Below are 288,358 nucleotides of genomic sequence, written 5' to 3'. Positions count from 1 at the left end.
CCTTATATCTGTGCAAGCCACATGCTCACTAGAGATCTAAATGGTGTAAAATATGGTTTTCAGGGTATGCTCACATGAGAAATAATGCTCTAGCAGGCCCAGCCATGCTGTGGGTGCACTGCACAGCCCATGCATATATGGACATTCTCAAGAGCAGGATTGAACATTAACAATACTATGCCAGTAACCAACCATACGACAATATGTAAGAGGTTTAGAAACTATTTTGGTGCTGGCAGACTTCCTTTAAGTAAACATGGGCTTGTGGCTTTCCTCTTTATTGCATGGTCACCCACTTTTATTTAGTATGGCTATAGACCTCTTCTAAATACATCACCAAACCTGAGAATAGGCCAGTAGCAACATTTAATAGTTTAATTTGATTTTCTGCAATAGGAAGAATTGCTGTAGATTTGAAACCATTTATGAAAGACGTCCAAGCCTACCTCATGAATTTCCTCAGCCACCCAGAACTGAGATTTCAGCAGATGGGCATTGCCACCCTGAGATCTTTATGTGAAGGTATGTACATTGCATTTGTCTACATATGTTAAATACTTTTCACCCCCTTCACTAACTGCAGTTCTTGGCATTTGTTAATAGGTGTGCTCCACCGATTTCGGCATAGTTGACATTTTTTCTGCAGTTCCTATAATTTCTGAGCAATTGGTCCAGCAAGCCTAGATTCACACAACTGTGGTAGAAAACAACCACGATAAAAGACATTTTTCAGGGGCTTTTGTTTTCAGATTCTTCACACATTTGAGTGCAGAGGGATCCATGAAAACTGACAACAATAGGACATGACCAAGTTTTTGACTGTATATTAAAATAGTATAAATGAATAGCCCCCATTCACATACAGTGAATTTACTGCAGCCGTGTGACACCCACCACTTGGCCAATTTTCACTGTAGGCTCTCTCTGTATTATCAGATGGGTGAGGTATGTGGTGTCAGGCAGGAGCAAGCAAGGGGGTGAGATTCAGAGGTAGGCAGTGTCAGAGCTCCGATTTTAGCAGTGCCCTCTGTTTTTTTAAAAAAAAAGTTGCCGAGGCAGGCTAATAAATCTGTTCTTTTTGGCACATTTCTTTCATCCGTGTGGTGCAAAATAAGATCTAAGGGTGCATTCACACTACTGAACGCCAGCGTGTATCACAGCCGTACACGCTGGCGCTACAGCAGGGCTGCCGGACACTTCCCATTCATTTCTAAGGGAGCCGGCATGCGAGCGCTCCCCATAGAAATGAATGGACTGCTTTTTTCCATTCATTTCTATGGGGAGCGCTCGCATGCCGGCTCCCATAGAAATGAATGGGAAGTGTCCGGCAGCCCTGCTGTAACGCCGGCGTGTACGGCTGTGATACACGCTGGCGTTCCGTAGTGTGAATGCACCCTTAATGTGTTGTAAAGTATTGATAAATGTGCCCCACTTTGTACATCAGTGAAGCAGAAAATAGGTCAGTGCTTCAGCGGAGAGCATATAACTTAATAAAGCTGTCAGTATGTTATTCAGGTACAATACGAAGGCTCATTTTGAAATTGGAGGAAAGATTTAAAAAAAAAATAAAAAAATTACTAGTTAAATTTTCAGAATAAATTGTAATTTGGAGTAACCCTATTTCTTGCCATAGCATCACATAGAGCCTGCAACATGGAAGACTGCTAAAAATTGCTAAATTATACCTGGAATTTATATTTCTCCTTCAGTTGGTGGGTGGAAATGTCTGTCATACACTGCAACTAGAGGAGAATCTGCTGCCTATATAGCCCAATACTATGAAGTACACACAGAGAGGAGTCGTGATCTGAACTAGTAGATTGGTTCTGTCCTATTTTAGCTTTCACAAGCTTAAACCTCTTTTTTTCCCCTTATACATTATCTCTCCCTGCTTGTGCTCACTCCTCCCCTTCCAACAGACATGTGTAATCTCGGTCATATTACCTTCAGTCTCTTTGAAGACTGATATAGTAGAGTTTATCAGAGTGAAAGTCAGTTTAGCAAAGGGAGGGAAAGCAGGGGAACTGCCTGATAAGAGTACAACAGAAGCATTTCCCTATAATTAGATACATTGTACTATATCCTGCAATTTTTACTCTGATCACTAAGCCCAATATAAGACAGACACCTGCCAATTCTGAAGGGATTCTCTTTGTAGTAGTCACCGTTTACATCACAGACAAGACAGATAACATAAAAATGGAATATAACAGCTCTATAAATAACACTACTGTCCACTACTGATAATAGATGATGGCACAGTATTTCTACCTCCCTTCCAAATATAGAGCATTCCTAGAAAACTCTTCCATATTCGTCAGTGAGTTGGCTTCAGCCTACTTTTGTATATGGTCATGACTATGCTGCAATGCTGTTAATAGAGAAGATGTGAGGTTCAGGCAAGATGGCAGACTCTATAATCATGTACAGTAAATTGAGTAAGAAATAATTAGACAGAAAATACACATTACAAAAAACAAACAAAATATACGAAGATATTCATCATTGTGAAATACTACAAGTATTGTTATCTGTACAACTGTATTCAATGCAGTATGCAGAGCTGACTTAATTATCAGAGGGGAATGGGTTACCTCAAATGGCTGTATCTCTGGTTTTATACCACCTGGAATGAAGTACTAGCTAAAATAATTAGAGATATCACTAGTTAACACAATCTAGAATGAGATTTTGTATGTACAGCTGTTAACTAGTTATATCTCAGATTCTGTTATAGCTAGTACTTCAATCTTGGCATCTTATGAAAACTGAAGACATTTAAAGTGACACCTCCCTCCTTGTAGTAAACACTACAGCTCTGCATATTCACCGCACAACTGTGCACAGACTTTCCCTAGTAACAGCTCAGAGAGTTGCTCAGGAGAATGTTATTGCTTGTTTTATAATTAAATAAAAAATAGGGTAACAAAATACACTACAAAAATGGTTACCCAACACAAGGCGAAAGAAGAAGAATAGCGAAGAAGCTAAGAAAGTTCAGCACGGTCAGCAGCATTTATAACAGAAGCACAGTGCGGTGTAACCCTGACCTTAAGGCAAATAAAGATCACATTTGGTTTACTTCACATAAAGGTCCATGTAGGAACATTTATGGATCAAAAAGTAATGCATTAGAAAAATGGCAACACAACCTTGATATAATATGAAAGGAAACTAGCAAGATAAGGCTGAAATAAGTTTTCATGCAATTGGCCCTAAGGCTTATTCACCCTTCTGCGTCAATCACAGACTGGCCATGACATGCCATTAATTTTAAGGGCCGCAGGCAGATGTCAAGATAAAAGAATGGACATGACATGCTTTATTCTGGTCTATTTGCAGAGTCTGTGAAAATTAGACACCATGTAAATGCCATTTTTTCGCAAATCCAAATACACTGAAAAGTAAAGAAATTTTTTAAAAAATGGTGTGTATTAGGGCTCAGCTACATGAAAAATAGGTCAATGCTTTACATAAGGGATTGTGAGTCAACATTAGACTAGTCAAAGGATTTGCGCCTCCTGTGTGTTTTCTAGACACTCCAGATTTTCACGCACAATCACTAACCAAAACACTCACCTTGTAATTATGGCTCTCCCCCCCCCCCCCCCATTTGTTGCAGTTTGTCAGGTTAAATTGCACGTCGTCCCTTTTTAAATTGTTAGAAATATTTTATGCATTAAAAAGGCAAAAAACAAAAAAAACACAACATGGTCTCTGATTTTCCTGTAAAATAACTTTTGTTTTTACCTTCTTACCAGATCCTGAATTTTCTGAGGCCATCACTCACGGTCGACTAAAAGAACAGCTTGAGCAAGTCCGTCAGCAGACTGAAGAGACCCAGGCGTTACTCAGAACGGTCATTAGTCAGACAGATAGCTTAAACTTGAAGGAGTGATTGGTAGCCACTCTGTATATGTTTACATTGTACTGGCTAGTGGGGTTGGCAACACTGAGCCCCACTGACTGTTTCGTGTTGTTTTACTATTCCAAATAGGGAAGATATTTAGTGATGTGGATCTTGAGTGTTGATGCATCTTCCTAACAATATCTGCAGAATATTAACTTTCCATTTCCACTTGATACAACACTCCTTCAGTAAGAAAAATAAATCCACTTAAGGCCAGGGCCCAACACTGTGTTAAAATGCGTGCAACAGACCGGCTGCGACTTCCAAAACCAATGCGGTTTTAGAAATCACAGCATGTCAGTTATTCCTACGGAAATGCCGGCGGTTTCCTCATAGTTATAATATGAACCCTGCAAACTTTCTGTGAAAAGCGCTGCAGGGAAAAAAACAAGGTGCGTTGCCAGCATAGTTTTTCCTGCAGTGCTTTTTTGCAGCGGGACGCTACGTGTGACCTTAGACTAAGGGTAAGGCCCAACATTGCAGAAAAGCTGCTTTTTTGTCTCAGATTTTCTTGCAGTTTTTTTGAACAAATGTCAAAAGTGTCTTGGAAAATAAAAGGGAACTATAAGGGAAACACTTTGACTCAAAATACCACAGCAAAATCGCCAACAAAAATAACAGCATTTCTGCAATGTGGGGCCTTAAGGTACAACTCCACTCAAAATACATGTGTTGTCTAGGATTAGGAACCATTTTCTTAGTGGCTTTCCACCCTAACCGCATCTTCCAGACACATCACATTCTTCCTTGTTATTTATTATAACTTCAGTGTACTTCTCTTTTAGGAATAGATTTTGATATGTTCTACCTTTGTGTTTTATAACTGTTTTATTACTTTGCATTTTTTTTTTTTTTTACTTAATACACTGTAAGATTAAATATTGATATGGTCATACTGTGAACCTGTGGAAAATTTCATGAGTTATTAAATATTAAACTGGAAACTTCTTGTTTTTAAGTCGGCATATACTCTATTCTCCTCGTGAAACACATAAGCCACCGAGAGAAATAAAAAGACGTTAAAAATCATTTAAAATTTCTTCAAACATTTTTATTAATTAATGACATGCTATATAGAATAAAAGAAATAAAAACTACATGATTTAAGCATTAAATATAATGTCTATGTACATGAAAAAGGACAAACAATAGCCAAACCAAATTCAGTCTATGACACTGTGTAAAAAGTGAACCCAATTATACCTTCATTGTAGCATTCCCCCAAATTATTGTTCTATATTAGAATGTAGCTTTTTCTTTTAATAGTGTACAAACCCTGTAGCCAAAACAGTGTTCTAAGCTCAAGGGGCCCAATTCTAATGCTAAAATGTCCTCTTAAGGTGCGGTTTCAGATGTATGTCATCATAGACCTAAGAGGTATTTTTAACAACCAGTATTGGGGACCCACTGGGCTCGAAATTTAGAATAGTTCACCTGTCTGAATGCTTTCATTTAAAACGTATACATAAATTACTGTGATTTTTTTCATAAAAAAGTGCACATTTATAGACCTTCAGGCAAAAGACATAACCACAACGTTCATGAGAAAATGTGTGTGAAGAAAGACACCATAACCAACAAAAAAAATGAAGATAAATTAATAATAGTTCAGTGTTCTCTTTTGCTCTGAAACGAGCAAAGTTATACTAATTCCTTCTTCCTTCCCACCCATAAATGTATAGAATCTTCCATTTGTGTATAAGAATTTAGTAAGGCAAAAAACATCTATAGTCAAGCAGACATAATTACAATATAGATACTATTTTTTTTCTTCTTTTAAACTTTCGTTATTGTACAACAAATATTCAAGTATGGTAAAAATCAGGTATAATTTACTTTGTGGATATGGGGGGGGGTCAAACAATAAAAATGCATAAAATCATAGGAACTGCTAAATTTGTCACTTCTATTTATTAATCAATTACTTTCCAGTTGATGAGATGGTTAATTACATGTCGGAAAACCTGATACAGTAGCCTATACATTAAAGCCCCTTTAAATGGAGTTCTCAGCAATAATATTTAAACCAATTGGTTTAAATGGCACCACTCCCTAGCCCTACATGTAGAGCTATGAGGGTATTTTCAAGTATTAAACATATACAGTGTAAAAGATTATCAGGTTAAACAATTACGTTTAAAACTGGACAGTCCTGAAAAAGTCCCACAATCTACCTCAATGCATCCTGGTTTTTCTTCCATTCAGGTAGGTAAAACTTTAGAATGCAATGTGTGTGCAAAAAGCAGCATTTTACAGAAAAGGCTGTTTAATGCACTCTTACCATGAAGGTCCGTCTGTATTACCATAAAGCAGCAGTCTGGTAGCCGGTAATAGTGAAAGTTTTCCTTCTGAGTATGAAATATCCCAAAAATTCAAAAAACAAAATTCTTTAATTTTCAATCGAATCCCTGGGGCTTTAAGGATGACTTCTAAACCTCAGCTTCGGATGTTCAGATGACCTCTAGGGATAAAAACATAACATTATGTGCAAACAAATCACAAAGAAGTGCTTCATAGAGTAGTCCAGTTACTTGTTACCCACTCAAAGCAATAACGCTGTTTACGATAGGTTCACACTAGCATTAGTCTCTCCGGTCTGCATGGTGACCTGAAAGTTGGGGACACTAGGAATAGAATTTTAGGAGGGACCAACATTTTCATGTCATTGGTGATATTATGATCTTCATTGCAGAAATGTTTTGACACAGGAAGGTCCATTCTCTGTTCTCTAATGTATGGCGATGTGAGTTTATCCTCATTCTGAGCTTCTGACCGGTCTATCCAACATACAGATTTTAAGTGGAACATTTGGTGCACATTATTAACCCCTTAAGGACCAGGCCATTTTTTGGTTTCGCATTTTCGTTTTTCCCTCCTCACATTTCAAGAGCCATAACTTTTTCATTTTTCAGTTCACAGAGTCACATGATGGCTTATGGTTTGCGGGACAAATTGTACTTTGTAATGGCACCATTCAATATGCTGTGCAATGTACTGGGAAGCTGGAAAAAAAATCAGAATGAGGTGCAATTGGAGAAAAAATGCATTTGCGCCATTTTCTTATGGGTTTAATTTTTACAGCGTTCACTGTTTGGTACAAATGACATGTTACCTATGTTCTACGTGTCAGTACGAACGCGGTGATACCAAATTTATATAGTATTTGAAATGTTTTGATACTTTTAAAAAAATGATAAACTTTGCAAAATAGAAAAAAAAAATTGTGTCATCATGTTCTAACACCTGTAACTTTTTCATATTTCCATGTATGGAGCTGGTTGTGGTGTCTTTTTATGATCACTTTTTATTAAATTTTTTATAGGAGGCAAAGTGTTGAAAAAAACGCTTTTTGGCGGTTTTTATTTTTTTTTCCGCTACGCCGTTCGCAGTACGGGATAAATGTTTTAATATTCTAATAGTTCAGGCATTTTGGAGCGCGGGGATACCTAATATGTTTATGTTTAATGTTCTTTAATTACTTTTATAGCTAATCTAGGGAAAGGGGGGTGATTTGAACTTTTATATTTTTTTTATTTTTTTAATACTTTTAAAAACTTTTTTCTTGTTATACATTTATGATCAGACCCCTTAGGTACCTTGAAACCTAGGGGGTCTGATCACTCATATTATTCACTGCAATACTACAGTATTGCAGTGAATAGCAGAATCCCAGCACTTCTATTAGACGATGCCTCTGGCATCGTCTAATAGATCTAGTGCAGAGACAAGCCTGGAAGCCTTCAATAGGCTTCCGGCTGTCATAGCAACCGATCACCGCCCTCATGTGACGTTCAGGAGGGCGGCGATCGGCAAAACATGGCGGCGCCCGTGCCGCCGGCGCTGTTTACACACTGCGGTCACATTTGACCGCAGTGTGTAAAGGGTTAACAGCAGCGATCGGCTCGGGCACCGACCGCTGCTGTTAGTGGCAGGTCCTGGCTGTATTATACAGCCGTCATCTGCCCTGTATGGAGCGAGCTCAGCGTGTGAGCTCGCTCCATACATCCCCATGCGACCCATGACGTACAGTTACGTCAAGGGTCGCTAAGGGGTTAAATATCACCAATAACATGAAAATTTTGGTCCTAAGAGGGAATTTTAAATCTAGGAAGAACAGACGGATTTAAGAGTATAAGCTGATGACCTTATTTAACACTCTGGAGAATGCGATGAACATCTCACATGGGTTCATGGCATCCTACAGAAATCACTGAACTGAGACAGCCATAAATCCACTCTGTGACCTGATAAGAACCTGGGAACTGTCGAATTGTTTATTATATATATATATATATATATATATATATATATATATATATATATATACACACCAATAAGCCTCTTCCCCCCACCCTCGTAAAATTCTATTCCTAGTGTCCTGCTGTAAATAAATATGCAGCCTTCAGAAATTGTTTTTAGATATATCTGAAGAAGCAGCCGAGAGCTTTGAAACGTTATAATCATTAAAAAAGGTATTAACTACTGAAGACTTTCAAGTCTTTTGGTTTTTTATATATCTCTGTAATATGGAAGTAACATTGATAAATGGAAAATTTTCTTTCCTTGTCGAGTCAAATAATGTCTTCAGGGTAAAATACATGTATTATTTACCATCCTTTAAAGGAGTTCTATCACTCAAAAAAGGCTGTCACTCGGTGCACGGAGAAGGCTAATTAAATATAATAAAAACTGACTTATTCAAAGACTACTGAGGAAATTTACATACAAAAGGTAGGTGTGGAATAGCCTTTCTAAAGGCTATGCAAGTATGTGCTTATCTAAAAATGACTTTTCCCAAAGATAGAGCTCCTTTAAGCAACATTCAAACGTATGCAAATTTTTCTAAGCAAAACTGAAAATTTGTGAACCATACTATTCCAATGCATAGTGAGTCTCTTTCCATCGGTATGTTCTGAAAACAATGACAACCAGAATGTCACATGCTCCAATATTTATTACATGATCACTATATTTATATTTATATATATATAGTTATATTTATCCCAAAACACCCGCCCCACCCACCCCCACCTCCCCATATAGCAGTCACCAACGAAGAGGAAGATGAGACTCCACGGACTGTTATACCCCAAACCAACCGCCCTGCCCCACCCCACCTCCAACCCCCCCCATATAGCAGTCACCAACGAAGAGGAAGATGAGACTCCATGGACTGTTATAACCGAACCCCCCCCCCCATACCCACCACCCACCCAACCCAACTCCCCCCCCACCCCCACCCACTTTACTAGCTTTGGCAATGCCAAATACCTATTCCGACGTGCCAATAAAGCATTTTTTGATTTGATTTGATCACTAACTTTTCATTTAATAGAACGTGATGCTAGACCAAAATGTAACGCTGAAACACAAATCTTTTTGTTGCAGCTTTACTTGCAGTTATTTGATTCAAAGCCAAGAATGGCTTCAAATGGAATGTGAAATATATAGGAAGTTCTTATACTTCTACTTTCTGATCAACCAACTCCTGGTTTTGGCTCAAAACATCAAAATCTTTAACAACAAAGAAAAAACCTGCATTTCCACAATGTGGGGCTAGGTTACAGAATGCAGCTTTAAAAAAACAAAACAAAAAAAACCCCTAAAATGCTGCGTTTTTTGTTGTGTATTTCCCTTATTAAATATATAGGGAAAACACAAGTTGTTCTGCAGGATTTTTATATATGACCCTATGCATAAAGGAATTACCATATATACTTGAGTATAAGCCGACCCGACTATAAGCTGAGGCCCCTAATTTTACCACAAAAAACTGGGAAAACTTATTGACTCGAGTATAAGCCTAGGGGGGAAAATGCAGCAGCTACTGGAAAATTTCAAAAATTAAAAAGGAGTTTTTGGGAGCAGTAGATGCTGGGGAAGGGGAGGGGGTGTTTTCGTTGTCTGTCTGCCCCTTCCTTGAGCTTGAGGACTGGGTTTTTTGTTCCTCCACTTGGAATTCAGCCTGGCTGAATATAGGGTACCTACAGTGCTCCTATTAACCGCTTCCTGATGGAACAGGAGCACAGCAGATCCCCTATATTCAGTAGACCGGGCACTTTCAGACACAGGGATACCTAATGTGTATGTGTTTCACAGTCATTTTCTACTTTTATATGTATTCTAGGGAAAGGAGGGATTTAGAACTTTATTTTTTTACGCATTTCTTTTTTTTTTTTTTTTTTTTTTTACTATTTTGTGGAAGATTCTATACCTTACTATTACAGCTGGTCATAGACCCCTCCCCCCCCCCCCCCAAAAAAAAAAAAAAAAAAAAAAAAATATATATATTATTGTTGATTGACTCAAGTATAAACCGAGGGGGGCTTTTTCAGCACAAAGACTGTGCTGAAAAATTCGGCTTATACTGGAGTATATATGTTAAGTCAGTTACCCTACATATTTGGCGATTCTTTTTTCTGGTTCTATAAATGCCTTTACCCTCATATTTCAGATCATTTGTCAGTTATTGCTGTTAATACAAACACTACAAAATACAGAAGATCTTTTTATTTGACATTTATCATTATTATTCTACCTGCTGTCTGTGGGGTTTGTACATTATCAACTTCAAAGGCGAGAAGGGGATTCAGAGGTGGAAGGTCTTCAATGCTGTTTCCTTCATTGTTTAGAGAATCGAGTTTCATTGGTTTCGATCCAACTGGCAAATTTATGATCTCTTCAAAATTGTTGTTCGCCATACGTAAACCATTTTCATTTGGTTGTTTCTCTGTGCTAAAAGCCATAAAGATATATTAAGTCAAATACATAAAACTCAACAGAAAGAAATTGTACATATTAAATAGCAATAGATTGAGAACATCATCATTTACCTGTCTACAGAAAAAGTTACAATCCTTGGTGATGGCTTCCCCGATTCTCCATTTTGAGGGGTTTCTACATTGCTCTGGAGAAATTCTGATGTCTGCTCCTCTTTTAAGGGGTTGGGTGTAATAGCTAGGGACAGAATGTTTAGATTAATATAACAATTATATAAACAAATATCTAATTATATATACCCTTACATCTAAATGCATGCTAGCGTCTTACTGTATTTGGTCAGTAAAGCACTAACTTGCATCCAAAAAACACTGCAGATTTTTGATCACCTTTAATAAATAAGAATTGATCAAACACAGTGAGTAACCCCATAAAATACTACTGAAAAGTCAACTCACCAAAAATAAACCTCCGAAGAATAGCGACACATAAATATGCCCTAATAAAATTTGCCCTAACTGGTGCCAATGAAAACTTAGTCATCCTGCAAGAAATATGTCCTTGTACAGATGACGAAAAATATCAGTTCTGGCCCTCAGAAAAAAACTTTGACCATTAAAATAAATGTATTTTAAATATAAAATTGTGTTACTGTGCAAACGTAGTTAAATGCAAATAAATCTGTGTGAATTAAGAACTAATGTAATTGTACCGATCCACAGAATAAAATATGTCACTAACCCCACACAGTGAATGACAAAATAAATAGAGTGGTTCATGACTGGTCACGTTCTCTTCAAAAATAATGGTTAAAAAGTGGTATGTACCCCAAACAAATGAATGAAAACACTAATTCTACAAATAAACGAGCCCTCACAACACAGCTAAGTTGATGGGAAAATGAAAGTGTTATGGTTCTCAAAATATGTCGCAGCTAAATGATTTTTTTTGGGGAAAAGTAAAAACCCTACATAAATTAGGTATCAGAGTAACATAAACATGTTGTTTAGATGGCAAAATGAATAATGTAGAACTGAATGCGGTCTTAAAAAAAAAAAAAAAAAAATCTGCGTATTCTAAATCCCACAATATACACTGCAGCCAGTAACACCCCAAACAAAATTACTCCTCCTACTTATTATACCCCTGGATGAATACCCTAAAAAGGTGACGTTTCTGAATTTGGGTCAATTCTCAAGAGTCTCCATTGTACTGGTCCTTCTGGGACTTTGCAAAAGCGACATGATGATGAAAAAAATATTCCAGTAAAATTTGCATTCGTAAAGCCAAATTTCATATCTACATTTCTGCCCCCTGGCATGTGCCCAAACAGCAGTGTATGACCTAGCACGGAGTACTGCTGTACTCAGAGGAAAACTGTGTTACAAATGTTGGGTGCTTTTCTCTCATATTCCTCATGAAAATGATCTCTTTTGGGCTAAAATTACACATTATTGAGAATACATACTATTTCTTAATTTTAATAGCCCAATGACAAGAAATTCTGTGAAACATCCGTGGGTTGAAAATAATCACTACACCCCTGTCTTCCTTGAGGGGTGAAGTTTCCACTACCTTGGCACTTTATGGGGCCCCAAAAAATCAGCCCAAACCTTGCTCTTTCCCTTCTGAGCATTGCTGTACTCTATAACAAATGTTTAATACACTGCGGGGGTCTTTTTCTTCCATTACCATCTGTGAAAATGAAAAAATAGCAATATATTCTAGCATTTTTTTTTTTTATCACCACCTTGATCTTGCTTTAATTCCTATGTAACACCTAAAGACTTAAAGCTGTTGGAAAGGCCAGAACTGGCTGTGGCAGCGAGGGGCGAAGCTTTTCAACTACATTTCATAGATGTGTTACATGCTGGTGGCTGGAATAGATCACATAAATAAGAAATACCTGCATTTTCCACTGGTTTAGGAAGCTCTCCATTTTTCTGAACATTGGACTGCTGAAAAAAAAAAGAAGACATTTTCATTTGATTTGGTAGTTTGAAGAGCATAAAAGGGTTAAATATTAATTTTATGCCAACCTTTGGCTAAGTTTTCACAGTGACCTTTCACTCCATGTGTTGAAATCAATCTAAGCTAGCTATGTCTGTTGTCTAGTGCTGTTCTTAGTAAAACGTGAGTCAGTGTTTTTGGTATATGTCAGGGGTATTCGGTAAGCAAGCACAATATAGTTCATGTATGCATGCCGCATATGGGATCACAATTCTGATTGGACAGTGTCAGTCCTATTGGATGGAACTTGGTTGTATATTGTACAGCCTGATACTATTAATCCATTAGTCACTGTGACGTCGCTCTAGAAATTTCACGCATATGCCAGGCATCACGAGTGTCTGTTATTCTATTTGGCCAAACTGTGCCTACCTCAAGCGGTATTTAAAAATTGAGTTGAGATCTCCGTAGTGAAATTCTACCATAACAGTTTAAGAAAATGACCTAAGATTTACATTTGGCCAGTTTGTGCAGATTTGTGGGGTTTTTCTATCAGAGTTTCCACAAATACCTTGTCTCCAGTTTCACTGCGTCTTGTTCTCTTCATGATCTCTTCCAGCCTCTGCATATAACATAATAGTAGATCAGAAAGTGGATTCCATTAAAAAAAAAAAAACACAGCATAAAGTATCAGTATTTTACACAACATGAAGCTTTACAGTATAATATATAATAGCTATTATAATATTATAGTTTACCTTCTTCCTCTCTGAACGCTCCTGCTCTTCTTTTTGGAAATGTTTTTCTCGTTCTAGCCTAATGCGGTCAGCTTCTTCTTTCTAGATTGTTTAGAATAACAGGAATTTGTTATCATTCACAAGGTTTATTTTTCTTTATTTTATTTCATAAAGGCCATACATATAAGTGCAGCTGAACCCAACTTTTTTCAAAGCTTTTGCTTTCAACGACCTTTCAAGAAATGTCTGTCTTATTTGCCTTTCTATAGAGAGTACAGCCACATATGGGTGAACCAAGCATGTATGTGTATTGGATGGGGGGAGGGGGTTTGGTTAGTGGTGTATGGCCACCTTTTACAAATCTGAAGGGTAATAACAGAACAACCAGTAAATGGAAATCTATATATGCCACCACAAAGATGGACATAGGCATATACTGGTGAAAGACTTGTCCTTGACAACTAAAACAGATATAAATAATGTCATAGCTGTAAGGTAAAGAATTGTTCCACACAAACACAACATACTTGCTTCTGGAGACGTTCTGCTTCCTCACGCTCTCTCAGCTCCTTTTCTTCTGCTTGTTGTTTCTGCAACCTTTCCTTCTCCTGACGCTCCAATTCCTCTTTCTCTTTTCGTTCTGCCTCTTGTCTTTTTGCCTCCTGCTCTCGACGGGTTTTTTCCATAGCTTGTTTTTGAGTTATTTCCTCCTTTTTCCTTCTGTAAATATGTCCTCATATATTACTAACATTTATATTCCACAAATAATTTCACATCCCTCAAAATAAAAGTATAAACTATACAGTATAAAATGACTGACTATTCACATCAACCCAAATGTGTCTGGCAATTAGACTTTACCGTTCTTCTTCTTCTCTTTCTCTCTTCTCTTCCTCTTCCCGCTCTCTTTGTTCTCGAGCCATCCGTCTCTTTTCAGCCAGAATTCTGGTTGCTTCCTCTGGGTCATTGGTTCCAGCAAATGTCTTGCTTGTCACACTAGGTGATGCGAGAACTGGTGTCGATGGCAAGGATGCTGGCTCTTAGATTTAAGATAGAAAATCAGTATTATATGAATTGCTTTGAATTGACTTCTAACCATTAGAAAAGCAGAATATTTGGTGCATTCACTTGTCCAATTTTAGGAAATAAAGGTTATTGTCATAAAAGTTGTACAATTTTCCAATATACTTTCTGTATCATTTCCTCACGGTTTTCTAGATCTCCACTTGCTGTCATTCATTCTGCTTACTTCCAGTGGATAAAGACTAGGGCTGGGAGAATGTGACCCAATTAACAATGAACAATTATTTTAGAATAGTCCATCGTTTATATGCCACACCCACTATTTGTATGTCACATCGAATTTTGGTTTTGGCAATCCTGATTGGATAGTGTAGAGATATGATGGTCATGAGTCCATGATCATGTGACTAACACACTAACAAGCCGTGAACTGATCTATTCATCACATGACTATGGACTATCAGATAACCATGGTCTGGTTTTTATCTACTGGAAGTAAAGAAATTAATTGTCATACAAAGTATGATGAAAAACTGTATAACTTTCCATTAATCATACAATAACATTTATTAGTTGAAACTGAACCTTTTTTTGTGTGCTTGACTTATTCGCAGCTACATACGCTGTGGTTGGCAATGGTACTGCAAGCTCAGTCATACTGACTTGAACTGAGATTAAATGTTCTGCAAGCTCAGTCCTATTGGATTGAATTGGTCTCTCTGTTGTCTAAGGCGACCAATAGGAATATCCAAACCAACAATATTATGTTCCATGATGGGGCCCCAGAAATTAATCTTGTAGGCCATGTTCCCCCATGTGCAGATCTGGACAACAGTTATCACCCCATAATATATTTGTTAAGCAGCTGCCATACACCTCTGGCACAGTTTATACTGCGAGAACAGGGCGAATACAACAAATTCTGGCTGACACCGAACATCAGGTCATTGAGGGAACCAACCAAAAATGACATGATCTGCAGAAACACATCAAATGTCTATTGATACAGCAGCGTAACAAGTTCATCTATAAAAAAAAGAAAAAAAAAAAAAGAAATTCTGAACTATAATACCACAATCAAAATCTGGAACATGGCTCTCCTTGTAATCATCATAAGAACAAGAAGACAGCATCAATCAACAATATGAGACCTGAAGCTTATGAAGTTAGACACAACAATAATATTTTTTGTTCTGAGCAGTACATTAAGATAACTCACTCATTCTCATCAAACTGGAAAAAATGTCTTAATTTCTTAAGTGGAAGTACATTCATTGTCCATGAAAAACCTTTTTGGCTATTCACTTCTAAACTTGGGTATTCATATGAATTTGCTCAGGAAACAGTAAGTGGAATATTCGGACCCTTCCAGATAGTACTCCGCAATACCCCACTCTGAATACCGGTGACAAGAGGTCCTGGTGCCCCCTCCTACTTCCATTACTCTTGTACATCTTTCACTGTGTTTCCAAACACTGCAGCACCTGTGGAGATCACAATACTGTGCAGGTTCCTCAGCAAGCTCTAAAATGAGATCAATATTGTTTCCTACTCTATAGCAAGCACATAGGCTGACACTATGGTATGTATTGTGTTCACTTCATTCATATACACTGCACGTGCCCTAACACTGCCTTCTCCGACATGCAATGCTAAAGGTGAATTTGTAACGCATGTGTTATACACAATTTAATCCTAAAAATATTAGAACTTGCCTTGGACTCCTCTACTATGCCTGCTCTGAAAGTTTTTAGCCCCAATGTGGGACAGAAGACACCCTGTTTCCCCGAAACAGGGTGTCTTAAATTAATTTTTGCTCCCAAAAGTGTGCTACGTCTTATTTTCAGGGGATGTCTTATTTTTTTTTCAATGAAGAAGAATTCACATTTATTGCTGAACAAAAAAATGAACATTCCTGAGTGCACTGTTATGCCCCATATTATATCCTACAGTGGCCCCTGTTCACAGTAATATGCCCCATAGTGGCCCCTGCACACAGTATTATCCCCATAGTGGCCCCTGCACACAGTATTATCCCCATAGTGACCCCTGCACACAGTATTATGCCCCATAGTGGCCCCTGCACACAGTATTATGTCCCATAGTGACCCCTGCACACAGTATTATGTCCCATAGTGACCCCTGAACACAGTAATATGCCCCATAGTGGCCCCTGCACACAGTATTATGCCCCATAGTGACCCATGCACACAGTATTATACCCCATAGTGGTCCCTGCACACACTATTATGTCCCATAGTGGCCCTTGCACACAGTGTTATTCCCCATAGTGGCCCCTGCACACAGTATTATGTCCCATAGTGGCCCTTGCACACAGTGTTATTCCCCATAGTGGCCCCTGCACACAGTATTATTCCCCATAGTGGCCCCTACACACAGTATTATTCCCCATAGTGGCCCCTACACACAGTATTATTTCCCACTGTGGACACACATGAACAAATATTATACTTGGGGCTCTTTTCATACCCCAGAGTATAATAATCAGAGACCCAGGGGGGATACCAACATAAAAAAAACACTGTTACTTACTAGAGATGAGCGAACAGTGTTCTATCGAACTCATGTTCGATCGGATATTAGGCTGTTCGGCATGTTCGAATCGAATCGAACACCGCGTGGTAAAGTGCGCCATTACTCGATTCCCCTCCCACCTTCCCTGGCGCCTTTTTTGCTCCAATAACAGCGCTGGGTAGGTGGGACAGGAACTACGACACCGGTGACGTTGAAAAAAGTAGGCAAAACCCATTGGCTGCCGAAAACATGTGACCTCTAATTTAAAAGAACAGCGACGCCCAGCTTCGCGTCATTCTGAGCTTGCAATTCACCGAGGACGGAGGTTTCCGTCCAGCTAGCTAGGGCTTAGATTCTGGGTAGGCAGGGACAGGCTAGGATAGGAAGGAGAAGACAACCAACAGCTCTTGTAAGAGCTAAATTCCAGGGAGAAGCTTGTCAGTGTAACGTGGCACTGACGGGCTCAATCGCCGCAACCCAGCTTTCCCAGGATCCTGAATGGAATACACTGTCAGTGTATTCCCGTATACCCGATATATACCCCGATACTCGTTCCAACGGTGTGCCCCCCCACCTTCACCCCAGAAATACCCTGCAAGTCCCCTAGCAATAGAATTGGGGCTATATACACCCACAATTTTTACTACTGGTATACAGTGCCATTGTCTGACTGGGAATTCAAAGAATATATTGGGAATACAAATACCCTCATTTCTTGCTACTGCCATATAGTGCCAGTTTCTGACTGGTAATTCAAAGAATATATTGGGGTTACGTGCACCCACAATTTTTACTACTGGTATACAGTGCCATTGTCTGACTGGGAATTCAAAGAATATATTGGGGTTATAAATACCCTCATTTCTTGCTACTGCCATATAGTGCCAGTTTCTGACTGGTAATTCAAAGAATATATTGGGGTTACGTGCACCCACAATTTTTACTACTGGTATACAGTGCCATTGTCTGACTGGGAATTCAAAGAGTATATTGGGAATACAAATACCCTCATTTCTTGCTACTGCCATATAGTGCCAGTTTCTGACTGGGAATTCAAAGAATATATTGGGGTTACGTGCACCCACAATTTTTACTACTGGTATACAGTGCCATTGTCTGACTGGGAATTCAAAGAGTATATTGGGAATACAAATACCCTCATTTCTTGCTACTGCCATATAGTGCCAGTTTCTGACTGGGAATTCAAAGAATATATTGGGGTTACGTGCACCCACAATTTTTACTACTGGTATACAGTGCCATTGTCTGACTGGGAATTCAAAGAATATATTGGGGTTATAAATACCCTCATTTCTTGCTACTGCCATATAGTGCCAGTTTCTGACTGGTAATTCAAAGAATATATTGGGGTTACGTGCACCCACAATTTTTACTACTGGTATACAGTGCCATTGTCTGACTGGGAATTCAAAGAGTATATTGGGAATACAAATACCCTCATTTCTTGCTACTGCCATATAGTGCCAGTTTCTGACTGGGAATTCAAAGAATATATTGGGGTTACGTGCACCCACAATTTTTACTACTGGTATACAGTGCCATTGTCTGACTGGGAATTCAAAGAATATATTGGGAATACAAATACCCTCATTTCTTGCTACTGCCATATAGTGCCAGTTTCTGACTGGTAATTCAAAGAATATATTGGGGTTACGTGCACCCACAATTTTTACTACTGGTATACAGTGCCATTGTCTGACTGGGAATTCAAAGAGTATATTGGGAATACAAATACCCTCATTTCTTGCTACTGCCATATAGTGCCAGTTTCTGACTGGGAATTCAAAGAATATATTGGGGTTACGTGCACCCACAATTTTTACTACTGGTATACAGTGCCAATTTCTAACTAGGAATTCAAAATGCGCAAGGCTCCCGGAAAGGGACGTGGACGAGGCCGTGGGCGAGGTCGGGGGAATGGTTCTGGGGAGCAAGGTAGCAGTGAAGCCACAGGGCGTCCCGTGCCTACTCCTGTGGGGCAGCAAGCATTGCGCCACTCCACAGTGCCAGGGTTGCTTGCCACATTAACTAAACTGCAGGGTACAAACCTTAGTAGGCCCGAGAACCAGGAACAGGTCTTGCAATGGCTGTCAGAGAACGCTTACAGCACATTGTCCAGCAGCCAGTCAGACTCTGCCTCCTCTCCTCCTATTACCCAACAGTCTTGTCTTCCTTCCTCCCAAAATTCCGAAGCTTTACAGAACAATAACCCAAACTGTCCCTGCTCCCCAGAGCTGTTCTCCGCTCCTTTCATTGTCCCTCAACCTGCCTCTCCACGTCACGATTCCACGAACCTAACAGAGGAGCATCTGTGTCCAGATGCTCAAACACTAGAGTCTCCTCCATCTCCGTTCGATTTGGTGGTGGATGACCAGCAACCCACCCTCATCGACGATGATGTGACGCAGTTGCCGTCAGGGCATCCAGTTGACCGGCGCATTGTGCGGGAGGAGGAGATGAGACAGGAGTTGGAAGAGGAAGTGGTGGATGATGAGGACACTGACCCGACCTGGACAGGGGGGATGTCAAGCGGGGAAAGTAGTGTGGATGTTGAGGCAGGTGCAGCACCAAAAAGGGTAGCTAGAGGCAGAGGCAGAGGTCAGCAGCTTAGGCGAAGCCAGGCCACACCCGGAATCTCCCAAGATGTTCCAGTTCGTACCCAGCCCCGAAAAACTCCCACCTCGAGGGCACGTTTCTCGAAGGTGTGGAGTTTTTTCAAGGAATGCGCCGAGGACAGATATAGTGTTGTCTGCACAATTTGCCTCTCGAAATTGATTAGGGGCTCTGAGAAGAGCAACCTGTCCACCACTTCAATGCGCCGTCATTTGGAATCCAAGCACTGGAATCAGTGGCAGGCAGCAACGGCAGGACAAAGGCCGCCTGCCGTTCACGCCACTGCCACTGCCTCTGCCTCTGCCACTGCCACTGCTGACTGTGCTGGCGATGCACTCCAGAGGACGAGCCAGGACACCACTTCATCTGCCTCCGCCACTTTGTTGACTTCTACCTCATCCTCCCCTGGTCCTGTCTTATCTCCTTCTCCTGCACCATCAAAGGCACCATCAGGCGTTTCTTTACAACAACCCACCATCTCTCAGACATTGGAGCGGCGGCAGAAATACACTGCTAACCACCCACACGCGCAAGCCTTGAACGCCAACATCGCTAAACTGCTGGCCCAGGAGATGTTGGCGTTCCGGCTTGTTGAAACTCCCGCCTTCCTGGACCTGATGGCAACTGCGGCACCTCGCTATGCCGTCCCTAGCCGTCACTACTTTTCCCGGTGTGCCGTCCCCGCCTTGCACCAGCACGTGTCACTCAACATCAGGCGGGCCCTTAGTTCCGCGCTTTGCACAAAGGTCCACTTGACCACCGACGCGTGGACAAGTGCATGCGGACAGGGACGCTACATTTCACTGACGGCACACTGGGTGAATGTAGTTGAGGCTGGGACTGCTTCCCAAACTGGCCCGGTGTACCTCGTCTCCCCGCCTAACATTCCTGGCAGGGACACGAGAAGAACACCCCCCTCCTCCTCCTCCTCTACCGCCTCCTCCTCCGCCACCGCCTCCTCCTCCGCCACCGCCTCCTCCTCCGCTGTTAGATTGACCCCAGCTACGAGTTGGAAACGTTGCAGCACTGGCGTTGGTAGACGTCAGCAGGCTGTGCTGAAGCTGATCAGCTTGGGGGACAGACAGCACACTGCCTCCGAGGTGAGGGATGCCCTCCTCGATGAGACGGCAATATGGTTTGAGCCGCTGCACCTGGGCCCAGGCATGGTCGTTTGTGATAACGGCCGGAACCTGGTAGCAGCTCTGGAGCTTGCCGGACTCCAACATGTTCCATGCCTGGCCCACGTCTTCAACCTAGTGGTGCAACGTTTCCTAAAGAGCTACCCCAATGTTCCAGAGCTACTGGTGAAAGTGCGGCGCATGTGCGCCCACTTTCGCAAGTCGACAGTAGCCGCTGCTAGCTTAAAATCTCTCCAGCAACGCCTGCATGTGCCACAACACCGGCTTTTGTGCGACGTCCCCACACGCTGGAACTCAACGTTTCAGATGTTGAATAGAGTGGTTGAGCAGCAGAGACCTTTGATGGAATACCAGCTACAAAACCCTAGGGTGCCACAAAGTCAGCTGCCTCAGTTTCACATCCATGAGTGGCCATGGATGAGAGACCTTTGTGACATCCTACGGGTCTTTGAGGAGTCCACAAGGAGGGTGAGCTCTGAGGATGCGATGGTGAGCCTTACAATCCCGCTCTTGTGTGTTCTGAGAGAATCCCTGATTGACATCAGGGATAACTCAGATCACACAGAGGAGTTAGGGATAGCATCCGATCCGTCACAGCTGGAGAGTAGGTCCACACATCTGTCCGCTTCACTGCGTTTAATGGAGGAGGAGGAGGAGGAGGAGGAGGAAGAAGAAGAGTTGTCCGATGATGTGATGGTGATACAGGAGGCTTCCGGGCAACTTCGAATCGTCCCATTGTTGCAGCGCGGATGGGTAGACATGGAGGATGAGGAGGAAATGGAGATTGAACTTTCCGGTGGGGCCAGAGGAGTCATGCCAACTAACACTGTGGCAGACATGGCTGAGTTCATGTTGGGGTGCTTTACAACCGACAAGCGTATTGTCAAAATCATGGAGGACAACCAGTACTGGATCTTTGCTATCCTTGACCCCCGGTATAAAAACAACATCTCGTCTTTTATTCCGGTAGAGGGGAGGGCCAATCGCATCAATGCTTGCCACAGGCAATTGGTGCAGAATATGATGGAGATGTTTCCAGCATGTGACGTTGGCGGCAGGGAGGGCAGTTCCTCCAGTAGGCAACCAAGTTCTCACCGGTCCACACAAACGAGGGGCACACTGTCTAAGGTCTGGGACACCTTGATGGCACCCCCTCGCCAAAGTGCCGCCACGGAGGGTCCTAGTGTCACCAGGCGTGAGAAGTATAGGCGCATGTTGCGGGAATACCTTTCCGACCACAGCCCTGTCCTCTCCGACCCCTCTGCGCCCTACACGTATTGGGTGTCGAAGTTGGACCTGTGGCTTGAACTTGCCCTATATGCCTTGGAGGTGCTGTCCTGTCCTGCCGCCAGCGTCCTATCTGAGAGGGTGTTCAGTGCAGCCGGTGGCATCATCACTGACAAGCGCACCCGTCTGTCAGCTGAGAGTGCCGACCGGCTCACTTTGATAAAAATGAACCACCACTGGGTAGAGCCGTCATTTTTGTGCCCACCTGTGTAAAGCACCCCAACATGAAACTCCATGTCTGTACTCAACCTCTCCAATTCCTCCGCATCCTCATACTCATCCACCATAAGCGTTGCACAATTCTGCTAATACTAGGCTCCCTCCACCCTGATTTCCCCCAACTCTGCTGGTTAGAGGCTCCCTCCACCCTGATTTCCACCAACTCTGCTGGTTAGAGGCTCCCTCCACCATGAATTTGCCCAAACTGGGCTGTTTAGAGGCTCCCTCCACCATGAATTGGTCCAAACTGGGGTTTTTAGAGGCTCCCTCCACCATGAATTGGTCCAAACTGGGCTGGTTAGAGGCTCCCTCCACCATGAATTTGCCCAAACTGGGGTGGTTAGAGGCTCCCTCCACCATTAATTGGTCCAAACTGGGCTGGTTAGAGGCTCCCTCCACAATTAATTGGTCCAAACTGGGCTAATTAGAGGCTCCCTCCACCATGAATTGGTCCAAACTGGGCTGGTTAGAGGCTCCCTCCACCATGAATTGGTCCAAACTGGGGTGGTTAGAGGCTCCCTCCACCATTAATTGGTCCAAACTGGGCAGGTTAGAGGCTCCCTCCACCATTAATTGGTCCAAACTGGGGTGGTTAGAGGCTCCCTCCACCATTAATTGGTCCAAACTGGGCTGGTTAGAGGCTCCCTCCACAATTAATTGGTCCAAACTGGGCTAATTAGAGGCTCCCTCCACCATGAATTGGTCCAAACTGGGTTTTTTAGAGGCTCCCTCCACCATGAATTTGCCCAAACTGGGCTGGTTAGAGGCTCCCTCCACCATGAATTGGTCCAAACTGGGGTTTTTAGAGGCTCCCTCCACCATGAATTGGTCCAAACTTGGCTGTTTAGAGGCTCCCTCCACCATGAATTGGTCCAAACTGGGGTGGTTAGAGGCTCCCTCCACCATTAATTGGTCCAAACTGGGCTGGTTAGAGGCTCCCTCCACCATGAATTTCCCAAAACTTGGCTGTTTAGAGGCTCCCTCCACCATTAATTGGTCCAAACTGGGCTGGTTAGAGGCTCCCTCCACCATGAATTTGCCCAAACTGGGCTGTTTAGAGGCTCCCTCCACCATGAATTTGCCCAAACTGGGCTGTTTAGAGGCTCCCTCCACCATGAATTGGTCCAAACTGGGCTGGTTAGAGGCTCCCTCCACCATGAATTTCCCAAAACTTGGCTGTTTAGAGGCTCCCTCCACCATTAATTGGTCCAAACTGGGCTGGTTAGAGGCTCCCTCCACCATGAATTTGCCCAAACTGGGGTGGTTAGAGGCTCCCTCCACCATTAATTGGTCCAAACTGGGGTGGTTAGAGGCTCCCTCCACCATTAATTGGTCCAAACTGGGCTGGTTAGAGGCTCCCTCCACAATTAATTGGTCCAAACTGGGCTAATTAGAGGCTCCCTCCACCATGAATTGGTCCAAACTGGGTTTTTTAGAGGCTCCCTCCACCATGAATTTGCCCAAACTGGGCTGTTTAGAGGCTCCCTCCACCATGAATTGGTCCAAACTGGGCTGGTTAGAGGCTCCCTCCACCATGAATTGGTCCAAACTGGGCTGGTTAGAGGCTCCCTCCACCATGAATTGGTCCAAACTGGGCTGGTTAGAGGCTCCCTCCACCATGAATTGGTCCAAACTGGGCTGGTTAGAGGCTCCCTCCACCATGAATTTGCCCAAACTGGGCTGTTTAGAGGCTCCCTCCACCATGAATTTGCCCAAACTGGGCTGGTTAGAGGCTCCCTCCACCATGAATTGGTCCAAACGGGTTTTTAGAGGCTCCCTTCACCATGAATTGGTCCAAACTTGGCTGTTTAGAGGCTCCCTCCACCATGAATTGGTCCAAACTGGGGTGGTTAGAGGCTCCCTCCACCATGAATTTGCCCAAACTGGGCTGTTTAGAGGCTCCCTCCACCATGAATTGGTCCAAACTGGGTTTTTTAGAGGCTCCCTCCACCATGAATTGGTCCAAACTGGGCTGGTTAGAGGCTCCCTCCACCATGAATTGGTCCAAACTGGGGTGGTTAGAGGCTCCCTCCACCATTAATTGGTCCAAACTGGGGTGGTTAGAGGCTCCCTCCACCATTAATTGGTCCAAACTGGGCTGGTTAGAGGCTCCCTCCACAATTAATTGGTCCAAACTGGGCTAATTAGAGGCTCCCTCCACCATGAATTGGTCCAAACTGGGTTTTTTAGAGGCTCCCTCCACCATGAATTTGCCCAAACTGGGCTGTTTAGAGGCTCCCTCCACCATGAATTGGTCCAAACTGGGCTGGTTAGAGGCTCCCTCCACCATGAATTGGTCCAAACTGGGCTGGTTAGAGGCTCCCTCCACCATGAATTGGTCCAAACTGGGCTGGTTAGAGGCTCCCTCCACCATGAATTGGTCCAAACTGGGCTGGTTAGAGGCTCCCTCCACCATGAATTTGCCCAAACTGGGCTGTTTAGAGGCTCCCTCCACCATGAATTTGCCCAAACTGGGCTGGTTAGAGGATCCCTCCACCATGAATTTGCCCACACTGGGCTGGTTAGAGGCTCCCTCCACCATGAATTTCCCAAAACTTGGCTGTTTAGAGGCTCCCTCCACCATTAATTGGTCCAAATTGGGCTGGTTAGAGGCTCCCTCCACCATGAATTGGTCCAAACTTGGCTGTTTAGAGGCTCCCTCCACCATTAATTGGTCCAAACTGGGCTGGTTAGAGGCTCCCTCCACCATGAATTTCCCAAAACTTGGCTGTTTAGAGGCTCCCTCCACCATTAATTGGTCCAAACTGGGCTGGTTAGAGGCTCCCTCCACCATGAATTTGCCCAAACTGGGCTGTTTAGAGGCTCCCTCCACCATGAATTTGCCCAAACTGGGCTGGTTAGAGGCTCCCTCCACCATGAATTGGTCCAAACTGGGCTGGTTAGAGGCTCCCTCCACCATGAATTTGCCCAAACTGGGCTGTTTAGAGGCTCCCTCCACCATGAATTTGCCCAAACTGGGCTGGTTAGAGGCTCCCTCCACCATGAATTGGTCCAAACGGGTTTTTAGAGGCTCCCTTCACCATGAATTGGTCCAAACTTGGCTGTTTAGAGGCTCCCTCCACCATGAATTGGTCCAAACTGGGGTGGTTAGAGGCTCCCTCCACCATGAATTTGCCCAAACTGGGCTGTTTAGAGGCTCCCTCCACCATGAATTGGTCCAAACTGGGTTTTTTAGAGGCTCCCTCCACCATGAATTGGTCCAAACTGGGCTGGTTAGAGGCTCCCTCCACCATGAATTGGTCCAAACTGGGGTGGTTAGAGGCTCCCTCCACCATTAATTGGTCCAAACTGGGCTGGTTAGAGGCTCCCTCCACCATTAATTGGTCCAAACTGGGCTGGTTAGAGGCTCCCTCCACCATGAATTTGCCCAAACTGGGCTGGTTAGAGGCTCCCTCCACCATGAATTGGTCCAAACTGGGGTTTTTAGAGGCTCCCTCCACCATGAATTGGTCCAAACTGGGGTTTTTAGAGTCTCCCTCCACCATGAATTGGTCCAAACTGGGGTTTTTAGAGGCTCCCTCCACCATGAATTTGCCCAAACTCTGCTGGTTAGAGGCTCAATCCACCCTGATTTTCAAAACAAATGTTGGTGCCAACCTCAACTTACTACAAGGGCCAAATTCACTGCTGGTGACAAGCTCTCCTCACTGCAAGTGCCAAATACACATGTTTCAAGGTGTTTTCCTACTGTCAGAGAGGTGGTATTGAGTGTGTAAAGTGTGTAGTTGTTAGGCTGTGATGTTGGGGTAATAGAGGGTCTTTGGTGTGTTAGATGCCCCCAGACATGCTTCCCCTGCTGTCCCAGTGTCATTCCAGAGGTGTTGGCATCATTTCCTGGGGTGTCATAGTGGACTTGGTGACCCTCCAGACACGGATTTGGGTTTCCCCCTTAACGAGTATCTGTTCCCCATAGACTATAATGGGGTTCGAAACCCGTTCGAACACACGAACATTGAGCGGCTGTTCGAATCGAATTTCGAACCTCGAACATTTTAGTGTTCGCTCATCTCTATTACTTACCTATCCCATGCTCCGCTGCACTCCTCGGTGTCGGCCATCTTAACTGACGTCACATGACCTGGGACACAGGCCCCGGTCATGTGACATCAAACATGTCTCACAACTAGGCCCAAAGCCTGTCTGGAACCCGAAAAGGTAAGTAATACTGTTTTTTGTGTTCCCTTACCTCTCCCAGGCCTCCAATCATTATTCTCAGGGGTCTGAAAAGACCCCCCCCCCCCCCCCCAGTATAATAATAGTGTTTTTGGGGCCCGCGGTGTCACTCACCGATCCCGGCCAGTGCCAGGAGGAGGGCCTATTACTGTCTGGAGTAACTCCAGCTGGTAACAGCCTTTTAAAAAAAAAAAAAAAAAAAAATGCAGCGGTAGCGGCTGTCGGCGGGCCCCTGATGTCCTGGGCCCTGTGGCAGCTGCTACCTCTGCTACCCCGGTAGTTAGGCCCCTGCAAATGAAAACTACTATGTCTTACTTTCGGGGGGTGCCTTATATTAGGCAATTCAACAAAACTCCTGCTATGTCTTACTTTCGGGGGATGACTTATTTTCGGGGAAACAGGGTAGTTATATCGTCTCTGGATTCTATACATGTCCAGCATCTGCACTGAACAACTACAGCATTTGGAACCACTGGAAAAGCAGCGCACAGTGCACGCAACAAAGATGACAAACCAATTTAATCCTTGTAGCGCAAATACAGGCGCACTTAGAAAATATTAGACATTTTGAGTCAATTGCATCAAAAATACAGAGCCAAGCAAACACATCTGTACCTTGCATAGCTTCAGCAGTGACAGGACTTGGGGCACTAGGCTTTTCTTCAGCAGAGCCTTCTGCATTTGCTACTGGTGGATCTTTTTCCTGTATACTCTGCTTTTCAGTTGGATTAGGTGGTATTTCTTTCTTCTTCATATCCTCCTTGCTCTCTTTTCTCACTGGTCGGACATTTCCTGGCGAGAGTGGACGTTGCGGGGTGGTGGCTAGTTTGATGGAACTATTAACAATAGCTGATGCTGGCCTATGTGAGGACTTGTGTGAAAGCCTAAAAATACACAAATGCTTTTGTGAAACACAATTACATATTTATTTAGAAAACAATTATAAGAAAGTGAAAGTCTTCAGACCATGTATAATGCATTTTAGGTCTTCGTAATTTACAATTGTTAGGTTTCAGTTCTGACACTATTTCACAGGCATAAAAAAAAACATATGAGGGCCTGTTTCCTACAGAACAGGTTGTATGGCATTGAGCTTAACTGACAATATGACAGAACTTGACCCAGATAACTGGCCACAGCGTGACATCTTATCGCATAACACAACAAGAACAAAGTTAAATTTGCCACATTTGTACCGTAACATTTTTTAGAAAATGGAAAGAAAAATATTCTATGTGGTGGAATAAAAACAAAATAACTCCCCGCACATTATTGGGCTTTTTTGGAATGTTCACGCTGCACCATGAAATAAAATGTTTCCTTTATTCTACAGGTTAAAGGAATTCTATCATTCAGATCGAAATTTTTGTCCCTAACACGTAGGAATAGCTTTAAGAAAGTCTATTCGTCTCCTACCTTTAGATGTCTTCTCCGCGCCGCCGTTCATTAGAAATCCCGGTATTTGCCGGGATGTAAATGAGTTCTCTCGCAGCACTGGGGGCAGGCGCCAGCACTTAAACAGCACTAGGGGTGTCCACAATGCTGCGAGAGAACGCTCCAGTGCCACCTCCATCTTCTTCAGGAGCGTCCTCTTCACACCTCTTCTTCTGGCGCAGGCGATGAAACTTGTAGGCCTCAGGCAGAGCCGACTGCGCATGCCCGTGGCCACAAGAAAAACGGTCATTTACACAGTAAGCGGCCATTTTTGTTGTGGCCTGTGGGCTACAAAGCGCTTACTATTTCCCGGAGCTGTTGCATAAATACTATTTACATATTTTGACCAGATGCTTTGGGGGTGTGAAGTCTTAGGCAATATGTGACATATAAGGTGGACCTATCCCACTGCATGTTCCTTCAGGCAAAACATCAAAGATCTAATACATGCCATCTTCCTTCCATAAACAAATCCGATTCACGCCTTCAGTTCTTCTCCTTGGGAACTGACCAATGGTGTTAATAATAAGGTGTTCTGTGTTATACAACTTATTACTATGGCAGGGCATATTAATGTTGCATAATATCGGCGAACCCCTATGGTTTCACTTTCAGTGGTACAGAATCAGATCTGCCTTATTATATTCTATAAAAGAATTGAGGCCACCCAAACAGATAAATACAATAAATCTGAAAAAGTTTGGATTATGCTGCTCCACAGGGCTTGATAATAATGCTCACTTTTCCTTCATGACCATATGTACTCCATTGTGTAGAGCGGATTGATTTTTATCATACACCTAACATGTAGTTCAGAAATCCTGAATTGATTTCTGAAAGATTGCATATACTAAATATGATTTAGGATATTTCCTCCTTTGGTTCCCTCCTCGCATAATTTTTTGTTTTATTGTACACTGCCTTATTCATCACCCCCTTCCCAGTTTATTTGAATATGTTATGCTGTGATATTTGTTGTCATATTACTGGGGATTTTGCATTATATTGTGTCTAATATAAAAAAAAACCCTTATGAAACTTAAAAGTCACAAAGTAGGGGTTTTGCAACTTTTTGATCTTATACTGTATGGGTAAAAATGTTATGACATTTTGCGTTTTTAATCCATTTATTTCACTGCTGGAACTTTTGCACCATTTACTTCACTTCTGAGAAATGGGTGCGTTTAGCCGTCTGTACGATAGGTTTAGCAAATGCAACTTTTTAAAAAGTTGTAAAAAAAATATATATATATCTCAATATTACTCCAGTAGGAGAATGTTGTAGAAGGTGGAGTAACATCTCATGAAAGAAATATAAGACTTCTAAATATAGCAAATTTACCAAGCAACATTTAATAAATTTATTGCAAATTACACCAAAGCAGATTGACTTAAAGGGGTTATCCAGGATAAGAAATGGCTGCTTTCTCTAAGAAAGATCCCCACTTCCCTTTATCAGGATGATGTGACCAGCATAATGTTTTTTGGTCACATAGTCATTGCCACTCAAGTTAATGGAATTGAATTGCAGAAAGGTCATATGAGTAATGGATGTGATGTCACTGTGTGAGAAGAAAAAGTAGTGCTCTTGCTGAAAAAAAGCAGCCATGTTTTCTAATCCTGGATAACCCATTTAAGTGGACTGACTTAATTCTCCTCGTGGAAGATGTCTGCACTATGTAGAGAACAGTGGATCTGTGTGGGGGCTGGGTAACAGACGGCCATAGCCTTGTGTTAATGAACTATCCTGAAGAGAGAAGTCTTGGATAACTTGCTAATGTCCTGTCTGGAACCAAACAACATGTGATCACATTTTGTACTTCTTGTACCATCACTAGCTGAGCTGGTTCAGTAAGTACATCATGATCAACAATGTGTCTTCACCAACCATAGTTAAGTAGTTCCACAGATGATAGCATCTTACTGCAAATGATTTTACTTATGTCATGAACACAGTAAGTCAGAGAAAGGTACATATTGGAAACTGAACACTACATTCTATGTCATATTTCCATCAAAACTGCTTGAGCAGCACGTCCACTCCGAACTCTCCTCCTATCTCTCGTCCAACTTACTCTTTGACAGACTACAGTCAGGCTTCAGACCCTGTCACGCCACGGAAACTGCCCTAACAAAAGTCACCAATGACCTTCTAACTGCCAAAGCCAAGCACCATTACTCTGTCCTCCTCCTCCTTGACCTCTCCTCTGCCTTTGACACAGTAGACCAATTCCTCTTGTTACAAACGCTCTCACCCCTTGGTATCTCAGACCTGGCCCTTTCCTGGATCTCCTCATACATTACCTACTGCACAATCAGCGTCTCCTACTCACGCACCACCTCCTCACCATGCCTTTTTATGTATGGGTCTCCTAAGGCTCCGTCCTAGGACCTCTCCTATTCTCCATCTACACCCTCGGCCTAGGCCAACTCATAGAATCTCATGGTTTTCAATAACACTGCTATGCTGACAACATTCAAATATATCTCTCCGGACCAGACATTACCTCTCTGATGGTCAGAGATCCAAAGTGTCTAGTGGCCGAAGCCTCCTTTCTCACCTCCCGCTTTCGCAAACTCAACATGGAGAAAATGGACTTCATCATCTTTGTTCCACCTTGTACAGCCCCTCTATCTGACCTATCTATCAAAGCTAATGGAACCACGCTTACCCCTGTCCCACGGGTCTGTTGCCTTGTGATAACCTTGGACTCTGACCTATCCTTCAAATCGCACAAACCTTCAACACCTCCTCCTGCCTCCAACTCAAGAACATCCATCGAATCCACTCCTTCCTCACCCCTAAAACCACAAAGATGCTAGTTCATGCCCCTCATTATCTCCTGCTTAGACTACAGTAACACCTTTCTCAGTGGTTAGCACTGCAGCGCTGTAGTCCTGGGTTCGAATCCTGCTAAGGACAATATCTGCAAGAAGTTTGTATGTTCTCCCGGTGTTTGCGTGGGTTTCCTCCAGATATTCCGGTTTCCTTCCACACACCAAAGACATACTGATAGGAAATGTAGATTATGGGACAGTGACTGTCATTGTCTGTAAAGTGCTGTGGAATATGATGGTGCTATATAAGTGAGAATAATAAATAAATAATAATAAATGGCCTCCCTGCAAATACTCTTGCCCCCCCCCTCCAGTTGACTTTCAACTGTGCTGCTCGCTTAATACACCTATCTCCCTGTTCTTCATCGCCGCTCCCCTTTGCCAAATCCCTTCACTGGTTACCCATTGCCCAGCAAATAGAATTCAAAATACTAACGCTGACATACAAAGCCATCTACAACCTGTCCCCTCCATACATCTCTGACCTAATCTCCCGCTACCTGCCCACACGTAACCTCAGATCCTCCAATGACCTCCTACTCCGCTCTTATACGCTCTTCACACAACATCTCCAAGATTTCTCCTGTGCTTCCCCCATACTCTGGAACTCATTACCAAGACACATAAGACTGACCCCCACAATCACAAGCTTCAAGACGGCCCTGAAGACTCACCTATTCAGGAAGGCCTACAACCTCCAATAACACTATCACCGCACCGCCATCTGTACAGCCTCCCCTCTCACCTTCTGTCTCTATCTCTCTTCCCTCACAGACTGCAGGGCCCTCTACCCCACTGTGCCAGTTGGTCACTTTTTGTATTATATTTGTTTGTATATTTTGTGTACTGTATGTAAACCCACAAATCTACAGCACCATGGAATTACTGGTGCTATATAAATAAATAACAGGAATATTCTTGCTGCATACAGAATACATACCAATGAAGTCAATACTTCACACTTACCCTGCAGATGTTGGCGCTGGTGATTTTGACTTAGGTACACTAGGTGAGATTGCTCTCTTTAAAGTGGATAAAGGTGTTAATGCATTTTCACCATCTGTCTCACGTTTTTCTTTTTTCTCTACCTAATGGAAGAGGAAAAATAGAAGTTAGCCCTTGAGACTTTTTTACATTGTGTATAGAAAATTTGCTCTTACATGTTGTTTTAAATCAAAATGAGGATGGAGGGCGGCTCAGGTATAAGGGAAATATACACTAAGGAATGACATTTACTAGGTTATATGCCTTTTGTAATAAAAAAGCAACACAAACCAGATTGAACACAACAGAGGTGTGAACAGAACCAAAAATGCAATGAAAAGGTATTATTTTCTACTTCTGAAAAGGACTATTGGTCTTTTAAAATGTACTTTTGTGTGATTAAAGAGGATGTCAATCTAAAGCATAAAATTGGCCCTATATTATCAAATTAAAAGTCAGAGCGATACATTAGCGAGATATAGAGTAGTGTTGCTTTGGACTGTATTAGCCAGCGGATATGAAATACAAAGATTGAGATTCTTCATTAGTTAATACCTAACAAAAATGATGACATCTTGCAAGCTTTCGAGACTACTCAGGTCTCTTCATCAGGCATGGTATAACAATTTCTGAAGGAGTGCAAATTTATACACTAAAAGAGGCACAGGAATCAAGTGATCGGTGCGACAGGTCAATATCATCCTTTGAACTGATCACTTGTATTTTAACTTGTTTATTTGTGTGTATACTGCTTTCCATCACCTGTTACACCGATCACTTGATACAACTTGAATAACCTTACTTGCAAACCCCTCTTGATGCCTTTTCAGCCTAACATATTTGTCCATGCTCTATCCACATGTTAAAGGACACTACTAGTGACGGCCCATAAAGCTTTGTTTGTGTAATGGCTGCAACCTCTATTACAAAATTGTCTGAACACTGTATAAGCAATGCCGCCCCTCCTACCTCTTGTGTCATCCTCTCTACCTCATAGATTGTAAGCTCTTGTGAGCAGGGCCCTCAGTCCCATTGTGTGAAATGACGTTCTTTGTTTTGTATCTGTCTGCATCTGAACCCTACAAATTGTACAGCGCTGCGGAACATGTTGGCACTATATAAATAAAATTTATTATTATTATTATTATTTATTACTTAAAGGGGTCACCTCCGTCAAATCTGCATCCTTCAATAGGTGCTGCTTCACTGATTTCAGGACAGTTGGAAATTTTCTCGAGCCCCTCTTAAGATTATGTAAACTCAATGCTTTAACTAAACACGTTGTTTTAGAAATGCGGCTTCATTTACCTGCTATGGTTATTCCTCCCATTGTTTACACATCATTGTCAAGGCACCCAACCTGTTATCTGATATCAAGTCAGATGAAGTGACTTACTTTTCTCTGGGGGGGGCTCAGGATTACACTTGTTCTCAGAGCTGCTATCTACAGCTCTGCCAACAGGACAGTCAGGTCAACTAATTGCAGTTTACTAATTAAGGCTCCAATAGAGTGTAATGCAAAAATAACTTTGAGTTTACTGTAAGTTCATTATCTGAAAGAATGTAAATGTTCTCCAACCCTGTGTAATGTAATATACATTTACTGTACATATTATTTGATCTGCACTTATATTAGATTTCAAAGAATCATAACAAATGATCTCAGGGTAAAGGAAGGGTTTATATCTACTGAGGTACTTCATAGATTCCTGTTCATCAAACAGTCCAAGCCCTCCCACCAGCTTGCTGAAGAATACAGAAAGTTGAAAGAAAATACAGCAGACAAACTACTGAGAGGGGGACGTGGAAAAATCCCTTTAAAATTATATTAGAAACAGGAACTATTCTAATCTACCAGAAACAAGATATATACATGTACTTAAGGGTAAGGGTACTTACACTGGTTCCTCCAAAGTGTGTGGTCCTTCGCCTTGCTATTGCCTCTGGTGTGGTGAAAAAGTGTTTAACCTTCTCTGAACTTCTTCCAATTGGAGTCTTGGAAAGCTGGGGACTTATGGGGCTGCAAGATGCTGAACGAGGACAAATGGGGATAACTAGGGTGTTTATTTATTTTTTTTTTTTTTAATATAGTTGGAGAAGTGAATAAGAAAATGCCAGAAGCAGGAAGCAAGGGAAGGAAAAAAAGAAGAGAAGAAAAGTAGCCCGTTAATACCAGCAAGTGATAGGTCTACTCCAAAACCATCACATCATCATGGTTGTCAATAGAGACAACTACTTACCCTAACATGGAGTCCATGGTGTATAAGAAAACTAGATCAAACAAAACTAGCCATACATACTAAGAAAACATTCTAAAAACAGAATGAATTTCCCATGATCCTCTCCCCTGAACATCAACATATTCTGGGGAGAAAAAGTATGTTTGCTATATTTGATAGTGATGGTTTTGAAATGGTCTAAAGCAGAAATTCTATAATCCTATAATGATTTTGGAATATTTCACATTAGATATAATTTGAGGAGTTCATGCACATAGAAAAACAATCAACTGCTGCAAACTCAGGCATCATAAAGCAAAGAAGCCACAAGAGCAGAAAGATTATATATATCTACAAGCAAAGTTTGGGCACAGTGAAAGAGAAGTAAAGAAGACAATATATGTCCCTGGTATATAATTTTTTTTTTTTCCAAACAGATTTGTATGAAATTTCAATGTATATAACTAAAGTAAAAGTTATTATAGGAAGTTATAAGTATAAATTATACTTATCTCTACTAACAGCTAAAGTAATAAAACCAATATTCACAAGACATACAATAGGGCTCTGGCAGGTACTCCTGGTCTCCGTTTACATATGGACTGCAGGGACAGTGGCCCCAGTCACTGGCATCACAGCACAAATGACTGAATTGGCTGCGGAGCACAGACACTTTTTTTTTTGTAGACTGTGAGCCCCATATAGTACTGTAAGTGACTGCTGTGGCCACGGATTTGATGGAATGGTCACATACTGTCCATATGGCAATAACAGATTGGGAAAACCACTGAAAAGCCAGCTTAGGATCGGTGGGAAAACAGAGAGGCAAGGAGAGATTCCTTTTTTTTGTGAGTGTTATATGAAGCTAAACTCTAGGTTTAGTCCAATCATTTAATAGGGGCTGCTCAAGTTATTCTGGTACAGTTGGCTTTTTCTCTGTATCCCCCACCATTCTCGAGCAATCATTGCTTTTAGGTACCTCATAAGTTTCTGACATTACAAAGCTCCCATTAGTGTGTTACGTCCGATTTATTATAAAATAGGCTGTAATTGGCTGAAATATTAATTTCTTTATATATGTCTCAATGAACAGTTCCATTTATAACAAAGACAATCTAGATCAGTGATGGTGAAACTATTTCAAGCATGTCACTGGTGACACGCCAAGACATTTTAAGTGACACACATCAGCAGCTACTTACTGTGTTATTGCAATAAGTAGCTGCTGATCATTTTTACTCACCTGTCCACACTCCTGTAATGGCTGCCCTCCACTAGGTGGCGCTACACTGAAGAATGCCGGGACCTAACGTACAGTGTCCTGGCATCGTTCAGTGTCTGCTACGGTGCACCCTGTAGGCAGCAGCAGAAGGTGGCCAGGACCGGAGTGTGGACAGGTGAATGAAAAAATATCGGCCACTAATCTGTGTGGAAGGGATAAAATGGGGTCATAAACTGTGCGTGGGCAATAAAAAAAGGGATCAAATACTGTGTGTGAGGTGCTCATGAACTGTGTGTGGATCATAAAAAGGGGTCAGATACTGTGTGTGTGTGGGGTCATAAAAAGGCTCCTATGTTGCGGGGAGCCATAAGTAAGGGGTCTTATACTGTATGGAGGGCTACTAAAAGGGGATTAGATACCATGTGCTGAGCCAGAAAGGGCGCTCATATACCATGTAATGGTCTAGAAAAAGGGGGTCATTTACTGTGTGATGGGCCAGAAATACTTATAATACAAATGCATGCATCAAAAACATACTGTATGTACTCGAGTATAAGTCGACTCGAATATAAGCCAAGGCCTCTAATTTTACCTAAAAAAACTGGGAAAACTTATTGACTCGAGTATAAGCCTGGGGAGGAAGGAATTCAGCAGCTATGGGAAAATTTAAAAAATTAAAAATGGCCAGAGTTTTTGGGTGCAGTTGTTGCTAGGTGCTGGAGAAGGGGAGGGAGTGTTTTGGTTGTCTGTCTGCCCCTTCCCTGAGCTTGAGGACTGGGGGTTTTTCCCCCCCACTTGGAATTCAGCCTGGCTGAATATAGGGTATCAGCAGTTTGAAATGAACAGCATCGCCAGGCTCCTGCCAGGAGTGTGGCGATGCTGTGGCCCAGCACCCGCCTCGGTGTCTGTATGCCGGGTCTGTAACTATGATATTGCCATAATGACTCGAGTATAAGCCGAGGCGGACTTTTTCAGTACAAATCTGTGCTGAAAAACTTGGCTTATTCTCGAGTATATACGGTAACTTTTTTTTTTTTTTTTTTTTTTTTTTTTTTTTACTACACTAGAACTACAAATATCACAAAATTATTGACATTTCTAGATGTGAAATGACACCCGAGTTAAGCTAGGTTTGGTTTTTTTACGGATTCGAACACACAGAGCTCAATAGGTTAGCCATCACTGCTCTAGATTATACATTTGGCATGTATAAAAGCTTCTGTAATACTTTGTCAGAGAAAAAGCAGATAATATCTATACTGTGATGGTATACCCTATGGGCAACAGCAAAGATAGTTAGAATCTGACCAGGCAATGACTGAATAGTATAAAAGTGGCAGCAGAGTCAAAATTTACACAAAGGAGCATCATTCCATATCCATTTCCTGACTTTAAACATACACTATACTGGCATGTTTTGTTAATCAATTGAGAAGTATAAAAGGAGTAACATATTAATAAATATTTTTTTAAAAATTGTATTGAAATTTTTTTTTATATAGCTTGGCTCATTTACAGGGTTCCATAAGGAGGAGTTCACACGGTGTAAATTTTTCTAGCAGAAAATTCAGCTTCAGGAATTTGATACTGAATGTTCCACTTGTCAGACGGAATCTGCCTGACGATCGAGCATGATGCTTATCTGTATGTGACTCTAATGAAATCAAAGGAAGCTGGCTTCAGGCAGAATTTGGAGCCGATTTTGAGACAGAATCAGCACCAAAATTTGTCCATGTGAACATACCCTGAGGGGTTTCAATATCTTTTAGGGTGCATTCACACACAGTTTTGTGGCACTGTTTTGGGTTCCGTTTTCCGTGAGGAACACATTGAAATCAATGGGTAAAAAAGCCTTCCATCGATTTCAATGTGTACCGCGCGGAAAACGGAACCCATTGAACTCAATGGGAGTCTGTTTTTCAGCACTGATTCTTTACACGAGTTATTGTAGCAAAAACAGTGCCACAAAACTCCATGTGAATGCACCTTACAAGAGTGGTCTACAGAATTATTCTTAACTTAAATATCAGAAGCCTAGAATTTATTATTAAAGCGGATCTTTCACTTTTCTTTGACTGTTAGTACATGATTGTATTCTCCATAATATAGCCATTCTGGCATTTTCTTATAACTCTGTGATGCATCATTCCTCTCTTAATCCCAAAAGACACTATAACTTAAGCAAAGTTCAAAAAAAGTCTGTACTCTTCATGTTAGCATTTTTTTTAATTTTTTTTATAAGGGCTGGAAATGAATGCCATGCAGTTGTGCAGTCACAAGGACAATCATACAATGCATGCAAATAACTCAAAATAAAAAGACAGCACTGAGCAGTACTTAGTGTAACACCTAACAGGAGAAACACAGATATGAATTAGGAAATACTCTCTACTGAACCAGGTCACAACCACCATAAATCGCAATGGAACCAAATTATCCAGAGGGTTCCTCTCTGGCTGGATAGAGCAGCGGGATCCAAATCACCCTAGGGTGTCTGAAGATGCACTTGGAGGGACCAAGGAAAACCCACAGCCTGGCTCTACAGATAAGGAAGTGTGCTTCACAAGGGATCAATATCCAGAAAAACGTTATTTACCAACACTACGCGTTTCTATTAAGGTCATTTTCTTCTGATCTATGGGCACTATTATTATTCCCTTGGTCTCTGGACACTATGAGACAAAGGGCTTCATTGATTATATACTCCGATCTATAAATACCTTATTGTTAGTATGGTTTTGCCATTAGCCACGCCCCTTTGACACCACTTTGTGGGCGTTTCTAATTTTATCATAAGTTTGTTCATTTGTGTATGTTGGTCCCTCCAAGTGCATACATTACATGCAGGATCTGTAGACAGGTCACAAACTCCAAAGTTTTTGGCAAATCTAATGGCATTTAGTATCCATTCCTTTTTTTTTCATTTTTGATGACCCAGTGTCACCTGTCTTGCATATTTTAGTAAAAAAAAAAAAAAAAAAAAAAAAAAAAAAAGCTGAATTTCATGGTCTCTCTTTTCAGACCCAGCCCACTTTTTTTTTTTTTAATTTCTTTATTTTTAACAGATATAAACTTGACTTCAATCCATTTTACATCCGTTAAGAACAAATCCATTGATTTTTATTGTGTCCCTATGTCCATGAAAACAGACAAAGATAAAGCAAGTCAGTTTTTTTGACGGCGATGAAAATCAGTCGGACAAAACAATAGATATGTGAATGGACACACTGAAATCAATGTGTTCTCAAAATGGTTGGAGCAAAAACAGCCATTTTACACTGTCGAGTGAATAAGGGCTGAATATTTAGGAGTGCAAACTGAATGGATACTGGTATGCAAACATGGGTTAACAACTTACCTGCATCTCCTCCTGACAGTGCAGCTGTGCTTTTACTTCTAGCCAAGTATGAGTGTGTAGGCGTTAGTAACCGCGACACTACATTGGACTCCCATGGACTAAGGTGTGGTCGTCGCCCTAGTAGTCATAAAAACAATGTTAGATAGTCCCAGCAATGCGTAGAGAAGACAAATTCAGTGTTACTGGTAACCTATTTTCCTAAAAGAAGTCTCATTAAGAATTAATAACTTTTACACAATATTTAGGAAAGTTAATTTGAGTCACATCCGAAATTATTATTTTTTAGAATATTAAATAACCCCTTAGGACAATGTAACCTAGTTACACAGTGACCTCAAACTGCATAACACACTTTGTAGCCCAATTCTTTTATAACCTCTGGATACACTTGAACTTCCACTGATGTTAAAGCCCGACTCCAGACACAACTTCTGTACTCATGTGAGTTACAAAATCATCCCAGACTCCTACAAATACCACATCAGTGGGATATTGGTCTTGGTATATGGAAAACCGAAGTCTTGTCAGTGGAGTCAAAGGAAATAGTCACTACATTTGTCTGGTTTAAAATAATGGTATGGTGCTGGAAGGACTGAAAACATCATTTGTGCCATGTCGGGTTGGGGCGCCACATTGCAAAGACAGTACCTGCAAAGTTGATTGGGTGCTAGCTAATCCCATCCACACATTGCACAAAAAATATTCGCAGCGTAAATACTGCGATTTAAAAACCATTGCATTTTTGTAAATCGCAGCATGTCAATTATATCTACGGAAACGCTAGTGGTTTCTGTATAGGTATAATAGGGACGGAAACAGAGAGGAAAACTCTGCAGACTTTCTGTGAAAAGCACTAAGACCTTAGTATAAATTCTAAGTTACACAGTTATCAAGAAGAATAAAGCATAATGGACTTAAGGGGGCATTTTTTAATTTTATTTTATACAAAGTCATGGCTGTTATCACGCCCATTCCTCCTTGACTGACATCAACCCCCATATGCCAAAGGTCACACTAGTCACTTTTAGGAAGGTTTTTTTTTTTTTTTCCTTTTCTTTATTCAAAGAGGAAGTATTTTTAGCTATAGAGGAATACAATGTTTGCAGTAATGCAGATAAATGATATGTAAACATTAAAGGTGGGATTACACCACTGTTATTTACAGAATATCTTACACACCACCAAGTCCAACTCTTTACATCAGTTAATACATGATGCACCTCTGATTCCAGCACAGAGCCCCCACTATTCCCAAACAATCAATGCTGTTAGTTTTGGTGCATGATATTCTATTTGGCCTCTGTAATGACAGGAGCAGGCATGTTTTGTGATTTTGAACTCTGACTGGCTCTGATTGGATCTCCAAATCTGGCCCCTCAGATCATAAATGCAGTATCTCCTCTGCCAGGACGTGCGCATGTGCTGAAATGTACATGTCTGCCCCGAGTGTGGTTTCAGCACTATCTGCATAGAAATCAGGGAGAAATCAAAGAGGAATACATGTGATAACAGCCGTGAATCTGCACAGCACCCACACACTACCCTCCAGTATGAACAAATATTAAATTGGATTTTTCTTGTATTTTTCCTGTAACTGAGGATTTTAATATTGACATAGCACAAATACCAGTTTTCAGTCCATACAGCACCACATCACTAGCTTAAACATGAAAAATATGATGACAGGTTCTCTTTAAGGATTTATGTAAGTGACTGTTCTTTATTTAGGAAATTTGCACCCAGGTAGGACCATGTAAAAGATCTTGACACTCAGTACCAATAATCAAAAATGTTTAGGATGATTTTATAAAAATAATACTTGTAAAACATACTGACATTTGGCAGATTTGTTGCTGAAATTTCTACAATTGAAAATTTGTTCCATGCCTCTGAATATGGCTGTGTGCAGCATGCCCATGGATTACTGGTTGCTAAATTCAGATGAATGGGACAGATTTATACATTACTGCAACAAATCTTCCATGGGCTAATAAATCCTAGTTTGTAATAGATCTGCAATGCAACATACTGACCATGCCATTGTGTGTGCAATATTCATCTCTACTTAAACTTTACATCTTTGAAGTACAGCATTTATCAGACTGATAACTTGCAAACAATAGCTGGAATATTTCATGTACTGTAAATCCTAAAGGAAACTGATCTAACAACAGACAGGGAAGCTGATCTCGGAAATATGTATGGTAGTACCCATAGATATCAGCACTTTCGGCAAACTGTCATTTACGCATGCATGCCAGATGTGGATTTGACAGTTGTGAAGTACAATGACCATTTGCTTCCACAAATGAGAACAAAAATAATGTTTTGTTGGAAGATGAAAGAATGGCACAAATGATGATGACAATTCACGTCACAGCTATTCACAAAAGTTATACATTGTCATCTGAATTTGCTTTTAGGATTGCGCCTACTACACTGTGTTCTGTTCTCTGGTCCTACGTGTATGGGACCTGATTACACTGGGTGCACGAATGGTCCCTACTGAAAGAGGCCACAACTGGGACTTGCACCCCCCATTCCATGCTTCAAGTCTGTAACTACAGGAAAGCAGCTATACCAGACCTAGCTATATCACCATTCTTTGATTGACCATTGTCATTTACGCAACTGTATATTATTTGGGCATTATAGGACATGTCAAAAGACAGTATGGCACAGGCCACCATCCATCCAAAGGCTGGCTCTGTGTGTTATAGTATACATTAATGCATATAGCAGCACAGTGCAAAATTCACATTGTTACAAGGGTATACAGGGGAAGAACACACATCAACATGTCTGTATTCTTTTGTGTAACACTGTACCTCTGTCTGGAGTATTAAGTAATGTTGCAGATGATGTGGACAGTCGCTTGTTAATAACTGGATCAACATGTTTCGAAAGGTTCATTGTTGATACTGACCTCCTGTCAGGATCTAAAACAAATGGAGATATTGCTAATTGGCTGCACACCCAAGCAATGTATTAGTACCAGTACACTGGCAGGTGACCCAATGACGTGGTTGTCGCTTTTCTTCATGAAAGATCTGCAATGCAGAGCTCCAGTCCCACCGGGATCTACAGGGAGGACTAGACTAATATAGGTACTCCTCCAATAACATGGTATAAATTCATACCACAGAAAACACACCTTGCACACAGCACGTCTACAGTATGAAAAATAGTCACTCTACACGTGTCACAAATCACCAAAGTTAGGTAAATACATCAGATAATATATTCAGAAATATGGCTCTAAGGGAGGCCAAGTAATTGCTACATGCCTACAGTGCCAACACTATCAGAAGCAAATAAAGTATGTAACTATGTGCATGTATAAGAGGCTAGCGCAAAACTGTAGAAACTTAAGGTTTCATAATAAAAAGGTTGCGGATTACAGGGAATCACAAAACAAAAGGCAGCACTGATACGTTTTAGTGTTTGAAGATTTTAAAAAATAAAAAAAGCCGCGAATATTTAACATGCTAAAATGACTTTTCTTTGCACTTGCCTCTACTACTATTAAAACAACTACAAAGAAAAAGTGGAGAAGTTGCCTATAGAAACCATTCAAGGCAAAGCTTTCATTTTCCACTGGGTGCTAGAGAGCTAAAATTTGGAATTTGAAAACTGAAATAGGGTGAAAAAAAATACCGGTATATATATTAGTCAGTTCTTGTATCCAACTTTAATAAATGTAATCTGCTGCTTGTAGCCTGCTGTACACATGGAGTTAACTTATGGAGTCACCATACATCAACACATGCATACATATAAAACACACCTGTAAGGGACCCCGTGTGCCACCATATAGGGTACATGCACACTGCAGTATCATGTGTATAGACCCCACGGTCAAGTCATGCCGTTTCTAGTCTTCGCTAAGTTGTATTTTCTTAAAAATGACAAGAATTTGTTTTGTACAAAAAGCAACGTTTCTGATGGTCCAGTTGTCCTACATTGGACGATTTATTGACACAGCTGATCTCCAAGTGCTGGAAGGTACAACTTAAATGGTTTGTTCACTTTCAGACCAATATTGAGACATGACAATAGCATTTTGAAGTGTACAATCATCATTCATCTCCCTAAACATATTAGTAGTTAGACTGAAGCTTTTAAAGGGGATGTCCACTTGTTACCAGGCAGATGTCTTAATAGTGTACTGTGACTCTGAGGAAAGTACAGGGTGTCCTACTCAGGAGTACAACTTTAAAAATGCAAATTACTCTACAAGGCGTGCATGTATCATCATACAACAAGGTTCAAAATTTTCCTCATTTAATGAAGAATTGATTCTGTGTCAAAGAGGCAGGAACTATAGCTGGCGCCACTACGGTGCATGCAATATACCATACCACAAAGAGTGTTCATTGTGAAGACTTAATGGGTCACCAAAACAGCGTCAGAGGGAATATGTGAAGAAATTTGGAGGGAGAAACCTGCCTACCTTCAAAACCATCACAAAAGTGGACAAAAAGTTGGAGCCGAGAGGAAACCTGGTTGATCAGCACTCTAGAGGACGACCTCTGAAGTTGGATGAGACTTTGCAAGACGCTATGGACAGTTTGAAAAATTCCCCCAAAAAATTATTACATCGGTTGGCTCAAGAGACTGGGTACCCAAAGTCGACCTGTCACCGAGCCGCCAAGAAAGGGAAAAATCAAGCCATACTGCGTCACATCTGAAATTGCTGCCATCGACAGTGACATGTTGCAGAGGACATTCTCCATCGTGGAGCATCGAGTTTCCTTGTGCGCGGACATTTTCAGCACCTTTTGTAATGTGGATTTGTTTTCCACTAAATACAGGTATGTTCAGTTCTTACAGGTCGCCTTTACATTCACGTGTTCGCGAGCAATTTACATTTTTAAAGTTCTACTCCCGAGTGGGACACACTGTATACCGGAAAATTTTAGAACTTTTTACTATAAAAATACGAGTATTTGTCTCTCAATATTGGTCTGCAAGTGGACAACCAATTTAAAAGGTGCAGTATAACTACTAATATGTTGAGAGCAATGAAGGAGGATTGTACACTCCAAAATGCTACTTTGCCAAGACTGTGGTGCAAGTTGGGAAATCTGTAATATGTTACTGTTGGGACTCTGCATGACAATGACAAAGACATAATTTCTCCCATAGTCAATAAGACAATACACAGACAATGCACACAAGATTCTGTACACAGAAAACAAACACGGCACTAGAATACAAACAGAGAAAACAAATAACTGCAACATTTTACATAAAACATTACCGCCACACTGTCTAATCAGAAATTTGCCAGTGATGCAAGTGATTTTTATGGAATGTCTGACAATTTAATCTTATGGTGATTGCCAGAAATTCTTGCTGTTATGAAAGCAAGGACTGGACAGATGAAAGCATTATCAATGCTGATAGATATTGATAGGCAGTTTATAATCCAGTATTTTATGCTCACAGCATAACAGAACAAGCAGAAATACAACCATAATAAGGGAAGATATATAGTCCTTCTGCCATAATTTCCAAAAACAGCTATATGTCTATACACAAGGTGTGCACCTTCTGTACATTAACACCACATCACATAAGAGGAGACTGGGTGGTTAGCAAACACATTCTACATCACGAAGGTTAGATCACTAGGGCAGAGACTAAAGGAACAATGACATAACACAGTGGTTTAAGTACCACCTCTTCTGACACGACCCTTGGCTTGGAAATGGTATGCCAGGTCAGATAAATCGACACTGAATGATGAGTCAACAAAGTAACCTAAAGAATAGAACATGCAAAAGTGATGTAAAAAAACGTAAACAAAGAAAAAAAAATAGAATTAAAGAAAAAGTGATAATGATGGGCTGAGAATTTAATGAATTTACAGTACTAAAGTTTATTAACTTAGATTTTAAGTGGTATAGCCACAGAAAGTAAGTCTTCTTCACAGCTCAGTTAGGGTTAGAGAGTCTACCACTCAATGCAATACAGAGCACATCACATTGAGAAACATCATACCTCTGTTATGTATGTGTCTTTTGTAGATTTAGAGAAAAACAACTTTTCAATCTTTTGCAAGTTAGGAAGTTGGTGCACTGAGGGCGGGCCATCATCCCTGGGAGCACAGCACTTGCTGCTCAAGTAGGACGGGTGACGTCACAGCAGTGGGAGGAACAAGTCTTCCTGCATAGGTTGGGACAAGCAGGAGGTGGAAAGATTCTGAATGGAAAGAGCAGTGCTCCAGTGAGCTGAAGGCCCATTCCCCAGTTCACCGCTGCCTCATTTACTTTAAAGTTACTTTTCTCCAAATTTACAAAAGCGACATACTGTACATAACACAGGCATGCTGTATACCACTGTGCCGTACTCTGTAACACAGTAGTGGCAGCTGAATATGCCTGGGGGAGGTGGCAGACTCCCTATAAAATCTAACCATCTAAAGTCCATGATTTCGTGAAGGTGAAACCTACTATGTATATAACATCTGACACGTCTATGGTATTCTGACATGATACATGGATATATTCTGTCACCTGGCAGCAGGTAATTCCCCCCGCCTGAAAGCAAGATTCCAGTTGCTAAATCTTATGGATATAACATTATTTAGCCATAGGACAAACACTGACAGTCCATTGAGTTTCTGTTTTAAACACAAAATGGCCTAAAATCATAAAGACTGTCATATTTTTACAGTAACTGCTAGACAAACGGGGTGTTATGCATGTTGCCCCTCCTGCGACCAGGTCTCACATTAATACATTGCACAGCTATATTCAAAGCTCTTCCACCATTGTATTTTACCTGAACTGCTGATGCTTGTGTTGCTCTGCAGAGCACCACCCCAAGACCACCTATTTTTTTGCTTTGGTTTCTGACTTCTTTCCATTGTCCGTTTTACTACTGCTTCATGTCGCTCCTTCAAAAAAAAAAAAAAATTATCAGGATCTATTATAATATAACAACTCTCCAGGCACTGACATCAGCATTAAAATGGGCTCTGCTTTTTCTTCCAGAAACAGCGCCACACCTTTCTATGGGTATTTATGGTATTGCAGCTTTCCTCCACTCCTTTGAATAAAGAAGAGCAGCAACATCAGACAAACTTTTCTAATCCTGTAAAACCCATTTCTTGCTTCTATTTTATCCTGATTATTTCTATACATGGCATAAAAATCTTACCTCCCCGAAGAAGAAAACATGAATTGGAAGCAAGGTGACCTACTTTTTCTTCTTCCAGTTTCTGCCTCCGCTTCTCATCCACAGCAGCACGCCTCCGTTCCTCTTTGAGTCTCTGTTCTTCTAGCTTCTTCTTGCGTTCTTCCAAATGTTTCTCGTAATGCTGCCGTGCTCGCATTTCTTTCTCTAACCAAAGAGATTCTCTCGCAGCTGACAGTGAAAGAGAAGAGGAGGACATGCATCTATGTCAGATCTGCTTCTAAGCCATTATGTAACCTCAAAAATATTCCTAGCAATACATTGGTGTCATTGAAATCTATGGTTCAATAGACGGATGCTGAATAGTCGCTTATCCAAACTGACAGAGATGTCTCCTAACAACAAAGTGCTCCAAGGACCTCGCTCAGCTTAATGCTGGGCAATGGCTAAAGGGTATTCTAGACGACGTTTGTTGGAACATCGCCGGAAGTCTGCAACATCCTATTTGCCCTCCCTGGGCACTGTTACTATGGTGTTGAACAAATGCATATCAGCTCCACTGGTCAACTGCTACGATCTTGGGCTTTATTCAGATCAAGTTTTCTACATATGTTTATTAGATGCAGAAAAGAAAACAGGTGAAAACGGATGGCCGTGCATTTACATAGACATCAATGTTAGATAAAACGGATCTGTCGCTGTCCGTTTTTTTGTATGTTTGTTTTTTTTAAGGACACAAAAAAGTAGTATACCATACTTTTGTGTCTGTCCAAAAAACCTGTTTGGATTTGTTACAGATGTAAAAAAAAAACAAAAAAAACCCATGATCTAAATCGAGCCTTTTCTTTACTGCTCTCCGAGAAGAATACTTGTGGGCCAAATATTTCACATGATACAAATGGTACCACCATTATAAATTAAAAGGGGTTTTCCAGGATTATGAGCCATGCTTAGAATGAGTCATCAATATCAGATCAGTGGGGGAAGACACGCAGCACCCCACCTATGAACGGTTTAAAGAGGTCACAGCAGTTTTCACTGTTTACCAAACAGAGCACCGCAAACTGTATAGTGTCTGTGCTTAGTATTGCACACTGAGCTGCAAAAAGGTCATGTGACCAGTGAATGTGATGTCACTGGCCTTTGAGGTGGAAGCAGGGCTCACCCAAGCCGAGCTTTAACTTTAAAAAGCTGATCGGTGGGTGTGCCAGGAAGCAGACAATTTGATATTAACAACCTTAAAGGGGCTCCATCATTGGGAAACTCATTTTTAGCTAAGCACATCCTTGCATAGCCTTTAAAAAGGTTATTCCACACCTACCTTTTGTATGTAAATTGCCTCAGTGGTTTCTGAATAAGTCTGTTTTTATTCATATGCTAATTAGCTTCTCCGTGCTTCGGAAGTCTCACCGTGCACCCCTCTCTGCTATTCTCTATGTGTGTGTACAGCAGAGGCTGCTGTGCTGAGGACTCATCTCTGCTATACAGACACATAGAGCAGACTGGGATCACAGAAACTTCCAGGGTGCACGGAGAAGCTCATTAGCATATGAATAAAAACCGACTTATTCAAAATCTACTGAGGCAATTTACATACAAAAGGTAGGTGTGGAATAGCCTTTCTAAAGGCTATGCAAGGATGTGCTTAGCTAAAAATGACGTTTCCCAATGATAGAACCCCTTTAATATGACGGTGAGGTCTCCTCTACACAGTGTAGATAAAGGAGAGATGCTACGCCTGGATACATAATAAGAAAGCATGGCTGTCAAGGTCACTTGGAGTCATATTCTCCCTGGAGCTTAACAACAGACAGAGCTTAGCAGCTCTGGAGATTTTGAGGAATCTATAAGCTGCTGCACACATTACCTCACATGTTACCCATGAGCTGCGTTCATGCTTGATGTCCTTGTCAAGAAAGACTGGTTTAACATGAATAAGAAGTGGATTTTATTTAGCCATTATGTTGTTTTTTTACTAACAATAGCTAAAGATGGACTTATTTACACAGCAATATAGGTAACCTGTGTGGTAAAGACATCAGTTTTATATTTAAAAATATGGCTGTGCTTCGGTACGCAGGCCGTTGTCAGAATAGGCGCATCTAATATTAGATCACTAGTACCGTTAAGACCTGTCCACCAAAGGTCTATACCAGTCAGTGGCCTACATTTACTAATGAGGTGTATTAAAGTGCTAATTAATTCATTAATTAATCTAACTTACATACCGCAGTTACAAGATGCACCACATTCATCCCCGTGGTACACAATAAGTGATAGATATGGCACGTCAGTAATAAATCTAGCCAATGTTAGGACTCGACCAAAATAGATTCCCTTGCCCAGTCACTTCTGACAAGTCACAAGCTTCAGTTCCTTTTTACAAAAATCATTGACAATTTTAACTCTTCTGATTTTCTCCTAAAGAATATACAATGTCCGCCAGAATTCTGGCACAAAGGCCTTAGTAAATGTAGGCCAATGTTCCTTTAACCTTCAGGGAAGAAAAGGATTGCTGTTCAATAGTAAGAAGCCTGCACAGCAATCCTAGCTACTTTAATCATAACACCATCTCTTATCTCTCCTTTCCCCTATTATTGCCCAGCTTGGGCTGCCTAACCGAACACAGTAAGGGGACATTCACACTACCATTGGTGACCATCAGCAGTGTCCGCAGCTATTGTCAGTTACAAGATTTTAGCAATGGACACTAGCTGAATGGTCAGAAATCCGTTAAAATTTCCATTCATTTGAATGGGATTTTATCTTGTGTCCATTATGTCAGAAGTCCTTTTTTTCCCTGTGGACAACAAAATCCTACGTCCAGTTTGAAAAAATGGACGGCAAGTGTTCGTTATTATTTTCTTTTTAACAGTGAAGTCTATGAGCAACAGGACTTATAACAGACAGTAACTGATACACAGAAATAAAACAAAACAAAAACGGACAGAATAAAAAACAAACAAACAAAAAAAAAAACAGACGGGTTCATATCTGCACCCCGGTCTCCACTTTCAGGTTTTCGTCTTCTGCCCGAGAAACTGGACAGGAGACGGAAACTGGCAGTCACTTTTCAAACCCATTCATTTGAATGGGTTTGCAAAGTGTCCGCCTGTGAGCGTCTTCTAGTCTCTGCAGCAAAACGGTTTTTTGTTTAACCGAACACAAAGTTGGACATGCAGGACTAGAAGTAGTCATCTAATGGTAGAGGTGGTCCTAAGCATAAAAAAGGCAAACATTTTAATGCATAAATGACAAGTTATGATTTTTTTTCTCCCACTAAACAATATACAAAGTTCTGCAATTGGTTAAAGGGGGTATTCCCACTAAGAAAACCATTTTTAAATTTGTAGATAATTAAAAGTTAAACATTTTTGCACATATAAGTAATTGAACATTTTGCAGAGTTTTAAAGATTTTCTCTAAATATCTCGTGGTCACAAGTTATCTTGATCAGTTGCCAGTGGACACGACCATGAATGCAGGAACTTTCTAAGGTCAGAAAATCAGCTATGATTTCCTTATTGTGGCCGGGATATCTTCTGATACGTGTAGTGTCCCTGCCTGATAACACAGCTACAATAAGAAATCAGAGCTGGGTTCCTGACAAGTCCCAGACCATAGAAAATTTCTGCGTTTGTGGTCACAACCATTGGCAACCGATCAAGATAAAAGACTGTCACCACTAAGAAAGTTAGAGGAAATCTTTAAAACTCTGCAGAATCTTTAATTACTTATATTTGCAAAAATGTTTAACTTTTAACTATTACAAATATAGATATGATTATGTACATGGGAATACTCCTTTAACTGCTGGAGTGTGAGATCTTACAACAGAAGGCAATAAAAACCAATGAAAAAAAGTCATTGGAAATGACCCTGCAGTAGATTAAACAAATGCAGAAGCTCAGGTAAATTCTTCTAACTTTGTACTTGCTCAGCTCCACCCGTAATGTTATACCATGCTGGGAAGTTGTACGGCATCTTCCATGTGACTAGTTCTCTGTGTATCATAAAACATTTAGAAAATTCTCCAATAGACTTTATAAATTTCTTACTTGCAGTCATTGTTTACTTCCAGGGAATATTAATCTGTGCAGGTCATATCATGGACACCTAGCAGCAGGACTGGTTAAAAGACTGATAACTGTACTATAACTGAGTGAAGTACCAATACACCCATAACATGACTATAAATGCACAATGTTTCCATCCGTTTCGCTCTGACATAAACAACCCACGTTGTCTGCTTCTGAATCCTCTCAACCCCTCCATGTCCCTTGTGACTGAATGAATGAATCAGCTAAAGTAACGTTACTGGGCAGCAGGGTGACTATGTGCTATGAACTGCAAACGTGAACCTTGGACTACAAATCCTATTTCTATGTAAAACAGACAAAGCAGGTTTATTTACTTCAAATAACAGCCACACATCATATGACGGCTTCCCTAATGCCATACTATGCATATAAAATCCACTGTTAAAATCTTCGAAAATATCATTAAGACATGTCAATAGAAATTACTACATATCCACAGGTCAGGTTATTTATGCTCATCATTTATACTTCAATTACTCATTTTACTACTATATTTCTGGATGTATCTTGTGTATCCAGGGTTTATTGTACTATATATATATATATTATATATATTATTGTACTATAGCACATCTCCAACTCGTCACTGCTATTTTGTTTAAAGTGGTTGCCCAGGACTGGGCCTTAGCCTAGTGAACCATGGAAGAAGAGTCTTTGCACTGCAGTTTTGCCTATAGTACAATGTAACCACCAGTATCTAAAGACAGTGCACATGATCTGGCCATTGCCATAACTCATTTCCTAATCTACATGAATCACGTACTAATTCCCTTATAAATAGTCAGTACCTTCTTTACTTTACAAATAGGGTAGAAGAAATCATATAGACAAGTCCTTCAGTTAATAAAACATTTCCAAAATAAACCTACCCATCAGTTTTTCTCGCTCTTCTCGACGTTCTCTGGCCAGTCTTTGTCTTTCATCAACTTTCAGAGTAAGATGTGGTTCTGAAAATGCAGAAAATACCAAGAACTCTCAGTAAAAAGACAGTGAAAATAGCATGCTGAAGCATTGCCGATGTATCCACTGATCTCTGGGTCTGCACCTTATGTATGTCATTTCCATCCTCGCATGGAAAAATAAACATATATACAACGTACATTTTATGCCTCGCATCCAGTAAAAGAATCAACATCTATTGGATTGTGACACAGCCAATCCCAGACATCCACATATGCCTGCATGATTTTCTACTGCCTACTATGTACGTTATACACAATCCAATCTTCAACAACATTTGATAATCTGGCACCTTTCAGGCTCATTCACACAGGGCAAGAGGGGGGTGGATTCTGCCGCCAAATCCGCCCCCTCACAATAGAGGTCTATGTAGACCGCTAGCTTCTTTTTTTTCATGAGCGGTATGTTCCAGCTCACGGAAAAAAGAAGCAAGCTGCCCTTTCTTCAGATGGATTCCGCAGCTGAGTCAGCCCCGGTGTCCGCTTCGCGACAGCACTCTCCGGACTAGGCCCATTCATTTGAGCCTACTCAGAATCAGGACCAAAATACACGGTCCCATGTGAACAAGGCCTCACACTGCTGGAGCCCACTGAAAGTCACTGATGTGTATTTAGAATTCATACCAAACACAACTTCAGCCTTTCTTTAGCACTTTAAATGTTTTAGATGTGTACTTGACACAAAAAAGGTTAAATACAGTATAGAAGCAAACTTTAGATTAACCCATAACACAGCATACGTGAAAAAATGTTAAGGTTTGGTTCAGCTGTATATTTAATAAGTGTAAGCATATCACTAACAATATGAACCGATAACACAAACAGTAAAAGCAGGTAGACTTATCAAGAAGCACCTGTCATGAAACAACGGGGAATAGCCAACCACGGTGTAAAAATTCAGAAAGCGTTAAAAGAGTGAGGGTCTGTACACTGCACTCCCTTCATCCAAGTGAACTGAAGGATGCTGTGCTTGTCAGCAGCTCCTTCATAGACATTGCTGAGATCACAGAGTCTTTGCATTAGTCAGAAGCAGCAGGTAAAGGGTCAATTGTACTGCATTGTGTACTGGATTTTCCAGGTCTTTCACAAACTAGGGAGAAGTTCACTTGTGAGAATATAACAAATGTATTATCATAAACTGACAAATGATCCCAGCTACAGGTCAGTGTAGATTTCAGTGCAGGCGCACACCACGGCAAAGGGCGTTTCTGATTTCTGAGGAGGAACACACATCCTAATAATGATGCACAACCTCTGCTGGTGTAGGCGATAAACCTGCCCCTATTTTTTATGTGTTTTGTCTTTTTTATGTATTGTTTTCACATGTTTTATGCATGTGTACCTGTGTGTAGGATTGTTTACGGATGTGCTTTGACAATGTCTCTATGTATGTCTCTATGGGACATGTATGAATACATTGATAACTAGGTATTACCATTCCATTTGTCAATAAGTCATGTTACAGCATAGTCTAACAGCAATGACTGACAGTGTCTGTGTAGGCACATGTCAAGGTACCATCCCTTTGTTGCTCCATTCATACATACCATTTGTTGCGCTATACATTTCCAGGAGTAACAACAGAGGAATAAAGAGTGATTAGGAAAGATACCACAGAACTGTTATTTAATAATACATAGAAGCATTTACTATAACAGGCATGTCAGGAGGCCCGAAAGGTCCTTCTTAATTATTAAAATGAACAGGTCAGGTAAATTTGGGGCCCTAAACCACCAGCAGGCCATTAAAAGGATCCTATCACTCAGACACAATTTTTTCTAGGTACCACGTCGGAATAGCCTTAAGAAAAGCTATTCGTCTCCTACCTTTCATCGTCTTCTCCGCGTCGCCGTTCACCTACAATCCCGGTTTTCGTTGGTATGCAAATTAACTCTTTTGCAGCACTGGGGGCGGGCCCCAATGCTGCGATAGAACTCTCTCCAGCGCCACCTCCATCTTCATCAGGAGCGTCCTCTTCAGCCTCTTCTTCAGGCGGTGGCTTGTAACTTCTAGGCCTCGGGCCGAGCAGACTGCGCATGCCCACAGGCCACGAGAAAATAGCCGCTTGCACAGTATTGTAAGCGGCCATTTTCTTGTGGCCTGTGAGCATGCGCAGTCTGCTCTGCCCAAGAAGAGGACGCTGTTGATGAAGATGGAGGCGGCACTGGAGTTCTCTCGCAGCATTGGGGACACCCCCAGTGCTGTCTGAGCGCTGGGGCCCGCCCCCAGTGCTGCGAGAGAGCTAATACCGACGAAAATCGGGATTGTAGGCGAACGGCGGCTCAGAGAAGACGACGAAAGGTAGGAGAAGAATAGCCTTACTTAAGGCTATTCCGACATGATACCTAGAGAAAATTGTGTCTGAGTGATAGGATCCCTTTAAGGATCATTGGTATACTGTCCCAAATAGCCATATTCTAACAGTCATTTGCACCAAATCGTACTTGTTAGTGGTCCAGTGGTCTCTCTCATATATATCCCAACTGTTTTCAACCAGTGATAGCTCCAGAAATAATTTAGATAGCACCGCAGACTTAGAGTCATATGAATGAATAGCAAGTTTGTACATTTTATCATGTCTTAGCAATAACTCTGTGAAGAGACCCTCTCATCCTGATTTTCTCAACATTTCTCTTGTACCCCAGCCTGTACTCAATACACATTAATATTTAGTAAGAGTCAGGAACCGTTCTTAATACAGAAGCAAAAGAAATGCAGGATTTTACAGAAAGGAGACAAAATTATATAAATGAAGAATATTACAAAATTTAACACAAATACTTTGAGAAAATCAAAAGTTGTTCGAAAGTTTAGTTACACTTTAAGCATGAAACGCCATTCCCCAACACGTACTGTAATGTGCATGTCTAAAGGCAGATCCACTGTAGACATACAACCCCTTCATAGCACATAGAAAGTTTCAAACCCAATGCCTGGAGAAGAGTCTATACAATCCCAACCCGAGACAATTGGTACTCACCAGATTTGGAGAGAGCATTGTCTTTTCTAGCTTGACTCAACGACATTTTCTTCTCTTGAAATTTACCATGAGGACCATCAGGTGCTGAAAAACACAGAGCATGCACATGAACATAGTGTAAAAGAACTTTAACTCTTATAAATTAGAATTGCTGACTTTATTACATACAGATATAGCACTGTTATAAACAGACTTTCTGTATATCAATACGCCAAACATAGGAGTTCATATAAATTTTGTACAGAACATATAACGACAACTAAACTCCACCAATTAAAATGTAAATAACAATGTGAGTGGAAAACTGAATTTCTGGCAAAACTGTAGTACATGTCGTTCATTTTTACGTGAGTTTACAAAACAGGTAATAAACAGGCTGGGCATACAGTGAGCAAATATCAAACAGGTATGTGTGACCAGTAACCTACTATTACTGTTCTAAGGTAAATGGAAAATCCGTTTATTGCGGAACAAAAGAAACAGATTTATGGATTGTTCTGTATTGTAAAGAGTACAGTAGTAAGTAATGAGTCCACATAGGTGGCAGGGGGACAAATATATAGATTCCTCCAATTAGGAAATAACTTTGCATGAATATAAGAAACTTCTTGCTATATATTATTTAATAATTAAGTTTCCTGCTCAATTCATCAAGCAGAGTTACTTTTTACATATTAGTCTACAGAGAGGGAGGAAGAGGCTGCTGGAATCTGTAAACTAATAGCAATGGCTGCTGTTACTCTGCTATACTGTGAGTGCAGGAACCCTTCTGACACTGCTGTATCACCTTACCAATACACAAAATGAGGCAATACATCAGTTTACAGACTTCTCCTCTGCTCCCATCTCCAACAAGTTCTGTGTAAACTGGATATGGTTATAGATCTGATTAAGTAAACATTGTGAGTGAAGATAAGGAGGAAGAAAGCAGCAAATTAATAAGGAAACCTATTTCTTTAATAAGATATTTTACAGAGTTCCTTATGTTCACCCATACTATTCACTTATGAAAAGTGGTTTTATATTTAGAAGCAAGTAACCTTCCAGTGTTTGTAGATGAGGAGTGACATTCTGGAAATTATATTTTGCATTTTAACACTTTTCTTTTCTTCGATAACTCTCTCGTACGCCCATCAACTGGATGGCCACATAAGACCCCGCTAGTCTTTTAAGACTCAGCTCTAGATTATTTTTATCCATCTGGTCCTGTATATCAATCTGGAAGTTCAGAAGGTACCATATAAGCAAACTAAATAAATAATATAGAATCTTGCAGTCTTTCAAGTCCCTTAGATTTCCACAAGGATTCCACTAACATTGCTGGTGAGAGTGTATTAATAGAGGGTCCAGCAAGTGCTCTATATAATCTAAAATTAGTTTAGACACACTATACGGAGATGTGCCCATACCTGTATTGTATAAGGAACTCTTAATTCAGCTACCATAGTGTACCATTTAGAACTCTAGGGAGATACTGGTATCTTTTTACTGTCTATGGAATAAAACCCTTGAATGTGACCATAGTGCCAAGACCACGAGACTGCATGTGACATGCAAATTCTTAGAGAGAATTCTAAACCATTGAATACGTGTATTACGGCCTACTATAATCAATAATGTGACCTAGCTGGATACTCCAATAATATGAAAAACATGGAATAGATCACAAGTACATCCACATGTCAATAAGGTCAATACGTAAAATGTTATCTACTATGAGTCAACATATTAAATGACATACTAAGAGAGACCTTAAGACAAGAAGAGTCTGAATGCTGTACAGAATAGTGCTGAATAGAAGATCTGAACTTTCTATAACCTGTGCAAGCTTAGGAGACTAATAATAGAAACTCGCTGTGAGCATCTTAGAGCTGCAGCTAAGTGGGATAATTTCCAAGACATCTTTGAAGATGTGTCTGTACTTGAAACGAAGAACACGTAGCAATGATGAATAAACTACACACTGAATGGTATGTATTTAGATGTTGACACCCATGAAAAACCACACACAATTTAATGCAGTTGTACAATTCAAAACCTGGCCACGTGCTTTAACTAGTGAAAAAAAAAACACAAAAAAACATTTAATCTTTATTAATTTTGCTTCCTTATATGTTACCATCATATCATATTCAGACAGTCAATCACAGTCCTATAATGGGCTCACAATCCATATTTCCTATCAAAATGTCTTTGGAGTTTTGGAAGAAACTGGAGGAAATCCATGCAAACACGGGGAGAACATACAAACTCCTTGTAGATGTTGCCTTTGGTGGGATTCAAACCTAGGACTCCAGTGCTACGTGGTTACAGTGCTAAACACTCAGCCAGCATTTAATTTATCTTCCAAGTCACATCAGTAAGAAAAACTAAAAACGAAAAGCATGTAGTCAATTACCACATTGCAAAACCATAGAAATCATTGTAAGACCTCCATCAGATTTGGTTTTGTCAGAAAGTTAGCCATTATTTCTTTATTGTGGCAGGTTATTGGACACTAATGCATTAAAGGTTAAAGGGATTCTACCATTAAAACCTTTTTTTTGTGGATAAGACGTCGGAATAGTCTTTAGAAAGGCTATTCGTCTCTTACCTTTGGATGTGGTCTCCGCTTCACCATTCATTAGAAATACCGGTTTTTACCGGTATGCAAATGAGTTCTCCCGCCACGATGGGGGCGGGCCCCAGCGCTCAAACAGCGATGAGGGCGTCCCCACCGCTGCCAGAGAAGTGTCTCCAAGTGCCGCCGCCTCCTTAGTCTGCCATGTCAACTTCAAGGTCTTCTTCCGGCACAGGCTCTTAACTTCTAGGCCTCGGGCAGAGCAGACTGCGCAGGCGCACAGGTCATGCGAAAATGGCCGCTTGCACAGTATTGTTAGCGGCCATTTTCCCGTGGCCTGTGCGCCTGCGCAGTCTGCTCTACTAGAAGTTACAAGCCAGCGCTGGAAGAAGACATTGAAGTTGATGCGGCGGACGAAGAAGGAGGCGGCGCTTGGAGACACTTCTCTGGCAGTGGTGGGGCCCGCCCCCATCGCTGTGGGAGAACTCATTTGCATACCGGTAAAAAAACGTCTAAAGGTAAGAGACGAATAGGCTTTCTAAAGGCTATTCCGACGTCTTATCCACAAAAAATAAAATAAAAAGGTTTTAATGGTAGAATCCCTATAAGCAAATAGCAATAGGGAAATCACAGCATAGAAAAGTAGTTCAGCCATAGAAAGTTCCTATATCCACTCTGGGTCTTCATTGAAGATATACCCAGCCTGAGAAAGCACATGTCTGCCTGAAACATTGTGCTATTATTGCCATACAAGCACCACCATCTGAATTGCATGTTCTATATTTGAATCTATTACCCGTGTTATGTGCAAACTGGATGTACAATATTTTGCAGCAGTTTACCCTATATAGATCTCAGTATTATTTCAAATAAATAAAATAACATGTAAAGGAGAACTGTGTGAGTGCTGTTCAATTCTTCCAATGTGATATTATGTTTGGGGGAGATCTAGCTAGTCCCTTGGGAAACTGTACCCACTACAACAGAATACGAGTGCGATGCCGGTCTGGTCAAACAAGTAATCTACATCAGGACTCTTGGCTTAAACCTTTACAGTCATCCCCTGTACTATTATGGCAGAAGTTGGGTCTTTAAACATGGAGGGTACTCTGGATCGGATTACTAAGCAATGAATGCGGACATTAACCCTACTGATACCTTGCTCATACCTGACCAAGGCATAGTTTAAACAGCAGTACATGAAAGTCGCCATTTTACCTTGCTTGCCATCCCCCAGATGAGATCAGGGGAAGCAATCCATTGTTCTGACAGCCTGGATCCTATTTAATACTTCCAATAGACTTTTCTTATGCTGTGCTAGGCAGCCTGTAATAGAAGTCTTGGGATTTTACAATACATTCCTATACTGTAATTAGAATAACACCAGTAATGTTCATTGTATAAAGCTAGCTACAGAATAAGGAAAACCGATTAGCAATAATTGTTCATATGAACTACATTTAGAACTTGCCATTGCAGAATGAGACCTCTCTTTACTTCCCTTTAGGGCACTTGTCCACACTAGAGGGCATCACATTATAATCTCTTGAAAAGCCAAAAAACCCCTAAATCCTCCTCTCACCAAACATCAGAAAATATTCATGTGAAAATTCCCTCAATCGTCCCATTTCTTGTTCCCACACAAATCGGACATGTATAAAGACACCCGTGTTGTGAAAGTAATGGGAAAGTGCAGTGGATTGGTTTTCTCCTGCAAAACATTAAACCAGTTCTCAGTACTTTGTTCTTATGTGCACAGTACAACTTGCAAAACCCAAAGCTGTTTTGTCAGCTGCTACTGTATAACTTAACAGCCATATACGTGAAACCCTTAAAAAAAAACCTACTTTAGGTCTATCGCATGACCGTGTGTACAGTCAGTGGGCTAGCTGTGTTTTTCATGGCTAGCATACTGACCCATTCATTTCTATAGCCCCATATACATGACTCTGTATTTTCATGGTCCAGCCTACAGGACCATAAAGCAAAACTCAGGACAGGTTCTATTCCTGTCAGTTGTGTACAACGCTCATGAGAAGCACACTGACGTCATCCACGCACCTTCCATGTCAATCACGGCCTGGCAACTTACACACAGTCGTGTGCACGTCGCCTTATACGGAAAGCCATATATACTTTTATAAACTGTAGAGTGCAGATCACACCATAATACTACATAAGCACAGGACTGAAATTGTGACGCAGACATATGCACCAAACTATAAAAAGAGTCAATAACAGGTAAATTTCGCAGTTTGCCATAAATGTGGTTCTAGAATTTTTTCTGCGGTGGTTTTTTTTTATGCCTCAATGTCCTGTAAGTGAATGTGGATAACCCCAATACAGATAAGATTTCATAATAGCACTCAGTACAGCAGCCAAAGCAACAGAGCCTCCAGCTTCCAAAGGTGATCAGCAAACACATCCACAGAAGTGCTAAATACTCACTGTCCCTTATGAACCCTTTGCTTGGCTGTATTTTACTTGCTGCTCCTTGTATCACTGTTCATCTGTCTGCTCGCACCCTCTGTATACCCCTCCCTTCTCCACTGTCCCCTGCAATGAAACATCTGAGGTCACATGATGCTGTGATGTTTTGTTTGCAAGCTCACTACCCGCCCCCTATTTTCATTAAAATAGTCACTGATTCTGGACCAACATGTAGTGCATGTTATAGATGTTTTTAGAAAAATATATTTTTGTATAAGTTCCTGCCACTAAGTGTCTCCCTTCTTCCTAACTTACTGCCCATTCACTGTTACTAGTGAATGAGCGCCAATTTCTGTCATACAAGTCACAATTTTTTGTGCAAATTGGGGTTTAGTACAAAAATAAAATAAAATTCTATGGTGCCTAAAAAGAGGGTGTGGTTACGCTGTACAAGGGTGGAGCCATCAGCCTCACTAGATTTGTCATTATTTAAGCCAGAACTCTTAAAATGACTTAAGTGATGCTGGAAAACTACGGCAGCCATGAGCTGGCACAGATTTTCCCTGTAGGTGCATGGCCCAATGGAGGGTGAGCCTTGTCATAAATGAAGACTGGCGAGTTCCCGAACCTCCTCTAACATTAGCATCAGTAAAAAAAAAAATAATAATAATAATAAAAATATTAAAGGGAGTGTTCACATGTAGGAATCTGCCATTGACTTTATCAAGCTGCTTCAGGAATGTGAACGATTTTTTTCTGCTGGTCAAAAAAGGATTTTGACGCTGTATTTGATACTGAATTTGTAAGAGTAGCACTGTATCTTGCCAATTTTTCATTTATTGGGCAGGGCCAATCTCTGGACCTACAGAAAGGGTGTATTCTCCACCTCCCATTCATTTCACTGGGAGCTCTCAAGTGGAATCTGCCTGAAGAACAAGCAGAAAGCTGTTTTTTTTTTGTTTGTTTTTTTTGTTAGTGTCAAAATAATCAAACAGAAAAAAAAATAAATCAGCTACTGCCTCCCATTGAAATGAATTCTGCGTCAAATTACTACGTGTGAACACCCCCTAAGCGTCATAGCATGAGTTTCCATGGCTGAGCATCTGCATGTAAGTCTTCCACCACCATGTATAATGCCAGGTGTAGGATGGAGTAGAGCCAACAACAGACTCTTCGGCAGTGGAAACGTTCTGTGGACTGAGAAATTACTTGTCTTTCTGGCAGTCTAATGGAGGAGTCTGGGTTAGGAAAATGCCAGGAGAACGTTACCCTGCTGGACTGCATTGTGCCAACTATTTTGATGGGGGAGGAATAACAAAATGAGGTTGTTTCTCAAAGGCTGGCTTTGTTCCAGTAAATGCTTCAGCATACCAATATATTTTGTACAATTGTATGCTTCCAACTTTGTGAAAATAGTTTGGGGAAGGCTATTTTATCATGACTGTGCCCCAATGTACAAAGCAATGTCCATAAAGGCATGGATTGCTGCATTCGGTGCAATAGAACTTGTCTGGCCTGCACATAACCCTGACCACAACTCCAACGAACACTTAATTTCTTTATTGAAAAAACCTTTAAATAAACAGTTAAAAAAAAAATTTGACTTATGCCCTGAATTTTCTTAAAGAATTTCAGCATATTTGGACATGTCCCTTGTTCTTCTGGTGGTTTTTCCATTTATTTGTCAGTTCATAAATATGTACATAGTCTATTCCCCAGTATTTTTATAAGGCAACAGTTGTGTAGATATCACATGTAACTTTGCATATAATGCACAGTCTGTTACTAAGTCTTTCTTAAAAGTACTCGGATGCCCCAGTATGAATCTGGACTTACAGCCATATGTGATGCAAAAGATGGGTAAGTGAACTTGTGTGTGCTAAAGAAATGCAAAGGAAAAAAAATGCTTTAAAAATGCCAAAACTGAAACAATGTCATGACCTATAAAACAATGATTCTGTAATAACAAAAGATAGCGTTTTCTGTACACAAATGATTATAGGATGGGATCTGAAAGCAACATTAAAATGTAGTCACCTAATGGACTCAAATGCCTCTAAGTAATCTCTCGAATCTTCTCAATAAACCTAGATGCACTTAGTGTAAGCAGAAAACAAATCCAAGACATGTCAGATTGCAAAGCAAGTCATTCATTTGTGTAGCTATTCTACAGCATTGCCTAATGTTATGAGATGAACCGTGCAGGCTCAGCTACAATACAGATGGATTATGCATCTCTCAACAGTTCTCACCAGTTTCTCTAATGAAGGGGTTGACTTTTATGGACTCAAGTTTTGGCCCAATGTTTAAAATCTTGCACAAAGTTGGTATTCTTATCTGAGATATACCTAAACAAGTATTCCAGCCTTAGACATTTAGTACCTATACACTTTACCTGTATAGGTAATAAATGCTAGGATGGACTCTGTCTATTGTGAGATTCCCCCCACCCACTCAATTGTAACTAGGAGGAACATGAATGAAATGGCAGTTAATCTGAGACTAGCCAAGCCGAGCATGCGTGTGGGGGGATTTTCAGGAGAAATAGCTGTCAGTGTGTTCGACTGACAGCTATCTAAAGTGTATGGACTACTTAACCCTTAGTGCTCCATGACTAATATATCAATCACAAACAAGGAGCAGTTAATACTCAGTGACTGATATATTCGGCAGGGTGACTGAGGGGCACTGCCAATGTACCCGTGCAATGAGCTTCACAAGCACAGCTGACACACACAACCAGGTTCCTGCCGAAAGCGATGAGGGAAATAACTCAGATACCCCACAGTTTAACCTTTTACATGCTGTAGTCAATAACAATTGTAGCTTGTAAAGAGCTTAGAAAAATGGAAGGGTTTCCTCTGCCAGTCCCTCTCCTCCTGCAACATGATCACAGGGTGCCATGTGAGCGAGAGGCCTGACCATGGCCTCCGGCTCTGCCACAAACAGTCAATGCCTGGGTCTAATAGACTGAAGGTTAGTGCAAAACTAATGAGTATCTGGTAATACAGAGGAATTGCAGGGTATTATACAAATACAAAACCAGACATGTTTAATAGCTAAATGTTAAGAAATAAAAAAAAAAAAAAAAAAGGGAGCAAATGAAAATTTGTAGTAGGCAATATTTGTTAAAGCATACTTCTTGTTACATCTCACTTTCCAGGACAAGCACTATATGACTTACATGGCCACCAAATTTCTATGTTGTTTATATATACTTTAGATATGTCCTTTATTTGCCCCTTTGGACACCAGCTGATGTTATGTGTATATATGTATATATTTCTCCCTCTTTATATCTCGGATTGTGTCTGCATATTTACTTTGAATTGTTGTTGTGTTGCTGTTTTGTTAATTGTTTGATTTTATGTAAAGAAAAATTTGTTAATAAAAATTATCTGATTAAAAAATATATGTATTGTTAGAGTTAAATCCTCCATCTTTGTATTTTGGCAGCCATCTTGTACTCTTTCACATATAAACTGTATAAGTATGTATTTTTCTGCTTAAGTCAAGGAGGCCCCTTGTTAGACTTTAAGGAATCTTTATCTCTCAAGGGCCTCATTTTGAGAAGATGCAGCTGACTTTGTATATCTCTTACCTCCTTTACATGATGTATGGACACATAACCAACAAAAGTATTAATCTTATGGTATCTGGGCACTCTGTCATATTTTATGGTATATGAAGGTCACTTAGAGTGTGTATAGACACAGAGTCTATGGAACGTGTCATCTTATCTCTTTTGCCATGATATATACATATAGACATAGTCTGGGATGTTAGCTCACACATAAGTATTTTGAATCCTTCTTTGTTTCATGGGAAAGTCCATCCCAGTGTGGAAAGCTATAATGAGATGCAGATTATAATGAGCCTCAGCCAATAGCCATGTGCCAGGCTTGTCTTATATCTCTATAACCAATCATGTTGTACTGATTAGAATAGCCAAGCCAGCTCTTTGTCTGTAATGTATTTAAACTACCTTTTTCTTACAATAAAATTAGAACTCTTTTGATACACCACCATCTTGTGTCTTAATCAGTTCTCCAGGCCTAAAAGAAAGATGGCTGCAGTCCATCTAGGCCTGTTAATTATCTAATTAGGACCTCTACAACATACGGAGGGATCCATATGTCCCTATCAGTATATATTTATTTAGTTAGCCTGAAGAAGATGCTACTACTGCATCAAAACATGATGCTCTTTTATCTGAATGTCAAAACGGAACCAATAAAACTTCAATTATTTATTCAACATCATCAGTGACCCCTATCATCTCTCTGAGCAGCGTTCAGTCCCAATCTGTTTTTTTTACAGTCTTTCTTTAAATCTACTTTACTACCACCAATATCTGGTTGAGCTGTAACTGGGGTGAGCAGCAGCTCCTACATTTGTTCACTACATACAAGAGTACCTACTGCCTACTATTTCTACCTACTAACATAGTCTGAGGCACCAGGATTCTTTTTCTCCTTTATGATCTGATGGAAATCAGATTAGACAGTAATGAGGAGGACAGAGACTGGGAGGGTTTCAAAGAGAGTTTTACCCCTTGTACTTTCTACCTGTACTTTTTATTTCTCCCTGAGCTGGTGGGTGGAAATTAGATGCTATACCCTGCATACAGTAAGTAGAAAGAATACTTCTCTATAATCTACTCAATCAATAGCTGCCCCAGGATTATACAAGACATATATAAAGAAGTACGCGCTTGTACCGATGTGGGAGCTAAACAAGAACTTTATCATAACCAGACTAAAGCCTTATTCACGTGTCCATTTTTGACAGCTGTAAGCTATCCACATTGACCATCGATAGCATAAAAATGGATGGAATTATTGTGTAATCTATCAAGAATCCGAAGACATCCACAAAGAAAATAATGGAAAAAAAAAAATATATATATATATATATATATATATATATATATATATATATATATATAATTTTTCTGCAGTTTTTTGAGCCAAACATATAACCTTAGAATCCTTAGAAGTTTCCTCTATCCGAAGGATAGAAAATAACGTGAATAGGAGAGTGTTGTCCCCAGTTCTGAATGGAGCGGTGGTTAGAATGCATATGGCTCCATTTATTTCAATCTATGTCTACTACCTCCACAATGGGGTATGCATATCTGTCCTAACTACCATTCCATTTAGAATGTTGCACCTCTTGATCATTGGGGAGGTCTCAGCAGTCGGACACCCCAACAATGCATGTTATAGCAGCTATCCCATGGACAGAGGAGAATCTCTGAAGATTGAAAAACCCCTGTAAGCTGATAATTTGTCTACAATTATGCAAGCATCAGTCCAAATACAGCCAACAGAAAAGGATGACGCTCTGTGAATCTGTGCAGACTAGACAACTGCATAACATTTATCTTGCTACTGTGAGCACATATTACCCTAGAGAATTTCAGCTGCCAAAGGATAGCAGACTCAGCCATGTGTTTCTAGATGAATGTAAAACATTTCTAGATACAAGAAAACAAAACAAAACCTATCATAGGGTATAAGGGATGTAATTCCTTTGGGAAAAATATTTTATAAATGCCGAAATGTGAAAAAAAAAAACAACCCCCAAAACACTAGCTATTTGTGAAAGCTGTATCAAGGTGATAGGTACCTAGGGGAAAACACGACTTCTCCTTATATTCCCCAAAGTTACTGTAAATTTCTGTATTATCAGAAAGAAGGTTTCTATTATAATACAGCTAGCAGAGACAAATACGGCAAGGAACTGAAGCAAAATATATATTAGTTACGGTAAATCATTTTTTTTATCTTAATCTTAATAAAAGGGAGTCTGTCAGCTGTAAATTGGTTATAATCCTAACCCCAATGCCTTGTAGAGATGATTCAGTTTACGGATATTCCTCTGTTATATGACTTTGGAGCCCTGTTTTTATGTAAATTGCTGTTTTAGTCTTATGCAAATTAGGGGTTAATGCTGCAGGGTATGTCTCATCGTTCCCGGGCTTTAGTCTCGGCTCTAGTTTTCCAACAAGGCACCTTTCCTCTTATTTGCATATAAATAAAATGGTTATTTACATTAAATGGGGCTCCAAACATGAATAAAAATCACCTCTACAAGGTTCTGGGATTAGGATTATAACCAATGTAGTGGCGACAGACTCCCTTTAAATACCATACAGACATAACAGCTGCATTTACAGAATCTAGTATAATGTTACATATCTCAAAAAGTTAATAAATGGATATTTCCTCTTTTGAGCAGTGTTTCACATTCAAGAAAGGAAGCAAACTGCTTCCAAAATATGTCCACATGGCAGTTTTGTTGTTTTAATAAACATATATTAGCAGCGCTTCTTTTATATCACTTTTTTTCTACTATGCAATTGCAGTTATTAAGAAGAAACCGACAACGATGAACACGCACAACAAAAAGTTATACAAAAAAGGGGCGCACAGTTAAATATGCGTATACTGAAATGGCACCCTGGGTACAGTCCACAGTAATTTATATATAGGTAAGTCAACGCGTTAAAAATTTACTTGGCACAGACAATTCCCATAGTCTTTAAACCAGTAATGCTAATAAACAGATTGCACATAAATATTGGTACAGTATAGAATTATATCTTTCATAAAAGCACCTAGACAGTCATGTAGAGCTGCCAGAAAAGACTTCTACACAATGCCTCATCGATGAACAGATTACACACAGATCAAAGTCTATGTGCAGCAACATTGGCTGGTACGGTTATCTGAAAATTCTGGCAAACAGAACCTTCACTCTGTCACTGGAATGAATGGACGCCTGGCAGCTGGCCCTGCTTTACTGCTCATTTGCACATTGCATTGCTTTTATTCCAGGAGGCCATGGATAAGGCCAGAATTAGGAGCAAACTCTGCTCCTGGTCACAAAGTGTCAGCATTAAAGAAGCTACATATAAGGAAACAACAAGCAAGCACAAATTAAGTCAACACTGTTTTTGAAAAGTTACTATAGATGCGAGATTTTATGAAAAGGGCACCGGAGGGAGTGGGAGATTTGCTAGCCATAGTCAAAATGTACTGCCATGATGATGCAAGCCATAGGCAGTATAACATGCCTCCACTGGATGCCGTAAAACTTCAGCGAAAAAAGCGCTGCGGGAAAAACCTGTAGCAGAAACATATCACGGTTTTCCAGAAGTGCCTTCCACGGAATGTCTCATTTGTCCGGTGTAGTAGAAAATGCAATCCACTAAAACGAGTAAAACGTTTTTCGGTCCACCTATGGACCTTCGTCAGACCCCGATTGCCATAGCTGAGAAGGAGTCAATGATGAGGGCAGAGCATCAGGAAAGGAATGAATGTTATCATTGCTAGGCAGCACATTAATCCTGGTAATAATAACATTCATTCCTTTCCTGACGCTCTGCCCTCATCTCGGACTCCTTTTCAGCTATGGCAGTCCGGGTCTGATGAAGGTCCATGGGTGGATCCAAAATGGTTTTACCCATTTTAGTGGATTGCATGTTCTACCACACTGAATAAATAAGATTTTTTTTTTATTTTTATTTTTTTATGAAATCCTGCGAATGCCTTATATATTTGCTGGAATACGTTGGGGTGAAATCTGATCAGTAGCATTATTTAGGAAATAGGAGTGCCTTGGCTTTCTCCCTTATTCCACACAAAGTTGGCTAATTATATCTAAAAGGCAGCGTTTCCTCAGGTAGAACTGATCTGCTGCAATTTTCTAAAACTTGACAGTTTTGGAAAACCACAGCATTTCTGCTGCAGGCATTTTTCTGCAACATGTGGATGGGATTCACTTTGCAGGGAATGTAATATGCTGTGGTTTTTTGCTGCAGCACTTCCACCACGGCCAGTGGCCTAAAACCTTCCACAAAGACAATATTAGAGAACATTTAAGGGGCCACACGGTGGCTCAGTGGTGAGCACTGCAGCCTTGCAGTGCTGGAGTCCTGGTGTTCAAATCCCGCCAAGGGCAAAAAAAACATCTGCAAGGAGTTTGTATGTTCTCCCCGTGTTTACATGGATTTCCATCCCATATTCCAAAAATACATACTGATAGGGAAAAAAATGTACATTGTGAGCTCTATGTCGGGCTCACAATCTACATAAAAAAAAAAAAATTAGAGCAGATTTATTAAAAATAATTCTTCAGAAGTTTGCTACGTATTGAGTCATAATAAGATTGTACATTTATCATTGAACTATATACAATATTTATCATCCATGATCTCTCACTGTGATGAATGTGGCACAGTTTTAAGACTACTTATATCAGGGGTAGGGAACCTTCGGCTCTCCAGCTGTTGGAAAACTACAACTCCCAGCATGCATACTTGCTCTGCTGTTCTTGGAACTCCCATGAAAGTGAATGGAGCATGTTGGGAATTGTAGATTCACAGCAGCTGGAGAGCCGAAGGTTCCCTACCCCTGACTAAGATGTTTATCTTCCAATTTTGATGGGAATAGCCCCCAATTTAATGGCTGCAGAGGTGGAAGACAACAGATGTGGAAGATGAGCTTTGGGCAATTGGATTTCAACATGACCATTTAGTGTTAGTAAACATGTACCACTTGGCTGAGTAGAGTTTGCATCTACTGGTGCAGGTGCAACACATAGCCCTTCCACCAATCTGCACATACACTTGTGCGGATCTCATTGAGTCACGTTATGTGCTGACACCATTGCCCCTGGTCATATACCATATACTCCGCACTCTTCTCTCTGCTTTTCACTCTCCCTGGCTATGAATTCATCTCTCCTTCTTCCATCTTTTTTCCTCACCACTCACCCAACTGCTCTTATCTATCACATATTATTCTGTACCTCTCCTACTATCCCCTTCCACCCTGGTTGTATATAATCCTTTATATGTAAATATCCCTCCAGTATACGCTGTGTCTTTGATGCCTACATACTCCCCAGGTAAATTCAGTTTCCCCAACTCCTGTATACTCCTCATAGGCAAAGCTCCTCTAGTATATGCATGATCGATCCTTATATACCTTACATATGGTGAATACTCCCTAGATGCCATGCTCCTCAAGTCCCCATAATTATATATAGGGTCCCTCTTTATAGGCCTTATATACAGAGTGTGCTCCTTATACCTCTTACTATGTTACAGTGTAATTTACTAGATACTGATCCCATCTAGTTGCAAGTCACTCACCGTATGCGTTTTCCCTATATGTTGTATACTAATTGTAGCTTCCCTCTGTAGTATTTTCATGGTATTACTGACAATTGGCTCACTATATACAGTTGTTTTTAGCTACACATTGAGAGGTTGGCCAAGACAAACCACAAAATTCAATGACTCTGGGATCCATACGCCACTACAAAGAAAATCCCTTATTTTCTACTAATCAGGGTACGCGTCTTTATATAGTGATCTTCCAGCATAATCTTCTATCCTCTCTAAGCTTGTATTCAAATGTTAAAACGTATGGGACATTTTGTACTCAATGTGACTATTCTTGGTTGTCCTCTGTTGCTTGCTGAAATTCATGTTTCACCAACAATTGTAATTTTGTGCATTGTTTCAATTACTATTGCATTTTCAATCATTGTTACATACTTACCCCTATATAATATATTGTACTGTTATACCGGAGGTAGGGTTGGTTTAACCCAAGAACAGTGCTCTAATGAAGAATACATTTAATAAGTGTGGCTTTGATAAAACTTTAAACTAGTGGAGTGCTATTCTACTTTCGCTTGTAAATGAAACAGTAGGGAGCTGGCAGCCCTACACAGATCATGAACTCTATATTTCATTACCAAAATTGTGCTGCCCAACCAGTATTAATACTTATATCACAATTATCTATGATGTTAGGCGTATGCGCAGAAGAGAGACAAGGAGGCAGGATCATCAACATCATGGATTACCAAGATGCAAGGAGTCCTGGTCTTCTGCCAGGGTTCAGACCAGTAGAACCTTGAAGAAGTTTGATGGGGAGAAAAAAGAATAATTCTGTAGCGTATATACTGCAGCAGGAGTTTCAGCCTACTAATGGTGGGTGCCTGAAAGTTTGTAAACTTTTCAGAATTTTTTTATATTTCTGCATAATTTCGACCAAAAACTGCATCAGATTTTTCGGAAACCCTAAAAGTAGATACAGAGAACTAAATCATAACAAAAAATTAAAAATGCAGTATTAGATTTGATCATTTACCTAGAAACGAAAATGATCCAATATTGCATATCTGTGAATGACAAATGTATGTGAACCTTCGCCTTCGGTATTTGGTGTGATCCCCCTGTGCAGCAATAACTGCATCTAAACATTCATTGAATTGAAGGAATAGAGGCCCATTCGTCAGATCAAGACAGCTTCAACTGTTATGTTAGTTGGTGTCCTCTCCTGAATTGCTTCCCTCAGGTCTTTCCACAACATTTCTATGGGATTAAGATAAGGACTTTGACATGAATATCAGTATCAAACTAATGGCCGTACCTTGTAGGGCAGCTTATACACTTTCCCAATATGCTCCTCTTATACTGAATTGCAGCTACACTTTTATGAAAATCAGCATTTTATTCTTATGCTGCAAGTGCTCTAAGGGTGTTTCTTCTCTTGCCAAATCTGTTGTGCCTCCATTGCTGGAGTCTGAGGCCCTATTCAAATCTGCGTTCGGGTTTCTGTTTGGGGAGTCCACTTGGGGAACCCCTGAACGGAAACCTATATGCATTAAAAAGCAGTTACCTGAGAAACCTGCGGACACCATAGACTATAATGGAGTCTGTGTAGTTTCCGCTCGGTTTCTACATGAAACATGCGGAGAAAAAAATCCTGCAAGCAGCACTTTTCTTTCCGCATGATTCATGTGGAAACTACACAGACTCCATTATAGTCTATGGGGTCCATGTGGTTTCTTTAGGTAACTTCTTTCCACAAGTTGACTCCCCAAACGGAAATCCGAATGCAGATATGAATCAGGCCTGACCTTGTCAGACTTTGTTTCTAGATAGGAGCAATAATCAGGAGTGTAGAGCAAATTACTGGAATGAGAACAAATGCCCCTGAAAGCCCTTTTCATAAGAATAAAACACAGATTTTCATGAAAACTAAGAAATGCATCTTTGGAAATTGTAGAAGCCACCCTACAAGGTGCACTCATTAGTTTGATAAAGATTTTCTTGCCCCCAGACTCCCTTTAATTTGACAGTTCTTTAACAAGCAATCGGTAGAGTCACTTAGGCTTGTTGTCTTTCTGCGTGACGCACATTCTCAAGATTTAGTCCATGGACAAATGTTCTGACCTTTTCCTTTACAATTTTCTGGGATAATTCTAAATTTATTGCTCCACCCAAACAGGCTCAAACTATACTACTACCATTACTGTGTTTCACAGATGGTATGGATGGAATGAGGTTTTTATCGAAAATGTGGATCCGTCTGACTTGTCCAGGTGATGTTTATCAATCAAACTGCATGTGGTCATCAATGTTCTTTTTGGAGAGAAATTCTCCTTGCAATCCTGCCACATACACTGTGGTTTCATGTCCTCCTGAAGGTCGACCCTAACTAGCCAATGTGAGAAAGTCCTTTATTTGCTTAAAGGTTACCTTTGTGCCCTCATAGACTATTCTACACCTTGCTTTTGGTGTAACCTTTCTTGGTTGACCATTCCTGGGTAGAGTAATAATGGTCAATTTCTTCATCTGTATACATCCATAATCTGTGACTTGGTGGAGTCATAAATCTAGAGATAGTTTTGAAACCTATTCCAGCCTCATGAGCACCAACTCTTCTTCTTTGGAGGTCCTCATAAATCTCCTTTGATCATGCTATGATACACTTCCACTAATGTGCTGTGGACATGACTTTGATACCTTAATGCAGGGATAGGGAACCTTCGGCTCTCCAGCTGCTGTAAAACTACAACTCCCAACATGCTCCATTTACTTCTATGGGAGTTCCAAGAACAGCAGAGCGAGTATGCATGCTGGGAGTTGTAGTTTTGCAACAGCTGGAGAGCCGTACGTTCCCTACCCCTGCCTTAATGGATCCCTGTACTTGGAAAAAAAAAAAAAAAATAGTTGCTCACTCACACCCGAATGTCATCCCATTCACTGAAAACACCCATTCTTGTTTCACCCTCAAATTATTTGCTAATCCAAAAGGATCACATACCTTTTCACCACTCACATATGTGATGATTAATCAATTTTTTCTTTATATAAATGACCAAATCCAATATTTTTTTTAATCATTTGCATGACTTGGTTCTCTGTTTGTTTGGTTAAAAATCTGATGTAGTTTTAGGTCAAATTTATGCAGAAATATGGAAAATTTGGGGTTCACAAACATTCAAGAACCAGCGTAAATGCCAGTCCCCCAACACCATATACCAAGCTTTTCACAGAACTGAAGAGACTACGGGCCCCCCAGCAGAACTGTGCTTGATATTGGTGCACTGGTGGACATTTATATTAGTAAGCTTACACTTCTACTGTAATATATACACAATGCATATTTTTTTCCTCCCAACATGACCATTTTTAATAACTTATGTGGTCCTAGATTTAGAAGTACCCACAGATATGAAGAGACAATACAGCTGGTCACCATTTAGCACTGGTGACCAACTATTTGGCCGTTCCTGACCTAAGATATTCAGTAGTGCATACATTTATACTATGGGTCAGAAAGTGTGCACACAGACCAAGGGGATTTTATCCTTGCCATTTGTGTGACCCTGAGGTCTACAGGTATTTATGGATTTCTAGGCAACTATAACCTCTGTTTGAACTTTTAATTTAAAAGAAACCCTGTAAAACCAATAGGATTTTAGTAAAGGTATCTGGAAAATGCACAACTCGAGGAGTGGGAACAAAGTGTAGTAAAATCCATGTACAAATAATGAAAAAATACCAGACATTAGTACCTGTCAATATAGAAGTGCTTATTTAATATATGTGCTTTCAAAATAAAATAAATAAAATCTTGGGCAATAAGAGTAAAATATATATATGTATGTTTCTCACAATTATCTGAGGTATTCACGAGGAAGTACAGTCTATAAAAGAGAAGTATGTCACTACCAGGGTGGACAGACAGCAGAAGGCCCTTGTACAAGAACAGAATATTGTACCCTTGCTCTACATTAAAATACCCCCATTATGTCTCTATAACAATGCAGCAATAGCTCAGTCCCTTCCATGATCTTCTACCAATAACACACTGCTCTTCAGGGAGAAATAGGCCCCATACGTACTGCACAGGTTTCGCCTTCCAGGGTTACACCATCATGTGAGTGCACATCAACTAGTCTCTAAGAAGTGTAAAGTAGCATTTTACAAATTCACACATTAAAAGTATGACTTTGCCATTAGCTTATACGGGAAGAAAGTTATGAACCTCGGCCCCTCCTACCCCATACTTCTTCCCAGCAGTTAAAAACGTAGATCTGACTAAATACAAATAGGACACACTTTCTGTGAAACCGAACATCTTGTCACATTAAACATATGGCCATGATAAGTACTTCCTACATAAAATAAAATCCTTGCATACAATATACTTATTATAATTACTTGTAAAACACAATGTATACCATAGGAAATAACGGAAAACGCATCTTACCCATCTTTTCCATTATAGCTTCGGATGTCAGAGATAAACCCCCAGTAATGGCATCCATAACCATGAAGACCACATTTCATAAAGAGGATGGTGAACAGAAATACATTGGGTGCACAAGTAATCCAATTCCTGAGTGCTCACTCAATGTCAGATACACAGGTCAGTGCTGGATAGAAGAATACTAGAGACAAAAGCATCAGCGTGCTCTCACTCCATTCTTCCTGACTAAAATGGAGCTTGTACTTCCAAAGCATCAAGGGATTAGACGTGCGGGGAGGGCACAGGGGCTGATCACCTTTCTCTGAAACGCTGCATCAATGTGTTGAGCTGCTTATCTTATGCTAAGCCCAAAGCAAACTGGTCAGTGCTGTTGGCAGCTGACTTCCTGCATGGCCTAATTCCTCAAGAGAACATCTACATAAGTCACAGCAACACAAGGCAAAGCCCCTCCGCAAGGCAAAGCCCCTCCGCAAGGCAAAGCCCCTCCGCAAGGCAAAGCCACCTACAATGTAAAGCCCCCTACATTCAAAGCCCCTCTGAAAGGCAAAGCCCCCAAGTCTACAGACATTTCCACTTGTTCTAAATCTCTCACATTATTACAGCTCAAGTTCCTTTATGTTCACAATCACTTGATCCCATACAATATACTAATAGTAATACACAGTAAAATTACAGCACCATTTAGTATTATTTTACTTTAGGGATACTGAGTCACCAGGGCAATGTATAAGTTAGGGGGTATTCACACACAGGAATTTATCGCTGAATTTGTCAAGTGGAAAATGTTAGATTCAGGAATTTGAAGCAGACCTTTTCTGTTTGTCAAAAATCAACAAGCACTGGGCCAGATTGTGCGCCGATAGAAAAAGGTGAGTTTTCTGCCTCCCCATTCACTTCAATGGGAGTTCTCAGGTGGAATCTCCTTGAAGAATGAGCAGGACGCTTACCGTATATACTCGAGAATAAACCAACCCAAATATAAGCAGAGACCCCTAATTTTACCACAAAAAACTGGGAAAACTTATTGACTCGAGTATAAGTCGAGGGGGGAAATGCAGCAGCTACTGGAAAATTTCAAAAATTAAAATGGTCGGAGTTTTTGGGTGCAGTAGTTGCTGGGTGATGGGGAAGGGGAGGGGGTGTTTTGGTTGTCTGTCTGCCCCTTCCCTGAGCTTGAGGACTGGGATTTTTTTTCCTTGGAATTCAGTCTGGCTGAATATAGGGTATCTGCAGTGCTCCTATTAACCCCTTCCCGACAGAACAGGAGCACTGCAGATACCCTATATTCAGTAGACCGGGCACCGTCAGACACAGGGATAGCTAATGTGTGTGTGTTTCACAGTTATTTTCTACTTTTATATGTATTCTATGGAAAGAGTGATTTAGAACTTTTATTTAATTGTATTTTTTTAAAGCTTCCCCCCCCCCCCACTATTTTATGGGAGATTCTATATATTACTATGGCGGCCATAGTATTACCCATGTCCCCCCCCCCCCTGTCCCCCCCCGTGTTTGCACAGATTTTGTCCCATACTACAAAAAGACATACTGAGTGGGAAAAAAAAAAAAAGTACATCGTGATCCCTATATGGGGCTCACAATCTACATTTAAGGAAAAAAAAAAAAAAAAAAAAGACTGCACATCCCAGTGTGAACAGGGTACTGTGGCTAGCTATCTCTTACCTGGCATCCAGAACACTTCTTGCTGACAGAATCCCCCTGAAGATGCAGTCGTTGCTGGCCCACCCACCACCAGATTCTGTGTTATTTATTTTGAACAGTTTGGTATTCACTTGATCTCCTCTATAAACAGGTTCTCCATATGAAGACATGATGGTAACTACAGTTTTTTTCCCAAAAAAATAATACCTATACCCGGAAAATAAGCCATAGAATGATTTTTTTTAGTATTTTTAGCATACAGTTGAAATCTAAACCCTACTCCAAAAAGAAGCCCTAGTTACAGGACAGATACAGTAGACCCTTCATTAAGGAAATCAGACACCCACCAAAAAAAATAGCAACCTCAAAAGAATTGTGCACGGACCTTAAGAGAGCTACCTGTATTAGAGGGGAAGTCCCCCTGGCACCACTCTACTCCTGAGCCTAAGTGCTGTGGCTGCTTACGGTCACCAGGGGGAGCCAACTGCTACACTTGGTTGCAGTGGAGCACTGCTGCAATGACAAGAGACCTGACAGTGACAACTTTGACAGGAGTGACACAGATCAGTGTGTGAGATCCCATCCACCAATGGCACTTGCCAACTCTAATAGTTTTGGGCTGAAGAGGGTCTGATGAGTGTAATTCTTTTGGTGGCTTAGTGAGTATGATTTTTTTTTGGGGGGTGCCTGCTTTTCATGGTTAATATACAACCAAAGTAAACAAAACTAGTAGAGTACAGGACAGAGTTCAAGAAATATAACTTCACTTTTATTTTAATATTAAAAAAAAGTTTCAATTGAGGAGAAAAAACACAAGACATAGACTACTAAAATCTATTATGGAGGGTATGGTTTAGGTGGAGATTATTTTCTCACTCTTTTTTAGGGGTCAGAGGCACGTACACAACATTTCTGCAGCCAACAATATTGCCCATATAGAAGGCAATACTGATTATACAGAGCCCCAGAGTATAGTCCAAATATGGGGCATTATAGAATGCTATTTCGTAGCGGCATTAAAGAGTATTGGAGGGCTCTAGATAGGGATATATTGATTAGCCCATAAGGTCACAAAGAGTCATCTATCTTACAACACCTGGAACAGTATTATAGTGAAGGGAAAACGTTTTAGTTTGACTCGCTCACCTATCGTACATCAGATGAAAGCAGGATCGTTATACTGTCATTGTTCAGCAGTCCTGCCTCTCAATTCTGAGCAGGATCGCTACACAAACCCTCATCAATGGAGAAACATGCAGTCAGCTGTCCTTCGAGTTCGGGCAGAGCTGACTGCACATGCTCCGTCAGCCATTTTGTGGTGGTCCGTAGAACTACCACAAGAGACCACAGCAAAATGGCCAGCGAAGCAAGCGCAGTTGGTTCTGCCCAAAGCCAAAGTGGCAGAACCAACTGCGCACGCGAGGGATTTTGATTCCCGAAGTTACTCTCTGCTGCTAACGCAGTGAAGAAGCCGAAGAAATCCAATGGAGGCATCCAAATGAAGCGACAGGGGGTGCTGCGATGGATGACAACGCGGTGCTCTGAGCATAATTAGAATAAATATAAAAAGAAGAATTATTTGAAAGTGGCAGCGAAGACCGGAAAAATAAAGGTAGGTGATGAATAGCCTTTATAAAGGCTATTTCTATGTGCTTTCAGGTTAAAAATGATTTTTAAATTATAGAATCCCTTTAAAGTAGTAAAAAGCTCTAGTCTAAAAGTATAACTCCCGTTTTTAATTTTTGCATTATTGGGGTGGGGGTTGTTTGGTGACCATATAATTTATTTTCCTATCTGACTTCCTTTTTATTGTAACACAGGCTGTAACATTCTTCTTAGTGGAGCTCTTACTAGGGAAAGTCCATACACATTTGTATTGTAAATACAGTATATCAGGGCCAAAACATTTACCAGGGGGGAGATGGTCACGACAAATGGCTGCATCTATGCCATCTGGAAATATGAACTTTACACACATCCCACCCTGACACAATAGAAGAAAAAAAAAGATAAAATAAAAAGGGAATTACCCTTTAAGTCCTTTTTCTCTCCAAAGCGACAGGGGACACCAGGGGAAAGCACAGGAGAGGCACTATTGGGTACAGATGGTGTTTAATGACATTGGAGGTGCAATGCACAAGAAGAAAGGCAACTTTGCAAAGTGTAAGGGAAGCCCTACAAGGTGCTATCATTAGTTTGATCCCAACTTTTCTGCTCACAGACTCCCTTCAAAACCCTTCATTTTTCACCATCTATAGAATGGAAGACTGATATATTTGTAAGGATCAGTAGCACATAGCAGTAAAAGTGTGAGCCTCTATGGCAGGTAGAGCATTGTACAGTAACCTTAGAGCTATTATTTGCTTATGTATTATATACCGGAAGTCACATGGACTACACTTTGTTCCAGCACAAACAGTGAATAGACTCTTTGGTTGTCTAAGCATCAGAGTTTACTTTTCAGGATACTTTTTGGATAAACATTTACTGTACACCACCAGTAATGTCTTGTACCAGTACAACTCTAATTTTATTTACTATTTTAAAGACGTTCAATAGATTGTACTTATTGTATAGCAAACATATCTCCTTAAGAAGAACACAAATTTCTTACATCATTTAAGGTCTGGCTCACATCTGCATTTGGTATTCCGTACTGCAAGCAGAACTTTTCTCTCCACATGATTCGTGCGGACACCGCGTGGAAAACACATGGATCCCATTATAGTCCAAGGGGTCCATGTGGTTTCTCTGCTAACCGCTTTTTAATGTGTTCAGTATTCTGTTTGAGGGGTCCCCAAGCGGAATACCTGAACAGAATACTGAACACAGATGTGAACCGAACCCAAGAAAAAAAAAATGCAACATGGGTGCAATATGATAAAGTGCACTTCCAGTTTTCCTATCTATGTAGAGGTAACATGTAACTACTGCTTCCTGTACTCTGTATAATACAGCACTACAAGTCAAGACCAAGTTATTCGAAATGTTCTGAATTTCAGGTATTGTGCTTTTGTCCACCATTGTGCCAAGTCACAAAGGAGGAGCTTACAGTATTAGAAAACTGGCAATATGCATATTGAGTGTTACTGGCTGCTGTCAGCAGAGGGGCCACTTCACTCTCCTGCACAGTGAAGAAAAAGGACTTTAAAAGGAGTATGTCTCCAGAAAATAACTTATTTTTCAAAAAAGTTTTTTTTTTTTTTTTTTAAATAATTTTGTATACTATAAAAAAAAAAAAAAAAAAAAAAAGTACTATATGCAGCAATACGCACTCTGGCTATTAAGCTTAATAGACTGGAACATGGCAAATTTGACTAGATTTACCACTGACTATAGATGATGTCACAGCAGTGACTCAGCTATAGGGGTTGTAGCATCACACTACTTTTCTAGTGAATGATATAACCTACTTTCTCCTCTTATAGGGGGGACGGGACTATTACCTATGTGGAGAAGGGAGAGAACCACTGCCTCTGGGTTGGCACTATTAGGGCACTGACAATTACGTGGGGGCAGTAGGTACTGTAATTCTGTGAGAGTCACAAATGGGCACTATTAACTTTCAGGATCAAAGCAGTTGGCAAAGGCTCTGGATGGGCCAAAACATATCCTTGCTGTAAAGAAGCATATAGAATAAATGAGAGAACTCCTTCATTAAGCAAGTGCTGGATTCTCATCTGGTTACTTCAGGCAAGATGCCTACTCCATGTGTAACACCAGGTCCATCTGCTGATCATTGTGCAGTTTTCATAAAGGGGGCCCTGGCTATTAGTGCTGTTTACATGAACAGTTAACAGAAACAACTGAAACATGGTGACTTTGGCCACAACTTCCGTCACGCAAGTAAAGATCACAGTGTTCCCATGTGACTCCATCACTAATCCCTAAGTGAATGGAGTCACATTACAAACCCCATGGATGCTGGAACTACCACTTCTAGTCACAAAAATGTCCAGCAGTGCTTGATTTTTATTTTTTTTGCAACTAGAAGTGAAAATTAAAAAAAAAAAAACAACAAAAAAACAACGCAGCATCCCATAGGTCCAAATCCAACCCATTGACTTACATTAGTGAAAGAGCAGCAGCACCAAAGTCACCATGTATCCCTGCCTTACAAACTGGGATGGTGATCATGAAAAGTTTTAAACGGGTGGGAGCCCAAGCTGAATTTGCACACCAAGATCCATGAGCCTTTATCTATAACTCTATGTCACAGCTTATTTATTCCTTATCCCTTCACAAAGTCTGAAAATCTCTCCCACAGACCTAAATGAAGTCTGCTCCAGACTATTGCTGCCTACAGAGATGAAACTGCTGTAAAGCAGTTCACTAAATACTGTTAACAGCGTTGAAGCTCAGACAACATGGTAGCCCCAATAACCACGTTCAGAAAATACAATAAAAAAAAAATCTACAATCTGAAAATGAAAACCGGTTAGAAAAATGATATATGTTTAACTATATTCTGACAAGATATAATGCTAACTGGCAAAACATGGCACACTAGGCAATGCAATAAGTATTTCACATGGGCAATGAATGGCATTAACTAAGCAACGCATGGGAATGCCTGAGCATTGCATGGCACCCATCACATTTCTGCCCGTCTGTGGCTGGACTTATTTTCTTAATGCATTTGTCAGTTCTATCTTTGAGAGGACATGGGGGGGGGGGGGGGGAAGGGTTAGGAGGATTAGAAATGAACACAGCACATGAACCAATAAAAACAAGTAATATCAGATTTGTCCACACCACCGCCATGACCTAAGCTCTATGAAGACTGGTCACCCCTTTTCTTAATGAGAAGCGAATAGTCATAAGTAGTTTTATATGGGGAGTTGGTAAGCATTCTGCTAGTAAAGTGCCGACAAGTATTACCCAGCTTTATAGATCTATAATAGCAGATAAATGGGGCCCCTTGATAATACTAGTACCTCACACATTCTATAGCACAAGAGGCAAGCTTCTGCTGCCCAACAAAACTTGCACATGTCAATACCATAGAAAAGTTCTCATCATGCAGCGCAGTATTCTGGGATCAAAAGAAATTCTTGGAGAGATAAAAAAGGCAAAGTTCCTGGATAGGAATCTGAAAAGGCATCTCAATGGTTCGAAAACTTGGGAGCATACTCAAAATGTCAAGAAATAACAATCATGGTAGATTTGTTTGGAAGAAATAATCTCCAGGACTCACTCACAAAAATATGACCACCTCTGTATCGCTTCACTGGTTTTTATTCACCAAGATATGTTTTTTTTGCCACTATACAGGTTTTGGAGACATTTTGAACCTGCTAAACTTCCCTTAAAGAGGTTGTGCAGGACACAAAACATGGCTGCTTTCTTCTTCTAAGGAAGTAACCAAACATTTGTTGGTTACATGGCAATGCCAAATCTCCGTCCCTCATGCTTCTGAAGTGACACAACATTTTTACTGAACTGGGAAGCCCAAAAAACCATAGTAGCAATTTTCAAAAAAGACTGAGAGAAACTACTCTAAGTGCAGGCAATGTGATCCACTGGATAAATAGGATGATCTCAATCACTGCGGTGGTCCTGGTCGGTCTCTGTTTCCATGTCCTGGAATAATGATATAACATACACGTATGTGACCACTCCAGCAACGTAAACAAATACCGCCAGGGACCACTGAATTGGTGGTGTATGAAAAGCAGGAGAGTCAGGGATCCTGTTAGGATTAAATCCAAAGGATGAATAAAGTAACTACAATATCGATAGTAAACAATGCAGCCCCCATAAGCACAATCTATGGAGCTTCCTTGCATAGAAAACTAATGTAAATGTCAGAATCCGTGCAGAAGAAAATGCCTGCTGCGTCCATGTATAACACTACTGGAGTATGATCTAATGATTTAATCCACACAATATTCATTGCAGGGCTGAAACCAGGACAAATATGTGACTGTGTGACATTCAGAGACATCCCCGCTTCACACTGGAAAAACACTGGCTTTACTAGGAGTCACTGTGCCTGTGCAAAACTGAACTAATCCACAATAACTGGAGCAAAAGTTAGTAAGAGTTAGGTGAATTTGGGGAGGGAAGTGTTCATACAAATGTTTTTCTAATATGACTTCCCATAGAAATCTGTTGCTAATAAATGGTCAACATTTCAAGCTACAAAACGATATTCTGGGGCCAAACAAGAATGAAAAGAACACATCCATACACAGAATATGGCTCATTTAGAGTAACTCAAGTGTTACTCACAATTCGTGACACCAGGATCTCCAAAGAAAACAAACCTATAGTTTCCAAAAAAGGGATTATCCAGTCTGGATCATTAAACATCCGGCCAGCGGACAGGATTATATGGCTGTAGGAAATGTGAGCTATAATAAAAGCCCTCTTCTAGTCAAATAAGCAAAATGGGTATAAACAGAAGATGGAGCTGGGTCGCATCAGTCACAAGTCTAGAGGAGATACAGAACAAGCCAAACACACTTAGCCAGCTAGTCCCTCTGCACAGACTCCTATGGAAGTTGCCACATGTGTAGCAGAATGGCAGTAGTCACGTCCCACATCATCGCCCAAATGAGGGCCACAGAACCCGCGTTTTCCTTGTCTTAAGCATTTTCACTGAATACCTCTTAGACTACCTGGTGGCCGCTGCCGGTTTTTTTTTTTTTTTTTTTTTTTTTTACATAGGCCATTACCTGTTGCAGTAACCCCAGCAGGAAATGGACCCTACTTATTTACTGATCCGCATTTCTATTCACGGCCATCTCTGCTTCCCCTTCTGCCCTCCAGGGTGCTCCATTCATCCTTTATCACATTGCTGAACAGCGGCAGGGCGTTGCTGGCAATGACTAGATATGGGATGCCCAGGGCCCCCTGGAGGGCAAAACGGGAAGCAGAGGCAGCCATGAACAGAAGTGGTAAGAGTGTTTGTTGGGCGAACTCGGAGACATTCATCTTGTGGGGTTCGACTGGTGATTCCTTTCAGACCAAATATGTCCAAACTGAAACTATTATTATACTCTGGAGTCTATTCTGCCAAATACAAAATTTTTGCAATATTTGCAACTGTGGGACATTATGCTGTGTGGAGGGGCTGCTATGGGACATCATGCTGAGTGAATGGTCCAGTTTTCTAGTTACGCCCCTTTTTAACTTGGTTTATTGAAAACATACAGACCCATACAAAAGTAAAAGCTTGGATCAAAATCACACCACAGAGAAACAGTACATGATTTGTAGCCATACTCGCTCTACAGAGTAAGTTCCGTTCAATAACCTGGCAAGAGTAAGAAATGTGATAATATCACCAAATAACGTAAAACTGCCTGAAGGTGAAACGTGACTAAGCCCAGAATGCAAAAAACAGATGTAACCTTATGCAAAACATACTTTTGTGCCCATCCAAACAACGGACCATAACAGATCTGTCTTGTTTTAGCATTGATCTCTATGTAAATGGTTGGCAATCAATTTACATCTGCTAAACAAATGTAAAAATCTGAATGGAGCCTAAAATGTGAATCTCTACAAAGTCCACACACTTTCTGAAATTTCTGGGGGCATTTGAGGTTTTATGAAAACCACTGAGAAAAGGTAGCATCTTATTGACCATGAATCTCCATAGAGACTCAGAGGGTGTTCCCTCACCCAACGAAAGGTTATCATCTTCCTGGCCATAAAGAGAAGTAAAATACATATATGAAGAGTCCATGCCCCTTCATCCAGAAGGTCCAACAGACAGGAATAAAAGGCACTCCAAAGGTCACCAGAGGGGATAGATGGAATTGCTGAAGAATATATATCTGTGTCATCTTGTTATTAGCAGATGACAAGACATAAAAGGGAACATTCTAGCGCCGCTGTTTGTGATGGAAGAGCATTTTACTTACTTCCTCTGGGGATTTTAGATGGTGTATGTAGGGGTTCTGGGCAGGTTCCAACACCAGGTCAAGTGATTTGAACCAGCCACATACTATGGTAAAGCCAGCCCTCATAGCACAGCTAACTAGAGGAGGTTCTGATCAGATGACTCTGCTTTGGAACCAGCACAGAACCCCTAAATTACAGCATCTACAAACCCATGGAGGAATAAAATGGCACCATTTAGCCACAGTGTTTTAGTCACTGCAAATCCCATCCACACATACTTGCAGCAGAAATGCCAGTAAATATTTGGAGATCGGAAGATGCACATCAGTCACTGACTTCAGAAACCTCAGTTAGCTCTGAAGGAAATAGAGGGGCTGGGGCACCCATCCATCAGCCTTAGTACCAAGTGCAAAGCTTTCCATTATTCCTTATGTTTGTGAAGTCTTCACTCAAGGGTTTGTTGAAAACATTAACCAAAAAACTGGTGTGTGAATGAAGCCTTACATTGAAAGTACATAGCTGCCCTCATATTTTACAGTCTCACAGTTTAGATGTATAACATATCACAACTCTGCAGGCATCAGATGACATTTCCCATGATACATTTCAGGTTACAATTTTGCACAATTTTTTTTTTTCTTATGATTTGGCTGGTGGGAAAGTCTTTTGAAAGACTGAGGGCTGAAATAAAGGCTTGGCTACACAATGCATATAATTGCCATTTCTGTTTGCTTCTGCCACCTTAAATAAATATACTAGTCTACTGATAGTGTGTACTGCTATTATAAGAATACAGCAGTCCTATGAAGAATCTCAGAGACTGAGGCATTTTATCATGTCTGTTTGCTGTAAGTCATGTTTAGCACAGCCCAGCTTTCATGGTAATCGGTTACACACAAAAATATGTTTTGCAAATATTACAAATGTACAGCTTGCACACCTTGTACTCCCTCGTAAGCGTGCTACTTTTCATTTGAGGGCAACCTAAATGTGAGGATGCTTACAAGGTATTGCCTCGGGAAAAAAGTTCCAACAGCATACCCCTAACAGATACTGTAATGTCTATCATTTGACAGATCCTGCTCCTCATCTTAACTAGGAGACAAAAACAGGCGCACATAGCTTGCCAAACAAATCCTTTTGGTTGTGGGGTCACCTGTGGCAGATGCTCACAAAGTTCTGGGAGGATTTTTTAGCTTTTAACCAGCTGATCAGATCACAGATCAGGAGACCTGCCCCCTTAACCCTGACCTTAAAGAGGACCTTTCACCACTTTTGGGCACATGCAGTGTTATATACTGCCAGAAAGCAGACAGTGCGCTGAGTTCAGTGCACTGTCGGCTTTCCCGATCTGTGCCCGGTGTAAAGAGCTTACGGCCCGGTACCGTAGCTCTTCTATGGTCAGAAGGGCGTTTCTGACCATTAGCCAGAGACGTCCTTCTGCCTCGCGGCGCCTATCGCGCTGTACTGTGGAGCCGGGAGGAACTCCCCCCTCCCGCTCCTGATAATGCTCGTCTATGGACGAGCTGTGTGAGCAGAGGGAGGGGGGAGTTCCTCCCCGCTCCACAGCACAGCGCGATAGGCGCCGCAAGGCAGAAGGACGTCTCTGGCTAATGGTCAGAAACGCCCTTCTAACCGTAGAGCACTACGGTACCGGCACCGTAAGCTCTCTACACCGGGCACAGATCGGGAAAGCCGACAGTGCGCTGAACTCAGCGTACTGTCGGCTTTCTGGCAGTATATAACACTGCATGTGCCCAAAAGTGGTGAAAGGTCCTCTTTAATAACTTCTAGTGCTTGCTTCTGCTCTGGTGCAGAGTAATCAGACATCTGAATGGTGACGAGCAGTGCACGTGTGTCCGTGACATGACCATGGACTGTATATCACATGGACTGATTTTTATCCACTGGGAATAAGCAGAATGAATTAAAGCAAGATACGATTTAGAAAACTGTAAGGAATGGATACAGAAAGTATATTGAAAAATTGTACAACTTTTTATTATACAAACAAGAACACATTTCTCTTAGCATTGGTCTGAAACTGGACAAACCCCATAATGTATAAAAAAAAAAAAAAAAAAATGTATTTAGCTTGGCCAAAAATGCATTCTAATGCAAAACTAAGACAAGGGCTGTCAACCAAACTAATGTCTGTCTCAAAACTACTGAACATTATAGTCACAACTAAAATCTGAAATATATGTAGAATTTATAACAATCCATCGGTCTGTATCCTGGACAGTTCCCCAACCCCAGCATAATATGATACAGTATGATGAGTATAATCCAGGGGTACCCAACCGCCGTTCCGTGGACCAGTACTGGGCCTCGGGGCATAGGAAACAATAGCAAAGGGGGTGCACAATGCATCGTGCACCAGTCTTATTAGCATATGAAGAAAAACGGACTTATTCAAAAACCACTGAGGCAATTTACATACAAAAGGTAGGTGTGGAACAGCCTTTGTAAAGCCTATGCAAGGATGTGATTAGTTAAAAATGATTTTTCCCAATGATAGAGCCCCTGGCTTTTATCCCCTACACTGTGCCAATAAGCCAGGACCTTAGTATTGCTTTTAAATTTTTCTCTCTCCTGCAACCTCAATGACCACCAAGTAATTCTCCATTACCAGAAGTAGTAACAGAACATATGGAAAGAATGTGGAAATGCTTTGAAGAACCATAAACCCAGCAGTCCATATTTAGCTAATAAACTACTAATACACAGGACTAGATTTACAGCTGGTGAGGCTCTACACCTAGATATACGGTATTCCAGAAATTAATAACTGTTCCACCATAACATTTGTATTACTGCTTCCCCTACTATGGCTATAGGAAAATCACCAGGTCATATCAAGCAAAATAATTGCAAAAACAGGAAAAATATGTCCTCCAATATTTGTACTTCTTAGCCACAAGCACCAACTTTCCAAAATGCAGCTGAATGGAAGGCCTCATAGTCTGCTTTTTCCTTTTCCGTATGGTCACATGCTTACTAAAATGATCAATGTGAAGCAGCGGTACAAACAAGACTTGAGTTTTTATGGACTAGCTGTATCAGTTATCATTACATGTGAACTAAGAGGCTTCAGTTGCCATGAAGAGGAGATCAATTTCTGAAACTTCATGTAAAACCAATTTCCTGTTCCATGGTTTGCATATCTGCTTTAGTACATTGCTACAACCATGGAGAACATGTAGCTGCGGGATCTGTAGTAATAAGTCCTTTAGCATCCAGTCACTACAAGACTTGGAATACTCCATAAATTAAAGGGGTTAGCCCATTTCCAATATAGATGGCCAATCTTTAGGATATGTCATCAGTATTAGATTTGTGCAGGTCCTACATTTAGGACCCCCAGCTGTTCAGGGACAGAGTGGCTCCCACTAATGTTATAAACTGGTTGGCTTTAGATACTGCATTGCTCGCCAACTAAAATCTAGGAGACAACTGTCGGCTGTCACTGCTGTGACCAGTGAGATAAACTAGTCTATAGAATCTCTGATCTAATGGGGAAGAAGTCTTGTCAGTCTTGAATCTTTCTCAATCTAAAGGGAGTTCCACTTGTCTTTTGAAGATTTTACATACACAACTTTTCAGCATATTTATTGTGGGTTTACCAAGTCTTTTCTCAATGATAGGCAAGTTTAGTTGTTTTAGCACTTTTAACCTTTTCTCATAAGTCATTCACCCCCTTATACACTCACCGGCCACTTTATTAGGTACACCATGCTAGTAACGGGTTGGACCCCCTTTTGCCTTCAGAACTGCCTCAATTCTTCGTGGCATAGATTCAACAAGGTGCTGGAAGCATTCCTCAGAGATTGTGGTCCATATTGACATGATGGCATCACACAGTTGCCGCAGATTTGTCGGCTGCACATCCATGATGCGAATCTCCCGTTCCACCACATCCCAAAGATGCTCTATTGGATTGAGATCTGGTGACTGTGGAGGCCATTGGAGTACAGTGAACTCATTGTCATGTTCAAGAAACCAGTCTGAGATGATTCCAGCTTTATGACATAGCGCATTATCCTGCTGAAAGTAGCCATCAGATGTTGGGTACATTGTGGTCATAAAGGGATGGACATGGTCAGCAACAATACTCAGGTAGGCTTTGGCGTTGCAACGATGCTCAATTGGTACCAAGGGGCCCCAAAGAGTGCCAAGAAAATATTCCCCACACCATGACACCACCACCACCAGCCTGAACCGTTGATACAAGGCAGGATGGATCCATGCTTTCATGTTGTTGACGCCAAATTCCGACCCTACCATCCGAATGTCGCAGCAGAAATCAAGACTCATCAGACCAGGCAACGTTTTTCCAATCTTCAATTGTCCAATTTCGATGAGCTTGTGCAAATTGTAGCCTCAGTTTCCTGTTCTTAGCTGAAAGGAGTGGCACCCGGTGTGGTCTTCTGCTGCTGTAGCCCATCTGCCTCAAAGTTCAACGTACTGTGCGTTCAGAGATGCTCTTCTGGCTACCTTGGTTGTAACGGGTGGCTATTTGAGTCACTGTTGCCTTTCTATCAGCTCGAACCAGTCTGGCCATTCTCCTCTGACCTCTGGCATCAACAACGCATTTCCGCCCACAGAACTGCCACTCACTGGATGTTTTTTCTTTTTCGGACCATTCTCTGTAAACCCTAGAGATGGTTGTGCGTGAAAATCCCAGTAGATCAGCAGTTTCTGAAATACTCAGACCAGCCCTTCTGGCACCAACAACCATGCCACGTTCAAAGGCACTCAAATCACCTTTCTTCCCCATACTGATGCTCGGTTTGAACTGCAGGAGATTGTCTTGACCATGTCTACATGCCTAAATGCACTGAGTTGCCGCCATGTGATTGGCTGATTAGAAATTAAGTGTTAACGAGCAGTTGGACAGGTGTACCTAATAAAGTGGCCGGTGAGTGTAAGTTTCATGGCTCTCCTTTGTACCTGTTCTAAATCCAGATGGTGCCCAGAACTGAAAAGCATATTCTAGATAAGGCCAAACTAGTGCTTTGCACAATGGTAATATTACATCCCTGTCCTGAGAGCATATACCCCTTTTAACACATGACAATATCCAGCTAGCCTTAAAAAAATGCAGGTTAATGCTTATATTCACATGCACTATTCATTTAGGAAAAAGGTTTAAAAGAAACATGGTGGTCTCTCCCTAAGGAGTGACAATATCCCCTTAACCCTGTCTAAGCCTCTCACCTCTACCATGTTATAGTCCTCTCTACATCGGGCTGAAGAGATCCAAGTAGATCGAAACAGCTGTCCTCGATTGAGAGACTATACCTGGTAATAATCCTAGCGTCATTGCAAAACAAAGACCTCTTGGAAGGTCGGGCATGATGCTAAAGGGAGCAGCCATTATTGGGTTATTTCACTGGAAGGCTTGCACATTCCAGTGAGCGCCCTCTATTGGTTTGCAATACTGAGGCAGCAACTGTCTTCCTAATTACATCATGGAAGCCAGATTTGCATATTCTTCCCATAGTTCCTTGCAAAGTGGAGTGCTAAAGGCTTAACAAGTCTCCACACACCTATATGGTGGTCTCTCCCTAAGGAGTGACAATATCCCCTTAGAAGAAACATTGTAATATATCTTATTCTGTGTCCGGATTATAAAAACCGGTTTCGCGGCGGAGAGCGCAAAACGCTCACTGCCGCGCATGGCCGGACAGCTTTCTCACCTATTCAAATGAATGGGTGAGAAAGTCTCCTGCAGGTTTCCGTCTCCTGCCTGTGTTTTAGGCAGGAAACGGAAACCTAAGTACGGACACCGGGCCGCAGATGTGAACGAGCCCTAAGGAGATCTGTTTCCTTTTTCCTTCTCCTTATTGGCCTGTTGGTTTACATAGAATCTGCAGCTGCTCACACATAGAACTCTATGGAGATGAGAAAGAGATGAGGAAGAAGTGTATGGATTTATTTCCTTTTATTGCTAGCAGTATTAAAAGAGCCCCTCCTCAATTGAAGAATAGCAGATTGCAGCATTAGTTAGGGCGGGTTCACACCTGCACCCAGTCTCCAAAACCGGCAGGCAGTTTTCAAACCCATTCATTTGAGAGAGCAGAGGACGCTCACGGCCAGACTCTGTATGCCGTGTTTCCGTCTCCTGTCGGCAGAAGACGGAAACCCACAAAGCGGAGATCGGGCGCTGGTGTGAACCCCGCCCTTATCTGTGTGTTTTCCAGCAGCCTCCTTCTACTCCTCCATAGACAAACATATAAAAATAACTGGAGAAGTAAATGGAGAAGGCAACATATTTGTTAAATAAGATCTGTTACAAAGTTTCTTTTCGCCCTTACTATTCATTTCTGAAAAGATTTTGTTTTATAATTGGAGTTACACTTTAATTATCTATAGGTCGCTAATATTGTAGAAGGTGGTAAGGCCATCTCAAATAAGGTAGCTAAATGTACAGTACCTGTGTATGCTCATAAAGGGGGAGACCCATGGACAGCAAGGACCAATACGTTGGTTTTTTTTGGGTTTTTTTAACACATAAGGAGGTTTAAAATAACAAGCAGTATAGTTCATGGGGGGCATGATCGCACAAAATCTAGAAAACAGTCACTCACAGATCCCAGTCATGTAAGCCCGACATGCACTGATGAATTGAGAAATTCAAAGGCATAGTAGCTGAATTTGTAGAATGACCATCAATTGCTGGGTTACACCTATAATGTTGCCCCAAACGGGAAATCTAGGTGCATCTTAGCAATAGGTGAATAGCAGATGTGGCAGGGTGTACTATTTAAGGCCAGCCTTAATAGCCAATGCAAACAAGTTCTGATCAGTATTTCTCTTTGCAAACAGTGCTAGTCCTGGCTGGGCACAGTCAATGTCCTTTTCCCCGAGAAAGAAATAACCAGTACTTCAGCTCAGTTTCTGGAATCCGGAAATTACAAATAAATGTGATTAATAAAAACAGATTACGGTGTACCTACATTTAAGTTTTCATAATACAAAACAGAACATGAATAAGGCAAAGCCATAGCATAAATCAATGAAAACAAAGCACGAATGGGACCATCATATCGGCTCGCACACAACTCGTAAAATGAACGAGCAAAAGCCTAAGCGACCAGGGGGCACAAAACAAGAAAAACAGTAAACAAGAGACAAGGGCACAACAAGGACAAGGAACAGTGGGGAACAACAGAGACATAGGTAGGCTCAATAATAGGGAGGGGGACAGGGGCCCCAGGTGCCAAAAAGAAGAAACCAAAGTGAGAGAATTATGCAAAAAGGGAGGAAAATTCCACTGACTCTTGAAACACAACCCACGGCCACCAGAGAGTACGGACCGCAGAGTCCTCCGCGACCAAGGCCTCCATCCTCCTAATAAGGAGGAGCTCCTGGAGCCATTCCATCAGAGAAGGAGACAGTACTACGCCAGTGGCGGGGAATAACCATCCTGGCAGCCGTAAGGAACTGGCAAAACAGATCACCCTTTACCTTAGAAATCTTTACCGAGGATAAGGGATAGGAGAGCCAGCTGAGGGGAAGGGGACAAGGAGCGACCACTGACCTTTGCGTACAATGAAAAGACAGACGACCAAAACACCTGGATCTCCCCGCATTCCCAGCAGATGTGGAAAAAACAACCCACTGCGACAATACAGCGTGATCGGAAGGGCCTAGAAGAGATAGAGGAACCTAATGCCGGGTTCACATAGGGTCTTTCGGTCCTCCACCTCAGGTTCCGGTCCAAAATACGGGTAGCTGTGACTGGATGCTGATGCACCGTACCGGCATCAAGTCGCACACTGTGCTCCGGATTAGGCCCAAATGAATGGGCATAGCCGGGAAGAGGGAATGTCTTCAGGCAGATTCACGAGGCGGCTCCGCCTGAAGAATGAGCATGTTCGTTATTTTTTCCGGAAGCTGGATAGAACTGACCGGCTCCCATTGATTTCAATGGGAGCCGTCTTTTTGGTCAGGATTTTGAGGAGATACGGCCTCAAAATCCTGACCAAAATACCCTGTGTAAATTCAGCCTAAGGACGACATCAAACATCAGGATGTTGATGCGTCCGAAACCAGGACAGGCCGAGAGCTCCATAAAATCTCAAGTCAACCGCAGTCTTGTCCAGTAATGGGAGGTAGTTCAGGGCGACCAGGTCAGAGGGAATCTGGATACCTAAATATTTAATGGAGCCGGGCTGCCATTTAAAGGGAAAAGTCGAAGCAAGGTACGCAACATCCGTCTGGGGGAGCGACATGTTGAGGGCTTCGGTCTTTAAAAAGTTGACTTTGAAATTAGAGATATCGCCAAAACAGCGAAACTCCTCAATGATCGAGGAGAAAGAAAGGTGAGGCTGGGTAGGCAGGGCAACCGCGAGGTGTTCCATTACAAGGGCGTAGAGTGAGGGGGACAAAGGGCAGCCCTGGTGGGTGTAATTACGGACTGGGAAAGGATCAGACAGAAGACCCTTGTGCAAGAAACCAGAGCCAACCCCTACCTGCTCCAGAGTGGCCTGCAAGAAGCCCTAATGAACGGGATCGAATGCCTTCTCAGCATCGACAGAGAGGAGACAGAGGGGCGTATTACGGGAGCGCGCCGTACTAGAGACGAGGAGGGTCTTGCAGACATTGTCCCTAGCTTCACGGCCAAGGATGAAGCCGACCAGATCAGTATGGATCAGGTGGGGCATCAAAGGAGAGAGGTGATTCACCAACAATTTAGCGAAATGTGATAAATTTAATATGGATTCAACTAGCATAGCTAGTGTCATATCTTACATCTATGGGCATGGTATACTACTGTTAGGATTAGTTCACAAGAGACAATTTACAGAGGAATTTGAGACAGTCTTCTAGCGGCAAAGCTTCAACTTTCTGCCATGACTTTGCTCACTGCTGACACAATGGAACTAATCAGATTGAATCTCACACTGCTCATTGTGTCTGAATCAGGCACAGAAACTGCAGCAAGCGCCAGCAGGATAAAGCTTCACTGAAAACAATGGGCGGCAGATTCTGGCAGGAATTTGGAGCCGATTTTGAGACAGAATCTACCGATATCTCAAAATCAGCTGCAAATTACAGTGTGAACCTAGATTAATATTCTAGCCAGCTTCCAGCCAGTTAACTTGAACCCTCTAACAGACATGGTGGTGGTGTGTACCCAATGGGGTAACTACCACTATAGCAGCTGCCACGATGCCCAGTGAGCCCGTTTTTTTTATTTTGCTTTGTTTTTTTACTTACTAATCCCCAATTCTGCATTTCTGTTCATTGCTGTCTCTGTTTCTCTTTTTGCTCTCCAGAGCACCCCGTGCTTCCCATATCCTGTCACTGGTGCCCCCTGGAGGAAAGAAGGGGAGCGAGGGCGGCCATGAGCAGAAACAGGGATCGGTAAATAAGGCCACGTGGCTGCAGCAAGAGTATTTGTTGGGCGAACCCCAACAAATAATGGTATTACTATACTCTAGAGACTTTTCAGACTCCAGAGCATAATGATTGGAGGCCCAGGGGAGGTGATCAAATATAAAAATGTGTTACTTGCCTCTTTGGTGCAACTTTGTGGTGTCTAATAGTTTGTGGGTGGTATACCCAAAAAAATTTCAGGATCTGCTTAACCCAAATTTTTTTGCAACGAACACCGTAGGGGTCACGATGGGACTTTATACTGTGAGGAGAGGCCACTATGGAATATTATAATGTCTGGAAGCCACTTTGGGACATTTTGTGTAAATTGGAAATTATAATGTGTGGAGGCAGATAAAGGGGGTGCTATGCCGTGGGCCCCCCCCCCCTTCCCCAAGTAAGAAGTTTGCTATGTAGCCCAGTCTTTGCTAGTCTCGCCCTTGGTGTGTACTCCTGTTAGAAGACAAACCAACAGACGTCCATGCTACCAGAACTGAACTTTTACTAACTTAGCAATGGACAGGGTAAAGATCACTTTCAACAAGTAACCTCAGTCACCAATAGCTTACACAAGCAGTTAGCCTGTGGGGACTGGAGTGATGCCTAAGCTCCCTACCACCCTCATGGACTAGGTGTCTGCTTTCCCGTGATGCAGTATCTGCTTTACTGGATGGTGTGGACTTTCCAAACAAATGGACTCGGCCAATGGCATCTCTCAAAAAGGCATCACATCACAACTACTGAAGGGTCATACCAAAGAATGAGTCAAAGTAAACGCTGCCATGCTGCAACACCTAGGCGTAAACACATTCCACCTGTACACTTTGCAACTGTACAGAAAACACTACAAGATACACATTGCATCATCAATGGTACATAGCATAAACATAACCTAGGTTGCTTGACTAAGGAAGTTAACCTTCATCTCCTTGCAGTACTACTATACCAAAGTAATTAGTAGTTGTCCAAGTAAAAACTACAACTATAAACATACTTTTCCAGTGCTTGGAATATTTCAGAGCAGAACCTGGACAGTGCTGTTATCATTCTGGTACCCATCAAGGTTAAAAGCCATCACAGAGGTCTGACCTACATAAGGTCTCCACAGCACGGTCCTAGCTCCATGGCAGTTTCCCATGAAGTACCAGAATGACCATTACACATTGGTGATAATATATTTTCTAGTTGGTCTACTTTAACAAGTCTTCTAATAGGCATCAGAGAAACAGACTTGCAGACGTATGCTCTTTTTAATCTATTTATAGAGTCCTCCCTGTGCAGTATATTAGTTGGCAGTACTAATGACTATGGGATAGGTTAATAATGGATTATCTTTATGTAAAGATGTCAGTGACACCCTTGACACTCCTCAGCTGTTGTGGAGGAGGTGAGATGGAAGCATTCAACTTGCATGACACAAGACTGTTCACACCCACAGCATACTAGCACTATAGGGCAAGCATTAGACTGGCAGGACAGTTCACTGGGGCACACTACCCTATCACAATGCGTACTAGCACAGATCTCTGCATAAGGGAGGGCCCTGTTATTTCTAAAAGCATTCTGCATACTGGGTCCTGAACAGGCCTTGCGGATAAATCAAATGTGTAGTCACATTGAAATGTCACCACTGAAAAATTGACAAACACTGTGCACATTTGTTACAGAATGAGGCACCCATTTTTCTCTGTCATATCAAGTAGCATAGCTGTATTTCCAAGCACGAGAAAAATGTATTATGCATTCTGTATATGAGATAAGATGGTTACAAGAAAAAGGTCATTAAATAGTACTAGCACCCACATAACATCCATACTGCAAAAACCATAATGTAGCAAGACATAGTAACGTACGCTCAACATTCATTTCTAGAGGAATGCAAATCCCAGAGCCTAGCAACTAGACATGTCAGCTGGATACAAGCCTGTTCTGCCTACATCTGCATTGAAGGACAGGCATGTTCAATGACTATGCATTGTACACAGTCAAAACCAGGGTTACCTTTTTCCTTCTTGCTATTGCCATTCTTCTGGTGCTCATCTTCTTCATTAATAGTGAAAAGTACCGGAGCTGCAGGCCTTGTACCTGTTTTCTTTACTCTGTCCTGCCGGGTAGCAGTAGCAGATCCTGGCATGTTGCCCGCCACAGGTTTTTTTTTCTTGGATTTTAGAAATATCAGCATGTATTCCCCTTTTCGGTCACAGCTTCCCAAGAAGAGTAAATGGAGCAGCCAGTTCCTCTATAGGTTAGTCAGTGGCCACAATGGGCCATGAGAGTAGGAAAAAGGCCGATATCCACTTGCATAGATAACCCAACGTCCTTCCTCGGTATCAGATCACAAGCCTGTTCTTCTTCCTGGAATCCAGCCAGGTATAATCTACCAATTTGCTTCCTGTATAAGCACCTTTTCCCTAAGCCTTCTGCCGGCTTCAGCACACTAAAATATTCAGCACACAGCGCAAGAGGAGAAAATCTGATACGCCGCTGTTCACAGTTACCCTGACAACAGTGACATCGCCTAGTCAAAGGAGAGCTGCGTAATGCTGCCTCTTCAGATGGAGCCTGCTGGAATGCTGCTACCTCCTGAGCTGGGACTGGGCTGTGCCCTCGAGCCTGTATGGGGCGGTAGGAGATGCTTGCATAATAAGGCGAAACACACAGCAAAGTGCTACAGAGCTATGGCTCACATCAAGACAGGTGCTCGCTGAAGACAGCTCATAATACCAGGAACTGAGGATCACAGCAACACACACGTCTACAACATGTAGTAACAGTACTGCTAGTAATACACTGACATGAGCAAAACACTAGGATCACATAGAAAACAAAGCACTATAGCTCCTATGTGAGGAGAAACATTTACTGAAAGTATTTAGAATGTATTAAGGTTTATTCTAACATACAGAAAGTGTGTTATACATCAATGCCTATACAATACAGCATATAAATATCAATAATGAAGTCTGGATCCATAAATGAGAGTTTCAGATCTGGGGCCTGATCACAGCTCAGGAGTGGGACGTATGTAACTTTACAAGAGAAATGTCATGTCATGAATAAAAAAAAAAAAAACAACACAAACCCCCCAAAAAACACACACACACTTGAGAAGTGTAACCTGATATTTCAGTGTATATACAGTGGAACCTCTCCAGAACACCACTCCTTTGAGTAGTCCCCCCGACCCCCCATTTCTTAAAGACCAATGTTTTTCAGTGGGAACACCTTTGAAAAGACAACAGATTGGATGTACATGTACTGAGAGACCAATATGGATGCAGCTCTGTGCTGTACAACATCATTGGACCGCAGTAAGCAAGAGACAACGGGACAAAAATCACCAAAATTACACTGAAGCAGAAAACCCCATGTCATTCTCAATGGACGACTGCTGAACAATATGTATGCCACCGAAGTGCCCAACTTACTTGTCTTGGGAACTGAACCACAAAAGGGACAGGTTTTATGCATAAGTCACACCAAAATGTGCATTCTTGAGATTTCTTGGACTACGAAATATCAGCAAGTATCATCAATGTGGCAGTAAAAGGGGAACAATATTGGGGGTCTAGGAATGAGAGGTGAACCATGCTCGGTAACTGGAATAAGATCAGTATAGATGTGCTGGGGTCCACGATTTAAGTGGATATTTTGCTGGGGACTAGAAGTGAGAGGGGAACCATGACGAGGACTATGATTTAACAGGACACCATGTTGGGAGATAGGAAGGAGAAGGAAACCATGAAGTGGACCTTGATTTAAAAGGTACACCAATGTCGAAGGCCAGGAAGAAGAGGGGAGCCATGTTGGCAACTTGAAAAAAGAGGAAAGTCATGATGGGAGCCCAGAATGATGGATGGATATATGTGTGGATTGGGTTTTGTACAGTAACACAGCTGATAGTCCCATCTATGCCTGCTTTTGCTGAATATACTAACCATAATTATTTGGGAGGGCTGATATAATTGTTCCATTAGACACTTTAATCTGTATTATTTATATTTTTTTTCTTACTGGGGACCACCCTTATTAAAACGCCATTTTGCTGTAAAATTTGGAAGGTCGGCTTAAACAAGTTTCACTGTATTACATAAGACATTACTTGCTTTATTTGAAGAGAAATAACAGCTTGGAGTCAAATCACATGGAAATAATCATGGAAACTTACTATAAAAAGCAGACAAGCTGAGCACAACCATGATGGTGCATGATGTAAATACTAAAGCTGGGTTCACGCTACCATTGTTAATGTTCCTTGCCGTCTTCCTTTATGGGATGCACCGAGAAAAAAAAAAAATAAATCAGCGCCAAGCGCTAATAGCGTGATACCGTAGTGGATGGAGATGCAATAACAAGTAGAAAGTAAAATGCTCACCTTGAGTGGTTGTGACGTTACCTCACAACCACTATGTAGACATGTAATAGAGGTACTTCCAAATTCAGAGGAAGCCTCTGTAGATGGGTGGACCTCAGTAGCACCAGCCAAGCCTGTGGTATGTCGAAACAGCTGGTGTGGACGTCTGGAATATCCAAAAGGCAGGAAAAAAGAAGGCAGGAGGTGCGCTGATCCAATGAAGAACTCTGTATTAATCACACAACACGTACACACTTGAGAAAGGGTATTCAGCCCGAAACGCGTTGCGTGATTAATAAAGAGTTCTTCATTGGATCTGCGTGCATCCTGCCTTCTTTTTTCCTGCCTATTGGATGTTCCTTTATAGGATGACAGCAACGGACATTAAACTGTTGCAGAGAACAGACACGGACTGATTCTATGTCCATTCCCACTGACACTAATGTAAACAACATGAACACTATCTTCCCTTATGTTTACTTTTGTAAAAGAAGATAAAACCATTGATACAGGACTTTTCCTTATGTAACAAAAGTAAGCAACATGACTGAAGATAATGTCCATCATGCTTTTTACAGTGTCAGTGGTATCTCTACAACAGTTTAATGTCCATTGCTATCATCCTATGACAGAAGACAGCAATGGACATTAATAACAGCAGTGCGAACCCAGCAGACACTTCCTATAGTGGAAAACCTGCACATTTTCACACCTTCATCTAACACCAGCTTCTCCTAAATTCATTGGCAATCCGGGCTGGTGGACCGAAAAAGTTGACAATTCACTGGATTGCATTTTTTCAATGTACAATTACATAACACCGAAGTGTGAGAATAAAGTATTTACCTAAAGTTGCACTATGAGAAATGTGGCAGTTTCAGGCTGCCTGCCTATAAGTTAGACAGGATTGTAAATATGCCGCAGTGTTTTTCCGAACTTCATATAACTTTGTCCTACTTTTACCACAATTATCTTTAGATGCAATTTTAAGGTTGAACTACTGTCACAATTAAATCTGTTTTGTTGGGTTGCACCCAAAGTACATGATATTTCCACACCTGCATTTTATACAATTTATTGAGCAACCTCAAGTGAGGAAGAAGCAACAGTTATCATTTCATGACAATGTCCTCCCAGTCTGACTAATCACTCACGCTATACAATGTCAGAAACACCTTAGCTAGCTACAAAATAGAATGGTACAAAACAGCTCTATTCACCTCTGTGCTGGAGTCTCCGCTGCACATCATGTTTGCCAGGAAAAAAAAACAACATGGCACGTGGCACAGTTTTTTTTTTTTTTTTTTTCTAGCAAAATGACACCAAGACGCCATGATGAAAGCTGATGGGCCTTAAAAGTTAGTGGGGTCTGTTGGGCACAGAGTCCATAATGTTCACGAGTGTAATCTACTACAGTAGTACAATGAACAGTTAGAGAAGTAACAATAGATCTCAAAGAGATCTCAATACAATACTGTACCAAAGACATCTCCTTCAAAGACCAGAAACTATAAGAAATCACAGTCATGGCACTCAACTATTTCTACAAACATGGTAGTCTTCAGTAGTTGATACCTTTTTAATGGCTAACTAATAATGATGACAGATTACAACGTTTCGGAACTCTAGGCTCCTTTCTCAAGTAAATTTAAAACCATTTCTGAAGGATGCATATTTATGTACAAAAGGGCACATAGGGATAGAATTCCAGGATGAAGGGGGGAGGGGGGAGAGGGTTATTAGTCCAAACAATGTAAGAACAATGTAAACATTCCAGGTCTTTATCAGTTCTCAGGTCAGTGATTTCTGTAAAATGACATAAAACCATGTGACAGATTTAGCCCCTTCTCCAGGGTTTGAAGCAGGGTCATAAGTTTACACTCATAAATCCATCGTTCTTTCTTTGATTTGAAATTCCCTCTTAAAGCCAAAATTTTCATGTGATCGGTGATATGATTCTCATTGCAGAAATGTTTTGATACGGGAAGGTCCATTCTTCATTCTCTAATTGTATGGGGATGTGAATTCATACGCATTCTAAGCTGCTGTCCAGTCTCTCCAACATACAGATTTTCAGTGGGGCATTTGGTGCACATTATCAAATACACTAAATTTTAAATTTACTTGAGAAAGGAGTCTACAGTTCTGAAACGTTGTAATCTGTCATCATTATTAGTTAGCCATTAAAAAGGTATCAACTACTGAAGACTATCAAGTTTTTTGTTTTTTTATATTTCCTACCCACTGGCTAACACGGTACGAGAACAAACATTTTCCTTATACAAACATGGTTTAAAGGAAAATAAATGATACCTTCTGACCAGAAATGAAGCTAGGATTTTCTTTATATTGGTTAAGGATTAATTTTGCTGCCCTAGCCCTATATTGAAATATGCTTAGATAAGGTGGAATGGCTTGTTGGTGCCATCTCTTGCCCTAGAAGTTAAAACACATGCCCCACCAGCTAGTCATGTCCCTGTGCCAAACAAGTCACATATCTAGAGATAAGAGACATATCATCAGATGGTTCTATAAAGGCTACTCCATGAGCAGAGACTCTCACCATTTACCAAAACATAGGTACTATGACACTGTATTAAAGTACCCAAAATTACATACTGCCGCTTAAAGTTTTGGAACTCTCTGACCACTGGAGATCTCTGAGTGTGACATCAGTTAAGACAGGTCACATTTCATTCAATTTCCAAAGAATACGTATTTATGTATAGTTGTCCATAATTTGCCAGTGCCATCATTGATGTGTAACAGTGGAGGAATACTTGTAATACGAACTATACATAAACTGCATTAGGAAAAGAGTTTAATGCTGATGTCTCACATTGCGGAAGTGCAGATTTTGCAGCGAGTTGTTGAGCCAAAGCCAAGAACAGATACAAAGGGAATGAGAAATATATAGGAAATTTCTTCTACTTCTCCTTGCTGTAACCACTCCTGCCTTTGGCTCCAAAAACTGCAAAAAAATTAAGCTGCATTTTCCGCAACACGGAGCCTTAGCCTAAGACTCGTACTGTGAAATCAAAGGCATGGTTAAGAATTTTTGATACCTGAATTTGTTTAGTAATAGACCAGAGGAGCCGACGACAGGTACAAATTCAATTTTAGAACTCCTAAAAATAAAATAAAAACCTGAAATCTTATTGGTCGTTGTGGACAACAATTCCACTTTTCCCTGCAAGCATTTTTATCCCAAGTCCCCAGGCTAAGGAATAGAAATAGTTAATAAGAAATATATTTATTCTGGTAGTTGTAAGAAATGGGCAAATGATTTTTATTCCAACTATGGAAACTCATATATTCACTCTCGCAGCCTGAGAAATGACATCTTTAAGACCTTCTATACGTACAATTGTTATGCCTCCACATAAGTGACCAATTTGGCACCATTCTGGATTCTGGTAACATATAGTTATAAGGTGACTATAGTAGACAGCCACAATAACACGTAGGCACCTTTCAATCACAATTATTATTTCAACTTCTTCAAATAGGTTTACAGAAAACATACACCAGACATCCTTGTTCCCAGGAAGGACTGCATTTACACAAGGCGGGTTCACTTCTGTGGCTTCAAGCTGTCAGCTGTCACTATGCAGAGACAAAGGGTTATATCAATATATTTGATTTGCTATAGTGTATACTAACATTATACTATGACATAGTTACTTTATAATCTCTAATTGTTATCTAGAAAGTTTACTAAAAAAAATTAATACTCAAGTGTCATCTGACTATAAGTGGTCCAAGGACGACATCGGTAGCTGTATACAGGAGAAGAAGAATTGAAAGTCACAGTGGGTAGTCTTATATCCTATAATATATACTCATAACTCCCATGAGAATAGCCATATATAAAGCTGTAGACAATAGTTTTTCTGCATTTTTACAGAGTTTGACTATACAACTATGAATACAGGAACTTCCTATGGTCCGCAACTTGCGGACAGGTTATCAGGCAGGGACAATATATGCAAAAGAAGATAACCTGGACAAGATAAGGAAATCATGGCTGAGTTTCTGGACAATGTTAGACCATAAAAAATTCCCGCATTCATGGTCGTATTCATTGGCAACTGATGAAGACATCAGACTGACACTACTAGGATGGTTAGAGGAAATACTTAAAATTATAATGGTTTAATGATTTATAGTTGCAAAAATGTTTGCAAATTTAATCATGAATTTGTTTACCCCATTAACCCTTTCTGATCTGCCCCATAGTACTATCATGTTGTGCTGAGCATGTAGTAATAATATAGCACTGTGATGCCGCCAGTATAGGACCTGTGCCCGCGGCCTTATATCTGGCACTTTGGTAATTACACAGCCGAGCCCAAGACTAGCTGCAGGAGTCAGAAAATACTCGGACCTGGTACGCCTATGTGAAACTTGCTGCATTACAATTTATTACATTGCACTGGTGATAAGAAATCCCAGGTTCAACGTCGCCGAGCATGATCATCGAGTCCTTAAAGGGTTAAGGGAGACTCTAGAGACTACTGTATGCAGTCTCCTTGGGGATGCTAATGGCTCAGCCACAGCACTGCTAGTCTAGTAATGATGCTATTTATTTCTCTGCCACTGAGGCCTAGGTTCATAAACAGCAGCACTGCTGGGCTACTACAAGTGTTGTAACAGAACAGTCCTGACACTATGCAATGCTTCAGTCCAGACAATAATGGTTCTTTTGCAAATAGTTTATTGCTGTGCTCAAACAGGTTGTAGTGCCAAAAAAAAAATTGCTAGACAAGTAGATCCGCCGAATTTGTCAGGTGCAGTAGTCGGCATTGTTGAAAAGCTGACTGCACTACAGGCGGACTAGATTGAATCATGGACTTGGGGTGGGGTATTTGGAAGCCAACTGATTGTTGCTAGAAGTCCCAAAGAACGGTACAGAACAATGTGCACATTTATAGTTGTGTGTGGTACCTAAAATGTCATCTTTTGTCGTTACAATATGGCTGTCTAAAACTCACTAGCAACTTTACACTGAAAGACAAAATGAATGGTTTTTCAGTATAGTATTTTCTTGATGTCCTATATGAAGCCAACCCTGAAATCCTGTACATAATGAAAGCAATATCCTTTCTTCTTCCACAACGCTCACATAGCCCTCACACTCATACATGTCCTGAGAAAACACGTCTTTGGACAAAACCATGCACAAAGAAACACAGAAGACTGGCGGCAGACCACATGGTCCATAAGGTCTGTCCTTATATTATTTCCTTTAAATATTACAACAGACATCACCAGAACCCCTCGTGTCTCGGCTCCTACTGATACATTTTAACTTTCATTTCCGTGGTACAAAGATCGTAAGATATGTTTCTGGAAAAGGAACATGATCTTACTACAGTGAATTTGGAGTATTTGCAATTGCAATGGTCTTGTTGGCATGAACATAATAGGATAGCGCCCTCTATTGGTTTGCAACAATGAGGCAGCAACTGTCTTCCTAATTACATCATGGAAGGCGGATTTGCATATTCTTCCCATAGTTCCTTGCAAAGTGGAGTGCTAAAGGCTTAACAAGTCTCCACACACCTATATGGTGGTCTCTCCCTAAGGAGTGACAATATCCCCTGAACCCTGTCTAAGCCTCTCACCTCTACCAGGTTATAGTCCTCTCTACATCGGGCTGATGAGATCCAACCAGATCGAAACAGCTGTCCTCGATTGAGAGACTATAACCTGGTAATAATCCCAGCGTCATTGCTAAACAAAGGCCTCTTGGAAGGTCGGGCATGAGGCTAAAGGGAGCAGCCATTATTGGGTTATTTCACTGGAATCCTGTCTTAAGACAGGCTTGCACATTCCAGTGAGCGCCCTCTATTGGTTTGCAACAATGAGGCAGCAACTGTCTTCCTAATTACATCATGGAAGGCGGATTTGCATATTCTTCCCATAATAGGATAAGCATTAAGCTTGGTTTTTGAGACAATGGCAATTGCTACTATCTAGAGAAGTTTCCAGTCACATTGTAGTGTCCTACTGGAAGCATGACAAAAGGTTTACATACACATATATGTGCTTGTACAAATTAGTCTTTATGTTGAGATATACATGTGCTTATTGATAGAGAATGGGGTGCTGTTGATGATACAACCCTGACTCCTGGGTAAGGAAGGGTAAGAGACTGGAGGAAGTCGTAAGAGAATGAGCCAGAGCCCCACGTTAGGCTGGAAGATAACAGGGAGTTGTGTGTTGTTCTGCAGTTGGGAGATGGGATTTATATCAGTAAATTAGTGGAAAAGTTATACGGAAATCATGGTTACAATCCTGCCTGATGTGTCAGGTCAGGCTGAACAACACCCTGAAAATCCAGCCTAGGAACTGCCCCAGCAGGGCTGCCATTGTAAATAGCCATCAACCACTCAACTCCCACCCCGAAATGGATGCTTTTCAAGAACAGTACCTCAAGTATCCAAAAGATGTTGGAATGTCCTACCTTTAAGTAAATATTAGGAGTTACATTGTTCTGCAAAACAGCCATCTTGTGAATCTTTTTCCTACACAACCACCATGGGCATTGCAACCACCATTAGGCTCAGGGTGACATACAACCATTAGGACGTATCCCATGGATACACTGCTACCATTGTAGATCCCTCAACACAACACCAGCCCAGGAGGAAAGATGGAGGATCTGGTCCAGAACCTTGTCAAAGTGACCACTGTGACTACAACCATGCCTGACCTATTGGCTTCTGCCAATGGTCTACTGAAATATAACATACATAAAAACTCTAATATTACCATTCATATCCCATGACTTTAAAGGTACACATAAAATATCAACTGTTTTAGTGGCAAAGCCCGTTTTCTGTGGATTACACATTTGCATCCAAGTAACGCCATCAACTGTGCAAGTCAATAATCACAGGCACTACAGCTGCTAAGCCCTTAACAGACCTACTCCCTTCCACCTATTTACATTACTCAGGAGACTGTTCAACTCTAAGTTCACATCCACTCAGCAAATAGGTAATGCTCCATTCAGATAGTTTGTTTCCTGTTAAACTGATCAATTTAATTGATGTTTAATAATAAAAATGGGTACACATATGCAAACATATGCAAAAAATAAATAATTTTTTTTTTTTTTTTACGTACAATAGATTGGACAAAGCCATACTTGGATGAATACTGGTGAGTAGAGATGGCTGTGTCCTATGTGACTACTGAGGCCCAATCAGACTTCAGTGGTGACTCTGGGGTTCATGATAACACCAAAGGCCCAGAAGAGGCTAGGATAGAAGAGAGCGCCAGGGGACCACAGGATGGACAGAAGAGGTGAGGGAGGGTTTGTTATTTGTACTCACTTTCCCTGGGCCTCCACTTCTTATTTTCTGAGGTCTAAGGAGCCATTTGCATCCCTTATAGATAAATTGTTTCATAGCATTGGAATCTATGAAACAACACTTTGAGAACTGTGGCGCAGCCTACTGTCTAGTCTAAGTTAGCATTGTCTAACATTTAGAGTCTTAGACAGTTTTGGTAAATCTGCTCCATATATGTCTATTGACTGATACTTTTTTTTTTTTTTTTTTTAAATAAATCAAACCATCTATAAATAAACATATCTGTCAGATGGAGTGCTATAACATGATGTGAGTGCACCCTCATTTGGGCATACAGTACCGCTGTTACTGTAGGTGGCCTTAGCTTGTGGTTGTAAATAAATGACTTTTCTTGGCATCTTCACAGCAATATTTATTTAAGATAACGCCGAGAACTGCAGAACTGAGGGGGTGTTCACACTACCATTGGTGACCATAAGTAGTGTCCTTATTGTCTATTACAAGATTTTCGCAAGGAACACTAGCTGAACCGTCGATAATCCGTTAAATTTCTCATTAATTTCAATGATATTTTATCTTGTGTCCATTTACACCCAATCCGTCAGACGTCTGTTTTCTTCAAGCGGCCAAAAAAATCCTACAACAAGTGTTTGTTATTTATTTATTTATTTATTTATTTTTAAAATGTAGATTGTGAGCCCCACGTAGAGCTCACAATGTACATTTTTCCCTATCAGTATGTCTTTTTTTGGAATATGGGATGGAAATCCATGCAAACACGGGGAGAACATACAAACTCCTTGCAGAGGGTTTTCTGTCCTCGGCGGGATTTGAACACCAGGACTCCAGCGCTGCAAGGCTGCAGTGCTAACCACTGAGCCACCGTGTGGCCCCTGTTATTTATTTTTTAACATTGAAGTCTATGGGCAACAGACTTATAATGGACAGAAACTGATAACCAGTTACTGTCCGTTATTTTTTGTCCGTTGTTTTCAGCACATGCTAAAAAAAACAAAAAAAAAACACCAACTGACGCTAGTGTGTGGTTTTTTGTTTTTTTTTTACTCATTCATTAAATGGATCAGTTAAAAAACTGGACACAGGCAATCCAACAGTAGTGTGAACCCTACCTAAGGAAACACCAGAAATTTGGAAAACCTTTGTCAAATGCAACCACATCAACCGATATAAAAAAAGAAAAAAAGAAGTATGTCTGTCATTAAAATTTAGAAGTGCCAAGAACAAAAAGAACTAGCAACAAAATAACCAAATCTAGGAAATGCGCTGAATGAATAAAGGCGAGTCAATGAATCACTGTTTTGTTTTTTTAAGTATAGACACAAAAACACTGCCACTAGATTCTGTGCTCCTCACATCCAGCATTACAGTTAGGGACTTGATATCAGCCTACCCAGTCTTCTATATTAGGCATGAAATCTGTCACACTGCCAAGTATAAAACATCTTTCTGATCTCAAAGATGATGTGTAGTGAGGCATAAAGACATACTGAAATAGGTTTGAGAAAGCATAAATGCACTGCTTCATGTAACATGCCTGCGGATATGGTTATGGCATTCTAGGTACATTAACTGTACACATAAAGAGAGGGAACAGCCATGGGACATATTGCTTTTGGTTAAGATTTATTTTTGTCCCTATTTTACAAAAATAAGAATATTCACAAGGTTAACGTTATATGTCCTTTCCATTTGACTATTACAATCAGGGTGCGCAGTCTTCATCCACGCCTCCTCTTCCTCCGGCGCTCGCGAACTGACATTGCTTAAAAAAAATGTCCTGGGCGCATGGGCAGTAGCATGCGGCTTCTACTACGGCTACTGCGCAGGCGCCCAGGCCATTTTTTTTTTTTTTATCAGTGTTAGTTCGCGAGCGCCGGAGGAGGATGGGACCGGAGGACATCGGAGGAAGAAGACTGCGCACCTTGAATGCCCGCCCCCCATGCACGTTCGGTAAGTTTATCACATTCTGTTTTAGGGTTTTATTTTAAAACGGGGGGGGGGGGGGAGTAGTTTAATATAACATTTACAATGCCTGAATAGCCTTTTTAAAGGCTATTCACGCATATGTGGGGCTCTAGCAGCATGATTTTGCTGATAGAGCCCCTTTAATTGGCTTACTGGCCAGAGGATTTTTTTTTTCAATACAAATAACATGTTAAAAAAAAAATAAAAAAAAAAATCAATAAAAATTCTTATTGATGGTACATTCGTTTTAAATAAATGTAACAGAGAAAAAAAAAAGCGAATTTGAAACCATTTTTAGTGCAATTTTTATTGTAAGCATATGTTTGTACTATTTACACACACCCAAAAAGCGGACATCTTTTCCCCATTTCAGCACTTCATTAGCATTGAAGGACTTTCATCTGCTAATTTTCCAATTGGGTGGGGCAGTCAAACTTTCATTGAAAGCTTCGTGGTTGGAACAGTGGGCTTTATGAACAACCAACCACAGTTTGTTTCAGAGATCTGAAACAAACTGTGGTTGACTGTTCATGTGGACAACTGTTCCAAATTTTACACAAATACTTGATTATCCCAGATACTTGGAAAATAAAAGAAGAAAGTCATTCAATGCTAACGAAGTGCTGAAAATAAGAAATGATGGACACTTTGAGGGTGTGCTTTTGCTCCATTCACTTTTTTTTTTTTTTTTTTTTTTTACACATCCGTTTAGCAGATTTAACGAAACAGGAAGACAAAAAGAAGAGAAAACAAAAACACATAGTATACATTGATCTAGATGTTAGCAGATAATAAACAATTGATGTAAAAAATGTGATGTGAATAGACCCATAGTAGTAAAAACACATGCCCCCAATACAAAAATTGCCCCTAGGTCTGTCATTCTGGCCCATACACAACAGATTACATCAGGAAAAATCCAACACAAAAGTTTTTTGGCTTTGTCAAACTTTAGTTGGCAGACAGGTCAAAATTTGCCACTTCAGCAGTCTAAATTTTAAGATGTACGGTATAAGGTTCCATTCCCACAAAGTATCGCGCAGCTCATTTTGACACTTAAAACACGTGTCAGAGTGAGCGCTGTAAAACAGAACCCCTTTGACTTCAATGGGTGACGTTTTATGCGCGCTACACATTGAAATCAATGGGTTAAAAAGCCTCCCATTGATTTCAATGTGTAGCGTGCGTAAGACGGCACCCATTGAAGTCAATGGGATTCTGTTTTACAGCGCTCACTCTGACACGCGGCGTTTTATGATTTGGAATTGATAAAAAGTAAAAATTGTCAACTGCTTCCAAGTAAAACTGTCCAGCAAACTGAAATCCTCCAAAGCATGCTGTGTTGTGTCTGGGCTTGGCTATGAAGGCTGTTTTTGCTTCTGACTATATCAGCCGGACGTATCTGCCCCAGGAACAGACCAGCGATTAGCTGTCACATTAGAAATAAAAGCAATAAACCTAATAGAAACCTAATACAGTTCAGAAACTGGAGAAGGCATGCTTTGTTCTGTGGATGAATAACAGAACAAAAGCACTAAAGCTCATACAGAAACTAAAAACTGTATTAAACTCTGCCTATACACATGGAATAATGTGGGTCAGGATATTACTTTATTGAGGTGTGGTGTCTGTAGGTAACCATTTACCCCATAAGAGTACCAGTCTAATTTCCTGAGAAATCTGAGAAATAAAAGACAGACGAGACCGAATATTATAGTCAAAGTAGCCCCCTAGCTGCCAAATACAGGAAAGTCTTTTTTCCGCATGTATTTAGTTGGGTGATAATGTGCAGGATAAACTACAGAAGGAAGTCCGTCCGAACATGAGGAAAACCTACTGCTTTACATGCCCTTTTCCTCACAAAAATGAGTGGGGCAACAAGGTATGCAAGGTGGCCCTAAACAGCTGTGACGGTAAAAAGGTTAATTGAGCAGCAAGTGGTGTGCTTTTTACATCAATGGCTGCATGTCCTTCTAAGTGTAGTACCGTATATACTCGAGTATAAGCCGACCCGAATATAAGCCGAGGCCCCTAATTTTACTACACAAAAATGGGAAAACTTATTGACTCGAGTATAAGCTGGAGGGGGGAAATGCAGCAGCTACTGGAAAATTTCAGAAATTAAAATGGTCGGAGTTTGTGGGTGCAGTAGTTGCTGGGTAAGGGGAGGGGGGTGTTTTGGGTGTCTGTCTGCCCCTTCCCTGAGCTTGAGGACTGAGTTTTTTTTCCCCCCACTTGGAATTCAGCCTGGTTGTATGGTTATCTGCAGTTCTCCTATTAACCCCTTCCTGATGGAACAGGAGCACTGCAGATACCCTATATTCAGTAGACCGGGCACTTTCAGACACAGGGATACCTAATGTATATGTGTTTCACAGTCATTTTCTAATTTTATATGTATTCTAGGGAAAGGAATGATTTAGAACTTTTATTTTATTTTTTTTTATTATATATTTTTTAAAGCTTTTTTTTTTCCACTATTTTATAGGAGATTCTTTAAAGGGATCCTATCAGTCAGACACTATTTTTTGTAGATACCATGTCGGAATAGCCTTAAAAAAGGCTATTCGTCTCCTACCTTTCGTCATCTTTTCCGCACCGCCGTTCGCCTACAATCCCGTTTTTTCTCAGTATGTAAATTAGCTCTCTTGCAGCACTGGGCCGCGGGCCCCAGCGCTCAGACAGCACTGGGGGCATCCCCAATGCTGCAACAGAACTCTGCGGCAGACAGAGTTCTCTAGCAGCATTGGGGGCGCCCCCAGTGCTGTCTGATCGCTGGGGACCGCTGATCGCTGGGGACCGCCCCCAGTGCTGCCAGAGAGCTAATTTACCTACCGAGAAAAAACAGGATTGTAGGTGAATGGCGGTGCGGAGAAGATGACTAAAGGTAGGAGAAGAATAGCTTTTCTTAAGGCTATTCCGACGTGGTATCTAGAAAAAATTGTGTTGACTGATAGGATCCCTTTAAATTACTATTGCAGCTGGTCATAGAAACATAATGTCATCAAGGTCATAAAACATACTTTTCTTAAGTTTCAGAACCCCAGGGATGGGGAGAAAAAGCACTTTTATTCTTTATTCAATTGAGGATCTTGGAGCTTTCTTCTATTACTGAGCACTGCTGCATCATTACATCCACATTCTGTATTCAGCTCCTCCCCCTGGGCAGTGTGAGGATGAACTGACACAGAGGATCAACTCTCACTACCCAGGGGAGGAGCTGAATGCAGGATGGACGTGTTTAGTGATGATGCAGCAGTGCTCAGTGCCTGAAGAAAACTCCCCTTTTTTCACCTCCACCAGCCTATTTACGGTAATATATAAAAGTTTTGCCTGAACAATCCCTTTACTTTTACCAAGAATAAATGTACAATAGCAAGCAAATAGCTGAGAAAAGCGCAATTAAGCATAATATAGGACAGAGGTACTTAATTGATTGACTATGGCCCACGGCCACCAGCTGCACAGACTCCTACTTCCTGACTGTTTCATTATGACAGCTGGCAGGAGAAACCTTCATCTCCTGTCCGCTGCCCCAAGCCTTGATCCCTTGCACTAGTGGCAGCAGAGACTGGTAATCATTCCTGCTGCCTTTACATTTGAGGGCTCTTGCGCAGGTATAAGGGACGATTGTCGATCCCCGCTACCGCTAGTGCAAGGGATCAGGGATTGGGGACAGCGAGCAAGAAGTTAATGTTCCTCTCAACCACTGTTAATATTAATTATGTGAGGGAGTACTAATGGGCAATTATACTGTGTGTGAAGTTACTAAGAAGCATACATGAGGAATCCCAATAATGGGGCATTATACTGTATTTTGACACTAATATTATATTCGTGCTACCCACAGTATAATGCTCCTTAACGCCCCCACCTACCAAATAATGCTCCTTAGTGCCTTTACCCACTGTATAATTCTCCTTAGTGTCCACACCCACTGTATAATGCCACATTAGTTATTTTTTTCCTAATTTTTCTTGTGGGTCTTATGGTCAAACTTGTCTTTTTGTCCAAAAAACTACCGTAAGTACTGGACATGTTCAGCTCTGACTTTCTTCATGTCAGACCCCATGCAATGTACATTTACTAAAAGTAGTTTTTTGGGTTTTTTTGGTAGAGTTGGAAGGGACCTCAAGGGCCATCGGGTCCAACCCCCTGCGAGTGCAGGTCTTCCTAAATCATCCCAGCTATATGTTTATCCAGATTCCGCTTGAAGATTTCCATTGATGGAGAGCCCACCACCTCCCGTGGCAGCCTATTCCACTCTCTCACTACCCTCACTGTCAGAAAGTTTTTCCTAATGTCTAATCTGTATCTCTTTCCCTTTAGTTTCATCCCATTGCTTCTTGTACTTCCTTGTGCTAATGAGAATAGGGTAGATCCCTCTGCACTGTGACTACCTTTCAGATATTTGTAGACTGCTATTAAATCTCCCCTCAGCCTTCTCTTCTGCAAACTAAACAATCCCAGTTCTTTTAGCCGCTCCTCATAGGACATGGTTTGCAGACCTTCCACCATTTTGGTTGCTCTTCTCTGGACTTGCTCCAATATATCGATGTCTTTCTTGAATTGAGGCGCCCAGAACTGTACACAGTATTCCAGGTGTGGTCTGACCAGGGAAGAGTACAGCGGAATAATGACCTCTCTTGATCTAGTTGAGTTGAGTACCACTGTTATAGGAGCTCTAAGAATACTGGACTGTAAATACAGGGCAAACACATGCAGGCATGATGCAGCTAAAAAAAATCCCTGACCAAGGAAAAGAGCAGTCTATGAGCACAGTCAGTAAGGCTGAAGCCTGCGTTGCGGAAACTCAGCTTTTTGCATTTAAGATTTTGTTGTGGTTTTTTGAGCCAAAGCCAAGAATGGCTACAAAATGAATGTGAAATATATAGGAAGTTCTACATTCTGCCTACTCCACTCCTGGCTTTGGCTCAAAAAACCGCAACATAAAAAGTTGAGTTTCCATAACATGGGGCCTTAGTCTAAGGCCGGGTGCCCCATGAGATCTAAACACCGCGATTTGCCCATGGCAGAAACGCCATGGGAGAAATCGCCTCATTTTACACTGAGTGTGCGCTGAGCTCTGCTACACCAGAGATGCATCTCTGGTGTAGCAGAGCTCAGCGCACGGCTAGCTCTCCTACATCTCTGGTGTAGCAGAGCTGTGCGCTCAACACTGCTACATCTGAGATCGGACTGTGGAACGATCTTAGACTCTGCCTCCTCCGGCACTCAGCTCTACTACATCTCTGGTGCAGCAGAGCTCAGCACACACTCAGCTCTGCTACATCTCTGGATGTAGCAGAGCTCATTGCATGGCCAGCTCTGCTACATCTCCGGTGTAGCAGAGCTGTGCGCTCAACACTGCTACATCTCAGATCGGACCACAATGGAGACTGGTCCGGCATGATTTCAATTAGGATGCTGTCATACAGTGTTATATTACTGCGACTAAACTGCATGCAGCTCTGGAAAACTCAACCTGAAAACATATAGTGGTAACCCAGCCTTGAAATTGGTGTTTCACTTATAACTGAACCAAATACAGCCATGATGATGCATGTACAGAAGATTGTGTGGCAGTACTTTTAAAAATGCATACAGTTCTTAATAAAGAAAATCATGTATACACTGCCCATACAATAGCTGGAAAAGATAATCTCACTTAAAAAAAACAAACCAAAAAAACACCTGATAGCCTGTCCTTTAGATTGAAGAGGTCCAACTGTCAAAACCCAAATAACCATTTACATATATACGGAAAGAAAAAACAAAAACAGTGCCAAGCACTAATAGCGTACTGCTATGGGATACTGTAAATGCAGATAAGTCGGTTGAGTGAATGCTCACCTTGGAGAGTTGCGATAAGTTCACAACTACTTAAACAGCATAAAGGAATAATACCAATGTGTTGGTGGACCTCAAGAAGCAGCTCCAAGCCTCAGGACCGTGGTATGTGTGATAACATATCAGGAAGTCAAGCGGTGTAAGGTGAGCTTTAAACAAAGTGGTAAACACACAACACGTTTTGGGTCTTGCCCTTTATCAAATGGGTATATGTTAATACTAAGAGAAAAGACCCAAACGCATTGTTTACCACTTTGCATTTGGACCAGTGCTTGTATGCCTCTTTTTCGCGGTATTTACTTACACCCTACCCGGCTTATCTATAGCTGTTTTCATGTCAGAAGTCGCTGCACTCACTCATCACCTCTTTCATAGTGGTGGTTATGAGTACTGCAACGTCTCATGCACTTGAATCTTTAACCATCATCAACCACATTGGCTGAAAAATGATAAGGTCCTTAGCCAGTCATACTTCTTACACAATGCCTAAAGCAAACATGCATAATGCAATGTCTCAAGAATACATAGGAATCATCACCACATAAATTTATTGTGCAGCCAACACTGACTTATAAATAATCCCTTGCCCTTGTGCGTGGGAAGAAATGGGAGGAGAACTCGGCAGTTATGGCTGGCTATTTCCCTATTTATGAGTCACTCATTTAATAACAGTAGTGAAGCGGCCAAAAACCACCCTCTCCGTAAAAGACAGGCAGAAATCTAGGAACTTTCTATTTTCTGTTTAGTTATACAAGTCATTCATGAGTCAAGTCAGAACTTTCCACTACAGCTCTGGGGATGCCCCTCCATCCCTGAAAACATTTGAATGGCTTACAGTGTTTTACATGTTCTATTACACAAAATGTGGCAATAGGCGGTACATTTACAGAAGGCATTACCATCTTACGCACAGAAACTGCAAGACCTGATGTTAGGTAATAGCTACACACCTTACTTGCTGAGAATGACACTGCCCTTATGGCAGCAACTACCTCATTAGCATATTACATTAAAGGGTTTGGGCTTTTTTGCCAAGGAGGATACAATGGCAAAATTGTATGATAGTTACACTTTAAAAGGAGCCGTTCAGACATCTTCTGATTTTCTGGCAGTATTTGTGTCGCTAATACATTTTGTAATATACTTAATTAACAAATTTTGGATCCTTTCTGTGAAATCCTACATTTTTCACTATTCCTTTGCTTCGGTATTGAGAGCAGTTCCTGTCTCTCACTGAATGTTACTGTGTTTGGGCTAGTACAGGGCTGTGTGATATGTACAGAAAATAAGGGTAAGGGAGGGTCAAACAGTTATATCTCAGACAATATGAAATGATTTTTACCACAAAGTGGGCATGGGATTCGCTAGAATCCCATCTACTTTGCCAATACTGTAAAACGCTCCGATTTTTCCAACGGCGTTCCCGTCCCATAAAGGTGTTTTTCTCTGAGTAAGATATTGATGGCTTGTCCTTAGGATAGGTCATCAATATCAGAACGGTGAGTGTCTAACGCCAGGCACTCCCACTGATCAAATGATAGCAGCAGCTGGGATGCAGGAACATGAGACAGTCAGCTGTGTGCACTGAAGTGGATGTTTTGGTCCCATTTACTGGAGCACATTTATTAAAGAGGACCTTTCACCACTTTTGGGCACAGGCAGTTCTATATACTGCCAGAAAGCTGACAGTGCGCTGAATTCAGCGTACTGTCGGCTTTCCCGATCTGTGCCCGGTGTGAAGAGCTTACGGCCCGGTACCGTAGCTCTTCTATGGTCAGAAGGGCGTTTCTGACCATTAGCCAGGAACGTCCTTCTGCCTCGCGGCGCCTATCGCGCTGTACTGTGGAGCGGGGAGGAACTCCCTCTGCTCACACAGCTTGTCCGTAGACTAGCATTATCAGGAGAGGGAGGGGGCGTTCCTCCCCGCTCCACAGCACAGTGCGATTGGCGCCGCGAGGCAGAAGGACGTCTCTGGCTAATGGTCAGAAACGTCCTTCTGACTGTAAAGCGCTACGGTACCGGGACCGATAGCGCTTTACACCGGGCACGGATCGGGAAAGCCGACAGTGCGCTGAATTCAGCGCACTGTCAGCTTTCTGGCAGTATATAACACTGCCTGTGCCCAGATATGGTGAAAGGTCCTCTTTAAACTTTGCCTTTTTTGGCATAAATTGCACCTTTTTGTGGTCTTTTTCTGCCTTGCGCTTATGAAGCATTTATGAGTTTTCTCTCCAGGTGTTGCGCTTTCCTGGCCTAAATGGAGATCTTTTTTACGTTATATTTATGATTTACAGAGATGGCCCTACCTCATATATAAATACCATAGTAAAACTAGTTATTAAAAAAAAAAAGTGCACCTGTGGGGGGGGGGGGGGAGAGATAATAATAGCTCCTGGTTTTCTGGTTTTGAAGGGTGACTACAATAAACTGAAAAAGTGATCTGTAATGGTTAATAAAACATGAAAACAGTACAACATAAATAACTTTAGGTTTCAAAATCGGCAGCAGATACCGCCCTGATTCTGAAGAGATTGGAGCAGGAAACTGAAAAAATAAGCGCAGAGTAAATATGGAGGTGCCGCGGTGAGAACTTACCCTAATTGTAAAGTTACTCTCATCAAGTAAATGTCCGATTGCTGGAAAGTACTAGAACATGTTACAAATTGACTGCTCACTGAAGATCATCCACATTTTTATCTAGGAAATATCAGCATAATAGTCAGTCTGGATCTGCATCTCCAGATTTTGTCTCCAGGCAAACAAGACTTGGATACTCACAATGAAAGTAAAGTTGGAAGAATACAAATATGTTTAACATGTTTACATCCTACAGACAAGAGAAGAATTAGGAGGGGTTAATGTTAAGTCTCAATGTCCTTGCGCCACACCCAGATCCGCCCTGTCTTTGAAAGATGCCAGGGCAGTTCAGCGCCCCCCCCCACCCCCCACAGACACAGATGACGGAAACAAACACTTGGCTAGAACCACACCTTTATGCTGAAATCTCCAATTACAACTAGTATTGAGTTTATTATGGAGCTCACAGTAACCTGAATATTCATCTCTATGACACACTGCTAGCATTCACATGTATTGTAGCAAGAGCAGTATATCTAGGAAGCAATGTCAAACACAAAGCTCACCTAACAAAAACTAGAACCTCTGAGCATAAAGTAGCTCATAAAGGGTATTCAGGCACCGCTAAAGTTATATTAAACTACCCCCCAGTTTTAAAATAATACCCTAAAAAAGAATGATCAACTTCCCCATCGTGCACGGTGGGCGGGGATTCAGGGTCCGCCGTCTTCTTCATTCACGCCTCCTCTTCCTGCAATGTCTTCGGGTCCCGTCTAACTCGCGAACTGACATTGCTTAAAAATGGCGTGGGCGCATGCGCAGTAGCCGTAGTAGAAGCAGCATGCTACTGCGCATGCGCCCCGGAAATTTTTTTTTTTTTAGCAATGTCAGTTCGCGAGTTAGACGGGACCCGAGGACATCGAAGGAAGAGGAGGCGTGGATGAATAAGACGGCGGACCCTGAATGCCCGCCCACTGTGCACGATGGGTAAGTTGATCATATTCTTTTTTAGGGTATTATTTTAAAACTGGGGGGTAGTTTAATATAACTTTAGCGGTGCCTGAATAGCCTTTTTAAAGGCTATTCACGCATATGTGGGGCTCTATCCGCATGATTTTGCGGATAGAGCCCCTTTAAAGATGTTCCCTGCTATCTTTGGAGATTCTGGCTACGCAAATAGCGTCAATTGAGTCTGAGTCACAACACCACATGGTGCTGAGGCCAGATCAGCGGTCCCTAACGTCAAGCAGATGCACTAAATACAGCAGGGAGTTGCACCAGGACTCAGGATAGGTGAGTAATTCTGTTTTTTATGTTTCCTCACTTCCCCTGGCCCTCCACTTATTATGCTCTGGGGTCTGAAGATACCCCCACAGTATAACAGCAGTTTTGGTCCAATCAAAACCACCAAGCAAATCTTGCGGGTTCGTCCCACACTTAAATCATACTGTAAATGGGGCATAGTTTAAAAGTAGTGTGACCTAAATAATCACTATTAATTGTAATTGAGGAAAAGTGACCGACTAATTGCAAATTTTATTTAGGTCATAATTGCCCAGCCCTGCTGTGGTGTCTATTTATGATGTTGGCACACCTCCTTGTTAAATGTTGTGCACATGTGTTAGTTAGTTTAGATGCACCTTTATGAGCTATGTGCACTCTACCACTGTTCGTTAAAAAAAAGAAAAAAAAAAAAAAAAAAAAGGCACAATTGCCCCTCTTTAAAGGTTTTTTTTTTTTTTGCACTGCCCATGTACTGACCACTGATAGCGGTGCTTCCACCATGTGCATGTACTGTACTGTCTGAAACTCCTGTTATGGTGGGTCCACACAGTATACCTGGATGATCGCCACAATCAGCTCTTGAACTACCAGTGCTTTCACTTCTCAGTACAGCTGGGTTCACACTATCTTTTTTTGCCTGAGAACTGCATGCAGTAATGAATAGCACATGTTAGTATACATTCACCTGCATTGTAACAGGCATTAAATTGAAAACCTCTGGGGTACTGGCTATTAAGATACAAGTGGGATACATAGCAACATTCCATTCATTACAGCAATTAAGATAAAAAAAATTCATTTCAGCTGGATCTCATTACTGGCCACACAGTCGCAGCAACTCCATTTCTACTAATTAAATCCTGCTGAAATTAATTAACGTTTCGCTTACTGATAAGAGAAAACACCAAATGTGGCCACAGCTTCGGCCTGATACATCATGTGGCACAACCCTGGTCCTACAGAAAATACAATCAGCCAACAAAAGAGCATTTGCCCATTTTAAGAACAAATGGAGAGCAGGGCAACTAACAGGAACAAGGTTAGGTCATATGTTCATGTACGCTAGATGTGGTTTTTGAAGCCAAAACCTGGTGTCGCTCATAAGCAGTGAAACCTATGAAGTACAGATACTACTTCTCTTCATAACAACATCAATAAAACCTGAACACGTGTCCTAACTCAGAATGCTGGTTCACGATAAAAAGCCCTTTCATGCCCTCTACATCAGGGCATATTATAAGGCATTACCAAGCTGGCAGTGGGATGAATTCAGGATTTGCCACCATTGATTAATAACGGTGCATACATAAAAATTCTGTCATTGTTAGCTTTTTTTCCCTACTATGCCATTACTCTATTTAATTTCTTAATATATCTTTATTCTAACGCATTGGTCCAAATTTTATGCTTAGATGAACATTTAGGATAACTCATCATAACCACTAGAGGGAGCATAGAGCCTCCTGCAAAGATGGTGGATCTAAATTGGCCTCAGCTGGCTCTCCACTGTCTATAGACCTTGATAGGATCTGCATCTTGAGATAATCCCTTTAATAAATATGTTACTAATACTGTGGTATCAATGTTTCAGTTTTTTTACAGGCGGATTTTGCAGCGGAATCCGCCTGCAAAAACGTCTCCCGTTTATTTCAATGAAAGTTTCTCACTTTTTTTTTTCTCCCCCCGCTAGTGGTTTTTTTCCGCTAGTGGGAAAAAGCAGCATGCCCAATCTACCTGCGGATTCCACGGCTGAGTCAGCAATGGCGCCTGCGGCTCTAGACTCACTCCTGATTAGGCGCATTTATTTAGGCCTAATCAGGAGCGGGATGCCGATGCACTGCATTGACATCCCGTTGTGGCTAGCCACACTGAAAAGTCACACGGTGGTAACCTTTTCTACTGTATGAACTTACCATAAATGGGTTGCCTGGTCTGCTAAAATAGCAGATACATATGGTGCACAACGGGCCCCATTGACTATAATGGGGTACGTCATTGTCCATTGTTTTTAAACTTAAAGCAGCAGATAAAAAAGACATGCGGACAGTGCAATACAATTGTGAACTTAGCCTAAAAAGATTGTTGTACATGGAATTGGGAAGACATATTTCTACTAAAATGTATTTATTTTAACCTCCTCTTGTCCAGCACAGTTGGATTATAGGCTGGGCTTGGTGGAAATGTGTCTTTTCATGCTTATTTTGTTCCTATGCAGTAATAGCCCTGAGGAGAGTGGTGAAGGCTCCTGTTCCTGTTGTCCTCACTCTCCCAACCATGTTTCACTTGTGATGCAATGTTTTCATGAAATCTTTACACCTGGTATTCTTTGGATTGGATCTCGCTTATGACCACTATATAGAGCATGGTGGAACAGTTCACTATCTAACCACTGGCAATCCTGTTCCAAACAAACTAAAATCATTTTGACAATATTAATAAAGAAGCGTTCACACATCCATTCTCACCAAGGTGGTCATTTTCTTGAATGCAACATTATGTACAGTGGCTGGTGCCCAAACTTATTGGAAGGCGTCCTCTGGCTCTCTGCAGCATTCTCCTTGTTCCCACCTCTCTTTAGGTTTCTCATATATCCTTTCCGTTATCACACCATACTGTTTCTTATCTTTTTCTAATAGATAACATTTTTGCTTTTAACTCTCGCTGATCATAGTTAATTCCAATGTGTCCTACAGTTTGGTACAAGTATTTGGCCAAGGATGGTGGATGTATTGAATTGGATCCACTTTTTGAGTTGTAAAATCATTCAGAATGGATATAAAACACATGCAGCAGCCAAAATAAACCAGAGAGCCAAAAGCCAGATCCATGGTAATCCAACTGCTGTGGGTGAGTAATAACCGGACGGACTGCACACAAACAGTGAACACCAGGATATGAGCAATATACATTTTCATAAATTTGGGGAGATATATACACACGTATATTTACATAATATGTTGGGTGGATTACACGTGTGCAAATAAATAAATTGACATTTTACAATTATGGTCATGAGTCAGGCGAGGTCACATATTGCCGACGATTTAGCACACACCCTACTTGGAGTGTGGCTCAATAACTGGTACAGACTGCCACATATGGGTGGGCATGCACTGTGAAAGACCCCCACCATCACACATGAACCGGTGACAGGCTGTACACTGCAGTCAGCATCAGCTACCTAGTAGTATACAAGCACATAGAGATCACTAGAAATCCAACCTCCCAGCGGGGTACAGCAGCTATTACAGTGATCTTGCATGTAACCTCTGATGTGATGTGGACTGGGGGGTCATCAGGGAACATTTTCTGTTTGTGAAGGTGAAAAGTCATTTTGTGCCTGGTGTAAATGTCAGCCTATCCTGGTAGCAGTAGTAACTTCTGCTGTGCCACCTGCTGTCCTGGGCAGGCTATACCATGCAGTGCCAGTGTCTCCATATCCTGTATATTACCATTCCACTGATGTTCCCCATAGCTCCTGTTACTGCCCACTATGGCCCCAGTGGATTACATGACATGTACTATTCCTACAGATGGGGGGGATTAACCACTTGTGTGCCACCGCATATTATCATCAAGTAAAAACACCGGACAGCCATTGCTACGTGTCTATGGAACAGTACAGACAGCATACCTCTAAGTATACGAGCCCGGATTAGGACACGATGGTCACTGACCCCACGATGACAGCCATCCCATGACCACACAGGTGACAGAGCCGGCAGTACGTGCGTGTACAGAAGTTGTCACCTGTGCCTCGCAGGACGTGTCTATACGTTCTCTCACCTGCTTCTTGTGGCTTCATCCCTACGGTATGACTGGGGGGCTCTGACCAGTCCTTTGGTTCTTCTTGGTTTTGCTGTTTCTCCGCCATGTCTAGGCTGACGTCATCCAGGAGAAGCGGCCCCTCCCCTCGTGGGGCTCCTGAGCCACCGCCAGATCAGGACAGGTGAGTTCCACGTAGGTGAATTCCTGAGGTAAGACGACACCTGCAGGCTGAGAGCGGCTACTGCGGCTAGCGAGAACTGTGGGAGGGGCCAGAGGAGAGTAAACAGGTTGCTGGTCAGAGATGTGAGGAGTGGGCTAGGTGCAAGCCCTGGAGGGGCGTTACCGAGCCTGGTCCGAGGCAGGGTGAACCGTGAGGGACTGGGTATTGATGGGAAGGGGTGTGTGGGAGTGCTGAGAATTGATCTGTGATGTAATGACGGCTGCATGAGGTGACAGATTGCTGGGTTACAAGCATTGTCCATACAGGCTACATTTCCTATAGGTGCACTATAACTATACTGGGCTGCTCTATAGACGTCTGTAAGGAAACCTAACTGGTGTTAGCTATGGTGGTGTCTCAGGCCCAGCTACAGGAGAACAGTTTTCAATAAGGACATCTTTAAGGAGGATGTCTGTGAGCAGAGAATCTTATAAATGCCTTAACCCCTTCCTGCAAAAGAATACGCTTTTACATTCTTTAACTCAACATAAAGTTATGGCTTAAAAGCTGAGTCCTTGCGCGCCATGGGATGAGGAAAACCTGATTTTACTTCATTAGCCACCATACAACACAATACTGGGGTGCCCATGCATTGCTATGGAAGCTGGAGATTTTCAATGTCCTCCAGGATTTGCCACCTATGGAAAAGGTAAATTCAGACAGGGTTTTTTGGTCCGGAACCTGAGGCGGAGCGTGCCTGCCTTACTATCACTGTAATTGTGCCCTAAGGGCTCGTTCACATCTGCGCCCGGTCTCCGTTCTGCAGGTTTCCGTTTCCTGCACAAAACAGAGCAGGAGACGGAAACCTGCAGGACTCTTTCTCACCCATTCATTTGAATGGGTGAGAAAGCTGTGCAGCGGTGAGCGTTTTATGCTCTCTGCTGCGAAACCGTTTTTTTTAATCCGGACACAGAGTCAGACATGCAGTACTCTGTGTCCGGTTTTAAAAAAAACGGTTTCGCGGCGGAGAGCATAAAACTCTCACCGCCACTCACGGCCGGACCCGGTCTGTGGTTTCCATCTTCTTGCATGCAGAAGACGGAAAGCACAGAACGGAAACCAGAACGCAGGTGTGAACCTAGCGTAGGGCTTAGTTCACACGTAAATTACGTGTGGCTTATTTTGGCACCGGAAAAAAACGCTTCCTAATTAGGAATTGTCCCATTTTTTGTGGAGCGTTTTTTTTTTTTTTTTGGTAAAAATCGCTTCCAAAAGGTTCCAGGCGGTCTTCCCATCCATAAAGAGAACGGGCTGCAAAAAACACGTCATGTTTTTTTTAAAAAAACGCGACATTTTGCACTTCCCATTCACTTCTATTGCTTTCTTCAGGCGGAAAACGCCTGAAGAAAGTTCATGTCGCTTCTTTTTCTCTGCTAGCATTAAAAAAAAAGGTAGCAGTCTACATAGACTAACATTGTATAGAGGAGGATTATAACGTGGATTCCGCTGTCAAAATCCTCCTCCATGTTCCTACGCTAGCCCTAATAGTTCCCCCCATAGGTAATAGTTCACAAGTACAATAACACAAAGGCACCACTACCACTGTGTGTGTGCAGGGTACCCTTGGAGATAGTTACAGGGCAGACTGTAGAGTATCTCGCATTCACTGTCTGTAGCCAAACCGCTTGCCAAGTGCAAGGGACTCACCTCATGGAAGAAATTTAAATTTTCACTTTGCACATTCATTTTTGGGAAGCTTGGGCTTAAAATGATAACTATACTCCTTGAGAAATTCCTTGAGGGTTGTAGTTTTTTAGTTTTTAAAACTGAGGTGAGAGCAGGGAGGCTGCTGCTGTTGATAACTCATCAGCCTCCCTGCTTTCACTTCCCCCTGTGTACACATAGCAGACAGTGCTCACTGAACTTCCTGAGTGCACCTTGCTGGCTAATCAGCATATCAATAAAAGTGGGTTTTTCTGTCCGCTTGAGAAGTCGGACATCTTTACATGCGGACAGGGAAGGAAGGGCACGGAGTGCAAAAGAACGCACCCGATGCCCATTTAAATAAATGACAAGTGTCACGGACACAGCTAGTGTCCGCTCCTAATGTCCGTGCCAGATTTTGAGCAGACACTAGGAGCGAACACTACCTGTCGGACACCGACGGTAGTGTGAACGCCCCCTAAGGGATAAATGTTTTAATATTTTATTAGTTCAGGTATTTTGGAGCATGGGGATACCTAATATGTTTATGTTTACTTTTCTTTATTTACTTTTATATTTGATCTAGGGAAAGGGAGGTGATTTGAACTTTATATATATATATATATACTAGCTATAACCCGCAACTTCGGCGGCGGCCTCCTGACGCTTACGTAAACCTTCTGCAGCGCGGCCTGTGGGCGCCAACGTCCCTCTACTTGCGGGCAGCATGGGCCCCTCCCACAGCATCGTGGGCCGGGACCCCACACCCCGCTGCTGCACCTCCCGGACCTCCCCTTACCCCCCATCCGCATCCCCGGCCCCCTGCTCCCCCTTACCCACCTGTGACCCCGGTTACCTTCTCTCCCCTTCCCCCGTCCACATGTGCAATCGGGCCCCCCCACTTACCTTCTGCCCTCTGGTCGTAATCCCCTACCTAACCCACAACATCTCCTCCAAACCCCCCACCACCCCACCTGCCCTCTAGCCATCACTTCTTTCCCCCCTCACTTAAGCAACCCGCCAATCATTGGACCCGCAGCACTTACCCTGTCGATGCTGGGGAGGTCTGTGTGGTCCTTGCCGAGACGTCGGGTTTCCCAGGCGCAAAGTGTGTTTGTGCGGCTGGGTGCGCTGCTGCTCATTGCTATGCCGGAATGAGGAGATGTGTGGGCGGCCGGCATATCGGGTTTCCCGGCCGCACATTACGTGTGTTCGTGCGGCTGGGCGGATTAGCAGCAGCATGAGGACATGTGTGGCCGGCCAGCATATCAGTGGCTTTGGGAAACTTGCGGGCAGCTGCCATGTTGAGGAGAGTGTCCTGGGACGCTGGGCACGCCCACAATTCTGCGCAAACCTATGGGGCCTTTGTGCTGGCTCCCTAACCCGCCCACACACCACCATGCACCAACAGCAGCTGTCTGTAACTCTGTGCTGACGTGATGCCCGGGTCGACAGCGGAGCTGGAGACAACTTTGGAGGGTTGCGGTGGCGTTTTGGGGTGAGTGACACACTTTTAAAGTAGCCTATTACTCCTTCCTGGCCAATATGTACGTGTGTGTGAAATTTCTAGGAAATCCATTGAGCCATTTGGGTGTGATTGAGGAACAAACATCCAAACTCACAAACATCATATTAATAGGATAGGATTCAGAAAGGAGATTTTGGGTCTTTTCCCCAGAGTTAAGATGGCTGATGATGTTTCTGAGCTCAGTATAATTGACTTCTCTTAATCAAGATGGCTTTGAGTAAGCTTGTAGCCATTGTGGTACAGGTTCCGGTTAATGGCTGTCACAGTGCTATTTCACATGTGAGGACACTGACATTGGTGTGGTTTGTGGTTTATCCCAGGTATGGTGGGTTACAAACAGCTGGGCATTGATAATTATTGATGTAATTATATGCACATTGGTAAGTTTCTGGATATTCTCTGACATCTTTAATGCACTTTTTGCAGCTGATAAAAGAATGCCACCCCTCCAGTTTATTCCATGAAATGGGATATGCAGAACACAACAATTATCAATATATAGTTATTTTTTCAAACATTACTAAATATTCAGAAACTAAATGGGAAAAATGTGGAGAAGTTCCAAATTCACAGTCATTACAGAACAACTAGCAGTCAAGTAGAACTTTTACCGGTTGGCTCAGTTATAATAAACCCATTTTCCATTACCAATCAATAAGCAATCAGTTTTAGCAATTGATCTGAAACCATGCTGATTTGCTGGCCACTAGGTGGCACCTCTCACTTGAAGTAGATCTTCAGCCAGTTTGATGCACTTGAGCACTTAGTTGTATATATACACTCACCGGCCACTTTATTAGGTACACCATGCTAGTAACGGGTTGGACCCCCCTTTTGCCTTCAGAACTGCCTCAATTCTTCGTGGCATAGATTCAACAAGGTGCTGGAAGCATTCCTCAAAGATTTTGGTCCATATTGACATGATGGCATCACACAGTTGCCGCAGATTTGTCGGCTGCACATCCATGATGCGAATCTCCCGTTCCACCACATCCCAAAGATGCTCTATTGGATTGAGATCTGGTGACTGTGGAGGCCATTGGAGTACAGTGAACTCATTGTCATGTTCAAGAAACCAGTCTGAGATGATTCCAGCTTTATGACATGGCGCATTATCCTGCTGAAAGTAGCCATCAGATGTTGGGTACATTGTGGTCATAAAGGGATGGACATGGTCAGCAACAATACTCAGGTAGGCTTTGGCGTTGCAACGATGCTCAATTGGTACCAAGGGGCCCAAAGACTGCCAAGAAAATATTCCCCACACCATGACACCACCACCACCAGCCTGAACCGTTGATACAAGGCAGGATGGATCCATGCTTTCATGTTGTTGACGCCAAATTCTGACCCTACCATCCGAATGTTGCAGCAGAAATCGAGACTCATCAGACCAGGCAACGTTTTTCCAATCTTCAATTGTCCAATTTCGATGAGCTTGTGCAAATTGTAGCCTCAGTTTCCTGTTCTTAGCTGAAAGGAGTGGCACCCGGTGTGGTCTTCTGCTGCTGTAGCCCATCTGCCTCAAAGTTCGACGTACTGTGCGTTCAGAGATGCTCTTCTGGCTACCTTGGTTGTAACGGGTGGCTATTTGAGTCACTGTTGCCTTTCTATCAGCTCGAACCAGTCTGGCCATTCTCCTCTGACCTCTGGCATCAACAACGCATTTCCGCCCACAGAACTGCCACTCACTGGATGTTTTTTCTTTTTCGGACCATTCTCTGTAAATTCTAGAGATGGTTGTGCGTGAAAATCCCAGTAGATCAGCAGTTTCTGAAATACTCAGACCAGCCCTTATGGCACCAACAACCATGCCACGTTCAAAGGCACTCAAATCACCTTTCTTCCCCATACTGATGCTCGGTTTGAACTGCAGGAGATTGTCTTGACCATGTCTACATGCCTAAATGCACTGAGTTGCCGCCATGTGATTGGCTGATTAGAAATTAAGTGTTAACGAGCAGTTGGACAGGTGTACCTAATAAAGTGGCCGGTGAGTGTACATAATGCCACAAAATGAAAATGGTCCATAATCTCTGAGAAACAATTGATCTCCATCTCCAAACAATTTGAAAGTCTCTATGCTACGTTGAGATTGATGTGTTCCAAATGGAGACCCTTCAAGACAATCTTCCCAGGAGTGGGTGTCCCAGGACATTCAGTCAAAGGTCTGACCATTTAAGGCTAAGGGTCCATTCACAAATCATCATTGATCCAAGTGTCCACAAGGACATGTGAAAAATTAAAAGGAAAAGTGAAAAAAAAAGTGTTTTGAAAAAAATTAATAAAGTTATAAAGCCCCCCAAATTCCCTTTTTTTCTATAAAAAATGAATAATATAAAAAAACCTAAAAATTAATAAAAACAATACATATTTGGTATCATCGTGTCCGTAGCAATCTGTACAACAAAACTGACAACATTTAATGTACACGGTAAACGTTGGGGACAGCTGTAAATCAGGGGACACCCCAGATTTACAGCTTATGAGCAAAAAGAAACCAGAAGTGACCCCCAGAGTGACTCCCCCAATCATAGGAGCTACTGGGACATAGTAGGGAATTTGGTGTTTGCAATGTTCTCCGCACTGCTTATATATTTCCTCTTCACCATCTGCTGTGCAGTCATGTCTGGGATACTAATACTCACTACCATACCTCCCAACTTTTGAAGAACTTTTGTATTGACTCCGCCCACTCGTTAATTTTTCATGTGCCCGCACACAGTATAATCCTCCTACAGTCACCCGTAAATTATATGTCCCTCCTCTATCTCTCCCCCAGTTTCATATACACCCTAAATCTGCCCCCAGTTTCATGTCCCCCTTCCATCTCTGCCCCCAGATTCATGTCCCCACATCTCTGCCCCCAGTTTCATGTCCCCTCCATCTCTTCCCCCAGATTCATGTCCCTCCATCTCTGCCCCCAGATTCATGTCCCCCCAGATTCATGTCCCCCCTCCATCTCTGCCCCCAGATTCATGTCCCCCATCTCTGCCCCTAGATTCATGTCCCCCCCATCTCTGCCCCCAGATTCATGTCCCCCTCCATCTCTGCCCCCAGATTCATGCCCCCCATCTCTGCCCCCAGATTCATGTCCCCCATCTCTGCCCTCAGATTCATGTCCCCCATCTCTGCCCCCAGTGTCATGCCGTCCCCTCCTTCATCTGCCCCCAGTGTCATGCCGTCCTCTCCATCTCTGTCCCCAGATTCACGTTCCACCTCCACATTAAACTTACCTTCTCCTCCGCTCCCTCGCCGCTCTCTGCGCGCCTCTCTCGCTGACACATGCGGCTGAAGGAAGGAGCTGACACAGGTCACATCACATCACATCTACAAGCCAGGAGCCGGCGGCAGCGGCGAAGCGAGGAGCTGACACAGGTCAGCTCCTCGCTTCAGCCGCATATGTGTCAGCGAGAGAGGCGCGCAGCGGCGAAGCGAGGAGCTGACCTGTGTCAGCTCCTTGCTTCAGCCGCATATGTGTTCAACTCAGATCTGCATCCTCTGGACGCAGATCTGAGTTGAAATCGGGACATACCTCCCTCCAACCGGGACCGTGGGACATGTCACCCAAATCGTGACTGTCCCGCGGAAATCGGGACGGTTGGGAGGTATGCACTACACCCCCTGATAAATTATTTGAGGGGTGAAGTTTTCAAAATGAGGTCACTCCTTTTGGGGAATCCACTTTTCTGGCACCTTACAGGCTCTACAAATGACATGGCGTTCAGATACCAAACATCTGAATACACCAAAAGCCACATAGCGCTCCTTCCCTTCTGCGGCCTGCTGTGTGCCCAAACTGCAGTTTATGCCACATGTACGACACATGTATGACACTGGTGTACCCAGGATATTGGGTTTTTGGAGCACAGACTTAGACGGTTTGGTTTTTGGATGCCATGACATTTTGCAGAGACCCTAAAATTGCCCCACTTCTTGGGGAATAATAGTTTACTGTCACCTACAGGGCTCAGCAAAAATAACATGGCGCCCAGAAAGTCCCTCTAAATCTTTACTCCAAAAGCTAAAAAGCGCAGAACTCCTTCCCTTCTGAGCCCTGTCGTGTGCCCAAGCAGCAGTTTACACCCACATATATAATTTTTTTGCCCCTCGAAATAGCCCACTTAATAGTTTTAGGAGTGCAGGTCTCTGACAACACAAAGTGAGTGCAACGTATTTGGCACCGAAATGGCATATTTCTTTAAAAATTTCAGTTTTAATTTTGTATATTAATTTTGGAGAAGTTTTAGGTTCAAAATGATAAAGCCCTTGATACATTCCTTGACGGTGTAGTTTCTAAAATGGGGTCACTTTTGAGGGGTTTCCATTGTACTGATACTTTAGGGGCTCAGCAAATGTGACATGGCACCAGAAAACTATTACAGCCACATCTGCCCTCCAAAAGCCAAATAGCGCTCTTTCCATTCTGAGCCCCACCATGTTCCCATACAGCAGATTATGGCCACATATGGGGTATTGCCGTGTTCAGGAGAAATTGTGTAACAAATTGTGGTGTGTTTTTAATTCTTTAACTACTTGCAAAACTTTAAAATATGGCACTAAATGGATGATTTATTGGAAAAAAAAAGTAATTTTTCATTTTTACGTTCCATTGTTAATAAAATCTGTGAAACAGCTGTGAGGTCAAAATGCTCACTCTTCCCCCAGATTTGTAGGGATGTAGTTTCCAAAATGGGGTCATTTTTAGGGGGTTTCCATGGTATTGGTACTCTAGGGGCTCTGCAAATGAGACATGGGACCTGAAAACTATTCCAGCAAAATCTGCTCTCCAAAAGCAAAATAGCGCTCCTTCCATTCCAAGCCCCAACATGTACCCACACAGCAGATTATGGCCACATATGGGGTACTGCCGTATTCAGTAGATATTGTTTAACAAACTGTGCGGGGCTTTTTCTCCTTTAATCCCTTTTGAAAATAAAAACTTTGGGGATAAAGTGACATTTTAGTCATTTTTCATTTACACATCCCAATGTTAGTGAAATCTGTGAAACGGCTATAGGGTCAAAATGCTCACTATACCTTGATGAATTCTGTGAGGGGTGTAGTTTCTAAAATGGGGTCACTTTTGGAGGATTCCCATTGTTTTGGAACTCTAAGGGCTCTGCAAATAAGACATGGTGCCTGAAAACTATTCCAGCAAAATCTGCTGTTCAAACGTCCAGTGTCGCTCCTTCCCTTCCATGCACTGCCGGCTGACCAAAAATCAGTTTACACCCACATGTGGGGGATTTCTGTGCTTGGAAGAAATTGCGTGATAAACTGCCAGATGCATTTTCTCCTTTAACACTTTGTGAATGTGTTAATTTTAGGTCTAAATGAATGTATTAGTGAATAAAAATGAAATGTCTAAATTTCACCTCCATATTATTTTTATTCTTATGAAATACTTAAAGGGTTAACCAATATCACAAATGCTGTTTTGAATGTTTTGAGGGGTGCAGTTTTGAAAATGGGGTGATTTATGGGGGGTTTCTATTATACAGGCCTTTATAATTCCTTTCAGAACTGAAGTGGTCCCTAAAAAATTAGTTTGGGGAATTTTCTTGTAAATCTGGAAAATCGCTGTTAGGGTGCATTCACACTGAGTAAACGCTAGCTTATTCTGAACGTAAAACACGTTCAGAATAAGCGGCGTCTAAAGCAGCTCCATTCATTTCTATGGGAGCGGGGATACGAGCGCTCCCCATAGAAATGAATGGGCTGCTTCTTTCACTCCGTGCAGTCCCATTGAAGTGAATGGGGAGTGCCGGCGTGTACGCTCCGGCATGAGCAGAGCTTGCCGTATACGCCGGCACTCCCCATTCACTTCAATGGGACTGCACGGAGTGAAAGAAGCAGCCCATTCATTTCTATGGGGAGCGCTCGTATCCCCGCTCCCATAGAAATGAATGGAGCTGCTTTAGACGCCGCTTATTCTGAACGTGTTTTACGTTCAGAATAAGCTAGCGTTTACTCAGTGTGAATGCACCCTTACACTTGTAAGCCTTGTAACGTCCTAAATAAATTAAAAGACAATCAAAAGATGATGCCGATATAAAGCAGAGATATGGGAGATAATATTTATTCATGTATTTGGATGGTATGACTATCTGCCTGAAAAGTAGAGAATTTCACATTTTGAAAATAGCAATTTTTTCCAAATTTCCATCAAATTTCCTGTTTTTTTTATAAGTAAATACAAAAATATTGATTAGTGTTTACCACTAACATGAAGTATAATGTGTTACGAAAAAACAATCTCAAAATCACTTGTGTAAGTTAAAGCATCTCAAAGTTATTGCCATTTAAAGTGACATGTCAGTTTTGAAAAAAGAGGCCTGGTCCTTAACTCACTTTTGGGCTGTGTCCTTAAGGGGTTAAATGTTTACATGCGTGATGGCACAATCTGAAAAGAATGAAGGGCGACTATGAAAAAGTACTTTTCTGCAGAATAAATATGGCTTAGGTTTGATATATTGCATCTGAATAATCTCTAAAAGTTCTGAAGAAATATTCCTTGGACTGTTGAGACCAAAGGTGAGATTTCTGGTAAAGAATCGGAACGCCATGTTTGGTGGAAAGTAAACACAGTATATCACCACAAAGACCTCATAAATAGACTGTTGCTACTATTGTAGCCTCCATTTTCTTTACTAATCTCATCTAACAGTGCTCAGGAGGGAATGTAGTATTGTATTATTAGAAACTTGATAGATAAAGCTCACAAATTCACACCAGTGCTTGTACTACCGTATATACTCGAGTATAAGACAACCCGAATATAAGCCGACCCCCCCTAATTTTACCACAAAAAACTGGGAAAACTTATTGACTCAAGTATAAGCCTAGGGGGGAAATGCAGCAGCTACTGGAAAATTTGTGCTGGGAAAGGGGAGGGGGTGTTTTGGTTGTCTGTCTGCCCCTTCCCTCAGCTTGAGGACTGAGGTTTTTTCCCCCACTTGGATTTCAGCCTGGCTGAATATAGGATATCTGCAGTGCTCCTATTAACCCCTTCCCGATGGAACAGGAGCACTGCAGATACCCTATATTAAGTAGATTGGGCACTTTCAGACACAGGATACCTAATGTGTATGTGTTTCACAGTCATTTTCTAATTTTATATGTATTCTAGGGAAAGGAGGGATTTAGAACTTTTATTTACTTTATCTTTTTATTATATGTTTTTAAAGCTTTTTTTTTTTTTTTTCTTCACTATTTTAAGGGAGATTCTATACATTACTATTGCGGTTGGTCATAGACCCCCCCCCCCCACTCCCCCCCAAAAAAAAATACATTTTTTTTTTTTTTTGCTTGACTCGAGTATAAGCCGAGGGGGGCTTTTTCAGCACAAAAACTGTGCTGAAAAATTCGGCTTATACTCGAGTATATACGGTATGTTTGGAATTCTGTTCCCCTCTCCGCATTTTTTTGCCCTTTTCAGGTGGAAACTGAGCAGAAACCACATGGACCTCTTTTTAGTCTATGGGGTCTGTGGGTTTCCTATGGTAATCACTTTTTAGGTTTTCGTTTGGGGGGTCCCCAAGAGGACCACCGAATGGAAACCTGTACGCAGGTGTGAACCTAGTGTTATATAGACACATTGCTTGGCTATCTTCAGCAGCCTCACAGAGGAAATGGACGACTTGCAAATCCTTTGCACCATTAATCCAGAAAACAACACGACCCTATTTTCAAAATCCATTCAGAATTATCTATGGTGGAACAACCAACTGAAAAAAGTACTGAGTAAGCTTACCAATAGGCATTCTATACATAAACCTGCACTGCCATCTACTGATTGTCTGGAAATGAGTTTCAAAGAATGCAAAGTGTAATTCCAATTAAATGTACAAATATATGGCAGGACCTAGACTGCAATATTGCAAAAAAAAAAAAAAAATTAATTAAGCAGATCTAAACTTCTAAAACTTCATTTCATAAATCAATAGTGCAGGTGAAAATGGTAAACTTTGTCATGCGCAGCCACCTCCCTTCTGTATGTTGCCATAGGCTCCCTCCTCCACTTATAACATACCGTATATTCTCGAGTATAAGCCGACCCGAATATAAGCTGAAGCCCCTAATTTTAACACAAAAAACTGGGAAAACTTACTGACTCGAGTATAAGCCGAGGAGGGGGTGGGGGTAATGTAGCAGCTACTGGAAAATTTCAAAATTAAAATGGTTGTAGTTTTTGGGTGCAGTAGTTGCTGGGTGCTGGTGAAGGGGAGGGGGTCTTCCCCTTCCCTGAGCTTAAGGACTGGGTTTTTTCCCCCCTCACTTGGAATTCAGCCTGGCTGAATATAGGGTATCTGCAGTGCTCCTATTAACCTCTTCCCGATGGAACTGGAGCACTGCAGATACTCCCTTATTCAGTAGACCAGGCACTTTCAGACACAGGGATACCTAATGTGTTTGTGTTTCACAGTAATTTTGTAATTTTATATGTATTCTAGGGAAAGGAGTGATTCAGAACTTTTATTTTTTTAAAACTTTTTTTTTCACTATTTTATGGGAGATTCTATACATTAATATTGTGGCTGATCATAGACCACCACCCCCCCCACCACCCCCAAAAAAAAAAAAAACTAATAATAATAATTTTTTTTTTTTTTGCATGACTCGAGTATAAGCTGGGGGGGCTTTTTCAGCACACAAACTGCCGAAAAACTCGGCTTATACTCAAGTATATACGGTATATGAAAAGCCAGACATTTAAGAACTGTATGCTCAAAAGTCATTTTGAGGGGCAATCTTCTAAATAAGACAAATTTGCTCCAAAAGGTAACAAATGTGGTCAATATGATTATTGCACATCTAATTTGTAAAGCTGAGTCTTACAGATGGATGGAACTCGGAGTGCAGTGAAGCAGTTTAATTGTAAGACCACCTTTTTAGTTTATGTTGTTTGTTGCTGTTGTGGTAGATATATAGGGAAGACATTCTATTATTTGTATGTCAGAATTAAGAGAGAATATTAAAGGGGCTCTATCAGCAAAATCATGCTGATAGAGCCCCACATATGCGTGAATAGCTTTTAAAAAGGCTATTCAGGCACCGCTAAAGTTATATTAAACTACCCCCCCCCCCCGTTTTAAAATAATAACCTAAAAAAGAATGTTATCTACTTACCGAACATGCACCCTGGGCGGGCATTCACGGTGTGTCTTCATCTTTTTCCCCGCCTCTTCTTCCTCCGATGCCTTCGGGTCCCGTCCTCCTCCGGCGCTTGCTCGCGGACACTGATAAAAATAAAAAAAAAAATAGCTTGGGCGCATGCGCAGTAGCACGCGGCTTCTACTACGGCTACTGCGCATGCGCCCAGGCTATTTTTTTTTATCAGCGTCTGCGAGCAAGCGCCGGAGGAGGACGGGACCCGAAGACATCGGAGGAAGAAGAGGCGGGGAAGAAGATGAAGACACACCCTGAATGCCCGCCCAGCGTGCACGATCCGTAAGTAGAGCACATTCTTTTTTAGGTTATTATTTTAAAACGGGGGGGTAGTTTAATATAACTTTTACGGTGCCTGAATAGTCTTTTTAAAGGCTATGCACGCATATGTGGGGCTCTATCAGCATGATTTTGCTGATAGAGCCCCTTTAAATCAATAGGCAAGATCAGGTTCCCCACGTGTTGTGTACGAGAATCCCGCAATGTAGACTTCTCTTGCTTCTGAGTCGCTGGGATAGAGTATGTCGCTCCTTGGTCAAGAGGTAATAGACATAAAATATTGTTATAAGAGGCAGGATGAGCAGTACCCCTGGGCGTGAATGCTACAAATTATATGTCTCCTTTTTTTGTGAGTGTGAATAGAATATATATATGATGAAAAAAGAAGATAAAATAATTTTTGTCAGCAGTTTTATTAGTGAGACTGATGTCACAATGGCTTTAGAACAAGCCAGCGTTGCTTCAATGCACATACAGAATGTTGAACTGGTACAGTTTGATATTGTTGAAGTGAAAAACAAATGCACATTTAAGTAAGAAAAGCAACTCTGTGGCCAAAACCAGCAATAAAAACAGCACATGAAATAAAAAATGTCAATAGCATTATGATATAGTAGATATTCCCAGTGTTCCACCAACACAGAACTTAGGATATACATATATACACACACAGACACATTGTAAAGGAAAACTGGAACTCACAATTAAGTTTATACGTTATAAGCAAACATCACACATTAGTTACATACTAATAAAGTTGCAATTCCCTTTGTTTTTGATCTGTTAAAGGAATCTGCAGTCACACGTTACAGTAAAATGGAAGAACAGTATGTACAGCTTGAAATATTAAGACTCTGTTATCTTGCGTTCTGTAGATCCACGTATCCTATCAAAGCTTCCTTGGACAGCAGGACAGACTGTACTTGGGATTACGAAATGATTTCACATTGTGAACAAAGCAATGGTATAAAGTGCAGCAGCGTCTCTACCAGGGGACTTCTGGTTTGTGTAGCAACTTCAGGGTTACGTCAAGCATTCTGCTTCCCTCTAAAATCCATAATAGCCTTCCAGATTGCACATAAACACCCTCCCCTGCAAACATAGAGACAATCATTATGATCCAATGAAAATAAAAGAAAAAAAGGGAACAAGTACGAAAATTAATATGTCATGATTTTCATTCCAATATCAAAGTAAACATTTCTGTATTTTATCCAAATTCTGATACAAATGTGCAATAGTGAGTGACATTTCTGAAGAGGAATGTTACTTCAAAAACTATTTAAGGCCGGAGCCCCACGGGATGTAAACGCCGCAATTTGCCGGCGGCGGAAACGCTGCGGGAAAAATTGCGGCTTTTTACAGTGCAAACAAAGGGGATGGGATTCATGTGAATCCCATCCCCACTTTGCGGAAAAAAAACGCAGTGCAGACACGATGCGATTTGCAAAGCAAATCGCAGCATGTCAATTATATCTATGGAAATGCCGACGGCTTTCCTGTAGATATAATGTTAAGAGAAAGTCCGCAGAGGAAAACTCTGTGAACTTTCTCTTCAAAGCACTGCAAGAAGAACCGCAATGCGATCACACAGCGGTTCTTCCTGCAGCGCTTTATCACTGCGTTTACGGCCCGTGAGGCCTTAGCCTAAAGCATTTTTTTGAGCCAAAGTCAGGAGTAGATTGTAGCCATTCTTGGCTTCGGATCAAAAAACTGCAACATACTCTGCAACATAAACAGCTGCATTTCCCCAATGTGGGGCTTTAGCCTTAAATAGTTTTTGAAGCAACATGTGGAAACACAGGGTTTTTTTGTTGCAGATTTTGCTGTGTTTTTTTTGAGCCAAAGTCAGAAGTGGCTTGAAATTGAATGGAAAATATACAGAAAGTACTTAGTTGTTTCCCTTTTGTTAAATCCACCCCCCGACATTGTCATAAAAAAGCAGCATAATCTGCAACGAAAAACAGGAATCACTGGTCACTCTCAGAGAGCCTTTTGTGCGCTCTCTATTGTGATTTTTTTGGTCCGGAACCTGAGGCAGCCTCCACCAAAATACAGGAAGCTGCAACTGGATGCTGGTTGATCTGTTTTCTGTTAGGGAGCGTTCACACTACCGTCGGTGTCTGACAGCTAGTGTCCGCTGCTAGTGTCCGTTCAAAATCTTGCGCGGACATTAGCAGCGGACACTAGCTGTGTCCGTGACATTTTGTATGGATTTAAATGGAGATTGGGTGCGTTCTTTTACAGTCCGTGCCTGTCCTTAACTATCCGTTCCCAAAGATGTCCGACTTTTCAAGCGGACAAAAAACCTACATTGGACACCGACGGTAGTGTGAACGCCCCCTTATTACAATATTTCAATAAATGTTTTTCAAACTAAAAAGTGTTTACATGCTGAAACCCGTGAACCCCATAGACTATAATCTTACCCTTGCAGGACTTTTCTCTCTACCGATTTTAAGTGGAATTTAGAACTGAGTGAATGCTAGTGTAAATTTTGTAAATGATTTGACTGCTGTACAGTACAAGCCAGTGGCGTAACTACCGGGGTAGCAGCTGCCACAGGGCCCGGGACATTAGGGGCCCGGCGACAGCCGCTACCGCTGCGTTTTTTTTCTTTACTTAATAGGCCGTTACTGGCAGGAGTTACACCGGCTGGTAACGAGCCTTATTTACTTACCGATCCTGGCAAGGGCCAGGATCGGTAAGTGACGCCACAGCCCCCACAAACATCATTATTATACTCGGAGGTCTTTTCAAACCCCCGAGTATAATGATCGGAGGTCCAGGAGAGCTAAGCGAACATAAAAAAAACATGTTACTTACCTTTCCACGTCTGGGCAGGTTCGGGCCTACTTCTGGACACTCCGTGATGTCACATGACCCAGGATGCAGGTCATGTGACGTCCCAGACGTCATTGAAGAAGGCTGACACCACCGGGGACTGCAGCGGAGCCGGAGCTAGGTAAAGTAACATTGTTTTTTATGTTTGTATCCCCCTCGGTCTCCGATTATTATACTGTGGGGTCTGAAAAGACCCAACAGTATAATAATTGTTCATGGGTGTCCACAGTGGGGCATACTACTGTGTGCAGGGGCCACTATGGGTTATAATACTGTGTGCAGGGGCCACTATGGGGCATAATAGTGTGTACAGGGGACACTAAGGGGAATAATAGGGGGGGTGGGGGGGGGTTGGTCAGGGTCTTCGATGGGAAAGGTAAAAAGTAAAAAAATAACCCATACTCACCTGGCTCTGCCTTCCCGGGCTGCTGTTGGGTCCAGTGGTGCGGGTGCTTGTTCCAGTGGAAGTTCTTGCCACACGTCACCATTGAGGCCAAAGGATAGGACCCAGTATGTCACTCACATATGTCACCTGTGACGTCCTGGTTCTGGTCTGAGACACTGGAGTGCCAGAGACTTTTTTTTTTTGTACATTGTAAATCTGTACATTCTGGACAAACCTTGTTTAGCATGCAATGACATAGCACAATTTACCTTAGATTCATGGATTTTAAATCATCTCGAGTAACATGCCACAGTATATCCTCCAGTGTATAGTCTTCTGCTACAAACTTAAAGAAAGTAAACATGCATTAACAGAAGTGAAAGGAAATTAATTATTTGCTCGTTATCAGGTTATGGATAAAGACACGCAGTGCGAACACACAGCAGAATTTTGTTAATGGAGATTGCATGGTTATTGCTGCAGCGCACTGGCAGGTTTTCTCTACAGCCCCTTAAAGAATTGAAGTTTTGCACTACAAAGTTTAAAAGCTGCAGAAGAAACTAGCAACAATAACTGACATGCTGCAGGCCTAAATTCTGCAGCACAGGTTATTTTGTGCTATGATTTTTAGTTGTATCATGTACAAGAGATTTGTTTAAATCGTATTCACTATCCTGTTACTGCAGATCACAGGTTAACTGTTGAGTTCACAGTGTCTAGCCGTAGCCGTCAGTGACTACTGCCCTAATGGAGTATTCAGGCTTACAATGCAAAGATTGCAAAACTCAATGGCAGATGTGAAAAAATAAATAAGCACTCCGGGAAAAACACTTCACCCCATCCCTGCACCCCTCTCACCTGACTGTCGGTCACCCTTTAGGCTTCTTTCATATATACCTGCCCTTATACCGCTACATTCTAACGTCTCCTCACTCTTGATCAGATAAAATCTTGACTTTTTTATTTCTCTTTGCTCTGCTATCAACCCCATGTCACTTCAGGAAAGCAATTATCCTTTAACTTTACATATTTTCCCAAATAATCACAGACCAAAAATATACAGTCAGGGATGCTGCACCATGTTTTCCTCTATTGTAGGCATGTGACACGAGCTGTCAGTGGTAGCTAGTGATAGCAGCCTGTGTGATACAATCCATGCTGTTTCAATCATACAGAAAGATCTATTACCTGAGATGGTGACCCCTTGGGAGAAGCCAAAGCCATGTTATTCTCACCTTGAGATCACATGACCCAAATGGGCAGAACACGATCCTGAATATTCAGATATACAGGAATAACTACATAAGGTAATAATATATAATGAGGAAATAAGTAGAGAATGAATGAATAAAAAAAAAAAAAATCCAGAGTGCTTCTTTAACAATTGCCTAGTCTCTGGACACTGTACCAAGTGAGTTTAACTGCTCTGTGACCTCTTTGAAACTCACTCGCTTTCCTTTACTGGGTCCTGAACATACCTTGGTAGGAGATTTTGTTACCCCCTACCCCCACCTCCTGACATACAACTTGAACCTCACTGTCACTAACAGGGAAAGCACTCCTGGCACACAAAAGCCACAGTCAGTAATTCCTATCAGGAGACTAACGAAATTACTGACCTAATGGCTGGAACGGGTGAATGAAATACACCTTATAGAAAGGAGTCTCCTCCATGCCACTTCCACACACTTTGACTCTATAGCCTCAAGGTACTTGGCTCAGGTATACTCTTTGGTGAACAGTTTTGACCATGTTCTCCCTCTATTGCAGCCCTTCATTCGATGGTTACCCCTTGTGGCTTATTATACCAGAGGAAAAGGCAAGGAAATGGGAAAACCCCTTTATATTTTGGATTTAAAAAAACGGTGTTACATACCTTGTTTATTGTATCCTCATCAACTCGAAGTTGCTGCAGCCAGTAGATTAGTTCAAGGTCTTCACTGCATGTACTGGGGTTTTTTATGTGGGACACTGAAATCCCAGGGATATCTATAAGAGAAATTCACTTCGAAAATTGGGTATATTTTTTTTGTTGAACTTAGCCTTACTACAGATAAAATGTCATTCATCCGGAGTCTGAAAAACGGTCCATGGTCATGTGATGAGTACACAGGTGCCGCTCGTTATAGCCACAGCACAGTAATCAGACATCTGCCTGGTAATCAGCTGTGCACCTGTGCGCTCATCACATGACCATGGACTGTAAATCACATGACCATGGACCGTAAATCACATGACCATGGTCAGAGTTTTATCCACTAGAAGTATCAGAATGAATGACAGCAAGCAGAGATCTAGAAAACTGTGAGGAATTGATACAGAAAGTATATTGGAAAATTGTATATCTCTTTATTGTACATTTTGTCAGTTTGTCAATATTGGTCTGAAAGTGGCCAATCCCTTTAAATATATCTTGGCAGTCAACATTATTGAGGCAGGGAATTCTGTGCCGCAGGCTAAATTTTTATATAGTGACCTAATAAAATTCAACAGTGCTGTAAAATATAACAAAAAAATTATAATCTGTTGATTTGGGGACCAAATAACTATCCAAGAATGGAGAATGCTTTGATTTGATCAACTAGTTCTTAGTTTTTATTTTCTTAAATTATAGTTTCCCATAGAAGAAAAAAAAAAGACGACAGAGTGAGCAATGTATTAAATTCATGGCCACTGCTTCTGCTTGTAAAAAATGTGAAGTGTGCATCACATGACTGAAACATCCTTGGCACCACATCAATACACAATTTTAAGAACATGCATTGATATTACTTACTTATTGGTTGTGACCGTTGCTGAATCCGTTTGATCTCTTGATCCTTGTCGTCAATAGCCTGACGTAATAATGCTTGAAATTCCCTCTCTTTTTGTAACAGTTCTTCTAGAAGCCTACATTATTACATCATATTGTATAGGCATCAGATTTCAATAGCTCATTCATATATACAGTTATATTACTTTCAAAGATTTACATCCGTAATGCTAGATCTCACTGAATTCAATTCTTACCTGTTGGACTCAATTTTGAGTCTCCCCAGTTGCATACTAAGTGATCTTTGAGCATTCTGAGAGTCATGGGATACAGTGGAACTAAGAGTGCTCACTCCAGAAGTTTGTACATTATCCTCATTTACTGCACCAGGTACCTCACTGGACTGCTGTGTAGTTTGTGCAGTAGGTTCTTCCTCCACTTCAAGATCATCTTGGTCTGCTGGGTCACTTTCAGAAGTGATACTAAAATGTGGCCGCAGTTCTGGAGAGTCAAATAAGGATATTTGAGTTCATGTTATAACTGGTCATGCTGTGGATAGAATTGTGACACTGGGGATGCCATTTTCTCATAGAAGCAGTCAAAACTAAGGCCATGCATACAATTATTCTCAATCCAATGGACTGTTTCGTAGACATATGTCCAGTTAAGAGAATGTTAGCAAACACTATTTTCATATTGAAACATTGTTTCCTGAAGGTTTTTCTTTTCTTCATATGCTGAAGCCTCTCTCTAGTTAATTTGGAATAAGTATGAGGACTGGTCTAGATCTACTACAAGGTATCTTAGAAGAAAAGAAGGCATCTTTAATTACCTAAAAGGAATCTTTATATAGGAGTGAAATATGACTAAGTTATATAGGCTAATGTGAAATGTTGACAGGTAAATATCTTAGAATAGATTTACAATAGTTATTAAAATGGTTTTTCAAAAAAGGTCTGTTAGTGCTATTAATGGATTAACAATTGTCTCAAATGTTTTGAGTGTTTTCTGGGTTTCTATGGGAGCTCTTGGCATCTTACAACTATCTAAACATCTTACAACTGCCATGATGCCTTCCACTTCACTTAGAGCTGAATCACACTACCTTCCTTGCTCACTCTCTCCCCCTCTCTTTCTTACACCCCCTTCCTGTTTTCCTGGCTGGCCCGTCCACTACTAGCTCTTTCTAACTAAGTAACTAACTAACTCAACCCCTCCCAACATACATACCTGTTTCCTGTCCAGATCTTCTGGGCACGGGACATCATTTCCTTCTGGGGAGACCAGATCCTCATATTTTTGACTTATGCCGGTGTCTGCACAATAGAGCCGGCATGTCCTTTGCCCAGAAGATTCGGACAGGAAGACAGGGGTACAATACAATCTTATAGTATAAGTGATGTTTTGTTTCCGGAAATGGAGAACAGAACGTCACAGGAAAATCTGAAAATGTGCCTGGGGTGGACACATGACTGCTCCAGTGATCTAGGTAAATATAGATTTTTTTTTTGCAAACTAAGTTAGAAGGTAAGTAAGGAGGGGTGGAGGCAGGTTTAGCTTAGGAGTAGAAATATAATTTTATCCTGGACAACCCCTTTAAAAAAAAAAAAAAAGCCCTCTACTAATGTTGATAGTTCCTAATCACTAGAAGAGGATGAAAACTTTTAGGTATCTGTCACAGATGTTGGGGAAAGTGTTATAGCCAGCTAGATAGCCAGATAGACGGTAGAAGTGTTATAGCCAGATAGAAGGTAGAAGAAAACAACTTCCTACAGCTGTAACTGTAAATGTCACATGTAAAACTAAGAAACACCCATTTAAATGTTAAACTGTACGTAGTTCACATGGACAGGCTGGTATACTTATACTGTTTATATTATCTGCATGCCATTGAAATGTTATTAAACATGAAACCACAAAATATAAATACTTGCTGGGGAACGCTGTCATAAAACAAAATGTAAGTAACAATCCCGATTACCTGGAACTAAAATGGTAATGGCCGTTTGCACTGCCTTTCGAATGATACTGTCAAGAGCAAACATCCAGTGGGGTTTGATGTTATGGTTGCGAAGAACTTTGTTCACCTACATATAAAGAAAAGAATTACAATACTAATATTTCACATATGTACACATTTCCTGATATTCAAGTCAAAGAGACTAAAAAGTTTAAAAAACAAAAACCACACCAAGTCTTGGGCATTGTTCATGATATTTTTAATGTGTTCTTTTAATGCAGTCATATGTGTCATAAAAGTCTTGTGTTTTGGGGGTTAATGGCATTTTTCAACATGTAGCATGTTTTGAACATAGTGTTGTTTTTCTGCTGTTTTTTCTTTTTTTTTTTTAATAGGCCTCTATATTGCACTTATTAAACGCTAGAAGAAAAAAAGTTACAAATTAAAAAAAATGCCAGTATAAGAACTTGCTTGGATCCCAAAATTGCTAAATAAGCCATTAAGACACAAACAGTTTTTCATTGTTGCTACCTTTTTACTCTTCTGTTAATATAGCTGTTTTCTGAGAAGAAGTGCATTTTGGGGTGTTTATTACTTACTGACAAATTATTATTAACCCTTTCGGGGAGAAAAAAGACACCAACTCTGGCATTGTTCTTTTTAATTAAAAGTGTGCTTTTTACTGACTACATAAGTATCTTTATTCTTTCAGTCAGTACAATTATGGCAATATATATTTTATATAATTTGTCCTGCTAATTTCATACAATAAAACACTTTTTTAAAAAGTATTATTTTTATGTCTTAATTTTCTTGCTTGACTGTGAAAACCTGTGCATGACCTACAGTAAATGGACAACAACCAAAAAGGAAAGAGTTGGGGGTGAGGAGCAGGAAAGAAAAAAAGAAGAGAGAAGTAAAGGGGAAAAAAGGGGATAAGCGAAGGGGAGAAAAGCAGCAAAACCCGAAATTCCTCTTGAGCCCCCTCAGCACACAGAAAGTGGTCACCAGCCTCAGGTTCATACCAAAGCATCAGGGCTGGGCCATGGAGGGACTGAGGGAATGAACAAAAAATCTAAAGTGCCAAAGTACAATTTATATTTAGGGGGGCCCGGTATTGAAGTGAACAGAACCAGATACATGCAAACGTTTTTGCCAGAATGTGTAAGTTATAAGGTGAGGTATTCCATGGACCTAATCTGCACTACTCTAAACAAAGAAGACTTCAAATAAGCTAGTGACCTGACCTGTCCATGAAATGGGTATGAAGGCCCAGTTCCCATTTATCAATTAATTGTGTCCTACAAGTGGAAGTACATGACGTATTGGATCTGTCCGAAAACAGAGGTCCTCTAAAGGGGGTGCAAGGTGATGGATATGATCCAAAGAAAGCACAAAAATAGTGGAGCAACCTTTAGAACCCCAACAGGCAGGGGCTGGCGACCACTTGAAAGGATTCAATGGATGGTCTTGGGGCATGAGGTGCTGGACTGAAAACTACCTGTCTGAAACCAGTATTAGAATGCTGGATCCTTCCTGCCCAGAAAGAAAGTCAGGTGCTAGAGAACTGGAAACACAGGGGACAGTAAAGGTGACGTTAGCCCTAGGAAGAATGAGTCGGCATAAGTTGAGTGTGTTCAGGACAGTGGTATTCTGGGAAGGCTGGGAGGTCTGGGTGGGGAGGCAGGGCAGAACCGTGACCCGACCCATGTTAGAGCACAACTTTTAGCACCTCTAAGTATTGTTGGACCTCCTTTAGCAATCGTGGCAAACAAGAGGAAGTCAGGCGAACTGGTAAGAGAGGCATAATGTGCGACCTGATTAATCAGTGACTTGGGGTATAAATGAGTGGTTCTGCTGTATACGCAATGAGTGAGCAAGCATCCAACCAGGTTTTTTGTCAAATTAATAGAAAAGGTGACATTTCAAAAAGGTGGTTTTATCATGGGAGATTGTTGCAGCCTTCAGTTATTAGTGAGGAAGTTACATAACAGGAAGCTGCACCAGGTAAACAAATGCAGAAGATATCAGGAGCTCCTATAGACACCCAGAAATCACTCAAAAGGTATATGGGTGCAATTATTAACCCATTAAAAGTCCTTTAAAAAAAATGCCCGAAAAGCCCCTTTAACAATGAGTATTTGATCCCCTTGTGCCAATGAACTGATAAATTTACACTGCTTTCCCTATAATACTTACCAATTAATCCGCTTTGTTTTTTTTTTTTTAAAAAAAGTCATTTGCTATTGAAAAAAATATATCCTGGAAATCCAGTTACAGTGGGTAAAGAATGGCAAAGATGAGCAGCTTCAAGGTGATAGGACACTGCATTAGTGTCATCTCATAGGGGTCATGACAAAGATGCCCTGGCATCAGATCTGACATCATTGTGATGTGGTGTGGTTCCTTGACCGCTATATACAAAATCTGCACAGGGGAGGTGAGTAAAGATAACAAACACTTGTACTCAACTCTCCTATGCTTTCATCAATCCCCAACATCCTCTTCAGGGCTCTTCCGGCCCTGTCACATGCCCCAGGTGTCACTGATAGGGGCTATGATTGGGCCCCAGCAGTCATGTGGGGTGCGCCAGCTTAATGACGTCAGCACACCAAACGTGACTGCTGAGGCCCAATCACAGGCCCCAGAAATGGCATCTGAAGAATGTGACCTCAGTCACAAAAGCAGAAGAGAACCGAGGAGGATACTGAAAAAGCCAGATGGAGCGAGGATGCCCAGGAAAGGAAAGGTAAGTATCACCTTAACTGGGCCTTCATATTATACACTGGGGTCTAAGCTAATGTATAATAACAGCACCTGGCCACTGTGGAGCATATTATACTATGCGTGGACCACTGTGGAGCATATTATAATGTGCTGGGGCCACTGTGAAGCATATTATACTATGTGGGGGTCACTGGGGAGTATATTATACTGTATGGGGAGCAAATTATCTTTGTGAGGGCCACTGTGGGAAGTAGATAATAATGTGTGGGGGGCACTGTTTAGAGAAGACATCCTGCAGCACTCTTATGTGCCTCCATCAAGTGACTGGTGTTTCCCACATTAAAATACGCAAATTCTGGCATTAACAGGTGGCCCTGTACCCATTGCAAAACTGCAACTCAAATCATGCTTGGACAGGTTGGGATAATGGGAGCTGTAGTTTGTCAACAGCTGCAGAGCCACAAAGGTTGTGCAAAACTGCTGTACCCATACAAGAGTGTTTAACAACCTGTGGCCCTCCAGCAGCAGATCTCCACCATAACAGTATTAGCAGCAGATCCCCCATAATGTTTTTTTCCCCTATTTTCTTCCTCTAAAACTAGGTACATCTTATATTAAAAATGATGGTATAGAGTGCTAAGAGATAAGCCCAAACACCCAAATGCCTTCACCAGTGCCACCAGAAACTGTACAAGAAATAAACACCAGAACATACAAATTAACTTATTATGTATATATGAAATAGGAGAATAAATGTCCAGGCGAGTGGTCAGTATCAAGAGGTCACATAAGAGGCAAAATCAGAAGACAAAACAGATGTCCAATATAAAGCCAAGGTTCAGTCCCGAGAGGTCGCATCAGAGGCAGAAACAGGAGACAAATACTCCAAACAAGACTCCAAATAAACCAATCCAAAACATATGATCAGGGATCAGTGCTATAGTACTAAATTAGCAGGCAACTGATTCAGGAAGAAAAGATTTTTTATATACCACCTCAGCTGCTAGTTGAACATGCCCAGGGAACATCTGATACCACAAAAGTTTCTCAGGTTGGCACGGTAACCTTAAAGGAATAGCAGCTGAACTGAGATTCCTTACAATACCATCCACCACATTTTTGAGGTTGTAGATTATTTAAAAGCCTCTGAAATTTGACCTCTTCCTGCCTGAGTAAAATGGGGCGCTGACATTTGGGCTTTGCCTTTTGTTGTAATAGAAGTTCAGCAGAACAGAGAAATTTAATTAAACATCAGTAAGATAACAAAAAGTACAGTTTTAAAGATATTGAACACTGAATGTAAATGTATAGTGTAGAATGCCAGTAATAATATTCAGAAGTGGAGAGTAAGGGTTTGTTAATGTTTATTCAGTTATATACCCAACTATGGATTTCATGATTTTCTTACATAATTTTAAACCAAAGTTCTGTAATGCTAGCAATAACTTCTTGATAATTATCTTTACACTCACCGCATCTTGGAAACCAAACAGAACCACTTGGAGTTGACTAATGGCATGACTATCAAAGTCAAGCTCCAGTTTCAGTTTTGAAAGCGTAGAAGCAATTATCTTTCGGTCAGTAGACCTTACAAATTCTCGCAAACTTGTCACCAGGGTTGTAATATGTTCCCACTTTAATTTAGTTTCTTCTGTATCCTAAAACAGATATTTACAGTTTAATAAAAACATTTTGCAAATGATAGATTTCACAATACTTTACAACTGGGATATATTTAGACAATAAGGCAACTGCATGTACAAAAATAAATGAAAACAAGTTACAGCAGTGATTGTAAGAAAAAAAAAAAAACACCCAAAAATGATTCTTTCCAAATTCTCCCATACACTGTGCTTAACTACAAGTTCATGTATTCTAGTAGGTAGAGGAGAGTAAGTGAAACATATCTTAAAGGGGTATTCCCATAACTTTTGTTCTGCAGCCTGAAGGCTCTATACTCTCTTCACTTCCTGGATTTCTCGCACATTGGTGGGCGAGGTTTCACTTGCTCTGCTATCTGCTATGATCCACAGTATGACGCTGATGTGGAAACTGATGTAGCAGAGCTGGATTTGAGTCAGCTTGCATTACATACAGAGGTAACGGACTCCTTATCTCAGCCCTCATCAGCCAAATTCAATTAAACCGGGTGATAAGTGGAAGAGCTGAAGATAGACAGCACAGTAATCCCGGAGCTCTCATCTCCCCCTCTCCTATATGAGGAGCTCCATTGCTTGTCAGCCCGCCCCCCCCCCCCCCCTGAGAGCAGGCAGCTAGTCACTTGGGAAATGAGCAGATAATCCCAAGGGCCAGTGTCAACAATGAAGTGAATAAATTAAGATAGGGGCCAAACAAAGCAGTTTTGATAAAGCAATGTATTTAGGAAAAGTCTTATATCCACATAAACTAGTAGTATAGATAGGATCCTTGTTATGGGACAACCCCTTTAAGAATCTAAGTATTGGACATGTCAATATTCAGTATGCTTGACTCTCTACCATCGATGGAAAGTTGCTCCCGTTCCCCTCTTAAATATATTATGGTTACCCACTACCTGAACTCAACAGGTTCACCTGACATTTGACTAATGTGCTTGGCCAACTTTAGCCTTACAGGAAGATATAACAACTTCACAGACCTTCATACAGTGTTCAGAGCTTACTTGGCTCCTATTTATTGCAATAACTAATCAAGTTACCTGGCCAGTGGCGTAACAACCGGGGTAGCAGCCATAGCCCTAGCTGCCATAGGGCCCGGGGACATTAGGAGCCCGGCGACAGCCGCTACCGCTGCGTTTTTTTTTTTTTAATACGCCGTTACTGGCTGAAGTTACTCTAGCTCCACATGAAAATGGCCGACAGCAGCAGAGAATGCAGTGGAGCCGGGAGATAGATAAGTAACAGTGGGTTTTTATTTTTTATCCCCCCTGGGCCTCCGATTATTATACTCTGGGGTCTGAGAAGACCCCAGAGTATAATAATTGTTCATTAATGGTCCACAATGGAGAATAATAGTGTGTGCAGGGGCGACTATGGGGAATAATACTGTGTGTAGGGGCCACTATGGGGAATAATACTGTGTGCAGGGGAGACTATGGGGAATAATACTGTGTGCAGGGGAGACTATGGGGAATAATACTGTGTGCAGGGGCCACTGTGGGGCATAATACTGTGTGCAGGGGCCACTATGGGACATTATACTGTGTGCAGGGGCCACTATGGGGAATAATACTGTGTGCAGGGACGACTATGGGGAATAATACTGTGTGCAGGGGCCACTATGGGGCATATAGTGTGTACAGGGGCCACTATGGGGAATAATACTGTGTGCAGGGGCCACTATGGGGTATAATACTGTGTGCAGGGGCCACTATGGGGCATAATACTGTGTACTGGGGCCACTATGGGGCATAATACTGTGTGCAGGGGCCACTATGGGGCATAATACTGGGTAAAGGGGCCACTATGGGGCATAATACTGTGTGCAGGGGCCACTATGGGGCATAATACTGTGTGAAGGAGCCACTATGGGGCATAATACTGGGTAAAGGGGCCACTATGGGGCATAATACTGAAAAGTTCGACACGGGGCCCCGCCATTTCTAGTTACATCACTGTACCTGGCCAAGTGCCTTCATCAGGTTTCTCACAACTGTGTCTTGATCTTCAGTCAGTATGCGATGAAGTGTAGCTCTTCGTTCACTGTCTTTCTTCAACATAAAGAAGCCAGAGTCTCTTTCCTCTGGTGAGGGAGGTGCACTGTGATCTTCAAACAGCTCATCTGGAATTCTGATAAGAAAAACATTAACTGACATCAGAGAATTAAAGGGCTCTGGTACAAAGAAGTAGATGCACAAGGTTTGTATTCATGGTCCCATGAACCAGTCACTATTCGGAATACTGGTAGTTTAAGCTTATCAACTTTAACATGGCTGAGAGAATGGAACGGAGAAAGACAAAGAGAGAAAGATTACGCTTGCATTTTCTTAAAATCTGTTAATGAGTACACTCAACTCAAATTGAAAAGATGCTACAACTTGTAAGCTGTCCAACACCATGACTACTGTCAGGAATCTCAGTTTAGCTGCTGTTGCTTCAAGGTTCCCAACCTGTGAAACTACTGCAGTCTTCAGGCCTCTCTTCTGTTAATCCAATTAGCAGCTGAGGAGGAATATTTAAACCCTCTTCCTCCTTAAACAGCCAGGTGCCTGCTACTTGGTTGTATCTAGTTTGGCTAGATTTCAGATAGTCTTCTGATTTCAGCTCTGATGTTACCTCTTGGACTGTGCTTTGGCTTGTTACTGCCTTGTAAGTTTACCATAGGTTTTAATTTTACTTCAGATAGTGGAGAATTTATTTCTTGTACCAGTTTATGTGGTGATAACTTGAGCCACACATTTGGCATAAGACTATCTGGCTTTGTGGCTGGCAATGCGTTTGGGTGCTTCAGATCTATCTCTGTGTGAGATATAAACAGCTAGGTTTTACTAAGCTACGTTGTCCAGAGACATTATCATAACAGAAAATAAGCAGGCCTATAATGACCGGTTTTTGCATTATGTAGCATATGCAGAAACCCACAGACCAGATGCAAGATCTTACTCAGCTGGACCCATTTTTGTCTATGAAGGTTAAACAGAAGGAGAGAGCACAACTGCAAGTTCCATTTGCATCTGCTGTTTCCATGGAATCCAAAATAAATCTTCCTGGTAGGTTTTCTGGTGATCTAAATCTTTTGCCACCTTCTGAGTCAGTTGCAAATTGTATTTTTGTCTACGACCCCATTCATCAGGTGATGATCAGCAATGAGTAGGCAATATTATTTCTCTTCTACAGGGAGACCCTCAAGCATGTGCTTTTTTCATTAAACACTTAAGACTTTAACAATATGTTAAGTGTTGTTATTGATAAATTAAGTCTAAGTAGGTAACCTATTTACATTTAGCAGAATTTTCCATAAATAATCATCATGTTGATTTGAATACTTTGCAATTTTTCTGTAATTATGGGTCTCATCCTCAGTTCAGTTCGTGGTCCTCCACTTATCTATCTTGTAAGTTTATCATGGGTTTTGGATTGACTTCAGATAATGGAGTATTTATTTTGTATACCAGTTTCTATGGCAATCACTTGTGCCCCAAATTCTGCACAAGCCCATCTGCGACTGGCGCTGGTAAAGGTGCCTGGGATCTATCTCTTAGTGTTCTGTGAAATTTAAACAGCTAGTTCTACTGCTCTCTGTTGTCAGCCAGTTCCTGAAATTTTTCATATTTTCTCCAGAAACACTATCATAACACTACAACCTTAAAGGTTTTATCTAGGATTACAAGATAGGATTGCTTTCTTATTCTCCTCACACAGTAACATCATGCCCGTTCAAATGAATGGGAGTGGGATGAAGCATGGCCTTGTTAGCCATGGACGTGATGTCACTTCCTGAGAAGAAAGTGCAATGTTTTTTAATCCTGGATAACATTTTTAATGATCGTTTACAATTAATTTATGATCAGCAGGGTGATGGACTGGGAGCGTTTATTGCAGAGGTAGGTGTGAGTCCCGGAGGTGGGATCCACACCTGTAAGACATTTATGGCACATTCTGTGAATTTATTTCATGTGGTCATAGGACAGAGTGTGACCAATATTCTCTTATAAACACTGTAAACAAACTCACCCAAGGAAAAGACCTCTCTTGATTTTCCCTTCTTTTTCGACACATGATTTTGTTCTTGATGTAAAGGAGAAAGGCTCTGATCTTAGGTCTGTATCTGGTGATACTGACCCATATTCACTGCTACTGCTTGTATCTTCCACCATCACTGGTATAGGCAATGATATACTCCTGAGGTATTCTGCACAAAATGACAAGTGCACATAAAATACATGTGTAGGTGCTTCTAAGATAAAAGGGGTCACTGAATAAAATACACTGTAAGTCTATTTAACAGGTATATGGCAAAAAACATTTTTCTGGTGTATCTTTTTTTATCTAAGGCTGGATTCACATTACGGTAGTTTTGGTGTCTCCAGCAGAATCCGTCTAAAATCGGTGGAGAGAAAATTCCTGCAAGGAGGATTCTTCTCTTCGCCACTCTCAGTATAAAACCAGTGGAAACTGGGCAGAAACCATTATAGTCTATCTGAAATATGTTTTCTTTACTACTTATGAGGCCAAGTCTTTTGTTACATAGAAGTCTATGGAGAGGGGAGAGGGAAGTAGCTGGCTGCTGGAAAAAACAAATACAGTATTCCACAGCTGCTAAACTGTAAGGCCCCTTGCACTCGACCATGAACTAGGTGAATTTGCTATCTGGGTTAACCTATTCATTTCTGTCGGATCACACTCATGACCATGTACTACACGAATCAGTGAACCAATAGTCCAGGCCACAAAACTTAGGACAGGTCCTATTCCTGTCCATTTTTGTGGACATGCCTCAATGAATGAGGCTGTAGAAACATGGATGACAGCTGCCAGCACATTGTTGTGTGCAATTAGCTTAAGAGTGATATAATTCTTGATGTTGCTATAGCTTTGACTCTAGTATTCAGGGTAGTTTGGCTGTCAATGCACAGCAACTTTTTTCATATTTTTAATCTCTGCCTTCAAAACTTCCTGATGCTAGCATTTAGGTTTCCGTCCTTCCGGTTACATGAGGAAACCACTTGACCCCACAGACTATAACGGGGTCCACTGGTTTCCACTTAAAGCGGCAGAGAAAATAGTCCTGCTTGTAGGACATCTCAGTCCGACTATTTTAAGTGGAATGGGGGACGTAGACTCAAACGCTAGAGAGAACCTAGCGTAACTTTATTTTTTTCTTAACTTCTTTTTCAGATGACACGAACTAGACTGACTGGGATGGAGACAGTGTATTAAATCCTCTTTTCTGTGCCTGGCACCATCCATAGTACTATTTTTTCCCCTTTTTATATGCAAAACAGTTAATTAATAAAAAATAATCTGTATTCTCATTCATTATACTTAATGGATAGGTATAGTAAATTATGATGAAGTAAACTTACCATTTGATCCAGGAGATAAGGCTGCAAAGAGGAGGGGAAAAAAATAGATACATGAATGAAAGGATTATTTCAGCCAGAACAAATTGTAATTTGCTGATCAGTAGGGGTTAGAACACTTGGACCCCAACAATCACGAGAACTGGGGTGCTTTGCAAGAATTACAGCTCAAATTCTTCTGTAACATGATCCTACAATAAAAGTGGATGCACTTTTTGGTCATTTGGCTATAAAAGACATCTTGTGTATACAGGGTTGAGTATATTTTATGCATATACAGTGTTTCTGATATCAGCAATACACATTACTAAAACTCTAGTTCAGGGTATACTGTAGCTATCCAAAATGAAACATGTGCAAACTATGTCTAGAAAATAACCTCAAGTAGATAATAATATAGTATAGAAATAGTATTAAAGGGATATACCTATCTTGTGTGTAATGTAGATGTATACAGGAGTTAGAAAAACAGTCAAGCATACAGCTGTCACTAGATACACTGCATCTATTGGGCGTTTATGGCACATAATGTGGATATACTATAAATACCCACCTATAAAGGGACTACACCTTTAAGGATGATTTAACCCATTAACATACCATGTACAGCATAGTGTACTAATCCTGCCTTACATTTATGATACAGTAACATATAGCTGTCACCATGCTGAATTGCTCAGAATTGGAGATACATCTAACCGACTACAATCCAAACCCTCAGATGTCACAGTCAAGTGTTTTTAGCCCCATCAAGTGTGAGTGTCATTGCTCATAAAGTACACTGGAATACTTCTGTACTGCAGAGCATTATGCAAGCAAGCCTAACACTGACAAGAATTGCTTCTAGTCATTCTAATACAAAGACAAGTAGACCTGAGGGGTCTCATTAGATGATGAGCTGCATTGACAATCCATCAGAACTCAGTGTTTGCAACAAGAGGAGGCTGAAGGGGTAACAGAGACAGCTCCCCTCCAAAATGGCTACTCACTGTACAATCTAATGAGTTAAACAGATGGGATTTCAGAGTATCATTTGTAATATTATACAGCATACAACCACTGTGGATGGCACAGATTCATCTCTTGAGCCTGCTCCATATACTGTATGTATGGTGTGTGTTGCTATCTGGTGCTATAGTAGTAAATAAATGCCAGAGATTAATTAAAGCACATAATTATAATGGTATCTTGCTTAATATTGGGCAATTTGTAAATAATAATGGCTCATTAGAAGACCCAGTGGTAATACACATATGGGACAGATTTGTTATTAAACTAGTGTTTTATCATCAATCACACCAGTTTGCTGGCATAAATGATGTTTGAAATCTACACCAGCTATGAGCTGGCATCGATTTCACTATCAATGCACGGACTGCTGGAGGATGCACCCATAGAGATAATACCATACTACTTCAACTGTCAGTGGTGAATATGATGAATATATAACCTTATATGCTGCCTCAATAGTGACAGCTGCACAGCTGAATTCAAGGGGTTTATTGCTTTATTTTCTGGAGTGCTCATGATTTGTCATAGTCCCCATATCACTGTCTAAGATTAACCATTTGGACAGAGATCTAAATAGATGTCACTGAAAGCATCAGTAGTATGATGTACTGTAAGGCTGGGGCCCCATGCTGCGAAAACACCATGGCATCTTACAGTTCCTGCAAAGTGGATGATTCTGCAAAAAAAAAAAATTTGCAGTGGAAATGCTGCGATTTTAGTTTTTGTAAATTGCAGCATGTCAATTATACCTACAGAAATTCTGGTCATTTTTCCATATATAGGTATAATAGGGACAGAAAGCCAGCAGAGGGAGACACTGCAGACTTTCTGTGAAAACCACAATGCGTTTCCGCTCCGCTATTTGGCTGCAGCTCGCCTTAGCCTATTACAGAAATACTGCAGTAAATTTTGCTAGCAATAGTGCCCTATAGTGTTCAAAGTGTTCAAGCCCCATACTTGAACAAATTAATTATTAAAAAAAAATACTGTAAACTGGCCAATTCCTCATTTGTTTAAAAGACTAATTTGTATTTTCTACTGGCACATGCATAATGAATCCACAGACTACAAAAATAACTATTATTATTATTATTATTATTATTATTATTTATTCTGCGCTGTGATCACCAGAAAAAATAAGAGTACTAGATCAATAAATGAGCATAACGTTTCGGTCATTGTCGACCTTCATCAGATCAGATCTAGTATCCGTAAAGCAGAGTACGCAGCAGGGTCATGGCGTGATGACCCTGCTGCGTACTCTGCTTTACGGATACTAGATCTGATCTGATGAAGGTCGACAATGACCGAAACGTTATGCTCATTTATTGATCTAGTACTCTCCTTATGCTTGTCAAATCAATCCGTGGCGCTAATGTACCAAAAATTAATGTACTTAAAATAAAAATTTGTTTCACCCTTTCACCTATTTACGGTGTGCAGCAGCATTTGTTTACATTGTGCATGAGTCGCAGGACTCCCTTGACTGCTAGCACCCATATCCTTTATAGTTATTAAGTGTGCGGTTCCTCTGACATCTATACAGAAAAAATAAGAAGCATATTTTAAATTCTGTTTCAATAAAAAGTGGTCAAAAAGTTGTGTTTAAACCAAATACCAATAGAAACTATACCTCATCCTGCAAAAAATAAGCCCTCACACAGCTCTGTCAACAGAAAATGTAAAAAAGCTAGGACTCTTAGAATATGGCAATACAAATACAATACAAATGATTTGTGGCATATAAGTGATTTTATTGTGCCAAAATTGCAATTTTTGTAGCCATATCGACGTGCAAAATAAAGTAAAAAGGGGTTTTTCCATGCCCCCAATGATTTTTCATACTGATTATTTATTCACAGTAACTAATTGGCGGGGCTCTAACAGCAAAACCCCACACTTATTAGGTTTAGGTGATGAAAGCTATAGAGACAAAAATAGCATAAAGTAGCTCTGCCCCTATTCAACTACCTCCACTGGCAAAGTTCTCCCTGAATTGTCTTCTAATCTCATCAGAAGTGAAGCCTTGTTAAATCAAAATTCCTATTTTTCATTCATAATTTACCTATACCCGTAGATAGACATTCTACATGAAGTTATCTTTTCAATAAATAGAATGTTATGATTTTACTGCAATAAGAAATACTGCTGTGAGGCATTAAATGCCAAAAATACATTTTTCTCAAAAAATTTTGTGTATTAGTTTGTGTCCTGCAATTTTCACGCATGCCACTAAGTCTAATAATAATCTAACTTTTGCCAATTTTGTAGGGGTTTTATTAGCAGCAGACTGTATTACAATAGAAGAGAACACCTCTAGATAACGCAACTGACCATCAGTGCATCCACTAATGACAACAGATTATTTACTCCTTCACTCCTTGAACAGAGCATTCCTAGAAAACTGCAGACTATTGTTGCTTAGGGTCATGACTATGCTGTCAAGGAGTAAAAGTGCTAAAACATCAGTGCCATTAACATAGCACGAAATTCAGCTGGACCACTTCAGTTTTAACTAAATAATGGCTCTGAATTAGGTTGACAGCATAGACTTGCTGGTCAGTGGAGGTTTCATTTCCTTCAAATATTTTATGAGGTCTGTACGTTACCTGATAGCTTTAGGTTGGACTTTCGTTTTTTACTTGAAACTTTCAAGAATTCATCCATAAGTAGCTCAGAAGCAGTAGCACGGTTTACAGGATCAGGCTCAAAACACCGTAAAAGAAAGGCCTTGGCCTCTGCTGACATTGATTCAGGAATTTCTGGATGGATTTTGAACATCCCAACCTACAGAGTACAAAATATTATGAAATGATATAATAAATGATAACATGAGATCTGATTTGTTTATAATATGCCTTCCATTATTAAGGTGTCCTGAAACATTTTTTTTCTAGTTATAGCCTCTCAGGCTAGGAAAAAGTAGGCAACAAAACTGTGGCAAAATCCTGCTAGATTATGTGTAGATTTATTGCCAATTTCTTCCAGTCTGTCACAGGACAAGAGGGATAGAAAAATGGTCTGTTTAATGACAGACAACAATTAATCCCAATGCCCATTTTTTAAAGACATAACCAGATGAAAAGTTGGGCCTGGCGGCCTTTTTTTTAGGCTGAGGCCCCACATTGCGGAAACGCAGCTTCTTTGGTTGCAGATTTTGCTGCGTTTTTTGGAGCCAAAGCCAAGAGTGGATTGAGCTGGAGGAAGAAGTGTAAGAACTTCATATATAGTTCCCATTCCTGCTGTAGCCATTCTTGGCTAATACGGTTAAAAAAGCAGTTACCTTTGGAACCCAGCAGACCCCATAGACAATAATGGGGTCCGTTGGGTTTCTGCTGCAGGACTTTTCTTTCTGCATTTTTAAAGCAGAATGGGGACGGAATCCGCAGGCAGGGACCGGGCTCAGGTGTGAACTTAGCCTTGGAAACATGTTTATGATTAGAGATGAGCGAACAGTGTTCTATCGAACTCATGTTCGATCGGATATTAGGCTGTTCGGCATGTTCGAATCGAATCGAACACCGCGTGGTAAAGTGCGCCATTACTCGATTCCCCTCCCACCTTCCCTGGCACCTTTTTTGCTCCAATAACAGCGCAGGGTAGGTGGGACAGGAACTACGACACCGGTGACGTTGAAAAAAGTGGGCAAAACCCATTGGCTGCCGAAAACATGTGACCTCTAATTTAAAAGAACAGCGCCGCCCAGCTTCGCGTCATTCTGAGCTTGCAATTCACCGGGGACGGAGGTTTCCGTCCAGTTAGCTAGGGGTTAGATTCTGGGTAGGCAGGGACAGGCTAGGATAGGAAGGAGAAGACAACCACAACAGCTCTTATAAGAGCTAAATTCCAGGGAGAAGCTTGTCAGTGTAACGTGGCACTGACAGACTCAATCGCCGCAACCCAGCTTTCCCAGGATCCTGAATGGAATACACTGACAGTGTATTCCCATATACCCTATATATACCCCCGATACCCGTTCCAACGGTGTGCCCCCCCACCTTCACCCCAGAAATACCCTGCAAGTCCCCTAGCAATAGAATTGGGGCTATATACACCCACTATTTTTGCTACTGCCATATAGTGACATTGTCTCACTGGGAATTCAAAGAATATATTGGGGTTACATATCACTTCAATTCCAGGGAGAAGCTTGTCAGTGTAACGTGGCACTGACGGGCTCAATCGCCGCAACCCAGCTTTCCCAGGATCCTGAATGGAACACACTGACAGTGTATTCCCGTATACCCCATATATACACCCCAAATCCCCGTTCCAACGGTGTGCCCCCCCACCTTCACCTCAGAAATACCCTGCAAGTCCCCTAGCAATAGAATTGGTGCTATATACACCCACAATTTTTGCTACTGGTATATAGTGCCATTGTCTGACTGGGAATTCAAAGAATATATTGGGGTTACGTGCACCCACAATTTTTGCTACTGGTATATAGTGCCATTGTCTGACTGGGAATTCAAAGAATATATGGGGGTTACGTGCACCCACAATTTTTGCTACTGGTATATAGTGCCATTGTCTCACTGGGAATTCAAAGAATATATGGGGGTTATGTGCACCCACAATTTTTGCTACTGCTATATAGTTCCAGTTTCTGACTGGTAATTCAAAGAATATATTGGGGTTACGTGCACCCACAATTTTTGCTACTGGTATATAGTGCCATTGCCTGAATGGGAATTCAAAGAATATATGGGGGTTACGTGCACCCACAATTTTTGCTACTGGTATATAGTGCCATTGTCTCACTGGGAATTCAAAGAATATATTGGGGTTACGTGCACCCACAATTTTTGCTACTTATATATAGTGCCATTGTCTGACTGGGAATTCAAAGAATATATGGGGGTTACGTGCACCCACAATTTTTGCTACTGGTATATAGTGCCATTGTCTGACTGGGAATTCAAAGAATATATGGGGGTTACGTGCACCCACAATTTTTGCTACTGGTATATAGTGCCATTGTCTGACTGGGAATTCAAAGAATATATGGGGGTTACGTGCACCCACAATTTTTGCTACTGGTATATAGTGCCATTGTCTCACTGGGAATTCAAAGAATATATTGGGGTTACGTGCACCCACAATTTTTGCTACTGGTATATAGTGCCATTGTCTCACTGGGAATTCAAAGAATATATGGGGGTTATGTGCACCCACAATTTTTGCTACTGCTATATAGTTCCAGTTTCTGACTGGTAATTCAAAGAATATATTGGGGTTACGTGCACCCACAATTTTTGCTACTGGTATATAGTGCCATTGTCTGACTGGGAATTCAAAGAATATATGGGGGTTGCGTGCACCCACAATTTTTGCTACTGGTATATAGTGCCATTGTCTCACTGGGAATTCAAAGAATATATTGGGGTTACGTGCACCCACAATTTTTGCTACTGGTATATAGTGCCATTGTCTCACTGGGAATTCAAAGAATATATGGGGGTTATGAGCACCCACAATTTTTGCTACTGCTATATAGTTCCAGTTTCTGACTGGTAATTCAAAGAATATATTGGGGTTACGTGCACCCACAATTTTTGCTACTGGTATATAGTGCCATTGCCTGACTGGGAATTCAAAGAATATATTGGGGTTACGTGCACCCACAATTTTTGCTACTGGTATATAGTGCCATTGTCTCACTGGGAATTCAAAGAATATATTGGGGTTAAGTGCACCCACAATTTTTGCTACTGGTATATAGTGCCATTGTCTCACTGGGAATTCAAAGAATATATGGGGGTTACGTGCACCCACAATTTTTGCTACTGGTATATAGTGCCATTGTCTCACTGGGAATTCAAAGAATATATTGGGGTTACGTGCACCCACAATTTTTGCTACTGGTATATAGTGCCATTGTCTCACTGGGAATTCAAAGAATATATTGGGGTTATGTGCACCCACAATTTTTGCTACTGGTATATAGTGCCATTGTCTCACTGGGAATTCAAAGAATATATGGGGGTTACGTGCACCCACAATTTTTGCTACTGGTATATAGTGCCATTGTCTGACTGGGAATTCAAAGAATATATTGGGGTTATGTGCACCCACAATTTTTGCTACTGGTATATAGTGCCATTGTCCCACTGGGAATTCCACAAATAATTTGGGGATTCATTCACCCTACATCTCAGGCTCTTGCCATATTCACCCAGGTTGTCAGTGCTGCACCAGCTCGTTCCCAGACAGCTCGGCCCGAAAAACACGTTACCTATATAGAGGATTTGGACAATGAAGACAACATGTTCTAAATTTAATGTCTGCACCTTCTCCAGAATTAAAATAAAGGCAGCGTTTAACTTTCAAATAGCACTGCACAAAGGAAGAGCTTATCAGCTTGTCTCATGACATGCTACTGAAAAGTGTCATTTGTGTATCTTAATGTAAATATAGTTGTATAAGTTTTTTGGGTTTTAGGCACTGCCAAGTTATTTATTACCACCCGCTCCCTTATAATGATGATGACGCCAAAGTCACTGTGGGTGTTCAGAGCTCACAGCTTTGGTTGACATTTGTCTTGCTCTCTGTCGGTACCAGCTGTCTTTTTGGATACCGTAAAGTTATGTTGACTTTATTCACAGCTATAGAAGCTTTAGCCAGGTTGTGACGGTGTGTAACCCTAACAACACTAAGTGGGATACACATTAATAGTCAGTCTATGTACGCTAAACGTATCACTGAAGTAATTTTTTTTCCCTCTCCCCTAATATAAGAAAGGAACAGACATTAGACCTAGACCGGGGTTCGAGGCTTGTAAAAATCCAGTATTATTTGTTCTTCATGATGTGAAATATGTGTTGAAAAGCAACCCAAGATGAAGTCAGCCATGTGTGCCAGTGTGTTACTTGGCATGCCTTTGCTGGCCCCAACTGTAAGGGTCACTCTCCATTTCCTCCATTTTCCACTCCCCTTCACACCATTTGTGGTGAAGCAATGGGATGCACTGAAGTGCACCCTCTAGCCTCGTGTGGGACAGGGACATCAGATGCCACTCCAACCCCCTCGTCTTCCTCCGCCAGCCAACGGTGCGAAGATGAGAGGAGTGTGCTCTGAATGTTTTCTGCCTAGCAGAGGCTAGTTCTCACTTACGAAAATGGCCCCACTTTGACCTGTATATCAGGCACAATGGTGTAGGTTTCAAAGAAACATGGCACCAACAAGTTGGAAAACGTGGGCCATGCGTGGACCGTGTTTGAGTCTGGCAAGCTCCAGATCTGCTACCAGGTTCCAGCCATTATCACAGGCGCAAAAATGCCAGGCCCCAGGTGTAGCAGGGAAAAAAAAATGCCATCTCAGCCAGGATGGCATCGCTGACCTCGGAGGCACTGTGCTGTCTGTCCCCCAAGCTGATCAGTTTCAGCACGGCCTGCTGACATCTCCCCACGCCAGTGTTACAGTGTTTTCCGCTAGTAGCTGGGGTGGAGGTTGCAGCATCGTAGGGTTTCAGTCTACTCCTGCCATGAATTTTGGCCTGGGAGAGGAGATAGGCCATCCCAGTTTGCACCCGGGGACCAGACTCCACCACATTCACCCTGCCTGTCATTAAAGATAAGCACTGCAGCATCCCTGACCACAGGCGCTTGTCCATGTGTCGGTGGTCAAGTGGACCTTGCAGCAAAGTGCAGAGCTCTGGGCCCGACTGATGTTATGGGACACATGCAGGCGCAAGGCAGGGACTGCACACCAAGAGAAGTAGTAACGGCTAGGCCCAGCATAGGGAGGTGCCCCAGCTGCCATCTGCTGACGGAAGGCCTGGGTCTCCAGAAGCATAAACAAACACCAACATCTCCAGGGCCAGCAGTTTATCGATGAGGCTGTTAAAGGCTTGGGCATGGGGGTGGGTTGTGTTGTACTTCTGCCTGCAATGAAAAGCTTGGGAAATGTGGAGTGGCTGGGAAGAGGCGCATGATGGTGCAGGCCAAAAGGGCGCATGAGGGTGAACTCCCCAATGTGTCAGAGATAGGTGTGTAGGTGTCCTTGCATCATATACTTGCACCATATTTGGCTTTGGAAGTTAATTTTGTGCCAAAAAGTGGTTAAGACAGCAATCCCTCAGCTACTCCCGTTACACTGTCTAGTGAAATTACCATCTTTGGAAGTGGACCACCACTTGTAAGATCCCAAAGGAAGCAGGCAAGAGATGTGCAGTGCAGAAAAAAAGATGAGAAAATAAGTGTAGGCTGTAGAGCACAGAGGGATCGGAGAGGACAGAGCTGGTGTCGGCCAGGTATTCCCACAACATGCGCCTATACTTGTCCCTCCTGGTGAACACTAGGCCCCTGAGTGGCAGTAATTTGTCCAGGGGGGCCATTAACGTGTTCCAGACCTAGGAATAAGTCTTCCAAAAGGGTAGAGTTTTGCATGCCTTTGCTTCTACCCACTGTTTTTGCTGCTTAGCTTCCCTCCACATCTACACTGCTTTCACCCCTAAACATCACCCCAGTTTATGCCTTTGTTTCTACCCTGTTTTTTTTGTTGAATTAGCTGCCCTCCACATCTACACTGCTTTAGCCCCTAAACATCACCCCAGTTTATGCCTTTGCTTCTACCCTTTTTTTTTTGTTGAATTAGCTTCCCTCCACATCTACACTGCTTTAGCCCCTAAACATCACCCCAGTTTATGCCTTTGCTTCTACCCTGTTTTTTTTGTTGAATTAGCTTCCCTCCACATCTACACTGCTTTAGCCCCTAAACATCACCCCAGTTTATGCCTTTGCTTCTACCCAGGTTTTTTGTTGATTTAGCTTCCCTCTACATCTACACCGCTTTAGCCCCTAGACATCACCCCTGTCCATGTGGGGTCGGTGGCCTCGTCATCCACCAACTCCTCTTCCAATTGCGCACTGGCCCCTTACTGCAAACCGCACATGACCACAGCTTGCCCTGATGGCAACTGTGTCTCATGATCCCCACTTAGGTCCAGACAAGTCGGTGGCGGGTCCAAAACCCCAAAATTGGAAGGAAATGGCGGATGCTGCAGTATTTCTAACACCTGTTCCTGGTGCTCGGGCCTGGTCTGTGTTGTACCCTGCACCCTGCTTAACGCAGCTGCCATATCCGAAGTTGTGCTGAGCGCATGCTAATGTTTTGTGTCCAGTGCAATGGATGGGATGGGATTTCACATAAGTCTGCCACCCATGGCCACTCATGGTTGAGCAACTGAGGGAGTTGACTTTGACGAACCCGAGGGTTTTGGAGTTGGAACTACATCAAAGGTCTGTGCTGCTCACACACTCTGCTCAACACATGATATGTTTAGTGCCAGCAGTGTGGAGACGTCGCACAACAGCCGTTGTTCCAGCAGGTACAGGCGTTGTAGGAGTGCATAGAGGCTAGCAGCGGCAACTATAGACTTTAAAAACTATCCGCACAAGCGCCACACTTTCACCAGTAGCTCAGGAACATTGGGGTACCTTTTTCAAAAGATTAGCAGCAATGAGTTAAAAACGTGGCCCAGGCATGGAATATGTTGCAGGCTGCCAAGCTACAGAGCCAATCCCAGGTTACGGCCATTATCACACATGACAACATGCCTGGGCCCAGGTGCAGTGGCAAAAACCACATTGCCGTCTCATCGAGGATGGCATGACTCACTTTGTAGGCAGTGTGCTGTCTGGCCCCCAAGCTGATGAGCTTCAGCACGGCCCGCTGACGTCTCCCCACACCAGTGTTGCAGCGTTTCCAGCTCGTAGCTGGGGTCAATTTAACAGCGGAGGAGGGTGGTGTTTCAGCCCTCCTCCCAGGAATGTTGTGTGAGGAGACAAGTCAGGCCACCACATTTTGCGACCCGGTCCACGCCTCAACTACATTCAACCACTGTGCCAAAATTGAAAGGTAGCGTCCCTGTCCGCATGCACTTGTCCATTCGTAACTGGTCATGTGGAACTTTAGGGCTAAGCGCTGAATTTAGGGACCGCCTCATGTTTGGGGGAAAGTGCTGGTGTGGACGGCACAGTGCGGTGGCGCAGTAGACACTCTGCCCAAAAAGGGCAGAGTGTCCCCCAGCCGGGATTCCAACATCTCCTGGGCCAGATTTCTTGAGATGAGGCCGTTGAAGCCTTGGGCATGTGGGTGGGTTGCGCTGTACTTTAGCATGAAATGAAAGGCTTGGGAGATGGGGAGTTGCTGGGAAGAGGCGCATGATGGCGCGGGCAAAAGGAGAAATGGCAGGAAAAGGTGAGAATGAGGGTGAACTCCCCAAAGTGTCAGAGGCAGATGTGGAGGTGTCCTGGCTGCTGGTCTGGACTGCAGCGCCAGCCCTGTCAACAGTGGGAGAGGCAGTGGCCGCCAGGCCAAACGACGATTATCCTGCGCTTGCTCTCACCCACTGAGCCCAGGGCTTGCCTTCCAAATGATGGCACCCGCAAGAGGTGGTGAGATTCCTCTCTGCAGATCTCCAACCCATCTTGGACTTGCAAATTGCACTAAATTTGTGATGTAACTGACACGTATATGATGAGTCTATCCATTGTCTGTTCATTTTGGTGAAAGTCAGCCTGTCAGCTGACAGACAGCTGTGCTTGTCAGTGATGATGCCACCGGCTGCTTGTACCCCCAGTTTTTGCTGCTTAGTTTGCCTCCACATCCACACTGCTTTTGCCCCTACACATCACCCCTATCCATGCCTGTGCCTCTAGCCATAAGTCTGCCACCCATGGAAACTCATGGTGCAGAAAGTGAGGGAGCTGACTCTGAGGAACCCTTGGGTTTTGTAGCTGGTACTTCATCAAAGGTCTCTGCTGCTCGCACACCCTGCTCAACATACGGTATCTAGGGTTAGATCGTGTAGTGACCTCGCACAACAGTAGGTGCTTCAGGCAGATGTAGGCCTTGCTGGAGTGTATTGCGGCTAGCTCCAGGTACTGTAGACTTGGGAAAGTGGGTGTCCAAGTGCCGCACTTTCACCCTTAGTTCAGCTAATTTGGGGTATGTTTTTAAAAATCATTGCACCACTACATTGAACACGTGGGCCAGGCATGGAACGTGTTGGAGGCTGGCAAGCTCCAGAGCCCTCCAACAAGACAAAAAAGCCTAGCCCCAGGGGAAGCAGGGATAAACAAATTGCCATCTCATCCAGGATGGCATCCCTGACCTCAGAGGCAGTGTGCTGTCCGTCTCCCAAGCTGATGAGCTTCAGCCCAGCCTGCTGACGTCTCCCCACACCAGTGTTGCAGCGTTTTCAGCTCGTAGCTGGGGTCAATCTAACAGCGGAGGAGGAGGAGGGTGGTGTTTCAGCCCTCCTCCCAGGAATGTTTTGTGGGGAGACAAGTCAGGAAAATTCTTGAAACGGGAGAGTTTTGCATCTTTGCCCTTGCTGCCTATGGACATCCCTTTGCCTCTAGCCACCATTTTCCCTGCTTTGCTTGCCTCCACATCCACACTGCTTTTGCCCCTAGACATCACCCCAGTCCATGCCTTAGCTTGTACCCCCAGTTTTTCCTGCTTAGCTTGCCTCCACATCCACACTGCTTTTGCCCCTAGACATCGCCCCAGTCCATGCCTTAGCTTGTACCCCCAGTTTTTCCTGCTTAGCTTGCCTCCACATCCACACTGCTTTTGCCCCTAGACATCACCCCAGTCCATGCCTTAGCTTGTACCCCCAGTTTTTCCTGCTTAGCTTGCCTCAACATCCACACTGCTTTTGCCCCTAGACATCATCCCTATCCATGCTTCTGCCCCTAGCCATAACTCTGCCACCCCTGGAAACTCATGGTGCAGAAACTTTGGGAGCTGACTTTGAGGAACCCTTGGGTTTTGTAGATGGAACTCCATCAAAGGTCTGTGCAGCTCACACACCCTGCTCAAGATATGGTATTGTAGGGTTTCAGCGTGTGTGAATGACGGACAACAGCCTGTGTTTGGACAGATGTAGGCCTTGCTAGAGTGTTTTTAGGCTAGCAGCGACTCCTGTGCACTTGCAACAGTGGGCGCACAAGCGCCGCATTTTCAACAGTAGCTTCGGTACATTTGGGTATGTTTTCAAAAAACTTTGCACCACTAGGTTAGACGTGGGCCAAACATGGAACGTGTTGGAGGCTGGCAAGCTCCAGAGCCGCTACCAGGTTCCAGCCATTATCACAGGCGTAAAAATGCCAGGCCCCAGGTGTAGCAGGGAAAAAAAAATGCCATCTCAGCCAGGATGGCATCCCTGACCTCGGAGGCACTGTGCTGTCTGTCCCCCAAGCTGATGAGCTTCAGCACCGCCTGCTGACGTCTCCCCACACCAGTGATTTAGCGTTTGCCGCTAGTAGCTGGGGTGGAGGTTGCAGCGTCGTAGGGTTTCAGTCTACTCCTGCCAGGAATTTTGGCCTGGGAGAGGAGATAGGGTACCTCAGTTTGCACCCCGGGACCAGACTCCACCACATTCACCCTGCCTGTCCTTAAAGATAAGCAGCATCCCTGACCACAGGCGCTTGTCCAAGTGTCGGTGGTCAAGTGGACCTTGCAGCAAAGCGCGGAACTAAGGGCCCACCTGATGTTGAGTGACACGTGCTGGTGCAAGGCGGGGACGCCACACCGGGAGAAGTTGTGACGGCTAGGGACGGCATAGTGAGGTGCCACAGTTGCCATCAGGTCCGGGAAGGCGGGAGTTTCAACAAGCCGGAACGCCAACCTCTCCTGGGCCAGCAGTTTAGCGATGTTGGCGTTCTAGGCTTGCGTGGGTGGGTGGTTAGCGGTGTATTTCTGCCGGCACTCCAATGTCTGAGAGATGGTGGGTTGTTATAAAGAAGCGCCTGATGGTGCCTTTGATGGTGCAGGAGAAGGAGATAAGACAGAAACAGGGGAGGATGAGGGAGAAGTCAACAAAGTGGCGGAGGCAGATGAAGTGATGTCCTGGCTCGTCCTCTGGAGTGCATCGCCAGCACTGTGAGCAGAGGCAGTGGCATGAACGGCGGGCGACGTTTGTCCTGCCGTTGCTGCCTGCCACTGATTCCATTGCTTGGATTCCAAATGACGGTGCATTGAAGTGGTGGACAGGTTGCTCTTCTCAGGGCCCCTACTTGATTTCGAGAGGCAAATTGTGTAGACGACACTATATCTGTCCTCGGCGCATTCCTTGAAAAAACTCTACACCTTCAAGAAACGTGCCCTCGATGGGGGAGTTTTTCTGGGCTGGGTACAAAAGGGAACATCTTCGGACATTCCGGGTCTGGCCTGGCTTCGGCAAAGCAGCTGACCTCTGCCTCTGGACATGTCTCTGCCTCTAGCTACCCTTTTTGGTGCTGCACCTGCCTCAACATCCACACTACTTTCCCAGCTTGACATCCGCCTTGTCCAGGTGGGGTCGGTGTCCTCGTCGTCCACCACCTCCTCTTCCAACTCCTGTCTCGCCTCCTCCTCCTGCACAATGCGCATGTCAACTGGCTGCCCTGACAGCAACTGCGTCTCATCGTCGTCGATGAGGGTGGGTTGCTGGTCATCCGCCACCAAATCGACCGGAGATGGAATGGAGGAGACTCTAGTGTTTGAGCATCTGGACACAGATACTCGTCTGTTAGGTCCGTGGAATCGTGAAATGGAGGGGCAGGTTGCGGTACAGTCAAAGGAAGGGAGAACAGCTCTGGGGAGCAGGGACAGTTGGGGTTATTGTTCTGGGAAGATTGGGAATTTTGGGTGGAAGGAGGACAAGACTGTTGGGTAAGAGGAGGTAGAGGCTGACTGGCTGGTGGACAATGTGCTTTAAGTGTTATCCGACAGCCATTGCAAGACCTGTTCCTGGTTCTCGGGCCTACTAATCTTTGTACCATTCAGCCTAGTTAATGTGGAACTTTTGTGCAAAGCGCAGAACTTAGGGCCCGCCTGATGTTAAGGGACACACGCTGGTACAAGGCTCAACTCACCCTAAGTGCCAAAAACACTGCTGGTGCAAGGCTCTACTCATGCCAAGGGCCTCAATCTCTGCTGGTAGCTCAGCTTAAAGTCCTGTAACTTTGTTTGGAAGGGCTCATGTTAAGGGCTAGAAAAGTGAATTTTGGAAGGTCTTACCACATCACACACACACACTCAAAATGACAGTTAAGGGTGAGGGCTTTTGGAATTCCCATTGCCTATTCCATTTGTGGTTGTCATGGGGAACGTGATTTAAAGGGGTGGTTGTTACTGTTTGTTGAGCTTAAATTGGGGTTTGTGTCCATCCATTTGGGGAGTAAAGAAGGTTTCCAGGTATTTTCCCACTTTGATAGAGGTTTTTTTGAATGTGGAAAGTGTGTAGTTGTTAGGCTGTGATGTTGGGGTAATAGAGGGTCTTTGGTGTGTTAGATGCCCCCAGACATGCTTCCCCTGCTGTCCCAGTGTCATTCCAGAGGTGTTGGCATCATTTCCTGGGGTGTCATAGTGGACTTGGTGACCCTCCAGACACGGATTTGGGTTTCCCCCTTAACGAGTATCTGTTCCCCATAGACTATAATGGGGTTCGAAACCCGTTCGAACACACGAACATTGAGCGGCTGTTCGAATCGAATTTCGAACCTCGAACATTTTAGTGTTCGCTCATCTCTATTTATGATACTTTTCACATTAGTATACAATTACACTTACTTTAAACATAGCTGCTTGTGGTTCTCCTAGTTCATAAAAAGGAGGTTTCCCTGTAGCCATTTCTATTACTGTGCAGCCCAAGGACCAAATATCTGCAGGTTTTCCGTATCCTCTTGGACCTTTATCTATTATTTCTGGAGCCATGTACTGAAGAGTGCCTGAAAGGCGACATTAAGTGACACATGGTGATTGTAAGGAACAGTTCATGTTGAATAAGAAGACAAATACTGTGTACAATAAAAAGGATAGGAAACCCATTTTACTATTTCATGAGGGCCAAGAGTGCTATTCAAACTGATTTTGCAGAAACAGAAATATAATAGTCCATATAGTATATAATTGTTTTAGGCCTGGTGACAATGCAGCAAGCCAGGTAATCAATAAGGTACAAATGGATTTTTTTCTGAATGTAGGAGTACAGTGAGCTGAGTGATGAGAGATTTTTCACAGTTACTTAATAGAGATTTGTCACAGTTACTTAATAGAGATTTGTCACATATTATGAATATGTGGAATCCTATTAACTGAAATAAAATTGATGTAAGAATGTTTAATAAAAGAGGGTAAGTTAATTCACTAGCTAACAAAAAAACCTAGTCACATAAAAAGCATAACTTTAGCATAGAATTGAACAATGACATTAATGAGGCAATAAAGCGAACCTGAAAAGCTTAGACTAAAGGGACATTCACACTACCGCTATTATAATCCTTAGTCATTGGATCAGAGCAATTGACTTACAGGGGTTGTGCTAACTCTGATGGTAATTGATACTGATGACCTATCCGCAAGATAGGTCAACAGTATCAGATCAGTTGGGGTTTGATATCTGGACCCATCCTGATTAGCTGAATCGGCTGCTGGGATCCATATACTAGGAATACAGCCGGAAGCAGCCCTACTCCTATTCAAGCAAATGGGCTGCATTTCCAGGCACCACCGCTACAGTGTATGGAGCTCCAAACATTGCATACAACTTCCGGTCTCTGCAGTGAAGTGGTGGTACCTGGAACTGCAACCCCACTCCCATTCACTTGAACAGGACTAGGGCTGCTACTGGCCATATACCTACTATATGACTTCTAGCAGCTGAAACAGATGATCGGGCCGGGGACTCTGTGTCGGATCCTGACCAATCTGATATTGATAACCTAACCTATAGATAAGTATTAGAAATCAATTAATTTAAGATCCTGGAGTACGACATTAAATGCAAATAGAGTAAATAATGCAGACAGAATTCCCCGTCTGCATCCGTTCACATTCATTCTAATGTAAAAATATATCTTGTTTATTAAATTGATGATGGAAGGAAAAATCCTGCATGTTCACCGTTTTTATCCATCATAGGATGAGATGAACAGACTAGAAGAGCAGTAGTGTGAAGAAAACTACCCTTAGCCTATTCCTGTCGTTCTGTCCATTATTTTGATCCATCACAGTCATATATGCAGTCTTATCTTGTTTGAAAACTAAAAAAACACGATGGATGAAACCTTACATCTTTTGTTTAATATTAAATTCAATAATGATGATGGGTGCAAACATTAATTGCTCTGTCTGCATTCTTCACTGTATAAACATTTCAGTCCATGGTTCTGATCCTATGATAGATTGAAACAACGGACAGAACAACGACTGTATGAACAAAGATTTATGTGCCCATTTCCCTCCTTTTATTGATCTTCATTGCTTGAAATGGATGATTTCATTAATGCCTGATAGCAGATTGAGCATGATAGCCAATTTTGGCCAGAAGGAGTGGAAATTATGCTTTGTGAGGGCCACTGAGGAGATGTAATGGACAGTGAATGGACATTATACAGTATGGGGCAACAAGAGGGAGTGACACTGTATGAAGGCAACAAATGGCATTATGTTGCATGGGAGCCACAAGAGGACATGATACCATATGGGGGGCACTAAGGGAACATAATACCATGACTGGTTTCGATTTGGCAGGGTTAAAAGGCATGACTTATCCTATCCTACTAATATTATAAATGTGAAAGTTTGTGTGTGTGTGTGTGTGTGTGTGTTTGGATGTTTGATTTTGCGTGATTGAGGAACAAACATCCAAACACGCAAATAGAAGCAAAGGCAGGTATGGTAAACGTTATACAGTTTTGTTGACAGTGCACAATCATCTTACCAGTGAATGTCTCAGTATTTGGGTTGATACCAGCAAGTCTTTTTGACGTACCAAAATCAGATATTTTTAGCACTCCGCTATATGTATTTATTAAGACATTATCACCCTAAAGTACAGAAAAGAGTTAATTAACAATCAAACCTCATTCATGCATCTTGTAGCACTGTAGTAATTAACCCCTTCCTATTTTAGCCATTTTTTTAATTTAATTTTTTTTCCCCACATTCCAAAAGCCATAACTTTATTATTTTTCAGTTCTTGTTAAAGTCTTAATTCTTGTGAGATATAATTGTACTTTGTATTATGTAATGGGAAGCTGGAAAAAAATTCTGAAATTCAGAATGAAGTGGAATTAAAGAAAAATTGTATTTCAACGACTTTTTTTACAGCATTCACTGTGCTGTGAAAATAACATATTACCAGTATTCTGCAGGTTGTTTTGAATATGTTTAATACCAAATGTCATAGTTTTTGTTATGGTTTAATACCTTATAAATTCTAAAACTTTGAAAAAAAGTCTCTTAGAGTTGGGCCACAATTCCCTTTTATTCCCCCTTCTCCTTATATTTAATTTCGGCTACTACAAACATTGCAACCAGAAGTGGCGTCACTACAGTTTGGTGACGTGATTGATGTCACTGGAAAAACACGGAAGGCACTCTGTTTTTCAGTGCATTCCATCATTTAGCATTCTTACACAGCCACCAAGCATTTTTCTCTGATGCTGACTTTACATCATTCCTCTTCTGGTATACCATCCAGTAAGATTGCTTAGGTAGTGTTTAAATTGTTTTGACACATGTTTTGTTTCATAGTCTCGCTAGATACTTTACCATTGTATTAGAAAGCTTGGCACTGGGCACGTATAGCCACTGTTTACATGTACAAAGATCATCGTTTGTCAACATAGGGATCTATTACTGTGGAATTGGTGTGCTGTCACTATTCTGGGTCTGGTTTACTATACCTGATTGTATATACAGTATGTATATATTCACAAATGTCTAACTGAACTAAACGTCAATATTTGTTTGAATTGATTACATTTCAAAGTGTATTCTATGATAAATGCTTACTTGAGGGTACAGGATTGTTTCTTTGCATATTTAAAAGATTTGACATCCACTGTACTGTTATGGCGGAAGTCGGGAAGGGGTTTTCCCGATCCCAACACCATTTTTTATACTGATGAGTTATCTAAAGGATAGGCCATTAGTATCTAATTGGTGGGGGTCTCACTTAGGGACCCTGCCCTAATCAGCTGCATCCAAGCACTGGAAGCTGCTCAAGTAACGGGAACAGAGTTGCAGTATCCCCGTGCCACCTCTATACTTTGGATGGGGTTTAAGCTCTGGTCCTATTACTTGAATAGCAGAAGAGCTACTTCCAGCCCCATCCACAGAAATAGTGTTCAATGCTCAGGGGTGGCAGTATCAGTATCAGACCCTCACTGATTAGATACAAATGGCTTATCCTGTGGATTCATATTTGTACAGGTTTATGTACAATTTATGTACATGCATACATTTACGTCAAAGATCTGTGCCATTCCATTATCATTTATGGTCCATGTAGAATCGACCTACTTGTCGTTGGCACAGCTCTATACAAAGGTGTACATTACAACACAAAACACTGTACACTCCACTCACAAATATTTTCAGCCTTGAAAAACAAGAACACAGACCTTTATATCTCGATGTACTATTTGATTATCATGAAGATATTTCAAGCCTTCAAGAATCTGTTTGGTATAAAATCCAATTGTTTGCTCATTGTCTTTCAGTGGTCCCCATTTTGATCGTAGAAGAGCAGAAAGGCTTCCTGTAATAAAAAAAAATAGTCAAATTATAAGCTATTCACAAAGTACTTTTTTACTAAGAATATTTCAATATAAAACAGTGCAATAACAGTCATTTATTAAAAAAAAAAAAAGAAAAAGGGATTGATGGCCTATCTTTATGCAAGGTCATCCATAACAGAAAGGTGGAGGTCAGACATCCGACAACCCCGCCAATCAGCAGCGATGACCACTGGATGTGCACACTGCGTGGAATGTGCAGATCTTCCTGCTTTCAGCTTTGTACATTCTACAGGTCCAACGACCACTGATAAGTGGGGCTGCTGGAAGTTGGACTCCTACTGATTTGATACTGATGACCTTGCCTATGGATAGGCCATCAATATATAAGTCATGGACAACCACTTTAATTCTGGTTAAACAGATTTAAGTTTGTGGCTATTGCTGGGGGACTACTCTCTACATGCCCATTCATTTCTGTAAATGCAATCCCACAAATATTTAGAATTCTATCTATCTATCTATCTATCTATCTATCTATCTATCTATCTCATGCAAATGAAGATATCTGCGGCCGTAATGTACGTTACATCATATGGTGTAGGAAACAGCATTGACATTAGTTGCATGAAAGATACCACAAAGTGCAGAACTGTTCGATTTCAAGAAAGGGGTAATTGTCAGGTACCACAGAAATGGCCAATCCTTAAGGGACATGGCAAGCGAACTGAATTACCCAAAATGGACCGTGGCCTATGTGATTACGAAGTGGAAGGTAAACGGTGATTGTTGTAATGTGCCCCGAGTCGGCAGACCCCCGAAACTGCAACCGTTCAAAATTGTTGAAGGAACTTACCTGTCTTCTCCAAGCCAAATGGAATAAAATACCACTAGCCGTCATACAAGGACTTGTGGAAAGCATGACCCGGAGGGTTGAGGCTGTAATTGCCACTTGTGGAGGCTCTACCAACTATTGAATATGAATAAATGTTGTTTTGTATTCTACCACAGGTGTCCAAATACTTATTGGTACACAGTGTGTGTGTGTATATAGATAGATAGATAGATATATGTGTGTGTGTATATTCAGATCCCCCAGACACACAAACAACCAAACTGAGAGATCACTAAGTGCCATATGACTATATGCTTGTGTCTCATCTTACACTGTGTTACTGTATATATGCTGAATTGCAACTCAGAGATTTTCCTTCAGTCATAATAGAAATTGCTGCCATACTTTGGAGTCCTTGGCCCCTGTGAAATATCTGCAGAATGATGAAATTCACTTTCAGCCTCATCCCTAATTTTAGCTGAGTGTTCCAGGAGAATAGTAACATAGAGAAGGTTGGATAAAAACAACCTTTCCATCAAACCAACCTATCATCCTACAGCTTTGATCCAGAAAAAGGTAAAAACATCTCAAAAGACTCAAGTGCTTTACTCATATGTGGGGAAAAAATATCCTTTTTGACTCCAAATCCAGAAGCCTGGATCAACTTGTATAAAATCTGTATTTTGTAATATTTTTCAGTTCAAGAAAGGCCACCAGGCCCTTTGTGAACTTGTACAATTAATTCACCATTACAATTATTCTGTGGCAAGAAGTTTCATAGTTTTCTGCTTTTAGCGTAGAGGATCCCTGTCTTTTGTGAAATATTCTTTCCATTACGCATAAAGGATGTCACTATCACATGCCTAGTAAGGTCTTTGTACTGTCCCTTCATGTATTTGTACATCTCCACATATAAGTCTTTTTTTCTAAACTGAATAACCCCAAATTTGTTAATCTGTCTCTGTATTCCAATCCATTTACTCTCCTAATCACCCCACTTGTCCCCCTCTGCATGTTCTCTAGTTAAGTTACGTCCCTGTACAATGATGCCCAAAATTACTAAAAGGATCTGTGTAGCCGTACTAATGATTTGCATTCAGGTATAACTATGTTCTTGTTATAAGCTTCCAAAGCCTCTTTTGATGCATCTGAAAATTTAATTGGCCTTGGCAGCAGTTGCCTGGCACTGGGCGCTAATCTTACTCTGCATCAAAATCGCCGAGTTTTTTTCAGTGGCATTCTTACCTAGTAATTTACTAATAAGTACATACAAGTACATAATCATACACTTTATTTTTTCAATTAAAATGCATAACCAGACATTTGTCAAGTCTCAGCCCATGCTTCCAGCTTCCTTAGATCTCTCTGTAATATTATACTATCCTTCTCAGCTTTGATTATTTTTAGTTTAGTATCATCAGCAAATATAGAAAACCTGCTGTGTAAACCCTATACCAGGTCATTAACAAACATTTTAAAAATGATAGGACCCATTATTGATTCCATGCAGCAACCTATTAGTGACTGTGACCTAGTCTGAGTCTTTCCCCAATAACAAGCATTCACTGTTTCTTATAACTGAGCCAGTTGTGAACCCAAATGCATCTTTTTACCTCCAGTCCTAACATTATCATTTGTATTATTATTATTATTATTTATTTATTTATATATATAGCACCAGTAATTCCATGGTGCTGTGCATTTGAGGGTTTACATACAGCACTCAAAATATACAAACAAATGCAATACTAACAGTGATCAACTGCCACAGTAGGATAGAGGGTCCTGCCTGCAAAGGCTTACAGTCTATGAGGGAAGAGGGGTAGAGACAGAAGGTGAGGGGAGAGGCTGTACAGATGGTGGTGTGGTGCTAGTGTTATTGGAGGTTGTAGGCCTACCTGAATAGGTGAATCTTCAGGACCGTCTTGAAGCCTGTGATTGTGGGGGTCAGTCTTATGTGTCTTGGTAAGGAGTTCCAGAGTATGGGGGAAGCACAGGAGAAATCTTGGAGATGTTGTGTGAAGAGCGGATAAGAGCACAGCGGAGTAGGAGGTCATTGGACGATCTGAGGTTACGTGTCGGCAGGTAGCAGGAGATTAGGTCAGAGATATATGGAGGGGACAAGTTGTTAATGGCTTTGTATGTCAGCATTAGTATTTTGAACTCTATTTGCTGGGCAACAGGTAATCAGTGAAAGGAATGGCAGAGGGGGCAGCTGATGAAGAATTGGGGGTGAGGTGTATTAAGTGAGGAGCAGAATTTAAGGTGGACTGGAAGAGGGCCGAGAAGTATACCAACCTTTTATGTGGTATGGTATCAAAAGCCTCTGAAAAGTCCAGATGCACCATGTCCACCACATTACCCATGTACAACTGGTCACGCAAAGAATAAGCACTCACATAGCTATGTCAACAGAATAAATAAAAAGTTATGTATTTTGCACAGTGGGAAAGGAAAATATGAAAAAACGTCACCAAGCATTAATGTACAAACTACCTTGCATATTTAGGGGGTTAAAGGGGTTATGTGGGTTACAGCAGCCAGGCTGAATGTGCAACAGGGGTTTCAGAAGTCATGCCCCCACTGATCAGGTACTTACCCTCTATCATTAGTGTACTGTCACTAAAATACAACCCACATGAAAAGATGCCTTACCTCCTGGTACCTGTTCCATAAAAATCTTAATAAAGCCATTTTCACTGAATGAGCCCAAATATTGGACAATATTCTTGTGTTTGAGATGCTTGTGAAGTGCAATCTCTTCATGGAGTGGCTGTGAGTACCTGCAGGCACAAATCCTTGTTTACTGAACAAAGCAGATACAAAAAAGAGACATAGTAGATACAGATAAAAGAAAATATATTTCAAGTGTTGTCCTAAATTTATCTCTAACTGAAAAGTCTTACAGGTTACAGGCTACAGGTAAGGGTCCAGTTGGATAAAATGTGACCTGTGTTGCTATTTTCATAGCAGATTTAATCTAATGTAAATGAGAAAGATAAAAAAAAAAAAAATATTTAATATATTTAAAGAGGATCTGTTAAAAAGTCTGAAAAACCAAATGACAGAACATGTGATAGACACTGTGATCCTGAGCATTGAACTGTATTTTAACGAAATTCTAATCTAATTCTAATCTAAAGATATAAGCCGTTATAGTGTTGATGAATGTGAGTGTATACTAGGGAAGTAGGTGATAACACTACATGACTTCCAACATATAGAGACCCCACCCCCAGGGAAAGCACATTGTTACCAACCACATAGTGGGCAAAATCAGAAACGCACCGAAGGAAAAACCATGGCAGCAACGCATTGTGATTTTTCCCGCAATGCTTTTCACAGAAAGTCTGCATAGGCTTCCTCTGCGGACTTTCTGCTTCCATTACACCTATAGAGAAACTACCGATGTTTCCTTAGGTATAACTGAAATGCTGAGATTTACAAAACGGTTTTAGAAATCACAGCATGTCCGCTGTATTTTTCCGCAGTGTGCAGATGGGATTCACTAGAATCCCATACACTTTGCAGAGACTGTAAAACACCGCGTGTTTTCTGCAGCATTTGAATAGCAGCCAAAGCACAGCATTTACGCCATGTAGGACCCTGGCCTAAAAGGGCTTTAAACTATGAAATGGCTAAATGTATTAGGATAAAGAAAACACCAAAATGCTCAGGGTAACAGCATCAATCATTTGATGTAGGTCATTGGACTTTTCCAGACCTGAAGACCGTTCCTCTGTAAATGGTCCCCTTCGGTTTAACAAATCGTGTATAAATCAATAATACAAGTACCTACAAGAAAAATGCAGGAAAACACCACAGAGGGAAATGTCCACAGCTCTAGACCAATATTATAAATCAGTTCCACTTCATAGTGCATAGGAAAACACCCTCTGGTTTAGGGCAAACAGACCAAAAACATTAAAAAAAGCCGCGATATAAGACACCCTGCTGATTAGCTGCATTCATCTGAGGCTGAGTAAAAGCTGTAGTGGAAAGCTCTGCTTTGGCTTTCCATCGCGGAAACTCAGAGCTGGGGGGTGGAGAGGAATTTGGCTTGGAAGACCACATTTTGCATATTTTGTTCTTTTGGGTTAAGCTATTATTCTATGTGCTAGACAAAGCAATGTACAATCGGTCACTGAATATTGTACTTTATAGTACTACACTGCCCATCTTACAGAACACGGAATTAGACTTCTGCTGTCCTTGGATAAATTCTTGGTTCTGTACAGGCAAACTTTCCACTTTCAGGTTGCAGAATTTTTTCTCTGTTCAGCTGTTTGTGACTAAACATACCTAATGGAAAACTCTTTGTCTGACCTTAGAGACAAAAAGATGAGAATTTTTTTTTTTTTAAAGCTACAATACTGCTTTTATCTAGTTCAACATCCCATGACCAATAAGCCAGGAGCAAAAGAATGTAATTAAAAATTAACCACTTATGCAATGCAGTCAAGAAGAAAAGATGTTTTATATAATGCAACAGAATCTTAAACCTATGTAACACCTCGGACAAAAAGTTACAACTGTAATATTAGTTAAACAGGTACAAAAACTAAGCTTCAGTACATGCGAGAAACTGCAATCTTGTTAACTGATCAGTGTAAAAATCTACATATAAAAATTACAAATACTTTTTTTTGCTGGTAAGATTGTGAATTATGACCCAAATTTAGTATAAATTGTTTGCCAAAAAGAAAAAAAAAATCTAGCACGAAAATAGAAAACATTAAACACAATGTGGAGGCTCAACCAGCTAAAAACTGAGTACATGAACTGGATGCTTTTACTCCTAGAAAAGGATTCTATTATTGTCTCTACTGATTTTTAATAAGCATATATTTGCATAGCCTTTAGAAAGGCTATTCCAGACATACCTTCTGTTTAGTAATCCTCTCAGCCGTTTTTGAATCAATCTGCTTTTATTGATATGCTAATTAACCAGCACGGAGCCTTGGAAGTTCACTGAGCACTGCTTGTGTGCTATGTGTAAGCAGGGGGAGGTGAGAGCAGGGAAGGCTGCTGCTGAGGTCACTCAAGCATTAGGGTTTGGAGTGGTAATCTAGAGCATAGTGAAGTCCCAAAAGGTGAAGAAACGATAATTTGCTAAAACCTTAAAAACCTCAAAATCTAATTAGCTTAAACGTTAACTAAACATTAAAATTGCTTTTTATTTTCTTTCAGCATTTGGGGAGTTAATCAAGTTTTGTATTACCAAAATTTGCCTCCCTGTAGTATAAAGCTGTGCCTGAATCTGTCTCATGTCTTTCTTCCTTTTCTTCTATTTGTGCTACTTCTTTCACTTGCTAACTGAGACTCGCGCTCCATTTCTAGGTTCTTGGAATATGGGTTCTGAAGAGTCAGTGTATGGGCTGGTTTTGCGCACGAATGGGTAGGGTGTTTAGGTGGGCAGGATGCACTTAAATAGTGAGCACGCCCCCTTGGTTTGGCATCATGAAGCAAGCAAAGCTCACATCAGTCTTATTAAAGCACACTGTAGCCTCCAGGGAGGGAGACTCAGGAGCAGGAGGTGAGAACTACCTCACATCGACCATTCCATAGTGGTTAAAGTATGGAGTGCTATGTTCCTTAGAGGCAGGGGCTCCTAGTATTTCCTAGAACTATTATGCTGGCAGTTGCTCTTTTTACATAAGGTTCAGGACAGGAAATAATGTGCTCACATTCAAGATTTGTTAGTGTGAAATCAGCCTAAAAGATGACTTATAAAATCTACTAAAGGAATAGGACATACAACTTATTGCAGTGGGTTCTGTAAAACAGTTACAAGCGGCTAGAAGATGTTGAATTTAAGTCCGACTTCACTTTATGGTATTATGCTATCTGAGCTAATCCGATATTTTATTCAAATATGGGGCCAATAACAATACAGCAGATTATCTATGTCCAAGCCACTGAACAAAATTCTAGGAAAAAAATCAAGAGAATTCAATAATATCTAGATACACTATATGCATTGAGTGGGGGTTGGGATTACTAGTTAAAACTATAAAGTACGTGTGTGGGGCAACAGAATATTTACTTCTTGGACTAAATCATTTCTTTATAATTTTTATGAATATTCATTATGGCTTCCATGCTTTGTATTATCTGGATGGAATCTTCATCTGGCATTCTGCTAGGTGAGTCATGAATGTCCATGCCGAGAACATTACTATTGTAAATGTAGGATTGCCAAGCTATCCTTTGAAAGGGAAATCAGTTTTCAATCTCTGTTTTCATGTAGAGATTTAAGAGCTGCCAATTAAAGGGAAAATAGCTGGACAAGGATGATCACACTCAACAATGTAGAGAGTTATTACTTACTGAACTATGTACCTCCTTCATATCTCCTGGGAACATGCTGTGGGATAATCTAATTGTCTAAGCTTCCAGGTAGCAGTTTTTTTAAGCTTTTTGTCCTCCAATCTTATAGAGACATGTCCTGTTAAACCTAACTTGATATGGTAAAGCAGAATATTAACACTTGGCTACACCAAATGCAAAACATTAAAATTATGTGTTTCTTTTATATTAGCTGCTAAGGATGAATACAGCAGACTCATAAAAGTAGCGTTCCACGCTCCCCTCACCAATAATTGAAAGCGGCTGTGCACAGCGGAAGCAGGTGCATCACAGGGGGGAGGGAGAGATGAGCTAAATAATATACCAGACTCAAAAACCAAGTTTGCTATATTATTTATAAGCTGCTGTCATACAAATAGCAAAATATTCTTGTGCCTTTTTGGTATAATAGCCGATTGTAATTAAGCTAAGGGCTCGTTCACATCTGCGTTCATCTGTCCTTATTGCAGGTTTCCGTTTCCTGCATAAAACAGATGCAGGAGACTGAAGCCTGCAGGAGACTTTCTCACCCATTCATTTGAATGGGTGAGAAAGCTGTCCGGCCGTGAGCGGCGGTGAGTGTTTTGCGCTCTCCGCCGCGAAACCGGGTTTTATAATCCGGACACAGAGTCGGACATGCAGTACTCTGTGTCCGGATTAAAAAATCCGGTTTCGCGGCGGAGAGCCTAAAACGCTCACCGCCTCTCACGGCCGGACCCGGTCTATGGTTTCCGTCTTCTGCCATGCAGAAGACGGAAACCATAGAACGGAGACATGAACGCAGGTGTGAACCCAGCGTAAGTTCACAATTGCTTTTGTCCAGTAAGATAGTATACTCCTTAAGGCCAGTAGCAGACAACCGTGCTGCAACTGGCTGGCCATGAATTAAAAGCATGGGTGGCACATGAGGAACATGTGAATGTCCCATGTGCTGCTCGTGCATGGGCCATGCTTCTGTGTCTCTTTTCATTAAATGAATAGGAGCCACAGAAGTATGGGCCGCAAAATAGGACATGAATTGGTTCTGTTCTATCTGATACAGCCCGGACTGTCAGCCCACATACGGGACCGTGAAAAACACGGTCGTGTGTTCGGGCCCATAGAAAATAATGGGTCAGTGTGCTATCCATGTAATACATTACTGAAGTGAATGTAGCCTTATCACGATATTATGCAGTCCTTTTAGGTAGCCATATTCTGACAGATCTGCCTTTTAAATAGGAAAAACATTTGGCAACTCCCCCCCTTCCCCCTCCAAAAAACCCCAAAGTAACAAAAACTAATTCTACTGTGGTGACAGGAAGGAAACAAATAAATCAACTATTTATATTCTAATATTAAAATATATTTAGATTATTAGAGTCATAGAATAAGAGATCATATTTCCTCCATGATAAGCAACATACCTGCCGTCCCTTTCAGGGACCTCCTTTATAGCTATCCTAACTTGGTTACTGAGGTCTCGTCCTGCATAAACCACTCCATGCGTACCTTTACCCAACACCACTCTGTCGCCATTTTCATCATATTCATAATCAAACTATGAAAAAAATGATATAATAATATAATGGTTATGAATACATAAGGATTTAACCCCTTCCCGCCGATGGCATTTTTTGATTTTCGTTTTTCGTTTTTGACTCCCCTCCTTCTAAACCCCATAACTTTTTTATTTCTCCGCTCCCAGAGTCATATGAGGTCTTAATTTTTGCGGGACAATTTTTTCTTCATGATGCCACCATTAATTATTCTATATAATGTACTGGAAAGCAGGAAAAAAATTCAGAATAGGGTGGATTTGAAGAAAAAATGCATTTCTGCGACTTTCTTACGGGCTTTGGTTTTACGGCGTTCACTGTGCAGCCAAAATGACATGTCCCCTGTATTCTGTGTTTCGGTACGATTCCGGGGATACCAAATTTATATGGTTTTATTTACATTTTGACCCCTAAAAAAAATTCCAAAACGGTGTTAAAATTTTTTTTTTCTAAAAGTCGCCATATTCCGACGGCCGTAACTTTTTTATACATAGGTGTACGGGGATGCATAGGGCGTCTTTTTTTGCGGGGCCGGGTGTACTTTTTAGTTCTACCATTTTCGGGAAATGTTATTGCTTTGATCACTTTTTATTCAAATTTTTATCAGAATTAAAACAGTGAAAAAACGGCGGTTTGGCACTTTTGACTATTTTTCCTGCTACGGCGTTTACCGAACAGGAAAAATATTTTTATAGATTTGTAGATTTGGTGATTTCGGACGCGGGGATACCTAACATGTATATGTTTCACAGTTTTTAACTACTTTTATATTTGTTCTAGGGAAAGGGGGGTGATTTGAACTTTTAATACTTTTTATATTTTTTTATATTTTTTTTTACTTTTTTTTTTATTTTTTTTTTGCATTTATTAGACCCCCTAGGGGTGTTGAACCCCAGGGGGTCTGATCACTAATGCAATGCATTACAATGCTAATGCATTGCAAAAAATCATCATCTCTTTTGCAGGCTTTATACACCAGCCTGCAAAAGAGAGAATTTGCAGACTGGCTGGGAGCCCTTAACAAGGCTCCCGGCTGTCATGGCAACGGGGGGTCGGCCCTGGAGCATGCTCCAGGAGCCGGCGATCCCTGCCAAAATGGCGGCGCCCATGCGCCGCCGGGAAGATGGCGCCTCCGGCGCCTTTGACAGCAGCGCCGGAGGGGTTAATGCTTCCGATCGGTCCGGGGACCGATCGGAGGCATTAGAGCCGGTTGTCTACTGCTTAAAGCAGTAGACACCCGGCGGCTATGACGGCCGCCCGGCTCCCGGGCGGTTGCCATAGTTACAGACCCGACACGCGCCGTACTATTACGGCGCATGTCGGGAAGGGGTTAATTTACATTTAATGTACATATATTTGATAATTAACAGTCATACATGTGACTAAGTCATCTGTTCACACAAATAAGCAGACTATTGCTCTAACAAGGAATCTGGCCTTCTACCTTAGTAGAAACAGAAAGAGTATGTGTGATTAGTTTAATGGCTTTTCTGCTTTTATGCCCCTAATTTTTTTTTTTTTTTGCTATTGTAGACTGTGAACCTTTGCAACATTCTATTGTAACTTGTGTTTCCACTTCACATTTTTAGAAATTGCAATTTCAACTTTTACATTCTGTCTGGCCTCTGGAAGAGTACATGTAAATCCATTCTTATTCACCAAATTGGGGGGTGTTGTTACATTTTAACTCGTAGGAGAAAATCAAAATGTTCCTGCCAACTTTGCGAATAAGAGCCAACTTACATATAAACTTCCATCTTTTGAACAGGTGGACGGGTTTTAGAAATTAAAATGCCAAAATAGTCAGGGGCAGTGAGAATCCAATGAGGTTTGTCCTCTTTGAGGCCAGGGCTCCATGTAAGGTAAACACGTAGTGTTTAAAGTACCCATTCAAACATTGCAGATAAATATTTTCAGTGGAAATGCTGCAATGCCACAACCAAAAAAACTAGTCTCATGTACTAATAAAAAGGGTGCATGGCCTGCTAACAACAGGACAGCTATCATTTATATGGACAGGACATGATAATAAGCTTTTAGGATCCTTCTTCCCAACCCAAGGACCCAGTGTTATTGCTGTGTCATAATATGTGGTAGTATGATAACAGTACACTAACTTCCAAGGAGTCTCCATCACAGTCCACTTCATCTGCATTTTTCCCATGTTCTTCAATGATGCTATTCACCATATCAAAAAACCTAAAAGCGAAAAGAGAGAGTGATGTCAACTTAAAAATAGCATTCAGTTTTGGTACTTTTTACAATTTTTTTTTTTATTAGTCAATCTTTATTCCATTAATTAAAGAAAAAAATAAACATCTATTTGTACTTAAAAACCTGAGTGCCTATGAAAATTAGAATTTTGTCATTGAGTAGAAAGAATTAGATTGTATCACAAATCTCTTGTGATGCTAACAAACCGTAGGAATTTAAGAAGCAAGTAATGCTGTATTTTAAAAGGGGTTACCTAAGACTACAATACGGAAGGCCAATGCTTAGGAGAGGCCTGCAATTTTGTAGTTCTTGAGCCCTTTCATAATAATAAAAGCAAGAATGGATTACACAAATTTATTTCCCACTGAAATATTGTACATACTTTTTACAGTGGAGTTCTGTACAGAAGTAGATCTGGAAGTCATCAGAGTTGTATAGCACATACAGAAAACAGGACCTTTCTTCAATCTTCGAGATGCTGAGAGAGAGTGAATCCATATTTAGAGACAGAAGAAATATGTTTAATTTAAACAGGTTTTACAAAGTAGCAGTCAAAGCAATGAAAGTCTGAAAAACTGCAAACGCTCAAGCAAGATTTCATAGTACTGCAGGTTTATCGATTATCCCTTTCAGGACCGAGACAATTTTCATTTTTACTTTTTTGTATGTTACTCCCACTACTCACTGATATTTTTTGGGGACAAAATGTATTTCATAATGGTGCCACTTATTATTCTGTAACTTTACTGGGAAAAAAAAAATCAGAATGGGGTAAAGTTGTACAAAAACAGCAATTGCGCCATTTTGTTATGAGTTTGTTTTTACTCCATTTACTGCATGGTAAAAAATGACTATTTACCTGCAAACTGCGGGTGTAACGGTCATGGAGATTCCAAATTTATATTCTTTCAGTTAAGCTTAAAGTACAAACATTTTTTCTGTTCCCATATTCTGACACCCATAACTGTTTATATTTCAATGTATGGAGCTGTATAAGGTATTTATTTATTAGTTTTCATTTATACCATGTTGGGGCATATCTGACAATTTGATCACTTTTTATACGAAAAAACTGTGATTTAGCCATTTTTATTCTTTTTCCTGCTACCGCATTTACTGTATGGGATAAATATTTCTAAATGTAAACAGTTTATTTACTTTTACATATAAACTAGGGCAAGGGGGTGATTTGTATTTTGACATTTTTTACATTTCAGTTGTTGTAATATTTGTTAAACTTTACTTTTAGTGCTCCTCAGGGGACTTGAAATAGCAATCAATAGGTTGCTTATTGCATATATTTCAATATTACAATATGGCAAATTGACATTGTATGATGATATTGTTTGGCTGTGCTTAGGCAGGCCTGGAGGAAGCTCCTGGTTGCCATGGCGACTTTTGCAATCTTGCTGCACAAGAACCATTTGGGCTTGCAAAAAAAAGTGAAAGTAAAAAACTGAATATCAGAGGTTAAAATACTCTGACCACAGACTCACCAGGGGAAAGCCAACAGTGCGCTAAAGGGATGTTAAAAGGATGTTTCAAATGACACCATTTATCCTGTTAGTTAGATAGATGCTAAATGTCTAACTAATCCCTAGATCAGTGGTTCCATGCACCCCCCAGCTTCATCTTGCTTTTGCTGCATAACTCCTCCTTCCCAGTGGTTTCTATTGAAAGTTTTTGCGTGCGCAGTAGCGCTCCCTCCGTAGCACGCTCCAACGCCAGCTCGCAATGTTCTCTACAGGAAAATGGTGCTGGAGCATGAGCAGTAGCGCTCCGGAATGAGCGCTACTGCGCACACGCAAAATTTCAATAGAAACTTCTGGGAAGGACAATGCTGAGGAGGTGAAGAAGAAGGAGCAGGAGGAGTTATGCAGCAAAAGCAAAATGATGCATAACTCCGTTTTAAAAACAACTAACAGCACCTGAACAGCCTTGTTGAAGGCTATACAGGCATATCTTTATCTCAAAAAACTAAAATGTAATGATAGAGCCCCTTTAACAGTGAGGGTTTTTTTTGTTACACAATCACTTGTCCTTGTATACTGCAAACATAAACATACCTTACACCTCTAATGGAAGAGGCATTGAAATTCCATTCATGAATTCCTTTCTGAAACACAAATAAATAAAATAAATAAAAATGGATGTATCGGTGAAGCATTGAAAAGCTCTGCTGTTAACATTTTTGAGGGATCAATGCACTAAAACACAACATACAAACTCTGTCTAGGACTGATTTTTTTTGTAATTTGTAGATAATTAAAAGTCAAACATTTTTGCAAATATAAGTAATTAAACATTTTGCAGAGTTTTAAAAAATTTCTCTAACTATCTAGTGGTCACAGTCTTGTTGTCTTGATCAGTTGCCAGTGGACACGACCATGAATGCAGATACTTTCTAAGGTCAGGAAATCAGCTATGATTTCTTTATTGTGGCCGGGATATCTTCTGATACATGTAGTGTCCCTGCCTGATAACCCAGCTACAATAAGAAAGTCATGGCTGGGTTCCTGACAAGTCCCAGGCCAAAAAAAGTTTCTGCATTTGTGGTCGTATCCAATGGCAACCGATCAAGACAATAGATGGCAATAAGAGAGTTAGAGAAAATCTTTAAAATTCTGCAGAACTTTTCACTACTTATATTTGCAAAAATGTTTAACTTTTAATTAACTACAAATGTTCATGGGAATACCCCTTTAAGGATCCATTCACATCACTTTTTTCACATCAATTAATAGATGCAAAAAACTGATACAAACAAATGGCCATCAGTTTTCATAGACAAGGTGCTAAAGGTCAGTATGATTCCAAGAATGCATTCTATGTGTTTGTGTGTTTCTTAATTAGTTCTGAGTAATTGTCTAATTAAAAATCTGAAACTCAGATTAATACAGTGACAATATACACAATTCCCACTGTTATATTACAATTTCTATGCATTTTATCTTTTTCATGCCATATAATTACCTTGTCATCAGGGAGCACATGCCAAATAGAAATGTTTTTTTCATCAGCTTCACTATTGATTGACAGATAGGATGGCTGATAGATCTTTGTAGGTTCCAGGATCAAGACCTAGACAAAAATTAAGGCCGGGTTCACACGGAGTTACGTGCCGCGAGATTTGGCACGTAGACGCCGCGTGACCCTTTGCGTGCCGTACACGCTCCCATTCATTTCAATGGGAGCGGGGAGCGTATGCGCCGCGCTAGTTTGCGGCCGTGAATAAATGCACGGCCGCAAACTAGCGCGGCGCATACGCTCCCCGCTCCCATTGAAATGAATGGGAGCGTGTACGGCACGCAAAGGGTCACGCGGCGTCTACGTGCCAAATCTCGCGGCACGTAACTCCGTGTGAACCCGGCCTAAGGTGCACAGAGAGAAACATAAAAGGCCCAGTATATAGCATTTTAAGTTGCTACAAAGAAGAGCCCATTTGGGGCTCTTCTCTTTATCAGATAGAGTGAAGGGCCACTAGACACACATTTATGCATTATGAGGACATAAGAGGTCAGAACTAGCTGCTGGTTTCCTTGGATGTAAAAAATGTGATTGCTGATGACCTTTCCTAGACACAACACATAAAGTTGGCCATACACATTTCATTTGATGTTAGCCGAACCGTTCATTTTATATATACGGGGTCAATCTTCTCCCCTTTGACATCAGATGTCTGGGTAGTTTATGATCAGGCAGTTTGATTTAAAACATGCCCAATCTTTTACTTTGGGGTAATTGGTAGCGGACAGCTATTTAACATGTATGGTCAGCTGAAGAATTCCATAACATTGGAGGACTTTTTCCTTATATGATCGCTCCAAAACAATATCTTCTGAGTCATACTCAGACCTCTAGTCCCAAAAAACACTATATCTATATGTTATATTTATAAGTATATCTGTTAGCTTAAAAAACATTAATGATTTCTACCTAAATCTACAGATGTAAGTAGACATATTCTATATTAATAGTCAGGCAGTAACATTCAAGCATGATCATATCAATCATGTGAACTATATTCTGACTTTTACAAACAAACACTGGACAATCTACTTACTGGAAATCGGACAACAGACACATCTGTATTTGTAGATTCAACTAGAAAATCCATCCAAAAATCAACAAGTTCTTGTTTGGATACATGTTTTTCCAAATTTGGTTTCTTAAACTTTTGGTAAATCAGAATGGTGTCCACCACAGAGTTCAAGTACCTTAAATAGGAACAAATAAATTTTATAGACACAATTACTACAATTGTTACCATTTTAACTAATATGCAAATTTTTAACATAATATTCAAATTGTACTTGATGTACAATGTGTGATATATAGTTACAGTATTTATACAAATGGCAAACAAAAAATGGAATAACTGGTAAAAAATAAAAAGTGCAGAAACTTTAAAGGGGCTCTATCATTGGGAAAAGTCATTTTTAACTAATCATATCCTTGCATAGGCTTTAGAAATGCTATTCCACACCTACCTTTAGTATGTAAATTGCATCAGTGGTTTCTGAATAAGTCCGTTTTTATTCATATGCTAATTAGACTCGGTGCACGATCCATCGTGCACCTTATTTGCTATTGTTTACTATGCGTGTATACAGGACAGGCCGCTGATGATGACTCAGCTTCCTGTTTGCACACACACATAGGAGATAATAGCAGACACGAGTGCTGTTGGGAACTTCCTGTGCTGGCTGGAAGCTCATTAGCATATGAATAAAAACAGACTTATTCAGAAACCACTGATGCAATTTACATAGTAAAGGTAGGTGTGGAATAGCATTTCTAAAGGCTATGCAAGGATATGTTTAGTTAAAAGTGACTTTTCCCAGTGATAGAGCCCCTTTAACATACTGGACTCTGAGACTTTCACAGCCTCCTCTGGATTGAGCCCAGTTTGTTTAACTGTCAGTTGCTAGTATCTAAATGTACAATGCCCCTGCTGGTCTGCTTACAACACATAGCACTGCAATTGAACCCTACAGAGGATGATCAAAACACCATATTTTCAGTATATATATCACAGTTACAAACTACAGTGGCCTCACAGTCTTTTGTTGTGTGCCACATGCAGCAGCACTTTAAAGATTTAGATGGCAAGGGACAGTGGAATAATATCAGAGTTCAGGGCCTGCTGCAGGCAGCCAGAGAGGACGACCTCTATATCACTTTGGAGGAGATTTTCAATCTCAATCTTGGAGAACTCTCATAAAATGGACAGAGACCCTAGATCCATAAAACCTAAAGGTTCCATCGTATAGCCCAAAGATTTGTTTTGTTCTTGACTTCACTCTCAAGAAGGCCATCATGGCCTAGGCCCAGACTCTTAAAAGACTCTGACAGTGGCCAAATCCAACTTTATGCTAGCCTCTCTTGGGTTACGCAGCAAAAAAGATGACACCTTCTTGGTAAACCACCAGGTGACCTACTGTTCCCCTGGGGTGACTGACAAGAAAAGCATTAATTTCCACGCACTCACAGTGTTCTTTAAATTTCACAAATTTTATGGTACTCCACATACTAATACTTGATTCCAGGATTGGGATGTGGACTCCCTGTGCCACGAAGACATGGCAGACCAACCAACCCAAGCAGTACATGCTGCCCTCCCCAGCCTACTCCTTGAAGACTCCACGCTGTTGGAGAATGGACACTGTTACTTTGCTGTCCTGAGAGGTCACTGGATACCAAGGTCAACCTGGCAAACGAAAGATGCTGTGTTCCATGAATTTACTAGGCTAATTCACTCATTGAAATGGCCACTGCCCCCTCAATTTTGCTCTGTAGACTAGTGAAGGCCTATTGGAAATAATTCCTGAAAGAATAATATTTACCAAACTAAAAATCTACCAGCCATGTTAAAAACAGGTTTTATACCATGAGCAGTGGCGTTACTACCGGGGTAGCAGCTGGCACAGGGCCCGGCACATCAGGGGCCCGGCAACAGCCGCTACCGCTGTGTTTTTTTCTTTTCTTAATAGGCCGTTACTGGCTGTCGTTACTCCAGCCGGTAACGGGACCTATTTACTTACCGATCCTGGCAGGGGCCAGGATCGGTAAGTGACGCCACGGGCCCCATAAAGATCATTATTATACTCACGGGTCTTCTTAGACCCCCAAGTATAATGAACGGAGGTCCAGGGGAGGTAAGGAACATAAAAAAACGTGTTACTTACCTCTCCGGGCAGGTTCAGGCCTACTTTTGTGACTCTCCCTGGCATGCATGTAACATCCCGGGAAGATGGCCGACACCACCGAGGACTGCAGCAGAGCCGGAGATAGGTGAGTAACAGTGTTTTTTTATGTTGGTACCCCCCGTTGGTCTCCGATTATTATACTCTGGGGTCTGAAAAGACCCCAGAGTATAATAATTGTACATGGGTGTCCACAGTGGGGCATAATAATGTGTGCAGAGGTGACTATGGGGCATAATACTATGTACAGGGGCCACTATGGGGCACAGTGTGTACAGGGGTCACCATGGGGCATAATACTGTGTACAGGGGCCACTATGGGGCATAACAGTGCGTGCAGGGGCCACTACGGGGCATAATACTGTGTACAGGGGCCACTATGGGGCATAATACTGTGTACAGGGGCCACTATGGGGCATAATAGTGTGTACAGGGGCCACTATGAAGCATAATAGAAAGCGCAGGAATGCGGGGGAGTGGGGGGGTCGGTTGGGGTCTTTGGCGGGTGTCAAAAGTTTGCAACGGGGCCCCACCATTCCTAGTTACGCCACTGACCATGAAATACATTCTATGATGCTGTTCAACAACAATAAACTTGTTAACACACACCAATTTATTTTCGGTTCCTATATGAGTCACTTTATAAACAATGATGGCTTTAAATTGTAAACAAACTTTTAAATAACTTGATTTTCTGTCAGTATTTCTGATATTAAAGGGGTATTCCCATCACGCTTGTTCACCAACCTGCAGGCTGTATGCTCTTTTCACTTCCTGGTTTTCTCGGCACATTGGTGGGCGGGGTTTCACTTGCTCTGCTATCTGCTATGTTTGCAGTCAGTAATGAGGGATTGGTTGTAAATGAACTACCACAGTATGAAGCTGATGTAGAAGCTGATGTAGCAGAGCTGGATTTGAGTCAGATTGTAATACATACAGAAGTACCGGACTCCCTATCTCAGCCCTTATCAGCCAAATTCAATTAAACCAACTGATAAGTGGAAGAGCCGAGTTCAGAAATCCTGGAGCTCACACCTCCCCCCTCCCCTATCTGAGAAGCTCCGTTACTTGTCAGACATACGCAGCTCAGAGCTGCTCCCAGCACTCAGCCCCTCCCTCCCCCCTGAGAGCAGGTAGCTATGTCACTTGGGGACTGAGCAGATAAGCCCCGTGGCCATAGAAACGCAGTGTAAACAATGAAGTGAATAAATTAAGATAGTGGCCAAACAAAGCAGTTTTGATAAAGCAATGTATTTGGAAAAAGTCTTATATCAACATAATCTAGCAGTATACATAAGATCCTTTTTATGGGACAACCCCTTTAATAAATATACTTTTTAAACAAATTGTGTTTCCTTTCTGTGAAATTTACTAATCTAACTGAAATATGTACATGCTTGTCACTGTGTACAGGCTCATGTATAATGCAGAAAAGCTAAGGCTCAAGGGGCGCACCTCAAACAGATATAACTTGGGAATTTTGTCATGTATAACAGTGATTATGGTATGTCAGGGTCTGGGGTTGCTAGGTGGGGTGGCATAGACACACAAGTCCAGTTTCTTTAGTCCAAAACAAAGGTAGAGTTTTATCTTCACTCAAAAATATAGTGCAGCAACAAAAGGAAACAATACAAAAATAAATACCTGCCCGGCTAGGCTCAAAATAAACATAGAATAGGTTACCTCACCTAGAATAACAGAAATCAAAAGCCAGCAGAATCATTCAGGACACAGCTCCAAAAATATGACCTCTTTCTTTGGCTCTCCAGCCAAGCTCTGCCCCAAAGTCTGCTGCTGGAGTTGACTTCTTAAGCTCCCTTGATGAGCAGATTCTCTGCAGTTGAGTCGCTGCCGATACATCCCCAAAGTGTGGACTGGAGGGGGGTGGAATGAGAGGTCCCACTACCAACCTACCTGCCAATCCTAAAAATCCAGCCCAGTAACCGGAACTTTGAAATAACCCTCAGCAGACAATAGTTATTTGCTGAGAAACATTCTTTCTGGAGTTTTCTCATCTCACCCACCTTAGTAGTCTGGGTGAGATGCACGCCCCCTCCATTACCTGACCAGTCATCGGCTTACAGGTATCATACAACATATTCTACCTGGATTATCACCAGTTGAAAACACAGTTGGAATTGAGAGCAGCTGTGTATAAATATGCCAATCCCTACTGGGCTTCTTCTTCCATCAAAAATGAGAGGCACCACAATTGGCCCACATTAGAGCCAATGAGACCTGCCAAGCCAATCTTTGAACAGATCTGCCTTTAAAGTCTAGTCTGTTTTTCTGCTGTTATGACAGAATGGAAAAAAAAGGAAAGAACACTGCAGATGTGAAGCCAGCATTACAGAGATAACTAATGCTATAAGCATTGCCTTCATAGACACACTAGACTCTGCAGTCATATGGACTGTGTGTCTCCATAAAGGCATAAGAAGCACCATAATACAGATGTACAGAGAAAGATCTAACATACAAGTTCTTAGGCTGTCTACCACAAGTTAAGATCACATAATTAATATAAAGAGCAGTAACATACCATGCAGGTGTCTTCATCTTAAAAAGTTTTTCTGCAGCCTGGATCACTTTCGTGTGGTCATTTGCTAATACACTAGCTCCCATATAATAGCCAACATCCCAGTAACTCTGAAGTTTTTCCATGTTTCCTTTTTTACCCAGTAAACTGCTAATTTTCACCCCTGTTTAAAGTAAAAAACAAAACAGATGCAATTTCTTATTATTATACAGCATAGAAAAAGGTTACATGCATTTTCTCAAGTTAAAGTTAAATTGGTATAGTCTTAGAAACTGATAAGCAATATTTTTGCTTTAAATCTGCATCTATTTTATAACTTTCCTTTTTTGTTCTTTGTAAATTTCAGTGTAATTGAGAAAACATTTTATTTTCTGATTACGATATTAAGGCATACCATACAATTCTGCTGCTGCACACCGGGTTGGAGCCACTGCTGCTTTCCACTAAAACAACTGTATAACCATAACAACTTTATTGTATATCTTATTAAGGAAATAAGTTTCCTTCTCCACTTATAAGACTGAGCTAATTTTTACACTGAAATCTATGGAGAGGAGCTGAGGAGAGCTGCTGGAAAAGACACACAAATAGCTGCAGCTGCTAACCTCTGCGACAAAGAGTTCCTTTAGCATTACTATGTTTCAAGATAAAATTCAATTAATTTAGTATACTGTACTGGGAATCTGGAATAACATTCAGAATGGGGTGGATCAGACAAAAATTGTATTTGCACATGCTTTTGTTTTTATGCTGTCCATTGTGCAGCCGAAATGACATAACTTGTATTCTGTGGGTAGGTGCAATTATGACGACACCAAATTCATATATTTTTAAGAAATCAAAAACTTATTTTCAGTGTGAGGGGCTGCATAAGGCATTTTTTTGGCAAGCGACAGATGTGCTTTTTATTTATACCATTTTGGAGAATGTCTATTGTTTTGATCGCTTTGTAATCCAAATTTTTATAGGAGGGAAATGGTGGAAAAATAGCGGTTCTTCCCTTTTAATTTTTTTTCCCACTATGGCTTTCACTGTATAGAAAAAAATATTTTGTTTGCAGACCGGGCATTTTCAGACACAGGGATACTTAACTTTTATATGTGTTCTAGAATTGTAATTAATTTTTACTCTTTATTTTTTCACTTTTATTTTTAGATCTCCTAAAGGTCTTAAACCCCAGGGGGACTGATCAAAAGTACAATGCACTGCAATACTAAAGCACTCTAAAACTTCTATGGTTGTATGGCAAGGACTTGTTCTTGGGGCTGGTGATTGAACCCAAAATAACAGTGCTCATGTTCTGCTGGGAAAGTGGTGCCTTGGTCATGTTTCATCGAGGTGTTAGAGGTTGTTAATGCCCTGATCAGTAAGTGCACTGCTTGCGGGCACTGCTTCTGGGTCTTTGCTGTATAAAACAATTCAAATATCCAACATCTGCAGTAATAGAACAATGGAGGTCAGGAAAGGGTTAATTTACTCTAGTGATTTTGACATTTGTTTTTTCATGACACATTGTACTTCATGCTAGTAGTAAATTTAGGCAATGATTTTTGCACTTATTTATGAAAAATTTAAAATTTGGAAAAATTAGGAATTTTCAAAATATCAAATACTCTGCTTTTCAGAAAGTCATACCAATTATTAATATTTTAAAATGAGTTTAATGCATAGTTTGCTTTATAGTTACTTTCAAACGATTTCAATCACTAGCTTTTAATGAATTAGAGTATTTTTACTGCTTCTGACCATAGCTGTCATCCAATTGTGAAAAAAGAGCAGGAGCCTAAGCCAGTCTGTGGTGTAGGAGTTGGTGTTCTGGCCTATCGACATCACAGTCCTGCAAATCACCCAAACGAATTAAGAAATGTCATTAGCATCTCCATATTATCTTTTAATTGTCCTTGAAGTTATTTTGGACGCTAGAAGGCTTGCAAGTTTAACACCAATTTTCCAAATTTACCAAACTCTTTTTGTAGGGAATACTTCAGTTCTGAATTAGGATCTAAAAGCTTACATATTAGAAACCCCCCAAAAACCAACCAATTTTCAAAACGGCATTCCTAAAAGAATTCAAAACCACATTTGGCAAGTTTGCTAACCATTTAAGTATTTCACAGAATATATGAAAAAAATGAAGGGAAAATTTAGACCTTTCTTTTTTTTTATTTTACTTGTCTGTAATAAATAATTTCGGAAATTTTAACAAGAGCAAGCCATGGTTATCCATAGCCAACAAAATTGTAACGAGAGAAAAAGAAGGAGTTTAGAGGAACAGGGAAGTGGAGGGGAGTAGGACCCTAACTTATCATTAAGGACATAACAGTTAAAGATTATGTATCAAATTACCTGGAGATTTAGAAATGAGTTGCTTCTGAGATTGTTGCAGGATGAAGAACAGAGGGAGTAATGTCAGGTATGTTACAAAAGATTGCAACCAGATGTCAAGCAAACATGCTGTTTGTTGTATATGAGTAAAGGGAAGAACTCTGTTCTAAAATAACTATCTTAAGCATAAGTGCACAACCATGGGCACTGATACAAGTCAGTCACCTCTGACTTGCATCAGTAGCAATCTGGAATCAGTACATTGCACATGTGGAAATTTTGCACTGGTGAGAAGTGGCCTTTATGCACAATTTTCAAGAATATTTTCCAGTTATTGTTAGTATGTATTTCAGTGCTGTGGCTGGGGTTTGAAGGATTAGGCCAGGTACAATTTCTAGGTTGTGGAGAAAGACCAGGGGATGAAAGAATCACTGCGCTACTCCGTAGGTCTTCAAACAAACACGCACTTTATTAGGATTTCTCACACACGACACTTAGGACAGCATTTCGGGGGAATACCCCTTTATCAAAAGTACAACAAATACACACGAGTACCCTATTGATATAAGACATAAAAAACAACAATTACAACCAATTTTCCAAACCAATTTTTTGATAAACCAAATAAAACAAAACAAGACAAGACAAAAATAAAACAATTTTACATGCATTCGACAAGGGTATTGTAAAATGCCTAAATTTGTACTAGCTGGATCATGTATATAAAAAATAGCTCAATAAATGCTATCAAAGCATGTAGGATCATTCAGGATGCTCTTCTTATACTATTTCTGGTTAGTACTGTACATTGCTAGAGTATTTCATATTATCCTATCCTACTAATATTATAAAAGAAAGTTTGTGTGTTTAGATGTTTGTGTGTTTGTTCCTCAATCATGCAAAAACGGCTGAACAGATTTGAATGAAATTTGGCACATAGATAGTTTGTAACCTCGATTATAACATAGGCTACTTTTTATCCCAATAAATGACATGGCTTCAAGATTGTTATGAATTTATGTTCACATACTATATTACACTGGTCTTGCAGCAGCTTATCTCAGCTTCTGATAAAGCCAGGTCTGTTATCTCTCTATGTAAACACTGAGCTAACCCTCAGTGCATTGTGTACATGCATTTGCATATTATCTGATCTTCTCCAGGCAACTTGCTGACACACTGGATGGGAAAACACCTTTAATCCAAATTGACAGTTTGCTACTTTTAATCATGCCAGGAAAAAGAATATCTAATTTGTTGCAAAATTCTAAAACAACGAGAGCAATGAAGGTAGACAGAAGTCACAGAGTTCTCCTCAAGCAGAGCTGAGGGGGATCATCAGCGCCAACAACACACTCATTATATGGTGTCCCAGCAAGCTGCTGAGATGCCGGAACAAATACGGGCATAGCGCGAGGAATGATTTTAGCAGCAGTCCAGTTTGACAGCTGCCAAAACGCCGGAGCAGATGGACTATCAAACACCAACAAAACGCTCATTATACCGTTTCCCAGCGAGCTGCTGAGATGCCGGAACAATCACAGGCACGGTGCAAAGAACAAGTTCAGCAGCAAGACAGCTTAAGAGGTGCCGAAACGCCAGAGCAGGCAAACCATCGACGACAGTAATTTGCTGAATATACACAAAGGCAAGTTCGCACAATTTTGCATCAAAGTGTACTTTTTCTTTAAAAAATTAAAACTGTGATATTACTGGTTAAAATCACTTGTTCAGGTCCACTAGGAGACCCAAACAATGGACAGACTGCCTGCTAAAAGAGCTGGTTCTGGCGGACCCCTGGCTGTTTTTAGACTGAAACTGGGTGTGAGAATATTCCCCTATGCTGGACTTTTCTCTCATTTTCAGCAGTTTGTGCGGCAGAGTGTGAACGCAAATGTGAACCTAGCTTGATTAGTGTAAAAATGAAAAAAAAAAAAAAAAATTGCAAAATTTTTTGCGCAGATAAGCTCTTAACATTGTAAATCTCCACTTTGTAACTTTTTGACACTGCAATTCAGGTACAAAGGTACACAAAATTCCCTTCAATGTACTGTCATGGCCAACACAAGTCGTAGAGGCGATGTGAAGCAAGTGAAACTTTGGAAGCATCTTAGACCACACCAAGTCTAATAAAAATTTGCTATTTTTAATGACATTAGAGTAAAAAAATGCAGCAAAATGTACAACACCAAAAAAGCATCTTTACCGTAATGTGGGGCCTTAGCCTAAAGGTACCGTATTTTACGGACTATAAGGCGCACTGGACTATAAGCCGCATTGCCCATGAGCGCCTTATAGTCCGTCTCGGTTCATATATAAGGCGCACCGGACTATAAGCCGCAGTCCGGTGCGCATTATATCTTATTGAAAGCGGCGGCAGGCAGACTTTGCCAGCGGCCGCTTAACCCCCCGCGTGCCAGCCGCTTCTATTGGAAGCGCTCGGCAGGCGAGGAGGGGCTCTATCAGCAAAATCATGCTGATAGAGCCCAACCGTAAACGTTAGGTTAAACTACTACACCCCCCCCCCCCCCCGTTACAGCAGGGCTGCCGGACACTTCCTATTCATTTCTATGGGAGCCGGCATGCGAGCGCTCCCTATAGAAATGAATGGAAAAAAGCAGTCCATTCATTTCTATGGGGAGCGCTCGCATGCCTGCTCCCATAGAAATGAATAGGAAGTGTCCGGCAGCCCTGCTGTGACACCGCCGTCCTGAAAGAGAACGTGAAACTTACCGAGCGGTGCAGGGTGGGCGGGCATTCAGGCCTCCTCTTCCTCCGATGTTCCGTCCTCCTCCGGCGCTCGCAAGCTGATAATGGCCAGGGCACATGCGCAGTAGAAGCATTATGCGCATGCGCCCCGGCCATTATCAGCGAGCGCCGGAGGAGAAGGACGGAACATCGGAGGCAGAGGAGGCCAGAATGCCCGCCCACATTTTCCGTCCGGAAAATACGGTAAATCTTTATATTGTTATTTATTGCTGGAGGTGAAGGACTTGCACATACACACTTGTAAAATTAAACAAATCCATTTGTGTTGTCTGTCTGCACAGTAGTAGCTACTTGTCTGGCATAGCATGCTGCTAGGTCTGCCAAAAACAGGTTTCCTTCTCATAATCTCTCTAATGCCAACAATATGTGAATGCATTTCCACATAATAGTGAATAAAAAAAGAAAAAAACAGGACATGAAAGACTGAACCAGAAGAAATTAACCAGAATTTGTTTAATCTTATCAACATACTAGACAAATGTTTCATAAAAGCTGGGCTTTGAAAAACACAACATGATCATTTTACATGTGCAATCACAGCACATTTTCCCTATAGACTGATATGATATGCTATTATATGAGGCAAAAAAGAAAAGCTGCAGAAAAGCAGTGAAAAATGCAAGCGTTTTTGCATTATTTATTTATTTTTTTTACTGCTGCATTTCCACAGCGTTTTGGTCATTGAATACAGAAATGGATACTTTCTGTTTATTCTGTTCAACTTTCTATACTCGTCATCACTGACCCCAATGTTAAAATAAAACTGGAAGGTCCCTTCAGTTAGCTTTCCATTTTGTTGACAGAGAGATAAGTGCAGCATTTTATGATTTGTATGTCTGTGAAAGAAAAACAAAAAAAAAAAAAGCTGCGTTTTATTTGTATCAGTCAAGCTGTCAACTTTAATGACCATTGTTCTGACTCTCTAGCTAAGGCCCTACGTAGAATGCTTTTCACAGAAAGTCCAGAGTTTTCCTATGCCGACTGTCTTCTTCAATTATATAAATAAGGAAACCACCATCTTTTCTGTGGGTATAACTGACATGCTGATCATGCTGACATGCCGATCTTCATCAGTTGCTCCCCTCTGCCAGTCCCTCCACTAGCTACCCATAGCCCAGCGAATTGAGTTCAAGCTACTAACATTCAAAGCGATAAACAACCTGTCCCCTCCATATATCTCCGACCTAATCTCCTGCTACCTGCCCACACGTAACCTCAGATCCTCCAATGACCTCCTACTCCGCTCTGCTCTCATCCGCTCCTCACACAACCGTCTCCAAGATTTCTCCCGTGCATCCCCCATACTCTGGAACTCCCTATCAAGACACATAAGACTGATCCCCACAATCACAGGCTTCAAGAAGGCCCTGAAGACTATTTAGAAGGCCTACAACCTCCAATAACACTATCACCGCACCCCCATCTGTACAGTCTCCCCCTCTCCTTCTGTCTCTACCCCCTTCCCTCATAGATTGTAAGCCCTCGCGGGCAGGGCCCTCTACCCCACTGTGCCAGTCGGACACTGTTAGTATTATATCTACCTGTATATTTTGTGTATTGTATGTAAACCCCCAAATGTAAAGCACCATGGAATTAATGGTGCTATATAAATAAATAATAATAATAATGCTGCGATTTCCAAACGTGCTGTGGCTTTACGCCACGTGGGGCCCTGGCCTCTGATGGATTAGAATAACAGACATTAAACACAATAGTGTGAAATCAGTCTTAGACTAAGGCCTGAACGTTACAAAATGCATACAAAAAAACCTGTGATAAAAACATCATGATTTTTTCAACAATGTTGTTCATTGCATTTTCACATTTTTCTTCTGCTTACTTTCTACCCTTATCATACCTATATGGAAAACATGTTTCCGGAGGTATAACATTCCAGAAACATTCCAGTACAGAAACAATAAGTGATAATTATTTTACGAACATAACTCTTTGTATTGTCAATTAAAGGCAGTTCATTTGTACGACTATATAATTATTGTAAAGTATTAACAAGGTATGGATAAAAAAAAATGACCAAATGAACAACTTACCAATTTTACGAAGTTCAAATGAAGAATCAAACTGATGACCGGCTGCCAAAAGTAGCACTGCGTAGTTAATTCCAGACTGGAGAGTTGGCTCAGACTCAAATGCTTTCCCGTACCTAGAAAAGTAAATTAATTTTTGTTATGTGAAAAACTCAATATTATTTGCTTGGACGCAGTCCCTAGGTTTTAGAAAATCTGGTTGCTCTAGACTTCCTCCCCTCATGTTGTGGGCATAGCCCACTATATTCTACTGTAAACCATCTTGCCAAATCTGACCTTACTACCAACTGGTGTCTAAACTATGATCAAATGTGTTGTCATTGCTAAGTGGGAGATAAACCAGATATGTTGGAGATGTGGTGTGGAAAAAGGTACCATGCTTCACATCTTTTGATTCTGTGGTGGCCTCTCTCCGTTTTGGGATGGAGTGAAATTCTTTCCCAGGTTACAGACACCTCACTTTGACTGGATCCTGCTCTGTTGCTTCTCCATCACTGTGAGTCTCTGATGCACAGTTATAAACTTTCTCTACTTAGATTTTTGGTCCTTGTGGCCTGAGCTTGAATTCTGCAATTTTGGAAGTGAGTGGAGCCTTCTTCAATGACCTTATGAGTATGGAGAACCTCACTTCTTTCCTGCATGACACTGTTGAAGTCTTCAACAAAACCTGGTACTAATGGTTGGAGAACCAACACACTGGAGAATACCAGGCGCTTCTTGGGTCTGTGTTCCCCCACGGGATTAGATTGTGTCACCATGATTCTTAGAGGTACGACTCTCTTACCAGTCCATGTCTACCCCGTATTCTTATGCCTTATGGTACATAGACATGTATGATTCCCCCCCCCCCCCAGCATTATGGAGGTTGGACTACATGGATTTCTGAGCTCTTACTAGGGCTTCACCTTTTTTTTCCCCTCTCTTTCATTCCTCTTTTTTTTTTCTACTACTCCTTTTTATCATTCTGTTCATGGATCTACTAATTTCCCTTTTTCTCTCATTCCTTCTTCCCCATGCCTCTAAGCCTTACTCTGTCTCTCTTCTTTCCTCCATGATTCATTCATTTATGATTCTAAAAAAACATGGTTTTTGAATTTGCAGCATTTCCGCAGCTGATTTTTTTCAGCAATGTGTGGATAGGATTAGCCAGAATCTCATCCAGTTTGCAGGTACTGTAATATGCGGCATTTTTTTTGCCGCACCATTTTTGAAGGCCAAATTGCTCGGGTTTTCCCATGAATCCAACCATATTTAAAATGTGTAAGCAATTGAAAGTTCACCACCTTTGAAAACATATGTAATTACAAATTTTGCAGATTTGCAGCTTTTCTCTAACCATCTCAGTGGTGACAGTCTTTTGTCTTGATCAGTTAACAAAGGTTACCATGAATGCAGGAGACTTCTATAGTTTCTGATAAACTGAATAAAATGGGAAACAATGACTGTGTTTCTGACAGGTTATTTGTCCGTGCATGATAAACTGCCAAAAATAAGGAAATCATGGCTGTCCCTGACTATAGAAAGTTCCTGTACTTATGGTCATATTGACTGCAGACAAATCAAAACAAAAGACTAACACCACTAAGGGGGCGTTCACACTACCATAGGTGTCTGCTCAGCAGTGTCCGAGGCTATTTTAGCAACAGACACTAGCTGGTCCGTTTGCAATTTCCATTAATTTCAATTGAATTTTATCTTGTGTCCTTTAGTGTCCGTTTGTGTTCTTTAGTGTCCGTTTGTGCCCTTTAGTGTCCGTTTTTCAAGCGGACAAAAAAAATATTACATGCAGGACTTTTCTGTCCATTTGAGAAAACGGACAGCATGTGTCTTTTTTTTTTTTTTTTTTAACATTGAGGTCCATGGGCAACGGACAGTACCTGATAGCGATCAGTTACTGTCCATTTGTGTCTGTTATGACAGGTGTCTGTTTTTTTGGGTTTTTTTTAAACGAACACCTTCTGAGCGGACACCAATGCTAGTGTGAACCGTACCTGAGGGCTCGTTCACATCTGTGCCCTGGTCTCCGTTATGCAGGTTTCTGTTTCCTGCACAAAACTGGGCAGGAGACGGAAACCTGCAAGCATTTTTCAAACCCATTCATTTGAATGGTTTAAAAAGCGTCCGTCAGTGAGCGCTTTATGCTCTCCGCGGTGAAACCGGTTTTTTTTTTAACCAGACACAAAGTTGGACATGCAGGACTTTGTGTCCAGTTTAAAAGAATGGTTTCGCCGCGGAGAGCACAAAACGCTCACGGGCCCTCACTGCCGGTCACGGTCTGACAGGTTAATGTAGACCCGAACGCTGGTGTGAACCCAACATAAGATGGTTATAGAAAATCATTAAAACTATAAAAAAAAAAAAAATTATATGCGCAAAAATGTTTAATTTTAACCCCTTCCCACTCTCACCTGTACTATTATGTCGCATTGAGCGTGTAGTTAACACTCAGCACAGTAATAGTACAGCGCTGTAATAACATGGACGCAGGAACTCTGCCTGCGGCACTACTTCCAGCACCTGGCTGTACTGCAAAGCTGAGGCCCAGAGTCGCAAGATACTTGGACCCTGGCGGGGGCCTGGGGGCAAGATCACCTCACCCTGCCACCTCTCAGATCCCCCACAATAATATTGTGGGGTCCCCGGGGTTGCCATGGCAGCCAGGAGGCCAAACTACAGCCTTCTGCCTGCCGATGCACATTGCACATAGTGAGCCTAATGCTGCAATACCATGTATTGCAGTACATTGTACTAGGGATCATAGATACTAAGGCTCATTGAGCACACCTTATGCCAGCAAGTTGCTCTGAAGCCACTTCTTTCCATCTTCCAAGAACATAGGATCCAATATTGCTGGGGATTCCCATTCACAATCCAGGTACACCACAAACACAGACTAATTGCTTTTTCATCGCCAGACCCAGCCTTTCTATAGTCTTTGGGTTTACTATCTCTCCGTCTCTCAGCTTAGAAACTTCTATTTTCAGACACAGAATTCACTGAAGCTCGCCTTGCATTGGGAGAAACTAAGGAGGGTTGTCAGCCAAGCACTCCTTCCCTTCCATGTCCTTATGTGTTTCCAAACAGTGGTTAAAATTCATTTATATGACATTTTTAAGTGGCATACAAAAATGTCATATATGTGGTCATAAACTGCTGTTTGGGTTTTATATGCAGACATGCAGGCTAACAACCTATCTCAACCCCTGATATTTAGAGATGAGCGAGTATTGTTTGGATCAGCCGATCCGAACAGCACGCACGCATTGAAATGAATGGATGCACCTGGTACTTCCGCTTTGACGCCGGCCGCTTAACCCCCCGCGTGCCGGCTACGTCCATTCATTTCAATGCATGCGTGCTGTTCGGATCGGCTGATCCCAACAGTACTCGCTCATCTCTACTGATATTCACCCTTTATACCCTATACAAGGATCTGAACTTCTCTACAGGTCACTACCTCTTCTAATAATCCCACTGTTATTGACAGCTGAGACAGACAATTGAAGAGATAGTGAAAGGAAATAAAGGGAACAGAAAGAAGCGCCATCAGTGTTCAAGCCATGTCATATGGCATACGCGCATATCACATTGAAAGCAATAGGTAAAAAAGCTTCCCATTGATTTCAATGGGTAGCGCGCGTAAGCAGGCACCCACAGAAGTCAATGGGATCTGTTTTATGCTGCTCACTCTGAACGAGTTTACATTCAAAATGAGCGGAGCGTAAACTCCATGTGAAGGCTCCCTTAGAAAACAAACAGGCATAAAAACACATTTTCAGCACACTAGCAAGCTTTTAGCTCAGGTAGAGCTGTTGCTACAATGTTTTTAAATCTTGGGCTATATGGTGATTCAGATGTTCCATATGTTTCACTTCACATGTAATCTAGGAAGACATACCTAATAAATTTCTAATAAAGATTTCACTGTGTGATGTAGCCAGCAAACAAAATGTGTATTATTCCTGACCCTGGTATACATCAGTGTTTTGAAGGAAGACTTTGCTTTCTTTCCCCTATGACAATATTGCTGAAGCCTAGCACTGGAAAGCAAACTGCAGGCCATTAATAAAACATGATTATTCAAAGCAATAAAATATGTATAAACCTCAGCTGCATCAAGGCTTTTTAATACTGTGATTAATTCAGCTTGGAATATTAATACACTCTTGGACTGCTAAATCAACTGATGCATACAGTATATCACCTACTGTTTCTTTTTTCTGAAAAAATGTAGTGTATTTTAGTATTGTATGCCATACTATCATTATACATACAAAGATAATATAGTTACACTTATGTAGCCAGGTCTGCAGATTTATACTGCACTGTGAACGACTGTAATAAATAAACCAGGAATGGCAAGGGGAAAATTCCATCTCAACTGAACAGACAACTCTTAGTTGAATAGACGACTTCCAAAAGACTTAAAGACAGTGAAACAGATAAACAGTATGTAACATTGAAGATGTTTTCTCAGAAATGCGTCTACTGCCCAGAATAATTGTTTAGAAGATAAGCATATGATATCCTTTTCCTGTAGTCACATATGCTTAATGTTATCCCAATAGTCAGCTGGAAGCATGAGCCTGATAACACCCATATGAAAGATTTTTTTTAGACTAAGGCCAGAAGTAAGCCACTGAAAAACAGTTGTGAGAAAAACCAGGGTAAGCCTAAAGCCCCACGTTGTGGAAATGCAGCTTTTTTTTTTTGTTGCAGATTTTGTTGAGTTTTTTTGAGACAAAGCCAGGAGTGGATTGAGTAAAGGGTAGTAGTATAAGGAGTTTCCTATATATTTCCTATTCCATTTGTAGCCATTCTTGACTTTGGCTCAAAAAACCGCAACAAAATCTGCAATAAAAAAAAGCTGCATTTCCGCCTTAGCCTGAGAAACACTATGCTTTTTCCATAGCGCTTTTCACAGAAAGTCTGCAGAGGTTTCTGCTTTGAATATACCTATAGGTAAAATTGACATGCTACAAATTCCAAAACCGCAACACAATCGCTGCATTTCTACTGCATGTATTTTCCTGCAATGTGTGGAGGGTATTTGATAGCATCCTATCCACTTTGCAATGACTATAAAATGCTGTGTTTATTGTGCCACATGGGGCCTTGGCATTAGGAAAAGGCCCCACATTGCGGAAACACAGCATTATTGGCAGCTGCAGAAATGCAGCAAAAAAGAAAGCTGCATTTTACACTACCGGTAAAGTGAATGAGAAAAGAAAAAAACAATGCAGAAAAGCTAGGCTATTGAAAAATGCAGCATGTCAATTTTACCTGTGAAAACGCAAGAGTTTTCCCCATACATTTAATATGAAAAGAAAAACTACAGGGGAAAAAAAAACGCTGCAGAAAAACACAATGCTTTTTTTTTTTCTACTGCTATTTTTTAGCTGAGACTCACTACTACGGTCCACATGATAGGAAACAAACCCCTTTTGGCTGCTGCGGACAATAAGAAACAAAGCAAAAAACACAGTACACAGTATGTGTGTATATATATATATATATATATATATATATATATATCACACACATACACTCAGTGAATGCTGCTTGGTGAATGCTATAAAAACAGAGGCCTTAAAGAGGACCTTTCACCACTTTTGGGCACAGGCAGTGTTATATACTGCTGGAAAGCTGACAGAGCGCTGAATTCAGCGCACTGTCGGCTTTCCCGATCTGTGCCTGGTGTAAAGAGCTTACGGTGCCGGTACCGTAGTGCTCTATGGTCAGAAGGGCGTTTCTGACCATTAGCCAGGAACGTCCTTCTGCCTCGCGGCGCCAATCGCGCTGTGCTGTGGAGCGGGGAGGAACTCCCCCTCCCGCTCCTGATAATGCTCGTCTATGGACGAGCTGTGTGAGCAGAGGGAGGGGGCGTTCCTCCCCGCTCCACAGCACAGCACGATTGGCGCCGCGAGGCAGAAGGACGTCTCTGGCTAATGGTCAGAAACGCCCTTCTGACTGTAAAGCGCTACGGTACCGGCACCGTAAGCTCTTTACACCGGGCACAGATCGGGAAAGCCGACAGTGCACTGAATTCAGCGCACTGTCAGCTTTCCAGCAGTATATAACACTGCATGTGCCCAAAAGTGGTGAAAGGTCCTCTTTAAAGGGGTTGTCCCATCACAAGGATCCTATCTATACTGCTTGTTAATGTGGATGTAAGACTTTTCCTAAATACACTGCTTCAGCAAAACTGCTTTGTTTGTCCACTATCTTACTTTATTCAATTTTTTGTGGCCACAGCCCTGACTTAGCTGCTCCTGAGTCAAATGATGTATCTGCCTGTTCTCAGAGGGGAGGGAGGAGGGGCTAAGTGCAGGGAGCGAGCCTATGTATCTAGCTATTCCTGTGTCTACACCATGTGACCTAGGTCCTGCACTCAGATAGAGGAGTTGCTTTCATTTCTTCTGTTCTCCCAGTTATCAGGCTAGCTAATTCAATTGTGTTCATTATGGCAGAGACAGGCAGTCTCTGTATGTAACACAGAATGGAGTTGCTGCTGCCTGTACTTCATAGTCCAATGTGGGTGGGTGGAGCTACACTCGAATTTGGGGCGGAGCTAAACGGCAGGTTGCCTGTGAAACCCCGCCCACCAAATGATGCAAGAAACCAGGAAGAAAGAAGATTTTACAAGAGTGAAGACTGCTGAGTATGTGAGGTGGGAATACCCCTTTAAGAAAGGAGCGCAAACTCAGTTTCTCTCAAATTCAACCCTATTCAGATTTTTTTTTACAGCTTCCCAGTATTCCATTGTATGGAATATTAAATAATACCATTACGAAGTACAATTTGTCCTGCAAGAATTAAGCCCTCATGCAGCTCTGTGAACTGAAAAATTAAGCCATCATGCAGCTCTGTGAACTGAAAAATAAAAAAGTTAGGGTTTTCGAGAGGCTGGGAATCAAAAATTAAAACTGAAAAGGGAGGGGGTTAATAGGGGAAGAAAAAAATGCAGTGAAAAAACACAGCAAAGACCCTATAAAAAAAACCACTGCAGAAAAAAACACAATGCGTTTTACATGTGCTTTTTAAGTTGTGTTAGCCTTAGGCCCATTGCAGACAACTGTGGTGTTGGTGAGTGTGCTATCCGTGTATTTCACAGGTAGAACACTGACCCATTCTTTTCTATGGGACTGTACACTGTCCTGTATGTGAGCCGACAGGCTGGGCCGAATCAGATAGGACAGGTCCTAATCCTGTTCAATTTTGCAGCCCATACTTTGTGGCTCCTACCGTATTAACTTAAATGAGCCTCAGAAGAAGGCCCATGCGGCACATGGGGATATGCCCGTGTTTCCCGTGTGCAGCCCATACTTTTAATTCATAGGTCTATCAAACAATAATCACTAACAGACAGTAGACTTTATACTGACCAGTATATGCCTTTGTCTCTGTTCTCCTCATCAGAAAAGTTAGAATCCAGAAATATATCTTTGTAGATTCTACCAAGTAGACAGTACATATCAGAGGCAACCTGATCTTCATGTTGTACCATGGGTAACATTATTTCCAGAGCTTTCTCCCTATCCCCAGGCAGCTTCCTCCTATACAAACAAAAGAGCAACACCACAAAAAAAGTTAGCAAAAGTTTCTATTAGCATAAAATATACTAACAGAAGACAAACACAGAAACAAAATACAGAAAGACAATCTTAGATAAAAATGAATGGCCCCTATGAAGATTCATACTGTTTACAAATTTAATGTAACGGTTGGTGGAATCTGTAATTGTCATAAAAGATCCTACCAACACAGGATAGGAAAAAGTGTCAGATTAGTGGTAGTTTGACCACAGGGACCCCCATGATCACAAAAACAGGGGTCCGATGTCCCCCTGAAAAGACAACAGTAGAGTGAATACAGAGAACTATATTTCTTCCATAACAAAATGAAGGCTTCCATCAGTTTCTGGGAAGCTAATATCCCAAGCTAGCAATTAATATGGCAGAAACAATATGTACGAGTATAAAGATAAGTGGCAGATTTACTGAAAGGGTCTAAGTTTTAGACAGTCTTACACTGTGCCAGATTTATCAAAGTGTCTGTTGCTGTTTAATAAATTTGGCATATGAGACTGTCTAGTCCAATGTTACACCACTTGTTAGTTGGTTTAGTTTCAGTTAATGGTTTGGTGCTGGAATTCTGGCACATTTTGCTTAGTAAATCTCCCCCATTGCCATTACAAAGAAGAGTATTATTATAATCATGTGTTCTGTAGTCACAAAGTTGATAAATGTATTTATACGAATGATATGATTGATTGATAACCATCTTAGAGAGCTGGCACATATTCTTTCTGGCCAAACTTGCTCTAATTCAATCCATATCTTCTCCATAAATCCAGCACAGGCACATTCTGCGTATGATGGATACCATTATAGCTCATTTTCCTTTATACAATTATTAAGCAGATCACCATTAAAACAATTTTTCATATTCAGTGCAGGGTGGATAAACTAAAATGAAGGAAAACACTAACAACAATTGCTCCTGGTTTATAAAAGTTAGTAGAAAATTATTCTTACCTGTTTAGGGCAAATGCATAATGAAACTTTACATGGAGATGGGAAGACAGATCAAAGGTTGGAAGTCTTTCTAATGTCTCCACCAGCTTTACAATAGAATCATAGTCCTATCCAGGCAAGTCATTCATAAGTGAGGGGAAAGAAATATTTGCAATTACAATGGGGTCAGTTGTATCAATTTACATGATGTTCAGATTTAAAATATAGGGCTGAGTAAACATCTTGAGTTAGAGCATTTGGTCTAAATAATTCCTCAATGTGATGTTGTCAGGATGCTATTCTGTATTAACTGCAGATATACTATATGTATTAGTTATTAGTATTATAGACATACGAGATGTATTAGTATTATTAATGTCATTATGAACTTTTAGGGCCACAATGGTTTTGGAAATCTCAGCGTATCCGCTGTGCATATTTTTCCCCAATGTGTGACTAGATTTGCTAGAATCCCATCCTTTTTGCAGGGACTGCCATGTGTGGCCCCAGCCATAGGGACTAACAGGAGTTAATATTAGAATGGCAAAAGTGATAAAATGGGTAAATGGGCATTTTTGTTCAGATCAACAAATAAGGGCTCGTTCACATCTGCGCACAGGACTCCGTTATGCAGGTTTCCGTTTCCTGCACGAAACTGGGCAGGAAACGGAAACCTGCAGGCATTTTTCAAACCCATTCATTTGAACGGGTTTGAAAAGTGTCCGGCCGTGAGCGCGGGTGAGCGTTTTGTGCTCCCCACGGTGAAACCGTTTTTTTTAACCGGACACAAAGTCGGACATGCAGGACTTTGTGTCTGGTTAAAAAAAAAAAACGGTGTCGCTGCAGAGAGCACAAAACGCTCACCGCCGCACACGGTCTGACAGAAGACAGAGACCTTAGAACGGAGACTGAGGCACAGGTGTGAACCCAGCGTAAGAAGTGCCAGTGCACGCTGAGGCAGATCTGGTGTATCCTACGCCAGCCATAATTAAAGCCCCAACTAGTGCAGGGAATGAGAGACTTATTAAAAGGTTGTGGCCTCTTCATAAATCTGCCAGACAGCCCAGTGCCAAGATGGAATTCTACACCAGTTAGGAAAGGGCGTACATTTCCATTATAAGTCACTCCATAAAAATGTTGTGAGTTATAATGCTCCACTCCATGCCCACATTCGCACAATGTGATGAGCAAGACGCGGACCGGGGGTTGTGGCACATGTTCAGAGAAGGAAAGGTGCTAATTGTCTACCCCAATATCATCTCTCTTTGATAGAAGACTAGCATTGTGATTGACAAATCTGCTCCTCTATGTGTAAAAAAAAACAATCAAACCATGAATGCTATGTTTTTTCAAAAACTTTTAATTACCTGGATGTCCCTATATGACAAGAGTAAATTTAAAATGATATCGGGAGATAAAACTTCTATGTTATCGACACGATGCCGTATCCTTGTCAGCTCAGCCGCTAGCTCCTTTCCAGTGTACTGGTTACGAGCACGTCTAATGTCGTTGAGTATGGCTTCTCGGAAGTATTGGCTACATTCACATACAAAAGGGAAAAAAAAATCAAATTGCCAATTTTTTTTTCTTTTTAACACAAAAAATCTATCTATCTCATATGTTGAATTCCTAAAAATCTATGATATCACGTTTTCACTGAAACCTAAAGCTTTACAGGCGCCTTAACACGATGTAAAGCTCCGCTCATTTTGTCCATTTTACTTCCTATAATGGCGCGTAAGCCATTGAACTGAGTTTTTCCCACAGTGCATTTCACAGAAAATCCACAGAGGTGTCCTCTGCTCCCATTATACCTATAGGGAAACTGCTGGCGGTTCCGTAGGTACAATTGAGATGATGTGATTTCCAAATCTGCAATGGATTTGGAAGTGTGTCCACTGTGCATATTGTTCTGCAATTTGTGGATGAGATTCACTAGATTTCCCATCCTCTTTGCAGGGACTCAAAACAGGAATTTGGACTTCACTGCGGGGAGTCCACCAGGCCACTATCTCCTAAGGTGGTCCTCATTTGGTAGCAGCCCACCAGGCAGACAGAACTGCAAGCCAGAACACCACAGAAACCAGTAAAAGTGCATAAAACTGCAGAATGTGTACACACACTATCACCAGCACAAACAGGAACAGGCTAAAACAGAAGATGGGTAAAACGCAAGAAACATACAGGAGTCAATGATACATAGTGCAGAAAACCAGGAGGCTACAGGAATACAGAACATATATACTGAAGAAAGCCCAGAGGCTACAGGCATACAGAAACAGACTAGGACTGAAAACAGGCTAGACAGACTAAGGCTAAGGCCCCACGGGACAGCATAAAAAGGATCTCCATTAAAGCCACACCCCCACCCGTGCAACATAACAGCATGAAAAAAGACCCAAAGGCTGCAAAAATAAAGCATAGGAAAAGAACACACAGTACACTGGAGAGTCAGAAACATCACAGTGTGAACTACAGCCAAGATTGATATGATTGTATCTCTGCATTGTTTCATCGTTTTGAGGTCACAAGTGTACATTTATGTTGCAATTATAACCCCCACAAGACATTATTGGTTTAGGAGACATTCTGGACCTGACAGACTTCCTATAAGGCTTTTTGTTGTTGATTAATGTAAAATATATCTTTACCAGTCACAGAATATAGGACACAGCTACATTACATACAGCTAATAAACAGTTATAACAAGCTTGCATAATTTGTCAGTGTATTTCAAAGACAAGTATTCCACGCATAACAGAAACGTTCTTAGCTTTAGTCCCCAGATAGTAGAATCTCCCTTTGAGAATCAAACTAAAAGCAGCAGAAGCTATATGCTAGGACTACTAAAAAGCCCAACAAGATGTTCTCTATGATCTTATTTCTTGCTATAAAAGATTACGGTCAGAGCCCCACAAGACGTAAATGCTGTAGCAAAAACCACAGCCTTTTACAGTACCTGCAAAGTGGATTGGATTCATTCACATTGCAGAAAAATACCCACAGAGGTAATACTGTGATTCCCAAAACCAGTGCGTTTTTGGAAATCGTAGCATGTCAATTATACCTTCGGAAATGCTGGTGGTTTCCCCATAGGTATAAATGAAGCAGAAAGTCTGTAAAGAAATACTCTGTGGACTTTCTGTGAAAAGCACTGCAGGAATACTGTGACAGTATATCCCGAAGCACTTTTTCACTGCAGCCCACTACATGGGGCCTTAGCCTTAGAATGGGCAATGGTTGGGCACATGAGTGTATTGTTGATCTGTTGGTAGTGATCATCCAATTAAAAAGAAGATGCTTGATTGTTGACTGATAAGATCTTTTATGTAGGCATTAAAATGCTGACAGGTCTGCAGCACATCTCCCTATGTAACCAGGGGATGACTGTCTGATATAATACCTTACCATGAGCTGGCCTTTGCCATCTTCAAAACCTGAATAAAGCGATCAACCAAAGGCAAACAAATGGGTCCAAGAAGCAATTCGAAATTAGGTTGCATTAATTCTGTCAGTCCTTTCATGAAGCTACTTTCACAGCAGAACACTTTGTTATGGGGTGTGATCATGTAAGGAACAAACGTGTAGTTAGCAGTGCACATCTGCAAGAAAATAAATTGAACAAAAACTTTTAAGATGTTATTGAACTTTTTTTTATCATAATGTAAAGAAATGACAATCTTTAAGTGGACAGTAAAGAGCCATTTGTGGTACAAGCGTACTTTCACACAGCTGTTATTCAAGTCTGAGGTAGTCCTGGAATGCATCCTAGGATCAGCACAATGGACTGAGCTGTAGTACGAACGTTGGAAGAAGCCCCCGTACACCTGATCCGTATAGGGGCCAGCTGTTGGGCCCCCTACTAATCAGATATTTAAAGATAAGTCATAAAAAATAAATCTCTGGATAACCCCTTTAAAGAGGACCTTTCACCACTTTTGGGCACATGCAGTGTTATATACTGCCAGAAAGCCGACAGTGCGCTGATTTCAGCGCACTGTCGGCTTTCCCGATCTGTGCCCGGTGTAAAGAGCTTACGGTGCCGGCACCGTAGTGCTCTATGGTCAGAAGGGCGTTTCTGACCATTAGCCAGAGACATCCTTCTGCCTCGCGGCGCCAATCGCGCTGTATTGTGGAGCGGGGAGGCACGCCCCCTCCCTCTGCTCACACAGCTCGTCTATAGACGAGCATTATCAGGAGAGGGAGGGGGCGTTCCTCCCCACTCCACAGCACAGCGCGATAGGCGCCGCGAGGCAGAAGGACGTCTCTGGCTAATGGTCAGAAACGCCCTTCTGACCATAGAGCACTACGGTACTGGCACCGTAAGCTCTTTACACCGGGCACAGATCGGGAAAGCCGACAGTGCGCTGAAATCAGCGCACTGTCGGCTTTCTGGCAGTATATAACACTGCATGTGCCCAAAAGTGGTGAAAGGTCCTCTTTAAGTGCGTGAGTAGAAAAACCAACGGAAACCTGGTAAACCCCATTAAAATCTATGGGGTCCGCAGGTGACTGCTTTTCGAGGGGACAGGCTCTTGTCTGAACCCATGCACACCCGAAAGACGGTGACCCAAATGCTAGTGTAAGCCTAATGTAAGTCACTTACCAGTTGTTTTTTTTTTTTGTGAATTAGAGGAGCTTTACTGCTTCTGCCTGACAATGGCTCTCAGCCATTTGTGAAGTGGTCGCAGGAGTTGAAGTCAGTAGTTTGATGTACTGAGGCCACTACCTTGCTTTATTGTGGACCTCAGACTGTGTTCTCACCATCCGTGAGGGGTCTCAGTGGGCTTTTTTCGGCCGGACACAAAGTCCTGCATGTCAAATGAGTTTAAAAGCTGACTGAGTGTGCACGCCAAGGGACCAATTTCATATCAGAATTCTCTCAGATAACATAAGAGTGTCATAAGCCCCCAACTGACTTCCATGGGGGTTTTGTTCTGCTCCATTCTGATGCCACAGAGCAGGATAAGATTTGATCTATAACCATCAGAACGGAATGGAGCATCGGACTCCACATTGGAAGAGACTCAGCCTGTATACGCGGTTGTGTGCATGAGGCCTAAGGCAACAGAGAGTAATATTTATATAGGAATGTTCACTATATACAGTCCTATGAAAAAGTTTGGGCACCCCTATTAATCTTAATCATTTTTTGTTCTAAATATTTTGGTGTTTGCAACAGCCATTTCAGTTTGATATATCTAATAACTGATGGACACAGTAATATTTCAGGATTGAAATGAGGTTTATTGTACTAACAGAAAATGTGCAATATGCATTAAACCAAAATTTGACCGGTGCAAAAGTATGGGCACCCTTATCATTTTATTGATTTGAATTCCCCTAACTACTTTTTACTGACTTACTGAAGCACAAAATTGGTTTTGTAACCTCAGTGAGCTTTGAACTTCATAGCCAGATGTATCCAATCATAAGAAAAGGTATTTAAGGTGGCCAATTGCAAGTTGATCTCCTATTTGAATCTCCTCTGAAGAGTGGCATCATGGGCTACTCAAAACAACTCTCAAATGATCTGAAAACAAAGATTGTTCAACATAGTTGTTCAGGGGAAGGATACAAAAAGTTGTCTCAGAGATTTAACCTGTCAGTTTCCACTGTGAGGAACATAGTAAGGAAATGGAAGACCACAGGGACAGTTCTTGTTAAGCCCAGAAGTGGCAGGCCAAGAAAAATATCAGAAAGGCAGAGAAGAAGAATGGTGAGAACAGTCAAGGACAATCCACAGACCACCTCCAAAGAGCTGCAGCATCATCTTGCTGCAGATGGTGTCACTGTGCATCGGTCAACTATACAGCGCACTTTGCACAAATAGAAGCTGTATGGGAGAGTGATGAGAAAGAAGCCGTTTCTGCACGTACGCCACAAATAGAGTTGCCTGAGGTATGAAAAAGCACATTTGGACAAGGCAGCTTCATTTTGGAAACAAAAATTGAGTTGTTTGGTTATAAAAAAAGGCGTTATGCATGGCGTCCAAAAAGAAACAGCATTCCAAGAAAAACATATGCTACCCACTGTAAAATTTGGTGGAGGTTCCACCATGCTTTGGGGCTGTGTGGCCAATGCCGGCATCGGGAATCTTGTTAAAGTTGAGAGTCGCATGGATTCCACTCAGTATCAGCAGATTCTTGAGAATAATGTTCAAGAATCAGTGACGAAGTTGAAGTTACGCCGGGGATGGATATTTCAGCAAGACAATGATCCAAAACACTGCTCCAAATCAACTCAGGCATTCATGCAGAGGAACAATTACAATGTTCTGGAATGGCCATCCCAGTCCCCAGACCTGAATATCATTGAACATCTGTGGGATGATTTGAAGCGGGCTGTCCATGCTCGGCGACCATCTAACTTAACTGAACTTGAATTGTTTGTCCAAAATACCTTTATCCAGGATCCAGGAACTGATTAAAAGCTACAGGAAGCGACTAGAGGCTGTTATCTTTGCAAAAGGAGGATCTACTAAATATTAATGTCACTTTTCTGTTGAGGTGCCCATACTTTTGCACCGGTCAAATTTTGGTTTAATGCATATTGCACATTTTCTGTTAGTACAATAAACCTCATTTCAATCCTGAAATATTACTGTGTCCATCAGTTATTAGATATATCAAACTGAAATGGCTGTTATAAACACCAAAATATTTAGAACTAAAAATGATTAAGATTAATAGGTGTGCCCAAACTTTTTCATAGGACTGTATCTAGCATTTGGCCTCCCTCCCCTACTCCTGATAGTACTCGTCCATAGATGAGGTCTGGGGGGGGGGAGGCGTTCCTCACTGCTCAGCATCATTACTGGGCAATAAGCAACGCCCCCTCTCACAGTACAGCGCTATAGACACTGCTGTGAGGAAGGGCCTTCCTGACTGACTGTCAGAAACCCCCTTCTAACAGTGAAGAGCTGCAGTACCGGTACCTATAGCTCTTTACCGGATGCACAGAACGTGAAAGTCAATAGTGCACTGAATTCAGTGCACTGTCGGCTTTCTAGCAGTGTATTACACCACATGCGCCTCAGATGGTGAAAGGTCCTCTAAGTTACAACAGTCCAGAAAAGATCATTATATGCTGAAAATATTGTATCCCAAGGCCACTGTATAGATCTCTCTTTATTAAACTAATGCTTATAGTTATATACCATCACAGAAAATTGAGGAAAATATTTTTAATGAAAATGGGAACTCTAGATTGTCATCTACATTGAAAGGCATACATCGTAATAATACTCACATTATTCTTCTGACAAATAATTTCCTAGATAGAAAAAAAATATATAATTAAAACCAGCCTTAGTATATTGGAAAATGAAGGTGAAAAGTTTATAAAAATAAATGTTTTATTGAAGTAAATGCTCATTATAGCTCAAAGAAAAGTATATTGACCAGCATTTGGGAAAAACCAAGACATAGCCATAGAGTTTATCAATAGGGATATGTATAGATTTTTATAGCTATTTCTGAGTTTGATAGGATATTTACAATCACATATGCCTCAGATATTCCATTAGGAGCTTCCACCGCAGTTTATGCTGCACAATTTTTTTCTGTTAGAATGACAGACTCCATTATAGTTTTCAAGTGTTGTTTCACGTATTTTTCAGCTCTAATGGAAAAGCAATGGAATACATAACACCAAATGTGAACTAAGCCTAAGGGAGCCTTCACTAGGAGTTACGGTGCGCTCATTCTGATCGTAAAAACACGTTCAGAATGAGCGCGCAAAAAGCAGCTCCCATTGACTTGAAAGGGAGCCTGCATTACGCGCGTAATGCATTGAAAGCAATAGGGAAAACAGCCTCCCACTGATTTCAATGGAGAACGCACGGCTCCAATTCAAGTCAATGGGAGCTGCTTTTTACGCACTCATTCTAAACGTGTTTTTACGATCAGAATGAGCGCACCATAACTCAGTGTGAAGGCTCCCTTAATCTGTAAACATCATTCTCTTCCCAGTGGTGATTTCAGGCAATCTTTAACTCTTTGACTTTGTGAAGGGAAGCAAGAAAATACAGAGCTTCAGTTTTTATCAACACTGAATATATGCTGTTGATATCTACATTTTAGCTCATTTCTTTTCTATATCTACTGTGTTGACACAGTAAGGCCGGTTGCAAACTACTGTTGCTGTGTTCAGTGTGTTATCCGTGTAATTTATAGACAGCACACTGACCCATTCATTTCAATGGGCCCATACACATGACCGTGAATTTCAAGGTCCTGTGTGCGGGCTGACAGTCCGGGCTGCAAAATATAGAACAGGTACTATTCCTATCCTATTTTGTGGCCCATGCTTCCGTGGCTCCTATTCATTTAATGAAAGGAGGCGTGGAAGCACGGCCCATGCATGGACGGAACAACACCGTGTCCCGCCCATGCTTTCAATTCATGGCCAGCCAGTTGCAGTATGGTCATCTGCAACCGGCCTAAAACCCTGACCCTCCAAGATCTTGAAATACACTGCTCAAAAGATAAAGGGAACACTCAAATAACACATCCTAGATCTGAATGAATGAAATATTCTCATTGAGTACTTTGTTCTGTACAAAGTTGAATGTGATGACAACAAAATCACACAAAAATCCTCAATGGAAATCAAATTTATAAATCAATGGAGGAATGGATTTGTAGTCACCCCCAAAATTAAAGTTGAAAAACACACTACAGGCTGATGCAACTTGGATGTAATGCCCTTAAAACATGTCACAATGAGGCTCAGTAGTGTGTGTGGCATCCATGTCCCTGTATGACCTCCCTACAACACCTGGGCATGCTCCCGATGAGGTTGTGGATGGACTCCTGAGGGATCTCCTCCCAGACCTGGACTAAAGCATCTGCCAACAAGTTTGTAGATGATGTACATTTCTGGCAGATTTCTGGCAAGTTTGGCAAGGCTGATTGCCCCAACCTCTGCAGTCCTTCGCCATACCACCTTTTTAGGAAAGTGATGCAGAAATTAAAAAAGTTGCAATTTGTTCGCACAAAACTGTTTATGCTTTGTATGCCACAAAACTGGCGTACAAGTCCTGATAAATCTGCCGCAGTGTTTTCAAAAACGTGCCTTTTTCAAAAACATAACATGATGGTTTTACCTACTTAAATTATGCACTTTTCCAACAGACTTATGCAGCGGAAAAACTATTTAAAAAAAGGTTTTGATATTTTGTTTTCCACAGCATTTTTTAGACTGTCTAGTCTATGAGGAAATTTATTAAAACAGGTGTTTGTAACTGATTGTAACCTATTCTCTGCTGGTGTCAGATGTGCCAAAATCATTCCAGGTACCTCTTGGTTGGTCTATGCACTTGAACATGAAATGTATGTCAGCCACACTTTTCAGGTGTACATAATGTTAAATTTGTTGGACTACAAATCCCTCTCTACACATTTTTTTTATAAAGTAGTGCATATAATACATTTACCTCTGTTATTTAATTTGCTTTCTCTTACCTTGAGAGACTGCAGAGTTTCAGAGTTTGTATCACAGTATAGGATTATATTATTGGCCATGCTAAAGCTTTCCCTAACACCAAGGTGGTAGAACAGTGAAGGCTGGCGAAAAGCATCTGTCATTTCTACCACTGCAATATCTGAAATACACAGAAAGAAAAAAGGGTAAGCACTTTATGCAATAAAGAAGTGAACAGTGTCAGGGAAGGATGAGTAAGGGTAAGTTCACACAGAGTTTTTTGGTCAGGATTTTGAGGCTGTATCCGCCTCAAAATCCTGACCAAAAAGGCGGCTCCCATTGAAATCAATGGGAGCCGCTCAGTTCTTTTTTCCGAATGAGCAAGATGCTCATTCTTCAGGCCGTTTCGCCTTGCGATTTGGCTTTAAGACACTCCCTCCTCCCGGCTAGGCCCATTTATTGGGCCTAATCCAGAGTAGAGTGCACAACTGGATGCCGGTGCAGTCGCAGCTACCCGTTTTATGAAGGCCGCCTCAGGTTCCGGTCCAAAAAACCCTTGTGAACTTACCCTTAATGTTCAAACACAAAATCACCCCACCCCTCATCATGATAAAAACACAAGGCATCTATATAATATAACATAGGTAAATTGTTGACAAAAAAAAAAGAAATAGAAATTCACCAAGCATAGCTGCTGGTGGAAATCTGGGGAATACAAGTCACATGCACAGAATTACCAAGGCAATACAAACACTCTGATGGAGCCAGTAGAGTAATCCCTAGTCCTGAGGGGATAAAGCATTCATGGGAATACATGGGACACGTGATTCTTATACTGTTCTGCTAAAGGAAAATGAGCTCCTTGTATCACATGAATAAGAGAACATACAAAGGGTTTTTTTCCCCAGTGACACGCGTATAGTATTTCTTGCATAAAGGGAAGAATGAAGGAACACTTCTTTAATAGACTTCTTTATGCCGAAAATGTGATGTGCCAAGTAGTCAGCTCAAACTGTCTCATGGATTGGCGAGGTTAGTCTCTTGTGTTTCTGGCGGGATTGCATATGGATAACCAATCAGTCACCTTATCTGTATAGCCACCTATAAATGGGTGAGCTCTACTATCACTGTCTCCCCGCTCTACTCTAGTATCACTGCTGTGTTTTACAATAAAAGGGAGTATAATAATGCATGGTGAAACACATTTTTCAGTATATTCTGGCAATTTTTTGTGTAACAAAAAATAGAATTAACCTTATTTGTTTTGTCATTTCTTGAACTAAAACCAAAAAAAAAAACAAAGCAGTATTCAAGAAAAGCTGAACTGTGACATTCAGAAATGTGCAGAAAGCCCAATTCTAATAAAAGAGCAGTATGATTATGAATAAGACTTCCTGCCAAGTTAGAAATGATGCAAGAAAAAACGTCTTGTTAAACTTTTACAGCTGGTGGAGGCAGCAAAAAACATCAGTACAGCTTTCTATGCAAGTCTATTTCATTTTCCCCACATTCAAACACCTGCTAAAGAATGACAAGAAGCCCAGAGACGGCACCATGCCATGCCAATTTTACAGAAGTAGGGATTCGTAGAAACGATATGTATTAGATGATAAAGACATAAACTATTGTATGATTATATTAGATAAGACAAGCATTGACATTTTTAGTTTATGATTTAACCCTTTCACTTTCTGGAGTGTTCGGATATTTTGCACCTCTGGTATCCTAAATAGAGATGAGCGAACAGTAAAATGTTCGAGGTTTGATATTCATTTCGAGTAGCCCCTCAATATTCGACTACTTGAATCGAATATCGAACCCTATTATAGTCTATGGGGGGAAAATGCTCATTTCAGGGGTAGGCAACGTTCGATCAAATTACACTTACCAAGTCCACGAGTGAGGGTCGGGCTGGATCCTCCGAGCAGTCTTCTCCATGCAGCGTCCCCGCGTCCTCTTCCGGCCTTGAATTCACTCTGCCAGGCATCGGGCCTGCACTACAAGCGGACATGCGCAGTCGGCTCTGCCCAGGCCCGATGCCTGGCAGAGTGAATGAAGAGCCGGAAGACGCCGTGGGGAAGCTGCATGGAGAAGACTTCTAAAGGTAGGAGAAAAACCAGCATTGATTGGCCGACTGTATAGCATTCGGCCAATCAATGCTGGTTCTGCATCGAACTTTTACATTCGAATAGCGAGTGGTACTCAATCGAGTATGAGTATTTCGAATACTGTAGTATTCGATCGAATACCTACTCGATCGAGTACTACTCGCTCTCTAATCCTAAACAGTTTTCACAGTTTTGAGATGGATAAAAAAAAACTAAATTGCTACGATAAAGAGGACCTTTCATCTCCTGGGGCCCATGCGGTGTAATCGGCTATCCCATTCTGTGCCCTCGGTGAAGAGCTATCAGAGCCGGTACCATAGCTCTTCACTGTCAGAAGGGCGTTTCTGACAGTCTGCCAGGAACGCTCTTCCTTTGGGCGGCGTCTATAGCACTGTACTTTGAGAGGGGTTGTTGCTTACCGCCCAGCCATGACGCTGAGCAGTGAGGAACATTCCCCAGTAATAGTCTATGGACGAGTACTGTGAGGAGAGGGAGGAGGCATTCCTCAGCGCTCTCACAGTACAGCGCTATAGACGCTACTATGAGCAAGGGTGTTCCTGAATGACTGTCAGGAACACCCTCCTGACGCGGAAGAGCTACGGTATTGGCACCGATAGATCTTCACCGGGATCACAGTACGGGTAAGCCACTGAATTCAGCGCACTATCAGCTTTTTAGCTGTATATAAATCCGCATGTTTCCCAGGAGGTGAAAGGTCCTCTTTAAAAAAAAAATCATGCTAACACCCCCCATACTGATATATTTTCTGAAAGCAGACACCTGCAGCACTGTCAAAATACCACTTGGTACTGTATATGGACAGGCACCTTCATGCAATTTTGATTTAAAGTGTATGTTTTATAATTTAAAAAAATTAAATTGCAAATAAATGTATAATAGTTTCTAAAAGTGGAAACCAGACAAAAAGTTATAGCACTAAACCTTCTACAAATAAGAGTTAAACATATGCAGAGTTTACTCCTATCACTAAGGCCTACACCTGCAAGCACATATCTTCAGAAAATTACCAGAATTGGAATGAACAAAAATTGACTTTAGAACAGAAACACCACAATTTGCCCTTAGTGGAAATGCCATGAGAAAAATTTGAGCGAATCCCAACCCCACTTTGCAGTAAAAACCACTGTGCGGACACGTCACGACTTCCAAAACTGTGCGGTTTTGGAAATCGCAGCATGTCAATTATACCTACAGAAAGGCCGGCGGTTTCCCCATAGGTATAATTGTAACAGAAAGTCCAAGGAGGAAAACTCCACGAACTATGATAGGTTGATTAGAAGGGACATCTCTGTCCTGGGGAGCCTCCTGGACCCAGTGCAGGTAGTGGAATGACAGAAGGATACAGTCCATGGTGAGCTCCAAGCTGGAGAACAACTCCCATCCCATGTATAAGACAGTGACAGCACTTAGCAGTACTGTCAGTGACCGACTGTTTCACCCCAATTTGTTTTTTAACTTATCTATTTATTTGTGTGTATACTGCTTTCCATCACCTGTCGCACTGTATAAATATTCATCCCTTCAGAAATTGTGTCATACCATGTCTGATGAAGAGACCTGAGTAGTCTCGAAAGCTTGCAATCTGCCATCATTGTTAGCCATTAAAAAGGTATCAACTAGTGAAGACTCTCAATTTTTATATTTCATAGCACATGAAAGGCATTTCATTGCTGCAAGCCAGTAAACAGACTAGAGGGCCCCAAAAGCGGAGGAGCCTTAGCTGACAAGGGGTTGTACAAGAGATAATTTTTTTGCCTGTTGGGTGATATTTAAAAAAAAGTTATAGTCTCTTAACTGAAAGAAAGCAAAGAAGTTCTCTGTATTCACAAGTCACACAGTGGTCAGGGTCACAGATGAGTAATCCTTGACAAACAAACCAAGAACAGTACACAATAAACCCACATAAACAACACCAAAGGACAGAAGTGAATGATATGACAATGACAGAAACATGACAGGGGGCAAAGAGGTCAGTACACTATTGAGGGGACAATGGAAGGTGAGTACAGTAAGTAACTATAACACTGAGCTTATTATAAGAAAGGAGTATAACATTTTGAAGACAGACATATTATACATAGGATGGTTGATACAGCATTTCTAAAGGTACTATTTATATACTACAACTTGAGAGCCTATATTGAGTGAAATATAACAACTGTACCCATAAGGTTGGCTTCAGCTGGCAGTCAAAATAAATATTTTTTTAATATAAAGAATGTAGAAAGCAGCAGCTAAACACCACCTGAGTCTCTAACACTTACCATCATACTGATAATATACTACCGCAATATCTGCTCTGAACTATGAGTCACCATTTACACACTAGGTTTCAATGCAATCCAACTATTAAATCAATCCTTCTATAATAAGAGAGATTCAGGCCTAATAAAATGCTGTTTTCCTCGAGCACCACCAACATTCTCAGGAAATAATTGAGACATAAGTTCAATGTGGTTTCATAATTCCATCACTTTGCCAGGAAAGTGCAAAACATCTTAAGAGATTTCAGACAAGAATTGATAGCAAGTCACAGAGCAGCGGTGAACACTCATGGACAATTTCTAAAGAAAACTATCTCAGCTATGTGACCTCTGAATTCCTACTCTTACTCCTAAATAAACTCCATTATCTGCTAAGTACCGGGACCTACCACCAAGGTCCCGGGAACTGCGTTTTTAACCGCAATGACATCATTTTCTCATTGCACAAATTAGAGTATTCTCCTGATGAACTTAGAAATAAGCGAAAAGTGTAGAGAGAGATGAGCTTTAGTACATATTGAGATGTAGTGGGGACTAGCTAGTAGATTTAACTTCTAATGCTATTATGCAGTGAATCTATTGAGTAGTTAAGTGATGGATGCTGGTGCTAGATAATACCTAGGGAAGAGTCGACCCATTGTACTATGACTGGGTTCCCCCCCTTCCCCTTTTTGCAGTGGCTTTAGGTCATTGTGGAGTCTAGTCCCCTCTATTGTTTTTGGATACAGGTGTTATCACTCTCCCCAAATACTTATCTGGCATGAGAATCTAGCATCATATCTAATATTATACATAGGGTGTTCTAGAGAGTAAACTGTTACCAGTGGCCCTTGTTCATTCACCTTTGAGACTTGTATCTCTCTTTGGAGAGTGTGAGAGTGTGAGCCTGTGATTATATCTCAGAGCCCTTATTTATTGTTAGTCCTGGGATTCTTTTAGCGTGCAGCTAATCATAGGATTTGGGACCTCTAGATGTGTATGTGTGTGTGTGTGTGTGGGGGGGGGGGGACATAGTTAGGGGTTTCTTTTATTCACACATTTAAATAGAAATTATGTTTTATACTTATCGTTTGTAATTCCTGGGTACCTAGTTTGTTCACCAAACAACAAACCATCATGTGACTCTGTGGACCGGAAAAAAAAATATGGCTCTTGAAAGGTAAGGAGGAAGAAACAGATACACAAACATTAAAACAAACAAACAGAAAAATATAAAAAATAATCTTTTTTATGCTTTTGAGAGTGGTGCTATGAAAGTTGTCTTTTGAAGAACAAGTAGTTTTTATTGATATAATGTTGATGAATGTCTGAGGTTTTGATCAATTTTTATTCAATTGTTTGTAAGAGGAACCAAATTTATTGACACAAAAGTTTAGTTACTCTTTAAAATAAATTTGGTGAAATAGAAAAGAGTTCTTGAACTGAGAAATGGATGCTTCCTTTTTTGTGTTACATACTATACCAAAAGGTTCACAATTTGGTGATATAGAAATACAGCTTTGAGTATGTGACTAAGCAACTTTGTCAGCAGAGCATGTGGCTGATCTCTGACTATGACTCAGCTTTCTGACAAAATGACACTGTGTTATATCCGCCTGCTGTAATATTTATAGAGTTAATACCACACAAAGAAGAAAGAGGAGAAAAGAACCCAAAACACTAAAAACACAGCAGCAGGAAACCACAAGGAATATAAATAAAAAGGTTCTCCAGGTTTTCTGAGTTGTAGGTTCTGTTCCCTTTGTCCAGTTTCTTAGTGATTCTGCTAGCAAACATTAACTAAAGAAACTTTTAAAGAAACTTGGCAACAGGCTGACCACAGGATGGCTCCCTGCAGAGATGCCTCTGGGAGAAACAAGTATCATGACGTCAGAAGACTGAGAGCAGAAGGACAAAAAACTAAAGGGGAGTGACAAGCTGCAGGCTGACAGCTCAAACATGACGTCGCAATCTATTCATCACTCAGCTTGTGTACACTGTATACATAAAATGCCAGAAGTCAACACTTTACCTGTAAGAGTGGCTGCTTTATTAGTTTCTATTTATTGCAGCCATTCACTGATCATCATAACTAAGGCTACTATTACTATTTGTTGTTCCCATAGGTTAGTTCCTTTTTTTTTTTTTTTTTTTTTTGGGGGGGGGGGTTTACTTTATCTAATGGTTCATTAGGTCTTTTGCATATGCTGTAAAAAATAGAGAAGATGAAGTACAGTAAAGCAAGTATATTACAGTGCTAGTGCAAAGCGCCTCACACTATCAATATCTTCATGGCAGTTGTGCCCTGTATTTGGACCAGGGCACAGTAAAGTGTATTATGACCTACCGTGTTTCCCCGAAAATAAGACAGTGTCTTATATTAAATTTTGGTCCTAAAGATATGCTATGTCTTATTTTCAGGGGATTTCTTATTTTATTTTTGTGTGCTGTTGCTACCACTGCGCTACGCTGAGTTGTGCTTGCTGCGCAAAGATTGTGTAAAGAAAACATTGCAGCCGGCTGAACGCTGTATGCGGTGCTCCGTGTGCGCAGGAAAGTCGGCTGCTGCTGTGATACCGTACGTTGTATCCACTGTTCCTGCTGCTGTGGGATGAGCTGGGAGAGTGGACTCCCTGCCACATACAATGCTTAGTGTATGCACAGCGGGCTCATCCTATGGCAGCAGGAACACTGGTTACAACGTATCACAGCGGTGTCAGAAGCCGGCATACTTTTGTACACGGAACATCGCGCACAGTGTTCAGCCGGCTGCAATGTTTTTCTTCATACAATCTTTGCGCAGAAAGATTATTATTAGGGGATGTCTTACTTTCGGGAAGTGCCTTATATTAGGCAATTCATCAAAACTTCTGCTATGTCTTACTTTTGGGGGATGACTTATTTTCGGGGAAACAGGGTAGGTATCGGGCTATGGCCAAATCACAGACTCATTCCTATTTATCAGCCATGAACTGTCAAAAGCAGTCTAATTCAAATTGCTATGAAAGAAAATATGTAACAAACTAAATTAATATGAAAAATGCTAATATAATAAAAAATAATGAATCAGTTTATTTTGAAGCTGTAGTTGGAGTGGGCGACTTTTTCACACCATCCAAAATGTGTTCTGACTACTCCACTTCCCTGCCTAAGTATTATCAATGTGGTTAGAGAGGGTGAGATTAGATATCGATACAAAGAACAAACAGAACCCACAGCCTTCAATGGCAGAGAGTTTATTCTGAGTAGTATGGTACTATGCATTGGTTATTAGCAAGATCATCCTCTTAAAAGCACAAGGAAGACATGAAGGGGAGTCTGGAAGGAGTGCAGTACCATCTTAGACAAGTCTTCATTGCTGGCTTTTTTGAGATGTTTATTTAATAAAGTTGGTTTATTTTATTTTAGTTAGATTTCTGTCACCAATGCATTATGCTTGTGTATAACTAAGTATTAGTGAAGCTTCTGTGTTACTGAAGTGTGGTTCAAGTTATTGATCATGAGTCACAAAGTGGTCCAACTATGCCTTCTAATAAAATAAGAGAAAAAATAATATGCCAGCATACATTGTATACTGAAAGGTAACGTTTTGGCCACTGTATGCTATGGATATTATTGGTGTGTATACCAGACATGCACTACATAGCCATACATTGCCGTAAACAGATTATTACAATTCATCACAATAGATTTAGTGTCTTGCTATTCCTATGAATATCACAGGCAAAAAAACATGACTGCAATGTTTCCAGTATGAATTAAACATTAAAACAATCCTAGTAAATTATGTAAAACCATTCATTACAGACAGTCCTGAATGGCTGGTCCTTGAGTAAAAAAAAACAGTGTAGTACTTAAGCAGTTAAAATCCCATACAAGACTAACTCCATGTCATAAACAAGCTCACTAAGCACGTCCACATTTCCTCCTGTGGTGAGAATACAGGGACCTTTCATTCCCTGAGACCAGGGGTGAACCTGGGCTTTCTGCTGCCTGAAGCGGCGTCAGAAAGCCCCCCCCCCAAGGAGAGGCGGAGCTGAGGGGGTGGGGTCGCAAGAAAGGGGCGGACCAAGTGGAAGGGGTGGGGCCGAGCGGAAAGGGGGCGTGGCCTAGCGCAGCGAGCGGCGTTCGCAGGCAGAGAGCAGGCAGGGAGAAGACCTGCTCTCTGCCTGAGTGTGAGGGGCGGCTGCTGGAGCAGTGCAGCGTCCAGCAGGGCCGCCCCAATACACCGCTCGCTTCCCGTGTCGGGCTGCAGAAATGCCGCCCTCCCGAAGCCCTGGCATAGCGCCGCCTGAAGCGGTCGCTTCAGGTCGCCTCATGGGAGGTGTGGCACTGCCTGAGACATGACAATACACAAAAAGCTCATTTTTCAAATAACTTTTTTTTCCCTAAAATGCAGTGACATACTTAAAAAACAACAACCCTGAATACTTGTTTTTACCCTTACCCAATTCTAAAGAAAGCAGATTACATAAACCAGTAGTGGTTTCCTCCAACAAAAGGGGGTAAAGCTTAGGAAAGGTAGCTATCAGTTCTACTTCCCCTCCAATTGCCCATAGCATTTACAGTAATCCAGGGACAGCTAGAGAACTCTTTGTGAACATACAGTCAATAAAAGAATCAGTCTGGTAGCCTCCTATTATTTTCATGGATGGACAATTCTCTTTTCAGCGCTCTATCCCTGCTCTATTTTACCATGGTTTCAGAGCAGTTTCTGGACTATATTTTCTATATTTCTGCAACTCAGGGCTCCATAGCCAAAAAAAACCCACACATTATCAGATTTCTGAAATGTGTATTTCCATGTAAACTATTTGCCCTAAAAGTGTGAATGGACAGATTTAAATGAATTTCTCAGAAAGTGATTGTCGTTTTGTCACAATGGAGTAACAAATAAAGATGTGAACAGAACCTTACAAATAACATACATTTTGCTCTTGGCAATCTACTAAATAAGACTTACTAGTGATAGTGATCTCGGAATTCAGTTTGTATTGTTTTACACAAAAGATGAAAGTGTGAACCTCTCAATAACATATTTTCGCATGTTCTTACTGATCACTGTACCTGACTACCTAGCGCTGCCAATTTGCCTAGAACAAAATGCTCTGTTCCTGTGCCATGTGCTTTTACAATAACAGCAACCCTAGCTGAATTCACGGATATATCTAGCAGCATATTTGCCATCAATCCATTAATCCAGCCTTGTAAATTTGAGAATTAAAATGAGGTAAATCTGAATCCTGGCTAGAAAAGTGTCTGGTACATTTATTCATAGATAGGTCACAACTGAATTTCTGTAAATATCATATACAGCAGGTGAAATGCACATGGAACACATCAGCAATTTTCTAAGTAAGACTAACACCCCATGTACTGAACGACAGCCTAAATGTGCTGTAAAAAAAAAATAAAGGTGAAGATGCATCGTGTCCTTTTCCCACAGCACTTTTCACAGAAAGTTTGCTATTGACATGAAATTCTCACCATTTTTCAGTAACAACCCATCCACACAGGCAGAGAAATCAAACTATAAATTAAGTTATGTGCAGTAATGAGAAATGACACAAGGGAAAAGTATTGAACATGCTTACTGTAATGTATTTAATACTTCATTTGTTGCTGATGACTACTTTAAGACACCTCCTGTATGGACAAACTAGTCGCATGTATTATTCAGGTGTGATTTTGGCCCATTCGTCCACTCAAACACTCTTCAAATCTTGAAGGTTCTGTGGACTCCTTCTATGAACTCTGAGCTTTATGTCCTTCCATTGATTTTTCTATTGGATTCAGGATCGGTGATTGACAGCGCCATTCTAACAGTTTTATTTTCTTTCTCTGAAAGCAGTTGAGGTTAAGGCCCCACGAAGTGAGTCACAGCCAAAAAAACACTGCGGAAAAGACCATGGCGCTGAGGACCATCTGCTTCTATTACACCGATACGGAAAACACTGGAATTTCCAAAGGTATAATTAATAGGCTGTGATTTACAAAAACATAAGCGTTTTTTAAATCTCTGCGTTTTCGCTGCTGGATTTTTCTGAAATATGTGGATTGGAGTAGCCAGAATTCCATCCACTTTGCAGATATTGTAAAATATAGCGTTTTCACAATGCGGGGCTCTGGTACATTTGTCCATCCATCCTTCCTTCAATTAAATAAAGTTTGTCAATGCCGTATGCCGAAAAACAGCCCTACACCATGATGTTCCCAACTCCAAACTTCACTGTTGGTATGGTGTTTTTGGGGTGATGTGCAGGGCCTTTTGGCCTCCAAACATGGTGTGTATTATGGCATCTAACGATTTACTTAGAAAATTGGTGATGTGTTCGATGCTTATTTCACCTATTGTACTAAGGCCTTTTATCACACAAGCCATGACACAGTGCAAGATCTGTCATATAATCTACACAAACAACATACTCTTATCTTACAAGGGGTTTTGTAAGGTTTTCCATCAGAGTTTGCCAATTTTGAAGTAGAAACCCTAATTCTGCAGACATAGTACCCAATAAAATATTTAATGTAGGATCCGACAGAGCTTGACCCACTACTTCTTAACCTTTTTTTTATGCATTTTAAAATTAGCGTTTAAATTTTTCATAGACGCAGTAAGTAGACCTTACAATAACTTTTCTACTTTTAAGTACTACTGAGAGCGCTTTTAATACTCGTGAATCCAGCCTAAGCTTGGTAAGAGAATACTGACTCTTATTTTATATCTGTATGATGTTACACAGAAAATAAAAGAGACAAAACAGATACAAATATGTCTGACAGATATAAAATACTGGAGCAGTGAAGACTATTGTCTATATTTTGTGTCAATATTTTGCTCTGAAAATCCACAGAAAACTGCACTGCAATACATTATATTTTCATCACTATGTCCACATGTAGCAAGAAAAGAATTCAATGAGGAAAAATGGATATTTGGCATATTTATTAATCCACGGTATGCTCATTATGATACAGAAATAGGGCAGGTTTTACCACTTTATTGTATCCACTGCAAAATCCAGATATAACACATGCAGAATCACTGCAGAAACATTTTAAGGCCATAATCACGCATCCACAATTCATGTATGGTAAATGAGGTAAAGGGGTGCTAGCTAAACATACAATATAAGATAAAATATTCTTAGATATCTGGCTTATGACACAGTAGATTATATTTCATAGGATTTCCTAGCAAAAATGATGGGAAACTAGCTTTACCTAATTCACAGTGTACTTTGCTAGGGGTTTTAAACCCCACCATTAGAAAACATAATGTTAAAACATCACCTCTGCCCTTTTTGAACCAATTCTAGTTTTAGCTTAAAGGGGTTGTCCCATCACAAGGATCCTATCTATACTGCTTGTTAATGTGGATGTAAGACTTTTCCTAAATACATTGCTTCAGCAAAACTGCTTTGTTTGTCCACTATCTTACTTTATTCATTTTTTTTTTACACATCCCTTGACTTATCTGGTCATAAGTCAAGTGATGAATCTGCTGCTCTCAGGGGGGAGGGAGGAGGGGCTAAGTGCACGGGAGCGAGCCTGTGTATCTAGCTATTCCTGTGTCTACACCATGTGACCTAGCTTCCTGTTAGCAGATAGGGGAGAGGAGCTGCTTTCTTTTCTGAACTCGTTTTCTGTTCTCCCAGTTATCAGGCTAGCTAATTCATTTGTGTTCATTATGGCAGAGACAGGCAGTCTCTGTATGTAACACAGAATTGAGTTGCTGCTGCCTGTACTTCATAGTCCAATATGGGTGGGCGGAGCTACACGCGGATTTGGGGACGGAGCTAAACAGCAGGTTGCATGTGAAACCCCGCCCACCAAATGATGCAAGAAACCAGGAAGAAAGAAGATTTTACAAGAGTGAAGACTGCTGAGTATGCGACGTGGGAATACCCCTTTAAAGAGTACCAATCACCATATCTGAAGACCCCAATGACATATATTATCTGATAGCCACAGTATTTTATTGTTTCATTTATCCAAATCCAGTCAAAAGATATACACCTCTTAGTGTTGATGGAAATTAAAGGGATCCTATCAATCAGACACAATTTTTTGTAGGTGCCACGTCGGAATAGCCTTAAGAAAGGCTAGTCTTCCCCTACCTTTCGTCGTCTTCTCCGTGCCGCCGTTCGCCTACAATCCCAGTTTCTCTCGGTATGTAAATTAGCTCTCTCGCAGTACTGGGGGCAGGCCCCAGCACTCAGACAGCACTGGGGGCGTCCCCAATGCTGCGAGAGAGCTCTCTCCAGTGCCGCCTCCTCTTCTTCAGCAGCGTCATCTTCAGCCTCTTCTTCCGGCAGTGGCTTGTATCTTCTAAGGCCTCGGGCCTTGGGCAGAACAGACTGCACATGCCCACAGGTCACGAGAAAATGGCCACTTGCACAGTATTGTAAGCGGCCATTTTCTCGTGGCCTGTGGGCATGCGCAGTCTGCTCTGCCGGAGGCCTTAGAACAGACCTGGGCAAAGTCAGGCCCCCGGGCCATATCCGGCCCTCTGACTGATTCAGTCCGGCCCGCACAGCTTTGACTAGGGAGGCGTGTCTAGGGGGCGTGTCTTAGTGCCGACCGAAGATGGAGATGTGGAGCGTGTCATAAAGTACTGAGAGATGTAAGGTGAGTTGCAGGGTGGAGAGAGAGTGTGTGTCTGTGTATATGTGTGTGTGTCTATATGTGAGTGTGTGTCTATATATGTGTGTGTCTATATGTGTGTGTGTCTATATGTGTGCCTGTCTATATGTGTGTCTGTCTATGTCTGTCTGTCTGTGTGTGTGTCTCAGTAACCTAGGGGCAGAGATGGAAGGGGAATGTTATACTAGGGCAGAGATGGCAGATGGAGGGGGGACATGAAACTGGGGAGAGATGGAGGGAGGGGGGACATGAAATGGGGAAAATAAAGGGGGATATGAAACTGAGGGAGAAATGGAGGGGGGGGACATGAAACTGGGGGTAGATGAGGAGGGCACAGACTGGGGGGACATTAAACCGTGGAGGAAGCTGTAGGGGGACCTGTCTGCCTCTAGTTGCCCCCAGTTTAATGTCACCCTCCAGCTACCCCTACGGTTTAATGTCTGCTTCCCGATTTTAATGTCCCCCTCTAGTTGCCGCCAGTTTCATGTCACGCTCCAGCTGTCAATTTATTGCCCCCCCTCAAACTACCCCCACTGTTTAATGTCCCCCTCCAGCTGCTCCAGTTTCATGTCCCCTCTAGTTTCCACCAGTTTATACTGGGGCACCAGGAGAGGGGCTTAATACTGTGGGGCAGTTGGAAGGGAACATTATAATGTGGGGGCATATAGTGTACAGGTGACTGTAGGAGGATTATACTGTGTGGGGGCACATGGAAAGATGATTGGGAATGGGCGGAGTCAACATAGAAGTGGGTGGAGCTAAATTTGTCGTGGCATGGCCTTCTAGCATAGTTTCAATTTCTTATACGGCCCCATGGGAAAATTAATTGCCCACCCCTGCCTTAGAAGTTAAAAGCCACCGCCGAAAGAAGAGGCTGAAGATGACACTGCTGAAGAAGAGGAGGCGGCGCTGGAGAGAGCTCTGAGAGAGTGTTGCAAAAGAGCTAATTTACATACCGAGAGAAACCAGGATTGTAGGCGAACAGCAGCGCGGAGAAGACGACGAAAGGTAGGAGAAGAATAACCTTTCTTAAGGCTATTCCGACGTGGTACCTACAAAAAATAGTGTCTGACTGATAAGATCCCTTTAAGGCCTATTAGCCAAGTGAGTGCAAACACAGTGGTTCCTCTGGGGCCAGGGTCTCTGTGTGCTGTAAATCATGTAGTGTTGTAAGGGCTTATGTCTTTGGGGTAGCTGAACAGATCTGAATAAACGAAAGACTGAAAAGCTCAAGGTGACAGTGCATCAGATGAAATATCTCATTGGGTTTTTCAGTCGGCTTTTTGTCTCAGTTTTGCATCAATATTTCTTAGCCAAATCCAGGTATGGTTCCAGAACATAGAGCAAGTAAAAGTACAGTAGCCAGAATAATAATATGATATAGATAAATACACCCACCTGCATGGCGGTCGTCAGAAACAAACTACTATTAAAAACTTCTGTAAACTAACCAGTTTTTGATTACATATAATTTCATCAAAACATGACACAGTATTATCTGACATTGTACCACAATTGTGATCCACACAAATCTAGCCCCACACCTCGCTCTTTCACTACTGACGCAGGGCTAGAAGTATGGCCCACACCCACCAGCCATTAGGCAGCTAAAAGAGATCAGTTTTTGGTAAGCTGAAACCTGTCAGGAGTAACAAGATACAAAGCCCCAGAAGAAAAATGATGCTTGATCTACAAATTCTGAAACTTGTTCAACAGGTTTGTGACACTGTAGCGTCACCATGATATATAGGCCTATTTGGACTGTGCCCTAGGGCAGAGATTTGCAAACGTATTACCACAAGGGAAAACCTAAAAGAATTTTCCACTCCAGGAAAGCCCCTATAGATGGCCATACAGAAGATATTTACCAACAGATCAATGGCAGATTTGGCTTATTTAAAGCATAACTAAACTTTTGATTTTCTGGCATCATTTGACTTGTGTAATTAATAAATCTTGTAATATAATTTATTAACAAATTTGTTGTCTTTTCTGTGAAATTCAGCATTTTTTTACTCTTTGGCTCCGTTCCCACGGAGTAACGCGCCGCGCATTCAGACACGTATACACGTGTCAGAGTGTGAGCGCTCGAAACAGACCCTATTCACTTCAATGTGTGCCGGCTTACAGGCGCTACACATTGAAATCAATGGGAGGCTTTTTCACCCATTGATTTCAATGTGTAGCGCCCGTAAGCTGGCACACATTGAAGTGAATGGGATCTGTTTTGAGCGCTCACACTCTGACACGTTTTAAGGTGTCTGAATGCGCGGCACGTTACTCCGTGGGAACGGAGACTTTCCCTTGCTTCTCTATTGTGAGCTGCATTTCATTATGTATAGAGTAAAGTTCACACAGAGTTTTTTGGTCAGGAATTTGGTCAGGAAACTGACCCAAATTCATCCTCCTAAAAACACCTCACCACAGGACTTTATAGAGATATATATAGAGAGAGATAGCCCTGGCTTTCTCAGAAGCTGAAATAAGAGCAGTGTAATATAGTATGTGAACAAAAATTCATAACAGTCATGAAGCCATGTCATTTACTGGGATAAAAGTAGCCTATATTTTAATCGAGGTTACAATCTATCTATGGGCTGAATTTCATCCAAATCCTTTCAGCCATTTTTGCGTGATTGAGGAGCAAACATCCAAACACACAAACATCCAAACACACAAACATCCAAACACACAAACATTCACATTTATAACATTAGTAGGATAGGATAGGATAATCTGCTGCGTGGTTACATGGCAGAGCTTGGAATGGAAAGAGCGCTATTTGGCTTTTGGAGGGCAGATTTTGCTGGAATAGTTTTTGGGTGCCATGTCACATTTACAGAGCAACTAGAGCATCAAAACACTGGAAAACCCCAAAAGTGACCCCATTTTAGAAACTACATCCTCAGAGAACATATCAAGGGATATAATGAGCAGTTGACCCTACAGTTGTTTCACATATTTTATTAATATTGGGCCGTGAAAATGAAAAATTAATTTTTTTCCAATAAGCCTTCAATTTAGTCCCAAATTTCTATTTTCAAAAGAGGACAAAGGAGTAACAGCACCACAAAGTTTGTTACACAACTTCTGCCAAACACAGCAATACCCCATATGTGGTTGTAAACTGCGATATGGGTACATGGTGGGGCTCGAAATGGAAAGAGCGCTATTTTGATTTTGGAGGGCAGATTTTGCTGGACTAGCTTTCAGTTGCCATGTCACATTCACACAGCCCCTAAAGTACCAATAAAATGGAAACCTCCAAAAAGTGACTCCATTTTAGAAATTACACCTCTCAAAGAATTTATCAAGAGGCATTATCCTTTTGAGCTCAAAAGTGCATTTCAGGATTCTCCAAAAGTGTAACGGTGTCCAAAAACCAAACCATCTAAATCTGTGCTCCAAACCCCAAAATAGCGCTCCTTCCCTTCTGTGCTTAAACAACAGTTTATACCCACATACGACCTTAAGTACGTTATCCTTGGTTACACAGCAGGGTGCAGAAGGGAAGGAGCGTTGTGTCGATTTTGAATTTTATCTTTAGATGTTTGATGTCTGGATGCTATGTCATGTTTGCAGAGCCTCTAAAGTACCAGTAAACTGGAATCCCCAAAGGAGTGACCCCATTTTGCTAACAGCTCCCCTCAAAGAATTTATCAAGGTGGTTAGTAAGCAGTAGTATCCAAGGCGTAAATGCTCAGTGAATGGTGAAGAGTGAATATGTAAGCTGTGCGGAGTACATTGGGTACACCAAATTCCCTACTACGTCCCCAGTAGCTCCTATGATTATAGTGGTCACTTCTGGTGTTTTTTTCCTTGTAAGCTCCAAATCTGGTTTTTACACTGATATACGCTTGTACAGCTTATACATTCCTTCCTGCCACAGCCAGTTGTGTTCTAATGACTTGGAGATTTGGGGGGTTTTTTGTCTTCACATTGTACATGCTTTTTTTTTTTTTATTTCTCTGTAGCCATGTTAGGGTTTGTTTTTGCGGGATGAGATGTATTTTGTAATGATGTTTCTGGGTGCTTATAACTTATGGAATAAATTTTATTAATTCTTTCTTGGTGGATTACAAAAAAAAAAACAGCAATTCTGGTATTGTTTTTTACCTTTAAATTTTTTTTTTCACCCCAGGCTGCAGAACATACATATGGGTACCCCCCCACAATTCTCACCGCGGAGGGCGCCGAGGGGGAAATTTTGCATGGTGTAAGCTCTTGGATGCCGCAGTCATGTTTGCAGTATCCTAGGGGTTAGAACTCCTGATTGGAGTTCAGCTCCGATCGGGGGTTAAGGAGTAGGGTGTTAGTTAGTTAGTTACAGCTAACAGCCACTTGCGATGCTGCTCATGGCTTCCACTTTCACTGAGAAAAAATTAAGATGCCACAGTCTCCATTGACCACGACATCTTAAGGGTTAAACAGCGGGGATCAGTGTTATCACCATCCCCGCTGATGCAGCAGGCACCTGTCTGTCCAGTACAGTTGGGCTCCCATGGTAATCGCACGGGCTCTGCTTCTGAGCCCGCTTGATCACCGTCAGGTACATCTAAGTGAGGATACTTTAACTAACCACATTCCCTGACATAACGTACGTGAAAAAGCGTGAAAAGGTTAATAAAAGTGCTCCACTGAAATAAATCTGTATATTCACATGGCCCTTTTTTGACTGTTTTCGCTGCTGTAAGAAAAAAAAAAAAACTGACCCGCACTCTCTTTGTCTGTTATGACATAAAATAACATAGTTCAAGCAACAGAAATACAGCAAAAATCCCAACTGGAATAAAAACATTAGGTTCTCCACTACTGGAAGACCAGCTGTATAGAAACTTTCCTTGAAATCTTGTGTTTCATGAAAAACGCCCTTCCTCCAACAGCAAAGAATTCCTAGAATCCAAATATCTCATTCAGCTCCATTACCTTGTAAAGACACAGAACAACTTCTGCGTAAGGTACAGCAGCTGGAGCAGACAGTTCTCAGACACACAAAATGTAAACTTTGCCTGGAAAATGTGACTTGGTGATTAGATCCAAGCTTGCTTGTACTATTTATGTTTAAAAAAAAAAAAAGGAAAAGATAAATTGAACTAGCAATTGCACAGGATTGAGTAAGGGCTTTTTTAAAGTGTAATGTTGGTAACAATAATGGGATGGAGAAAAAAAATTGCCATTTCATGCCCCGACCAACATGAGGCTCTGAATGCTCTTCAGAACAAACATGCTGTAAGGGTCGGACTTTCCTAAGAACACACCGTCTGTTTTTCATCCGTGAGAACCTCCATGTGTGATTTCCAATCAATTATCATTCATTTAAAAACGTAACTAGGTCCATTATGTGCCCTAACCCACTGAAAAAAGTCATATGACTACACAAATTTTAAGGCTCCACAAAATGAGCCGCAGCCAAAAAGCGCTGTGGAAAGACTGACGGAAACAAATCGCGATTTTTCCACAACGCTTTCACAGGAAATCTGCAGAGCTTTCCTCTGCAGACTTTCTGTCCCTATTATATGTATATGGAAAATGCCAGCATTTCTTTAGGTAATTCCGTAATTGACATGCTGCTATTTACAAAAACGCAACGTTTTTTTAAATCATAGCATTTCAGCTGCAGATATTTTTTTTGCAATGTATGGATGGGATTTGCAAGAATCACAGAGTTTTCGCTGTGAGAATCCCATCATAAAAAAAATAAACGCAGCGGACACACTGCGATTTCCAAAACAATTGTGGTTTTGAAAATGTCAATTATACCGATGGAAATGCTGGCAGTTTCCCTAAAGGAAACCTCTGCGGACTTTCTGTGAAAAGCGATGTGGGAAAATCCGAGATGTGTTTCCAGCACGTTTTATTTTGCTTTTTTACTGCAGACCACTACGTGGGGCCTTAGCTTTAAAGAGTTTCGCTAGTCACAGTATATGAAAAATTGGCTACATGTGTGAATCCAGCATCTTCTGCCTGAAAAATGGACAAAAGTATGCAATATTTTTAAAACATTTTATCTTCCTTTCAAAACAACAAAAAGACAGAAGAACGTTTTCTGTTTTTAAATGGTGACTGATGCAAATGAAGGAGACTACGTCTGCATCCTTCATTCTATTAGGTTTTCAGTCCATTGCTTTGATATTATGATGTTTAACAACAACTGAAATAAGACAATGTGAACACCATCTTGTGTCTTCTGCACTCGACCGTAGTGGTTTTTACTGTCCGCAAATACTGATCCGCCATAAAAATATGTCTTCAAAAAGACATATATGAACAGCAATGCAAATGAGGGAAAATATAGAACACCCTACTAATATTATAAATGTGAATTATAAATGTGAAAGTTTGTGTGTTTGGATGTTTGTTCCTCAATCACGCAAAAACGGCTGAATGGATTTGAATGAAATTTGGCACATAGATAGTTTGTAACCTCGATTATCACATAGGCTATCACATTCTGATAGTTGTCAAAACCCTACCGAGCTGATACTGATGGTCTTTCCTAAGGTTAGGTTATCAATCCATGCATGTTTGTGCTTTATTTGGTGTGCATGAAACAAGAGCTAAAGAGACTTGTGCCATTTTTTTTTTATTACAAATGTGCGTCAACCTTATTACTTGAATGACCATTTGTAATAACACAAGTCTAGGAGAAGCTTTTCTCCAACAACAATTAAAAATTCATGAATATATTTCCTGTATTAACTTGCCGTAGGCCTCCATACTTAGAGCCAACAACATATGTAACTGCCAACTGTCACCAACTTCCAAGGGCAACATCATGTTTTATTGATCTGGCCCTGGGAAATTTCTGTTTTTATATGTGACTGCAATGTGCAAAAGACAACACTTTAAAGTAAGCAAGAAATGCATGTAAAAGTAGACAATGAAACCTCTCCAGAAAACCACTCATTTGGAAGAATCCCCCTTAGGCTAAGGCCCCACGTTGCAGAAATGCAGCTTTTTTTGTTGCAGATTTTGTTGTGGTTTTTTGAGCCAAAGCCAAGAATGGGAAATATATAGTAAGTTTTAAAATACTTCTACCTTCTGCTCAAGCCACTCCTGGCTTTGGCTCAAAAAAACCACAAGAAAATCTGCAACAAAAAAAGCTGTGTTTCCGCAACGTGGGGCCTTAACCTTAAAGACAATTTTTTTTCAGTAATCAATTTTCCTCCCATTATACTCTATGGAAATGTTCTCTCTGTAAGCAGAATACCTTTAGCCAACCATAGGCCACCTTTTTGAGCAAATTTTTCATTGGGTCCCCCTTTGAAAAAAACACATATTGGATTTAAATAAACTGTACCATCAATATGGACACAGCTCTGTGCTGTGCCACATCACTACACTGCAACAAACAAGATCTGAAGACTGGCAATGAACATCAGGGAGAAAAGTCATCATTGTAACACAGGAGCAGAGAGCCCACTTCATAGTCAATGCAATCTACCAAGCATGCATAACAGTCTCCATTTTTCTTGAACAATATTGGGAACTAGACTATATAAGCCCTGTATTTTTGTATACCCCACACCAAAATAGACATTCTTGGGTTGTTCCAAAAGTCCAGCATTTGACCTGTGATATGTCAGCAAATATTGTTAAGATTAACAGTAAAGGAAGACAATGGAAAGAGGAGCCATTATAGGAATCAGGAATGAGAGAGCGAGCCAAGCTGGGGTCCAGGATGAGAACCATGGCGAGGACTGAGATTTAAAGATATATCCTGCTGGGGACTATAAAGGGGAATCATGCTGTTGACTAGGAACTAGAGAAAAGCCATGTTGGGTATCAAAATTTAGAAAGATTACATGCTGGATGATCAAGAATGATGGGAGACTATCTTGAATTAGGAAATGAGCAGGTCACCAGGGAAGTAAGAGGAATTTGTGGCCCCAATGGTTATGTGTGTGGGTTGCAACAACTTGTGTACCATGGCTATTTTTCACATTCTCAGGCTAAAAATGATCATGTGTAAGGTGGAAATGTGATAACTGGCTCTGTGTAATATGGTGAAGTATAAAATACCTGATTTCTGGCTCCTTCATGATTATTTGGGGGTTTTGGAGAGCTGTACATGTCTGCTGACTCCATTAGAAACTTATATTTTTTTCTTTGAGAGGACCACCCCTATAAAACACCATTTTCCTGTGCCAATTTGGCTGGTCAGCTCAAAGAGGTATCACTCTATATACACTTGCTGACAAAAAAAGAAACCCAAAACAATAATTGTCCCAGAAATGTCAGATAGAAATGTCAGATTGCTGCAACACTCAGTATGCAGTTATGTCTCAGGCAAATATGTTATTACATGTGTGAAGGGTAGTGTATCTGTGAAAAATGGTTGACTGCTAATCAAGCCTCTACCATGTACAGACATTTTACCTAACTGACATATGTTGCCTCTCAGTGCAAAGTTTTCTGGCTTTTTTTCAGCAAGATAATGCACACTTACAGGGAGCCTTCACACAGAGTTTACGCTCGCTCATTCTGAACGTAAAACTCGTTCAGAGTGAGCGGTGTAAAAAACAGATCCCATTGACTTGAATAGGTGCTGGCATACGCGTGCTCCCCATTGAAATCAATGGGAGGCTTTTTTACCTATTGCTTTCAATGTGATACACACGTATGTCGGCACCCATTCAAGTCAATGGGATCTGTTTTTTACGTCGCTCACTCTGAACGAGTTTTACATTCAGAATGAGCGAGTATAAACTCCATGTGCAGGCTCCCACAGACTGCAAAGATTTTCCAGGAAATGTCTCCACCAGATCACAACACTCCTTGGCCTGCCCAGATAAAAGATTTATTGCCGTGCGTTTTTCGCGCATTTTGTGCACGTGTAAAAAAATGTCACTGAAGTCAATGGGAGTCTGATTTTTACACGTGTATTCTTTACACGTGTATTACGCAAAAATGAGCGCGTGTTTAGTCCGTGTGCACGGGCCCTAAGAATGTGCAGGAACTATAGACCCATCTTTGGGTAAATGTGCCACAGGACACCCTACATTTCATTTGATTCCAACCACTCCTTCCTGACACATTATTTGTTTTTTCAATTAGTGATATATATGTGTGTGTGTGTTAATATTTATTCTCAGTTAGGATATGGTTTGTAGGTCATGGTCACTGGGACTGGCAACAGACATTCCTGCATTTCTTTGCATTAAGCAGGTTTGTAGACAAGGAAGGAGTGTACACATTCTTCATTACCTACATGCTCCATGTAAACTAACACAGGAGTCTGTAGTATCAATCACAAGGTGTACTCTCATGGACTATATCACTATATAGAATATACCGTTTGGATGTGGATAGTTTACGCATTTAACTTTTCACCACTCTGGATACATTTGATTTAGTAAATAATTGTATTACTCAAACAATTCTGAAGCATCTTTTCTAATAACTCTTTGTTGCAGTGTTGTTGTGTTATTGTTCCTACAAATTCATGAATAAACTGACAACTCAGTGTTAGCAGTTGGGGGTGTGACATTGTTTAGTCAGTGTCAGACTGTATAGGGACACAATTTAGACAGGAGAATAGTAAAGTCCAGTTGTCAATACAGAAACACTCCCAAGGCATTCCCCTTTCCACTCTGCACCGTACTATTACGTCAAACTGAGCATATAGTTAACACTCAGATCTGTAATAGTACGGTGCTGTAATACTGTGGGCGCAGAAGCTGTACCTGTGCCATTACATCCTGCTCTTAGGATTGGTTCACACTAGAGCTTGTATTCCGTCCGCAAGGAGACTCCCCCTGGATGGAATGCAATCGCAATTGCAAGCGTTGTGTTTGCAAAGCACATGGAGCCCATACACTATAATGGTCTCCGTGTGCTTGCCGCGCACTGCCCGCACAAATGAATTGTGCAGGCAGTGCGCGGCAAGCACACGGAGCCCATTATAGTCTATGGGCTCCGTGTGCTTAACTGCACAGCGCTTGCATTAGCGTTGGTATTCCGTTCGGGGGGTCTCCATGTGGACTCCTTGCGGACGGAATACAAGCGCTAGTGTGAACCAACCCTTAGTTGTGTTATATCCACCCTCCCCACCGGGCCACAGCATCTTGACTATATGCATAGTTCCGTCCTGCTCCCGCCTTGAGTGCCGCCTCTTTGTCACTTCTATGCTGTGGGACTGACTACTTACGTGACCAAATGTCAGGTGCCACCCCTGCTCGCTTCCACAGACGATGCCACTCTACTACAGCACCTCCTACTTAGTACAATGGAAAGGCAATAAAGAGGGCATGGGGCAACTGCCACACACATAGAGAGTGAGAGGCCCACTGACCCTGCACCATCAATTGTGAATGTATAATTTTACAAGATTTGTCATGCCTGAAAAATAAGAAAAAATAAGCTCTAGCCATTTTTCAAGAGAAAAAAAATATATAAGCCCCTGTCTTATTTTCAGAGAAATACCGTAGCAATAAAAGTGACCAAAAAGTCATACATACCAGACATTGGTACCAATAAAAAGTGCAACTTGTCCCACAAATAAAGAGCCCTGACCTATCTCTGTCAACAGTACAGTAAAAAGAAAAAAAAAAGGTATAGGTGTTAAAATACGGTGACCCCAGGAAAATCGTTTTATTTGTAAAAGCGGTAAAACATTAAAAAAAACAATATAAACATAGTAATGACCCGCTGAATAAAGCTGCCATGTCATTTATAGTGCAGACTGAACGCCTTAAAAAAATTTTTAAAAAAATTATAGAATTGTGTGTTATTTCACATGGACCCCCCCAAAATATAAATAAAAGCTAAACAATACATTATACGTACCCCAAAATGGAAGCAAATGAAAGTACAACTTGTCACACAAAGAATAAGCCCTCACATAGCTATGTAGACAGAAAAATAAAAAAGTTATGAATTTTGGAAGACGGGTGGGGAAAATATGAAAAAAAATCACCGAGCCTTAACATACAAACTTCCCTGTATCCTTAATGGGATAAAACACTTACATTTTGCTTTATACTCCTTTTTGATCTGGTCTGCAGTAAATGCTGTACTGTCATTACAGCCCGATCACACATGCAGTTTATTTTAATGTGAAAGAATACTGCACCAAAAAATTTCATTCGGCCCAAAGACGTTTGAACCGAAACGGCTAATATTATACTCTGGGGTCTCTTCGGACCCCAGAACATAATAAGTGGAGGCCCGGGGAGGTGATCAAACACTGGTGGTTTCTGAGTAACTATAACTGAAGCTTTTGGGCTAGTTCACACGTGAGTATAAGGGGAGGTTTTTGACAGCGGATTTCGCGTCCAAAACCTCCCCTTATAATGGTGGTCTATGGAGACCGCCGGGCTTCTGTTCTCCGCTAGCGGCGAGCTGCTGCTAGCGGAGAAAAGAAAGGACATGTCCTTTCTTCAGGCGGAAGCCGCGCAGGTTCAGCCGCGCGGCTTCCGCCCCCGGCAGCTCCCTCCTATGTCGGCTCATTCATTTGAGCCGACAGCAGAGGGTTAAGGCGCGACAGCGATGGTCGCGGCGGGCGGGTTTTGACAAGAGAGAGACGCGGCTCGCCGCGTCTCTCTCTGTGTCAAAACCCGCGCGGGCAGTTCACGTGTGAACTAGCCCTTTCTGTGAAAAATGCTGTGGGAAAAAACGCCATTCATTTCTGCTGTGGTTTTTCTCTCAGCGCTTTTGGCTACGCTCTGTATGTGGGGCCCTAGCCTAAAGAATGCCAGAGAAGCGTTCAATGCCACATACTTTTCATTTTTTACTTTGTGCTAGTGGAATAATCAATATGTATGAAGCTACATTAGCTCACTGATGCAATATAACCTCATTCTATTAGACAATGGCCAAAATTTACCTATAGACTGTAAATGTATACATGCAGTCTGAAAACGTGTCAGATTTATCACAGGGGCTGATGCTTTATGATAACTCTGGCTTAGGGTTAGTTCATACCGTGGAAACCTTTTCCGCCGTGTGACTTTTTCACGCGACTAGCCACGACGAGATGCCGATGCAGTTCGGCATTCCGTCACAGCATCCTGCTCTTCACTAGGCCCGGATGAATGGGCCTAAACAGGAGGGTGTCTCAAGCCGTGGACACCGCGGCTGACTCAGCCACGGTTTCCGCGTGAAGATAGGGCATTCTGCCCTAAAACACTAGCGGGAAAAAACTACAAGTGACTCCCATTGAAATGAATGGGAGGCATTTTTGCAGGAGGATTTTCGCTACAAAATCTGCTTGCAAAAAACTCTGTGTGAACACAAAATACACGTGTAAAAATAAGACTCCCATTGACTTCAATGATATTTTTTGTATCGTGTAAAAATATGCCTGTAAAATGTCATTGAAGTCAATGGGAGTCTTATTTTTACACGTGTATTTTGCAAAAATACACGCGCGTTTACTCCGTGTGAAGGCTCCCTAAGGGTGCATTCACATGATGTAATGCCTCGCTGATACTTTCATAATAACTCGTGTAAGGATCTGCGCTGCAAAACAGAAACCCATTGACTTCAATGGGTTCCGTTTAACGCTCGTAACACATTGAAATCAATGAGTTAAAAAGCCTCCCATTGATTTCAATGTATTATAAGCGCTAAATGGAACCCATTGCAGTCAATGGGTTTCTGTTTTGCAGCACTGATGCTCACACGAGTTATCATGCAAGAATCAGTGCCGTGTTACATCGTGTGAATGCACCCTAAGCGTGCATTCACATAGAGGAAAATGGTGTGGAATTTCAGGGCTGAAAAAAAGCCTCCAATTGACTTCGATGGGTTCCTTTTTCTGCTAACAGTGTTTTTGCTGAAATTCCACATCAAATTCCTCACCATTTTCCTCCGTGTGAATGGACCCTAAGGCTAAGACCCCATGGGTCATATCCGCAGCACTAAAGCGCTACAGGAAGAACCGTTGCGTGAGCGCATTGCGGTTCTTTCCGCAGCGCTTTTAAGAGAAAGTTCACAGAGTTTTCCTCTGCCGACTTTCTCTTAACATTATATCTATGGGAAAGCCGCCGGCAATTCCGTAGAAATAATTGACATGCTGCGATTTGCAAAGCTAGTGGGAAAAAAGCTAGCAGCACCCATTAAAGTCAATGGGAGTCTTTTTTATCAGCGCTGATTCTGCCACGAGTTATTGTGGCAGAATCAGCGCCATTTTACTCCGTATGAATGCCCCCTAAGACTGCCACTGTATACCACATTTTCCTTGGCTTACTTTGAGCCAGAATTTTTCAACAGAATTTTGATGCATTATGATGCATTACAGTAAGTCCCCATTGTCTGAGAAGCCACACCACATGTCTAGCAAGTCTAAAAATGTGAGCCCAATTTAAATGCACAAAAGAAGTGTCATGTTTACACCAGTTTCTAGTCATCACCACAATAGTACAACTGAGCCACTTTATGCAAGTTGAGGCTTTAGGATTGGATTCTGCACTTACGGTAAATGTACTGTAAATGGTCTGACAATGTGGCAGCAATGCAAGTTGATAGGGCATTTCAAATCCCGTTCACATGCTGCAGATTGTAAAAAACACAACATGTTCATTATTACTTCCGTTGGAAAAGGCTTAACATGTTCAGAAATCCTACCTATGTGTGAACATAGCCTTGAAGGGAGTCTTTCATTGGAAATTTTGTTTTTTAAGTAAACACACATTGAAATAGCCTATTCTAATCCTACCTCTCTTTCTCTCCTCCTCGCAGCCATTTTTTAAATATATTGTTTTTTTGCAAATATGTAAATGAAGATCATGGAGCGCTACAGCGTCATACTGTTGATGCCGCCTCCTGGGCCATTCCTTCATCCAGATTAACTCATCTTCTTCATTGTCTAGCAGCCATCTCGGTCTTCAACGGGATCCAAATTTTTGGGTTGAGCGTACAGCGCATGCTCCGCTGGCCATCCTTCTTATTCCTACAGGAGTGCCCAGCACTTGCACGGGATTTGGATCCCACTGATGACCGAGGCGTTTGCTAGGAAGTGAAGAGAATAAACTAATCTGCATAAAGGAATGGCCCAGGAGGCGGCATCAACAGCATGACGCTGTGTTGCTCCCTGAGCTTCAGTTGTATATTTGCCAAAAACTATATATTTCAAAAATGGCTGCAAGGAGGAGAGAAAGAGAGGTAGGACTAGAATAGCCTTTCTAAAGACTATTCCAAGGTGTGTTTACTTAAAAAACTAAATCTCCAATGATAGACTCCCTTTAAAAAAAAATATCTATCTATCTATCTATCTAATGGACAACCACTTTAATCCACTTTTGAGCCAGGGTTTTTATACTGACTGCCAGATCTGGAGTCGGGAAGGAATTTTTTCCCCTGAAATAGGGCAATTGGCATGAGCCTCATGGGGTTTTTTGCCTTCCCCTGGATTAACACTGTAGGGATTGTAGGGTTATAGGTTGGACTTGATGGACTGATGTCTTTATCCAACCTCATCTACTATGTAACTATGTAATTAGGCCAGGGGAGGTGAAAATGTATTTATTTATTTTTTTTTTAATATACTCAATTGTCCAAGATTGTTAAACAAGACAGGGTACGGGAAAGGGAAAAATATTATAGTATGTGTTTTAGTAATATAGTAATATTATAGTTAGTGTTTCCCTTCCGTGAATATGGAGTGACGTTGTGATTTATACGTGTATGTGTATCACTTTTTAATATGGACATTAATAAACTTTGAAGAGTTTTTATACAAAGCCGCTGGATGCCGGATTGTTTTTATCATCAAGGTTCTGTCCAAGATTGTCTTGTGTCTCCCAGCACGATCCGGTCCTGCTGCTTCAGTGTTCTCTTCCGATACACCATTCAGCGGCCTAAAGAAAGGGATCCAGGATGTCACAGCCAGCGAGAACTTCCACCAACTGCAAGAAAACATCAGAGCAGCAAGACAGGACTGCATGGGGCGGCACCGAAGCACAAGGACAGGGGAGTATGGTTTATTTTGAAAAAAAAAAAAAAAAAGCTAAGAAATTATCCTGGACAACCTTATTAATGTCACAGGCAAGTGGCACTGTTGTGCAACCGGCCCAATGACTTCCATAGGGAGATAAGCAGCTTGCAGTTCTGTCTGCGAACACGTCATGAGTTGGATCTCAATACATTCCTGGAATATTATACAAAGTATGGCCTAGTGGTCTATGAAATACCCAGAGTAACCTGCTGCACTTTTCTATAGGGTTCAGACCTAAGCCTGATGCACAGTGCGGGAATGATGGTAAACAAGGTGTGAACTGAGTCATAGAGAGAACAGAGCCAATACGGAAAGTCTCCAGATGTTTTCGATGTGGTCACACTGCCAAGCACCTGGAAACAGTCTACAAGGTGCCAGTTATTAATAAGAAGGATTGCCTACAATCTATGCCTGCTGGAAATACCATTGTGTCCTCACCTGCATTGTAGAAGCGATCCAGCACCGTAGTCTCCCCGAAGTCCAGCTTGCCGAAGAGCAGCGTCTCTAGAGTTGCCCCCTGACTCTCGCACGCCTCCTGTAGGCTGTGTAGGGCAGCACTCTCACAAGCTTGCAGTCCCGAAGTTCCCTCATTGATCACATAGACCACAGTTATACTGCGGCTGGTGTTAGCAGAGGTCCCGGCTGAGGCGAAGCCTTTAGTACAACGGCCCGCAGCACCTCCCCCGCCAGCGGCATGTATGTAGTCTTCATGCCAGAAGCTGCCAGCTGCAGGGAGCCTGCCGCCAGTACTGGAGGGTGCCGCCGCCGCTGCTGCTGCTGTCCCTTGCTGCCTGGGGCCACACTTCTCCTCGTACATGCAGCAGCCAGGCTGTGGCAACGGCGACACGGGCACCGAGAATGTAATACCTTCACTGCTGTCACTCATGTCTCCTGAGCGCACAAAGTATCAAGAGGAAGGGGAAATGGAAGTTCCCCTACTTGTCACCAGGAAGCCTCCTCTCCTCCGTTGCTCGGTACAACTCCGTGTGAGTGCGGGACTATCCTCAAGAGAAGGCACCGTCCAACCGGGGCAGGTCTAGTCACAAGCCCAGAGCCCCGTGTCCCCTCCAGACAGCAGCGCCCTGAAACCTGTGTCCCCTCCAGACAGTAGAGCCCTGAAACCTGTGTCCCCTCTAGGCAGCAGAGCTCACAGCTCCGTGTCCCCTCCGGTCAGCAGCGCCCACAGCCCCGTGTCCCCTCCAGTCAGCAGCCCCGTGTCACCTCCAGTATCTCCTCATACTGCGCTTCTCCTCAGAGGCTCCTGTGCCTGCCCCGGTAACTACACCCTGCAGCACAGCAGGGAGCCACCGCCAGCAGCCTGTTGCTAGATTGGGGCTTGCTATGTTCTGCCTGTCGCCCTGATGCCTGCCCGGTACATGACTGCCCACTGGGCGGGATACTATACCACGTTACCTCACTGGAGACAGAAGTAGTTACACAAGACTGAGGAAGGAACTTGTCAATAGCCCGGCCCTTTACTCCTCCTTATTCACACAACCTACTCCATAACATTGGCAGCACATTGGCACATTCTAAATAAAAAAACAAAATATGTTAACTCGATAGGTGGTGTGTACCCCTGAACTTCTACTCACAGGAGACTGGCACTGGCATATGGGAATGCATAAGCTATTGGCACCATGGCACTGAAATTAGCATGCTATCACATCAGTATAGGACCTGTTTGCACTCCTTATGCCTTGGCCTAGTCATTTTAGAAGACTTTTAGAGGTTTACAAAGCAATGTGAATGAGATTGTATTACTGTACACATAGTACAGAAAAAGAAGCCGCAGAAAAGCTGCATTGTCAAAAACGTTTGTGGCATTTAAATCAGTGTGAATAAGACCTTTGTGGAAAAATGCAGCACAAAAAGTTTGCCTTCATTGCATTTCCAAAGGTGAGGAAAAGCATATCTGCAGGTAAAATTAATATGCCGCTTAGTTTTTCCCACAATGTGAGATACTAAAATACGATGGAGTAACACCTCAGCTGTTGGAGCGCAAAGCAGACGGCATCATGCTCTGCAGGAGCCAGCAGAATATGAACCCCCTACTGGTAAATGGCACAGCATACATAGGAAGACCTTGTAATACGCTAGAACTAGTGATTGCCAAGCTTTGACGCCCTATTGGGTGAGGCTTGAAAAAGGTTCAGACAAGAACCGAAACGTCGCTGCTTGGAATAAACCCACACTTTTTCAAAATGTTGGAGTGCTGCCATTTTTCCACTTCTTATCTATCTATCTATCGCACTCATATCTATCGATCTAATCTATCTATCTATCCTATCTCTCATTACATCTATCTATCGTGCTAATATCTATCTATCTATCTCATATCTATCTATCTAGCTCGTATGTATCTATCTCCTATATATCTAGCTCATATCTATCTATCTATCTATCTATCTATCGATCTGTGTTTGCTTCCGTACATGTCTACCATTGTACATACTATTTTATAATGTGATGTTTAGGCCTGATTCCCATCTGCATTTAGGTTTCCGTTCGTGGAGTCTGCTTGGGGACCCCCCAAACGGAAACCTATACGCATTAAAAGGCAGTAACCTTCAAGAAACCTGCGGGCCCCATAGACTATAATGGGGTCCATGTGGTTTCCACAAAAAAATGTGGAGAGAAAAGTGCTGCTTGTAGGATTTTTCTCTCCGCATATTTCATGCAGATCAGGGAACAGAATTGCCCAATTGCAGATGTGAATCGGGCCTCTGTATATTGAGATGTTAAAGGGGTTGCCTAGGAATTACAGTTCCCTGCAAGGAGGTCAGGGAAGTGGAAAAATATGAAAAAGAAAACCCATACTCACCTGTCCCCAATGTCTCCAGTGGCGGGGCTTTTTCTGGCAGTAGAAGACTTGCCGGACATGACTGGTGAGGCCGATCAGCAGCCAAAGGAAAGGACACGTCACAGGTGACTTATGTGAGTGACATCACAGGTGACGTATATGTGACATCGCGGTTCTTTTCTTTAGACTGCTGTGGCCCCTGATTGGCCTCACTAGTTACGTGTGGTGAGGACTGCCGCTGGATCAAGCCCTGGGGCGCTGCTGGACCAGACAGGGGTGGAAGGACCAGGGACAGGTGAGTGTGGGTTTTATTTTTCACCTTCCCTGGCCTCCTTGCTGAAACCTGTAGTTCCTGAACAACCTCCTTAAGGCCGGGCACCACAGGAAAAATCTTGCATTTTACAGTCAGGGAAAAGTGGATGGAATTCTAGCAAATCCCATGCCCACATTGCGGTAAAAAGTGCGGTGCGGACATGTAGTGATTTCCAAAACTGGCGCGGTTTTGGAAATCGCAGCATGTCATTTATGCCTACAGAAATGCTGGCAGATTCCTCATAGGTATAATTGTAACAGAAAGTCCGCAGAGGAAACCTCTGCAAACTTTCTGTCTAAAGCGCTGCAGGAAGAACCGTGATGCATTGCTGCCGCAGTTTTTCCTGCAGTGCTTTTTTGCTGTGGGACAACCCGTGGGGTCTTAGCCTAAGGATTAGGCCAAGCACAGCAAAATGCTTCAAGAACAACACTGGAGAAAAAAAGCTGCTAAAACACAGGTTTTTTCCCACAGTATTTTTCATTGAGCTTTTGCTGCATTTTTCTCTGCCTTTACTTCCCCTATATGCGGTAATGCTCGCAACTCCGCAGCTAATACTAACCTGCTGTGGATGAGATTAAAGATTACATTTTGTTCACTTTGCTGACACTTTCTGCAGCCGCCATAAACGCTGTGTCTCACATTACAGAAAATCACATTTTTTTTTTGTTGTTGCAGATTTTGCTGCATTTTTTTGTGCAATGTGTGTATGGGATTAGGATTAGCCAGAATCCCCTCCACTTTGCAGGTACAGTAAAATGCCGCGTTTTTTGCTGCAGTGTTTTTGCTGTGGCCAAAACACAGTATTTTCACAATGTGAGGCCCTGGCCTTAAAGGGGTATTCCCATGTACATAATCATATCTATATTTGTAGATAATTAAAAGTGAAACATTTTTGCAATTATAAGTAATTAAAAATTCTGCAGAGTTTTAAAGATTTTCTCTAACTTTCTCAGTGGTGACAGTCTTTTATCTTGATCGGTTGCCAATGGATACGACCACCAATGCAGAAACTTTTTATGGTCTGAGACTTGTCAGGAACCCAGCTATGATTTTCTTATTGTAACCAGTTATCATGCAGGGACACTACATGTATCAGAAGATATTCTGGCCACAATAAAGAAATCATGGCTGATATTCTGACCTTAGAAAGTTTCTGCATTGGTGGTCGTATCCATGGCAACCAATCAGGATAACAGACTGTCACCACTAAGAAAGTTACGCTGGGTTCACACCTGCGTTCAATGTGTCCGTACTATGGTTTCCGTCTTCTGCATGCCAGAAGACGGAAACCATAGACCGGGTCCGGCCGTGCGCGGCGGTGAGCGTTTTGCACTCTCCGCCGCGAAACCGGATTTTTTTATCCGGACACAGAGTACTGCATGTCCGACTCTGTGTCCGGATTATAAAACCCGGTTTCGCGGCGGAGAGCGCAAAACGCTCACTGCCGCGCACGGCCGGACAGCTTTCTCACCCATTCAAATGAATGGGTGAGAAAGTCTCCTGCAGGCTTCCGTCTCCTGCATCTGTTTTATGCAGGAAACGGAAACCTGCAATAAGGACCCTACAACGCAGATGTGAACGAGCCCATAGAGAAAATCTTTAAAACGCTGCAGAATTTTTAATTACTTACATTTGCAAAAATGTTTAACTTTTAATCATCTACAAATTAAAACATAATTATGTAGATGGAAATACCCCTTTAAAGAGGACCTTTCACCACCTGGGGCATATGTGATCTTACATACTGTTAGAAAGCCGACAGCGCACTATTTACTTTCCCGTTCTGTGTCCCAGGTGAAGAGCTATCAGTGCCGTTACCTTAGCTCTTCACTGTCAGAATGGCGTTTCTGAAAGTCAGGATCGCCGTTCCTCACAGTAGCATCTATAGCACTGTACTGTGAGAGCGGTGAGGAACGACCCCTCCTCTCCTGATAGTAGTTGTCAATAGACGGTGTACTGGTGGGGCGTTCCTCACTGCTCAGCATCATCACTAGGCGGTAAGCAACGCCCCCTCTCACAGTACAGCGCTATAGACGCTACTGAGGAAGGGCATTCCTGACTGTCAGAAACGCCATTCTGACAGTGAAGAGCTACGGTACCGGCACCGATAGCTCTTCACCAGGGGGCACAGAACGGGAAAGCCGATAATGCGCTGAATTCAGTGCACTGTTGGCTTTCTAGCAGTGTATTACACCGCATGTGCCCCAGGAGGTGAAAGGTCTACTTTAAAGGGGTTGTCCCACGTCGCATACTCACCCGTCTTCGTTTCTTTGAAATCTTCAGTCTTCCGGCTTTGTTTCGTTATTGGTGGGTGGGGTCACATATGCAAAGCCAAGCGGCGAGATGCCGCCGGCCCTGCGTGCGCGCTCATACACCAGTCTAGCCAGTGCCGCACCTCCCATGAGGCGACCTGAAGCGAGCGCTTCAGGCGGCGCTATGCCAGGGCCTCAGGGAGGGCGGCATTTTTGCTTCCCCCTAAGCCAGTCCAGGACAAGCTGTCCTGGACTGGCTTAGCACCGAGCGGTGGTTTGGGGAGGCCACTGGAGCAGCGCTGCTCCGGCAGCCTCCCCGCACGCTCATGCAGAGAACAGGCAGTCTCCGAGCCTGAATCTCTGCCGGCGAACGGCACTAAGCCCCGCCCCCTCCGTTCGGCCACGCCCCTCCGCTCGGCCATGCCCCCTCCTCACGGCGGGGGGGGGGGGGCGGCTTTCTCTAGTTCGCCTCGGGCGGCGAAAGGGGAAGGTTCACCCCTGAGTCTAGCCTTCACAATGCAAATACAGACCGGGTCTGTATTCGCATTGTGAAGGCCAGACTGGTGTATGAACGTGCACGCAGGGTCGGCGACATCTCGCCGCTTGGCTTTGCATATGTGACCCCGGAGCGGAGCAACAGCATCGCTTCTGCCGCTGCTGGCTTCATGCAGGGCAGAAGCATAGCGATGTTGGCTTCACCTGTGCCGGCGTCTAACTGTCCTCAGCATCCGCCTCTCTATTTCAGCGGATGCCGGGGAGTGTTAGACGCCGGCACAGGTGAAGCCAGCAACATCGCTATGCTTCTGCCCTGCATGAAGCCAGCAGCGGCAGAAGCGATGCTGTTATTCCTCTCCCCTGGCTTCACCTGTGCCGGCGTCTAACCCTGTATTGGCGGCCCCTTCCCCCCAAAGGGTAAACTACCCCCCCTTCCAGGCTCTCTCCCGTGCACTTAGCCCCTCCTCCCTCCCCCCTGAGAACAGGCAGATACATCACTTGACTCAGGAGCAGCTAGGTCAGGGCTGTGGACACAAAAAAATGAATAAAGTAAGATAGTGGACAAACAAAGCAGTTTTGCTGAAGCAGTGTATTTAGGAAAAGTCTTACATCCACATTAACAAGCAGTATAGATAGGATCCTTGTGATGGGACAACCCCTTTAAAGACCTTAGGAACACTCTAGTAAACAGCAGTGATAGGCAGTGCAGTACATCAACTTAACAATAGATTATGTAGTTGTTACAATTTAAACATTTGGGCCCCACTTTTAATTTTGCCCAGGGCCCCATTTTGTCTAAAACCGGCCCTGTATATATGTCCCAAAGGAAGAGGAGCCACATGGCGGTCCAAAGGGAAGTGATGGGAAATGTGGGAAGACGTCCTCATGTAAGTATTACTGCACAACATATTACTGCATTGTATTCAATGTAATGTTACCACTAGCACCCCCAACCCCCCTCGCTGTCTGAGGCGGACGATCAAAAGATGAACCCGCCTCCCCCCCGGTATTCAGTCGGGGTGGCGTCTTTTGATCGTCCACCTCAGGCAGCAGGAAAGCTAGGTTCACCACTGATCTCAGGCAACCAAGACTTCCCTCCAGTCCTATGCTCTGCCTTTCTCTCTCACACCCCAGGTTCGCTGCCTCTGCACTTCCATCAGGTGCTCTCAACATCTACTCTCCTACCTCTTTCTGACCTGCTTTGGATCGATATTGGAGATGCCGTCACTGTCTAGTTGGGTTACACATCTTCTTCTGTTCATCCTTTGTTTATATTGTTTATTTATATAATGTACTACTCAGCTGCATCAGAGTATCTGATTGTCCCCTCCCCCTTGTGATTTTTGTTGGTTTTATCCTTATGTGCAAAACTTTAATAAAGACTTTAATGAAAAACAAAAATACTGGCAATAACAATTGCTGGCAGTTTGCAGATCTACAGTGAAGAGAAGAAATTTTACCTTTGTAAACTACAGCAGAATAAAAATCTGAGAAAAAATGAAAAGAGCTTACCATTTGGAGACAACTATTACAAGATATTGGGAAATATCACTTTATTTTTTTATGGGGATATTTGAGCAAATCAACAATATACACCAACATACAATTTATACAAAAATTCTATTTTGAATTTTGGAGTCTTGACCATAAATGCAAGAACTCTCTATGGTCTGCCAGAAAACCAGCCATGATTAACTTGTTACGCTAGGTTCACACCTGCGTTCAGGGTCTCCGTTCTGTGGTTTCCGTCTTCTGCATGCCAGAAGATGGAAAGCACAGACCGGGTCCGGCCGTGAGCGGCGGTGAGCGTTTTATGCTCTCCGCCGCAAAACCGTTTTTTTTTTATCCGGACACAGAGTACTGCATGTCCGACTCTGTGTCCGGATTATAAAACCCGGTTTCGCGGCGGAGAGCATAAAACGCTCACTGCCGCTCACGGCCGGACATCTTTCTCACCCATTCAAATGAATGGGTGAGAAAGAATCCTGAGGGCATATGTGGTCTTACATACTGTTAGAAAGCCGACAGCGCACTATTTACTTTCCCGTTCTATGTCCCAGGTGAAGAGCTATCCCGTATCCTGCCTCTGTTTTATGCAGGAAACGGAAACCTGCAGTACGGAGAGGAGATGTGAACAAGCCCTTACCAGGTTGGTTACCTTCCTATTTTGTGTCTTTGCCTGATATGAGGAAGTCAGTCCTCATTCACATCAGCATTTGGATTCCCATGGGGACCCCCCCTGAACGGAATACCAAACACAAGTGCTGGTGCAGTAAAAGCACACGGACTATAATGGGGTCCATGTCCTTGCCAGGAGATCTACGCAGGGATCTTGCGGACAGGAAAGTATTTCACCATCTACTTTCCGCATGATTCGTGCAGGAAACGCGCAGCCATTATAGTCCATGGAGTCCATGTGCTTTTACAGCACAGCGCTTGCAATTGCGTTGCATGCGGACTCTCCCTGGATGGAATAGAAAAGCAGATGTGAACCAACCCTTACAGCTTGGTTTCTGAGAAGTTCCAGACCATAAAAAATCTTTGTTTTCATTGGAAATCAAAAAATGACCAGCAAGTTGGCTCAAGAATCTTAAACTACGTAGAATTTGTATTTTCATAGGAAACATTTTACAGCAAAAGACAAGTCTGAAACATTTCATAGAACTAATAAATCTTTACAGTTGACACATGAGATTAAGGTGCAGCTGGGTGCCCATGTCACATGTCCTTCAATCCTGAAACAAGCAGAAGTATAGAACAGAAAGTAAGTTCATGTCATTTAACAGAAAATTTAGATTTTGAAAACTATAAAAAACAAAACAAAAACAAACAACTGACCAACAAAAATGCTCTACTACATGAAGGCTTGGGCTTTAGGACATTATACCTTTCAAAACTAACTTTTGGAATGAGTATTTTACCACCATTGCAAACAAATAACATGGGGACTCAAAAAGGAGGTCATGTACAGTGGGGGACAAAAAAGAAGGTCATATACTGTGAAGCCATAAACCATACCTCCCAACCGTCCCGATTTCCGCGGGACAGTCACGATTTGGGTGACATGTCCCGCGGTCCCGGTTGGAGGGAGGTATGTCCCGATTTCAACTCAGATCTGCGTCCAAAGGACGCTGCCCGCCTCTCTCCCTGACACGTATGCGGCTGAAGCAAGGAGCTGACATAGGTCAGCTCCTCGCTTCGCCGCTGCCCGCGTCTCTCCCTGACACATGCGGCTGAAGCTGCTCGCGTGCTCGCTTCGCCGCTGCGTCTCTCTCTCGCTGACACATGCGGCTGAAGCGAGGAGCTGACCTGTGTCAGCTCCTCGCTTAGCTGCTGCCGCCGGCTCCTGGCTTGTAGACGCGATGTACAAGCCAGGAGCCGGCGGCAGCGGCGAAGCGAGGAGCTGACACAGGTCAGCTCCTCGCTTCAGCCGCATGTGTCAGTGAGAGAGAGACGCAGCGGCGAAGCGAGCATGCGAGCAGCTTCAGCCGCATGTGTCAGGGAGAGAGGCGGGCAGAGAGCGGCGAGGGAGCGGAGGAGAAGGTAAGTTTAATGTGGAGGTGAAACGTGAATCTGGGGGCAGATGAAGGAGAGGACGGCATGACACTGGGGGCAGAGATGGAGAGGACGGCATGACACTGGGGGCAGAGATGGAGAGGACGGCATGACACTGGGAGCAGAGATGTGGGGACATGAATCTGGGGGCAGAGATGGAGAGGACATGAATCTGGGGGCAGAGATGGGGGACATGAATCTGGGGGCAGAGATGTGGGGACATGAATCTGGGGGCAGAGATGTGGGGACATGAATCTAGGGGCAGAGATGGGGGGACATGAATCTGGGAGCAAAGATGGGGGACATGAATCTGGGGGCAGAGATGGAGAGGACATGAAACTGGGGGCAGAGATGTGGGGACATGAATCTGGGGGCAGAGATGGGGGACATGAATCTGGGGGCAGAGATGGAGAGGACATGAATCTGGGGGCAGAGATGGAGGGACATGAATCTGGGGGCAGAGATGGAGGGGAGATGAATCTGGGGGCAGAGATGGAAGAGGGACGTGAAACTGGGGGCAGATGAAGGATGTATATGAAACTGGGGGAGAGATAGAGGGGGGACATATAATTTACGGGTGACTGTAGGAGGATTATACTGTGTGCGGGCACATGAAAAATTAATGAGTGGGCGGAGTCAACACAAAAGTGGGCGGGACTAAATTTGCCGCGGCGCGCTAAGCGCACCGCACATTTTGTCCCTCTTTCCGTTCTTCAAAAGTTGGGAGGTATGCATAAACAGATGTCAAATACTATGGGGTGGGGTATATACCGTGTCAGTGCTAAAAAAGGGGTCATATACTGTGTGGGAGCCATAAACGGGTGACCACATACTGAGATCATATGTTGTGAGGGGCCAAAAAGGGGGTCATTTACTGGGGGGACATATTAAGGGGTCATACACTGTGTGGGAGCCATAAAAGGAGGTCATATACTGGGGGGGGCAAAATAGGGGGTCATATAATGTGGGGCCGCCAAAAATGGAGTTCATTTACTGTGGGAGCCATAAAAAGGGGTCAATTAAAAAAAAAGGTGGCCATATGCTACATGGTGGTCGAAAAAAATGTGGTCATATATTGAGGGGGAATGGGGAATCATATACTGTGCAGGGGGCATAAAAAATGGGATCAATAACTGTTACAGGGGTAATATACTGTGTGGGGGGACAAAAAAGGGGGTCATATACTGTGAGGGAGGCATTAAAAGTGGCTTATATACAGTGAGATTCAAATAAGGGGGGCATATACAGTATTGAAGATAATAAAGGGTGTCATATACTGTATGTACAATATGGGGGAGCAAAAAAGGAGGGGAGCCATATACTGAGTGGGGCCAAAAAAATGGGTGGTGGTGTCCCATGTGGGGGTCAAATAAAATAATTTTTTGATCTGTTAATAAGGAGGCAGGACGTTCAATTTTAATTAGGGTGTCCCCAACACACAACAAAAGATGGCTAGCTGTGTTGGCTATCTTTTTATGGAGAGGGGTGCCTTTCTATAGTTCATCTCTGGCAGCAGAGAGGCTAGGTTTACTCCTGGTTGGAAGGCATCGTCTCCTAGTATTCTACATGTCAATAATGCTGGGAAATCCAGCACTGACACAGACCGAGTCTCATGTCTAAGACTCAGCATTGTGAATTCTGCCTAAACATAGACACTATTAGTAAATCTACAGTAACAGATCGGATTTTTTTCCTGGGCGGAGGAAAATCTAAGCCACCTCAGTGCGGTGCACTTAAGGGGACATCTGAACATGCTGGCAGACCAGCTCAGCAGGGGAGAAGCAGTGTCGGGCGAGTGGTCCCTTAACCAGGAGGTCTTTCGTCAGTTGACTCGGATGTGGGGTCTCCCCGAGGTGATTCTGATGGCCACCCAATACAATGTCAAGGTGGAGAGGTTCTGTTCCCTCTACCAGGAGGACAACCCCTTGGCAGTAGATGCCCTATCAATACCTTGGAGGTTCAGGCTGGCATACATCTTCCCTCCACTTCCCATGGTTTCGAAGGTATTGGCCAAGATCAGACAAAACCAGGTATTGGTGATTGCCATCATACCGTTCTGGCCGAAAAGGGCATGATTTACCCACCTCATACAGATGAGTCGAGGGAATTACTGGAGGCTTCCACTTCTTCACAACCTGGTAACCCAAAATAAGTGGCTATGCCAGGACCTGAAGAGGTTCAACCTGACAGCCTGGAGGTTGACCGCACCCTATACGGACATGGGGGATTGTCAAAGGCCATGCGAACAACACTGGCCTGCTCAAGGGCAGATTCTATGAATAGAAGCTGCATGAGGATTGGCAGAATTTACCAGCAATGGTGCACAGAGAATCAACGTGCAATACCGGGTATTGAGTCGGTATTGGAGTTTTTGCAAAGCGGGCTGGAGAAAGGCCTCACCCCGGCGACATTAAAAGTGCATGTAGCTGCCCTTTCAGCCGTATTAGGGATAAGATTGTCTCAAAATCCGTTGGTAAGTCAATTCTTAAGAGGGGCCACTAGGCTCCGACCCACCATCCAAGTCCCAATCCCCCAATGGGATTTAGCTACGGTACTGCAGGGGCTCTGTGGACCCCCCTTTGAACCACTACAAGAGGTAGGACTAAAATTCCTCTTCTGCAAAGTGGCATTCCTCTTAGCCATCACATCGGCTGAGCGTACTGGAGAACTGCAGGCTTTAGCAGCCTCTGAGCCGTATTTACTATTCTTTCCAGAGAGGGTACAATTAAGATATCTCCTGGGATTTATTCCAAAAGTCCAGTCGACACGGAATATTAATCATATAATTACCCTACCCACGTTTTTTCTGTCCCCCACCTCTCAAGAAGAGGAGAGGTGGCATTCCCTGGATCTGAAAAGGTGCTTACAAATCTATCTGGAACGCACTAGAACGTTCAGGAGAGCGGAAAAACCTTCTGTTAAATTTTTCCAGAAAATACAAGGGGTGGAACAAGGGGTGGGTACAAGAGCCTCTAAGGCAACATTGGCGAGATGGATCAAGAAGGCCATCTCTCAAGCATTCAGTACTCAGGGCCTACTTCCGCCTGAGTTTGTAAGGGCACATTCTACTTGTGCAGTTGCTGCGACATGTGCGGAGAGATATTCCATTTCCCTGGACCAGATTTGCGCGGCAGCAACCTGGAGTTCTCACTTAACTTTTGTGAGACATGATAGGTTGGAGATTTTAGTGCGGAGGCGGCTGCCTTCGGTCGCTCGGTATTGACATCAGTTTGTCAGGAAGTCCCACCCTAGGGGGGGGGGGGGTTTCTTGCTACCTCCCCATCCGTTGTGCTGCTGTGTTGGACGTATGAGGAATGGAGGATTATGTAGATAATCTGTTTTCCCATAGTCCAAACAGCAGCACAAAGCTCCCTCCCTGTATTTTTGTTTTGTTAATTTTCTGAAGGGTTTCGGAAATCTCTACTTTATAACTAATACGAGGGGGGGGGGGAGGTCTGGTGACCTCTTATAGGGGAGGTTCTTTGATTGAGGAAAAGTTCCATCTGTCCTGATTGCATGCAGGGGCAGGAATACCCCATCCGTTGTGCTGCTGTTTGGACTATGGGAAAACAGATTATCTACATAATCCTCCATTATCAGGCTATAGACGCTTCATCCAGGTTGTCACTGTGTGTACCCACAAAAAATCAGTGGGATATACATTCTAATTTTCAGGCTATATATGCTTCTTCCAGGTTGTCACGGTGTGTAGGCGAGCCCTAAGTTTCGCGCTTTGCACAAAGGTCCACTTGACCACCAATGCGTGGAAAAGTGCATGTGGACAGGGACGCTAGATTTCACTGACGGCACACTGGGTGAATGTAGTTGAGGCTGGGGGGCTCTGAAACAACAACCTCCTCCTCCTCTGCCGCTGTTAAATTGACTCCAGCTATGAACTGGAAACGTTGCAGCACTGGCGTTGGTAGACGTCAGCAGGCCGTGCTGAAGCTCATCAGCCTGGGGGACAGACAGCACACTGCTTCCAAGGTGAGGGATGCCCTCCTCGATGAGACAGCAATATGGTTTGAGCCGCTGCACCTGGGCCCAGGCATGGTCGTGTCTGATAACGGCAGGAACCTGGTAGCAGCTCTGGAGCTTGCCAGCCTCCAACATGTTCCATGCCTGGCCCACATCTTTAACCTAGTGGTGCAACATTTTTTAAAGACATACCCAAATGTGCACGAGCTACTGGTGAAAGTGCGGCGCTTGTGTGCCCACTTTCGCAAGTCTACAGTAGCCGCTGCTAGCCTCAAAAAACTCCAGCAACGCCTACATCTGCCCGAACACCGGCTGTTGTGCAATGTCCCCACATGCTGGAACTCAACATATCATATGTTGAGCAGAGTGGTTGATCAGCAGAGACCTTTGATGGAGTACCATCTCCAAAACCCTAGGGTACAACAAAGTCAGCTCCCTCAGTTTCTCAACCATGAGTGGCCATGGATGGGAGACCTATGTGAAATCCTACAGGTGTTTGAGGAGTCCACCAAGAGGGTCAGCTGTGATGACTCACTAGTGAGCGTAACAATCCCGCTCTTGTGTGTGATGCGAGAATCCCTCATTGCCATCAGGGATAATGAAGATCACACTGAGGAGTCAGGGATAGCAGCAGAACCGTCACAGCAAGAAAGTAGTTCCACACACCTGTCCGCTTCACAGCATTTAATGACGGAGTAGGAGGAGAAGGATGAAGACGTGACAGATGATATGATTGTGACACAGGAGGCTACCGGGGAAGTTCAATGCGTCCCATTCTTGCAGCGCAGATGGGGCAAAAGGGAGGAGGAGGAAGAGGAGGAAATAGAGAGTGACCTTTCCGGTGGGGGCAGCGAAGTCATGCCAAGTAACACTCTGGCACACATGGCTGACTTCATGTTGGGGTACTTTTCAAGTGACAAGCGCATAGTCAAAATAATGGAGAGCAACCAATACCAGATATTTGCAATCCTTGACCTCCCGTATAAAAATAACATCTCGTCTTTTATTCCGGTAGAGGGCCAATCGCATTAATGACTGCCACAAGCAATTGGTGCAGAACTTGATGGAGATGTTTCCATCAAGTGTCGTTGGCGGCAGAAAGGACAGTTCCTCCATGAGGCGAACAAGTGCCGTCTGGTCCACACCCACAAGGGGTACCCTGTCTAAGCTTTGGGAAACGTTAATGGCACCCCCTCGCCAAACTCTTGCCACTGAGGGGTTTAGTGTCACCAGGCGGGAAAAGTACAAGCGCATGTTGCGGGGATACCTGTCCGACCACAGCCCTGTCCTCTCCGATCCCTCTGCGCCCTACACGTATTGGGTGTCGAAGTTGGACCTGTGGCTTGAACTTGCCCTATACGCCTTGGAGGTGCTGTCCTGTCCTGCCGCCAGCGTGGTATCTGAAAGGGTCTTCAGCACAGCCAGTGGTATCATCACGGATAAGCGCAGTCGGCTGTCAGCTGAGAGTGCCGACTGGCTGACTTTCATCAAAATGAACGGCCACTGGATAGACCCATCATTTTCGTGCCCACCAGTGTCAAGTACCCCAACATGAATGGTCATGTCTGCGCTCAACCTCTACAATTCCTCCTCATATTCCTCCACCATCTGCATTGCACAATTCTGATTCTTCTAGGCTCAATTCACCCTGGTTTCCCCAAACTCTGCTGGTCAGAGGCTGAATCCACCCTGATTTCACCAAACTCTGCTGGTGCAAGGCTCAACTTACCCCAAGGACCAAAAACACTGCTAGTGCAAGGCTTAACTAAGTTAAAGGGCCTAAAACTCTGCTAGTAAGAGGATGAAGTCACCTAAAGGGCCTCAATCTCTGCTGGTAACTCAGTTTATGGGCCTCTAACTTAATTTGGAAGGGCTCACGTTAAGGGCGAGGAAAGTGAATTTTGGAAGGTCTTACCACATCACACACACATCCACAATGACAGTTAAGGGTGGGTACTGTTGGATTTCCCATTGTCTATTCCATCTGTGGCAACGTGATTTAAAGGGGTGCTTGTTATGGTTTCATTACCGTAAAATTTGGGGTTTTGTCCATCCAATTGGGGAGGAAAAAAGGTTTCCTGGTATTTTTCCACTTTCATAGTGGTTTTTTTTGAATGTGGAAAGTGTGTAGTTGATAGGCTGTGATGTTGGGGTAAAACTGTGACTTGGTCTTGTTAGATGCCCTCAGGCATGCTTCCCCTGCTGTCCCAGTTGCATTCCAGAGGTGTTGGCATCATTTGCTGGGGTGTCATAGTGGACTTGGTGACCCTCCTGAGTCGAACATTGGGCTCCCCCTAAACGAGCATTTTTCCCCATAGACTATAATGGGGTTCGATGTTCGATCGAACAGTCGAGTATTGAGCGGCTACTCAAATCAAACTTCGAACATTTCACTGTTCGCTCATCTCTAATTATAAAGGAATAGCTTAATATGTGCATATTATAATGTGCTATATATTGATATACACTCTTACGCACAATAGCTGTGAATTTGCAAAGATGTACCGGACATAAATATAGTTCCTTTGTATTTGAGTCATGTCACTTTTGCAATGTCATAGCATATTACGCCATATTGTAAAGCATATATAATCTAAACAGAGATTAGTAAAAATCAAATGCCTCCAATCAAATGAACAAAAATCAGGAGAGTTTTTTGATACTGATGCACTTTATGTAAGTCAATATGATGGTGATTTGGACACCAAAAAGTATTCCAAAGCTTAAAAATTGTACAGTGAAAAATGTCCCATTGATTTTCAAACACCATAAATGTATGGAATAGTCTCTCAAAAATTCTATGACCGACCCTCTCTCTAATAATTTAAAGTCCATTTTAATAATCCCAAAGACACAGTAATAATTGATACCTACGCCATTACTTAATACTACATATGAGGAATGTGTGGGTGCATTGAGTGTAAAAAGAGCCCACCGAGAGGTGCTTGGATGGACTGGAGAGCTAGAGAAGAAAAAGACAGACAGAGTGTAGATTTCCAGTTTTCTGGCATGAATTATAATATGTTGGGCCAAGGCGTCCCAGGCCACGATGTTCCTCCCACATTTGCGCAATTTGGAGAGAAAGCCACAGATTGAGGGTTGTGTCACATGTCTGGCACAAGAAAGGATCTTGTGCCAAATTTGCTCAACAATTTCATGCCTCTATGCCAGAAACCTTTTTTTCTAGAAGGATTGATGAATCCCCTAACACACATTGTCTCTCAATACAGATCAATATTTATCTTTAATGCCTGCTGTCATGGTACTACCGATGCTTTTGAACGAGAGAGCAGATTCTACTCTACTTTCTTTGTGCAGTGTTTAGGAGAAATCATAGCTGCTAGTCTATGCTCATCAGCTGAGGGAGAACTGAAAGGTAAAGATAAAGTCTGCAGAAGGGAGAATTGCTAAAAAATGTAGAATATAAGTTATATAATGGAAACTGATAGTGTTATTGCTCATTAATACACATGGCAGTATATACTGTAAAGTTATCCCAAAAGTTGGGTATTCCTTAAGTAAATATTAAAAGACCTGTGTTACCATAATAAGTAATGATCTATCCTTGGGAAAAATGGGGCCCTGTTCTCAGGATCAATGGGGGTTGCAAGTGAACCACCAGCGATCAGCATGAACTGTTCTGTGGACAGGTCATACTTTGCTATGGTGGCACAACAAATCTGTGACAATGTTCGGTTACAGCATTATTTCTGGCAGCTATATGACTTGTATTCTGCGTATTTAAGGGCTCGTTCACATCTGCGCCTGGTCTCCGTTCTGCAGATTTCCGTTTCCTGCACAAAACAGGGGCAGGAGACGGAAACCTGCCAGCATGTTTCAAGCCCATTCATTTGAATGGGCTTGAAAAGTCTCTGGCCGTGTGGGCCGGTGAGTGTTTTATGCGCTCCGCGGTGAAACTGTTTTTTTAAAACCGGACACAGAGTCGGACATGCAGTACTCTGTGTCCAGTTTTTTTTAAAAAAAAGGTTTCGCCGCGGTGTGAACCCAGCGTTACCTGTTTTTCTCTCTGCAAGCTAAATATCAGTTTTTCCCTGAGCTAACGGGTGCGGCTAGCTGATAAATACACAGTGGTCAGGGTAGACACTCTTGGAAGCTGTGGCAGCATGGAGGACATTACACAGCAATAATGGGCAGTGTAGCTCTGAATCCAGTAATGGGAGACAGGTCCCAGATTAGAGTATAAGGTAGAAAAATCCACGTGTCTCTCTCTGATCTCTACATATACTTCTATGGATAGCATGTAACCCAATTCTTAATTGAGCTGTTAATCCATCTCAACTTTAAAGATGGATAAAGCAAATAATAATTAGGTTGATGAAAAAGGAATTTAGCTATAGTTAATAATTGTTATTTTGTGTCTGTGATCTTCCCTTCTGTCTATAAAACAGTATAAACTGGTATGTGGGCAGTGACGTAACTAGGAATGGCGGGGCCCCATGGCGAACTTTTGACATGGTTTCCCCCCCCCCGACCGACACCGAAGACCTTGACCGACCCCCTCCTACGCATTCCTGCGCGTTCTATTATCGCCCATAGTGGCCCCTGCACACAGTATTATCCCCCATAGTGGCCCCTGCACACAGTATTATCCCCCATAGTGGCCCCTGCACACAGTATTATCCCCCATAGTGGCCCCTGCATACTGTATTATCGCCCATAGTGGCCCCTGCACACAGTATTATCGCCCATAGTGGCCCCTGCACACAGTATTATCGCCCATAGTGGCCCCTGCACACAGTATTATCCCCCATAGTGGGCCCTGCACACAGTATTATCCCCCATAGTAGCCCCTGCACACAGTATTATCCCCCATAGTGGCTCCTGCACACAGTATTATCGCCCATAGTGGCCCCTGCACACAGTATTATCACCCATAGTGGCCCCTGCACACAGTATTATCCCCAATAGTGGCCCCTGCACCCAGTATGTCCCACTGTGGACACCCATAAACAATTATTATACTCTGGGGTCTTTTCAGACCCCAGAGTATAATAATCGAAGACCTGGGGGAATAAAAACAAAAAACTATTGTTTCTTACCTGTCCCCCGGCTCCTAAGCTGTCGGCCTCCGCTGCCATCCTTCTTCAATGACGTCGGACGTCACATGACCTGGGACGCAGGCCGGGTTCATGTGATGTTAGAGACGTCAGACAACTAGGAAGGAGGCCTGGCAGGATCGAGGAGAGGTAAGTAACAGTGTTTTTTATGTTTCTTACCTCTCCTGGGCCTCCAATCATTATACTCGGGGGTCCGAAAAGACCCCCAAGTATAATGATGGTAGCGGCTGTAACCGGGCCCCTAATGTCCCGGGCCCTGTGGAGGCTGCCTCAGCTGCTATGGCGGTAGTTACGCCATGGTTGGCATAAGGAGTAAAAGGTATAAACTAGTGAAACAACTGTGTATTATGTGATATGGTTGGAGTTAGGCTGCTCTTACACAACCATATTGAATGTACGGTCCGTAAGTTGCTGATCAACAACACTAACATAGACTCCGCAGATGTCCGTGTCCTGCCGCACTTGCCCATAGAGTTCTATGGACGAGTCCGTGCAGTGCCATAATTCACGGCCATTACGGACATGTTCTATAAATTGCGGACCATGGTTGCGGCCCGGCCACACCACGGATAAAATATCCGGTGGTGAAAGAGGCCACATTGAATATAATGTGTCCGCAAATGGTCCGCAATTGAAAACCCTCAATTGCGGACCATTTGCGGACTTACATTACGGCCGTGTAAGACCAACCTTAGGCTCAATGTTATGGCTTCACTTTATATGAATGCCATGCTATGCTGTATTCTCTTTCTCATGGGGTCCATCAAGTGATGGTGTATTTGATAACTTACCTTTTTTGATATTCAGCATATTGCTGAACATGCCCCATTGTCTTCTTTTCCAACAAGAATATTTTTGAAGCAATAAATAACTACATACAAAGAAAAATGGAAGATTATAAAGATAATCTGTTTTCCCTTAGCCCAAACCGCAGCACAAGAAGGGGTATTCCTGCCCCTGTGTGCTGTTAGGACAGGTGGAACTTTTAATTAGCTAACAGTTTTTCCCCCTATAAGAGGCCAGAGCGACCTCCTCCCCCCTGTGTTAGTCAAAAAGTATAAAAGGCAATATAACAATACAAACATTACCATAAACAATGGGAGGGAGCCTTGTGCTGCGGTTTGGGCTAAGGGAAAACAGATTATCTTTATAATCTTCCATTCCCCCTACGCCAAACAGCAGCACAAGATGGGGATCTAGCAAGTAAAATCCCAACTAGGGTGGGAGATCTTGGCAAGCAGATGCCAAGACAGAATGTCCGAAGGCTGTGGCCTCTGAGCTGCGCCAGTCCAATCTGCAGTGTCTGGCGAACATCAGATGAAAACTCCAGGAAGCAGCGGAACATATCTGCTCTAAGGAGAGCGAGCGTCTCTCTGACTGGGAAGTTGGTCCAATTCCGGTACTGGTAGGTCTTGAGCGCGAAGAGAGCAAGCGATGGCCTCCCTGATCCATCTTGACAGGGTGGCTTTAACACCTTTGTTACGGCCGTAGGTATTGATGAGCAGGTTCTTCGAAAGGAAGCTGTACAATCCAAATATATGCGCAGATATATGCGACCCTAGGACAAAATCCCTGGATGAACCCAAGTTGAACCCTATCAGGGAAAAAGGTAATGAATGGCTCCGAGGCAGCCAAAGCTTGTAATTCTCCAATCCTTTTGGCAGAGGTAATTGCCAACAAGAAGGTTACCTTGTAGGAGAGATATCTCCAGTCCACTTCTGTTAAGAGTTCAAACGGGGGAGAACAAAGCCCCTGAAGAACCGCAGCCAAGTCCCATTGCGGGACAGGGGGCTGCATCTGAGGGCGGAGCCTAGAGGCCCCTTTAAGGAATTACTTTAATAGAGGATCTTGTTATAACCAGGTCCCTAGAAGAGCGGAAAGTGCTGAAACATGAACCTTCAGGGTAGCTGGAGTTAGCCCCTTATCCAGGTCACTCTGTAGGAACTCCAAGACCGATTCGATAGCAGAGTTATTAAGCTGCCTATCCAAGATCCTTTGGTAACTCCTGTTAGTTGAATCCGCTCTTGAATGGGCCAACGTTCTTAGAATGGCCTGGGATAATCGTCTATCTCCGTATACGATGCGGTCAACCTCCAGGCCATGAGGTTGAACCTGTCCAGGTCCTGGCAGAGCTGTCAGTTCAGAATTACCAGGTTTTGGACTTGTGGAAGCCTCCAGTAGGTCCCTTGACTCATTAGGATGAGGTGGGTAAACCATGCCCTTTTTTGGCCAGAACGGCATGATCACTATTGCCGAAGTCTGGTCCTGCCTGAGTTTCGCCAATACCTTCGGAATCATCAGAATAGGAGGAAAAACGTATGCCAGTTTGAACCTCCAAGGTATTGACAGGGCATCTACCGCCAAAGGATTGTCTTCCCGGTAGAGGGAGCAAAACCTTGTCACTTTGGCGTTGTACTGGGTGGCCATCAGGTCCACCTCGGGGAGACCCCACATCTCAGTGAGATGATGAAAGATGTCCGGATTTAGGGACCATTCGCCTGTCATCACCAGGCCTCTGCTTAGCTGATCCGCAAGGATGTTCAGCCCACCTTGAATATGAACCGCTGATAGTTGTGAAAGATTCCTCTCCACCAGGAGAATATTAGATTTGTCACCTGCAGAAGCGAGGGGGATCTGGTTCCCCCCTTGTTTGCTGATATATCGGACTGCTGTTAAGTTGTCTGTTTCACTCTCACAGCTTTCCCTTGCAGGTGGGGTGCAAACATTAGAAGCACACGGTGCACCGCAGTGAGCTCTCGCCAGTTGGACAAATGAGCCTTCTCTAAGCTGGTTCCAGGTCCCACGTACCGGGGTCTCCCCCAGAAGCACTCCCCATCTTGTGAGGGAGGCATCTGTGGTCAACAGGGTCCAGGATGTCTGGACCGTGGATTTCCCGTCTCTGAGCTGGGACCACCAAGCCAGTGATCGACGGGTTCTGATGGATAACTGGATAGGCTTCTGTAGCCCCGAAGGACTGTGGTTCCCGACTCTCAGGATCTCGCACTGTAAGGGGCGCATGTGCCATAGGGGCGCATGTGCCATAGGGCCCACAGAACTGCCTTGATGGCTGCGGACATGAGACCTAGGACCTTCATGGCGGTCCTGATAGTAACCTTCCGGGTTGTGGATAGGTGATGAGCCGCTTGACCAATCTTCTCCTTCCAAGGAGGAGGCAGGGAGATCATCATGCTGAGAGAATCCAAGATAAACCCAGAAATTGAATCGGGGTAGATGGAACCACTACCGACTTCTGCCAGTTTATTAGCCAGCCCAGCTCATTTAGGAAAGCCACAGTGGATTCCAACTGTGTGGCAAGCACCTCCTTTGACCGGGCTTTTAGGAGCCATTCGTCTAGTTATGGGACAATAAGATCCCTTGGAGGCGCAGGGCGGCTACGACCGGGGCCACTACCTTTGTGAAGGTGTGGGGGGCCAAGGATTTGCCGAATGGGAGAGCTGTCTGGATAAAGTTGCTTGATGCCCTGGAGAGGGAGGGTCCTTACGTATTTGTCTGGCTTGAACAAGTTGAAGGACCGATGGATCTTGGATAAGCCGTGATCAGGCGGACATATGATGAGACCAAATAGCCTACCCAGCCGATCTAGATGTGCTCTCCTCAGAGAGGGAGGCATAGGTAGTCAACAGGGTCTGGCATTAGATGGACCATGGCCACTCTCCACCAGAGAGGGATGCATCAGTGGTCAACAGGGTCCAGGTAAACTGGACCGTGGACTCTACATTTAATTTCATGTTCCTCCTATGGAATGCTTCTCTAGATGTGCTCTCCACCAGAGAGGGAGACATAGGTAGTCAACAGGGTCCGGCCTTAGCTGGACCGTGGACACTCTCCACCAGAGAGGGATGCATCAGTGGTCAACAGGGTCCAGATAAATTGGACCGTGGACTCTACATTCAATTTCATGTTCCTCCTATGGAACGCTTATCTGGATGTTCTCTCCACCAGAGAGGGAGACATAGGTAGTCAACAGGGTCCGGCCTTAGCTGGACCGTGGACACTCTCCACCAGAGAGGGATGCATCAGTGGTCAACAGGGTCCAGATAAATTGGACCGTGGACTCTACATTCAATTTCATGTTCCTCCTATGGAACGCTTATCTGGATGTTCTCTCCACCAGAGAGGGAGACATAGGTAGTCAACAGGGTCCGGCCTTAGCTGGACCGTGGACACTCTCCACCAGAGAGGGATGCATCAGTGGTCAACAGGGTCCAGATAAATTGGACCGTGGACTCTACATTCAATTTCATGTTCCTCCTATGGAACGCTTATCTGGATGTTCTCTCCACCAGAGAGGGAGACATAGGTAGTCAACAGGGTCCGGCCTTAGCTGGACCGTGGACACTCTCCACCAGAGAGGGATGCATCAGTGGGCAACAGGGTCCAGGTAAACTGGACCATGAACTCTTCATCCAATTCCACTTTATTCCTATGGAACTTTTCTCTAGATTCGCCCCACTAGTGAGAGAGGGGCGTTTATAGTCAACAGGGTCCAGCGCTAGCTGGACCCTGGACATCCCGTCCTTAAGATGGAACACCACCTGGATGAAAGACAAATTTTGAGGAATAACTAAATTGGCTTGACCCAGACTGCTGAGTTTTTTGTCAGCTGGATGACACAGCCTCCTCCATCCAATTCCTCATTGCCCGTATGGGAATCTCCTGTAGATGCGCTCTCTACCGGAGAGGGCTGTCTCTGTGGTCAACAGGGTCCAGACTATCTGGACATGGACATCCAGCCCTTAAAATGAAGCCCCTCCAGGCCCCACGGGTTGTGATTCCAGGCCTCAGACTTACCTTCTGCAGGCCGCATGCGCTATATGGCCCAAGGGACTGCAACTGCAGACCCTGACATAAGATCCAGTAACCTTTGGCAGTTAGGATGGAAACCCGCTGTATTACCTATAAATAATGCACTGCTGATATGATCTTTTCCCACCTAGAGGAGGGAGATTTTCAAGCAGAGAGTCCAGCATGAAGTTTAGAGACTTTCTCCATGTGAATGGACCATGAGAACCACAAGTACCTTATTAACTTTTTTTTTTTTTTTTTTTATATCACAAATGCAAAGTGCAACTGGGATTGAACCCAGGATACTGTGGATTCAGGCATACAAGTCTGTAACCCTACAGCTTGAGCCACTAGGGCTTCTATTTCTAAGTAAGACCTCTTATGAAAACTGGGAGAGGGAACCTTACCAGAAATCTGCATGTACTCCTTCACCCAGGAGATGACAACAATAAATGAAGGGCTCCTAGCTGGAGGACCCCGTACTGACAGCAGTGCAGACATGCATAACCTTACAACAAATTGCCTTAGAGCATCCACCATCATGTGAGCAATAAGCAAATATGCACCTAATAAGTAATGACAGTACATAGGTATCTGAACCCTTCTTTTAGGTTCACAGCATATAGTCCCCGCTTAGGAATTAAATGCACATTGAAAAACCGCAAGAAATACAAAAATTTGGTTGGATCTTACCATAATGGCGGTGAATCGACTTCGATATTGTGAAGTTGACAGAGTGCCCATAGCAAATAGAAATTAGTGCTTTTAGTCTCTGCAGTGAACACAGAGGGAAAGCTGAAAGAGGACACGGCTTACCTTACTGCAGGGCAGTAAATGAACTGCAGCTGAAAAAGTCAGTAACCTGCACAAGGCAGGTAAGACAAAAGACTGCAGTATAAACCTAGATCTTTCACTCAGAAAGAAGGGAAAGAGAAGAAAGGATCTAAGACACCTTATTCTAAACCATAGAGGAGGCCACAGCCTCCTCCACCTGTCCAGTCGCACAGGACAGAAAAAAACACAGGGGGGAGGAGGTCGCTCTGGCCTCTTATAGGGGGAAAAACTGTTAGCTAATTAAAAGTTCCACCTGTCCTAACAGCACACAGGGGCAGGAATACCCCATCTTGTGCTGCTGTTTGGCGTAGGGGGAATAGTCGTGACAGAGCAGTAGCCTTGATCCCTGGTACTTGTAATAAAATGAATTTAGGTTTTCACAATTTACATAGCAAAAGGAAGAGGGGCATAAAATGAAAAGCAGATACTGTATGTGTCAACAGGGCTTTTACCTGTGTAGCAATTGGCTATTAGTTGAATCAAGAAACTAAGCTGTGTGTTGGATACAATAAGGACAATGTTGCTTCATTAGTTTCTATAGCACTGCTGCCATCTATTGATGCTGATAGTAACTACACGCATTATAGTAATCTCTTGATTGATATTTGCATTACCAGGGACGTAACTTGAGGGGTTGCGGAGGGTGTGGTTGCACCTGAGCCCAGGAGTCTTATTGTTCATTCACATGGAAGAAAATGGCGCTTTATTTGGCGCTGAATTTTCCACGCTGAAAAAAAACTTCAATGAGTGCCGCTAGCTTTTTTCCAGTAGTCGAAAATTCCACTAGTGGAAAAAAAAGTTAGCAGAACCCATTGAAATCAATGGGAGGCTTTTTTTTTCTAGGGTGGAAAATTCAGCGCCATAGTGAATGGACCCTTAGGGAGACCAGTACTATAAACAATACATTATAGTTGTTGGGACCTGTTAAGATTTTGCATTGGGAGTCCATACTTTATCTTTCAACAAAAAGTAAAAGAATTTTTTTTCTTAGGCCACTTCTGTTTTTACTTAAGCTTTCATATATATATTTCAAACAGGGATAAATTGACATATTATTATCAATAACTGTGATAAAAGAAGCCCACTTGTGTATATATGATTAGAAAACATGGGTTTATGTATGTGTCATCAGTAGAGATGGACGAACCCCTCAGGATTAGTTTTGTTTTGAGTTTGATCGGTCGGTTTGCCTCCCTGATTTGTTTAGCATCAAACAAGTTTGGTACGTACCACATCTTAAATTGGCTTAAACATAGTGTAGAACACTCTCACAGTTACTAGAAACCTATCTATCTAATTTCAGGCTCTCTAAGGAAAACACAGCCAAAGTTATGTGAAAGAAAGTGACATTATTAAACCTAGGATATAATGGGTGGAGGTCCAGGGGAGTAGTAAAAAATTCACACTCACCTTTCCTTACCTCATTTGGGCCTCCTCACAGCATCCAGCACTCTCCTGGAGACATCCGGCGGTCTGCTGTGATGTCATGGGCGAGTAATCACTGTTGAGGCCTTAGAGTGGACCACCAGTGGTCACATGGGCATGCCGAGTGTCATGGCATCATGATGTCAATTTGTCTCCGATGAGGCAAGTGGTATCAGTCTTGTATGTTTTTTGGACTTGACTTGGGTTGGACTTGATGGACTTCTGTCTTTATCCAACCTTATGTATTATGCTACTATGTAACAGAGTATGTGGTTCTGGACCATAAAGTAATGCACGTTATTTCCAGTACATAAGTTTCTGTTTTCTGCCTGAAAACCCTCTCTAAATTACCCTCCACTAGGTGCCTTCTAGGTAATTTTTATTTATTTTTTATTTTAATTTTTATTAACTTTTCTATATAAGAACAATAAGAAAAAATAAACAACATCGCAGACGTAAAAGGTTACACAGGACCTCACATCATCAGGTAAATATTACGGATGAAAAAAATTACATATAACAGCACGTACAAAACAAGATGGCCTTCTAGTTAATTTGCTGTTAGAAGGGATGTTATCTTCAAAAGTAAGACATCTTAACAGTGAGTAGAGGGAGGAGGAACTGTTCTTTTTTTTCACACAGTGAATGTAAAGGAGAGCGGCTGATTTTCCTCACAGCTCCACAAGTCTGCAACAGCTTTCCCTGTCTGTACACTGGACTTGATAGCATTCTGTAAGATGAAGCTCACAATGTAAGAAAAGTTTATGTACCTGCTTCTGGCTGCTTGTGTTACAGATGGGATATTACAGATGGGATATCTGTCACAGACACCAGCAACCTTCTTGCCTGTGCTCATAGATTTATTTTTTTCTTTGTCTGAATCTCTTTAGCTGCATCATGCCCTGTATTTGTAGTACTGTGTCCCTGGATTTCTTATGCTATGTTCACTTGGGCTTTTCTCAGCTAATTGTTTGCTATTTTATAGTTATTACTGGCAGAATTACATGGACATAAACCAGTAACAGTAGTTATGGATAAGAGAGGGCAGACTGCTCCTTAATGCACAAGCCCCCAGCCTCAGGGAGAAAAATAAACAGTGCAGTAGCCATAATGAGCCTACTGACAGCAGTAAAACTGATAGCAAATGTTTAATGAAGGTTTATACAGCCAGAGAACAGACTCCCAGAAAGACCCTGCAGATATTTCAACTTCAGTTACAACTCAGGTACCCCTTAATCTATGGTTCTGCAATGCACAGATCTAAAATGTCTTGCCAGTGGACACCCTTATTAGACCTGTGTCATAATCCCATCTTTTTATTAATCTATTCTTCTTATGCTAGGTTCACACCTGCATTCGGGTTTCCATTCTTCGGGTCCATTTGGAGACCCAAAAAACGGAAACCCAATCTGTTTAAAAAGTGGTTATATGTGGACCCCATAAACTAATAATGGGATCCACCAGGTTTCTAGCCAAAAAATGCAGAGAAAAGTCCTGCATTTTCCAAGCTGAATAGGTGACGGAATCTCCAAATGGGCAACGATTGCATAACTTGAGGGGGTGCAGTCGCACCTGGGCCCAGGAGCTTTAGGGGGCCCTTAAGCATTGGTATCAGTATTGAGATTGCAGCTTCCATCTGGCCAAGTGGTGTAACTAGGAATGGCGGGGCCCCGTGGCGAACTTTTGATATGGCCGATGCCGAAGACCTCAACCGACCCCCTCCTACGCATTCCTGCGCGCTCTATTATACCCCATAGTGGCCCCTGCTTTGCGCGCTGTGGGAAATTTAGCCCCACCCACTGTTATGTTGACTCCACCCATTCATTAATTTTTCATGTGCCCGCACACTGTATAATCCTCCTACAGTCACCCGTAAATTATATGTCCCCCCTCCGTCTCTCCTCCAGCTTCATATACACCCTTCATCTGCCCCCAGATTCATGTCCCCTCCATCTCTGCCCCCAGATTCATGTCCCCCCATCTCTGCCCCCAGATTCATGTCCCCTCCATTTCTGCCCACAGATTCATGTCCCCCCATCTCTGCCCCCAGATTCATGTCCCCACATCTCTGCCCCCAGATTCATGTGCCCTCCATCTCTGCCCCCAGATTCATGTCCTCTCCATTTCTGCCCACAGATTCATGTCCCCCCATCTCTGCCCCCAGATTCATGTCCCCTCCATCTCTGCCCCCAGATTCATGTCCCTCCATCTCTGCCCCCAGATTCATGCCCCCCATCTCTGCCCCAGATTCATGTCCCCTCCATCTCTGCCCCCAGATTCATGTCCCCTCCATCTCTGCCCCCAGATTCATGTTCCCTCCATCTCTGCCCTCAGATTCATGTCCCTCCATCTCTGCCCCAGTGTCATGCCGTCCTCTCCATCTCTGCCCCCAGATTCATGTCCCTCCATCTCTGCCCCCAGTGTCATACCGTCCTCTCCTTCATCTGCCCCCAGTTTCACGTTCCACATAATCCACATTACACTTACCTTTTCCTCGTTCCCCCGCTGCTCTGCCCGCCTCTCTCTTACTGGCGCACAGTTGTAGACGCGATGTGACATCATCACATCGCGTCTACACTGCCAGGTAGCCAGCGGCAGCGGCGAAGCGAGGAGCTGACACAGGTCAGCTCCCCGCTTCAGCGGCTGAAGCGAGCTGACCTGTGTCAGCTCCTCGCTTCGCCGCTGCCGCCTCTCTCGCTGACACATCTGCGGCTGAGCCAGCCGCATATGTGTCAGCGAGAGAGGCCGCAGCGGCGAAGCGAGGAGCTGACACAGGTCAGCTCCTCGCTTCAGCCGCATATGTGTCAGCGAGAGAGGCGGGCAGCGGCGAAGCGAGGAGCTGACCTGTGTCAGCTCCTTGCTTCAGCCACGTATGTGTTCAACTCAGATCTGCGTCCTCTGGACGCAGATCTGAGTTGAAACAAACAGGACATATAATGACTGCTGCCGGCGCCAGGGGGCCCGGGCCCCCCCCATTTTTAAATTTGGCTGGGCCCCTGACGCCAGTAGCAGTAGTACTGGCCTATCGGCGGCCCTGCCTTAGTGGCCCCTGCACACAGTATTATTCCCCATAGTGGCCCCTCCACACACTATTATCCCCCATAGTGACCCCTCCACACAATATTATCCCCCATAGTGGCCCCTGCACACCGTATTATCCCCCATAGTGGCCCCTGCACACCGTATTATCCCCCATAGTGGCCCCTGCACACAGTATTGCACCTCATAGTGGCCCCTGCACACAGTATTATGTCCCACTGTGGACACCCATAAACAGTGAGTAACAGAGTTTTTTTTAATGTTTTTCTCCCGCTGGGTCTCCGATTATTTTACTCTGTTCATTATTATACTCTGGGGTCTTTTCAGACCCCAGAGTAAAATAATTGGAGACCCAGGGGGAGAAAAACATTAAAAAAACCTCTGTTACTCATCTATCTCCCGGCTCCTATGCTGTCGGCCTCTGAAGTAGTCCATCTTCAATGACGTCAGACGTCACATGACCTGGGACGCAGGCCGGGGTCATGAGATGTCAGACTACTAGGCCGAAGTCTACCCGGATTGTAGAGAGGTAAGTAACAGTGTTTCTTATGTTTCTTACCTCTCCCGGGCTGCCAATCATTATATTCAGAGGTCCGAAAAGACCCTCGAGTATAATGATAGCAGCGGTAGCGGCTGTCACCGGGCCCCTAATGTCCCGGGCCCTGTGGCAGCTACCTCTGCTGCTACGGCAGTAGTTACGCCACTGATCTGGCCCATAAACCAGGGAGACCCAGATCTGAGTTGAAACAAACAGGACATACAATGACTGCTGCCGGTGCCAGGGGGCCCGGGCCCCCCCCATTTTTAAATTTGGCTGGGCCCCTGACGCCAGTAGCAGTAGTACTGGCCTATCGGCGGCCCTGCCTTAGTGGCCCCTGCACACAGTATTATTCCCCATAGTGGCCCCTCCACACACTATTATCCCCCATAGTGACCCCTCCACACAATATTATCCCCCATAGTGGCCCCTGCACACCGTATTATCCCCCATAGTGGCCCCTGCACACCGTATTATCCCCCATAGTGGCCCCTGCACACAGTATTGCACCTCATAGTGGCCCCTGCACACAGTATTATGTCCCACTGTGGACACCCATAAACAGTGAGTAACAGAATTTTTTTTCAATGTTTTTCTCCCGCTGGGTCTCCGATTATTTTACTCTGTTTATTATTATACTCTGGGGTCTTTTCAGACCCCAGAGTAAAATAATTGGAGACCCAGGGGGAGAAAAACATTAAAAAAACCTCTGTTACTCATCTATCTCCCGGCTCCTATGCTGTCGGCCTCTGAAGTAGTCCATCTTCAATGACGTCAGACGTCACATGACCTGGGACGCAGGCCGAGGTCATGAGATGTCAGACGACTAGGCCGAAGTCTACCCGGATTATAGAGAGGTAAGTAACAGTGTTTCTTATGTTTCTTACCTCTCCCGGGCTGCCAATCATTATACTCAGAGGTCCGAAAAGACCCTCGAGTATAATGATAGCAGCGGTAGCGGCTGTCACCGGGCCCCTAATGTCCCGGGCCCTGTGGCAGCTACCTCTGCTGCTACGGCAGTAGTTACGCCACTGATCTGTCCCATAAACCAGGGAGACCCACAGATTACCCTAACCACACTAAGGGTGATTAAACTCCTTAGCACCCATAACCATCAAGAACTTGTTGCAGGGAAGAGGTAGGGGGCCCGGACGAAAGATTGCACCAGAGCCCAGACTTTAGTTACGCTACTGATTAAAGCCTTAATAAGTTTCTGTGCTTATCAGTTGCTGACCTCTCATTAGAATAGGTCATCAATTGAAAAATCGGTGGTGGTCTGATCAACTGCAGTGTTTGAAACAGCACTGTGGCCTCTTGATGAAATTTTTTTTTTTTTTTACAACAATTGTGGTTAGCAATGAAGCTCAGTCCCATTCCTAGCCTGTAAAGTACTTTGTTGCTTCAGGCAGCTTATCCCTGGGAATCCTAAGTGCCAGGAAATGTCATCAATTGATAAGGCCAGAAAAACTAGATATGTTCACCTGTAGTTTTTTTGACAGGGATACAGGAAAATAGCATACTGTCCGACTATGTTTAGAAAGATATTGCCTGAACCCACAGTAAGGGTGCATTCACACTGAGTAAACGCTAGCTTATTCTGTAGAGTAAAATTACACTTGTAAATTTTGCTATCCCATTGACTTCAATGACATTTTACAGGCGTATTTTTACAGGCGTATTTTTTACAGGCGTATTTTTACACTTGTAAAAAAATATCATTGAAGTCAATGGGATAGCAAAATTTACAAGTGTAATTTTACTCTACAAAATAAGCTAGCGTTTACTCAGTGTGAATGCACCCTAAGGGTGCATGCACACTACGTAACGCCGGGCGTGTATGAGAGCCGTACACGCCGGCATTACAGCAGACTGCCGAACACTTCCCATTCACTTCAATGGGAGCGCTCGTAACAGCGGCGTTTACGAGCGCTCCCATTGAAGTGAATGGGAAGTGTTCGGCAGCCCTGCTGTAACGCCGGCGTGTACGGCTCTCATACACGCCCGGCGTTACGTAGTGTGCATGCACCCTAAGTGGTCACATACTGACCATCCTCATTCAACATCAGTGTTTAGCATTGTTGTTTGTAAACCAAAACCAGGAGTGGGATTAAGAAACTACACATGTGCAAATCTTACATGTTATCTCTGTATAGTGTTCACATCTGGTTTTGACTTAAAACAATGAAACAATAAACAGACCAAAACACTAATGTGTAAATAGGACCTAAATATGGTGCATAGCAGGTAGTCCAATTTTATAGTTCATCAATCAGGAAATCAGGCCCAAAATGCTTTCCAAACCAAATATTTGTGCCATTTAAATCCATTTAATAGAAGCAGAAACATACGTGTGTGGCCACAAACTGATGAACCAATGCAGAGATCATCTTTTTATAAATATATAGATCCACATGCAAGTGTATCAGGGATGGTCCTGAATTACAAGACTTGCTTACAGACAGCTATAATACAGACAGAGGCTAAAAGGGAACACTAGGCATAAATTCCAGAGGAAAGCCAGGGCACTTGCAGCTGTGTGTCGGCAAATAGTCACTTATTCACTTTGTCTCCTCTCCCCTGGTAGAACTTAATGAACATACTGGTTTGTTTTTTTCTAACTATGTATGCCGCTTCTCTAAAGCGCCATATTTCCCCCTCAAGGAGAACATCTGCAAAATAATGCATATATTGGAGCATGCCCCAGATTGTTTCTCATGGATTTATACAAAATGTGTGAAAAGAAACTGTGCGCTTCAGTTCCAGGGACAAAGAAATATAGTATGATCTAAAAGCAGTGTGTATTACAATCTGTGTAATAAGGTCACGTAAGATGGTCCTTAGACCCTGAACACTATATACTGAAGATTTCTTATACAAATCTATGGAAATATTCTGAAATATCATCATACAAAACAACTATTGAATTTCTCAAAGTGTTACAAATGCTACCAATAAGCACAATACAAACAGAAAGTGGTAGCACATTTATGTCATAGAAACAATTATTCATGAGTGGGTATAACATGCTCAGGAGGAGACTGCTACGCCCTTGGAACCCTATGTGTCACAGCAATAGCTGATAAGTGATAAGTAACTGCCTCTCCCTCTGGAATCCTAGTCTCTTAGCAGCTTCCAGGGTCAAAGTCTGAGTTTCACAATCCCTGAAAAATCTAGGTGGTTAAAATCAATTGAATATACAAAATGAAGGCAGTACTCCAAAAGTAGCCATAACATACTACACACACTTGGGATACTTTTTTACTTTCAGTCATAGTCATAAATGTAGTCACTGTCACTGGTAATACAATGCAACTGACTCAGTATTGTAAATTGAGGTGTGCCAAAACAATAATGCCTATGCTTGGAAATGTTATCTTATAGCTGTGCTAAAAGTCCAGATACTCTCTGCTCTAAATTCCATTCATGTAACTGTACCTGTAAAGAGTCAAACCACGAGCACATACTGTCCAGTTGGCACAAATCTAATTAGATCACAACGAATTGGCATAATTCAAGTGCACTACAGATTGCCTTTTACTGTGCAACAGCAATTTATTATATGATGGACGAGCCTCTGCCTGCGACTTTGTCTGCAGGTTGTTGGCGGCGATGATCCACCTATATTCAGCAAATTGCTGCCATCAATGGTTTGCCTGCTCTGGTGTTTCAGCAGCTCTTAAGCTGTCCTGCTGCTGAACTTGTTCCTCATGTTGTACCTTTGATTGTTCTGGCATCTCAGCAGCTCGCTGGGAAGCCATATAATGAGCATGTTGTTGATGTTGATGATTCACCTGCTCCGGCGTTTCAACAGCTGTCAAGCTGGCCTACCGCTGAAGTCATTCCTTGCGCTGTGTCCGTGATTGTTCCGGCATCTCAGCAGCTCGCTGGGAAGCCATATAATGAGCATGTTGTTGACATTGATGATCCACCTGCTCTGGCGTTTCAACAGCTGTCAAGCTGGCCTACCGCTGAAGTCATTCCTTGCGCTGTGTCCGTGATTGTTCTGGCATCTCAGCAGCTCACTGGGAAGCCATATAATGAGCGTGTTGTTGGTGCCGATGATCCCCCTCAGCTCTGCTTGAGGAGAACTCTGTTAAATGGGTTGTCCCATCACAAGGATCTTATCTATACTGCTTGTTAATGTGGATTTAAGACTTTTCCTAAATACGCTGCTTCAGCAAAACTGCTTTGTTTGTCCACTATCTTACTTTATTCAAGTCATTGTTGACACAGCCCTTGACTTATCTGCTCAAAAGTCAAGTGATGTATCTGCTGCTCTCAGGGGGGCAGGGAGGAGGGGCTAAGTGCACAGGAGCGAGCCTGTGTTTCTGGCTATTCCTGTGTCTACACCACGTGACCTAGCTTTCTGCACTCAAATAGGGCAGAGGAGCTGCTTTCATTTCTGAACGTCTTCTGTTCTCCCAGTTATCAGGCTAGCTAATTCAATTGTGTTCATTATGGCAGACAGGCAGGCTCTGTATGTAACACAGAATGGAGTTGCTCCTGCCTGTACTTCATAGTCCAATATTGTGCATATAGTGTTTAAGGACCTTTGATGACACCACAGGCCCTTCAGCCGCCCCATAGGATCACGCTATGCAGTGGGAGGAGCTACACGCTAATTTGGGGGTGGAGCCAAACAGCAGGTTACATGTGAAATGATGCAAGAAACCAGGAAGAAAGAAGATTTTACAGCAGTGAAGACTGGTGAGTATGCGATGTAGGAACAGGAAGAGAGGGAGAAGGAAGAGAGAGAGAGAGAGAGAAAGAAAGAAAGAAAGAAAGAAAGAAAGAAAGAAAGAAAGAAAGAAAGAAAGAAAGAAAGAAAGAAAGAAAGGCGAAAGAAGAGAGGGGAGAAGGAAGGGAGAGAGGAGAACGAAGGGAGAAAGGAGAAGGAAAGGAGAAAGGAGAAAGGAGAAGGAAGGGAGAAAGAAGAGAAAAGGGAGAAAGAAAAGACAAGGGAGAAGGAAGGGAGAAAGGAGAAGAAAGGGAGAGAGAAGAGAGAAAGAAGAAAGAAAGAAGACAGGGAGAAAGAAGAAAGAAAGAAAGAAAGAAAGAAAGAAAGAAAGAAAGAAAGAAAGAAAGAAAGAAAGAAAGAAGAGAGATAGGAGAAGGAAGAGTGAGGAGAAGGAAGGGAGAGAGATAATATAAGGGCGAGAGTGATAATATACATCTTGGCAAGCCCGACCAGCGCCGCACCTCCCATGAGGCGACCTGAAGCGACCGCTTCAGGCGGCGCTATGCCAGGTGCCAGGGCCACGGGGAGGGCGGCATTTTTGGTGAGCTAAGCCAGTCCAGGACAAGCTGTCCTGGACTGACTTAGGGTCACCGTCACTGAGCGGTGGATTGGGGAGGCCGCTGGACCTCTCCCTGCCTGCTCTCTGCCTGCTAAAGACGCTCGCTCCACTCGGCCCCGCCCCCTCCGTGTGGCCCCTCCCCTCCGTGTGGCCCTACCCCCTCCGCTCCGCCCCCTCCTCCGGGGAAGGGGGGGCGGCTTTCTGACGTCCGCCTCAGGCGGCAGAAAGCCATGGTTCACCCCTGAGCCTGACTGGACGTAGTGAGAAGGACCATTTGAGTCTTGTTTTTCTGGCATCAACTCGATTGCATCTAACTGCTAAAATTGTGACTTTTTTTTGTAAATAATTGTATATAAGTCTGTGCTAGAAATTTCTGTATGTACACACATGGTGTTTGATGTCAACTCACAGTATGTTTTTCCATTGTTGAACATGTTTTGTAGAGTCTGAGAAAGGCCTGTTAAGGCCGAAAAAAGTTTACACTTGCATTATACTCTGTGTCTTTTCATCTTCTGAATAAACTCATCTTGAATAAGATTACTACGCTTCAGTGGGATCATCCCCTTTTCTGACATCTGCCATACTAGTACGGCGCATGCTGGGTGTGTAACTGTGGCGACCGCCCGGGATCCGGGCGGCCGCCATAGCCGCCGGGTGTCTACTGCTTTACGCAGTAGACAACTGGCGCTAACGTCTCTGATCGGTCCGGGCATTAATTCTTCCGGCACCTCGGTAAAAGCTGACCGAGACGCCATTTTCCCAGCGGCGCGTGGGCGCCGCCATTTTCCTGGTAATCGCCTGGTGAAATTCAAATCACCCCCCCCCCCCCCTTTCCCTAGAACACATATAAGATTTTGCGCGGACATTAGCATCGGACACTAGCTGTCGGACACCGATGCTAGTGTGAACGCCCCCTTACTTTCTGTTTTTCTGTTCTTAGAACACAGGTGTGAACTCAGCCTAAGGGAGCGTTCACACTACCGTCAGTGTCCAACATGTAGGGTTTTTCTGTCTGCTTGAGAAGTCGGACATCTTTACACGCGGACAGTGAAGGAAGGGCACGGAGTGCAAAAGAACGCACCCGATGCCCATTTAAATAAATGACAGGTGTCACGGACACAGCTAGTGTCTGCTCCTAATGTCCGTGCCAGATTTTGAGCGGACACTAGGAGCGAACACTACCTGTCGGACACAGACGGTAATGTGAACGCCCCCTACATGATAAATGACATATAACCATTTATCTGGTGTGTGTTATTAGTTTCCTGGTTACTGTGGATCTATCTGTACTAAAAGAAAACAGTCAGCATGCAGGCTTTACAAAACATATCGGAATGATAAAGAAATGTATGAACCGACTGCAAATTATAGTTTTCCCAGAACTGTCTACCACTGGTGGGGGAGGGGGATACTGTCACATTGTAGGAAAAATGTCGGCAATGACATGGTTACATCGCCCCCTATAGGACATCTGTGCTGACAGTTTATAACACTTCATTCCTCCAACCTGAACATTTACTTGGTAACTGGTTCCCAAAGCTGTCATACTACACAGCGGCCACTAGATGGAGCCGCTGCCTAACTTTACTCTCTCCATACCTGGAATAAGGAAAATGTTTGTTTTGGTATTAACGGAATTAATGGAATTAACATCTCACGTGGGTTTATGTCTTTTTATACAAATCATTAAGACAGCCATTAAAATAACCTGGGATCTGGCAATTGATTGTTTGTTGTTATAAGTATATAGTAATAAGCCTCTTCCCCCCTCCCTCCTGTAACTCTACCCCAATGGCCAGTTATAAATATGCAGCCTCTAGAAAGTGTTTTTAGATATATCTGAAGAAGGAGCTCAGAGGAAGCCTCGAAACGTCATATTCTGTCATCATTATGAGTTAGCCATTAAAAAAGGTATCACCTACTGAAGACTTAAAAAGTTTTTTTTTTTTTTTTTTCATATTTCATACCTGGAATAGCAGCTCCGCATCCTCCTGGCTGGATTCTTGTATCAGCGGCCGGGCGCTCGTCTCAGGGGTGTACTGTACAGTGTCGGACTGGGGTGTTTAGGGCCAACCACTGGAATTATTTCTAGGAGCCCACCATCAGGATCCCTGCAAACCAGTGATACCAAGACAGGGCGGCTGAAGGTAATCAGTGGCGGATCCAGGGTTTTCGGGGCCCTGGGCAATTGACTTTGGTGGGGCCCTACTTACCGGGGTGTCTGGGGGTCCCCCCCCCAGTATTTTTTGGAAAAAAAAAATAGCCCTAAAAATGCGTTTTTTAAGGCGGTTTTTTAACTAGTTAGCTGTTTTTACCAACTTATAAAACTGAAAAACTAAAAAATGCTGTGAAAAAACCCCGGCGGCAACGCATCAGTTTTTCCCACAGCACTTATTGCAGAAACTCTGCAGAGGTTTCCTCTGAGGACTTTCTGCTTCCATTATACCTATAGGGAAACCGCCAGTGTTTATGTAGGTATAAGTGACAACCACAACAGTTTTGGAAATTGCAGTGTGTCCACTGCGTGTATTTTTCTGCAATGTGTGGATGGGATTGCACACACTATATACCTACACACTCAGGCCTGGTTTACATCTGCGTTCGGTAATCCATTTGGGGAGTCCGCATGGTGACCCCCGAACAGACTACTGAACGCATTAGCAAGCGGTGTGCAGTGAAAGCACATGGACCCCATAGATTATAATGGAGTCCGTGTGCTTTCCGTGCGGTGTCCACACGGAGCATGCGGACAGAAAAGTACTTCATGATCTACTTTCCTGTCCACATGTTTCGTACAGAGACCACGCGGAAAGCACACGCATTCCATTATAGTCTATGGGGTCCATGTGCTTTCACTGCACACCGCTTGCTAATGCTTTCGTAGTTCATTCGGGGGGGCCCATGCGGACTCCCCGAACAGATTACCAAACGCAGATGTGAACCAGGCCTTATACATATACCATATATACATTATTATAGCATATATATACACACATATACATTTATATACATTCATATACCATATATGTCATATATATACTTATATGAATGTATGAATACTATATATACTCACATATATACATACACTCACTCCTACACATTATTATAGTATTCTGTATATACATACCTGTATACAAACATACAGTACTCACACAATATACAAGACACAAACTTTAGACAAATGTACACATATATACATATTAAATAGACAGATTTTACCAAAATAATATACTGACATTTTCCAGAAGAGTGAAACATCACAACAGACTGCTTCCAGTCTTCCCCACACGCTCCAATGTGAGAGACGACTCACTGTGAGGAGGAGGGGGAAGGAGGAAGTCCGGGCAGCACAGCAGGTCCTCACAGGAAAGCAGCTATACAGTAGCTACAGCAGGTCAGTGAGAGGATTACGAGCAGCCAATATAGCTGATGCTGAAGCTGCACACGTGTCCTCCGATATATACTTTCCCTATATATCGGAGGACACTACGTGCAGCTTCAGCATCAGCTAATGGGGGCCCATGTGTGTTGAGGCAAATGCAGATGCATTGGTCAGGTGCTTGATTGGGGGCCCCTGACCAATGTATCTGCATTAGTACCATGAGGACTTAACAGTCAGAGCTCAGGGCCCACCGGGGGATTCACCGGTTCCCCGGTGGGCCAGTCTGACCCTGTCTGGATGCCAAAAAGACAGGGTCAGAAAATGAAAAAGATTTCCTGGCATCAGAACAGAACTCTACCCCAGCCAGGAACAGGGATATGATATAATTTTCCCATTATATCTTTGTTTCAGTGTCTTTATTTCTATTGGATGTCCATGTAATGTCCAAATAAATGAGTAAATATTTCTCAATGTCTTCTTTCATATATATCATGGAGATGTGCTCTACTTGTACACCCAGGCTCTGTAGAACAATTCCCTATTATACATCTACTATCTGGATCGCTCCTTGTATGAGCATGAAGCCATCAGATAATAGAGCAAGCGGTGATGGAAAAAATATATTCCCCAAATGAGACACTTAGCAGAATATACTCTGAGATCACCGCAGGATATATTCTGCTTCTGGAGCAGCAAGCATGAGTTACCAAAATGTATTCTACATCTGCAGATGGGATGAGGAGTAGTATTCGACTGAATACCTCGCCGGCATAGGAATGCATGTAATCGGCTGAACACCAAGGCGTTAAACGCGTCTGAATTCTCTCAATGATCTAGAACACTGCTTCTCAAAGTGGGCAATAACGCCCCCTTGTGGGTGCTGGAGGCCTACAGGGGGCGCTAAAGGGCTGAGAGAAAATCAAAACCTACCTACTACACTACATCGATTATTTTGGTCTTGTTCCTGTCCTGTTTGATTGTATAAAATAATTTATCATGGCTATCGTAGGTCGCCTATGAGCTATCAAATTTGAACAAGTTTTTGATAAACAATGCAATTTGAGCAAACCTGTATGAAGCGGCAGGATTATCAATGCTTGTTCTAATTTGTGTGAACGTGGATTTAGTGCTGTGGCAACGCTGCTAACTAAAAAGAGAAATAGGTTTCATGGTACCAAACACGGTGACTTACAGCTGTTATTGAGGTAAATTCGAGCCTGATATTAAGAAACTTGTTAAAAATTATCAGGTTTACCCCTCACCTTAGATTATTTTTAAAATGTAAATTGTAATGTTTGTTTCAATTTGAATAAAAGTTTTTCTAAATATTATTTATAAAGTTTTGTTTTATTGCTCTGATTAGGCATTACAACCTGTCTGTGTTATCATTGACAACTTATATTGCACTTACGCTGGGTTCACACTAGCGCCCGGACTCCGTTTTCAGGTTTTCGTCTTCTGCATGCAGGGGTAGGAGAATCAGGGACAAGTGAGTGTGAGGTTTTTTTTTTTTTCCCTTCACCGGCCTCCTTGTAGAAACCTGTAATTCCTGGACAACCCCTTCAAGGATTAGGCCCAACTGAGCAAAACACAGCTAACGCTGGGTTCACACCAGCGTCTGGTCTCCGTTCTGAGGTTTCTGTCTTCTGCAGGCCGTGAGCGCCTGTGAGCGTTTTACGCTCTCAGCCACGAAACTGTTTTTTTAAACCGGACACAGACTACTGCATGTCTGACTCTGTGTCCGGTTTAAAAAAAATGGTTTTGTGGTGGAGAGCATAAAACGCTCACTGGCGGTCACGGCCGCACATCTTTCAAACCCATTCAAATGAATGGGTATGAAAGAGTCCTGCAGGTTTCCGTCTCCTGCTCTGTTTTGTGCAGGAAACGGAAACCTGTATGAACGGAGACCAGGCGCAGATGTGAACGAGCCCTTAGGTTTCATTGTGGTCAAGTTAGGACTGCAATTAACTCTTTCTAGTGCCTGAGTTAGCAACTCTAACAAATGTTAGGGTCACTATACTCTGTCTGTATAGCAGGTGTAGCCCTAAAGAACATTAGGGTTGCTATACTTTATCTGTATAGTAGACTGTCTGTGTTATTCCTCCATATTCATTAACAAAACGTGCCCCCCTGAAGTCCACCCAGTGTGCCCAGTGAGCTGAATTCACCACCAACTCCCCAGACCTTTTGCAATCAATGATTCCATCTAAGTGATTGAATTACTGATTACCCAAGAAGGGGTTAATCAAAAGCTCGAACATGACTGTGGTTAGGGCTAAGGCCCCACGAAGCGTCCCACAGCAAAAAAAAAAAAAAAAACGCTGTGGGAAAAGCCGGGACGGCAATGCATCACGTTTCATCCTGATCCTGTATTACTTTGCACAGAAAGTTCACAGAGGTTTCTTCTGAGGTCATTCTGCTTTAATTATACCCATAAGGAATCTGCCGGTGTTTCTGTAGGTATAACTGACATGCTGGGATTTCCAAAACCGTCACAGTTTTGAAAATTTCAGCGTGTCCGCTGCATGTAGTTTACCGCAAAATGGGGATGGGATTCACATTCATTTTTCTGCCATTTTTCTAACACAACGTTTAAGCCTGGGGAGCCTGACTCATGGAGTATCCACTTTCTCAGGATAGGCCATCAATATTAGATCTGCAGGGGGACCCCAACATGTGAAACATGTCTCCGGTACAGACTTTAATAGGGCAGCGCTACTGTACCTACACTCACCACTACAGATTGTACAGCACTGGAGATCTGCAGGGGACCCCCGCAGATCTAATATTGATTGCCTATCCTGTTACTATCCTTTCAGTAGGAGGAGTCCTCAGATTCTGGCACTCAATTAACCAAAAAATGGGGTTACTAGACTTAATTTGTGGCTAAGTTCACATCAGCCACAGAAATCAGCAGAGAGAGAGCAACACAGTGGCTCAGTGGTTCGGCACTGTAGCCTTGCAGCACTGGAGTTCTGGGTTTGAATCCCACCAGGAACAACATCTGCAAGGAGTTTGTATGTTCTCCCTGTGTTTGTGTGGATTTCCTCCCATTCTACAAAGACATACTGATAGGAAAAAAAAAAGTACATTGTGATCCCTATATGGGGCTCACAATCTACATTTAAAAATAAAAAAAAGAAATCAGCAGAGAAAAGTCTTGCACGGAGGTCTTTTCTCTCTTCCCCTTTCAGTATGGAAATGGCTGACCCCATTATAGTCAATGTGGTCTGCTGGTGTCCACGGCCGCAAAATAGCGCGGCGCATACGATCTCCGCTCCCATTGAAATCAATGGGAGCGTGAACGGCCCGCAAAAGCTCACGTGGCGTCTACGTGCCACATCACGCGGCACATTACACCGTGTGAACCCTCCCTTAACTTCAGGCAAAAATAAAACAAATTCCTGTTCGTTTGAGTGACTAACTAAACAGAAGACATAACCTACCAGCTTACTACCAGCCACATGAAAAAACAAGCACAATCTGGTCTCACCCAGACTCAGGGTTGCAGGACAGATCCAGGCACTTCCTCTCCTCCCAGGACCTGCCCTGAAGTGTAGGCTTTGCAGCCTTTTATGCGCCAATAACGAGCCTCAGGACCCATACCTGGGGCTGAAACCTATTCCAAACCTGCACTGGACCACAGGTAAATCAGGAATCTGGGGCTGAGATAGCAGGACTCCAGCACTTTGCCTTTCACCTTCTTACAAGTGAGACAGCTAAAATGGAGTTGCTTTAAGGAGGATCTACCTATAGTAACAACAGAATACACCAAGACCATGAACCTACCTGCAGCAACTCCATTCTAGACAGGTCAGTAGTGGGTTGTGACTAGCTTGGAGTTGCTTGTGTTAGGTCGTCCATCCAGGAACTTCATTCTAGACCGCTCACTAGTGAGGTGACTAAAGTGAAGCTGTTGGAGGGAGGACATACTAGGAGCAACTAGGAGAGACCCCCGCCCTCCTTGGAGCGAATCTGCCCCTGGTAGAGAGGCAGAGTACTCTCAACCAATCTGGTGACATGTCACCCACCACTACTTGTTAGGAAGGGCCCGTAGGGAGTCAGGGCCAGAAAGAGGCCTAAATAGCCTCTGGCCCGCCGCTGACCTCTCCAACCCCGGAAGTGCTGGTCCTGTCACTGAGGGAAAACCGGAACCTCCGCAAACTCAAGTGGAGGATTTTGGCCTACCCTGTGCCAGTCGTGCCATTCCGGTGCTGGACACGGAGCGTGCCGTGAGTCTCCGCAGAGCACAGCACAGAGCAAACTTCCTAACTAGTAGTGATGGGTGACATGTCACCAGTCTCTCGGTTGCGACCAGAGTGGGGTTGCTGGTTATTCGTTTTTTCAGCAGCATCAGCTCCCTAGTTATCTCCCTGCCTGTCTCATGTCCCTGCTACTCCTATATATTCTGCATGTGTATGACTCGGCTTGCTTTACAGACTTCTCCTTCGTACTCTAATGTTCTCGCGTCTTCCTGATCTCTTGTGCATGACCTTAGGCTTCCTTCTGACCTCCCTTATCTGGATACTGATTTGGCTACTCTGCAAACCTTCTGTGTATGACCCGGCGCTCAGGAAAACATTGGACTATTCTGAAGTGGACTTCTATGAGCCCTGACCTAAATCCTATTAAGCCTCTTTGGAAGGAGCTGAAACATGCCATCTGGAAAAGTCACCCTTCAAACCCAAGACCACTGAAGCAGCTTGCTCATGAGGAGTGGGCCAAAATCCCTGTTGAGAGGTGCAGACGTCTCATTGACAGTTACAGGAATCATTTGATTGCAGTGATTGCCTCAAAAGGTTGTGCGACAAAATATTAAGTTACGGGAACGAGGGAACCATCATTTCTGTCCAGGCCTGTTTCATGGGTTTTTTTGTTATAAAAATTCTGCTGAAGTGATAAGCAACGTCTGACTTTCATTTGTTCATTTTCATAGAATTTTTTTTATTAATTATTACTTTTGTCAGATTCAAGTTATTTCTGTGACCATTTTGTCCACGTGTGTAGCATCATTTTGTGTGACAAGAATACTCTTTTAAATAAAGTAATGCTTTACTGTCCATTTTGTTATGTCACAAGGATGAGATTTTATGAAGACTCTGTAGCACCTGTAGATGATGCAGCCTGGACAATACTGCAACGCCACATAACTATAGATCTTTATGACTTCTGTGCCCTTGAGTGGCATTAGACATACCAATCTCTATTATTGTGTGAGTCACTCCAATACAATTGTGTGTACAAACCTGTACTTTGGCCGGGTGTCAACTTGTTTGTAGATAACAGTGTGGGAAACTCCTATTCGTCATTACACAAACCTGTAAGCCAGCTCTTATTCTCAAACTATGTGGTTGATCTGCATGTCTGTGATGGGTTTATGATGGTAATTGAACTGTCTTTGCTTAGGCTGGGTTCACAACAGCGTTGGTTCTCTGTACGGGGAGAGAAAAGTTCTGCAAGCAGTGCTTTTCTCTCCGCATTTTTCACCCTTATTGGGCGGAAACTGAGCAGGTTTCTGTAGGTAACTGCTTTTTTAAGCAGATTAGGTTTCCATTTGGAGGGTCCCCATGCGGACCCCCAAACGGAAACCCGAACACAAATGTGAACTTAGCCTTATCTGCCCAACTGAGCGAATTTTATCCAGCTAGGGACCAACCTTTTTACTATCTACTGTTGCTTTTCTTTCGACTGATGAAATTGTTTACCAAGTTAGCACATGGTATGAAGATGAAATGATATAATCCAATTTGTAAAGGACTTGTCACTAGAGATGAGCGAGTACTGTTCGGATCAGCCGATCCGAACAGCACGCTCGCATAGAAATGAATGGACGTAAGCGGCACGTGGGGGGTTAAGCGGCCGGCCACCATCAAAGCGGAAATACCAGGTGCATCCATTCATTTCTATGGAGGATGCTGTTTGGATCGGCTGATCCGAACAGTACTCGCTCATCTCTACTTGTCACCTCTCCTATTAAATATGTGTATTCTCCATAGTATTACATTGCTGGGTCATCTTTCTTTATAAATCTGTGTCGTAGATTTCCTTTGTTATTCCTCATAGGAATTTATGAATAATTTGAGAACTGAGTGCTACACCCCACGTTGTGGAAAACTTTTTTTGTTGCTTATTTAGCTGTGGTTTTTTTAGCCAAATCTAGGAGTTCTTACAAAAGGAATGAGGAATATGAAAGCAGCCCTTAGGGTATGTTGTATGGCAGAAAAGGTTTTCCATGCGGATAGGTGCAATGGGATGCCAATGCAGTGCATAGGCATCTTGTCGCAGCATCCCACTCCTGATTAGGCCTGAATGAATGGGCCTAATCAGGAGTGAGTTTTGAGTTGCAGTACTCATCCATAGACTATGAGGGGCCTTCCTCATAGCTCAGCGTCATCTCTGGCCGGTAAGGAACACCACCTCTGACAGTTTGGATGGGCGAGTACTGTCAGGAGGAGCATTCCTTACAGTCCAGTGATGACGCTGAGCTATGAGGAACACCCTTCTGAGAGTGGGTAGATATCGGTTTCGAAATTAACGGCACTAATATCTTTAGCCCCGGGGCACATAACAGGACAGCCGACAGTGCACTGAAGTCAGTGCACAGTCGGCTTTCTAGTGGTATATAAAATATATTGATGTAGCAAACAAACAAACCATATTATATTGGGTAGGGCCACTGTAGAGAACTATACTAGGGTGCTTCTGGGGCAGATATTATATTGTGTGGGGCTACTGTTGAGCACTATCCTGGGGGGCCTCTGGGGTGCATAGTATATTTTATGGGACCACTGTGGAGTATTATATTGGGGTCTCTGGGGAATATATTATACTGTGTGGGGCTACTGAAGAGCATATTATATTGTGTGAGGCCACTGTGCAGCATTATATGGGGGCTCACTGTAGGGAGCATTTTATACTGTGTGGGGCCATTGTGTGAGGGCTGTGGAAAGCACATTATATTGTGTGGAGCCACTGTAGAGCATTATACTAGGGGGGTTCTGGGGAGTTTACTATATTGTGTGAGGCCTCTATAGAGCATTACACTGTGCTGGGGCTCTGGGGAGCATTACATTCCATGTGGGAACACTGAGGGGGACTCATAGGAGCATTTTAATCTGAGGCAGGGGACTGGAGGTGAAAATTCTTGTGAACCCTATCCATTCATGTATATGATCATCAGAATATATGTTATGATAATGGAGGTGAGGTGAGACAAGCGAGAATCTCAGAGTACCAGGCATATTTGTTCAATATGTTTTCACCAGAGACCATATGGGAAATAGTAAATTAAACTATATGAAGGGATAGTGTCGGGGTTTACTTCTACATCTATTTCTGCTGGGATACATTGAGAAATTAAATAAAGAAAAAATCTTTTGTAATTTTATATGAACCTAGGACTCCAGTGAAAAGTTTTTTTCAGAGATATAGTGGGAGTGATTTGGAGTAGAAGTTTTTGTGGCAAACTTATTGTGATAAAATGAAAAGAACATAGTCCTGGCTGAAAGTAAATAAAAACATTCTGCGCTGGACCCCGAGCACTGAAAATCTCAGTTTCCACTTCACAGACCAGTGAAGCCACGTTCATCAGTCACATGGCCTGTGTGCAGCTCTATCTCATTCAAATGAAAGGTGCTGAGCTAAAATACCAAGCACAGTAACTATACAATGTACAGTGCTTTGCTCTGTGAGCAGTGAAGGGTCCACATTGCTTGTCCCAATGCTGTGATTTATTCAAACATCTGATCATTTGGGTGCTTAACTCCCAGTTTTCATTAATTATTTTAAGGATCGGTCATCAGTATTTTAGTCTTGGAATACCCCTTCAAAAATTTTACTTTATGTAATGACACATCATATTTTGTGATAAATGTCTCTGCTGAAATGTTTAAAGGGGCTCTATCATTGGGAAAAGTAATTTTTAACTAAGGACATCTTTGCATAGCCTTTAGAATTGCTACGCCACACTTACCTTTAGTATGTAAATTGCCTCAGTGGTTTGTGAATAAATCCATTTTTATTCATATGCTAATGAGCTTCCAGCCAGCACAGGAAGTTCCCAGCAGCACTTGTCCCTGCTATTATCTCCTATGTGTGTGTTAAACAGGAAGCTGAGTCATCATCATCAGCCAGTGCATATACTCCCATAGGAAACAATAGCAAAGGGGGTGCACAATACATCATGCACCGAGTCTAATTATCATATGAATAAAAACGGACTTATTCAGAAACTACTGAGGCAATTGTCATACTAAAGGTAGGTGTGGAATAACCTAAATCCTATGCAAGGATGTGATTAGTTAAAAATGACTTTTCCCAGTGATAGAGCCCCTTTAAGTGGATATTTTAGGATATTAGATTTTTATGTTTGTCATGGCAAGAAAAAAAAAATTAAATGTATTAAATAATTTATTAGTTTAAAGTGAATGTCCAATATACAATGATGTACAAGTGTAAAATTACAATACATAATGTGAGTAAATAAATAAGCTCATGGCACATGTTGTGTTCACAGACATGACATCTGAATGCAAGAACATAAACTTACTGAATTTAAAAACAATCTGTCACTGAGCCTTGAATTTAGTAAGGTGTACCCCTGCTTAGTCTCCTTACAATACATCATATTAGCAGCTCCTAGATGTCCAGCCTGACATGTGACTTCACTGAAACACCAATGGTGATTGATCTTTGTCCTTAGAAAACAAATACACAAGATCCAGAGTTACACTCAGGTTATGTTCACACAGTGGAAAATGAAGAGGAATTCCTCTTCATTTTCCACCATTGGCATTATTGCCGAAGTCTAGCTGCGATGGGATGCCGTTGCAGTAAATCGTCATTCCATTGCGGCATCCCGCTATGGATGAATGGGCCTAATCAGCAGGGAACCTTGAACCGTGGACACAGTGGCTGAATCATCTGCGGAATCCATGGCAAGATTGAGCAGATTGCTTCTTTTTTCTGCGTCCTGCTATGATCTCTGCCATTGAAAACAATGGCAGGCAAACTCTAGAAGGAATCTGCTCTGGATTTGGGGGTGAAATCCGCCACCAAATCAGTGGTAAATTCCTCCGTGTGAACACAGCCTAATTCAGAGGCTTGTTAGACTCATTTGCAGTTATTTACAATTTCATGAAAATCCATCAGTGGGATCATAAAAGGTTAAGATATCAGTAAATGAAATGCTCTGCAGAGAACAGATTTTAAACTAACACTTATTAGAACTGATGACAATTCTCTAAATTCAGGGTAAATCTACATATTTAACAATTGGATGCCATGAAGATAAGATTCATTCATAACTCATCCCATCCAAAAGTCAGATATACCCCAAAATGTCATTGAAGTTTCACTATTGAGCAACACAAAGAAAAAGAGTGATCATTGGCTGACTGCCTGCTCATTGTCTGCTCTGCATACTCCCGGCAAGATAGTAGGATTGAAGGACCAAAGGATCTCCACAAAAGAGGAGTATCACTTTTGATACCCAAGAACGTACTTGACATTCCTAGTGTGCAGAAAAATACTTTTCTCAAGATGCAAAACATTAGCAGGATAAATGCTTTTTTTTTTTT

General features: G+C 42.3%; 4 protein-coding genes and 1 pseudogene across 5 annotated transcripts in view; 1 reads left to right on the top strand and 4 right to left on the bottom strand.

Annotated features, from left to right (window-relative positions):
* The window catches only part of LOC142196643 (uncharacterized), a 27,461-nt gene extending 23,417 nt beyond the window's left edge, over positions 1-4,044 (top strand). The window contains exons 13-14 of the mRNA XM_075266621.1: positions 397-522; positions 3,762-4,044. Coding sequence (XP_075122722.1) covers positions 397-522; positions 3,762-3,898 — 263 coding nt within the window. The 3' untranslated portion in view covers positions 3,899-4,044. The remainder of the gene's footprint in view (positions 1-396; positions 523-3,761) is intronic.
* An 895-nt stretch (positions 4,045-4,939) lies between these two features.
* Positions 4,940-93,648, bottom strand: MAP7 (microtubule associated protein 7). 2 transcript variants are annotated; one of them, XM_075267934.1, is made up of 19 exons: positions 93,066-93,648; positions 53,586-53,669; positions 50,516-50,593; positions 45,614-45,777; positions 45,193-45,307; positions 44,089-44,169; positions 41,232-41,342; positions 38,404-38,520; positions 33,504-33,658; positions 31,587-31,708; positions 26,964-27,232; positions 14,179-14,356; positions 13,845-14,037; positions 13,339-13,419; positions 13,152-13,202; positions 12,537-12,588; positions 10,744-10,867; positions 10,449-10,645; positions 4,940-6,371 (listed from the first exon to the last, which is right to left on the bottom strand). In XM_075267934.1, exons 1-19 carry the CDS (start codon positions 93,244-93,246, stop codon positions 6,361-6,363), a joined length of 2,364 nt encoding a protein of 787 aa, XP_075124035.1. In that variant the 5' UTR covers positions 93,247-93,648; the 3' UTR covers positions 4,940-6,360. The 2 variants fall into 2 exon arrangements, with proteins under 2 accessions (XP_075124035.1, XP_075124036.1); XM_075267935.1 differs by lacking the exon at positions 4,940-6,371 and having other exon boundaries at positions 10,531-10,645; positions 10,732-10,867.
* Positions 93,649-131,507: 37,859 nt separating this feature from the next.
* Positions 131,508-242,177, bottom strand: MAP3K5 (mitogen-activated protein kinase kinase kinase 5). Its single transcript, XM_075267925.1, has 30 exons — positions 241,424-242,177; positions 213,071-213,210; positions 210,855-210,878; positions 207,012-207,205; positions 204,971-205,139; positions 203,625-203,731; positions 202,473-202,643; positions 195,091-195,203; positions 187,949-188,108; positions 183,264-183,417; positions 182,174-182,281; positions 181,267-181,316; positions 179,583-179,678; positions 179,104-179,185; positions 176,855-176,988; positions 171,756-171,883; positions 168,152-168,288; positions 166,465-166,570; positions 164,313-164,470; positions 152,357-152,534; positions 148,740-148,760; positions 147,388-147,565; positions 145,335-145,503; positions 143,188-143,373; positions 139,010-139,115; positions 137,286-137,529; positions 137,053-137,165; positions 136,153-136,265; positions 134,546-134,622; positions 131,508-132,139 (listed from the first exon to the last, which is right to left on the bottom strand). The coding sequence occupies exons 1-30, from the start codon at positions 241,869-241,871 to the stop codon at positions 132,076-132,078; spliced, it is 4,128 nt and encodes a 1,375-aa protein (XP_075124026.1). The 5' UTR covers positions 241,872-242,177; the 3' UTR covers positions 131,508-132,075.
* Positions 242,178-269,121: 26,944 nt separating this feature from the next.
* LOC142198719 (small nucleolar RNA SNORA17) lies at positions 269,122-269,270 on the bottom strand (annotated as a pseudogene).
* Positions 269,271-287,214: 17,944 nt separating this feature from the next.
* TNFAIP3 (TNF alpha induced protein 3) overlaps positions 287,215-288,358 on the bottom strand; it is a 23,455-nt gene continuing 22,311 nt past the window's right edge. Inside the window, exon 9 of the mRNA XM_075267909.1 lies at positions 287,215-288,358. This exon is cut by the window's right edge and continues 1,012 nt beyond it. The gene's annotated coding sequence lies outside the window, so the exon portion shown is untranslated.

Source organism: Leptodactylus fuscus, chromosome 3, assembly GCF_031893055.1.
Source record: "Leptodactylus fuscus isolate aLepFus1 chromosome 3, aLepFus1.hap2, whole genome shotgun sequence".
Lineage (NCBI taxonomy): Eukaryota > Metazoa > Chordata > Amphibia > Anura > Leptodactylidae > Leptodactylus > Leptodactylus fuscus.
The sequence above is the reverse complement of the archived record's forward strand: the minus strand, read 5'-3'. Positions and strand labels throughout refer to the sequence as shown.

Bases quoted from the DNA above. Each gene is read 5' to 3' on its own strand.
- MAP7 (XM_075267934.1), bottom strand. From the start codon at position 93,246: ATGCTGATATTTCTAAAATCCAAGAAAAAAAAACCTGTGGCGGGCAAC. The intron at 31,709-33,503 runs GTAAGTACCCTT...CTCTTCCATTAG, and splicing joins CACACTTTGGAGGAACCAGT to GTAGAGAAAAAAGAAAAACG. The intron at 27,233-31,586 runs GTAAGTGTGAAG...GTGTATTTTTAG, and splicing joins CCAGCGCCAACATCTGCAGG to GCTTTCACACAAGTCCTCAC.
- MAP3K5 (XM_075267925.1), bottom strand. From the start codon at position 241,871: ATGAGTGACAGCAGTGAAGGTATTACATTCTCGGTGCCCGTGTCGCCG. The intron at 205,140-207,011 runs GTAAGGTATTAT...ATGTGAATGTAG, and splicing joins ATGGCAAAGGCCAGCTCATG to CCAATACTTCCGAGAAGCCA. The intron at 179,679-181,266 runs GTATGTTTATGT...ACTCTCTCTCAG, and splicing joins TCTTCCATTAGAGGTGTAAG to CATCTCGAAGATTGAAGAAA.